This window comes from Podarcis filfolensis (genome assembly GCF_964270895.1).
Source record: "Podarcis filfolensis genome assembly, chromosome: 4".
Lineage (NCBI taxonomy): Eukaryota > Metazoa > Chordata > Lepidosauria > Squamata > Lacertidae > Podarcis > Podarcis filfolensis.
This window is the reverse complement of record NC_139607.1, coordinates 85,432,164-85,682,700: the sequence shown is the minus strand read 5'-3', so window position 1 is coordinate 85,682,700 and position 250,537 is coordinate 85,432,164. Positions and strand designations below refer to the sequence as shown.

At 45.1% G+C, this 250,537-nt stretch overlaps 2 protein-coding genes across 2 annotated transcripts; one reads left to right on the top strand and one right to left on the bottom strand.

Moving 5' to 3' along the window:
- Positions 1–8,510: 8,510 nt before the first annotated feature.
- ARHGAP42 (Rho GTPase activating protein 42) lies at positions 8,511–177,450 on the top strand. Its single transcript, XM_083609686.1, has 24 exons — positions 8,511–9,060; positions 45,215–45,310; positions 70,553–70,614; positions 91,990–92,061; positions 112,222–112,323; positions 116,416–116,526; positions 123,961–124,065; positions 128,680–128,809; positions 135,888–135,988; positions 140,904–141,013; positions 142,993–143,071; positions 145,679–145,718; positions 147,504–147,566; positions 149,091–149,165; positions 151,501–151,585; positions 154,311–154,369; positions 155,577–155,682; positions 162,554–162,713; positions 163,628–163,772; positions 165,585–165,965; positions 167,827–167,983; positions 168,090–168,152; positions 171,464–171,543; positions 172,079–177,450. The coding sequence occupies exons 1-24, from the start codon at positions 8,907–8,909 to the stop codon at positions 172,165–172,167; spliced, it is 2,625 nt and encodes an 874-aa protein (XP_083465812.1). The 5' UTR covers positions 8,511–8,906; the 3' UTR covers positions 172,168–177,450.
- Positions 177,451–190,640: 13,190 nt separating this feature from the next.
- PGR (progesterone receptor) lies at positions 190,641–247,783 on the bottom strand. The gene is made up of 8 exons (XM_083609668.1): positions 244,563–247,783; positions 238,508–238,659; positions 224,025–224,141; positions 199,720–200,022; positions 196,013–196,157; positions 194,054–194,184; positions 192,770–192,927; positions 190,641–191,316 (listed from the first exon to the last, which is right to left on the bottom strand). Exons 1-8 carry the CDS (start codon positions 246,125–246,127, stop codon positions 191,161–191,163), a joined length of 2,727 nt encoding a protein of 908 aa, XP_083465794.1. The 5' UTR covers positions 246,128–247,783; the 3' UTR covers positions 190,641–191,160.
- Positions 247,784–250,537: the final 2,754 nt, after the last annotated feature.

The window sequence follows — 250,537 nt, the reverse complement described above, 5'->3', positions numbered from 1 at the left end:
CGCCCCTCCCAGGGTGGCTACATTGAACGCTATCCTTTCGGTGTGCCTTGCCACCCTCATAACCATTGGGACGGTCTGTAGGCTAACTTCTCCCCCCAACAGCTCCCTCCCATCGATCGTGGTGACCTGCAGGGGGTTGCTTAAAGGGAGTGTCTGTATCTGGTGTTCCGCTGCAAACTCCTTGCTCATAAAATTACAGGAGCTGCCTGAGTCTAACAGCGCCTTGGTCTTTAGTGGGTATCCGTTTGCCAGCTCTAGCAACACCTCTATTACTAGGGCTGGTCTTGGAGGTTCCGGAGTGGGCACTTTTACTGCTCCTTGGCCTGTCTGCAGTGCCCTGACAGAGGCAGACAGGCGTTGGCTTTTACTGGCTCCTGGACTTCCTCCTCCTTCCCCCCAACAGCCCCTGCCATCCCTTGCCATTCCTTTCTTTGCGGGCAGACTCTGGCAAAGTGACCTGGCTGCTGGCAGAGGTAACATTTCTTGGCGCTCTTTCCCTCCTTCTTCCTCCCTTCACTGGGATTTGAAACTGCGCGCGCGCGCGCTGTTCCAACTTCCATCGGCTCTCCGGGCAGGAAACTTGGCTCTGGAATCTCTGGAATGCGGAAATCCCTCCAACGCTCTCCTTTCCCCTCCCGCTTCTCCAAGGCTCTTGCCTCCTGGCGCGCTCCAATGGTCAGCGCTGATTTGGTCAGCTGGTCCATAGACTCCGCCCTGGGCGCCCGGGAAAGTTCGTCTTTCACCGCCGAAGAAAGCCCCTCTTCAAATAGCATTTGAATGGGTTCCGCCGATAGGTCCCACCCCAATCTATGTATCAACATTGTAAACTCAGTCCAGTACTCACGAACCGATCGGCTCCCCTGTTTGCAAGCCATCAATTGTCTGCGTACCAGTCCCTGTTCAATCTCGCTGGAAAACATCAAATCCATGGCGCGAAAAAACTTCCTCGCGTCCTTCAGCATGTCACTATTCCCTGCCATCAGGGGCCTCACCCAGTCTCTCGCCCCTCCTTCGAGATGGCCAATCACAAACGCCACTCGCGACGCCTCATCGGGAAAGTCATTAAACTGCAGTTCAAGAGCATACTGCATCTCTGTCCTAAAGGCTTGGTAGTTCCTGGGGTCCCCCCCAAACTTCTGCACCATTCCTGGCATCTTTCTTGCTAGTGTAGCGCCTTTTGCCTTTTCTGCATCCTGCGCCCTCCTTTCTTCTAGCCTCGCCGTTTGCATTGCTAGCTGGAGTTCCAACATTCTGTACCTTTCTTCCAGAGTTGGACCTCCTCCAGCTCCTCCTGCTCCTCCGGCTCCGGCTGGGTCACTCATGATGCCTCTCTGCACAAGCTGCTTTCAGGGACTGTCCGATTGCTGTGATGGGATGATGAGCTGCTTGTGCGTAAAATCCTGATCCCTCAGAGTTTGGCTAAGTTCCCAAACCTCTGTCTGTGATGGAGCTCCTTAAGCGTGGCTCCATCAATCGCTCGTTGAATCGGACAGTGGGCGTTTACGGAACTTCTTCCAGCATAAAAGCTCCTTAACGGAAACACGTCTTCTGGACTCTCGGCGTGACAGTTTCCGCCGAGGAGTGGGTGTTCCTAGGGGAGGTCCTGAAACCCCCCCACTGTTCTCGCTAGAAGTATCTCTGAGCTCTCCCTCCGACTCACTTTCCCTTGGAACTCCACTTCTCCCCCTGCTGGTCCCCTCCTCCGCTGAGTGGTCTCTCTCACCCTCCATGAGCCCTTTCACCTCCTTCGTCTCAGATGACAGTTCCCTGACACATGGTCTAGGGAAAGGGTTTACAAACATGCATATATTGGTGAAAATAACAGACAGAAATGCCTTTTATATTAGGGAAGCCAGTTTTGCAAAACTGTGGACATTAGGAAAAACTCCATGCAAAAATGTGTGTATTGAGAGGAAGCCGTACTAAAATGCTGATAAATGTTCGTGAGGACTGTAAAAATAAATCTCAAACTGATGTGGAAAGTGGAGGTGAGACTCGAAAAATGAGAAACAGAAACAAAAATTGACAAATTCATCCATCCCTGTTACTGTGTATAGAGATCTTTCTTCAGTGCTGGAGACTGAAGAAGATATCCTTAGACCTGGGCCTGTCCTGTATACCAATCGTGAACTCATTCTCCAAGGCAATCTCCCATTTACTGGGCAGTAACTGCATTTCCAGTTCTGGTTTTTAATACTTCTTTACAGGATGTTATCCAAAGTGCATATGTCTCGTGAACTTTGTTATAAAAACACCACTGTTCATTGTGCTGTTTCCCAGACCAGCTTCACACTGATTAGAGTCTTAAGCTGTTCCTAACTCACCTCTAGCCAAGTCTTTGCATAGGGGTAAAGACACATCTGGCCTGTCAGTGCCCCCTGGTGCATAGGCAAACATAAATGAATCTGACACTAATGAAGTCAGGCTGATGTGAACAGCTGGGGGGAAGCGCTGTGAAATGCACCGAGGGAGGGGGCCACTTCGCTTTGTCCTAAGGGAGCACACCCGAAAAGTGGACCCTTGTAAACCCATTCTCCAAGAGTGGGTTCCAAATAGCACTGCCCATCCCTAGGAGGGGGAGGCCTTAAAGCGGGGAAGCAACCCAAAATAGCACGGTGAGGACTGAGTATGGTCAGTCGCCATGAAATTGTTAGGATTCTGTTTATGCCACTGTGTAGTTCTTGGAGTCACAAGACTCTGTTTACATTCCAGACTGTTGGCAGTCTCACGGGAGACGGATGTTGATGTTACTGGTTTCCTGTTTCTTTCTTCCGGTTGGTTCTCTGCTTCACAGAGAGCAGATGTATATTCTTTTCTGTCCTGCGCAGTTAGAAATAAAACGTAGTGATGTAGCTCATATTTCTCGTCCTTCTGCTGCTGTTTGTATACTCTGCGTAATGAGAACGTGCCTGAAGTCTCATCAAAGGCTTAAGTCGTTAATCACCATTGGAGATTAACGGAGATTTCGAAGGCTCGACCGGAAGAGCAGATCGGTCGTGCGGAGTTCCGACAAAAACGATGGCAAACTGATGGAACTGGGAGTGGACATGAAAAACAAAGTGAGAGCAGGAACAAAATGGAGTATTATGCCTGGCTGGTTGGAAGCCCTCAGAGCTACAACATTGTGCTGCAGATCCCACTTGTCATTTTTCTTATTCTAAAGATATATTCAGCTGGATTTTTTTTTTAAAAAAATAATATAGTATTTTTCCGTGTATAACATGCCCCCATGTATAACATGACCCCTATTTTGGGGGACTCCAAATAAAGAAAATGGGGGGAGATTGCCCAGAGTTGTTCAGCTGTTTTGGGGGAGGATTACCCAGAGTTGTTGAGATTTTTGGGGGGGGATTGCAAAAAAAACCACTCACCTGCCTGATGGATGCTACAAATCGCACGCAAACCAGCAACCCCCAATTGCCCGCTCATTTGCCGCAGCAGCTGCCACTGCCCAATCGCTGCTAACAATCTCCTGTTTGCGACAGCAACCAATCACTGGTCCCCCATATGCACTATCTGTGTGTAAAACAACCCCAATTTTAAACCTCAAAAAATTGGGGGGGGAGTCTTATACACATTCCTCTTGTCAGTGGAACGTATCTTGTGCAATGTGGGGCTGCAAGTAGTTGCTTTGCCTACTTATAAATGCAGAAGCCCCCTATCATTCTATAAAGGAAAAGGTTAAGTCTGAAAATGAAAGAGCAGTGATTTCCCAATGATCAATGGAGATGTTTGGCCGGTGAGATCAAGTGCATCAAGCTGTCTTTATGACAGATGAGTAAGTGGCAGTACACACAATAGAGGCTCTGTTACAAAACTCACTTGTGAAAAATAACAATTAAATAAGGGCCAGTGGATTCCAGCATCTACATATGTCCTAATGCTCTGGTACTTTGGCTGATGTCACGAGGTCCCTGTCCGATTTTCCACTGCAGGTTCCTGTCAGAAGAAAGCTAAAATCCTCCACAGGCGACTCTCAAAACAGTGAAAGGGAGAGAAACAAAGCCTGGCTCTATTGCACTACCCTTGAAATGCACATCCGTATCACAATAACGGATGGCTCATCAGAGCCAGAAGAAGAAGAAGAAAACAGATTTTATGACACATTTGCATTGGGTCCCCGGCTCTGTGCATAGCTTTCCCAGGCTGCAAATCCAGCAGGTCTTCCAAAATTAATGCAATTGGATCACCCAAATAACGGGATTCCTGTGTAAATCTTCCTTTTCAATAATATTAGACTTGGCAATAGGCTTGCCGCATACATGTTGTCTAAAAAGCGGAACTGCATCACCACCCGCCTGCAAAAGAAACCCAAACAGAATGTGAAGGTCTATAGGTTCCCCATCTCTGAGCTAACTTTTTATTTTTAAACAACCCTTAGGGTCTAAGTGCATGTTACCTACCTGCACAATTCTTCAGCCAGTCTTTCCCTCCAGATGTTTTAGCTCTCGGTACTGGCTGGGGCTGTTGGGACTTGTAGTTCAAACAACTGGAGGCCACCAGGCTGGGAAAGACTGCCTTATAATCTTCCTTCTTCTCCCTGCCTGGCATTCATGCAACATATTTAAAGCACCATGATGCCACTTTAAACCGTCGTGCCATTCCCTAAAGAATTCTGGGAGCTGTAGTTTCCTAAGGGTGTCCTCCCAGGGCCATAATTCTCAGAATTTTCTGAGAATTGTAGCTCTGGCATGGGAATTGGGCGTCTTCTTGGAACTCTCAGCATCCTTAACAAACTACAGGCCCCAGAATTCTTTGGGTGGAGCCATGACAGTTTAAAGTGGTATCATAGCGTTTTAAGTGTACGGTGTGGATGTGGCCTTGGGCAATTTTCTATCTGTTGCTAAGAGGAATACTCCCTTTGACTCAGTCTCCATTTTCTCCCTCTTCCTCTTCCCTCCTCCTGAGGTATCAGGCAGCAGACACTAGCCCACCCAAGTCAACCGGTCCATGCCTCAGGGCTAGACCACAACGCTGTTTATTTTTCCACAAACTTGCAGGCTGTTGTTCTTCGGATTTTGAACCCTGAAGTGGGGGGGGGGGGGAGGGCTGACCTAAACAAATTAATCATCTATTTTCACAGGCTCGGAATGGACGGACCCAAGATGGTTTATAACGAACGTGATATGTTTTGAATCAACATGGAGATGGGTTTGCAGCTCCTAAGGAAATATCTGCAGGCAGCAACTGAAAATAGTGAAGTGGGTGAAAGATGTTAAAACACCAGCGCTCTCTGAACTGGAATAGGAGAAAACGCACAGAATGGGAAAATATGGATGATAACCGTTAAACTGCCTGCGGGAGGGCTCTCCCGTTGCTCCCATAATGCAATGAAAACACCGGGATCGAAAAAATAACAAAGCATCGTAAAAGGCAGAGTGTGTGGAGGGAAAGAGTTCAAGCAAAGTTCATTTCTCATTTTCCCCATAAATACTGACTACACTTTTATGGCCAAGTCTATTGAAATATTCAGATTTCCCCCACCCACCCCATCTTGAAAGTGAAGCTTTTTTGGGTTACTGTAAATTTCTCCAGCACCCAATTTTGGGAGGCTCTGATGGATCATAAAATTAGGGGTGGATATTTTATTTATTTATTAAGGGTGGTGTCCCTAAGCAGTCCGTAAGGACTTTTTCAGCTGGGAAATGAAACTTCCTTGTCCTTTCCTCTGTACCGGGGGTTCCCCTAGTTCTCCAGATTTAGGGGTCAGACAAGGGGCACGTGGAATACAGTGGTAACTCGTATACAGTGGTAATTCGTTCTGGAGGTCCGTTCTTAACCTGAAACTGTTCTTAACCTGAAGCACCACTTTAGCTAATGGGGCCTCCCGCTGCTGCCGCCGCGCAATTTCTGTTCTCATCCTGAAGCAAAGTTCTTAACCTGAGGTACTATTTCTGGGTTAGCGGAGTCTGTAACCTGAAGCGTATGTAACCTGAAGCATCTGTAACCTGAGGTACCACTGTAATAAGAAGGTGAGCCGAAAGTCCTTGTGCTAGTGGAAGAATTCAGTCGGATACTGCCCCATATTCTTATGTTTAGGCCTGCTTTGCCTACAAGGTTTTACCCCTCCACACGTTATCCTGACAACAACCCTGTGAGGCAGGTTGGGCTAGGACACAGTGACTGGTCCAAGGTCACTCAGTGAACTTTGTGGCTGAGTGAAGATTTAAACTCGGGTCTCTCCCAGGTCCTAGTCTGACACTCTAACCACTACCCCACACTGTCTTTCAGTACAATTATGATCGGGTATATATAACGGTTACCAATCAAGCAGTGGCAGAGGGAAGAAATGTATACTTCCCCCGTCCCTCCCCCCCCTGCAGCCATGTGCTTGCAAGGGCTGTGGAAGATTTGGACCCTCTGCCTCTGTTTCCCTACCTCCCTGCCCCCCCCCCCCCGCTTAGCAGGGTTGCTTTGCCCAAGTTCCATGAATGGTGATGCCGTTAATTATTTCCAGAGGAGTGGCACTATTGGTTCTTTGTAGAAAGAACAACCAAGAGTCTCGTGACACTTTTAAAGACCAGCAAAGTTATGATGGCATCCGCTTTTATAGAAAGCAGTTAGTTTGCTCCGATGGAAGCGTCATTGTGGGGGATTGTAAAAGTGAGGTCAGAGAGAAATAAATATGTAGCTATCCCTGTCTAAAGTTCTCTGCATTGTATTTCCCGGTGACCTCACTTTTTACGATCGCCCCACCCAGAAGCGTGCTTGTATAATTGCAACTCAGGATAACACTTCATGCATCTGATTAAAGTGGACTATAGTCCACGAAAGCTTATGCCACAAATAATTCTCTTTGTTGTTGCTAATTACGATAACTTTATCCCCTTCCACACATTGTTACATTTATAGTTTGGATGGTAGGATTAGCTCTAACCCTAACCCTCATAATATTATTTTTCCGTTTCTGTTTGCAATATTTATTGGGCTATATTATTACTGGCCTGCTGTATAAGGATTACTAAGGTAATCAATTTGTATGTTCTGCACATGAAATATTACATATACAGTATATTTTTAATGTTTTCAGATTTCTTTTTTAAAAAGTATTGTTTTACTGACCTGTTTGTCCTACCGGGATCCTCTGAGTGAGGGTGGATTAGAAATCCCACACCCAGGTGTATGTATGCATAGGAAAACTTTTGCAGAATTTACCCATTGTAGAAAAACTCAAGCCCTTTCGTTAGCCAATGGGATAGGCTTAAGACAAAAGTTTGGAAGTTGCTATTTTTATTGGCCAATATATTGAAATTGTATATATACTGCCTGCTTTTGAACTTTACTGGGTTGCATTCAACTAACTTTCCTTCAAAGCGGATCCCTTGAAATTAATGAACCTAAGGTAGTCATGCTCATGAATTTAAAGGATTCTGCTCTGAGTGAAGTTAATTGAATGCAACTCAGTAAAGTTCAAAAGCATGCATGGCTGTGGGGTTTTTATCCTTTTTTATTGATCTGTACATCCTATTGACTTTTTACAGCTGTATTTTCAAAAATAATAATATACTGTATGTATATTTTTAAAAGCATACGCAATATACACATGCTAGAGAAATATGCAGCCCACTATAACCTATAGCAGCACCATTTTATCACAAAGATAAAATAAAAGCTATTTTCTTCTATAATTTTAGAGGGAAGCACTAATTTCTGACTGATGGCTCCCTTTTCAAATATAAACACAGAGAGAGAGAGTGTGCACGCCCCCACACGCCCAGCTTTATAGCTCAGTCAGGGGAACATGAGAGTCGTAGGTTTGAGCCCCACCTTTGGCAAAAGATTCTCGTACAGTGGTACCTCGGGTTAAGTACTTAATTCGTTCCGGAGGTCCGTACTTAACCTGAAACTGTTCCTAACCTGAAACACCACTTTAGCTAATGGGGCCTCCTGCTGCTGCCGTGCTGCCGGAGCACGATTTCTGTTCTCATCCTGAAGCAAAGTTTTTAACCTGACGCACTATTTCGGGGTTAGCAGAGTCTGTAACCTGAAGCGTATGTAATGCGAGATACCACTATATTTGTAGCGGGTTGGGTTAGATGTCCTTTGTGGTCCCTTCCAACGCTACAATTCCGTGATTCTAAAAAGCATGCACTGCAAACCATTATGACATATAGAACGGTATCATTGAAACCTATTGCAAATATAAAATAATACGCTTCTATTTTACTTTTCTGGAGATAGGGAAGCTCTTCATTTTGATGGACTGCTGAGTTTTCAAAAAGTTATATATAAAGCATGCACTACACATATAGCGCCAGAGTTGGTCGACTGTAACCTATTATGACCTAGAACAGCGTCGTTTGAAACCTATCGCAAATGGAAACAAATGCTTTTTTCCCTTTTTCTTTCCCCCTTCCCTTTTTGGAGGTACGGAGGCTCTCTCGTTGGGATGGCCTTCCCAAAGAACTTTCCCCAAGTCTTGAGCAGGATCCCGCGGGGGCGTGGCCCCGTGGGCGCGGGAGGGGTGGGCGGGTGGCGGCCGCGCGCCCTGATTGGGCCAGACGCGCGAAACCAGAACGCTCTCCTCTCGGTCTCCCCCCTGTGGCGCGTCTCCCTCCCTTGACCTGGGAGGAGAGTTTCCTTGGCCCGGCCGAGGGAGCCTCAGAGAAGGGTTAAGCGCGGCGGGGCTGGCGGGGAAGACGGCAAAGCCCGGATCTGCCGGAAGAGGAGTGCGGCGGCAGCAGCAGCAGCGGAACGCAGCCATCGCCGCGCCGTGGCTCCAGCGATGCGCCTGGGGCTGCGCCATGTAACCAGCTGACAGTCCCGTTTTTGCGCGCGGCTTGGGCTGGAGAGCGGGCGGCGAGACCCCGCACCCCGGTGCCCGCGGGCTTCGCCGAAGTCCCCCCGACCCTTCGGCCCGGCGTTTCTTCTTCTTCCGCCTCCTCCTCGCCCTCTCTGCCGGTGCCATGGGGCTGCCCACCCTGGAGTTCAGCGACTCGTATTTGGATAGCCCGGATTTTCGCGAGAGGCTGAAATGTCACGAGGTGGAGCTGGAGAGGACCAACAAGTTCATCAAGGAGCTCATCAAGGACGGCAGCCTGCTCATCGGGGCGCTCCGGAGTAAGTAACCGCGGGGTAAAGTGCGGGGGAAGCGGGTGCGGGCGGGGCGCGGGGGGGAAATGCCCGGCGGTGGCGCGATCCCCTTTGCGCACAGGGGGCGGGGAAGAAGAACTGTTCTTTTGTTTGAATGGATCCGGCGAAAGCGCGCCCCTGTCGGAAGGCGAAAAAGTTCTCTCGCGGCGCCGTCGTCCCGGGACTGGGACACGTACGTGCTTGGTGGGGAAGGGGCGTAGCTCCGGGCAAGGGCAGCTGCTCGGCATTCAGAAAAGGTCCCGCTGGTGGCATCTCCAGGTGTGCGTCTGTGTGTCCCCCTCCTTGTGTGAGTGGAGAGCCGCTGCTGGTCCGTTTATTGACCCTTATTTATTTATTGTTATTTAATTACTTTATATACCTCCCTTTATCAAAAGATCTCAGGGCGTTGCACAGCGTTAAGAACACATTTTACAGAGCATAATAATAAAAACATTAAAAGCGTAATAAATAAATAGCATGATAGTAAAATAATCATAATAACAATCCCTGCCTCCACAGCTATAAAAGGCCTTAGATTATTTAATGGTCAAAGGCCTGGGTAAAGAGGAGCGTTTTTGCAGGGTGGGGGATAAAATATGTAAAGATGGTGCCAAACGAGCCTCTCTGGAGAGAGCATTCCACAGATGGGGAGCCACCACAGAAAAGGCCCCGTTCTTGTGTTGTCACCCTCCGAACCTGCCAGGACTGGGGACATAGAGAAGGTCATCTATTGGATTTATAATCCACCTTTCCCTCTAAGGAGTTCAAGGTGGCATGCATAGTTCTCCCCTCCTCCTTTAATCCCCACAACTGCCCTGTGAGGTAGGTTGGGCTGAAAGGCAGCAACTGGCTCCCAGTGTGTTTTATGGCTGAGTGGGGATTTGAACCCAGCTCCTAGTCTAACAGTCTACAGAACCACTACACCACACTGGCTCTGCTGGCAGATGAGCCAATGGTCGAGCTTAGTAGAAAACAGCTTTAGGAGAAGTGTCATAATTCAGTAGCAGAGTGTTTTGCTTTGTGTGGGTAATGTGTCAGGTTCGGTCTGGGACATCTCCATGTTTAGATGGGACATTCCCCAGCCTTAAACTCTGGAGAGCTGCTGCTAGTCAGTGTAGACAACATTGAACTAGATAGAGCAATGGTCTTAGTGTGAGGCAGATTGAGGAAGAAGGGTCATAGTTCTGCAGCAAAGTATTTTGCTTTTGCATGGATAGCCTGTTGGGTTCGATTTGGGGTAGCTCCAGGTAGTGCTGGGAGATACCCCTGCCTGAAGCTGCCAGTCAGTGTAGACAACATTAAACTAGATGAATTAATGGTTTGATTCAGTAGAAGGCAGCTTCCTATGCTCCTATGAGTGTGAGACATATCCAGTGACATATTTTTTCCTCTGCTTCAAACTTTCCTTCCTAATTCGTTTTTGATAGCCTAATGATTATACTCGTCTCATTCAGAGTTGCTGTACAGAGTCAAAACAACAATGATGGGTCCCTGCCTCCTAGGAGTTTACAATCTCAAAACTCTTGCAGCTGGATCTTTGTGCATGTTTTCTCAGAAGGCCAACCCATTAAATGGAGCTTCCTTTCCGGTAGACGCCTGTGGGTCTGTAGTTGACCAGTGGGGTTACTCAGAAGTAGGCTGCACTGTAGGGACCCGGGTGGCACTGTGGGTTAAACCACAGAGCCTAGGACTTGCTGATCAGAAGGTCGGCGGTTCAAATCCCCACGACGGGGTGAACTCCCATTGTTCAGTCCCTGCTCCTGCCAACCTAGCAGTTTGAAAGCACGCCACTGCAAGTAGATAAATAGGTACTGCTCCGGTGGGAAGGTAAATGGTGTTTCCATGCACTGCTCTGGTTCACCAGAAGCGGCTTAGTCATGCTGGCCACACGACCTGGAAGCTGTACGCTGGCTCCCTTGGTCAATAAAGTGAGATGAGCGCCACAACCCCAGAGTTGGTCACGACTGGACCTAATGGTCAGGGGTGCCTTTACCTTTACCTAGACTGCACTGTGGTCAATGGGGCTTACTCCCTAGCAAGTGTGTGTTAGCATTGCAGCCTTAATTCCTTTTCCATGCAGTTAGTCAAAGCGGTGTCCAAGATACTAATTTTTTGCAAGTCGCTTTAAGTAAGTATTGTGTCTCTCTTCTGGTATATCGCTGTTATAGAAAGAACACGGAATGAATGGGAAGGGTGGAAACCAATTTAAAAAACAGAACCAGGCAGAATAAATGTGTAAAAACTAAAAACCGCTGGTCGAAACTTGCAAAATACTCCTCCAAAACTTACTGTAAAAGCAGTTGGCAAATGAAGTTCATCCACTTTCTGCATCAGATGTTTGTGTTATTATTTTTACAGGGGTGTGTTTGATCCTGCATGGTTCTGTGACACACATTCTTAGACACACTCCCATTGAATTGGGTGATGCCTCTTGTCTGTAAGAGGGCAGTGTTATGGCGAGATCCTCTGGGATGATGAGCAACTTAGGATGCATGCAGCAGATCTTTGGCTCGGCTATTTAATTCCTGACTCAGCCTGTGGCGTTAAGTCTCCAGACCCGGATTAGCTCAAGATATGCTGGCACAACTTCCTCATCCAGGGCTCAGCCAGTTGAGCCAAGGATGGTGTAAGTCCCCACAAAAAGGGGGGGGGGTCCTGGTGGTAGCAGAACCAGAGAGGGTGGGGCCACTACAGTGGTACCTCGGGTTAAGTACTTAATTCGTTCCGAAGGTCCGTTCTTAACCTGAAACGCCACTTTAGCTAATGGGGCCTCCCGCTGCTGCCGCGCTGGCAGAGCACGATTTCTGTTCTCATCCTGAAGCAAAGTTCTTAACCAGAGGTACTATTTCTGGGTTAGCGGAGTCTGTAACCTGAAGCGTATGTAACCCGAGGTACCACTGTATTTCACTGTATTGTTGCCCTTCTGCCAGGCTTAGACAGTGGTACATATATCTCCCCCCCCCCCCGATGGTTTCATACATCATAGAATTGTACAGTTGGAAGGGACCACAATGGTCATCTAGTCCAACCCCCTACAATGCAGGAATTTTTTTGCCCAAAGTGGGGCTTGAACCTATGGCCCTGAGATTCAGAGTCTCATGCTCCTTATAGAATGAGCGGGTATCTGGAATTGTGAACCAGAGCGCATGACATGATGTGAAAGGATCGTTATTACTTTGCTTCTGTGTTCCGTTCCTTGAATTCGATTCTGGCTGCGTCTCTTCTTTTCGGTGTAAGTTGACTTCCCATAATTCTCCCCCAGAAATATATTTAGGAAGCTGGGAAAAGAACAGGAACCTCTGTTTTTAACCCTTGCCTAACCCTGTTGCTGGAGGTAAATGATTGCAACCCCTGCCACTGAGGTCATTCTTGCTAAATGTTTATGCTTTGTCTCCTCTCCAAATGCTATCTCGAAGGGACAAACTAGCATTAAATGCGATAATTACTGGGAGGGCAGCAAGCAGGAGAGAGGGAATTTAACCCTTTCGACCCCTGTTGCGGTCTGCTGGAAAAACCCAGTTCTGAAACTATTAATAAGCTTTGGGGAGTAAATTCTCTCATAGGTGCCAATAGGAAGTTTTCTTCCCAATGCAAACAGCACTTCCATAGGAGGAATTTTCCTCAAGACCACATATGGGGAGGAAAGTGTTAAACTTGCTTCTCCTCCGACCCACCCACTGATATCTCAGTAATTATCAGCTCCTCCCAGCTGATGCTATTTGCAGTTTTTTTTAAAAAAACCAACAACTTGCATGTTGTTAATGTTGTGTTTTATTTTTTTAAAATGAAAAATCTAACCCACGCTTTCATCAATGGCGAGCACAGCAATAAAAATACGGTATATCAAAAGCAGTGGAAAACCCTTCACATGGCAATAAAAATCAGAGGCAAGAATAATGCAAAATACAGTGGTACCTCGGGTTAAGTACTTACCAGTAATTCGTTCCGGAGGTCTGTTCTTAACCTGAAACTGTTCTTAACCTGAAACACCACTTTAGCTAATGAGGCCTCCTGCTGCCGCCGCGCCGCCGGAGCACGATTTCTTTTCTTATCCTGAAGCAAAGTTCTTAACCTGAAGCACTATTTCTGGGTTAGCAGAGTCTGTAACCTGAAGCGTATGTAACCCGAGGTACCACTGTAATTGGGCAGATCAAATGAAATGCCTGGGCAGATGCCACTGTCTTAACCCAAGGATCGCTAACCTACAGCTGCCCTGCAGGTGCTCTTGAACTACAACTCCCAGCAGGCATGACTAGTGGTCATGGAAGCTGGGAGTTGTAGTCCAAGAGAGCGCCAAGTTGGCTACCCCGATGTCTTAACCTGATGGTGGAAATCTGTAGTGTCGGCGGGCGCCAGTCAAGCCTCCATGGAGGAGGGCATTCCAGAGTCACCGCGGAGAAGGGACATTTAACATCACATCTTGTTGGGCCCTAACCTGACGAAGGACGCTTCCAAGTGACCTGTTGATTGAGCATTCCTCCCGAATTGTTTGCACAAAGTTTGCGCCTCAGCTGTTTATTGAGCATTCATTTGTTTGCACAGAGTTAGCAGGAAGGTTATGCAGCCTTTGCATTCATCCTGATTTGTTTGCAAGCGGGTGAGATGACTTTGCGTCCAGCAGTTGTTATCCTACACTTCCCAGTGCATTTTTCTCCATCGGTTTCCTTGCCATACGAAGTTCTCTTTTGGGGGGTGCGGGGGAGGAAGGAATTCAAGAGCACCAAATATGTTGTAGTTTCTCAAGCTGAACTCCTCAGTAAGTGAGTGAAGGGGAATGGGTTGCTGCATGCCTTGCTGTTGCAGATCTTTCCGGGGAAATTTGTAGGAACTCAAAGCATTGTGTGCCAAATATTCAACTGAAGTTTTTCCTTTTTTTTATTTTATAAAAGGAGGTGATTGATTGCTTAATGCCAGCAAAATAGCAAGAGTCTGAGTAGTTGAGGTCAAAGAACAATAGAAGCATAGTATAGTATTGTAGAGTTGGAAGGGACTGCAAGGATCATCTAGTCCAACCCCTTGCAATGCAGTAATCATTGGGACTCGAACCCACGACCCTGGAATTAACCGCCTCATGCTCTATCAACTGAGCTATCCAGGGGGAATATGCTATAGACAGCTTCTTATTTTAAGATAGTTATGTCTTTATTTAGACAGTTTATATACCACTTAATGGGGACGCGGGTGGCGCTGTGGGTTAAACCACAGAGCCTAGGACTTGCTGATCAGAAGGTCGGCGGTTCGAATCCCCGCAACGGGGTGAGCTCCCGTTGCTTGGTCCCTGCTCCTGCCAACCTAGCAGTTCAAAAGCACGTCAAAGTGCAAGTAGATAAATAGGTACTGCTCCAGTGGGAAGGTAAACAGCGTTTCTGTGCGCTGCTCTGGTTCACCAGAAGTGACTTAGTCATGCTGGCCACATGACCTGGAAGCTGTACGCCAGCTCCCTTGGCCAATAAAGCGAGATGAGCGCCGCAACCCCAGAGTCGGCCACGACTGGATCTAATGGTCAGGGGTCCCTTTACCTTTACCTTTATACCACTTAATGACAGTTGTCTCAGTGTCAGAAACTGAGATGTGAAAACTAGGAGCTAAATGGCACCTTAAGGCTAGGTTATGGACGCAACAACAGAATGTCTAGGCACACTTGTTTCATAACATGAATACAAAGCTGGAAATGAATGAACTGCAGCTAAAATATGTTCATTTTTCACATGGTCTAGTCCTTCCCCTGCCCACCCCCCTAATATTCTTAAGAGGGTCTCTTCTCCAGTCTTCAGAGAGTAGCTGGAAGTGGGGAGGCAGAAAAAGGTCTTCCTTTTCTTCCACTCTGCATTTTTAATCTGAAATCTTAGGCGCAATACTGCGCCCAGAGCTTAGAAACTGCTCTGAAATTCCCTGTTGCAAAATGCGCCTAGAAGAATGGGAGTTTTAGACGCCGGCTGTACAATTAGGATTGCAGCCTAAATTACAACCTTCCCTTCCTCCCCATGTCTTTAGAATCAGGTGACAACACTTCTTGCTTCCTGCGAAGGGTTAAATATTTGCAAGTGGCTTTCATAAGACTTTGTGCCTTGAGGGGTTGGATTAAATAAATATCACATTCTAAAGGTTTCATCACACTGCAACATCGGATCTAGTATAAGGACAGCAATTTTGGTAGGTTATTCCGAAGTGTTCTAGTTTGTGTCTTGTTTGTTTTTTAATCCACAAGCATAAAAATACAGTCATTGAAAACATTTTATCGCATATTCAAGATGCAGAATTTTTTTATATATAAAGCATGCAGCCCAGGAGTGTATCCCTAAAAAGCCACGAGAAATAGTTTGCATTTGCAAAAAGATGGCCTGAATAATTCTAGTAGTTTCCTCCCACCCACCTATCATGTCAACTGCCTCTGTTGTGAGAAAATAGCTCCAAAAAAGGCTGGATTTTGAACATGCCATGTTGATCTCAGTAGCACTCGCTGCTCATAATGAATTTAGGAAAGAGCTGTCAAAACTAACACACCATTAGCAAGAAAAAGGCTCGCTTGACTTAATTTCTGCAAATTGAATCTCTGGGTCCCTTTTAGAAGGACGGTGACAAAAGAACACACACCCCGACTTTGCCGCCTTTGACTGGACTTGGCAGCAACAAAGCTAGCTGCTCTGTGCATTTTGCAACTGTTTTGTTTCTGTTTAGGGAAATGTATAAACTGCTCAATCGAAAAACAAACAAACCTCAAAGCAGCATACATAATAAAACCTAAAATAGTGACTGGTAATGCAAAGAAACTTCCTTATAATGGGTCTGACCACCATCAGAGCATCAATTGCTGACTGGCCTGATTTTCGACCAGGTTGTCTCTGAGCCCTTTCTGGTGATGCTGGAAGAGGTTGTTGGACCTGAGACCTGCACAGGTGAAATCAGCAAAAATGTAAAGGTAGGGCTGCCATACGTTCGGGATTTCAAAGGTGGAAGTGACGTCTGGGGGGGATTTCTGGAAGCTCAACAACTTTGGGGTTTGTCTTAGAAAAAGCTCAACTACCAGGCTATCCTGAAAATAACTCAACAATTTTGGGGTCTTTCTAAAGAAAGAAAGCTCAACAACTTTTGGGTGTCCTGGTTTTTACTTTCTGAAGTATGGCAACCCTATAAAAGGAAGTACTAAATTATATACAGTGGTACCTTGGATGTTGAACGGCTTGGCTCCCAAACAGATTGGCTCCCGAACGCCGCAAACCCGGAAGTAAGTGTTCCGGTTTGCGAACTTTTTTGGAAGCTGAACGTCTGACGTGGCTTCTGTGGCTTCTGATTGAGTACAGGAAGCTCCTGGAACAGATTAAGTTCAACAACCAAGGTACCACTGTATGTGACTATGTATGTGAATACCTTTACTTTACTTTTTCCAGATAGCTTCACCTTGCCAGGATCAGTTTTAAAATTTCACAATTTAGGTACCCAAATTTATTTTATCATGAAAGGAGAAAGTACAGATGCCCCACAAGAAATGGCCTATTCATATTTCGGCGTGTTTGCAATTTTATTGATGACAGATACTGATAATTGCACAGGTGTTCATTTTCTGGAAGGTATGTTGCGGGGAGAAGGGATTTTAGACATGTGCTTTTGTTATCTTTTTCTGCTTCAAAGCAGTATCAGGCAGCGTTGCCTTTCTTTAGTCTTGTTTTGAAGGAAAACCCAGTTAGAGCAAGTGGCAAGCTGAACAATGCGAAGTCTCCGCTTCAATTCCTTGAAGGACTCTTACGCAGCCTCTGGCACAGGATTGCCATTGCGATAGTAAAGATAATTTAAAAGGCTGTGCAGTAATCCTGAGTCACCTTTTCCTGCAAGTGTAGTTGTCCGTTTCACCTAGTTAGTACTTTACAGTATGGAGGAGTCTTGTGACATTCTAAAAACTAGCAGCTCACATCACACAATGCACAATGTGTGATTCTGATTTGGTAAGTGTACCGTATTTTTCGTCCCATAGGACGCTCCGTCCCATAGGACGCACCTACTTTTTGGGGGGGGAAATAAAGGTAATTTTTTCCCCTTTATTTCCCCCCCCAAACCAGGTTGGGGAACAGTGGGATGGCGGCGCTGCGCCTCCCCGCTGTCCCCTGAGCTTGTGGGGCTGGCCTATGTCTGCCCCGGCGGCAGGCTGCGGACACCTGCGCGAAGCACGGGGCGTCCTCTGGAGGGCGCCCCGTGCTCCACGCTGCAGGCTGCCGCCCGCAAGCCTTGCGCTCCCGGGGGGAGTTCCCCCGGGCGCGCAAGGCTTGCGGACACCTGCGCGAAGCACGGGACGTCCTCTGGAGGGCGCCCCGTGCTCCGCGCTGCAGGCTGCCGCCCGCAAGCCTTGCGCTCCCGGGGGGAGATCCCCCGGGTGCGCAAGCCTTGCCAACACCTGCGCAAACACGGGGCGTCCTCCGGAGGGCGCCTGGTGCTCCGTGCTGCAGGCTGCTGCCCGCAAGCCGTGCACGCCGGCGGGGATCTCCCCCGGGTGCGCAAGGCTTGCGGACACCTGCGCGAAGCACCACGGGGATCTCCCCCGGGTGCACAAGGCTTGCCGACACCTGTGCGAAGCACGGGGCGTCCTCCGGAGGGTGCCCCGTGCTCCGTGCTGCAGGCTGCCGCCTGTAAGCCTTGCGCACCTGGGGGAACTCCCCCCGGGTGTGCAAGGCTTGCGGATAGCTTCCTGGAGCCTGGAGAGCGAGAGGTGTCGGTGCGCACCGATGCCTCTTGCTCTCCAGGCTTCAGCGAAAGCCTGCATTTGCCCCATAGGACGCACACACATTTCCCCTTCATTTTTGGAGGTGAAAAAGTGCGTCCTATAGGGCGAAAAATACGGTATATTTCTTTCTGGTATAGTGAGAATTGTAGAGGAGTAAGATCAGAGGGTACGAGTGTACACTATTTTGATTTCAGATAATTGTTACTGCTCTTTTTGCATGACGTTTCCCCTTGGCTTCTTTCTTCTACGTTGATTTATTAGTAACTAAGTGAGTTGTATTCATTTCACACAGATTTCAGTCGAGACCCGTTAGTCAAAGCTTGACTCACGTCCCATTGATTTCAATGGGAGCAGTGTGGGTGCTTCCAAAAGGTGGCTTAGTTTGGAAAAGCAGGTTCTCCTCATAGCTGTCAAGCGTCCCTTATTTGGTGGGACAGTCCCTTATCCCAGGGCCATGTCCCGCTGCTGTCCCTTATTGATGATGTCCCTTAAATAAGCTACTGAAGGTAATGGAGCCCTTTCTATGTCCAGCTGTGCTTTGTCAACAACAAATTGTTGCTGTTTTTGTGTGTTGAATATATGCTATATGGTAATTTATGGACCTAATCGGTATCTAAAGCCATTTGCATGCAACAAAATATGTATTTTATCAAAGTAATTGTTGATCCCTTATTTTGGTTGCTGATCCCATATTTTCAAATCTGTAAGTTGACAGCTATGGTTCTCCTTCATGGAGAGCACGTGTTGCGGTGGGGGGCAACCTCTGTTGCTGGGCGTGTTAATATAGATGTTTCTGATTGGGCACCCCTCAGTCATTGGGGGGAATTTGGTGTAGCAATTTTATGATTGACTGATGAGGGGCTATTTATTCCCTGCACGCAGCGTTGAGCTTCCTCTTTTCGCTGCACGCATTGGATCACCTGCCCACCCTCCCTATATTTAGGGCTGTTCGCATTGACCACACCAAGTGTTTTTGCCTGGCTGGAATGTCTCTCATAATGTTTGCCTGGATGAATCGCAGAATTGTAAAGTTGGAAGGACCCCAAAGGTTCTCTAGTCCAACCCCCTGCAATGCAGGCATCTCCAACAGGAAGACTGTAGGAACTAGCCGGTTGTACAAAGGTAAGGTGTATTATCTTACAACGTTACGATTGCTCCGCCCACCCACCATTGGTATGTGGTCCCCAGAAGGGAATGTGGCCCTTGGGATGAACTGAGTCTGGATTTGAAACTGGGCCTCTCTGCAGGCTGAGACCCTACCTGCCCGCGGACTGTCTCACCAGAGTGGTGCATGCTCTGGTTATCTTTCGCTTGGACTACTGCAATGCACTCTACATGGGGCTACCTTTGAAGGTGACCCAGAAACTGCAACTAATCCGGAATGCGGCAGCTAGACTGGTGACTGGGAGAGGCCACCGAGACCACATAACACCGGTCCTGAAAGATCTTCATTGGCTCCCAGTACGTTTCCGAGCACAATTCAAAGTGTTGGCACTGACCTTTAAAGCCGTAAACAGCCTCAGCCCAGTATACCTGAAGGAGCGTCTCCACCTCCATCGTTCTGCCCGGACACTGAGGTCCAGCACTGAGGGCCTTCTGGCGGTTCCCTCGCTGCAAGAAGTGAGGTTGCAGGGAACCAAGCAGAGGGCCTTCTCGGTAGTGGTGTCTGCCCTGTGTAACGCCCTCCCAGCAGATGTCAAGGCAGTAAACAACTATTTTACTTTTAAAAGACAACTGAAGGCGGCCCTGTTTAGGGAAGTTTTTAATGTCTGACGCTGTATTGTTTTTAATATTCGGTTGGAAGCCGCCCAGAGTGGCTGGGGAAACCCAGCCAGATGGGCGGGGTATAAATAAATTATTATTATTATTATTATTATTATTATTATTATTATTATTATTATTATTATTTTATTATTAAACAAGGTTCCCCACTCTTGCCCCTAAACCAGTTTCAGCAGTTAGGGATGGGGGTGGGCTTTGGGCTTTTGCATTTTCCCTTCTCTTTTCCCATTCTAACTCTCACAGTGCTTCCCTTTTCAGTGTTTCCCTCCGCTCTAAAGTAACAGCGAAGGATTCTGCGTGTGTAATCGTTTAAGTTCACATCTGAAAATTACGCACTTGTTACTGTTGAAAATGTCCTGAAATGTAAGCTCGGAAGAAGCGCATATTTCTCACGGTGCTTTGGAATTTGTTTACTTTGACAGCCCTCTGCGCAAGGAAGTTTCATGTTCAGTTTTGTTGTTTTGCTGCCTCTCGGCCAAAGCTTGAGAAATTCCACTAAATCTACGGGAAACCGCTTTGTCGATGCAAGGAAACAACTTGGCCGTTCCCTTGGATTTTGTGTCGGGTATAGGGACATTTCACATGGGTGTTGCATAGGACCCCTGAGACGTTTGCAAAGAACCAAGTATGCTATTTTGAAATCCCTTGAAGCCAATTTGCTGTCTTAAGACTCCTGGGTTTGTGAGTCCTTCCATGTTGGGCAAGTGAGCAAGTGTACCTTCTCTCTCCTCCAGAGACATAACACCTTGTGGAGTGTGGGCTTCCAATCTGCACATTTATTCCCCCTTCCAAAAAAGCTTCTTCTTCTTTGTACAGAAGTGTCCCACGTTCTGCACAGAAATATTTCTAAGAATCAAGGCTAGGGAGTACCATTTTCAGTTAAGATGCTTTTAATCTGCAACTAGGGTGAAAGTTCCAAATGAGTTCCATACCTCCACTAAGAATAAATTTTAAAGTAAATAATTAAACAGGCGGAAGAAGGCAATTCAGAATGCAGGTTGATGGTGCAACTTTTTCCTTGTGAAAGAGATGGTTCTTGTGTTTCTTCTACACTTCCATAATAAGTTTCAGGCAAGATGGTTCTTTCAACCTTCGTGTTGCTGAACTGTGGCTGGTGTCCACTCTTCACAGAGATGTGATCTGCTGCAGCTATTTCTGATCCTTTCTCATTTGTAAGGCAGCCTAGTAATCAGGCGTTTTTATTTTTGTTTGTTTATGTGGGGTATATTTGATGCTTATTAAACTTACCAGTTGCTTGTTACCTAAAATGTCTCCAACCAACGTAAATTTAAAAGCATAAACATAAATCCATTAAAAAGTTCAGAATACAGGGTAATAGTAGACCCGCTGGGTTTAAGTAACTTAAGTAATGATGCAGTGAGTGTACTCTGGCTAATGTCCCACGATTGCTGCAGTAGAATCATAGATTTGTAGAATTGGAAGGGACCCAACATAGCTGTCAACGTTTCCCTTTTTAAAAGGAAAATTGCCTTATTCCGAATAGGATTCCTTGCAAGAAAAGGGAAAAGTTGACAGCTATGGGCCCCAAGTAGGACCTCATCTAGGGCGCCCAGCAAGGCAAACTTTAATCAAGGGTTTAAGTTATGAATATGTGCCATCTGGACTTTTCCATTTCTGCTTTATAAGAGGTGTACAGTGCATACCTTTGCAAGTGAGTACACAAGTAAGTCCCTTTGAGTTCAGTGGCACTTACTCACAGCCAAGCCGGCACGGAATTTCAACCTACTTTCTTTTGCATCACACTTCTTATGAGATAAAAAGTTTCGGCTCCTAAAAAAGTGGTTTTCGTGGATGTTTTCCCCACCCCCTCCCTTGCTAAGAGTGGAAAAAGTGACTTAACAGATCCTGTATGGATTCTCTTGGGGGTTTGTAGACTGGGAACCAGTTATGTCAACCTGGCAGTTTCCTGTTAACAATTAATTCAAAATGGTTTTCTGCCTGAGCTGTTCTCTGCAACATTGGTTTTGTTTTCATCAACCATATGCCAAGGACAAAACTCTTCTTTAAAAAAATAAAATAAAAATTCTTGCAGTTGAAAGGGTATTTCTGTGTTTTCCTTTTCTTTGGAGAAGAGAACAGCATGCTGAGAACTGCTAGCAGAGTCAACACTTTCCCCAGAGTTAAATATCCAGGCTTATATAAAACAAATAAGTTTGGTCCTTTGTCCACAGCACCCTGGCAAAAAAGATGCTACTATTTTTTTCCATCTGGTGCCTTTTAGATATTTTGGACTACAACTCCTATAAGCCTGTGCTGGGTGAGGTTGATGGGTATTGTAGTCTTCAGGAAGGTACCAGGTGATTTAATCCATTTTCCATTATATTCAAAGCAGCTAATCACCTGCTTTGCAATCCTGTGCCTCCTTACTTATGGGTAGATACTTCTCACTGGGTTCAGTGGGCCTTCCTCTTGAGTAAGTCCATAGGATTGCAGCACCAAGGCCCTTCCCCTAAAATAGCCGAATCGATGGAATGTTGCAGATTTAAAGCATGAAGCAAGAAAAGTCATAAGCGTAGGGCGAGCACGATAATTGTCCCCGTTGTTTGTTTAAATTCCAGTGTTGCTTTTTTTAATAGGGCACAGAACAAAAGTTCTCAGGGTGGCTCGTGGCGGGGAAAATAAAAACAACTTGAAATTCAGACAACAGCATACATTTGCATAACAGCAGTCACAGTGAAGAAAGGCAGCTGAAATCTGAAACAGATGAAAAAGGCTGGGGAAATTTGCAAAGGTTTTCAATATTAAAGTAGATGCCAGGCGAGTCTCTCTGGGGAGGACATTTCTCTGCTAGGGCATTGTTGCTGAAAAGCCTCCCTTCTTGGGATCCCCTCAACAGTCCTCATTTATGTGTCCTTCTGAATTTAACATGTGTTTTCAAGCCAATATATATTACCCATCAGTCAGCACGCTTCTTCACATTAAGCCCTATGTTCTTAAAGAAACGGGAGTGCCTGATCACCTCATCTGTCTCCTGAGAAATCTCTATGTGGGACAAGAAGCTACAGTTAGAACTGGATATGGAATAACCGATTGGTTCAAAATTGGGAAAGGAGTACGACAAGACTGTATAATGTCTCCCTGCTTATTTAACTTATATGCAGAATTCATCATGCGAAAGGCTGGGCTGGATGAATCCCTAGCCGGAATTAAGATTGCCGGAAGAAATATCAACAACCTCAGTTATGCAGATGACACAACCTTGATGGCAGAAAGTGAGGAGGAATTAAAGAACCTTTTAATGAAGGTGAAAGAGGAGAGCGCAAAATATGGCCTGAAGCTCAACATCAAAAAAAACTAATATCATGTCCACTGGTTCCATCACCTCCTGGCAAATAGAAAGGGAAGAAATGGAGGCAGTGAGGGATTTTACTTTCTTGGGTTCCATGATCACTGCAGATGGTGACAGCAGTCACGAAATTAAAAGATGCCTGCTTCTTGGGAGAAAAGCAATGACAAACCTAGACAGCATCTTAAAAAGCAGAGACATCACCTTGCCAACAAAGGTCCATATAGCTAAAGCTATGGTTTTCCCAGTAGTGATATATGGAAGTGAGAGCTGGACCATAAAGAAGGCTGGTCGCCGAAGAATTGATGCTTTTGAATTATGGTGCTGGAGGAGACTCTTGAGAGTCCCATGGACTGCAAGAAGATCAGACCTATCCATTCTGAAGGAAATCAGCATTGAGTGCTCACTGGAAGGACAGATCCTGAAGCTGAGGCTCCAATACTTTGGACACCTCTTGAGAAGAGAAGACTCCCTGGAAAAGACTCTGATGCTGGGAAAGATGGAGGGCACAAGGAGAAGGGGACGACAGAGGATGAGATGGTTAGAAGCTACCAACATGAGTTTGACCAAACTGCAGGAGGCAGTGGAAGACAGGAGTGCCTGGCATGCTCTGGTCCATGGGGTCACAAAGAGTTGGACATGACTAAATGACTAAACAACAACAATTTTATCGTGCAAGCCAGGGCATTGATTTTATTTCATAGAATCGTAGCTTTGCAGGTTTGGAAAAGACCCTAAGGGTCATCTAGTTCAACCCGCTGTAGTGCAGGAATCACAGGAATTCAAGTCCAGGCAATAGTTAGAAAAAGAGTGGAAACTTGGGAATTGTGGAGAATTGATTACATATTGCAGGGTGCAGAGAGGAAACAATAGCGCCTGAATGGCTGGCTCAGTTGGTTAACGTGTGGTGCTTGTAAGGGCAAGGTCACAGGTTCGATCCTTGAATGAGGCAGCTATATATTTCTGCATTTCAGGGGGCTGGACTAGATGATCATCAGGGTCCCTTCCAACTCAACAATTCTGTGATTTTGTGATTCTACTATGTCCTTTGTTTGCACGTAGGGGCTGGTTCTCAAAGATACACTGCACAAGTTGCTCTGTTTGTTTGCTTGCTTTAACTATTAATCTCCAGTAGATTTAAACTATTTTTTACCAGCCTCTCTACCCACCTGGTTTAGAAACTGTTTTGAGTGGCCATAATTCTGTTCTGGGCCAGAAATTCTGTAAGCTAATTATGCATTCTGAAATGATCCTCTTCCACCAGGAACCTGTGCAAAGCATTGATCAGATTCCTCTGTCCTTAATCTTGTTGGATTTTCTTCTTTTAAAAAATGAATCTGTAATGTTTTTATATAGTGCTTCTATGCCTGGCTGCCATCCCTTCAGGGATCATCACCAAAGTAGCTTATGATAGGATATAAACTCCAAACTATGCTATTGTTTATTTGGAGTGGAGTGGACATGCCTTCTTGCCATGTGCCTTGAAGAGTCTGTAGTGAACCTTGCATTCAGTTCCCCCCCGCTCTGTGTATATTTTTAATTCAATGGTTTTTCTCTCTGAAACGCCCTATTGCTTTCTAATTCAGCATATATTGAGAGGAGCCCATTTGTTTGAATATTCATCTCTGCGTTTTACAGCTCGGTCTCTTCTCTAACATATCGAACCTTTGCATCTGCAAGCCGAAGGTCAAAAAGACAAGTTGAAAGCATTTCAGTTTGCACATAAGGGTGTTTCCTGTTTATGTTCCTTGAAACCTTTGTGGGGGTTAGTAGGAGAGATTAGTACGTCTGCCATGTCACTTTAAAATACAGTAGGCGTCTGTTTTTGAGAGAAGATGCTTTGTGGATTCCCCCCCCCCTTGATTGCCCGCCCCGCCCCCCCAAAACGGTGTCCTGGTTTCCTGATTTTAGTTTCAGAATAAGCTGTAGGGTGGGGGAAGTTACATTCAACTGAAATAGGTATGCAGGGAATAAAAAGAGCCTACGATGGGCCCTGCAGGATCAGGCCAAAGGCCAGTCTAATAACAGAATCATAGAATTGTAGAGTTGGAAGGGACAAAAAGAGTCATCTAGCCCAACCCTAGATGACCCTTTTTTTGGCCCTTCCAACTCTACAATTCTATGATTCTGTTATTAGACTGGCCTTTTGGCCTGATCCTGCAGGGCCCATCACTGCAGATGGTGACAGCAGCCACGAAATTAAAAGACGCCTGCTTCTTGGGAGAAAAGCAATGACAAACCTAGACAGCATCTTGAAAAGCAGAGACATCACCTTGCCAACAAAGGTCCGTATAGTTAAAGCTATGATCTTCCCAGTAGTGATGTATGGAAGTGAGAGCTGGACCATAAAGAAGGCTGGTCGCCGAAGAATTGATGCTTTTGAATTCTGGTGCTGGAGGAGACTTGAGAGTCCCATGGACTGCAAGAAGATCAAACCTATCCATTCTGAAGGAAATCAGCCCTGAGTGCTCACTGGAAGGACAGATCCTGAAGCTGAGACTCCAATACTTTGGTCACCTCATGAGAAGAGAAGACTTCCTGGAAAAGACCCTGATGTTGGGAAAGATGGAGGGCACAAGGAGAAGGGGACGACAGAGGACAAGATGGTTGGATAGTGTTCTCGAAGCTACCAGCATGAGTTTGACCAAACTGCGGGGGGCAAAACAAAAGCCCAACCCTGGAATCTTTCACCCAACATGGGGTTCAAACCCATGACCCTGAAATTGAGAGTTCCATGTTCTACCAACTGAGCTATCCCAGCTGTGGGAAGTAAATACTCTCTTTTGTCTGCCCTGAAGCTTCCAACATTTGGCTACGCTGGATGACCATGAGTTTTACTAATTTTCTAATATTTCTGAGGTTCATTTTGTAAACTGCTTTGGGGTGCTACAATTAAATAACGCTACGAGGCATGGACAAACTTCTTCTGAGCCATTCTGTCCTAGCCGTTTCCTCCACACTATACATAATTTTGTATGATTTATCATGACCCTCCTTACCTTCCCCCACTCCCCAAACTAAAGCAGCCTAAACGCAGCCTTCCTTCATAGAGGAGAGTTTCTCCAGCCCCTTGATAGTATCGGATGCCCTTTTCTGCACATCTTTGAGCTCTACAGTAACCTCTTTTGTGTGCATCGCAACCACAGCTGTACAGTGGTACCTCAGTTACAGACGCTTCAGGTTACAGATGCTTCAGGTTACAGACTCCGCTAACCCAGAAATAGTACCTCAGGTTAAGAACTTTGCTTCAGGATGAGAACAGAAATCGTGCAGCAGCACCAGGAGGCCCCATTAGCTAAAGTGGTACCTCAGGTTAAGAACACATTCAGGTTAAGAACGGACCTCCAGAACGAATTAAGTTTAGCCCGAGGTACCACTGTACAGAGTATTCCAAGCATAGTCACACCTTAGATTTATATAACAGCGTTGTGATATTGGCAGTCTTATGTTCAGTTCCCAATGATACCTCACACAAAATCACCTCTTTTCACAGCTGCTGAACACCGGCTGATACTTTCCACAACTCTTTCTTGCTCATTCACTGCCAATTCAGACCTTGTTGTGCATGCAAAGTTTCATTTTGTTTTATTTTTTGTTTAACCTAAACAAAACCTTTGCACTTCCTTCTGCAATTCACTTTCAGAAGCCAGCCGTATCAAATTTCTACCTATTTGATATATTTTGTTTGGCTGCTTGGTTTGTTTGTCTCTGTCTGTATCTCAGAAGTTGGATGACACTGGTATGTGACGCAGCTGTAGTCCATAATTCACTTATTCTAGAAGAGGCTTAGAACTGCAGCCTCAGTAGGGTGGTGCAACCCAGATGTGACCTTCAGCGAGGGATAGCTCAGTTGGTAGAGCAGGAGAGTCTTAATCTCAGAATCGTGGGCTTGAGCCCCACATTGGGCAAAAGATTCCTGCATTACAGGGGGTTGAACTAGTTGACCCTAGTGGTTCCTACCAACTCTACAATTCTATGATTCTAGGGCAGGGGTAGGCAACTTAAGGCCTGGGGGCCTGATGTGGCCTAATCGCCTTCTCAATCTGGCCCACGGACAGTCTGGGAATCAGCGTGTTTTTACATGAGTTCAAAGTGTCCTTTTATTTAAAATGCATCTCTGGGTTATTTGTGGGGCATAGGAATTCGTTCATCCCCCCCCCCAATATATATTGTTCAGCCCCCAACAAGGTCTGAGGGTCAGTGAAAAAGTTTGCTGACCCCCGTTCTAGGGTCAACTCCGCATGCTGTGATCGTTGTGGGAAACACCAAGTATGTAATATACAGATGCAATATGTGCATTGTTTTAAAAACCCCATTTACACTTGCTTGGTAACACTGTCCGATCCAGTTCTCACAGATGTGTGCATGTGCTTGTTTTATGTTCCTGAGCAAATGTGTAAGGCTGGCATTTCCTGCAGCAATTATAATGCAGTGGACCTGCCCTTGCGACTGGGATTTTCCTGGGATTGCCAATTGTTTGTTTACATTTTCAGTACAATGGTCAAATGTGGCACCATTGAAACCAAGGAGGCTGTTTTGTAGCATTACAGCTTTAGAAATTTAACATAGTTAAATGTGATTCAACAGCAGAAGGCTTTATAGCTCCATTTGTGCAAAGTCTATAATCATTTCAGTAGGGCCAAGCGAATGTATTTTTGATAGCAGCCTCAGAAGTATAGTTGGTCTGCAAGTTGCCTCCTGCTATGGAGATCTGACAGACAGCATTTCTCAGGGAACTACAGAGTAGGTATGGATTGTGTACGCAGCTTCAAAGCAAGCAATCAGGTTCAGCATTGTGATGGAATAAAAGGAGATTGTGGATGTAATTTCAGAGCCTTTGTCTATTATCTTTGAGAATTCTTGGAGAACAGGTGGGGTCCTTACAGACTGGAGGTGGAAAAATGTTGTCCCCATTTTCAAAAAGGGGGAGAAAAGGAAGACCCAGGTAACTACCGACAGGTAAGCTTGGAGTTGATACCAGAGAAGGCCCTAGAACAGATTGGTCTGTGAGCATTTAGAGAAGGATGCTGTGATTACTAAGACCCAGCATGGGTCTCTCAAAAATAAGTCATGCCAGACTAGTGTGATTTCTTTTTTTGATGGAATTACAAACTTGGTGGATGAGGGAAATGCTGTGGACATGGTGTATCTTGATTTTAGTAAGGCTTTTGACAAAGTCCCCTGCGATATTCTCGCGAGGAAGCTGGTAAAATGTGGGTAGAACGAGGTTACTGTTAGGTGGATTTGTAGCTGGTTGACTGACCAAACCCAAAGAGTTCTCTTTAATGGTTCCTTGTCATCCTGGAAAAAAGTGACAAGTGGGGTGCTTCAGGGTTCTGTCCTGGGCCAGTTGTTGTTCAACATCTTTATAAATGACGTGGATGTAGGAATTGAGGGGATGCTCATCAAATTTGCAGGTGACACCAAGCTGGGAGGGGTAGCTAATGCTGTAGAAGACAGAATCAGAATTCAAAATGACCGTAACAGATTGGAGAACTGGTCACAAGCTAACAAAATGAATTTCAATAGGGACAAATGTAAGGTTCTGCACTTAGGTAGCAAGAACCAGATGCACAAATATAGGATGGGGGGACACCTGCCTTACTAGCAGTACTTGTGAAAAGGATCTAGGGGCCTTGGTGGACCACAAGCTTACCATCAGTCAACAGTGTGATTCAGCAGCAAAAAAAGCTAATACTATTCTAGGCTGCATCAACAGAAGTATAGTGTCCAGTTCGAGGGAAGTAACAGTACCACTCTATTCTGCCTTGGTCAGACCACAATTGGAGTATTGTGACCAATTCTGGGCACCACAATTTAAGAAGGATGTTGACAAGCTGGAACGTGTGCAGAGGAGCACTTGGAGGAGGTGGGTATGGTTAGCCTGGAAAAGAGGAGACTGAGAGCAGATATGATAGCCATCTTCAGATATCTTAAGGGCTGTCACATGGAGGCGCATGCTTGTTTTCTCCTGGTCTGGAGGCTAGGACTCAAACCAATGGCTTCAAGATGCAAGAAAGAGATTCCGACCAAACATTCGGAAAAACTGGTGGATGCTCAAGGGTGCTGAGAGTCATTATGACACCGCTGTTCCCTCACAGAGCCACAACTCCCAGAGTGACTTGCCTATCAGTCCCTCTTCCCAGGCCGCTCTAAGAATTGCAGCTTTGTGAGGGGAATGGCAGCCCCCTAGGCAAACCACAACGCCCAAAACATATTTCGAGGAAGGCAGTGCTTTAAATGTAGGGTGTGTGTCCTTTGCAGCGCAATTCTGGCATGGCGTGTTACTATAGCAGTTGTGTTACTGCTCTCTCCCTAATTGCGTCTGAGCATCTTTTTGTGTTTAGCCTGCAATTCGGATGAAAGAGCAGCTCTCTTCACTGAAACGTGTAGTTTTAAATGCCAGGATATAAAGAGTGTCTTCTGCTTAACTACACAGTAAGGGCCTTATTTTGCACAGGGTGTTCCAGCTATTCTGAACTCTTTGGCCCGAAGCTTCCTTGTCAGTGGGCTTAGCTTAGTTATCTCCATCCCCCCCCCCTTTTGTGTTTTGCTGAATCCCAGGAGTGAACGTAGGGTTCAAGAGTTGTTGGGTCCTGGCCGTGCGTAAACAGCAGTTGCACACATCAGTTTTGCTTTGTATGTGTGCTTAAGAGGAACCAACTGCTTTTTGCAGTCCTGAATGTCATGTGAGCGATCTGAGCTGTACGATCAAAGAAAGCTAATCAGCGGCTGTGTGTCACTGACTTCTTAAGGATCGATGGAATTTGCTGCAGAATGTGTTTCATTTCCTTTAAAGCAAAAGGCTTCCCCCCCTTCATCCTTTTTTTTCTTTTTAACCAAATATGCAGATGGCTCTCTAATTCTGTTGTCGTCCTCCGCCTCCTTTCCCCATTCTTGCAAAACACAAATTGCTCTCCACCCAAGTGTAGAAAATCTTGCCAGGAAAAGGGGTGAGCGAAGCTTCTCTTTCCCATGACCCTCGCTATAGCTGCTTCTCTTGTTGTTCCAAGGGCTCATTACTCGACATGCCTAGATAACCACTCTTAATTCCATATGTGCTGTGTCTTATCCACCCTCCGCTTTCCAAAATGCTAGGCAGTAAATTCAGCCCAACCTTAGTTACATTGCTTTTCCCCTTAGGCTGCCACTATTTTTGCCTAACTCACCACATGCAGGATGAGTGTCTTAAGCGATTTCAGTGCTGATTTGTGGGAGCGCCTTTTATTTATGTATCCTTTTAATTTATTGGTTACATTTATATCTCACCTTTCCCCCAAAGAACTCAAGGCAGTATACACAGTCCTCCTCATTTCAGTATTACCTTCACAACTGCCTCTGTGAGGTAGGCTCAAATGATGACTTGCTCAAATCTGTATGGCCTGGTTCAGGTGTAACGCTCTTTGTTTTATTCATTAAACTGTGACTTATCAGATCTAAGAAGAAGCATCATGACTGCCTGCCTGCACCTTCGTCCCCTCCCTTTGTGCATGCTTTAAGTCAACATTTGTTTAAACCACAGTTTCCTGGTTCAGATGCAATGGGAAACTGTGGCTTATAATTTCCATTAACAAACCAGAATCTAATTCTGGTTTTGTATGCAAGGGTTCATCCACAGATTCCTAGTTCTGGTAATTACAGTGGAACCTTGGTTCCCGAACTTAATCCGTTCCGAGAGTCCATTTGACTCCCAAAATGGTTCAGGAACCAAGGTGCAGCTTCCAGTTGGCTGCAGGAGCTTCCTGCAGCCAATCAGAAGCCTCGGAAGCCACACCGGACGTTCAGTTTTCAAAGAACATTCGAAAACCGGGACAATTACTTCTGGCTTTTGATCGTTCAGGAGCCAGAACGTTCGGCTCCCAAGGCGTTCGGGAGCCGAGGTTCCACTGAATAGCAATGCGGAATCTGCATGCAATAAATGTGTTCCACAAAAACAAACTTGTTTACGCTTGTCGCTTTCATTTTACTTTGTCAAATATGTACTTTAAAAACTTCTTAGGAACAAGCTTTGGCACAGAAATTTGTAAACCAGCTGTTAGAGACACGTATTCAAATGGCCAAGTTTTTCTTACCGTGTTATTTCTGTGTATCTTATGGTAGGCGCTTTTGAGCCTTTTATAGGGAGAAGCAGGTATACATTGAACAAACAAATCCTAATGAAAATAACAATTCCTGTCTGTGGGACATGACTTACTGCACTGGACTGTTCCAAGGATTAATGAGAAGATAAAAAATTGTACGCTGCTGTTTTTGTGGCCAGGATCCAAAAAAACCAGTACGGCTACTTTTGTGCTCTCCAGGCAGGCTCTGGGCCTGTATTTCACAAACTTCAGCCCCTTTCTGCCTTGCATGGTAAACAACTTCTGCATCTTGAAAACGGCTGTAAAAGAAACTCAACATGTGGTGATGGGAATGGTTTGTGGGATTGGGTTGCCTGTTCTTCCAAAGGCCAAGAAATAAGGATAAAAATCCCACTGGGTGTGTGCAAATTCCTGGGTGTGCACTTTGGATCCCGGCCTTTAACCTGTAGAGCAACTTTTTAAACCCAGAAAACACCCATGAATTTCCAGTTGCACCTGAGCTAGGGGACCATGCTCGATGCAGGCTATAATAACTTGAGTGCTTGTGGTACCTTTTAATGCCTAGCAAATGTGTTGTTGCGCAAGCTTCTTCATCCCACAAGACAGATGTATTTGTCTATAAGGCAGCCTGGGGCTCTCATTTATGTTTGCTGCTTCAGATGAGCACAGCTGCTGTTCTTGAAGAGATCACAGTACAGTCTTTGCAGGCGTGGATATCAGATTTTCTTAGTGTTTTTTCCCCCCCCTCTGTGGAGGCTGGTGTTTTTATGAACTGATTTGTTAGATTTTTGGTCATTTTCTATGTGTTTGAACTTGTTGTTGTTGTTGTTGTTTAGTTGTGTCCGACTCTTCGTGACCCCATGGACCAGAACATGCCAGGCACTCTTGTCTTCCACTGCCTCCCGCAGTTTGGTCAAACTCATGCTGTTCACTTTGAGAACACTGTCCAACCATCTCGTCCTCTGTCGTCCCCTTCTCCTTGTGCCCTCCATCTTTCCCAACATCAGGGTCTTTTCCAGGGAGTCTTCTCTTCTCATGAGGTGGCCAAGGTATTGGAGCCTCAGCTTCAGGATCTGTCCTTCCAGTGAACACTCAGGGCTGATTTCCTTAAGAATAGATAGGTTTGATCATCTTGCAGTCCATGGGACTCTCAAGAGTCTCCACCAGTACCACAATTCAAAAGCATCAATTATTCGGTGACCAGCCTTCTTTATGGTCCAGCTCTCACTTCCATACATCACTACACCATAGCAAAACAGGTCGAAACAGAGAAGACAGTGGACACACCGGAACAGTGTTTCATATGTAGTGGGATTGCTGCGTAGTTCAGAGATTCTGGACCCAAAATTTTGATGCTCTCTCCGTTATCACCTCACAAATATTATTCTCAGACCCAGTCCTGGCGCTCGTATTCTTAGAGTGTGGTACCAACTTGCACAGACCTCTTGTGTTTATGCTTCTTGCTGCAGCCAGATTGTTAGCGGCCTCCCATTGGAAGTGCAGATCAAGAGCAGTGGCTAGCGAAAGCATGGCACATTGCACCGTCAGGACATCTGTCCCAGAAATGGACAGTCTTTAACGGTTCATTAAAACCAGCTTTTTTATGAGGGTGTGGTCTGAGGAGAGTTCTGAGGGCCACATAGTGGGGATCGGAGGGCCACATATGGCCCCGAGCCTAAGATTCCCCACCTCTGTTTTTGATAGACTCTAAATACACAGCTCATTGGGCATACCAACGAGCTTGCAGAAGTTTGTTTGGTTAAGATGATATAATCCGTTCTCTGTTATTTTCTTTAAAGATCCATCTGGGAATATGATAGCCTCACCTAACAAGGAAGGCTGGTTGCAGCAGCCATGTTTCATTCTAAAATATATGTATGATTGCAAGCTGCTTCTGTCTAGTGAGTTGAGTTTGCAGTTCATTGGGGGGCAGCGAACTGTGAATGGCGCCAGGTATTTGGAAAGGGTATGTCTGAAACACCGCGGAGTTCCGGTTTGCCTAGACTGGAAGTGTTCCCTCATGGCAATAGCCTATAGAAATCCAAAGGTCAAGCAATTCCACTGCTGATTAGTGTACCATAAACTGAAGTCCCTGGAAGGAGAAGGAGTGAGGAAAGGAGCTGAACCAGGAAGAAGTAGTTTCTTGGATTTTGACGTGCCACCGATTTGAATGAAAGAACTGGAGTCTCGCTTCTTGACGGTTTTGCAGTCAAAGTAAAAGAAAAGGCTTGTATGCCGAAGGCCCAACCTAACGCTGTCATACGGGTCCATCTCAAGGTACCTCGGCCAAAAAATGTTGGGCGTTTGCTCAAGGGGAGGTCAAGCAGCTGTCAAGTGCCTCTTGGCAGTTAATGGTTTCAGTTGCTTCATAGAGTTAAAGTCCTGCTCAATTCTGGGGTGCGGATGAAAGTGTGCCGTTAGCAATCTTGGACTTGATCCTTGGAGTCGGGTTCGTTTCAGGGAAATTGCATGAGCTGGGCCTACAGAGCACTTCCCAGCAAGAGCTGAATTGTACATACATGTACAATGCTCTGTGACGTGCAGCTGAATCCGTAAAATGCATCCACTGAAGTGTTGGGCACGTTTGGACGTCACACTGAACTAGACTCTAGAGCAGGCACCCCCAAACCCAGCCCTCCAGATGTTTTGGGACTACAGTTCCCATCATCCCTGACCACTGGTCCTGTTAGCTAGGGATGATGGGAGTTGTAGTCCCAAAACGTCTGGAGGGCCGAGTTTGGGGATGCCTGCTCTAGACTCTCCCCAAGGCCACATCCCTCCCTGACCCTTGCTTCTTGACTGTTTTTGCATGGCTGGAATATGGACTTGAACTCTGAAAATGCCTCTTGCATTTCTGATGGAGGACAAGGAGGCACACATGGGTAGAAACTAGCTTACTATGCAAAGATAAAATTTACATTCATTGCAGCATCCATTTCTCCCTGTGGCACCACCCACCACTGGAAGGTGGCTAAGAAAGCAACACAACCCTTGACCCAAAAAAGGTCCCACACTCTTGGTGCTAAACCATGGTTTCTAGTGAACTTGCTTGAAACACATTACAGTGGTACCTCGGTTTAAGAACAGTCCGGTTTAAGAATGATTTAATTTACAAACTCCGCAAAACCGGAATTAGTGCCTTGGTTTGAGAACTTTACCTCGGTCTAAGAATGGAAGCCGAACGGTGGAAGGGCACTGGCAGCGGGAGGCCTCATGAGGGAAAGCGCGCCTCGCTTTACGAACGGTTTTGGTTTAAGAACGGACTTCCGGAATGGATTAAGTTTGTAAACCGAGGTACCACTGTATGTCGTACTCATGTGTCAGTTGGAGTGAGTTGATATGACAGACTGCAGCGAAGTAACAAGTAACTTATGGGTAGCTTGACACTGCTGCTTTAATTATGGGTTGATTGAAATCATGGTTCAGTGTAGGGGTAGTCAATATGATGTGCTCCAGATGTTGCCCCAATATGATGTGCTCCAGATGGAAGTCCCATCTGCTCCAGCTCTAGCCATGATGGTGATGATGGGACTTGTATTCCAGCAACACCTGGAAGTCAACACATAGGCTACCTCTGATTTTAGCATGCCGTAAAAACCGGGCGTTTTGGGCTGATGCCTGTACATGATGCCTGTACATGGGATGAAAGCTCTGTCTACAGTGGCATGATAGAGGTCTGATGAGACATGCCATCCTTTGGTATCACTGTTGCTGAGTGGTGGCTGTGCATGTGAAACGTTTCACCAGTGAGGCTGCCACGCCAGAGGAATCCTCTCGGGAAAATAGTGGCATGTTTCCGTCAAAGCTCAGAAGCATATTTTCCAACATGCTTCTTGTTCAGAATATGCCGATGCCTTTATATGAACTCATTTACTGAAGCAAAGTTCAGGGTGTGCGTCCTCTCTGCCTATGTGCACACAAAGCCTGGGTCATAGCCTCTGTCAGTAGCTGCTTATGACGAAGATGACAGATGCCCTTATTTAAATGGAAAATTTGATTCATAAACCGCTTGCTCAAAACTGATAACCTCCAAGCGGTGTACAGATTTGGTAGTTTGCATGTCAAGGCCCTCCAGGACACCCCCAAATAAAGACACAGTTCACACAACATCTTTGTTAGTTTTTGGCATAATTTTGGCTGCAACTTTATTGAAATACAGTACGTGAGTGGTTGCTTAGGCATTGGTTAATGACTATCTGTTCCCAACATAGAGGTAGGAACAGAACTGACAACCGCAAGCCTGTGGAAGTCAGTAAGGGTAAACATTTTTGGGGAGGGAATAAAGCTGGGCGCCAGACTCTCACGTCTCCCAGGGGCTATTGCATGGCCCAAGCCCCTTGACAGGGGTTCGGACAAGAGCATGGCGAGTCCCTGGATTCCTTTAATGGAATACCCTTGCAGCAGCAGCATTGAAGGGGCAGGCACAGCCAACCATACCCCCTCCACCAACCAAAATTAACCAGTGCCTAACTGCAACCTAGCAGTTCGAAAGCACATCAAAGTGCAAGTAGATAAATAGGTACCGCTCCAGCGGGAAGGTAAACGGTGTTTCCATGCGCTGCTCTGGTTCGCCAGAAGTAGCTTAGTCATGCTGGCCACATGACCCGGAAGCTGTACGCTGGTTCCCTTGGCCAATAAAGTGAGATGAGCACCACAACCCCAGAGTCGTCCGCGACTGGACCTAATGGGCAGGGGTCCTTCAGCTAACCGCAACCTTACAAGTTGTGATGATTTGCTCCGCAGTAGGCAAAAAACCAAATGGCAACAGCCAATCAGCCAAATGGTAAACATTCCTACCAGGCCCCTGCTCCAAAGCAGACGACCCCATGACAGGCATTGCAAGGTCAGCGCGAACAAACCCTAAATATAGGGAGGGTGGGCGGGTGATCCGATGCGCGCAGCGAAAAGAGGAAGCTCAACGCTGCGCGCTGGGAATAAATACCACCCCCATCAATCAAACAATTTTGCAACATTAAATTCTCCCCAGCAACAATTAGAGGTGCCCTATCAAATTCGTGACCATCCATATTAACCTGCCCAACAACAAGGTATGTCATGGTTGCCCCCACCGCAACACGTGCTCTCCATGAAGGAGACCCCGCTATATAAAATGTGACTGAATTGGGTGCTCGCCAGAACCTTTTCAGACTCCATCTGCCTGCTTGTGCCTTTCCGGTCAGCAGGCAGTTTCAGTTGGCGCGATGTATTGCTGGTCTGAAATCGGTGTCGCGATCTGAACTGCATGCCAGTTTTGGACAATTTACCAATATATTCCCCAGTCATGAGCAAACTAGATCTGCACCTCGTCCAGAACACAGTGGCCAGGCTATCCAGAATGACCTTGTATTAGGAGCATGTGACTCTCATGTCAAATTGGACCAAACTGGAAAAGAACATGAAAGGCAAATGTGATCTTAAAAACCCTTCACACAGTATGGGGCCTGGATAGCTGAAGGAACATGTTCTCTTCCTATAAAAATCTACCCATCTACTCAGAACTTTGGGACACAAGAATAGGGGTGATGTCAGTATCCCCAAAAATATGCCTACTTAGGAACAAGTAGATAACCTCTTCAAGGCTCTTTAAGGCCTTCTTCTGAGTGGTTAGAATTTATTTTTTTCAGGGAAGCTTTTGGGTCGTGAATGGTTGCCCCCTCACAGGACAACTGGTGAATGGTTGCCCCCTTACCAGACAACTGTGATGCGATTATTTTTAATGACTATTGTACTTTTAAATCCTTTTATTCTCTTCTGTTGTTTTTTTGAACTACTGCTGTATGTGTGTGTGTTTCAAGATTTCTTCAATATACTGTTCGTTGCCTTGAGCTCAAGCTGAAATCTAAAACTCCATAGCTAAAGTCTGATTCGCCACATCAAAGAACTTTGGAAATCTTGACTCCTTTGCCTTGCATCAGCTGCACATTTTTAAATCTTACGGTCACCACTATGTGTCTATTTTTAGTTGTAGGCCATTGGAGACTGAAATTTTTTTTTTTAAAAAAAAGTAATAGCATGCAAAGCCTGTGTGGAGCGGCAAATTTTTGTTTGGTTCGTTTGCATTGGAGGAAAGTTGAAATCACGGCAGCAATAAGCCAGATATCAGTGTGCACGAACCAGTAATGTACATAGTGAAAAATGGAAATGGTTAAATCAGCCTTCGACAACCTGGTGCTCTCACAGATGCTGTGGACTACAACTCTCATCTGCGCCAGCCCAGCCATTGTAGTCCAAAACATCTGGAGAAGACCAGGTTGGTGGAAGGCTGAGTTAGATTATCCACAGGTTGTATTTCAGGTCTTGAAAGAGAGAGAGTGGAGCAGTAGAGGATCACTTTTTCACTTCTCTTTTATTGAGCAACTTCAAATGTACGGAAGATGAGGAATAGTGGGACTCTTGTTTATAAACCTTTCTGTCTCCCACCTCTAGTCCACTTCTTTCTATTAGGAACAGTTCTGACTTGCATCCCTAACTTGAGGAGAGAAGTCAGCCCCCAAACGGCATCACGTGGCTCATTATTATTCCGTTGCTTGCAAGCTGACACACGACGGAAATGCAAAGCATTGAGCAGATATGTGAGGGAGCATTCACTGATGAGGACAACAAACGCTCTGTCAAAAAGGCCTTTTTGCCTTTACATTTTTTTGGCAGGACGTGCGTGCTCTGCTCTGCGACAGCGTGGGTTTTCCCCTTTGACTGGCTGACGTCTCTTGCAAACAACCAGCAAACAGTCACTGTCTTTATCAGGGTAGCAGAGGGGTTTGCGGAGGCTGCTTGTGTCTAGTTTTCGCCGCCAGAGACCCTGATTTTATACTGACCTGTAAAAGGCGTTATTACAGGGGGGAAGCCACAAGAGTTGTGTTGGGGGGGGGGTGGAACGACACATTATGTGGGGTGATGAACTACCTTGGCTGACTGCAAGCCTCAGGTTTCTCACCTTGCATTAAAATATAGCCTTTTTCTGATTCATCATAAGGGATTTCAGAGTGGTGATAGAAAAGTGTCCCCATCCTTTTGAAGCAATAGATAGATAGATGCTAGATAAATAGATGATAGATGATGATAGATGCTAGATAGATAGATGATAGATAGATAGATAGATATAGAGTTATCTTTGTTTGTAAGAATGCTCAAGCTTGCCAGCTCAGGCACTGGTTTTTGCTAAGCTTTTGGTAAGCTGGACCATAGAGCTGCCGTCTGCAAACTGATGTCCTCCTAAGGTAAAGGTAAAGGGACCCCTGACCGTTAAGTCCAGTCGCGAATGACTATGGGATTGCGGTGCTCATCTCGCTTTACAGGCCGAGGGAGCCGGCGTTTGTCCGCAGACAGCTTCCGTCTCTTGTGGCCAGCATGACTAAGCCGCTTCTGGCAAACCAGAGCAGCGCACGGAAACCCCGTTTACCTTCCTGCCGGAGCGGTACGTATGGCTTGGCAAAGCCTTTTTCCTGTGGACAGATGTGAGTTATAGTCCAAAACTAGGGTGGCCCTGTGGTCTAAACCACTGAGCCTCTTGGGGCTTGCTGATCAGAAGGTCGGCGGTTCGAATCCCCACAACAGGGTGAGCTCCCATTGCTCAGTCCCTGCTCCTGCCAACCTAGCAGTTCGAAAGCACCTCAAAGTGCAAGTAGATAAATAGGTACTGCTCCGGCGGGAAGGTAAACGGCGTTTCCGTGCGCTGCTCTGGTTTGCCAGAAGCGGCTTAGTCATGCTGGCCACATGACCCGGAAGCTGTACGCCGGCTCCCTCGACCAGTAAAGCGAGATGAGCGCCGCAACTGCAGAGTCGTCCGCGACTGGACCTAATGGTCAGGGGTCCCTTTACCTTTTTAGTCTTGTATGTGGTATTGCGTATTGCTCAGGAATGATAACACCACTCTCCAAACCTGGTGAAGTTTTGAAAAATTCGGACTGCCATTTTGATTCATCCAGTTCTATCAAAATTGTAGAATTGGAAGGGACCGTGAGGGTCATCTCTTGCAGCCCCTTGCAGTGCAGGAGTCCTTTGCCCAATGTGGGGCTGGAACCCACAATTCTGAGACTTGAGAGTCCTATGCTCTACCATCTGAGTTCATGTGGGAAAGCGATTCTCCGAAAGCAGGATGTTTTTGAAAACCACTGCTTTAAAAGCGATCGTTACCGAGGGATGTGTTTTCTCATAGTGCCTTCATCTCGCTCAGCGTTTTGCGTAACAAATGGGTTTGGTGTTTTACAACCACGATAACATTTCCTTTTATAAAAACCCTCCCTATGCCATATGTTTCTGACTCGACACATCAAGCTGTGTGTGGGTTGATGCATAGTCCCCAAAGCAGAGGGTGTTTCCATGCAATTGCTGGTTTTATAATGCTTGGGCTTTTATAGGAGAAGCACACAGCATTAGATTTATTTATTTCATAAAGTTTATATACCGCTCGACTGTAGGGGAAAAATGTTGGTGCAGTTTAGGTAAAGGTAAAGGGACCCCTGACCATTAGGTCCAGTTGTGGCCAACTCTGGGGTTGCGGTGCTCATCTCGCTTTATTGGCATAGGGAGTGGCGTACAGCTTCCGGGTCACATGGCCAGCATGACTAAGCCACTTCTGGCGAACCAGAGCAGCGCACAGAAATGCCGTTTACCTTCCCGCCGGAGTGGTACCTATTTATCTACTTGCACTTTGATGTGCTTTTGAACTGCTAGGTTGGCAGGACAGTGCATTTCAGTAGTGGTTTAATATAGTAGATTGTATTCAGAATGGTCACAGGACCAGTGGTGGGTTGTTGTTGTTTTCTGTGTGTGTAGGGACACGGGTGACGCTGTGGTGTAAACCACTGAGCCTAGGACTTGCGGATTGGAAGGTTGGCGGTTCGATTCCCTGCAATGGAGTGAGCTCCTGTTGTTCGGTCCCAGCTCCTGCCCACCCAGCAGTTCGAAAGCACATCAAAGTGCAAGTAGATAAATAGGTACTGCTCCGGCGGGAAGGTAAACAGTGTTTCCATGCACTGCTCTGGTTCGCCAGAAGCAGCTTAGTCATGCTGGCCACATGACCTGGAAGCTGTCTGCGGACAAACGCTGGCTCCCTCGGCCTACAGAGCAAGATGAGTGCCGCAACCCCATTGTCGTCTGCGACTGGACTTAACGGTCAGAGGTACCTTTACCTTTTAGGGCCTTTTCAGATGTACTGTTTGCCAGACTATAGCTGCTGCTTCCTTTCCAGGTTTTCCTGCATGCTTCCACATAGAATCCTAGAATTGTAGAGTTGGAAGGTACACCAAGGGTCATCTAGTCCAGCCCCCCTTCAATGTAGGAATCTTAACTGAAGCTATCCATGACAGATAGCTATCCGACCTCTGCTTGAAGACTTCCAATTGTGGAAGACTCAGAATAGTTCTGAATCTTTTTATTTATTGTATGTGCAAGGAAATGTATGTCGTTTCCCATATTCTGTTGTGGCATTTTGGGTATATATTTTGAGCAACTGTCATTTCATGAGCCATTTTGGCAGGAGGTTTTTATTATTATTTATTTATTAAATTTGTGTACCGTCCTCCATCCGAAGATCTCAGGGCAGTGCACAGCATAAAAGTACAAAAGTTATCCCTAGCTCAGACCAAAACAGTTAAATCAAGATGTTCATGATATCTGTTCTCCTCCATGAATAGAGTGGAAATCTCAAGTGTGACTACAACCACAGTTCTCAATCTGAACACATCCTGTCGTTAGTGTGGATGGGGAAACGTGTGATATCTTTCCCCAAAATGGTAGCATTTGACCAGTGGGGAGAACAGTCTAGTCCAATTTGCTTCCAAAAACAAACAGCAGCTGTAGCACTACATCTGAAATTGGGATATATTTAAATGGGAATCTTAAGAAGCTTGGTCTGTAGATGTATTTATCAAGGGGCACTTGGGGGATGTAAACCAGGACTGCAACTTCCAGACATCCAGTTTAAAAACACACCCACACACCCCTGCAACAACTGTGTTCCGTGGATCGGATGTTTGGCCTGTCAGCCTGCTATTTAGTTGCTGAATTTTGGAACGGGGTGGAGCCATTCCCAGACTATACATAGCAATGTTATTCAAACACTTGTTTTGTTCTGTTTAATGAGGTCATTTCATCTTGCACCCATGGCTAGTTCCCCTCTGTGCCTGCTTCTTGCTGGGTGCAGTCCATCATTTATTTCTCCCCCCTCCACCCACGTAGACATGTGCCTGCTTACCCCATCTGATAAACTCAGAAGCAACGAAAAAGGGGACATTTCCATTGAGCTGTAAAGAGTGAATGTCCATTTCACTGAAGTGCCTCAGCCTTTACAAATATTGCAGTGGCGTTTCTGTTCACCCTGACCTCTCATGCTGAGGCCAAAGCTTAAAATCTCCATGTTCATTTATTTACTTAAGATATTTCTAGCCTCCACTCTTTGTTACGAAAAGGAATCCCAGAGCAGGTTACAAATGCAATGATAAAGCTATCAGATAATGAAACCATAAAACGTGTGTAGCAGTTACAACTGATAATCCTAACAAGAAACCTAAGAGGCACACTCGCCCTAAGACCTGAGTAAATAAGGAGGTCTTTTTATCTGGTGCGGAAAAGTCTTTTTAGACTTGGCACCAACCATATTAGTGGGGTTTTTGTTGTTGTTGTTTAGTCGTTTAGTCGTGTCCGACTCTTCGTGACCCCATGGACCAGAGCACGCCAGGCACTCCTGTCTTCCACTGCCTCCCACAGATTGGTCAAACTCATGCTGGTAGCTTCGAGAACACTGTCCAACCATCTCGTCCTCTGTCGTCCCCTTCTCCTTGTGCCCTCCATCTTTCCCAACATCAGGGTCTTTTCCAGGGAGTCTTCTCTTCTCATGAGGTGGCCAAAGTATTGGAGCCTCAGCTTCACGATCTGTCCTTCCAGTGAGCACTCAGGGCTGCTTTCCTTCAGAATGGATCAGTTTGATCTTTTTGCAGTCCATGGGACTCTCAAGAATCTCCTCCAGCACCATAATTCAAAAGCATCAATTCTTCGGCGATCAGCCTTCTTTATGGTCCAGCTCTCACTTCCGTACATCACTACTGGGAAAACCATAGCTTTAACTATATGGACCTTTGTCGGCAAGGTGATGTATTAGTGGGGTAGGAGAGCTAAAAATATGTCAATATATTTCACACCTGGCAACCCATTTGGTTTCGGATAGTACATGGGTAGAAATGTCTAAAACGCCCAGGGCAGAAATTTTCTTTTTTTTTAAAAGAAAAAATATTTATTACTTTTCCAACAGTTTGAACACTACAAAAAAATTAAACAAGACAATACAATACAAAACAAAAACACTACATAACACTAACATTAAACTAACAAAACAAAACAGAAACAATTTTAGACACATCAAACAATTTCAATATCTTACCTTTCATTCACTTGTTTCAATGACTTCCTCACACCTCCCTTTTTGTATTCCACTTCTGTTAATTGTTTCAGCAATTCCTTTCCATCTTCCTCTGTTTTCTGTCCTATAATTATCTTAACATATTCTAACCTTATTTTTTTCCTTTAATACACTAATAATCTATTTGTACTTAGTTCCTTGTAACATTTCTACTAAAGCCATATAACTTCATTCCAACATTTTTCTAACATTCATTAATTTTATAGTATTTCTGTAAATAGTCTTTAAACTTTTTCCAGTCTTCTTCCACCGACTCTTCTCCCTGGTCTCGGATTCTGCCAGTCATTTCCGCCAGTTCCATATAGTCCATCAACTTCATCTGCTATTCTTCCCGGGTGGGTAAATCTTGTGTCTTCCAATACTTCGCGATGAGTATTCTTGCTGCTGTTGTTGCATACATAAAAAAAGTTCTGTCCTTCTTTGGCACCAATTGGCCGACCATGCCCAGGAGAAAGGCCTCTGGTTTCTTCCGGAAGGTATATTTAAATACCTTTTTCATTTCATTGTAAATCATCTCCCAGAATGTCTTAATCTTTGGGCATGTCCACCAAAGGTGAAAGAATGTACCTTCAGTCTCATTACATTTCCAACATTTATTGTCGGGTAAATTGTAAATTTTTGCAAGCTTGACTGGTGTCATGTACCACCTATAAATCATTTTCATTAAATTCTCTCTTAGGGCATTACATGCCGTGAATTTCATACCTGTGGTCCATAACTGTTCCCAGTCAGCCATCATTATGTTATGTCCAAAGTCTTGTGCCCATTTTATCATAGCTGATTTCACCATTTCGTCCTGAGTGTTCCATTTCAACAGCAAGTTATACATTCTTGACAAGTTCTTAATTTTTGAATCTAACAATTCTGTTTCCAATTGGCCCAGGGCAGAAATTTTCATGGCCCTCCAGTGCTATGGTGGTTCATTTACCAGAAGTAATGTATTTCCAATAACTACAGAAGGGTATACAGTTGTACCTCAGAAGTTGAAAGGAATCCATTCCGGAAGTCCGTTTGACTTCCAAAACGTTTGGAAACCAAGGTGTGGCTTCTGATTGGCTGCATGAAGCTTCTGCAGCCAATCGGAAGCCGCAGAAGCTGTGTCGGACATTTGGGTTCCAAAGAACATTTGCAAACTGGAACACTCATTTCCAGGTTTGCGCCGTTTGGGAGCCAAAACGTTTGACTCGCAAGGCGTTTGGAATCCAAGGTACGACTGTACTTGATTCTGACCAAGGTTGCTTGCAGGCGTGTGGTAGTCTCAGTGATTCCTGGGTGAAATAGATTATCTTCATCTTTTTCTGTATGGCTACTCACCTGGTTTCTGTCTTGGTCTGCTAGCGCGGTCTCTCACAGGAACTGAGTGCAGTGGTACCTCGGGTTACAGACGCTTCAGGTTACAGACGCTTCAGGTTACAGACTCCGCTAACCCAGAAATAGTACCTCAGGTTAAGAACTTTGCTTCAGGATGAGAACAGAAATAGTGCGGCGGTTGAGTGGTGGTAGCTAGAGTCCCCATTAGCTAAAGTGGTACCTCAGGTTAAGAACGGTTTCAGGTTAAGAACGGACCTCCAGAACGAATTAAGTTCTTAACCCGAGGTACCACTGTAGGTGAAATGTCCCTGTTGCTTCTTCTGGATCTCTCAGTTTTGAGGCAAGTGCTGTGGGTTTTAGCTGCACAGTCGAACTACTGTAGCCTCGCCCCTCCCTGCCTGCTCCTTGTCTGCCCTGTGTATTTGTTCTGGAGGATTGGGGGAAACCCCAGAATAGATTTAGGAGTTGTAAGGGAGAGGAGAAAGCGGAGAAGTTCCCTGTACAGCTAAAACCCCCTTGTGCTAGCAGAACTGTTTAGTTGGATACCTCCCGGAAAGAAGAATTAAGGGTAATGGTACTTGCCAAAAACCTCTACTCTTCACACTTGTGCAGCAGAAGCTCTGCTGTCTCCTCTCATATGTGCAGCTGTCAAACGAGAATGAGGCATTGCTTCAGTAGATGTTTTCTGCATATCTAGGAATAAGAAGCATCCAGTGAGTCTGCGGGACATTCGCCGAGAGTGCATTTAACTCCACGTGTTTTGTAATAAAGAACACACATTACGTAAAATATTAGAGGCAGCGCAGCAGTTCAATATATCGAGAAGACTGCCAGATGAGCTTCTGTTTTGAATAACTGCAATTCAGTTTCCAGTGTGTTCTCCAGGATTTGCAAAAGCAGGGCTGCAGAGAATACAGTGTATCAATAGAAAACAATGGGATGCAGAGTGTGTTGCAGTAGCCCAAGCAGGAGATAACCAGAGCATGCACCACTCTGCCAAGACAGTCTGCATGCAGGTAGGGTCTTAGCCTGCGTACAAGATGGAGCTGGTAGACAGCTGCCCTGGACACAGAATTGACCTGTGCCTCCATGGACAGCTGTGAGTCCAAAATGACTCCCAGGCTGCGCACCTGGTCCTTCAGTGGCACAGTTACCCCATTCAGGACCAGGCAGTCCTCCACACCTGCTCGCCTCCTGTACCCCAGAAACAGTACTTCTGTCTTGTCAGGATTCAAGCTCAATCTGTTAGCCGCCATCCATCCTTCAAAGTGTACCTGTGTCCTGTCTATCTGTGGTGGTGGTGTGTGTGTGCTTTCTGTTTTTATTTTCTTAAGTGTTTACATCAAGCAAGGTTATGTGATCCTTCATTATGCTTCGATGTGTCCCTTACCTTGAATCATGTAATCAAGTATACCAGGATACATGAGAGAATACACACACACACATACACACACATTTACAGTAAGTGTATTCCAAATATGTATTTCTCTGCAATGTACACTCTGATCATTTTCGATCTTTTTATTTTACAGATCTATCCATAGCAGTACAAAAGTTTTCCCAGTCGCTTCAAGATTTTCAGTTTGAGTGCATTGGAGATGCTGAGACGGATGATGAAATTAGTATTGGTGAGTGTTCTACACTGCTTCTTCTCTCCTTACTAAGATTTTAATCCTATGCAAAGTAGAACTTGTTAGAATTACAATACCAGTGGTCTCTTGGCACTTCTGTTCAGAAGCCAGGAATAGACAGGATGATGGGTTTTCAGTCTTCCTAATGCAAAATATTATAATTGCGACATTGCACGATTGCATAGGTTGTGCAAGACAATAATTATAATGATTCTCATTGGAATACTTTTAGGATTGGGTCTTGTCTGGGAGAGCCAGCTACAGAGTTTGACTGTCCTATGTAGCATGGGTACCACCTGCTCTCCTTTCTGCCCTCTGCATAAATCTGCTATCTACATAAATTGCAGTTTTGGACTCGCTTCAAATTTATAGCGTCACGCTATGTTTCTCCCATTCTTGGCTAATATCAACAATCACTTAATCCTTTTTATAGCTGCTATTCTGCTTCACTGTTTCTAAATCAGTTGGACAATGTATGCAGAAGCTGTGTAATGTGTTCTTTCATGTGAACAGGATCACCCACTGTTCAAATCAGGGATCACCAGTTTTTATGCTGTGGATATCCAAGGATTTGTGTGAGTTCAAGCTTTTCCAAGGCTGCAGTGGCGTAAGATTCATGGCCCATCCTGTTAGCTTGACTTTTAATCAATGAGATATTGAAATGTAGCCTGGAACTTTTGGGGGTTTAAAAAATATCTGTTTACATGTGGTTAATCTGAGAGAGAGAGAGAGATGCTATAGCTGAAGAGAGGCTGATCATTTTGAATAAGAACAGGGGACCCCACCTATGGGGAGAGATGGCTAGAGAGGGATGACAGAATGTGAAGAAATGAAAACCATGTACAAATCCCATATATTTTTGGCTGTTATCTGTGGGGTGGTATGATATGGCCATATTAATCCTTCCCAGATGGACATTAGATTGAAAACGCAATACATCACTCCCCCTATTGCTAATGACTGCAATTCCTTCATCTTCCAAAATGACACTTGCAATCTTTCAGCCGCAGATGATAGATGGCGAAGATGCAAGCATCTTAGCTGTTGAAGATGCATTATCATGAAGTGAGCTTTCATCTCTGAAACTGGATGAGAAATATAAATTGGCAGGGAATGGGTGACATTTAGATCAATTCTGTGTCAAGTGCCTGGTGGGTTTTTTAAAAAATAAAAATTCAGTGGAACTAAAATGAGAGTGTGTTCACTTAGACTGTGCTACGAAGTTCAGGTGCTGCTTTTGGGATTCCCATAGACATCTGGGTGGCCACTGGGAACAGGATTAATAGTAGTAGTAGTAGTAGTAGTAGTTGTTATTTTATATGCTGTCCATCTGACTATGTATTTGGGCCATTAACTCTTTCTTTTTTTGTTTGTTTGGCACATAAAAAGTATAGCTGGCAATATTTGTCTATTGGGGAGAGAACCCCAACCATTTCAAATTCCACAGTTGGGTAATACCTTTTATTAGGACCAACCAAAATGCCACAGGAGTTTGGCAAAGCTTTTGAGTTCTCTGGAACTCTAGATCAGGCAAGATGTTACACAAAGGCACGAGGAATGTGTGGGATGAGGAAAAGAAGAGGGGAAATGAAGTAAAAAGTTAGGCAGCCATGAAGTTCATTTGTAGATTCAGTTCCAAGATGGCGACCTCTTGGGTCATGCAGCCAGGATTCTGGTACGAAGAAGCAGCGCCGGGGGTATGTGACAAACGAAAGGCTGACTTTGTAACCCAGTTCTGCCCCAACCTTAAATAAAAAACACATTTCTGCAGTTGGCAGAGCTACTTGGCTTCAAATGACTTTCTTAACTTAGGGTCACATTCAGACCATTCATTTCAAGCTCTTTAAAAGCCACCACTCCCCTCAAAGAATACCGGGAACTGTAGTTTGTGTAGGATTCTGAGAAGAACTGCAGGTCCCAGATTCTTTGGGGAAAGCCATGACTGTTGAAAGTGTTTAAGAGTTTGGTATGGTTTACTTCTGCTCCCTGCCTAACACGTTTGTTTTGCAAAAGTTCTCCAGGCTCACTTATTCCTTCTGTCTCCCAGCTGTAAAGCCCCATTTGCACTGGCTCATTTATCACTGTTCTTTGGGGGAAAGGAACAGCATCCTGTGGGAAGCATTCTCAAGACAGGGACATTCTCAGATTTCCCTCTCTTTCCTGAAAGGCAACGTACAAAGCCTGCATTGCAATGTCTCTTCCCTCACTCCCACTTTTCTTAAGGGTTAACTTCACAAGGTTCCCCAATAAATACACTTGCATCATGCAGGTCCGTATAGTTAAAGCTATGGTTTTCCCAGTAGTGATGTATGGAAGTGAAAGCTGGACCATAAAGAAGGCTGAGCGCTGAAGAATTGATGCTTTTGAATTATGGTGCTGGAGGAAACTCTTGAGAGTCCCATGGACTGCAAGAAGATCAGACCTATCCATTCTTAAGGAAATCAGCCCTGAGTGCTCACTGGAAGGACAGATCCTGAAGCTGAGGCTCCAATACTTTGACCACCTCATGAGAAGAGAAGACTCCCTGGAAAAGACCCTGATGTTGGGAAAGATGGAGGGCACAAGGAGAAGGGGACGACAGAGGACGAGATGGTTGGACAGTGTCCTCGAAGCTACCAGCATGAGTTTGACCAAACTGCGGGAGGCAGTGGAAGACAGGAGTGCCTGGCGTGCTCTGGTCCATGGGGTCATGAAGAGTCAGACACGACTAAACAACTAAACAACAACAATCATGCAGATCGAAGGGCTGAGCAAAATTTGGGCATGAGTGGATCATAGTAGTTTGCAGGAATCAAGGTTCATAAATCAAGTCAAGTAAGAATTGAATCTGCAAGTTCCGGTCTTGACAGTAGAACTTTTTTTTCCCCTTTGGGGAAGAGCTACAGCTTAGGGGCAGACGTTGCATGCAGAACGCCCTTCCCGGGTGCAACCCCCAGAATCTCCAGGTACAATTGGGAGACACCCCAGCCCAAAACACTAGAGAACCACTGCCTGTCTGTATAGATAAAAAAACCAAGCTTGATGGACTAATGACATAGCATAAGGCATCTTCCGATGTTCAAATGGAAGCAAGGTCTCTCTTATCACAAAAGGGCGAGCGACTTAGGTGGCACTAATGTGTGCAAATATTTGCCAGTATGTAAACTCACAGCTGTTTAAGTCATATAATGGCTCCTGTCTTTGTCCTTTGTGCTTGCACAAATATTCCTCAGGGTTACTAGCCAGAGGAAATACCTTGTTCCTTTCTCCTCTCTTTCCCCCGCCACTCCCTAAGAGCGAAGGTAGGTGTACTTTTAGCGCATGGCGGAAGTGGCTTCAATAGCTTGTTGGTTTTTGAGCACCTTTAAGTACGTTAGAGCTAATAGATTTAAAAACCTCTCCTCTTGGGTAATGTGCATTTTTGCCTGTCCGTAATGCATCCTTGAAGTGTGCTAAGGACTCTTGCCTTGCCTAGATGGAGGGCAGAGTGCGGCCATTGCCCCTGTGGGTGGAAAAAAGATCCCTCAACCCTCACTTAAAAGTCGAGGAAAGACTCATTTCATTAATGAAAACAAAACAAAATGGTAACAAACTATTTTTGAAGTTTGTGTCTGGAGTGCGGAAGTAGAGGGTGGATTTGAAGAGTATTACAGCTGCAGTGGTGGCAATTTTGATAGTCACAAGAGGACTGTGGTGGAAGGTAGATGGGGTTAGCTGAGTAGGAATGGGTTTAGGAGATTATTAGTTCACCCCAGACTTCAGATCATTGTGAAATGATTTCCACCAATCCTCAGACACTTGTGTTTATTAATCCTGGGTGAAACAGGATTGAAAACCTACCACGATACTTACCTAGTTCTCTTAGCCCAGTAAGGCTGCGACAAAGCCATTTCATAGAGTTCCCAGATGTTCTCACCTCCGAAAAGTAATACCAAAAGCCTTAAGCTGTAAATTGCAAGGTGTTGAATAGCTTATCTAAGAAACCCACAGCCACCTACGGTTCACAGAGCCAGGAGAATGTGTCTTCCTGGTTGGGCTGCATAATGAAGCAGAATTCCTCCTCTATGATGTGGTGGAGGAAATTAGTAAGGGATCACTGAGTGTTAGCGGTCATGGAATCAGATCGTTTTTGATCTGCCGTCATCAGCAGAAGCGTAGATTGCTGGCTCATGATTAACTGTGGTCGATGACTCCTTGGCCTCGGGGTTTTGTCTGTGTAGTCCTCTAGTGCTACATGTGTTTCGCTGAATGTTAATAGATAACATAATTTGTTTTGTGAACCCATTAGGTCATGCACTGGTAGCTTCCCACCCCCTCAGGTGTGCATGGGAAATGCATGGTGAGGGAAGGGAAGGATCTCATGCTTTTCCAAGGTCACAGAATGACTCTCTCCTCCCCATCCCTCCCCTGAGAAGCTGAAGACCTTGGAGAAGAAGAAGAAGAGTTTGGATTTGATATCCCGCTTTATCACTACCCTAAGGAGTCTCAAAGCGGCTAACATTCTCCTTTCCCTTCCTCCCCCACAACAAACACTCTGTGAGGTGAGTGGGGCTGAGAGACTTCAGAGAAGTGTGACTAGCCCAAGGTCACCCAGCAGCTGCATGTGGAGGAGCGGGGAAGCGAACCCGGTTCACCAGATTACGAGTCTACCGCTCTTAACCACTACACCACACTGGCTCTCATGGAGTGTGTTCATGCTTTCTTTCAATTTATGGTGGAAGACCATGTGGCTTAACTGGAAGGGTAATAATATTAATAATAATAAATTTTATTTATACCCCGCCCTCCCCAGCCAGAGCTGGGCTCAGGGCAGCTAACACCAGTGAAATTACAGTAAAAACATAATGGGGCAGGGAACTAATTTAAAATACAGGTTAAAATGCAATTTAAAATGCAGCCTCATTTTAAAAGTAGCCCATGGATCAAAACCATAAGGGGAGGGAAACATAAGGGTCAGACTGGGTCCAAACCAAAGGCCAGGTGGAACAGCTCTGTCTTGCAGGCCCTGCGGAAAGATGTCAAGTCCCGCAGGGCCCTAGTCTCTTGTGACAGAGTGTTCCACCAAGTAGGGGCCAGTACTGAAAAGGCCCTGGCCCTAGTGAAGACCAATCTAACCACCTTGTGACCTGGGACCTCCAAAATGTTGTCATTTGTGGACCTGAAGGTCCTCCGCAGGGCGTACCAGGAGAGGCGGCCCCGTAGGTATGTGGGTCTTAGGCCGTTAGAAACATTTTGACGGAGAGTTTGTAGGACAGGCATTGTCTATCCCTAAGTGTGGGGGCTTGCACATGAGTGACCCCAAAACATTCAAGTCTAGGAGCATGGGGCCCTTACTCTTGCCCCTGTTATCTGATTTGAGTGAAACACTTGAAATAAAGGTGTCCTTCTCCATATTTTGTACATCACAATATTTGACTGAATTCAGCTGACTAGTTCACTGCTGCTTGGGACTGATCTATTGACCAGACTCCCAAACCTTCGTTTCTGCCAACTTTCCAGCTAGTAAGTTTGCTTAGTGTGAAGACTTTGGCTGTGGGAAAATATGTTGAAAATTCTTCAGGTTTTTTCCCCCCACGGAGTTCAAGAATATTTTGGGCAGGTGTTTTTGAAAGCAAGAAGCTATTTAACGAGACACAAGTTTTGCTGTGTTTTTCAAAACCCTTCCACTGCTTTTTATTGCTTCACCCACACGCAGCCACCCACATGTAAAGATTATACAGCTGCAGTTATTGAGATGTCAGGTGTGTTTTCTCCTCATTTAAAAATGTGCATATGCCTTACGGATAGCAGAAATTGTTTCTCCATTCTGTAGCGTGTGTGCTTTTACGTGCTAAGAGGTATGGGTTTTGTTTGCAGACTAATAATAGCATATATACCAGAAGGTTGGGATGGAGAGGGGAGATGGTTAGAGCATTGGACATGGCCTGGAGAGTGTTGGGCTCAAAGCTTTGCTGCTCAACCTTGAAGCTTGCTGGGTGGTCTTACACAAGCCACTTGTTTCTGTCTAATCCTCATCTGAGTTGTGCTGAGGATACAAGCTGATGACATGCTGAACTCTTGCATCGGAAAGGAAGAGGAAAGGCCAGCGCCAGCTCCAGATTTTCTTAGAAACATGGAATCATAGTGTTGGAAGGGACCATGAAGATTATCATAGGCCAACCCCCTGCAGTGCAGGAATCTTTTGCCCAATATGAGACTCGAACCCACAACCTTGAGATTAAGAGTCTCATGCTCTACCAAGTGAGTTAAAGGCATTTTTGAAGGGTCCTCAGGCATGTCAGCTTCCGTGAACCACACTCCCCTCTGCAGAGACTCACCACCATGATCACCATTGCGTTCTTCTCATTGCTGTCTCTTGCCTGTTTCCCAGCCATTGAGCAATCCATACGTGGCATCTTAATTGAACTTTCTTTGCCTACTGAATTGAACTACTGAATTGAACTACTTTGCCTAGAGAGCCAGTGTGGTGTAGTGGTTAAGAGCGGTAGTCTCATAATCTGGGGAACCGGGTTCGCGTCTCCGCTCCTCCACATGCAGCTGCTGGGTGACCTTGGGCCAGTCACACTTCTTTGAAGTCTCTCAGCCCCACTCACCTCACAGAGTGTTTGTTGTGGGGGAGGAAGGGAAAGGAGATTGTTAGCCGCTTTGAGACTCCTTTGGGCAGGGATAAAGCGGAATATCAAATCCAAACTCTTTTTCTTCTTCTACCATTGGCTGGGCCAGAACAAGAGGCGATTGCTGAAGAAGAGGAGAAGGTCCAGGGAGCTTTGTCGGTTTGGGTGTGGCCCCTTGACAAGTTGCTCAAGTGTGCTGTGCATTGACACATGTGAAAAACCATGTGAAAACCCAACCAATTGGGTCTGTTGTGCTGGAGGCCACCATAACTGTATGTGCAGAAGGCTCTAGGTCTAAGAATGTCTTCTATCTGAAACATTGGAGACCTCCTGCCAGTCAGTGTAGACAATACTGAATTAAATAGACTAAATAGATGTAATCATCATCATCTGCATATGGCACCTATCTGAGTGGGTTGCCCCAGCAACTCTGGGTGACTTCCAGCAAAATATTAGAAAGACAATAAAACATCAAACATTAAAAGCTTCCCTGTACAAGGCTGCCTTCAGATGTCTCCTAAAAGTCAGATAGTTGTTCATTTCCTTGACATCTGATGGGAGGGTGTTCCACAGGGCAGGCGCCACTGCCGAGAAGGCCCTCTGCCAGGTTCCCTGTAACTTTACTTCTCGCAGTGAGGAGTTGCCAGAAGGCCCTTGGAGCTGGACCTCAGTGTCAGGGCAGAACGATGGGGGTGGAGAGTATAAAGCAGCTTACGGCATCAATTTTAGATTTAACTCTTGACTGTATTCACCCTAGCTGCACAGCTTAATTTATGCGGGCTCTATGTAAGCTCATGAAATAATGCGTTTTTGAAAGCAAACAAAATTCCCACCCTTCCGCCATTGATGAGGTAGTGTTCATGCCCACCTGCGCTATCCTTTCCTTGCTTTGCCCAGTTCCTCACTCATCACCTGAAAGAGCAAAGTACCTTCAGATGCCCTAAGAAGAGAGGCCAGAATTGAGTGGCTCGCCAAAGATCCTGTGCATTATGTGCCAGGCAGAGCCAGAGGAGCATTGAGCCTCTGTGCCCATCAACTCTTTTCCAGCTCCATGGATGTCTTGAGCGTTGGGGTTGTGTTAGTCACATGCTCACCCAGTTCCTGGCTCCAAGGTTTTTTTTTTTTAAAAAAGATTTTTATTAAAGTTTTACAAAAAAGAAAAATAGAAATTCACAGAATAAAAAACCATAAATTACAGAAAAAAGAAACACACAAAAGAGAAAAAAAAGAAAAAAATACAGAAAGAAAAACACAACTAATTAAGAAAAATTACATTTGAACAAAGAAAAAATAAAACCATTCCATTTTTCCAATAACCTCAATTTCATATGCTTATGTTCTTGACCTCCTCGCACCTTCCCCTTTTTGTATTCCCATTCAAATATTTAATTCAGCAAATTCTTACCCTTTATCAAATGTTTAAACTTTGTGCCATAACATATACTATATCCCTATTTTTCAACCAATTATCAATACCTTTTTTGCATAATCTTAATAACTTTTATCACTAATTACCACTTATTGCCCATCCAAGCACATTTTTAACACTCATTAATTTTATAATATTTCTGAAGATAGTCTTTGAATTTCTTCCAGTCTTCTTCCACCAACTCTTCTCCCAGGTCTCGGATTCTGTCAGTCATTTCCGCCAATTCCATATAGTCTATCAGCTTCATCTGCCATTCTTCCAGGGTGGGTAGCTCTTGTGTCTTCCAATACTTTGCGATGAGAATTCTTGCTGCTGTTGTTGCGTACATAAAGAAATTTCTATCTTTCTTTGGCACCAGTTGGCCCACCATGCCCAAGAGAAAGGCCTCTGGCTTCTTAAGGAATGTATATCTAAAGATTTTTTTCATTTCGTTATATATCATCTCCCAGAAAGCCTTAATCTTTGGGCATGTCCACCAAAGGTGAAAGAATGTTCCTTCACTTTCTTTACACTTCCAACATTTATTGTCAGGCAAATGGTAGATTTTTGCAAGCTTGACTGGTGTCATGTACCACCTGTATATCATTTTCATAATATTCTCTCTTAGGGCATTACATGCCGTAAATTTCATACCTGTGGTCCACAACCGTTCCCAGTCAGCAAACATGATGTTATGACCAACATCTTGTGCCCATTTAATCATAGCAGATTTAACTGTTTCATCCTGCATATTCCATTTTAGCAGCAAGTTATACATTCTTGAAAGTATTTTAGTTTTGGGTTCTAACAACTCAGTTTCCAATTTTGATTTTTCCACCTGGAAACCTATTTTTTTATCCATGTTATAGGCTTCTCTTATTTGAAAATAGTGCAGCCAATCTCGCACCTTATCTTTTAATTTCTCAAAACTCTGCAATTTCAATTTATCTCCTTCTTGTTCCAGTATTTCCCAATATTTCGGCCATTTGGCCTCCATATTGGACTTTTTAAGTGCCTTTGCCTCCATTGGTGACAACCACCTTGGGGTTTTGTTCTCCAGTAAGTCTTTATATCTTAACCAGACGTTAAACAATGCTTTCCTGACAATATGATTTTTAAATGCTTTATGAGCTTTGACCTTGTCGTACCACAGATATGCATGCCACCCAAAGACATTATTAAAACCTTCTAAATCCAAAATGTCTGTGTTTTCAAGAAGCAGCCATTCTTTCAGCCAGCAAAATGCGGCCGATTCATAATAGAGTTTCAGGTCTGGCAGGGCGAAACCACCTCTTTCTCTTACATCGGTTAATATTTTAAATTTTATTCTAGGCTTCTTCCTGGCTCCAAGGTTTTGCCCTTTGTTAACATTTTTCCTCAGGAAGGATGGATTCCTCACACCCACATCCACACCCATTAATTTCTTTAGTACGACTTGTCTTCTCAACCTTGACCAGTGACGAAAGCAATAAGTAATTCAGTAAAAAAGAGACCATGTGTAAATTTATTGGGAAAGAAACCAAGTTAATAATTTAGTTTTTAAGAGTTTCAAACTGATTTACAGTACCCATTGTTAAACTTCTCTTGGCATAGATGTATGTGTGGTGGATCAGTATAATCCATCTTCTGAGAGAGGGTGGGCAGTTCCTTGGCTCTTCAACTCAAAGTGAAAAGTTCACATTCCAGGCTAGGTGCAATTGGTTCAAAATGTGGAAGATTTATCAAGTGTTCACATGATTAAGGAAAGGGACTTGGAAGCAACCATGTCAGCAATTCAAGATGATATATCGATTGGTTAGAATAAACCCCCTTGAGACAAGCATCTTGCCTCACTCCAGTCAAATACATACAGGTATTATTTATGAGTTACTAGATAGCGGATGGACCAAAATATGGCCTTGGAGTACAGTGGTACCTCGGGTGAAGAACTTAATTCGTTCCGGAGGTCCATTCTTAACCTGAACCTGTTCTTAACCTGAGGTACCACTTTAGCTAATGGGGCCTCCTACTGCCACCACGCGATTCCTGTTCTCATCCTGAAGCAAAGTTCTTAACCCGAGGTACTATTTCTGGGTTAGCGGAGTCTGTAACTTGAAGTGTCTGTAACCTGAAGCATCTGTAACCCGAGGTACCACTGTACTTAATTCTGTGGCAAAAGTTTGCTTCGCTTTTGAAGGGATTAACCTAAATTCATTGCCTGCACAAGAAGCCACTGTGATCCCCGTGCAAAGTGGCCTCAATTTTCTGAAGGGTCGATGACATTAAAGTATAATGAAGTAGCAATCATAAGAGATCTCAAACAACTTCCCTGTTCTGTGTTTAAACATTGATTTACACATTGCTCTTTAGTCCAGTCCTTTTTAGCTACCATAATCCAGAGCTTGCTGGATCAGGCCAATGGCCCATCGACTCCAGAATCCTATTCTCATGGTGGCCAACCAGATGCCTGTGGAAAACCCACAACCAGGACCTGTGCACCAGAGCTCTCTTCCCACCTGCGGTTTCCAGCAATTGGTGTTCAGAAACATTACTACCTTTGCCTGGAACAACAGAGCCTAGCTGTCATGAATGGCAGCCCCTGCTAGTTTTATCCTCCATTAATTTGCCTAATCCTCTTTTTCAAGCCATCCAAGTTGGCAACCATCACTTCCTCCTGTTTCTTTATAAAGTGTGGAACTTCCCTTGTCTTTATTTACAACTAGACCTAGTTTTTGCCCAGCTGCTTCTGGTATTTTTGGGTGTGCATCTGAATCCTTGAGACAATCCTTCTCAGCTTGGATTTCCCCTGAATTCTTCAGAAGTGGAGACATTGTCCTGTGAGCCAGATTTCAGGAAGAATTTGGATTCACATGTTCAGAAGCGGTTCAGATGGAGCTGGGGGGGCAGCTCACTGTTCGAAATGAGCCAGGACCTGGGGATCTTCACCATCTGGGGATCATTGGATCTGGACTGTTTTCAACACTAACACCCCATCCTGTAGAATTCTATCGGTTATATTTTATCTGCACAATCAAAATGAATTTCAGGAATCAAATTGCTTTTTCTGTGCAGCCTGAGCCCGAGCAGTCACCATTAAGAAAAAGAGGTAGAAACAGGCCAATATCTATATGGACTGTCCCTGGATCAAGTGACTTTTCTTTAAATTCTTAACCTAGCTCAAGGTTGTCATTTGAACTAGCCAGATGTTTAACTGAGAATCAATCACAATCAGTCCATCACTAGGAAAATGAAAATTGCTAGCCATCTTGTCCTAAAATGGCAACTAGACATTCTGCTTGGGCAACTGTAACCTTGGTTTAAGGAGACATTTGGCGCCTAGCTTATATATCTGAGTTTCTAACACTGATGCGTGTGCAGACGTTTTGGACTACGTTTCCCATCAGCCCTAGACTGAGGGCAGTCTAATAAAACATCTGGAGGGCATCAGGTTTGGTGAAGGCTGATAAAAAGCGACTGCGATTGTAATTGTAGTTTCCTTGCAATGTCATGTCCAGTGGGATGCTTGGTTTATCTCAAAACTCTTTTTAAAACACCCTGCAGTCTCTGAAGGGCTTTGAGAATTTGCATCCAGTTCGCATGGGGAACATGGAGTTAGTTATACTCAGAATCCAAGCCAGCGTTCTCCGCAAACTGTTTCTCTAATGGTAGTAGCTTTCTGAATCCTACTGTCATTACAACATCCTTGTAGCCCTCCTGGGGTGATCTCATACTTCAAACTGGCTCCAGATCTAACCTCCTTAGCAAAGTTTTCATGTTATGAATACCGGACTCTATCTGCCTGGGGCCTGGTGGTTGATTTGGATGAAGAGCTTGATAAAATACCGCTTATTACTATATCAGGAATGAGCATCATACCCGTGCCTTTGCCCATACCTAATTTTGTACACCAGTTGCAGACTTGTATCATGTTTACTTTGAAATAGGAATGTCGATACTGGGAAGCTGTGGCTTTATTTGGACCCTAAACTGCAGTATGAAACCAGAAAGCATTTCAAGTAGAAATGCAAAATTTGGGGGTTTGGTCTTGGTGGTTTATGTGATTTAAAATGCTTGCCTTGATGGAATATAGAGGAGACATGGAGTTTTGTGTGTGTGAATTATTATTATTATTATTATTATTGCTGAAGCTTGACTCAAGGACTGAAAAAGTTATCCCACCCCTGACCAGCTACATGTTCTTGCCTGTTTCAGAGTCTGCGGCAGGAGGGTTTGTCATCTACCCTGAAGCAAGGGCTTCCCCATTTATTTTATTGTTGGAGCTACCTCTCCACATACAGTAGTGCCTCAGACATTTTGGCAAACAGCAGGAGGCTTCATTGGGGTATTAGACTTCCCTTTCAGGTTTGGTTTAGGCAAGTAGGTTTTGCTTAAGATGTTAGTAATATACTTTTTTGGTTTAAAATATTTAGACCCAGCTTCTCTGCCCACCAAGGGCTCCAAGGCAGTAAACAACAGCTCAGGTAGCAATTAATGAGGCAAGCTCTTTTTCTCTCTTCACCTATATCATTATTAACATCAAAAAGTGGGGATTTGTATTTCATGGGTTTGACACCTGAGGTTGTTGTTGTTTAGTCGTTTAGTCGTGTCCGACTCTTTGTGACCCCATGGACCAGAGCACGCCAGGCACTCCTGTCTTTCACTGCCTCCCACAGTTTGGTCAGGCTCATGTTTGTAGCTTCGAGAACACTGTCCAACCATCTCGTCCTCTGTCGTCCCCTTCTCCTTGTACCCTCCATCTTTCCCAGGATACTGGTCCTTAAGTCTCAGGAAGGGCGGCTGAGGGAGTCTGGCTGTGGCACTGCCTCTGCCTTGGATTTGCTTCACAGAGGGAAACTTGACCTCTCTGTTAAATCTGCTTCTATGCACATGTGAGTCAGGGGCTTAAGCAATATTCAGTGGGGCACAAGACCTGTGCCCATGTTTTCCTTAGATATAAGCAGAATCAGAAGGGATACTGATATGTTCCTGACAAATGGGGTTAGGCCTGAAGTACAACCCATCATTTTTGCTCTCTTCATTTAAAAACCTGTTTAGGAAGAACACCTGGAAAGCGCTTAAAATAATAATAAAAAAGAACATCTGTCTGTTTCTGGAAACAAAGCCCTGTATATATTAATATCCTTAAAATATTTTTCAACTGGATGATGTCTTCGGTAATATTTTATAAATAATCCGAGTGAAGGGAGTAGAGCTCAAGAGAATTTATTAAATCATAACAAAAAAACCCCTTACTTTGGGTTTTAAGCTTCCATTAGTATTAGTCAACGAGAGCCACTTTTTTTCGCTTCTTGAAACAAATGGGTTTCCTTTCCGTAAAAGAGTACAAAGATTTTAAGTGCTTCAGACAATACGTACTGTTTTTCAGGCTCTTTCTGGATTTGGGAAGGCTCCAGAGAAAACAGCTGCAAACCTGTTTTGGCTTTGGGGAAAGAAACCGCCAGACAGAAAAAAACAGTTGCATATTCATCCTGTTGTATATGTTAAAAGTTGGTTTCAGACGTTGTTCCTATTATAGCACAAAATGTGGTGTTGCATTCGATTTGCAAAACAGCATTGATATAGAAAACAGACTGCAGAGGTATCCAAGATAACTTCAAATGTGCCACAGAGTGTAACATCTATGAGTTTCGTTGTTTGCATTTCTATATTCTGCATTTGATTTGTGTTCTGAAACCTCGCTAACTCCTTGCGGAATGTGCAGGAAAAGGTTTCCACTTACATGAACAAGTCCCAGTGAGTTTCTGTCTCGTGTGCTGTGCCTCCCCCTTTCCTCATCATATGTCAGCAAGCATATACTTTGCAGCAAACTACTGTTGTGGTGATGGTTGTTACGGTTTTCATTTATTACCTGCCCTTCATCCTAAGGTCTCAGGGCAGGTTGCAAGCATTTGAAATTGCAATTACAAAAAATGCAACCACACGCACTCACAAAAATTTGCATCTAATAAAAAGTAACAAAATTCACACACTTGCTTCTATTTAGATTTCGGATATTCCGGCGTTAGAAATGTTCGAGGCCACTTTCTGAAAAGAATCCCCCTCGCCCAATGTCGTGGGATGCATCTTCTCAGAAACTGGTTTGTTTAAACTGTGTGAATGGCCTGAGGACCACATAGGACTTTCAGTGGCCTTCTGTGTCACCAAAATGTGCTGCCTCTGTCTGCATCCCCTCAGCATATGGAGAGAGGGAGAAAGTGTGAGTGTTAACCCAAGCCTTTACCCGCTACCTGAGGGACATATTTGGCCGAAGAAAGGCTAAAGAGTAAACCCTACAAAAATCTAGAGTGGAGTTCCTAAGACGGTTGGGTGGCGCCTTGTGTCATGGTCTGGTTCACAAGCGATCAAAGTCCTGGCAGGGGACATCAGGACTGGGGGCAAGATGGCGGGGTGGGAGCAGGAATGGGGGTCCAGGAGTCAGGAAGCCAGGGGTCCAAGGGTAAGAGAGCCAGGAGTCAAGAAGCAAAGGGTCCGAGGGTCAGGAAGCAAGGAGTGACGAAGTCAAGGGTCCGAGGATCAAGGAGTCAAGGAACCAAATGCAGCAAGGCAGGGAGCGTGTTGCTGTGGCAAAGAGCCAAAGGGAAATGCTGACCTTATATCCCTTCCCAGCTCTTGCCACCAGGTGCTGTGAGTTACCAATTGGCCTCACCTGTGCGGCCGTGCCTTGCCTCGCCAGAACAAATTTAGGAAGGCCCCAGTCCTGGTCACAGGGCCTGGCTTCTGCATGCACACCTGACACCTTTTATGCCTCCTTCTGACAACTCCTGCAGCCAAGCTGGTGCTAAACACATTGCTCTGCTTTCTGTTGGACCACGCCATTGAGGCCGAGAGGGGGCCTTGTCTTCTGGGCAGCCCAGGACCTCCAAATACACTGCCCAGGCTTGTGCCCCGCAGAGGTCACTTGGGTGCTGCTAACATACAGCGCAAACAACATGGGAGCCAGCAGTTATGACCTGTCAGTCTCTGCAGCCACAGCAGGCGCCGTGATTCTCCAGCAGTTTGATTTCATCCCTGGAAGCACACTCCACTGAGAGAGACAGGTGCCAACAACCCAGGCCCTGTCCACTGCTGGCCCCTTAGTGGAAGAGCAACTGCTCAGCCCTTGTACAGTCTGTTTTGATTTGTTTTTAATATTGTGTTTTAATGTTGTAATGCACCCTGGGACTTTAGGGTGAAAGGTGGGTAAATAATAATAACAATAACAGTATCTAGGGACAGGGAACACCAGACCCAGGGACCAAATGCAGACTCCCCATCCTTTCTTTCTGACCCTTGGTTCTCTCCCCAGGGAACACCATTCATTCCCTGATTCTCCACTTTCATAGAGTTGCACGGGACCCTGAGGCTTATGTACTTCAACACCTTGCAGTGCAGGAATTTCAACCTCAAGCCATCCAACCTCTGCTTAAAAACCTTCAAGGAAGGAGAGTCCACAACCTCCCAAGGGAGACAGTTGCGTGGCGAGTCCCCCCCCCCCCATGGAAATAAAGACACATGGCACAATTATTAAGGTTAATGGGCCACAACTTTATTGGTTACAGGTGATGAGCGGTATTGGCTTAGGCATTGGTCCTAACCAACTATATCCGGACTATGTCCTCTTGAAGTCCGGGAAGGGTTAACCACCAGTAGGGGGAGTCCTGCTGATGCACATCAACTAGGAACTCTCCCGGGGTCACCACTCGGGGGCGTGCCTTAGGCCCTCACCTCCATAGGCCTCGGACAGGGCAACCCCCCCCGGAACCCTTTATCGGACTACCCTTCAATATGTAGGGCAGGTGATGGTGCTTCCTCCCCTCTTCCATCTACATGACAATACCAATACCAATGCCTAACCGCCAATAAGGAGAAAGTTGTGATGATTTGCTACGAGGTAGGTGAAAACCAAGTGGCTGGTGCCAATTTGCCAGGTGGAAAAATTCCTACCAGGCCCCTCAACGGCAACCAACCGAGGTCCATAGCAAGGTCAAGGAACGAAAACCTTTAAGGGCAGGAGGGTGGGAAACAGGAACAGCTGAAGGTGGCAAAAGAGGGATATTCCCGGCCGTGCCTCTGTTAAATAGGGCAGGCCATGCCCCCAGAGCCAGCCGATTGGCTGGCCAGGGGGTGATGGGGCCGGGGATTCCCCCAATCGCGCGGGGGCTGGGAGCGTGAAGCCTGCAACCCCACCTCCTCAGCAGGGCGGAAGTGGCTTTCCACTGTCAAACAGCTCTTACTGACAGAAAGTTTTTCCATATGTTTAGTCAGAATCTGCTTTCTTGTAACTAGAAGCCATTGGTTTGAGTCCTTTCCTCCGGGCAGGAGAAAACAAAGCTGCTCCACCTTCCATATGGCAGCCCTTGAGATATTTGAAGTTGGCATCATATCTCCTCTTGGTCTCTTTCCCAGGCTAAACATACCCATCTCCCTAAACTGGTCCTCATAAAGCTTGACGACCCTTGATCATCTTGGTTGCTCTCCTCTGCACACGTTGTCCAGCTTGTCAACATCCTTTTTAAAATTGTGGTGCCCAGAATTGGACACCTTCTTGTTTTACTTGCTGTAATTTATTCCTGAACCATATCTTCCTTGCCTGTGTTTAGTAGTGTGTACATAGAAAACTCTGTTTTTTCGTGTGGCTGGACTGTAGCTACTGTACAAAGATCACATCTGTTGCCTCACCCACCACAGGCATGTGGGCCTCAGAAGTTGGCCCACCAGGGAACAAAGCGAGCCCTTTGGCTGGAAAAGGATTCCCACCCCTGTTATAGTGAGGACAAACCAGTTCCTGAAGTTTGGGCTAAACATAAATCCCACCATGGGTTTTTTTATCACTATTATTATGGCTCTTGTAATTAAGATCATGATTATTAGATTTAAATGCCTTTTTGAAGAATACTGCAGGTATGGCTGAGTCGATCACTCAGTCGGTGCTGTTACCAGGCTCAGCCGTCCACTTGTACAACATGTGTCAACTGGAGAACATTTGCCAGCTCCAGAGGCGGGGGAGAATGTGAAAAGAAGCTAGACCATGCCTTGCCATATACTTTGTTGACAAATCAATCCCTTTTTTATTCACCCAAATGCACAAAACTGTGAAAACAATACTAGCAAGGGTTTCAGGGTAGTTCACATGTGTTTATTTCTCTACAGTGGTACCTCGGGTTAAGGACTTAATTCATTCTGGAGGTCCCTTCTTAACCTGAAACTGTTCTTAACCTGAGGGACCACTTTAGCTAATGGGGCCTCCTGCTGCCGCTGTGCCGCCAGCATGCGATTTCTGTTCTCATCCTGAAACAAAGTTCTTAACCTGAGGTACTATTTCTGGGTTAGTGGAGTCTGTAACCTAAAGCGTCTGTAACCTGAAGCGTCTGTAACCCGAGATACCACTGTATATATTTTTGGAACATACTTGTGGGATAGGTTGAGCTGAAAGGTAGGGACTGGTTGCTTAGAATCATCTTCCCGGTGTCCTCTCTAGACGTGCTGAGCTGCACTTTATTTATTTTTATTTATTTTGGGGGGATTTTTTTTAAAAAAATCTATTTTATTTTGACAAAGTAATAACCATAAATAAATAAGAAAAAAAATGTGCACCCCACCACCGAGACCATTCCATTGTAACTACCCAACCTCTCAAAATTTCAACACCTCTTGCGATGGTGTGACCCCTTTCCGTTTTAACAGTTCAAATTCTGCAAACACCCACCACATCTCCTCAGAATCATTTCTCCTGCATATTCCCTGTCTTACCATAATGGCACATATTAATATATCATTAATAGCTCTATCCCACACGTCTTTATACTGAGCTGCAATTTAGGTCCCAACTTCATCTGTCTAATACAGCTGTACCTTGGTTTTCAAACGCCTTGGGAGTCGAAGGTTTTGGCTCCTGAACAGTCGAAAACTGGAAGTGATTGTTTCTGTTTTCAAATGTTCTCTGGTACCTGAACATCCAGCGTAACTTTCGTGGCTTCTGATTGGCGGCAGGAGCTTCCTGCTGCCAATCAGAAGCCACGCCTTGGATTCCGAACGTTTTGGAAGTTGAACGGACTTCTGGAATGGGTTCAGTTCAACTTCCGAGGTACCACTGTACTGTTCTTAGTAAAGGTAAAGGGACTCCTCACCATTAGGTCCAATCGGACCATTAGGTCCGACTCTGGGGTTGCGGCGCTCATCTCGCTTTATTGGCCGAGGGAGAGGCGTACAGCTTCCAGGTCATGTGGCCAGCATGACTAAGCCGCTTCTGGTGAACCAGAGCAGCACACGGAAATGCCATTTACCTTCCCGCCGGAGCGGTACCTATTTATCTACTTGCACTTTGACATGCTTTCGAACTGCTAGGTTGGCAGGAGCAGGGACTGAGCAATGGGAGCTAATCCCGTCGCAGGGATTTGAATCGCCAACCTTCTGATCGGCAAGTCCTAGGCTCTGTGGTTTAACCCACAGCGCCACCCTTAGGGTACAGCAAAGACTGGTCCTCATGTCTCCAGCATGGATTGCCCAGGTTGGATTGGAAAGCTTGAGAAGTAGGCCAAGGCACATGGTGAATGCATCTGCAGGATTGACCAAGGCTCCCCAAGATTGATCAACCTGTCTGATGTCTTGCTTAGGAATGTGTTCGTGAACTTTGAAAAGTTGTGACTCAGAAATAAATGTGTAGAGGTGGGAAGAGGGAGAGAGCGAGAGCAAGCAGTCATTGCTCCAACCTTCCTAGGTGACGTGAAGTCTTTGTCACCGAATAAATGGTTAGGAAGCAACTAGAAGCCGGTGGCAACGCCCACAAGTAAAAGTGCAACTTGCATGACGAGTACCAAATCATGCTGTGGTTAAAACCAACTTGTTTCCACAGAGATATAATCTGGAAGCATTTTGTCTAGCTGACTTTACAAGAAACTCAACTGTTTTACAAAGTACTTGCCTGAATATGAATGAAAATGCAAACAATATGTGCCTTACCATCTTTACCGCAAATGCGTATGGCGCCTGCCAGTTGAAAATATTAAAAGTTGGTCCAGCGTGAATTGTATATCTGAGCTAATGTCAGATTTACTAGTGCTGATAATAATGATGATGATGATATTGCTGGTGCTGTCTGTAATTTTACAACGGGTGATTTATTAGACCATACTTTATGTTTACCATTCGCACATTGGTTAAGGATTCAACATTGGTGGAGTTTAAAGTTCAGAATTACAGAACTGGGGATAAGTGTTGTGGAAATTGGCCGGGGGCCTGAGGGGGTGGGTTGTTATCAAAAAAGGGTGTATTTTGCATGCTTGGTGGACCTGGGGGTTTCCACATAGGCAAGCTGAGGGTCTCAACTGACATACCATCAAAGCATCCATTGTAGTATGCAGTCTGAAACTTAACACATACGGACCTGACTTAAGCTGCTGGGACCATTTGAACATCCGAGTCTAACAGGAACTCCTTTCCCTAATGGTCCCCCGATAACATTTAGATGCAGTGTTCCTGCGTAAAATGCAAAATAATTGCTGGTACAGAATTAATGGTTATGCTTGCAAAGCATAAGAAGAGCTGTTTTCTAAATCACCAGTGTTGCAACACAATGTAGAAGTTCATGCAAGTTCGGTCTGTCTGTCTGTCTGTCTGTCTGTCTCTCTTTCATTGTCTCATTCTTCCACCCCCGTTTTGGAAAGCAAAAAGCCAGCCTGTCCAAATATTTACTGCATAAATTTCTGAAACATTTCCTCGCCGTTTCTGTTTTCTGACTTATCATTTTATCTTGTTTTCATTTACCCCCAATTTTCCCCCTTGTTGTGATCATCAGACTCCCACATCATAGCATTTGTTCCATATTTTATTCGGAAATTAAATGTTGTTCCCAAAGAGGCTTCCCAGAAATGCGTTGAGCTCCTGTAATGTTTATTTTCCTGATAAAACCTGCCTTTGTTCCCTTGACCCTTTCCATACCAGAGTGGATGGATTTTTTAAATATCAAGAGGACTTGAATCATGGTTCTTCAACTGGTGGGTCAAGACTCCTAATGTGCCTTGACCTCAGCTGGATCACACCACCACAATCTCCCTTTTTCATGTGCTTGACTTTCTTCCGAAATAGCATAAAAGGCAGAGATAAATGGGGGTCAGGTAGGAACGTTGACAGAGTCCCTTTATTTATAGCAGATGCAAAATAATTTGTGAAGTCTCATGGTCTCATCCATGCAGAACAAGGTGCACTTTCCAAAATTCCCTCTTCTGTACAGTGGTACCTCGGATTACATATGCTTCAGGTTACATACATATGCTTCAGGTTACATCTGCTAACCCAGAAATAGTGCTTCAGGTTAAGAACTTTGCTTCAGAATGAGAACAGAAATCGTGCTCCGGCGGTGCGGCGGCAGCGGGAGGCCCCATTAGCTAAAATGGTGCTTCAGGTTAAGAACAGTTTCAGGTTAAGAACAGACCTCTGGAACGAATTAAGAACTTAACCTGAGGTACCACTGTATAACTACAAAAACACAGGAGACCTGCCCTCCTTTGTACAGTGGTACCTCGGGTTAAGAACTTAATTTGTTCCGGAGGTCCGTTCTTAACCTGTAACTGTTCTTAACCTGAGGTACCACTTTAGCTAATGGGACCTCCCGCTGCTGCTGCGTGATTTCTGTTCTCATCCTGAAGCAAAGTTCTTAACCCGAGGTACTATTTCTGGGTTAGCAGAGTCTGTAACCTGAAGCATCTGTAATCCCGAGGTACCACTGTATATGGTCATCCTTGAAGACAGGAGGAGAAATGGGGGCAGAAAAAGTAAATTCTAAGAGGTTGTAGCTCAGGATTGAATGTAGGTCCTGGGACTAACCAAGCTAGGAGACTCTGGACCAAAATTTTTGATTTTACATTGCCAATAAAACAAGCAGTTCAAATAAATCTGCTGGTTTTCGATTTTGAAATTCATGTGTTTCCTCAATACGTGAGCGTGCTAACTGGTTGGTATTACAAGTATAGCATATTGGTTTGTGGCTGAATTGAGACGTTGCATGATGGAGGAGCATGATTAAAAGCCTTTGGCTGTGCAGCCACACTATTTAAAGGCCTCTTTGGTCTAATCAAAGGTCTGTGTAGACCAGCACCTTGTTTTGCCCAGTTGCCAAGCAGATGGACCTGGGAAGAATGTTAGCAGAACATGAAGACAGGAGACCTCTCCTGTAGTTGTTTCCCAGCTACTTGTATTCAGAGGTGTGCTTCCAGTCCTGGTGGCAGATTATACTCATTATGACTAGTAGCCACTGATAGCTTCCTTCCTACATGAAATGGTCTAAGGTAAAGGTAAAGGGACCCCTGACCATTAGGTCCAGTCGTGGCCGACTCTGGGGTTGTGGCGCTCATCTCACTTTATTGGCCGAGGGAGCCGGCGTACAGCTTCCGGGTCATGTGGCCAGCGTGACTAAGCCGCTTCTGGCGAACCAGAGCAGCGCACGGAAACGCCGTTTACCTTCCCGCCGGAGCGGTACCTATTTATCTACTTGTACTTTGACGTGCTTTCAAACTTCTAGGTGGGCAGGAGCAGGGACCGAGCAACGGGAGCTCACCCCATCACGGGGATTCGAACCGCCGACCTTCTGATCGGCAAGCCCTAGGCTCTGTGGTTTAACCCACAGCGCCTCCCGCGTCCCTGCTATGACGCCACCCGCGTCCCTGAAATGGTCTAACCCCACCTTTAAAGCAGCATCAGGTAGTTGCCACCAGCGTATCTTCCAGCAAATTCCATAACTAGTTTTACTATCCGCTGTGTTAAGAAGTGCTTCCTGTTGCTGGACCCACCACTGAGCTTCATCTGACCCCAGATTCTTGTATTAAGAAGAGAAGGGAGCGGTCTCTCTATTTCTCCACTTCTCTTAAATTTCCTTTCTCCTCCTCCCAAACATCCTAACCTTTCCTAACAGGGGTGTTGTTCCAGTTTCTTTTTATGTTGCAGGATTGCCGTACTTTTCCGGGTATAACACGCCTCCGTGTATAAGACGCCCCCTATTTTGGGGGACTCCTAATTAAGGAAATGGGGGGAAATTGACCAGAGTTGTTAAGCTTTCTTGGGGGGGGGAGCGGATTGCCGACAATCACTCACCCACCTGACAGCTGCTGACAATCGCACGCATGGCCAAAGACACCAGTCGTCTGCCGCAAGCAGCCGAAAATCACCTGCCCAATTACCGCAGCAGCAGGCGGTCGCCTTACCGCAGCCAACAATCACCTGCCCAAATGCCGCTGACAATCTTCTGCTTGCGGCTGCCACCAATTGCCTGTCCCCCCTATGCACTATCCGTATATAAGACAACCCCCAATTTTAAACCTTTATTTTTAATTTTAAAAATCTCATCTTATACACCGAAAAGTACAGTATATCTGTTATGGGATAAGAGGCAGATTTCTTTTTGGTTCTTTCTCTTCTTGTAGTGCAACATTAAGGAAAAGCCACTCATTCTGCAATCCCATGGATTTGCAAGTTAGGAGCCTATTAAGCTGCTTTATAGAATGACAGAATTGTAGAGTTGGAAGGGACCACAAGGGTCATGTAGTCCAGGAATCTGCAGGAAAGCAGGAATCTTTTGCCCAACGTGGGGCTCAAACCCACGACCCGGAGATGAAGAGTCTCATGCTCTACCAATTGAGCCATCTTGGTTCTACGTAGAGAAGTCAGCCAATTGGTCCATCTGATTTAATATAGCCTGCTGACAGAAGCACTCCCAAGATTTCGGACAATTGTTCCCAGCCCTACCTGCAAATGCCAGGAATTGAACCTTGGAGCTTTTCGCACACAGAACATGTGAGATGCTGCCCTTTCCCAAATATCAAAGTGGTTCTTACACCTAGAATTTGGCTTTAGCAAGCATCCAGAACCTGAGGCAAATACTAAAGGACTCTTTCAGCCATCTGTCTCATGGGTTTGTGCATGCTCTAGAATTTAGTATACACCACCACCTGTGTACATGGTGTCGGTCCAAGAACAGATATGGCATAGGCAAACTCAGCCCGCCATATGTTTTGGAACTACAACTCCCATCATCCCTGACCACTGGTCCTGTTGGCTAGGAATGATGGGAGTTTTAGTCCCAAGACATCTGGAGGGCCAAGTTTGCCTATGCCTGGATATAGAGGAAGGCGGAATGATATGCAGGGTAAGAATGTAATTATTTTGATTGCACATACTTGGACATATAATAAAAGGTAGGGCAGATGTTGCAGAACTACAACTCCCATCAGCCATAGCAAGCATGGCCATTGGTCAGGGATGAGGGAGTTGTGGTTCAGAAATATCTGGAGGTCCAGCTTTGTCATTGCTTGCTGTTTTTACGCTTGTTCATTTCACTCTTACGCTTTCTTTTTTCTTTAAATTTCCCATGAAACCTCTTTTTCCCCTGACAGTCTGCTGTTTGTATTTCTACTTTAATTGACCCAGGAAACGGACATGCCATTCCTATCCCGACCCCCCCTAATTTTCCTGCAGTGTCTTATTTTGTCTAATTTATGTTGTGTGCCAATGGGCTGGAATTGCCCTCTATTTTTGTTTCGCTAGGGTGCCTAGTAGATTTTAGGCACTCTCAAACTAACAACAGGCTCTTGAAACAACAATAGCAAGGCAAAGTGCTTAATCGAGATACTTAATCAACCTTGGGTTTATGTGTCATTCTGTTTTGCGTGTTGTTTTCCATCCTTCGTGCTCGACTCCTGCGGGTTGCCAGCCTACCACTGAATGGAATGTGGCCTTATCCTCCAGCGCTCAGAAGAGAGCACCTCTTGATTAGAAAAACAGATGATTGCGCACTTCAGAGAATGAATATAAATGATATTTTCTTGGCCAGAATATATCCGCCGAAGAGACGGAAACCGCCTCGTTCTCCTTAGATGCTATTTCTTTGCAGTAATCAAATAAATTCAGGCAGGAGCATTTGGCAGGGAGTCTTCTCTCGCTTGGTACTATTTTTGCTGGTGCTCATATCACTTGAGTTATGTATAGGAAGAACACTGAAAATGGTACCTATCCTAGGGAGTTGTTCACCTCCCTACCACTGCATGGATGGCAGATATTCTGTACTATAGCCGTTATCAACCTGGTGTCCTCCTTATGCTTGGCTCCCATCAGCTCCAGCCATGAGAATGTTAGCCGGGATTGATGGGAGCTGGATAGCTCAGTTGCTTAGAGCATGGTCATTTGAACCAACATTTCAAAATCCATCCTGATTTACAGTGGTACCTCAGGTTACATACGCTTCAGGTTACATACGCTTCAGGTTACAGACTCCGCTAACCCAGAAATAATGCTTCAGGTTAAGAACTTTGCTTCAGCATGAGAACAGCTTCGGCGGCGCAGCAGCAGCAGAAGGCCCCCATTAGCTAAAGTGGTGCTTCAGGTTAAGAACAGTTTCAGGTTAAGAACGGACCTCCGGAACAAATTAAGTACTTAACCTGAGGTACCACTGTATACTCTGTCCCCTCTCTTTAATCAAAAATATCCTAATCTGCAAAAAGGAGATCTAATTTGCAGAGCTTCTATCGTGCTCAGTTGCTTAGAGCATGGCACTGATAATGGCAAGGTTGCAGGTTTGATCCCTGTATGAGACAGCTGCCTGTTCCTGCATTGCAGAGGGTTGGACTAGATGATCCTCAGGGTCCCTTCAAACCCTACAATTATACCATTCTATGATTCTGTTAAAAAAAACCACATCTGGAGCATACTAGGTTGGGCAAGGCTGCTGTATGTAACAAGTAGCTGTTCCCCTGCTCTAAACCACGCAGGCAAGGACCAAGAATGCCTGCCTTTCACATAAGAAGAAATGTAGGCTTAAAATTTGAATTCTCCCTGCAGGGAAACTGTGGCTTTTTTTGTTTTTGCTTTTTTATGGCATTCCCAGGGCAAGACTTAACATGTAGACCATTTCCAAGGAATGTCTCCTCACACTGAACGGAGGACAATCTTATCCTCCCGAAACAGGTTTTTGAAGTGTTGAGCATTTGACTTTTGATTTCTGGGGCTCTTCCCAGAGGCTTCTATTTGTGATGGATTCGCTCCTTCTTGCAGAGGTCGGGGCCTTGCACTGTAGATTAAGAAAGGGTTCTTGAGGATAGTCCTGCGTGACAAATCTAAGCCAGTTTCACTGCTGCCGTTCCCCTACCTCAAGGGGGAACCTTAAGAATTCATAAGCGCCGCTTACTCCTTGCGTGAAGACCAGCAATGACTTTGCAATATAAAATTCATTCATTCTGCCTTGTTGTTTCCAACCCCTGCCCTCTTCTCTCATAGCCCAGTCACTGAAGGAGTTTGCCCGGTTATTGATTGCGGTGGAAGAGGAGAGAAGACGCCTGGTAAGTCTGCTCCTTCTGTGTTTTTCTTCTCCTGGAAAAGCTCCTGTTTTTCATTCATGTTTATGGAAATCTCAGCACGCAAGAATCTGGGTTGTTGTTGTTGTTTTCACTGCTTCCTGACAAACCCCAGATGAATGCATTATTGGGAGTTCTGCACATTTTGCAACGTTGACCTTAGCATGCCTTCTACCATAGTGGGTGCCCTTGAATGCCGAAGTGTGGTCTGTTCATCCCAGATGCATACAGGAGATGGTTGTTGAGCTGCTATTTAGGACATGGTCCGTGACACAACAAACTTGCAAAAGCAAGCAGGCCTAGGTTTGGTTTGAGCCTGGACAGAACATCACTCGCTTCCTCTGGGGAAGGCAGGGTTAGAAATCCACTCAATAAAATACTGAACTGAAGAGAACTTGCTTACAACAGATGCGGCCACTTCATTAATATTCTACTAGAGTATGAAGGTATCTGGAAAGGGAGGCTTTGGGGAAAGTTGCGCCCTAAACACTAAATACAAAATAAAACAAAATGTACTTTTCAAGACTTAAATTCAAGTTCTCTTTCAAATTCCAGACTTTTAGATTAAGGCGCAGAACTATGTAGCTGCTTGTCTTCTTACAAAATGGCTCAGTTGGTTAGCACCTGGAGCGGATAAGGCCAAGGTTGCAGGTTTGATCCCCGTATGGGACAGCCGCATGTTCCTGCATTGCAAGGGATTGGACTAGATGAACCTCAGGGCCCCTTCCAACTCTACGATTCTATGATTCTGAGATTCTTCCTCCTGGTGCTAGTGCCACTGCCTACACCAGGAATTTGTGTGGCTAGTGCTCCGTCTTCAGACCACATACATTTGATCCTGTTTTCTAGACTTCAGCCATAAGTGTGTATCCTTGCTGAAGATTACTTCTGGGAAAGGGAATGGGTGACAGGTGATGGCCCAGATTCTCAACCTAACTTTTCCAAGTGGCTTCCTAATCAGTCTCTTAATCTTAAGCCAAGAAAGAGTATTCTCTATAAGATTGAATAACAATATACGATTCAAGACTTTGAGATTAGACCACTGAAGAAGCCCGGAAAACTATCTCGGGAGTGTGCTACCTGCAAGCACCAGTAAAAGGGCCCCATTGGGGGCGAACAGTGGCCTCTTGATTACTTGGACTGCCAGGGCAAAACAGGTGCAAAACGCCAGCACCCTGTCATCTACAACTTCATTGTCTACAACTTTATTAACATCTATCTACAACTCTACTAGCATCTCTCGGTATTGTGAATAACGCCGGACTTACCTTTTGTTGGTATCTTCATGAACTTATCTAAAAGACTGAGTTAAGCGTTTGAAAAATCTATTGAAACCAGACATTATAAGTTCATCTTAGGTTGGGTAGGTTCAGTATCAGCTACAGTGACTGACAACTCTTGAGGCTTTCAGGCAGGGATTTAGCCCAGCGCTTATGTGAGGATGCTGGGGATTGAATGTGGAACCTTTGGCATGCAAAGCACCTGCTCTAATACTCAGTTTCAGCTCTTCCCTAGTGAACCACATCTCTTCCAGCTGCTGCCGCTTCCACTGTCGTCATATTCTTCTGTTGGGTTGTCAGCGGGGGGCGAGGACGACATTCTATTTATCACACTTTTATCCCACCCTTTTCCCAAAGTGCTGATGGCAGCATGCCAAATTCTCCTTCTGCCACCCAGTTTTATTCTTGAAATAGCAGCTGAACCAAGCTCTTAGTGGTTCAGACTAGCACCCTTCCGTAGGCCAGATTTGGTCCAAGGGCCTCCAGTTGCTAGCCTGCCATGTATGCAACATAGGTAAAAGGTAAAGTCCAGTCAAAGGCGACTATGGGGTTGCAGCGCTCATCTCGCTTTCAGGCCAAGGGAGCCGGCGTTTGTCTACAGACAGCTTTCCGGGTCATGTGGCCAGCATGACTAAACCGCTTCTGGCGCAACGGAACACTGTGAGGGAAACCAGAGCGCGCAGAAACGCCATTTACCTTCCTGCCATAGTGGTACTTGCACTGGCATGCTTTCGAACTGTTAGGTTGGCAGGAGCTGGGACAGGGAGCTCACTGCATAGCGGGGATTCGAACCGCCGACCTTCTGATTTGCAAGCTCAAGAGGCTTAGTGGTTTAGACCACAGCACCACCCATGTCCCTATGCATCATAACTAGTTGTGTGATAAAGGTTTCTTTTGTTCAAGCAGCCCACTTATAGTACTAAAACCTGGCAGGCGCTGGTCACCATTCCTCTGTTGCTTCTGAAGTCTATTACAAGCTAAAGTTTAACAGGAAAGCTTTCAAACAAGGGAGTAATTATTTTCAAAGTCCAGGAAGAACATTAAAGTCTGCAAGCTATATACATATATAGTGAACTATCAGACTCCTTAAATATCCAGCATTCTTTCAGCTCATAGTTTTCCTTTTACGGTAATGGCATTGAAACGTGAAATTTTAAATGGGGAATCTATTAACCTTAGCGAGGTGCTTGCAGTGACCTTTTAAGTGAGAGCACATTTTAACTTTGACTTGTATGAAGAAAATATAATAAAAAGTCTTATCTCCAATATAAAGCCATCGGAACACCAAAGCAAAAGTTCAGATCGTCCTCCCTACCCACCCCCAACTTCTTTGTCAAGGATGCTTGTTAGCTTGCAGGGAAGGAAAAATGCAAACTACGCTTCTTGTGATGGCGATCACTGTTAGCTCAGCATTCTCCTGCGAAATCCAGGATGTGTTTTCACAATTCGCCCACCTTTTTATGCTTCAAGCCTGTGAGCCAGGTTGGACTGCAAGTCCAAAAGTTACCTGGTAAGCTTTGTGAGAGTTGGAACTCGCATCTCTGTACCCTGACACCCTAACAACTGTACAACGCTGGCTCTCTGTTGTACGTGTCAGAGATGTACAATGAATTTAGGTCTGGATACAATTCTTCAGGGACGCGGGTGGCCCTGTGGGTTAAACCACAGAGCCTAGGAGTTGCTGATCAGAAGGTCGGTGGTCCAAATCCCCGCGATGGGGTGAGCTCCCGTTGCTCGGTCCCAGCTCCTGCCAACCTAGCAGTTCAAAAGCACGTCAAAGTGCAAGTAGATAAATAGGAACCACTTTGGCGGGAAGGTAAACGGCGTTTCCGTGTGCTGTTCTGGTTTGCCAGAAGTGGCTTAGTCATGCTGGCCACATGACCTGGAAATTGTACGCCGGCTCCCTCGGCCAATAAAGGAAGATGAGCGCTGCAACCCCAGAGTCGGCCACGACTGGACCTAATGTTCAGGGGTCTCTTTACCTTTACCTTACAATTCTTCAACACCATGCAAGCAGTCATTTGACTTAAAAACAGTGGTTCTCCCAATATCTGTTGCCCACGGCTAATGGGACAAAAGAGCTGGAGAGCAGCAGGTTAGTAAAAGTGGATCCAAGTTGTTTTCAAATTCGCTGCATGTTCAGATAGGCCTCGTTTTAAAAACTGGGAAGCCGTCAAACATGCAGCTCCCTCCCTCCCTTCTGTCTGAAACGGCAAAGGATTGCGCCATGTGGTTTGGGGGCATGCTAAATAGCTGTAGACAGCAGATCATGGTACCATCCTTGGATATATTAGGGTTTGTTTTTCAGTTTTCATATACAAGTACAGGGGCATGCTGGGTGCCTCTAGTTTGTGTATAAGAGTTGGTGTCTTGCGTGAAACATTGCCATGCGAGCCACCTTAATGCTCTCTTGGAAAAGTGGATGGATGTTTTTGCCGGCAGAGCGGACTGCTATTGTAGCATTAGATTTAGATGAGTAATTTTTGTGCGCATTCAGGAGAGCACTTGTGATAGATGGAGATGCCTCGGTAATGCTCCCATCGTAGTCATTCACAGCCAGAAATAAAGAATACCTCACAGTCCGTTTTTTACTAGCCAGTGAAAAATGGCTTTAAAAACAAACTCGGGTGCCCAGGAGTTTTTGTCTAGAACACTGCAGAGTAGGAGAAGAGAGAACCATGTATCTTTTTTATATTTGTGAAACCAAGAGCTACACAAAACACTGTTGTTCTTACTTACAGAAGATTAATAGAGCTGGAGCTGCCACACTTCACTTTTCTTCACTATCTGTAGAGTTTCGTTTTCCTTCTTTTTAGAGCAACACGTTTTCTGGTGCTGCTGTGTCGCTGCCTATCTGATGATCCTGTTCCCCTGCTTGGTCTGGTGATCCTCTGTATAGATTTCAAGGCTCTTCTTGAAGATGCACAAAGTAATTTATCTTGGAGAGCAGCTTATAAATAGTTCTTCCTTTTTTCTCCCATCAGCCTTCCATTTATCTGAAGCTCAAGGAAGATGAAAAGCATTAAGATGGGGGTGGGGAAGGCCAGAATAAGCCCTTGGGGACATATCTACATATATATAGATAGATAGAATCAAGATTGTTTAATAGTCATTCTCTTTCTCTAGAGAACTCTTAAATGTTGGTGGGGAGGGAAGACTTCTTAGCATCCTCTCCAAACTACTGTTGCCATGATTCCGCAGAAAGGTGGTTTATAAACATTTTAAATTAAAAACAAACGGACGCCGATTTGGAAAGCAGCTAGCAGGGCAGCAGAGCAGAGGCAGGCAGGAAAATGAACCCCAGTTTCTTTGCCATGGCCAAGCCTGCTGTCCAGAGGTTTTCTTCTCTTCTCTCCATCTCCACCTCACCCTGACTTATGGCAGAAGTCAGTAGTTCATGCATTTTGTGGCAAGCCCGTATTCCTCCTTTCATTTACCGTATTTTTCCGTGTATAAGACAATGCTTTTTGCTTTAAAAAAATAGGCAAAAATTGGGTGTCGTCTTATACGCGGATAGTGAATGCAGAGAGGGGATATGCAATTAATGGCAGCAGCAAGCAGGAGATTGGCAGCAGCAATTGGGTGCATGATTGGTGGCTGCGGCAAGGCCTGCTGGTGATTGGCTATGGCTGCGGGAATTGGGCAGGCGGCTGTGGCAAGGCGGGCAGGCAATTGGCAGCTGCGGCAAGTGGGCGGGTAGGCTGTTGGTGGCAACGAGCGGGCAGACAATTTGCGGCTGCGGCGAGATGTGCGATCGGCAAGTGATCAGCAGTGGCGGGCAGGCGGGTGAGCGATTGGCGGAAGCGACCTCCTGTACCCCCCCCAAAAAAAGCTAAACAACTTAATTTCTTAATTTTGGGTTAAAAAAATAGGGGGCGTCTTTTACATGGGGTGTCTTACACATGGAAAAATACGGTACTTGAATTGCATTTCTAAACTCACCTGTCAAGGTGGCAAAGGATGGAAAACAACCTCAGAATTAGTTACGTAGAACAAATGAAGCTGGAGCAAATGTGATCTTAAAAGCAGCAGGACTCAGTCCATACTTAATCAAAGCTCTGATGTGCTTGGTAGAAGAAAACTGGAGTAGAAGCTGATACAAAGCTCTCTAGGAAGTGCATTCCATTATATGGCCGTCATAACTGCTTAGATCTTGACTATCTAAAGCCTTGGTGAGTTTACTCTGCTATTAAGGTTCTTTCTAGATGGGTATTATCCTAGTTCCTCAGGCTGATGTCCCAGAGAGGAGAAAGCACACTGTACACATTTGCAAAGATAGTGTCCTGAGGCCCTGAGCGGTTTCCGAACAATACCAAAAAAATACAGGTTGTGCAAAAAAGTGCAAATTAAAATCGAGCATGGTTTCAATTCAAAACCAGGTGCCATAGATGGGATTGGATGCTAGGTGTGCCCTATCTCATGCTCTGCCCAGTATGTAGTGAGTGTTAGAACAGACCTCCTCAATCTCAGCCCTCCAGATGTTTTTGGCCTACAACTCCCATGATCCCTAGCTAGCAGGACCAGGGGTCAGGGATGATGGGAATTGTAGTCTCAAAACATCTGGAGGGCCGAGGTTGAGGAAGCCTGCAATTAGAACATTAAAACAGCAGATCTGCCCTCAATAAAAAGACACTTGTGCAGCTAAATCTGTGTAGTGTTTGCTGGATGGGAGCAAGCAGTGCTTTTTTTCTGGGGAGATGCAGGGGTACGCATACCCCTAAACGTTTTGTGAATCTTAACGGGAGAAGAAACTAAATTCTTCTCTAGCACGGTGAATCTTCAGTTCCATTGAATAGCACAGTGAATTGTCAGTTCCATTGCTATCCCCAAAATGGTTTTTCTTGAGTCAAAATGAAAGTACCCCTAAACATTTTTATTTAAAAAAAGCACTGGGAGCAAGTGTGTGGAGATGGTAGCGTCGAAGACAACGTGCTAAGTTTAAAATGCTTTCATATAAGGGCTTAATGTTGTGTAAAGGTAAAGAGACCCCTGACCATTAGGTCCAGTTGCGGACGACTCTGGGGTTGCGGTGCTCATCTCGCTTTACTGGCCGAGGGAGCCGGTGTACAGCTTCTGGGTCACGTGGCCAGCATGACTAAGCCGCTTCTGGCGAACCAGAGCAGCGCATGGAAGCGCCATTTACCTTCCCGCTGGAGCGGTACCTATTTATCTCCTTGCACGTTGTCGTGCTTTCGAACTGCTAGGTTGGCAGGAGCAGGGACCGAGCAACGGGAGCTCACCCCGTCACGGGGATTCGAACCACCGACCTTCTGATCGGCAAGCCCTAGGCTCTATCCATTGAGTTGTTGGCAGTAAGGTGCTACCTTAAAAAAAAATAAAAATGGATTTTTCCTGGAAAGAGCAAGTCTAGATTAAATGGGTAAGGGTATGGTGGGTGGGTGGAGAATACAGCCTGGCTTTTTGATGCCATTGCAGGGGGTTGGAACAAGATGGCCCTTAGGGTCCCTTCCAACTCTACAATTCTAGGAGGACACTACAAAAAAAGAAAGAAAGAAACCCTGCATGCATGAAGAATATCTATCTCATCACAGTAAACGCCTGTTTGGAAGCATCCACAATGGACCCCAGCTAAATAGGAAAGCACATCCTTGCAGACTTTCCCAGTCCTACCAGGAGATGCCAGGAATTGGCCCTGGGACCTTCGGCATGGAAAGAAGATGGTCTCCTGCAGAACAATGGACCTTCCCTACATGAAAGTGATGACTGATTTCATGGAGCTCTGGATAATATAGCCAAATAGTGGCATGTTATGTTGTGGAGCGAACTGACCCCCATCCTCTTTCTAGTTGGGTTGGGTGGAATTTAGAGAACATCTGTGTTGCTACGTTCTATGAGGTCCATGCTGCCTTTGTTTCTGTTTATTGCATTTCATGATTAGCAGCAGGCTAAAGAGATCTGATAGCCAATTTCATGTGTTCTTAATCCAAGAGATTGAAATCCAGATCAGAGCTGCTGTTGACTCGATGGGAACAAGAATAGGCTTTGTTTGAGGCACCCTTTGGGGAGCTCTTCTCTTCTCCCTGGTGCTTGTGCAGGAATTGACTGGCTTATCCTGGGGTCATGGTAGAAAGTGAACCAGGTATGCTAGCGTCATACGATACACTTAAGTGTTTGGCTGCTCTTTCTCCGAGAGCAAATTTCTCCAAAACCCGTTCCCGTCTAAGAAGCTTTTATTTTTAACCACTGTTTTAACAGTGACATGAAACATTCCATTCCAAGCTGAACTGCGAGTTCCGTTTCAGGATGAAGATTATTGGAGCCAGAAAATGCACAGATCATGGGAACTTGGTGGGTTGGTCACACATAGTGGTGCTGTGCTTTGGTTTCAAGACTCAGGAGATTTCTGCATCCAATTCAGAGCAAATGAACAACCAGGAGGAGCTTTCTAGCAAAACAAGCTTCCCTCTCCCTTCCCTTTGTGTACGTCAAGAGAGTATGTGGCTTTCACAGGCATGTAGATGGGCCAAATCAGGAAGGAGAGTGTGCCTCCTCCACAAGAGGACCGGAGGTTGGCAACACGAGAACGGGGCCTTCTCTGCGGTGGCTCCCCGTCTGTGGAATGCTTTCCCCAGAGAAGTTCGGCTGGCGGGGGCCACTAGGGGGCGCATCGGAAGATGGCTGACAATAACATCTCTCTAACCCACATGAGGTAATTTGGAGGCTATGATGGGAGTAATTAGCCTCCCTCCCCCCCCCAGGATGGTGGGGGGGGACTGCCTTGCCTACTGTGCCCTATACCACCCCCAAATTTGTGGGGATGGGGGCACTAGGCACAAAGCCCTCCTGTGGGATTCCGGTGCTCCTGGACGCCGTCCCTGATCCGCGCCACTAGCTGCAAGAACTTCAAAAGAAACAATTTGGATGAAGGAATGCACATATCTCAAGGAAGAAGGGGGAGTAAAGACTGCTAACAGAAGAGATCTCTGATAAAATAAGACGAGTCGGAGGAACAAGAGAAATCATGAGAAGATACGCCAAGACTCGGTATGGCAAATGACTGATGGGGGAGGGGGGAAAAACTTTCCTTTCTTTCCTTATGTGATTAAACAAGAATCCCCTCCCCTCACGAGTCAGAAATGTCGTTTTAAGGACTTAAGCTGTGGATTTAAGGCTGTGTGGAGATAAACTTTCGAACCAAAGCATGTTTTAAGAAGAGCGTGGAATGTATAAGAGCTTTGGAATGACGCAGTTAAAAATGCCGTCGCCATATTGGGAAGTTCTGTCGGAGGACTTAAGTCTGAGAGGAGAAATAGAGAAATAGAGCTGTTTTTATATTGTGGGTGAAACTCCTCAGTGGTACTTAAGAGCGACAGTTTTGCGAGATTAATGATGGAAAGAGTGATGTTATCTATGAAGGCGATGATATATGGAAACCATCTCGATTTGAGGATTGGAAGAACGGAAAAATTCACACAGGATTATTATTGGTGTTTATCGGCTTAAGGAGACTATCAGAAGAGATCATAAAGAAAAAAGAGAAAATATATGAACAAGATGTGATGTGGAAACAGCAAGATAAGACTGGATAGAATTATGAACTCTGTTTGGATTGATTTGGACTGATTTGGACATTAACGCAGTAGCAAGAAGATGATCAGAATCCCCCTTCGGATGTTGAAATATGGGTCCCCCCAACAAAATTTAAAATTCGGCTTTGTAATTCGGAATTTATGTGATGTGATTTAATTTGATTTGATTGGCCGGTTAATAAAAATTATTTTTTTTTAAAAAAAAAAGAGAAGTTCGGCTGGCACCTTCATTATACACCTTTAGGCGCCAGGCAAATACGTTCCTCTTCAACCAGGCCTTGGGCTGATTGACATCTTACGCCCCTTTTAAGCGTGTTTGTAGGAGGGGGAGTTATTTGTTTGTGTCCCCCTCTTCGTTTTTTTATCATGTATTTTGTGTTATTATATACTATATTTTTTAATGTTGTGAACAGCCCTGAGATCTCTGGATGAAGTGTGGTATACAAATTTAATAAAATAAAATAAATGTTCTGCCAGGGCATCTGAAGTGCCAGCTATTTCCACTGCCTTTTTCTCTACACCACAATTAATAACTTGGGCCTCCTTATGGCTAGCATAGCGGGAGGCAAATGCAGTAGTGGGGAACACCTGGAATGTTGAGCCAGGCAGGGAGTACTAACCACTATACGAATTTGAACACCTCAAATACCCGCTTGTGAGGTCTAACATATTCTTGAGGTTGTGGAAGGCCCCAGATTTAAATTAACACAGATTGTGCAGTGTTGCTGTACCCTTCCACCATTTGTTTTCTGTTTTTCCTCTGTTGGCATTCCCTTGATTTTCAGCCCTATCACTCAAGAAGCTTTTGATGTAGATCTCTTGTATTCTTGCCAACTCCCGTGTAGGTTTAAAAAAAGCCCCCTCTGTCTCCTTTGTTTCTGACCACTGAGATGCTATGATTTAATCCAACCCGTTACAAAGAGAGCACAACAGAACGCAACCAGCCGGGAAACTTTGATCTTCAGTCTGAAATGTGTGCCTTCGTTTTGCTGCGTGGAACCCCTCACAACCCTCTGCCGGCAAAGATATTGCAAATCGGGTCCTCCCTTAAAAAGGGCATGTATTGTGGTGAGACCTGGAAAACCGACACCCTGTGTTGTGGGTGGGTACATTTGGACAGCCACAACACCCGATTGGTAGGTTCCTTGAAGCTGGGTGCAATCTGGCCAATGGGACGCAGTCCAAACGGTTCGAGGGACCTATTTATGCCCATGCACGTGACCCAGATCTTCCTCTTTCGGCACGTGCATTCGGAACACCCGCCCACCTCTCCCTACTTTTAGGGCTTTGCGTTTGACCTTGCTATGCCATCATCTGCCGTCTGTTGTTGGCACAGGGGCACGGCAGGAATTTCCCCCACTTGGCTGATTAGCTGTTGCCATTTGGGTTTCGCCTGCCGCATAGCAAATCGTCACAACTTGTAAGGTTGCGGATCGGCTCTGGTTCAGGTGATAGGGATGGGAGAACGCTCTCGCCATCCCTAGGTGCAGGGTATTCCGTTAAAGGAATCCAGGGACTTGATGGTTTGGTCAACCCCTGAGAGGGGGTTATGCCCGTGCCTGAGTCCAGGGGGACATTTGGGGGGCGGAGTTAGGCCGTTCCTGGCTTTCCGCTTATCCAGGTGTTCACCCTTGGCTGACCTATGCTGGATCTCTGGGTCAGCACTACCTGCATGGCAGGGAGCTAGTCAAACCAGAGCCTATTCAACCAGTCACTTTCTGTAATCAATCGTTGTGGCCTAAATTCTGCCAAAAACCCAAACCAAAATTTGAGTCGTGTGAATTTATTTTTTGGGGGGAGGGTTCTGGGTCTGAACACACAAATAGTATTGATTGTAGGGCGTAATGCCCTTCAGGGTTTTACTATTTCCACTTCACTTAATAAAACCTTTCGCTGAGGTGGCAGAACACAACACAACTTGCATAGCTTTCAAAACTGCCATGAAATTATTATTTTTTTTAAAAAAGGTGCACTACACAGTTTGGTGCGCGCTCTCTCTCTCTCTCTCTCTCTCTCTCTCTTGAAACACATCCTCTGTGGGAACGGGATAGATAATATTACCAGGCTGGGTTCAGCCAAAGTGCAAACTGATTGTAGCATGGGATTTCAAACGGCAAAGCCACTTGCCTTTTCTCATTTATGAAAGCAATCAGTTTCTTGTCCTTTCCCTTGAAGCTGTCTTCTGAAACGATGAGCGCGTCACACCCTGTCAGGAACAAGGCTTTTAATTTCCCCCAAAATGTAAGAAGTTGGTGATGCTCAGCACTCATGTTGTGCTTTCAAGTGCTCATGTAATTTAGCTTATCCGGGCTTCCTCAAACTCGGCCCCTCAGATGTTTTTGGCCTACAACTTCCATGATCCCTAGCTAGCGGGACCAGTGGTCAGGGATGATGGGAATTGTAGTCTCAAAACATCTGGAGGGCCAAGTTTGAGGAAGCCTGGCTTATGCAATAATGGCTACTAGTCTGCATACTACCTACAGGATCAGAGACAGCATGTTTCTGAATACATAGGGCAGGTATGGCCAAACTTTGCCCTCCAGATGTTTTGGGACTACAACTCCCATCATCCCTAGCTAACAGGACCAGTGGTCAGGGATGATGGGAATTGCAGTCCCAAAACATCTGGAGGGCCGAGTTTGGCCATACCTGAATAGGGGGAAACAGTGGGAGAGGACTATTGCTTTTGGGTTTATTTATTTTTCTTTATTACTGAAATGAGGCTGCATTTTAATGTTTTAATGTTGTATTTTAATCTTGCTTTTTCAGCTGTATTTCAATCAGTTGTTTTTATATTTGGTGTTAGCCGCCCTGAGCCTGGTCTTGGCTGGGGAGGGCGGGGTATAAATTATTATTATTATTATTATTATTATTATTATTATTATTATTATTTTCATAACATTTATACACTGCTTGATTGTGACAACTGCAACAATTCCCCAAAGCAGTTTACCATAGACAACTTTCTGTTGCTGAACTAAATAGGTCGTGTAGACTGGTCCACCAGGGATGCCTTTGATGTTCTTAGATCCTGGAAGGTATGTCAGAGCTGAAGCTCAACCAACCCAGACATCCTTCTCCATGTGCCCTCTCTGAGGGAGGTGTGGCGGGCGGCAACCAGAGAACAGGCCTTTTTAGTGGTGGCTCCCCACTTATGGAACACTCTCCTAAGGGAGGCCTTCCTGATACTATCATTGCCTACTTTTAGTGCCAGGCAAAACCGTTTCTTTTCAGCCAGGATTTTGGCCTTTGACTTGCAGAGTTTTAGATAGTACTGCCTCCTTTTAGTGCGTAGGATGTATTAGACCATATTTTATATACATAAATGGTTTTTAGCTTTTATTTTGCTTTGTTTTATGCTGGCTTTAATTAAAGGAAGTCACTTTGAGTTTACCTTTTGTAAAAAAAAAAAAAAAAGCAACTAATAAGTGCAACAATAGTAACAGCTCACCTAAGGTCGCCCAGCAAATCCATACAAAGGTGAGAATCCAATTGAGGATTTCGGGGGGGGGGGCACTAGGGGCGCATTGGAAGATGGCCGACAATACCATCTCTCCGACCCACACGGGGTAATTAAGAGGCTGTTATGGGAGTAGGCAGCCTCCCTTGTTGCCCCAAGGAAATGGGGAACACTGCCTTTGCCTGCTGTGCCCATAAATCACCCCCTAATTGGAAAGAAGGGGGTGAGGGCCCTAGGCAGAATGCCCCCGTGTGGACCTCGGCTCTCCTGGACGCTGTTTCTGATCGCGCACTAGTTGCAGCAATTTGGAATAATTAATTACAAAAGAAGCAAATGCACATATTTCAAGTGAAGAAGGGGAGTGAAGTCTGCTAATTTAAGTGACCTCTGCGAAAGAAGACGACGGGTTGGAGAAACAGGAATATTTTACGATGAAGATACACCAAAGGCTGGGTATGTTTGACAACGGGACTGAATGGGGGGGGGACCTTTTTTACTTTCCTTCTATGTGATTTACAAGAACCCCTCCTCATTAGAATCGTTGGTTGAACTGACCCAAGCAGGATGGTTAAGGTCTGTGTGGAGATAAACTTTAACCAAAAGTATGCTTTATGGAGATCGAGAAGCAATAAGAGCTTTTGGAATGGCGCAGCAATTAATTCGGAGTCGCCATCTTGCCAAAGGATTTATAGCCGGGAGGAAGAATGGACTTGTTTTCAGACTGCATTCCTGGTGAATCTCCTCAAAGGTTTTGAGAACAGAGGCAGATTGGTGAAGATTAATGACGCTAAGACTGTTTTGATGTATGGAAGTGATGTTATATGGAAAACGTCTGGATATGGCTACTGGATAAAAAAAATAATATCCACGCAGGATTACAAACTGTTCTAACCAGCTTGTGGATACTATCAGAGGTCACAAAGAGAAAGGAAAAATATATGAAAATAACAACAAGAGATGTGGAAAAACAATAAGAAAGGACTGGATAGTACTGTGAACATCATAAGGTTAGATTTGTGGACACTAAAACAGCAGCAAGAAGCAAGAAGTTGATTGGATCCCCTTCGAAACTTGAAATATGGGTACCCCCAACAAAAACTTAAAATTCGGCTGTGTAATTTGGAATTTATGTAATTTGGTTTGATTCGATGTGATTGGTCGGTTAATAAAAAATTATTCAGAGAATCCAATTGAGGATTTCTGATTTGTAACTAAGAAACTGCAGGTATCCTGCTAAATGGATCCACTATCACAAGGATTTCTGCTTGTGCATTGGAAATTTGCCTCCCCGCTGCAAACCTCTGTGCTCATTCCTGATTTACTCTGAAGGGTTGGAATCTTGCTGCTTTTGAAAGAGGGACATTTGGGGGGGGGGGTCACCTGTCCGTCTACTTAAATTGTATGAAAAAGATAATGAGGTGTTAGAATGAGCCCATCACTTGATGTAATGGCTTTAGGGGTTGCTTGTGCGTAAGTTGCCGCCGCTCTGGGCTAGGTTGGCTGGTTAAACCATACCTCGCTGGACAGCCATCCACTCCGTGGCTGTTCAGTCACTGGCAGAATCCGTCAGTGGGCGTTTCTTAAACCATTTCCAACATAAAAGTTGTTTGACGCCCAGTCTCCTCCTACTCTCCCTGCGCGGAAGTCTTCTGCGCAGGGAGGGCGTGGGTAGCGGAGGACCTGTGCTCTCCCCGCTGGTGTCCAGTGAAGAGTCCCGGATCCTGCTCCCTGCTTCCCCCATTGGCCCCCCTCTATCCCTGGTGTTGCGCTGATTTTCTTCCCCAACCGGAGACCTGCCTCTCTCCCTGCTTGGCCCCTCTCCAGCATCGCTGTGGAGCCTCGCCTCCTCCTCTAGTTCCGATGGCAGTTCCCTGACACTTGACTAAAAATGTCTTTTTCTCTTAATGCAAGGATGACTCTGAGTTTGAGGGTTCCTTTCAAGTCTCCAGGAAGCACAGACTACCCCCCCCCCAGTCATGAGAGATTTGGCACCACAGTGCCAGTGGCATCTTCTAGTAGTAGGAGTTTGATAGTTATATACATATTCTGACAGAGCCAGGCCACCACATGCAAAATTCTAAAGTGCTATAATGTTAGTGTGGGACTCCTGTATTCCCTTTAAAAAGTGTGTGTGTGTGTGTGTGTGTGTGTACACCAATTTTCTTCTTCCCCTGCTATGAGTGAAGCTGTGGGCAAAATTTAGGGTTGCTAGGGGCCAGGTAAAAAATCATTTAGGAGCCTGATGCAGTCTTTAAGCAACTGCTTGGCCACCCATTTGTATTACAGTGGTACCTCGGGTTGAGTACCTAATTCATTCTGGAGGTCCGTTCTTAACTTGAAACTGTTCTTAACCTGAAGCACCACTTTAGCTAATGGGCCTCCTGCTGCCACTGCGCCTCCAGAGCACGATTTATGTTTTTGTCCTGAAGCAAAGTTCTTAACCTGAGGTAATATTTCCGGGTTAGCGGAGTCTGTAACCTGAAGCGTATGTAACCTGAAGCGTATGTACCACTGTGCGTTTAAAAATAATTGTGGCCCTTTTCTCAGGATGTTTTTATGGCGTGCATAGTGTGAATCTGTGTTCTGACTCTCCTGAATCGAGGACTGCACAGTAGTCTCTTAAGTTTTAAGGGCTCCCAGGCATGGTACCATTACAAACAGCTACGCTGATTTTGGCTGGGTGCCTGGACATGTTCATTCATGAAAACGATATTTTAAAATACAACTTTCAATTACTTTCTTCCAACACAACAGTTACGCTTGGATTCTTTCTCTTCTTTCCCCTTAACCCCCCAAACAGTTTTTTTGTGGGTCAGTGCTGCTCAATGTAGAGGGGCCATGAATACAAAATCATTTCTCTATTAGCCTGTCTCCAAGCAGAGCTTTGTCCTGATCTTAATGCTGTGGAAATATAGTGTTACGGTCAGAGATAAGTCTGTCCCTCCTCCTGGCTTGAAATTTGAATCATCGGGTGTCTTCTACAGAGTCTGGACCAGTTATGGATCCAGCCCTTAGGCTGGATGACCATCACACCCTTGATTTAGCATTGCATGCAACCATTGGCTTTTTTAAATCTGAGCCTAGAAATTGGGGGTGGCGTTGCCGTTGCATCTGTAATATCTCATTAAAGCATTTACCGTATTTTTCGCTCCATAAGGTGCACCGGACCATAGGGCGCACCTAGTTTTTAGGGGGGAATCAAGAAAAATAATCTTATTTTTCCCCCAGCCCCAAAGAGCCTGTCCGCTTCTCCCAGAGCTTCTGGGGCTGTCAGGGGAAGCCCGGGTCCCCCCCCAGCCCCAAAGAGCAAAGAAGCCAAGACAGTGAGTGGGATCCATCGCACTGGCTGTCTTGGCTTCCTCTTTAGCCGCGCACAACCTCTCCAGACGGGAGAGGCTGCGCGCAGCTTTGACATAAGCCAAGACAGCGAACGGGATGGTTCCGACTCACTGTCTTGGCTTCGTTTTTAGCTGTAGGGTTGGGGCGGGGGAAGCCCAAGCTTCCCACAACCCCAGCCCCCAAAGCAGGTCGGGGAGCAGCGGCACGGTTGCGCGCAGCCTTGCCGCCGCTCCCGGAGCTTGCGGGGCTGGCGGGGGCAGCCCAGGTTCCCCCCCCCCAGCCCCAGGGACCACACATTCGCTCCATAAGACGCACAGACATTCCCCCTTAGTTTTTAAGAGGAAAAAAGTGCGTCTTATGGAGCGAAAAATACGGTATATTCTATGCGTTAGGTAAAAGAGCTCTCAGAGCAATTTACAAAAATCAGTTGCCTTACCAGGACCAAGATAGGTGTAGCTATGGCCATGGTACCTAAAGGCAGGGTGAAGCGGACCACAGTCTCCAATCTGTTCTGACATAGGATCATATATTGTGGGCATCCATCTGTCTCGAGAGACAATGGAGTGCCCTTCCAGGGGTGAAATCAGATGGTTGCATTAGCAGCACCAAAGGGACCTCCCTGGGGCGAAAGCATAGGCAGTGTGTTTGGAGGTCCTGGGCTGCCCAGATAACAAGACCCATTGCTTGACCTCGCTCGACATCGCTCGACCTGATGTGGTCCAAAGGAAAACGGAGCAATACGTTTGGCACCAGCCTGGCTGCAGGAATTGCTAGAAAGAGGCGTACTAGGCACCATCCAACCTTCTTAGGGGCTGTGGATTTCTGTAGGGTTTGCTCCTTAGCCTTTTCTTCTCTCAAAGATATCCTGCAAGGCAGTGGAGACTTGGGATCAAAGGTAGGCAACCTACCCCAGAAGAAGCATGACATGTCCCGTACAAGAGGCACTCCTCTTCCCTAATTGTATCTGTTGTTGTTGTTGTCGTCGTTTAGTCATGTCCGACTCTTCGTGACCCCATGGACCAGAGCACACCAGGCACTCCTGTCTTCCACTGCCTCCCGCAGTTTGGTCAAACTCATGCTGGTAGCTTCGAGAACACTGTCCAACCATCTCGTCCTCTGCCGTCCCCTTCTCCTTGTGCCCTCCATCTTTCCCAACATCAGGGTCTTTTCCAGGGAGTCTTCTCTTCTCATGAGGTGGCCAAAGTATTTTAGCCTCAGCTTCAGGATCTGTCCTTCCAGTGAACACTCAGGGCTGATTTCCTTCAGAATGGATAGGTTTGATCTTCTTGCAGTCCATGGGACTCTCAAGAGTCTCCTCCAGCACCATAATTCAAAAGCATCAATTCTTTGGCGATCAGCCTTCTTTATGGTCCAGCTCTCACTTCCATACATCACTACTGGGGAAACCATAGCTTTAACTATACGGACCTTTGTTGGCAAGGTGATGTCTCTGCTTTTTAAGATGCTGTCTAGGTTTGTCATTGCTTTTCTCCCAAGAAGCAGGCATCTTTTAATTTTGTGGCTGCTGTCACCATCTGCAGTGATCATGGAACCCAAGAAAGTAAAATCTCTCGCTGCCTCCATTTCTTCCCCTTCTATTTATCTAGTCAGCCATTATATCCTGAAACACTTCCCTATGATGCTATTCTGCTTCTACTGACTTGCTGAAAAAGAAAACCCAACCCATGTTTGTATTTTGTTTACGTCAGGCTGTTAACATTTCTAAAAAAAAATAAAAATAAAAATGCAATTACATGTGTTTGTTCACCTTGCACGTCAACCTCACAAGGAGAAACAATTGTGACCACAGTTCCCCTTTTCTATGAATTCCTGACGTACGCACAGCATGAAGATTTGGCTTGTACCGCTTGTGGAAAGGCTGGAATCGGGGAGCGGGGTGGGGAATCAGTGACCAACAACATAAGGTACTTATTACAGGCTTTTCTTAGTAATTTTTGAGAGCCAGCATTTGGGTGCCTGGGAATGCTTGTGTGTTTTTCCTTCTTAAGATGACCTCATAAACCAAAACCTCCTCTTGTGACATTAGCATTTTGGGATCTCTTGTGTTTGCTGAGTTCCAGATCTTGATGGAGGTACCAGAACGTGCCAACTTATTTTTCTACGGTATCAAATTTAATAATCTCTGTCATTTTAAATCTGTGTTCTACGGGAAACACAGCATTCATTTCTGTATTCATTCATTTCTGTGGTGTAGTAGAGAGCTTTTATTGCAGCTTTTCAGTAATCTGCACACACCCTTTGGTATAGACGAGGAATGGAAGGCATACTAAACCCAAGTCAACCATGCCTGAAACCCCATGAACCTCCTTGGCAGTGGTACCTCGGTTGTCAATTCGACTTCCGAAACGTTTGACAACCAAGGTGCAAAGAGCGGTCAGCAATTTCAATTGAGAAAATTGAGAAAAACACAGCGGAAATGATTCAGCTTCCAAAAAGCATTTACTTCCAGGTTTTCGGTGTTCAAAAACCAAAACATTGGCTTCTGAGATGCTCGAAAACCAAGGTACCACCGTACATCAGACAAATTCTTCAGGTGACCTTACCTTTGGGCAAGTAGCAATTGGAGAAGGGGCCTTTCCCATGGCACTACCCAAATTATTGAACTCTATCTAACCTGGCCACATTTCTTTTTGTTGGTATAGTTTTATTTTTGTTTGTGTGCTTGGCATGATTTTAGGCACCTGCCAAAGTTAGTCCTATTCTTCTGCCCAACCTTTAATGGTATTCCACGATATCGAGCACATTTTGATTTTGCTGCTTTATCTTGGGCCTTTAAATCTAGTGGAGCACCGATTTCTCTGCTGTCTTCATTAGGTGTTGTAATTTTGTGGTAAAAAGTCGGCTGTGCCACAATGTCTATGTGTAAATTATCAGTAAGGATACAATTGATCTCCCCAGAAGTTGCTGTTTCCAAAGTACCGGTACATGGTTTGAATAAACCTACAAGTTTCTAAATATCGATCCTGGATTTGCATGTGTTTGGGGAGCGGGACGAAGCAACAGAGAACAGCGAGAGAGAGAATTGTTTCACAATTAGTTATTAGGGTGTTTTTATAGTCTGGTCTTCTGAGTAAGAATCTGGCAGATGGTGAAACAACAGACCAGTCAGCACTTTGAGGAGGGACTGACGTGTTCCCATTTCAGAATCCAAACTTACTCGCTTAGAAAATCCTGCTTTGGGAAAATTACATATCTACTTGTGCAGAGAAATGCCCTGAATATGCAATGTTAACTTTCTGGTAAGCTGGAAATCCCTGTGGCTGTAGTAGGGAGGTTTTTGCACATTACTGATGAGGAGGAATAGCGTGGCTGAAAATAGTTCCCAAGAACCACTGCTGGAGCTCTTCAAGGAATTATAGTAGGGTTAGACGCAAGCTGCCTATCTGGTGCTTGATTATAGGTTCACCTTTTGCACGTATTTTTGGAAACGGATGCACAAATAAGCTCACATTTAAATTGTACATGTGTTTGCATGTACTTCTTTACATAAAATACATGCTTTTCAATGCATTCCCCCACAAACTATGCATTTTGTACTTTATCCCTCATGTGAAATTTATAGTTTTGTATGTTTTTTGCGTGCCATGAATTGCAATCCGTAGAAGGGCGTAATCGGAGAGTTGTCTTCCACAAGCAAGTTTGGAAGCATCACATTGGGTTCGCCCAGTGCAAAAACGAGAACAGATTCCTCCCCATCCCGAATTTGTAGTATATCTTTTCAGGGTTTGCTTTTGCTATATAATACTGAGTGTTACAAGTAAGTTGTAAAGCATGGCCGTGAAACCTATTGCAGAGAGGTCTCATTGACGGTGTTTGTGTGTGTCGTTCTTGTTCCATATGGACAAGGTACTCTGATGGTAATTGATTTTAAGAGTAATGACTGACATGTTGGCCTCTTTTCCCCCAGTTCAACCAACAGCTTTAAGCACCAGCTATCAAAATATCTCCAACAGTTCATTTAGTATGTTAAGTAGAAGGCGATTATAACAGATAAAAATTACCCACCAAATTCAAATTATTTGTGGGTGAGGCGGGGAGAATAGCTGTATTAAACTTTGCTCCAGACATTCGTCTTGCCCTTGTATCCCACAATTAGCACTGAAATACATCACTGCTCAAACACTAAAACTTAATTACTCTAAAACAACTGCAGTTCTGGGAGTCTTAAGTATAATGATGCTTCTTCTCTTTAAATATTTATATGCTTTAAACCAAACAACTACAACGAACCCAGCTTCAATCTCACAAATGGGGAATTTTGGGGACAGATGGAATGACTATTTAGATTTCCTATCTAGAGAGATTGCTAGTAATAAATGTAGTGGGAACAATCATAGCAGTTGGCCAGAAATCATATTTTTTTATAAAACAAGTTCTTAGTGAATATGCAGTGCAATATATTTTAAACAGGCATCTGGGTATACTTTATGCGCATATATATATATATATATTCTGCACCAAGCTAAACCAAAATCAATATCAGGAAAAGCTTGATTTTGCAACTTGTGTTAATTATATGTGTGTTGGTGAGATTCTACTAGTGTTAAACATGGGAAGGAGTAAAGGACTATCTTTTCCCCAAATTCTTCATTTGTGGCTTGCTTCAGAGTTTAAACCAAGGTTAGGGCCTTTTCAGTGTGGATGCTGTATGGAAATACATTTTTTCCACAACCTACTCTTCTGTCTTTGAGGCCCCAAGTAAAAACTTTTATCTTCTTGTGCTTCCATCTAAGTCATACTTAGAGAAGAGCCAATGAAATAAATAGACACAACTACTGTATTTGCTCAAATGTAATGCACACCTTTTTTGGCCAAATTTCGTCAAGAAAATTAGGGTGCTCATAGATTTGATGATGTATTAGATTTGTGTAAATATGGTAACTTAAGTCCGTCGATTTCCAGTAGACTGATTTGTCATGCTGATTTAGTCAGATATACTTTCAGCTGTGAGTGTTTGTTACCAACTATATATATATATATATATATGCCAAAAGGTTAAGAGATGGTTGTTTATCCACATATTAGCAAAGCCTATTTTGGTGCCATGAGGGCTAGTATCTTGGTTTATGCGTCATAAAGCAAAGGTTCTAGTCCTTTAACATTTAAAGGTGAGAACAAAGAAAGCAGAGGTTCCCGGGATACTTAATGTTTATTTATTCAGAAATCAATCCAGCTGAATCCATTGAGTCTTAGGACTCAGCTACATTGGCAAAGAAAAAGCGCTTTATATGCATTGTTTATGCATTCTGACACTGTGACACCAGATGGCGCTGTGGAGTTCCGTTTTTGCTAGCCCGATTTGTCATACAAAGTTTGCAACGCGTTTAACTGAAATGCTTCTTTGATGTGTCTAAATCCAGCCTTACGCTCTACTAAGCCTGTGGAAGGTTACAGACTTAATCATAATTTAGCCGGTGTATTCATATACAGGTTGCTCTTCGGAAATAGCTGACTCAGTAGTCAATGGAATAGTTCAGTCAGTAGAGCGTGAGATTCTTAATCTCAGGGTTCTGGGTTCGAATCCCACACTGGGCAAAAGATTTCTGCATTGTTGTGGGTTGGACCAGATGATCCTCAGAGTCCTTTCCAACTCTATGAATTACTTCAGGAATTTTGCTACTTCTCAACTGAGAAGTTGGTGAATCGGAATTATAGCTGGCTAAAAATGTTGTATTCCAAACTGATGCATATTTTTTCTCATGTATTTCAGATCCAGAATGCTAATGATGTTTTAATAGCCCCACTGGAGAAATTCCGCAAGGAACAAATAGGTGCAGCAAAAGTAAGTTGTTTCTGAATATTGTTATTCATGGTCACTGCTTCATTTTGTGGTTTCTGTCCCTGGTACTAGACTTAATGTGATTTTTTTCATTGTAAACATCACTTGTAAGCTGCTTTCAGAGCCTCTCGGGACTATAAAACAGGATATAAGTATTCTAAAACAAATTAATCAGCCCCACAGCTAAACTGTACTGCGTGATGAAGCCATGAATACTCATCACTGGGCACGCAGTTTATGGTGCCACTCATACATACAAGTTTCTCCCCAGCGTCCACACAAGGACACCCTCATCAATAAATAAATAAATTATGATGTTATGTTCCCACTTGGTGTTTCGGGGGAAACCAGCAAAGTAAAAGAATCGGCAACAGTCTTTAATTAATGCCCATTGTTTTGAGATATCTTGATGTAAGATACCTTCCCTAGATATGACCCATGATTTTTCATCTGTAGGCAGCCACTTCTAACCAGGCAGAGGGCCTTCTCGGTAGTGGCGCCTGCCCTGTAGAACGCCCTCCCATCAGATGTCAAGGAAATAAGCAACTATCCTACTTTTAAAAGACAAGCAGCCCTGTTTAGGGAAGTTTTTAATGTGTAATGCTGTATTATGTTCTTAATTTAGGATGCAGGTGGCACTGTGGGTTCAACCACGGAGCCTAGGACTTGCCGATCAGAAGGTCGGCAGTTCGAATCCCTGCAACGGGGTGAGCTCCTTTTGCTCGGTCCCTGCTCCTGCCAACCTAGCAGTTCGAAAGCACATCAAAGTGCAAGTAGAAAAATAAGTACCGCTCCGGAGGGAAGGTAAACGGCGTTTCCGTGTGCTGCTCTGGCTCGCCAGAAGCGGCTTAGTCATGCTGGCTGCATGACCTGGAAGCTGTACGCCGGCTCCCTCGGCTTGTAAAGCGAGATGAGCGCTGCAACCCCAGAGTCGGCCACAACTGGACCTAATGGTTGGGGTCCCTTTACCTTTACCTTATGTTCTTCATATTTGATTGGGAAACCTAGCCAGATGGGCAGGGTATAAATTATTATTATTATTATTATTATTATTATTATTATTATTATTATTACCTCAGCACAAGCAAGGAAACAAGCTTCAGTTAGTTAAGAATGTAAGAGTCTGCTGGATCTTGCCACCCACCCACCTATTCAGCATCCTGATCTCACAGTGGCCAACAAGATACCCATTATGGGAAACCCAAAAGCAGAACCTGAATGCAACAGCTCTCTCCTGTTATAGCTTCTTATCGTGTCTTAACCAGGTAGTGGCTTCTGGCTTAGCCAGGACATGAAACCATGTTTTAAAGTGGACTGTGACTTCCTGAACATGTATCTCTGCTTATGTAAAGCGAAATGGCTGCATGTGGACGTACACTGCTTGGATTATTAAGTCATGATATGATAGCCTGGACCCAACTACTATGAATATTATAAATCTCTGCAGTACGTCTCTGAATGTGAAATGCTGAGAACAAGCATTGGAAGCCGCCTGTTATTGTGATTGCGCCAGAGTTTTCCACGCTTGAGCTTCCAGCTATTTTTGGACTACAACTCCCATCATCGCTAGCTAGCAGGACCAGTGGTCAGGGATGATGGGAACTGTAGTCCAAAAGCAGCTGGAGAGCCAAGTTTGGGGAACCCTGGATTATTCCAGTGTGTTCAAAGGGGGGGGGGATGTCTGCATCTGCCCCTCCCTGAGTTATGGGGCAGGTTATATACATCTCTCCACACCACAGATATGCCCTTTCTGCTGTAAAATAAAAGTGACATGTTCATTGGAGGTGAGAGGTTTGCAAAGTAGCTGTGAATGAATCCGGCATTTTGACAGAAGCATAGGCCGGCATTAAATTATTGTTTAGAATGCTGTTCGAGTGATGCTGAAGTTCGTGGGAAGTCAGCAGTATCTGGGTGAATGGTTCTGATGTGGTTTCCAAAACGGAGGAGGAAACCCTCCAAGTTACGAAACTTTTTCAGCAATATAAACAGCTTGCGTTCCCAGGATTTTCATAGCCCCGCGGCTCTCTTCAGCTTTCCATTCTTAGAATCCTCACCCCATAATATTTAATATATACTCTATAGTTGCTCTGCTATTTTGGGAAGGATGTTTAAAAAACATCAACTTAGAAATATTAATTCCAATAAACACACACAGGGACAGTGAAAGAAAACAATTTCTGACATTTCTGGAAGTCTTAATACAGAGGAGCTAAAGGATTTCAGGAAGAACTTGATTTGCAGAAAATAAGAACCTTTTACTGTGTTGGTTATGTAACTGTCCTGTGGAATGAAAATGTCATGGAGCAAGTTTAAATAGCTTCGGATTGTTACAAGCCTATATGATGGGGGACACCTGGCTTACTTGTAAGACGCATGAAAAGGATATTGAGGTCTTAGTGGACCGGAAGCTTAATATGAGTCAACTGTGTGTTGCAGCAACAAAAGAAGCTAATGCTATTCTAGGCTGCATCAGCAGAACTACAGTGTCCCTATTACCATTCTATCCTGCCCTGATCAGACCACACCTGGAATATTGGGTCCAGTTGTGGGCGCCACAATTTAAGAAGGATATTGGCAAGCTGGAACGTGTGCAGAGGAGGGCAACCAAAATGATCAAGGGCCTGGAAACCAAGCCCTGTGAGGGACAGGACAGTTGAGGGTGTTGGGTATGTTTTACATGGAAAAGAGGAGAGTGAGAGGAGCTATGATAGCCATCTTCAGATATTTCAAGGGCTGTTACATGGAAGATGGAGCAAGCTTGTTCTCTCCTGCTCTGGAGGGCAAGAGTCGCACCAATGGCTTCAACTTACAAGAGAGGAGATTCTGAGATCTTCCTGACAGTAGGAGCTGTTTTGACAGTGGAATGGTCTCCCTCAGGAAGTTGTGGACTTTCCTTCCTTGGAGGTTTTTAGGCAGAGGTTGGATGGCCATCTGTCCTGGGTGCTTTAGCTGAGATTCCTGCATTGCAGGGGGCTAGACCCTTGGGGATCCCTTCCATGATTCTGTGTAGGATTGGTCTCTGCAAATATAATTCTCTCTCTCCTCTACCTCCTACTCACACCCCAAGATTACACAAGCCCAGCTATACATGATACGGGTCGCTAGGCAGTTTATTCCATTCGAGCTGTGAGGGGAAAGTGGGGGAGGGTGACCCCTATCATTTATTGCACAAATGACAGAAAAACGCAGAGTGAGCTAAGTGGGAAAGGATTTCAGGCACGAAGTCACTTCCCTTATTTGGTCAATGTGGTTTTGCTGGTCCCCAGCTGGTAATGTTGTTGAGATCATGGGTTGCTGTGCTGTCTTCATTTAGGCGAAAGCCTCCATCCTGTACAATAGTATTTAGCAATGTTTGCTGAAGTGCTCATCTCCCTCTTTATTGCCGCCAGTGTCAGATCAAAGAAGACGGAAGGGGCAAACCGAGATGCTTTTTTTAAGACACTGAAGAAGGCTCCTTCTCTTTCCTCTAGCATTTACATCTGCCTCTCTGTTGGTCTTGGCAAAGCAAGAGACAGATCTGTTTGTTGCTCTGTTGATTTGGCTCCGCTTCGCATTGATGTGGCATTTCAGAGTGTTCCGAGCGCTCTGTGTACATTATCCTTCCTGCGATCTTTCCACCAGTCCCATAAGATAAGTCCGTCCCATTATCTGCAGTTTGCAGATTGGGGCAGGGAGGAGAACTGTAGTGCTCTCTTCCTTAAGCTGCATAGTGAATTCTCAGCAGGAGTGACATTTCAGATAGGGACCCCTTGGTTTTATTTACGTGGAACCTTTATAAGAGCGTTAAACGTTACAAACTTAAAGCAAAAAATGCATTCGAACGTGTAAGATTGCCGTAATAGACCACCAGCCAAATACTGTCAGTGAATAGACTTGTCTCTCTGGGAAAGCATGAAGAAACAAATGTTTTGAGCAGTGTTCAATTGACAATTGAAGACAAAATGCCGTGTCCATCAGTTATGGGAAGTGTGTTCTGCAGGAAAGCGTTCCGCTGTTTTAAAAGGCCCAAGTCGCACAACTGTGGAACGAATACCTGTTGCGTCACAAGAAAGACCCTCAGAGAGGACGGCAGGGAATGTAGGGAACAAGGTGATTCCTCAGATATCTTGATTTGCAACTCAGCTTCTTTAACTGCGCTGCTAACACCAGCTCTCCCCGAGTCTCTGACATAGTGTGGCCTGCAGTCCTATTAATACTGTAGAATAATTCAATACCAAGGTAAAATCTGCAGCCACATGAATATATCTTTATTTCTGGCCTACTTAAAGCTTCTGTCTTGGTTTAAATCCAGGGCTCAGCATGTACCTAAATGATCAGACCGTTGTCCCAGTTCACTCAGTGAAACGCTGTACATTGACTGGCAACAATTCTCCAGGATTTGATGCAAGGGGTCTTTCACAGTCATTTCTGGGGATGATGGGGATTGAACCTGAAACCTTCTTCGTGCAAATTACACACTCTACCCCTGATCTCTGCTGGGCCAAAAACAGCATAGGGGGTTGGACCCTCCGGGTTCCTTCCAGCTTTTTAGTTCTTTAAACAAATGTTGACTGATGGAGGTGAGGTGGCAAAGAAGAAGGCTGCTTTAACATCTTTCTGGGAAAATCAGAAATCAGGAGGATCAAAACTTCAATAGAGAATGGGACAAATATAGTAAAGGTAAAGGGACCCCTGACCATTAGGTCCAGTCATGACCAACTCTGGGGTTGCGGTGCTCATCTTGCTTTATTGGCCGAGGGAGCCGGCGTACAGCTTCCGGGTCATGTGGCCAGCATGACTAATCCGCTTCTGGCAAACCAGAGCAGCACACGGAAATGTGTTACCTACCTGCTGGTGCTGGTACCTATTTATCTACTTGCACTTTGACGTGCTTTCAAACTGCTAGGTTGTCAGTAGCAGGGACCAAGCAACGGGAGCTCACCCCATTGCGGGGATTCGAACCGCCGACTTTCTGATCGGCAAGTCCTAGACTCTGTGGTTTACCCCACAGCGCCACCTGCGTCCCTGGGACAAACATAGACTGTATTTAAAAGACCACTGTAAACATTTGAACTCTTTGACATGGCTTTCAGTAACTTTTGCAAAGTTACAAAGACTTTAGACATGCTGGAGGATTATAATTTGGATGAACTATGCAGTTGATTAAGATATCTAAAGGACCCACGGAGGGGAGGAGGGAAGTCCTAAGATTCCGAAGAATCTTGTTTGATCTTGAAATTCTAATGTGTTAAATGTGAAATTTATCTTGTAAAACTAATACAGTGTTACCACAGGTTAAGAACTTAATTCATTCTGGAGGTCCGTTTGTTCTCATCCTGAGGTTCTTAACCTGAGGTACTATTTCTGGGTTAGCAGAGTCTGTAACCAGAAGCATCTGTAACCCGAGGTACCACTGTAAAAATTATTTTTTAAAAAATGAATTTCACAAAAGAGATGTTAAAAACAACATCTTTTAAAAAAGATATTTGTTTTGCTTTTTGATCTGATATTGGGCAGAACAGCTGTCCGGCTTCCTTTTAGATTATTTGCAAACACGTCTCAAAACCCCTGCATGTTTTTCTTCCCAGCAAATTTCTGGGGTTGAGTGATGAAGCCTATTAAACGTCCTTCGGTTAGTCTCAATTCTGCCTTACGTTGTCGGATTCCATCTCCCATCAGCCCCAACTAGCACAGCCAATGGTCAGGGAAGATGGGAGCTTAGAGTCCTTGTGGGGTACAGGGAATATACTCTTCCAGGGCTTCACAAATGTTCCTAGGCAGGGAGGTATAGCTTTTTCTGATGCTCATTTCGCAGACAAGCCCAACTAGCTTGAACTATGCACCCTGCCCTCATCTTGGCTGCCCAGGCCCTGACATCATTCTGGGGAATCACTTGGAGTTCCACAAAGGGTTTGAGAATTGCACATCTCCACTATGAGGTAGGAGGCACCAGACTCTGAAAATGAATGGACCTAAGTGTGTCCATTTCTCTGTCAGGGCCAAAAAAGTGGCCTTTCACAACAACTCCGCTCTAGAATCTGCCGGCAGTTGCTTAGCCAGCCTAAGGGAAGGCCTGCATGTCCCTGGTTAGCTTTTGGTTTAAGCCACCTTTTCCCATCAGTAAACAGGAAGAACATTGTAAACAGTTCTTGAGCGTGAGATTTATTTTCTCATAAGATGGTTCTGGCCGTCCAAATGGGAAGGTCTGTGCCGAGATGTTGCTTGATAGTTGCTGGGGAAAAGTTGTTTTAGCAGATGCTGTTTTTTAAAGTATGTTTGTTTCTCCATCTGCTGTTAGCCCTTCCGAATATTATAAAAAAAAGAGAGTCTGAATCTGTAAATAAACATCAAAACACTGGGATTAAAAAGAAATATTGTGTAGCAGAAAGTGGAGAAGACGGGTGTTATCATGGGCTGAATGTCTTAAATAACTTTTTTTATGTTAACTGGAAGATGTAAAATAGGAAGTCCTATTTATTTTTATTTATTTCTCCTTTCCCCTTTGTCTTTTTTCCCCTCTTTCCTTTTCTTCTCTCTCTTTCCTTTCTTCTTGCTGCTTCTTTCTTTTTCTTTTTTTAACCCCCCTTCATTTTTTTTCTCTTTCTTCCTTGGCGTCCTCTGTTTGGGGCCTTTATTAGGGTCCAACAATTGTACACTCACAGCGGTGGTAGATGGTTGAAGGAGGGACCCTGCTTGGGAGGCAGGGATATGTTGGCCTCCCAGATGAATTTTCATGAGAATTCTTATAAAAGCCACAAACTGATTTGCAAAACTGAATTTAAGATTGGCTATCCCTAGATCGTAAGGGAGTTACTGGTTAGTTTCTGTTCTTGTTTTGATTATGTACTGTGTTGTTGTTTTTTAACATATGCTTCAGGTTACAGACTCTGCTAACCCAGAAATATTACCTTGGGTTAAGAACTTTGCTTCAGGATGAGAACAGAAATTGTGCTCCGGCAGCGCAGCAGCAGCAGGAGGCCCCATTAGCTAAAGTGGTGCTTCAGGTTAAGAACAGTTTCAGGTTAAGAACGGACCTCCAGAACAAAATAAGTGCGTAACCAGAGGTACCAGTGTACACAAATTTAGTAAGTAATAAATAATTATTATACAGGGCAAAACCTTGTGTTAAGTCAAACCATTGTTCCAGCTATATTGTCTGCACTGATTGGCAGTGAGTCTCCAGGTCTCTGTCTTTCCCTGTCTAACGTGGAAATGCTGGGGCTGAATCCTGGGACCTCCTGCATGCAAAAAATATATTTTAAAAAATCACTCTACCCCTGAGCTATAATCCTTCCTGAATTAATGATGGCCAGGGCCTCTCAGGTGGGCAGAACCTGGCCAGCCTTAGCAAAGTCCTGCTGCACCTCTGCCTGACAAAGAGACCCTTCCCAGATCCCGAAGCGAACATCTTCTATGAGTTCTGGAGACGGTCTCCTTGCAAGCCAGAAGCTTTGCTGACGCCTCCTGGCTAACAGCTGACATGCAGGAGAGCCGCCCTACCCCTCCTGCTGGTAAAGGTAAAGGTAAAGGACCCCTCCTGAAGCTGAGGCTCCAATACTTCGGCCACCTGATGAGAAGAGAAGACTCCCTGGAAAAGACCCTGATGTTGGGAAAGATGGAGGGCACAAGGAGAAGGGGACAACAGAGGACGAGATGGTTGGACAGTGTTCTCGAAGCTACCAGCATGAGTTTGACCAAACTGCAGGAGGCAGTGGAAGACAGGAGGGCCTGGCGTGCTCTGGTCCATGGGGTCACGAAGAGTTGGACACAACTAAATGACTAAACAACAACAAAGGACCCCTGGATGGTTAAGTCCAGTCAAAGGTGCCTATGGGGTTGTGCTGCTCATCTCGCTTTCAGGCTGAGGGAGCCGACGTTTGTCCACAAACAGTTTTCTGGGTCATGTGGCCAGCATGACTGAACTACTTCTGGCGCAATGGGACACTGTGACAGAAGCCAGAGCGCACGGAAACGTCATTTACCTTCCCACCACAGTGGCACCTATTTATTTACTTGTACTGGCGTGCTTTTGAACTGCTAGGTTGGCAGGAGCTGGGACAGAGCAATGGGAGCTCACCCTGTCATGGGGATTCAAACCGCCAACCTTCCGATCGCCAAGCCCCAAGAGGCTCAGTGGTTTAGACCACGGCGCCACCCACATCCTCTGCTTGTGCATGCCAGCCTGAGAGGCAGGGCGGCTTCCTTGACCTGCAGAGCTGAGGCGCAGGGAATAAGTCTTCCAGCACCTCAGCTGAGCAATTCTCCAGCTCACGTGGGGCAGAGGGGAAGGGGCTTGGCTGAGGTGCGGAAGGCTCCCAGTGCTCAGCTGAGCAAGTGCCCACCCCATGCTAACACCCCTCCTTCTAGAAATAGCGGAAGAACGTTGCCTCAGGAGACTGAGGAAAATTCTCAGGGATTATTCACACCCTGGCCGGCACTTGATCTCCTGCTCTCTGGCAGATGATATAGAAGCATGATTAGTCACACCAACGGGGTAAAGAACAGCTTCTATCCGTGGGCTGTTAGGCTGCTGAATGAAAAGATAACAACAGGGCAACTGACTTTCGGGTTTGGTGGGTGTGCGTCAGTAAACGAGGGGAATTAAGACTAAGAGAGCTGAGTGGGGGTTGCTCGTGTAATCTCACTGTATACAAGCTGTACAAGTGACAATAAAGTATTTCAATTTCAAAAAAAGGCACTGATAATGGCTAAGTCTGACAACAGCCATAAGCCATTACAGTTAAACGAAACCACCATATTTTGAGACGAGCATCTCTGGACCAGACAGTGGGAACAAATGGCAGAAAACGTTTGCCTTCTTTCCCTCTTCAAGATTTCAGAAGTGTCTGTCTGCTCGCATGCTGTTAGAACCAGAACCTTAAATCAGATGAACCTTTGGTCTTAGTCAAGCAAAGCAGCTCTTAGGATGAATTGTCCAAGGGATATATACACACTATGACATTTCATTAAACACACTCGAAGAGGATGAATAAAGAAGGGAACCAGACTCCACTCCTCTGGCTGTTCGTTTTCAAAACAGGATACTGTTTCAAGTAACATGCTGAAACAATTAAGAAAATCAAAAGAAGGGAAGAAAACCTTTAAGAAATATTACATTTCTGAAAGCTACTCTTCGCATGGATCGCAGTATGGAAAAATATTACAGGGCATTATCTAAAGTTTTCTTCCTTATTGGAAGGGGGAAGCCGTATTTCAAGCTGTTTGTTTCAAAGATATGACAGAAAATGCAGAAAAGTAGAATTTTAGAAATATTTTTTACATCTCTGATGTGTTATTTCTGGCAGGAAGCGTTTTTGCAGTTGTCACACCAAAGACTTAAGTAATATTTCAAAAAGTGCATATTTTGCTATTAGATTATCTGCCTATTTTTCATATGGTGCACTGTACTTCTGTAAGTTCCATTGATTATATCCTGGGTTTTGTTTCTGAATTCACATTCTAAATGTAATCCCTCCTTAACTGACTCTTCAGAATTGGCTAGCTGTTCTGAGATGCACCTTCAGAGTCATTAGGAAGATGAAGGCGACTTCTAAATAGTTTTCTGTTTGGCTACCTACATCAGCAACCGACTCTGTTTTGTAATTGTCCCAAAACTAAGCAGTCTCTGTTCAGAGCCCATCTTTACTGGCCTCGACAATTAAGTAAAAAGGTTAGACTTCACTCTCAGTTCTTAAAACAATCAAAATCAGGACCCCAGCAATGGAGAGCTTCAGGGCTACTTTTCTCCATGGAACTCTGCACATGCTCTGAAGCCCAGATTCTATGATAGTAGGTAAAAGGTAACCACATAAGTTAGATCGCATTTTGATTTGATGTGCAAGTTTCTTTACGTGTGGTTCCTTTCTCATTCTCTTCCCCACCCTGACCCTCTCCCCTTTCCCAAAATAAAATTCTTTATTTGTTGACATTTGGCTTTAAAGGGCAGTTTTCTGGAATTTCTCACTTAATCTTCCTGACATTCTAGGAGTTGTTAAGCCACTCCTTTTGTGTTCTAAGGTTATATAGTTCACAAGGCAAGAGTTGGGCTTTGAGCGGGGGGTAAATCTAAAACTTCTTACTGTTTCAAAGTCTCTATAGCTAGGCTTAAGAAGAGGGGTGCTTGTCCATTGGGGTGATAAACTGTCCAGATAGTTGGGCTGCCTAAGGCTTCATCAGGAGATTTGCCAGACTGGTGGCAACATCTCATAATTTTGTACGGATGAACCTTCACAAAGAAGGGATCAGTCACAGTCTTCATGTGATCCCCTCAAGGATAAAAGCAGAGTTCTATTGGATGAGAGAAATGGTCTAGTTGGCTAAGCAGATGCTTATGGGAAACACACAAGCAATGGAATGAAAGCAACAGCCCACTCCCAGTTTTCACCATCAGCCAATAGTGTTATACTTCCTATGTTGTTGTTTAGCCGTGTCTGAATCTTCGTGACCCCATGGACCAGAGCACGCCAGGTACTCCTGTCCTCCACTGCTTCACGCAGTTTGGTCAAACTCATGTTGGTATCTTCAAGAACACTGTCCAACTATCTCGTCCTCTGTCGTCCCCTTCTCCTTGTGCCCTCAATCTTTCCCAACATCAGGGTTTTTTCCAGGGAGTCTTCTCTTCTCATGAGGTGGCCAAAGTACTGGAGCCTCAGCTTCAGGATCTGTCCTTCCAGCACTCAGGGCTGATCTCCTTAAGAATGGATAGGTTTGATCTTCTTGCAGTCCATGGGACTCTCAAGAGTCTCCTCCAGCACCATAATTCAAAAGCATCAATTGTTTGGCGATCAGCCTTCTTTATGGTCCAGCTCTCACTTCCATACATCACTACTGGGAAAAACATAGCTTTAATTATACAGACCTTTGTTGGCAAGGTGATGTCTCTGCTTTTTAAGATGCTGTCTAGGTTTGCCATCGCCTTTCTCCCAAGAAGCAGGCGTCTTTTAATTTCGTGACTACTGTCACCATCTGCAGTGATCATGGAGCCCAAGAAAGTAAATTCTCTCACTGCCTCCATTTCTTCCCCTTCTATTTACCAGGAGGTGATGAGACCAGTGGCCATGATCTTAGGTGTTTTTTTTATGTTAAGCTGCCTATAATTTTCCTATATCTATCATGACTGCATGAAATAGACAAATTCATGAGGATCAAGTCTAATCCTCTTTGAAAGTCATCTAAGCTAGGGGCTGTAATGTTTCTGGGCCCATTTGAGATAGATAGATGATAAGAATGAGGAAATGGACAACTTTATAATCAGCAGATGAACCCCACAGCTGGCCATCTGTCACGGATATTTCCATTGCGATTCCTGCATTTCAGGGGGCAAGACTAGATGACCCCTGGGTCCTCTTCCAACTCTACCATTCTCTAATTCTATGGTTGAAGCATCGTTTTTGCTTTAGCAACACCAAGGTCAGTGTGTTCACATGGGCCGGAGGAGTTGGAAAGCATTTGTCAGGGAATCAGGAGCAGGAGCACTGGGGAGAGAGGAATTGGAGAGCGAAGGGGAAGAATCCGAGGGCAGCGTAGGGGAGTATGACAGTGGCCCGAGAGATTCCATGAGCTTCTCCAGAGAATCAGAAGATTCCCAGAAGGGGGCGCCGATGGTCAGGGCAAGGGGGGTCCCAGGGGGGACGCACCAGAAACAAGGAGCCAGAGGGGAACCCCAAAGCAGCAGTGGAGGATCGGGACCAGTTTCCCCACCAGAGCGTAGTGGGGGGGAAGAGTCACATGTGTCAGGGGCAGTGTCTCCTCCAGAGAGGGAGTCAGGGCTGACCACGCCTCCATCGGAGAGTGGGGGAACGGAAGGGAGGTCAGTTGCAGCTAGCCCCCCCGAAGGGGGAAGCAGTGACAGCAGCAGTGAAACGGTCAGGAGGAAAGCTGCTGGCTGGGCGCGCGCGCCAAGTTCAAATGTGCAGGCGCGCGGAACAGCAGGAGACCCGGATGGGGAACCAGCTCCTAAAGCCCGCCGGAGGGAGGGAGAAGGCTCAGGGGAATCAGCGGGAGAAGAGGCTAGAAAGGGCGGAACCCCGGCGGGCAGGCGGACCCAGAGGAGGAAGGAGCAGCGGAGAAGGTGGAGCAAGGCTAGAATCTTAAATTGGTGTCAAGGGGGAGGAGACTCAGACGGAGCATCAGCGGTCTGACAGTTGAGACGTAGAGCTGCGCGCTGCGGCTCTGGAAGTGAAACTGAACTTCAATAAAGACTTTTATACTTAACAACGAAGCAGCGTTGGTCCTTTGTGAGCTGGGACCTAGGGTAGCTCTGACAGCATTCCTTTACTCTTTTGTTATAACAATAATAATATTTTATTGTTCATACCCTCCCATCTGGCTGCGTTTCCCCAGCCACAACTTGCTATGCCACCTGGAACCAGAGCTGTGATTAACATTAACTATGGTTAGTTTACACCAGGTTAGACTTTTTTTACTGAGTACAGTTTAACTGAGTACAGTTAATGTTAACCACGGTCTGTCCATCAAAACACAGCTGAGCTAAAACTGAAGTTCTCCCAGCCATGCAACAGGGAAGGGGCTTGCTGTGGCTTTTTCCTGCGCATGCATGTTGTGCTAAGCCATGGTTTAGTGCAGGGATCAGCAGACTTTTTCAGCAGGGGGCCGGTCCACTGTCCCTCAGACCTTGTGGAGGGCCGAACTATATTTTTTTTGGAAGGGGGGAATGAAAAAATTCCTATGCCGCACAAATAACCCAGAGATGCATTTTAAATAAAAGCACACGTTCTACTCATGTAAAAAAACCAGACAGGCCCCACAAATAACCCAGAGATGCATTTTTAAATAAAAGCCCACATTCTACTCATTCTACGCATGTAAAAACATGCTGATTCCCGGACCGTCGGCGGGCTGGATTTAGAAGGTGATTGGCCCGGATCCGGCCCCCGGGCCTTAGTTTGCCTACCCATGGTTTAGTGTGACATTTGAGCACAGTAATCATGTCCAGTGTTACATATTCCTTTTTAAGAGGGAAAAAGTAGACTGGTTAGTGCTGAGCAAAGTCTGTGGTAGGTCCATTATATTGTAGTTATTCCAGCTTGACACTCATACTGTCTTTAACAGCTTTTAGTGTTTGGCAGACAATCTAACCTTGCTTTTAGGGGGTTGCTACGGGACCCTCAATTTATGACCCTCCCACCAGTCATAAACTGGAAGCCTGTGGTGGTCACACATTAGAGGAAATGTTTGGTCCGTGGCCAAGTGGCTTCTGGGAGAATCTTCTCAGTAAGAATTGGGCCAAGCACTTAGCATAGAAGCAAGAGCGAAGCCTATAAATTCCACAAGTCTCTTAGAGGGGTGGGTATTGAAGATTGAATCTGAGACTTCATGCAGGGGGGGAGAAACCAGAGTCTGACTTTGCGGCCAAAGCTTAACAGCTGGCTAAAGATTTGAACAAAAGTGATGGTGAGGTCAGTGTTCCTCATTGATTAAGGAGGCTGGAAAGAATTTATTGCTTCCAAGATACAGTACAGGAGACTATCTGGAAAGCCAAATCTGTGTAAACTAAAGAAAGCACTCCAGATTTTGTGACATTCCACCAGGAAGGGGGAACGTCTTCCTGAAATGAGGGATGGCTGCCTTCTGATGCTACCTAGAAGTATAGAATGGACACCTGCAATAGAGGCTCAGACTGATTCAGCTAAACCAGCTTCACCAATTTGGTTCCTAACAGACGTTTCTGACTACAACTCCCAGTTGTAGTCAGAAACAACTGAGGGGCGCTGGAATCTGAAAGGCTGAATTAGGAAACCCTAGAAGGGGGCCAAAGTCCTCCTCCTCTGATGCTGTTAGCTGCTTATACCGTTAGCTGTGAAAACAAGTGCGGAAGGGGAAATAATTCAATTTGAGGAACAAATATACAGTGGTACCTCGGGTTAAGTACTTAATTCGTTCTGGAGGTCCATTCTTAACCTGAAACTGTTCTTAACCTGAGGTACCACTTTAGCTAATGGGGCCTCCTGCTACCGCTGTGCCGCCACTGCACAATTTCTGTTCTCATCCTGAAGCAACGTTCTTATCCCGAGGTACTGTTTCTGGGTTAGCGGAGTCTAACCTGAAGCGTATGTAACCTGAAGCGTATGTAAACCGAGGTACCACTGTAATAGGTGATGAAATGTTTTGCATTGCTTTTCAACCATATATGGCAGGCAGGGGTGTGGTTGCTTTTGCATGTTGTTCCTGGCAAATAGGAGGTTACGGGATTATTGGGGGAAAGGTAGCATTGATCTTCATGGATGTTGCCTATAAGCTACATATTGCTGGGTGTGCAAGGATGGGGAAGCTTTTTCAACCTGACGGCTGCCTTCTGGCAGAGCGGGGGAGGCATGTTCCAGTGGTGAGTAGCAGCCAAAGGCAGAAATAAAATGAAATAAATGGGTGGAACAAGTGATTGTGACTTTTATTTTTGCACAATAGGGTGCATTTGTCCTATGGAAGGCTTGCACATCCACCAGGCCCATGCAGAGCATACCCAAGGCGGGAGTCTTGTTAGAATAAAGTTATAAACTCAGACAAATGAAAAAACAGCTGGCATTCCCCTGCCCCCCTTCTGAGGCCTGGGGCAAGTGTACCTGACTGCTTCCCCCCTCCAGTCTGCATGGGCCTGACATCCATACCTCTCTATAAAATTGTAGAGTTGGAAGGGACCCTCAGAGGGACGCGGGTGGCACTGTGGGTTTAACCACAGAGCCTAGGACTTGCTGATCAGAAGGTTGACGGTTCAAATCCCCGTGACGGGGTGAGCTCCCGTTGTTCAGTCCCTGCTCCTGTCAACTTAGCAGTTCGAAAGCACATCAAAGTACAAGTAGATAAATAGGTACCGCTCTGGCGGGAACTTAAACAGCATTTCCGTGCGCTGCTCTGGTTCGCCAGAAGCGGCTTAGTCATGCTGGCCACATGACCTGGAAGCTGTACACCGGCTCCCTCGGCCAATAAAGCAAGATGAGCGCCGCAACCCCAGAGTCGGTCATGACTGGACCTAATGGTCAGGGGTCCCTTTACCTTTACCTTTAAGGGACCCTCAGAGCCATCTTTTCCAACCCCCTTCAATGTAGGAATACACAGCTGCCCCATACGGGGGATCGAATCTGCAACCTTGGCATTATCAGCACCATGCTCTAACCTGCTGAGCTACCGTCTTTCCCCAAAAGTAAAGACATCCCCCGAAAATAAGACCTACTTCCAGTTTTGCCTCTCGCTATAATATAAGGCATCCTCCGAAAATAAGGCCTCCCCTGGACATAAGGCCCCCGAAGCTTCTGTAAGGCGTCTGACTCCTCTGGACCGTAGTGGTGGGCGCCGCCGCGCAGCTCACTGATTGGCTGCAGCGCAGCCGGAGCTGTTCAGGCAGTGCAAGGTCTCTTTAAATCAAGAAAGCCCGCGCCGCCGCCAGGACAAGCTGCCGCCTGCTGCTCGCTCTGCCCTGACGGAGTCTGGCTGCCTCACAATTGGACAATAAACATGTACCGTATTCTTCTTCATGGAAAAATGAGACATCCACTGAAAATAAGACCTAGAGCATCTTTGGGAACAAAAATTAATATAAGACACTGTCTTATTTTCGGGGAAACAGGGTATCATGGCAAGCAAAAGGTGTTATCAGAGTTCAGTACAGTGGTATCTCAGGTTAAGTACTTAATTCGTTCCGGAGGTCCGTTCTTAACTTGAAACTGTTCTTAACCTGAAGCACCACTTTAGCTAATGGGGCCTCCTGCTGCTGCCGCGCTGCTGGAGCACGATTTCTGTTCTCATCCTGAAGCAAAGTTCTTAACCCAAGGTACTATTTCTGGGTTAGCGGAGTCTGTAACCTGAAGCGTATGTATCCTGAGGTACCACTGTAATACATTCCAAGTGACGAAAAAGCAGTTGAGGAGCCAGTGGATCAGGGCCAGTGAAAAGTGTGGTCTGAGGAGGAGCCATTCCTTAGAGGGAGTCGGGGGGGGGGGAGAGAGGCTCCCAGACTTGAGGCTTCCCACCCTTGTTCCATAAGATTCATCAACATACTCAAAAATGTCGCTGGCTTTTTTACAAGGTAAATCCCTTGATATGCTTTTGATTTCCCCCCTCATATCTCTTTAATTGGTGGTTCTGCATGAACTTCCACATGTGCCGGGGGTGAGGTTGACCTGAAAATCATTGGCAATTCTATGGTACTTGCTGACCTATCAGTTTGGAAGCCTGGCTTAAAAAAATAATAATAATAAATCATAGCGTTCCTGGAATATTTGTCCAAGTCATTTATTTTTTAAAAGCCAGAAGAGTCTGGCTCGCTAGCATTTTATGGAGAGATTCCCAGCAGTTCCATCATGTCCGAAATAAAAATGAAGATGTAAATTCAGTCGAAACGGCTGAGCGATGGCTCAGGCACCGACTGCAATTGTTCGCGTTCTTCCCCATCTCGGGTCGTTTGAAAGAGGAATGTTGGCATGTGGTAAATAAGAGAAAATTAAAAAGCAGATTTGTAGCATTGCTTTCCAGTAAATGCAGCTCTCAGACCACAGGGTACCCTAGTAACAGGAAGTCATGATTGTTAAACTTTTCTCTTTCAGAATAGCTGCTTTCAAAACAGTTTTTAAAAAATAAGATAAAAGGTGGGATGGACTGTTGCACATATCTTAACAGGCTACCTTTTGTTTGCCTCTGTGAGGGAGGCAGGAATTTTAATTGTCTGTTAGCCATGCTTGCTAGTTCTGCATGTGGGCAGAATTTGGGCAGGAGCCAGTGTGAGATGTTGCAGAATTTCAGATGGCTCATTTATCACAGTCACAACAAATGGAATGCTTAACTGTTTGTTACAGGAGCTCATTTTGGATCGTGATTCTCAACTGTAAGTTTCACGTAAATATTGAGTGAAAGGAGCATTCAGTGAGAATTGCTTCCCTCGGGATTTCTGTTGTAATGTAGAGCTAGAGAGAGAGAGAGAATTCAGCCCTATCTCTTATCACATGCATGCAAAAATGACTGGGATTTTGAGGCTGTAATCCTGTGTCCACTTAGGGAACAGTCCTCTAGCAAGATCCATGGGGTTGAGTGGGTTAGAACCCAGTGGATCTCCACCTGATTTCTGAGGTTCCTCGGTTGGCTTACTTCAGCCTTTCTCAACCTTTGGGTCCCCAGATGTTGTTGGACTACAACTCCCATCATCCCTAGCTAGCAAGGCCAGAGCTCAGGGATGATGGGAGTTGTAGTCCAACAACATCTGGGGACCCACAGGTTAAGATCTGCTGGCTTACTTCCATCTGAAGCTTTTATCTATCACATGTGTTTACTTTTTCGGGCACATTGTGGTCTAGGCTATATCACAGGAAGATTATCCTACCTCAAAGCGGGACACTGCTCTAGATCAGAGATGGGGGACCTGCAGCTCTCCAGATGTGGCTGTCTGGCAGTGAGGGAACCGCCAGAAGGCCATCGGAGCTGGACTTCAGTGTCCGGGCTGAATGATGGGGATGGAGACGCTCCTTCAGGTATCCTGGGCTGAGGCCATTTAGGGCTTTCAAGGTCAGCACCAACACTTTGAATTGTGCTCGGAAACGTAGTGGGAGCCAATGCAGATCTCTCAGGACCGGTGTTATGTGGTCCCAGCGGCCACTCCCAGTCACCAGTCTAGCTGCCGCATTATGGACAAATTTCAGGATTATATATCAACATTTCTGTGGTTTTCGTTGTTGTTTTTTATATTGTTCAAATTGCTGTTGCCGTGTAGCTAGTTCTGTATTCCTCCGTATGTTTCGCCATGCGTAGTTGGAAGAAATGTGAAATTATGGGCTTTGCCTGAGAAAAACCCAAGGGGAGGGTCTGGATGAGAAAATGTCCTGGAGGGGGACAAGATTAAAAACTCAAAACCCCCAGAAGCAGCCAACTTGTTCCTCCTTGCAAAGGGGTGTGAGTTGCATGTAGAAGAAAAGAAGTGTTTGTCCCATGCCTCCGACCCATTCACCCGGGGAGTTCCTTGCACATTGTCACTTCCTGTCCTCCGGAAAAATGCAACGTCTCTTAGTCCCAAAATGGATCAGTGCACCTGTGGGTGGTAGTTGTTGGGAATCGCAATCAGGGCATCTAGCTGGCCACCGTGAGACTAAAGTACTAGACTAGGCAGGCTTTTTGCCTGATCCCAGCAGAGCCCTTTTTAAGTAGGTAGGACATTCTGTTGATTTTTTTTTCCTCACCAGAAAGCTCCTCTGGGCATGTTGGCAGGACTTGATGCCATGAATGGGACAGGTCAGCAGCCAACATTGCTCTAGGCCAAACCCACATGTCTGGCTCAGGACTCTGATGCCAGCTGAGTTAGAAGCTTCGAGGGCTGAGGGCTGCACTTTGTGTGCAGGGGGATCTCCATCTCCTCAAAGCTAGGAGGATGGCCTAGGACCCATGTACCTACCGGACCGCCTCTCCTGTTATGCCCCGCAGAGGACCTTAAGGTCCACAAATGACAACATTTTGGAGGTCCCAAGTCGCAAGGTGGTTAGATTGGTCTCACCTAGGGCCAGGGCCTTTTCAGTACTGGCCCCAACTTGGTGGAATGCTCTGTCACAAGAGACTAGGGCCTTGCAGGACTTGACATCTTTCTGCAGGGCCTGCAAGACAGAGCTGTTCCGCCTGGCCTTTGGTTTGAAGTCAGTCTGACCCTTACATTTCCCTCCCCTTATGGTTTTGATCTATGGGCTACTTTTAAAATGAGGCTGCATTTTAAATTGTGTTTTAACCTGTATTTTAAATTGGTTTGTTTTTTTTCTTATCATGTTTTTACTGTAATTTTACTGGTGTTAGCTGCCCTGAGCCCGGCTCTGGCTAGGGGAGGGCGGGGTATAAATAAAATTTTTTATTATTATTATTATTATTATTATTATTATTATTATTATTATTTATTAAAGCTGCATTGGCATCTGCTGAAACGCCTTCCTCCTTTTAAGAAGCAAAGGGCTTCCGATATATATCTTAACCTGATGTATATCCATGTTGCATTAAAAATGTACCAAGAGGATATTTGATTTTTTTAATCATATGGAGGGCAAAGATGCAATAGGCTGTGGTTATGCATGAATTTATTTCCTTGTTTTCTAAAAACCACCCTGCAATGTTGGGAAGGGGGCTCCCATAAGGAGATAATGAGAATCAGAGTTTTGTTCCGACACTGAACATTTCCAGACACGTGTGTGTGTGTCACTGCTACGTCAATATATAGGGACAGATAAAGCGTGAGAATTTATGGTAGCAGAAAGCAGCTCTCCCATCAAATGGGACTTTGCAGTGCAGGGTTGGGAGTTAAGGAATAAGGAAGGTTTATTAGCAACGTTTGCTAGAGGGCCTTCACTTCTGGAGGGCAGTTTGCAGTTTCCTGGGCAGCTGTCATTACTTGTCAAGATGCCTGTTGTCTTTCTCCTTAGGCACAGTCCCCACTGGTCTCTGTCACCTGTGCAAGTCGCAGCATGGACTAAACGGGACTGTGCAGGCAATGAATCTGTAGACCTGGGGGATGGAAAAGGCCTAAGAGTGGGAAAGAAGTTAATGATGCATAGTGTGAAAAATGTGATTAGGAACGATGAAGAAATAACAAATATGGGCATGTACAGAGCGGACCTCCCTTGGCAATGAGGAACCTCTGTATTTAAGAAGAGGATTCCACACTACAACAGTATTACAGTTATACCTCGGGTTACAGACGTTTCAGGTTGTGTGATTTCGGGTTGCGCACCGCACCAAACCTGGAAATACCGGAATGGGTTACTTCCAGGTTTTTGCACTTGTGCATGCACAGAAGCACTAAATCGCGCTTTGCGCATGTGCAGAAGCACCAAATCATGACCCACGTGTGCGCAGACGTGGCGTTTCAGGTTGTGAACGCTCCGGGTTGCGAACGTGCTTCCCGCACGGATCACGTTCGCAACCCGAGCATCCACTGTACTTCCCTATTTATTTATTTTTTACATTTTTACGTTTCCTAGTAATGGGGGTCAGTGATTAACAAACGTTAATTGTGTATTGGTGTTTCTTGACTTTGTTTCATTTTCCTTCCCAAGAATTGGGGTTGGGGTTGATGAGAACTTCATAAGCTCCATGAAGGGATCGGTGAAGTCAGATGTTTGGGGATCCCTGATCTAATGGTTGAGAAGTCTTTTCTTCAACACGTTCAGTTCTAGTTTCCTGTTCTTTACTTTGGAATGTCTTGTTTTCCAGGAAGGAAAGAAGAAGTTTGATAAAGAAAGTGAAAAGTATTATTCAACCTTAGAGAAGCACTTAAATTTATCTGCCAAGAAGAAGGAATCACACCTGCAAGACGTAAGCTCTTTACCATTGGGGCTTTTATTTTATTATTATTTTATTTGCGTTAATAAGGAGGGGGGAAGGGGAAGTATCAACGAGGGTAAGTGACAATCACCTTCTGAATTTATGTAGAACAGTCATCCATGCTTCTGTTCAGAGATTTGACATACATATAAATGACTTGCATATGGATTTTAAATATATGTTCAAATATAATGATAAATATGTCACTATACTTCATTTGTTGATTCGTTCCCTTTTTAGATACACACCATAAAAAAGATTTAACTTAGTAGTGTCCTCTGATCAGTAATGGAATCCAATACAGTAGACCAGGCATAGGCAAACTCGGCCCTCCAGATGTTTTGGGACTACAACTCCCATCATCCCTAGCTAACAGGACCTGTGGTCAGGGATGATGGGAATTGTAGTCTCAAAACATCTGGAGGGCCGAGTTTGCCTATGCCTGCAATAGACTTATCTCTTTCCAGGATTTACAGCAAAAGAGTGAGATTACTCAGTTTGTGTTGTTTGCCATTAACCTGCCTGTCTAAACACAATAATGAATTATCATCTGAAGATTATGGAATGTTGTTCATGCCGGCACCCTTGCCTTTTGCATATTTTTAGGCTACCCGTAGCACAGTTACACAATACTATTACGTAGCACAGCACAATCAATCTATAAAGTCAGCAGTAAGAAATTAAACAACAGTCAGACCCAAAAACATTAACATGCAATAATATAATATGACTTAAATTGGCAGCAGCTCAGCATAAAAATCTGGAAGAAAGGCCAAGGGGAGCAGTTATTTTTGGAGCTTTCCAGAAGGTTTGCAATGATGAGGTCTGGTAAGACGTTCCATAGATGTTGGGTCTGTCCATAGAGTGTGATGGTCTACAAAAGACCAACTCAACTGCTTCTACTTTCCCAGTGTGGGATTTTTTGTGTGTCATGTTCTGTAAAAAATTATTGGCTGATTGTGTAGAATAATATTCCCTTCCGCTCCATACTCTTCACATTTGGCTGCTCTACAAAACCATTTTCACCATCCATAATTGACAGAGTCCAGCCGTCATGAGATGGCTTAGCATAGAAAAATGACACAGCAAGCCAGCTATATTTTCATGATGGTAAGAGCAGATCCTCTGTCTGCTCTCCACCAATTTATTCTCCTTTTTTTCCTCTCCAGCCGCATGGCCGTTTGCCAATGTCTCACGTTACCTCATCCGGTCAAGGCTTTTATTACACCCATCGCCATATAAGGTCATCACTGCCCAGAGGAAACACAACTCCATTTAAGATCAATACATTCCAATACATTGTAAAGCTCAGAGTGCTGGTCAGCCGAGGTCAGGGGGCACCCTGCAATATTACAAGCCTCTGCCCTGGCTTTATGACTCCCACACATAATATTCCCCTTAGCACATCAAGAACATTTCCTGCCCCACCAAAAAAATAAAAATATTCGTATAAATCCCCATTCATTTAAATCAAACTCCCACCTTGTACCTAAAAGTTCCCATCATTCCTTTAAAATCTTCATGCCTTAAAACTGCAGACATCCCTTTCTCTCTATCCTAAGCCTGGCTGTGTCACCTAAGAGTCTGTTACAGATTTTTGCTGCTACTGGACTCACAGTGGGCCTTGAACTAGTTGACCCCAGGAAAGTCAGGCGAATGGCACCCTCCAGCTCTGGTCAAATAGAAGGAAGATCAGTCTGTCCACTAAGGCAGTTTCTTTATAATTAGCAGAGGCAGGTAGTGTGACGCTTCACAAAGGGCTTTGGAAAGCGTCCTGCTGGGATATTTAGCATCCAGGAGACTTAATTCTTGCTGCTGTTGACTGCCGTAAACTCAACCTTGAATAGTTGCCGGAACTGATAACTGACCCATCCCAAGTTACCTCAAACAGCCAAGTTCCCTCAGCTGTTCATTTCCTCTCTCCCTCTATCTCCAACCCTGCTAACACTGAACACAGTTTCGTCCATCTAGCCTAGTACAGTGGTACCTTGGTTTACGAACTTAGTCCGTTCTTAAACCAAAGTGTTCTTAAACCAAGGCGTGCTTTCCCATAGCAGCGGGGGACTCAATTTACAAATGGAACACACTCAACAGGAAGCGGAACATGTTCTGCTTCCAAGACAAAGTTCACAAACCAAAACACCTACTTCTGGGTTTGCAGCGTTCTTAATCCAAGTTATTCATAAACTTAAGCAAGAAGATCAAACTTATCCCTTCTGAAGAAAATCAGCCCTGAGTGCTCACTGGAAGGACAGATCCTGAAGCTGAGGCTCCAGTACTTTGGCCACCTCATGAGAAGAGAAGACTCCCTGGAAAAGACCCTGATGCTGGGAAAGATTGAGGGCACAAGGAGAAGGAGACAACAGAGGACGAGATGGTTGGACAGTGTCCTCGAAGCTACAAACATGAGTTTGACCAAACTGCGGGAGGCAGTGGAAGACTGGAGTGCCTGGAGTGCTCTGGTCCATGGGGTCACGAAGAGTCGGACACGACTAAACAACAACACAAGCAAACTTTGTCTATCTACTATCTATATCATCTATCTATCTATCTAATCTATCTATCTATCTATCATCTATCTATCATCTATCTATCATCTATCTATCAATCTATCTATCATTATGGTGCTGGAGGAGACTCTTGAGAGTCCCATGGACTGCAAGATCAAACCTATCCATTCTGAAGGAAATCAGCCCTGAGTGCTCACTGGAAGGACAGATCGTGAACCTGAGGCTCCAATACTTTGGCCACCTCATGAGAAGAGACGACCCCCTGGAAAAGACCCTGATGCTGGGAAAGATGGAGGGCACAAGGAGAAGAGGACGACAGAGGATGAGATGGTTCGACAGTATTCTTGAAGCTACCAGCATGAGTTTGACCAAACTGCGGGAGGCAGTGGAAGACCGAAGTGCCTGGCGTGCTCTGGTCCATGGGGTCACGACGAGTCGGACACGACTAAACAACAACAAAGCTGTTCTTCTTATTATTATTCTTAAACCAAGGTACCACTGTACTGTCAACTCTGGCTTGCAGCGGTTATCCAGGGCATCAAGCAGAGAGCTCTTGTCCATCACCTGCTTACCTGCTTACCTTCAACTAGAGGAAGGATTAAGAGCGTAAGAAGAGCCTGCTGAATCAAGGCGATGACCCATTTAGTCTGTACTGTTTTCACAATGGCCAACCAAATGTCTCAATGGGAAGCTGCAACCCCACATGATTAATTGAACTTGAGGCCGTCCGCATGGGTCCCAGAATTGAAAGGAGGAGGGCTGGATTCCGCTCATGCCGAGAACCCCATCTCTTTTATAATTCACTGCTGTTCTGTTTATTTGTTACTGCCACCTCCATGTTATAAGCAAGAGGTTTCTAATGTACTTGTAAAAGGCTGTTTTATGGACTTGGAATTAAGTCTTCATTATTACTCACTAAACAGATGTCTGCGTGGTGAAATCAACTGCAAGCAGGGGGGGAAAAGAAGTTGTTTTGTTACCTGGGTGTACCGGATTTACACATACAGAATTCTCACTGGGGCGTAATTCTGTCTCTGTTAATGGCAGGGAAAATAGAAGCACTTGCCATTAAAGAGCAAGTTGGAATGTGTTTCATAACATACTTCACAGCCAATCATGGTCTGGCTAAGTAGAGTTAAGTGCTTATTTTACTCTCGAGTTTGAATAAAACCTTTCTCCCTGCAGGGGGTTTCTATGGATTATTTATAAAATTGCAGTATCTGAACAACAATTACATTGAAATAGAGCGCAAGAACTCCGAATATAGTGTTGGTAGAGAATTGTCTTTTCATTTGAGCCTAGTTATATAAATGCATGTGTTTGGATACTTTCTTAACCAGAATGATTAGCTGTCTTTTTCCATAATAGATGCAGGTTTCTGGAAAGCATTATTTCACATGTGAAACATGAATACAAAGTGTGTAAATTACCGCTGTGTTTTTTGCACTTTGAGGTTGTTGTTTTTTAAGGTTTTGTGGATTTTTAGCTGCATTTTATTGGTAACGTTATTGGCTATTATATAGTTAAATGGTAAATAAATGAATGCTTTATTCTATTTCTCTTTTTATTTTAGGCAGACACACAGATTGACCGAGAACACCAAAACTTTTACGAAGCGTCGTTAGAATATGTCTTTAAAATCCAAGAAGTGCAAGAGAGAAAAAAGTTTGAATTTGTTGAGCCCGTAAGTTTTTGTGGTTACCAAAGTAGAAATATAAACAAAGAATGAACCAATTGCACAACCCAAACTTACAGTATGTGATATATCATAATATATATGCATATGTACACTTAAACATTTTTTTTAAATAGTTGTGTTACACTTCCTTTCTTATAAGTTAGTGTGGTTTAAATTTCCTATCCTCAAAATTCTTTTCGTATCTATCTGTCTGCCGATGAGCTTGCCTGTATGTGAAAATCCTTCACATTGCAAAGAATTCTGTGGTTGGTTTATTCTTCATTTATGTAGAGGGCCCAACATGTCTAGAAAGCCTTCCTAATTCTGCACTGAGGCTAGGTGTTATGACACGGAAGGGATCATTTCAGGCATAATGTTAAGCCATTGGCTGTGCTGAGATAAAGGTAAAGGTACCCCTGACCGTTAGGTCCAGTCGCAGACGACTCTGGGGTTGCGTGCTCATCTTGCTCTATAGGCCGAGGGAGCCGGTGTTTGTCCGCAGACAGCTTCCAGGTCATGTGGCCAGCATGACTAAGCCGCTTCTGGCGAACCAGAGCAGCGCACGGAAACACCGTTTACCTTCCCGCCAGAGCGGTACCCATTTATCTACTTGCACTTGACGTGCTTTCAAACTGCTAGGTGGGCAAGAGCTGGGACTGAACAATGGGAGCTCACTGTGGGGATTCGAACCGCTGACCTTCTGATCGGCAAGCCCTAGGCGCTGTGGTTTAGACCACAGTGCCACCCGTGTTGGCTGTGTTGAGATAGCACATTGCAAATCCTGCAAACCGTAGTTCGAAGGACTGAAAATCAGCTTTCTTCTTATGTCTCACCACCACTCTACCCTCTGTCAGTATTGTTATCCTGATGTAGATGGCAGACCATGGCTTAGATCTGCTTATCTGCTTTTCTTTTTCCATCTGGTGAACATTCTCACTTCTGAGTCACATGGGTCTCTGGAGGCAGACCAGCAGGCCTCATTATGGTTTGTCAACTCAGATATCACACCAAGCCTGCACAAACTACAGTTGCAAGCCTACTTTAAATGTACATCATTGCTTCCAGAACTGACTTGCTGGCTGATCGCAAATGGTGGGTTTTTTCAAATTCATACATCATGGCAAACCATGGGTCAGCTGCTTTCATTGTAGTTTAATGCGACGCCTGAACTAAGTCAGCTTATTTACCTCAGTAAGGAACTCAAAATTTGCTCCTGAGGAACCCTCAGGTTCCAAGGAACAGAGTTCTGGAAAACCACTGACTTAAACCTGTGGTTTATGCATTTAAAGTGGAATATATAGGTTAATTAAAGAAGGGAATTTATCAGAAGCCGTCAGAGGCCTGTTCTGAACAATAATCTCCGTTCCTTGAATGGTCACGTAAAAGTTTCCTCATCCAGCGAGGAATGAAATTGCAGACAACTTGCCATCTATCTGCATGACATTTTAATGACTTGCGCTTTAGCAGTGTTGTCTGTGCAACACATGACATAACGTAAAAATTTCATAATGTAAAAATTGGCTCAGAATGCCTAACCAAGGCATTAGTCTTCAAACTTCAATAAATCTGTTTGACCTTTTATTAGAGAAGTAAAAGAAAGGGAGAGTATGGAAGTTATTAAAAAATATGGAACTGCTAAGGAAGGGCTAAGCAGCATATGACTTGGATTGCCTCATCACGGCTGAAATCCTAGGCATACTTACCTGGGAGTAAGTCCAGTTGAATTCAGTGGGGCTTCCTTCACTCTCTAAGGCTGCAGTCCTGTGCACATTTACTTTGGAATGGACACTATTGAATTAAATGCAGGCAAATTTGCGTAACAATACATTGATCAGAGCAAATAAACAAGTATTTTTTTTTTTACACTTAAATACACAGATGCATGAATACTGGCAAGTAATCTGCATAAGTACAAAGTAAGAGTTTCACTGATTGTAACAGACATCTCTGTTAATACTTTGCTGGCTTCGTTTATAAAGCTGACAAATCTGGGTTGGCTAATACACGGCCTTCCATCCGTCATTGGATTCCAGCTCCCATCAATCATGGCCAATAGTCAGGGATGATGGGAGTTGTAGTTCAGCAGCACTTTGAGGCACCCTGATCTAGCCCAGTTCTGCCCACGTGAGTAGTGACTCACACAGAGTTCTTCTCCAAACCAGCTACCTGAGATCTTTTTAGGGAGATGCAGAGAATGGAATCTGAGACCTTCTGCATGCAGAGAGTCCTACAAAAGGGTCATTGCCTCTGCTGCTCAACAAATAGATGGAGAAGCATTTTGGCCACACATGAAGAAGAGCAGCGTTGTTACACGCCCCACATCACTGGATTTTGCAGTGTCTGTGGAAATGGCGTACTTAGCTATAGAAGAAGAGTTTGGATTTGATATCCCGCTTTATCACTACCCTAAGGAGTCTCAAAGCGGCTAACAATCTCCTTTCCCTTCCTCCCCCATAACAAACACTCTGTGAGGTGAGTGGGGCTGAGAGACTTCAGAGAAGTGTGACTGGTCCAAGGTCACCCAGCAGCTGCATGTGGAGGAGCGGAGACACGAACCCAGTTCACCAGATTACGAGTCCACTGCTCTTAACCACTACACCACACTGGTCATCTCGCGCATCAGCTTTTAAAATTAGTGGCGGCAGAAGATTGAGGGCCATTCAGAACCGTAGAATTGTAGAGTTTGGAAGACACCACAAGGGTGACCTAGTCCCAACCCCCTGCAATGCAGGAATCTTTTGCCCAACGTGGGGCTCAAACCCACAACCCTGAGATTCAGCGCCTTATGCTGTACCAGTTGAGCTGTACCTGAACTGCACACAATGGCTGTCCTTGCTCCCATTTGCAATTGAACTAGCTCTATTGAAAGGCACTGCATTTGGTCTGATGCTACATTTGTGTCTCTGTTGATTTAGTCAGCGATGACTCGTTCACATGCGCAGGCCATGTGCTGAAAGTACATGTTGTGTGAACCCGCCCACAGTACGACTGGAGGTTGAGGAGGCTGAGTTCGGCCGGTTGTGCTTTTATCAGTTGCATGTTTACCTAGGCTCTGAATCACTAAATAAATCAGAGCAATAAATCAAAGCTTATGGTAGTTTAACGCAGCCCTAGCCACGAGGGTGAGTTAGCAGCTGAGCTACGAGGAGCAAGGGAAAATGACAACATCTGAAGCCCGCAAAACAAAAAAAGTCCTTTATTTATTTTTATGTAGTGTTGGTGACCCTGAGATTCTTTGGTCATCTCATTCTCACAGGAAGAAGATTGCACTTCCAGTTTGGATAGGGTAGGAATTTGACCTCTAGCCTTCAATTCGTCAAAAAGTTACTGTCTTCCTGGTTCATGTATTTATTTTAAAAATACAGATAGCTCGAAAGATCCTTGGTTATCCAGTCTTAAGTTGATTTTGTTGGTGATCTGGAATATAGGGATGAGGAAAGAGAAAGAGAGATTGGTGTTTTCTAACAATCAAATGGGCTACGGTTTTGCTTTAAGCATAATGGACCCTGAATTTTGCTTAGTGTTTGTTTTCTGCAGGGCAAAAGCGTTTTAAACAGCTGCATAACATGTTAATGGATTAGATTCAGAGTTGGACCTACTTAAAGTGGACCTGTTAAGCTCATGCGTAATTTGATTCCCATTGGTTTCAGTGGATCTACTCTTAAGTATTACTCTGGATTAAACCCAGAATCTCTTACCCTCATGGTTATGCTCAACGAAACTTCCTCTGGCATTGAAGGGCAGTAATGGAAACAGATTCACCAGCCAGGCATTGGTGAAAAATAGCAATCCTGAATTCAGATGGACCATGCTGTCATCAACCCCAGTGACTGTGTCTTGAGAAAACACGAATCTATGGTTGATTGTTACAGGAAGCCTAGGTGAGCCTCAGTTGTGCATTCTTTCTCCCTCTTCTCTCCACTAAGAGGAGGAGAGTATCTTGCTTCTATTTTGAATTAACCACAGTTTAGTGTTACATCTGAACTGTAGACTGCATCTCGTTAATCTATAAAACTATAGTTTATTGAAACACGTTGGCTTCATAAACCCAGGTTTGAAGTTGGCTTGTTTCAGCAAACCATAGTTAAGACTAACCAGGCCCAGTTTAGGGTGGAAATGTCACACTAAACTGTGGTTAATTCAAAATGGAAGCAAAACAGAAGTTTCAGCTCTCCTTGCGGTTGCACCAAGGAGGGGACTGTACTAGCCTAAGACTTGCCTGGGCTCATTCCATAAGAATTATCCATTGTTTATTGTTGTGTCTGAATGCAGCCTGTAGAAGTCTGGCCAGATCTGACTTAAAGCACTAATTAAAAACAGCTGCATTTAAAACAAAGCTACCAATAAAAATCTCTCTCAGGGCCACAACTGATCTTATGCATATCAGGTAACATTACCCCCTGTTGGCCCTTTAAAAAAAAAAACGGCAGCAGAAAAGACACTTCCAGAGGAGCAGTTAGGTCTGGAATAATGATACTTTGCTTGCCATTTATTTGCCTAACTTCAGATTGCCCTCCCCAGGGGCTTTGCCCCATGTCCTGGAATTTGGAGTGGGTAGATAGAATAATTGAGAAACAGCAGGGAGAAAGAGTTCATTTATTTATTTGAAAGTATTTTAACCCTGCCCATCCTTGCCAAGAAGATCGCAGGGCAGGATCCAGTCAGTTTGCATTTAAGCAAACCTTTGCCTCCCCTGCTTTTACTGTCCAAAACACCACTTGGAACTGGTGTTTCCTTTCCCGAATTAAATGAAGTGGAACTTGGGGTCCTCAAATACAGTGTTTTGCATCCTCCCTGGGTTCCTTCTCTTCCAGGTGCCTCCCTGGCTCTCTCTGTTGCTTGAGGAGTCTGGTGAAGAGCAAGGCCACATCTGCAGGGTGGAGAAGCTGGGTATTTGCTTATTGGGTGAATCAATGGTGAAGGCCACTTTGCACAGGCGCACTCAGTGAAGTCTGCAGACCTCGAGAGAATTCTCAGTTTTCACACCTTCCATCTTTCAGGCTAAAAGTGGGGGCCTTGAGGGTCAAACTAAATGCAGCAGAGACAATTGCAGTTGTTTGGGTCTGCCCCATTTGCATTTTGAACAGGAATTCCAAAACTCCCTTTCTCCAAAACTCCCTTTCAAGCTGAGGTGGAAGGAAAATGCCATATTCAATGACATTCCTGCTGCCCGAGAGCCTCTGGAAATCTGAGACTGAATACTAGTGAAGGCTGAAATGTTTCTTGTTTCTTGTTTTATTTTTTATTTTTGTTTCTATATATATAATTTTTTGTTAGGTTTTTTTTAACATATCATTTTCAACAGTAATTAAACATACTTTTACATCTTATTCAAATTGTTGACTTCCATCAATCCTGTCTGAAAATTTTCCAATCTAATCTCTCAGTATGCATTTCTTATCTTCCCTGTTACATTTCAAACTCATAACCAATATCTCTATCTTTTCCTACTTTGTAACACCTCACATATTTCTCCTTACAAAACTTCTTATAGTCCTACTAGCGTAATTTGTTGATTACAGTTGCTCTTCAAATAATTCATATACTTCTTCCAATCTTCTGTAAATCTCTGGTCCCGCAGGTTTCGAATCCTTCCTGTCATTTTGTCCAATTCTGCATAGTCTATTAATTTCGTCTGCCATTCATCTTTCGTAGGAATTTCTTCTTGTTTTCATTTCTGGGCTAACAATACTTGAAGGCTGAAATGTTTCACGTGTGTTGAGAAATATTTTGAACCTCTTAGCACACACTGAGCATCTCCGCATCCCAGTAGATTATCTCCAGCCGGTATACTAAGCAGTACATATGCAGCTCTGAACATAATGGCTGGAGCATCGTACACACTGACCACACGGGTGGGTTGACATATACACCAGCCCTTCTCCTGAAAAAACAAAACGAAATGTGTTTGGGGCTGTGACACCGGAAACCTTGCTTGCTCAAACGAATAACTCGTATTAACTTTCGGCATAGGGAATTGAATGCTTCATGTTAAGTTTGACATTGCTGCCATCTAGTGCCAGTAAGTCTTTTTCTTCAGTACAGAACAGGTTTGTTTTGTTTTTTTAATGATAGTAATAACAAAGCAGTTTTTGATCTGAAGGTGGCAGCAGCACTTGAATAGTGAACAGGTGTGCCTGGAGGGTATAATAGCAAGATGGGCTACCAGGAGATTCAGAAAGCTTGGTGTTTGCATTTTTTGGACCTTCTGCTGGCCCTGGAGCATTATTAGTAAGACTGAAAGGTTTACTTGACAGGTTTGCCTGCAGATTAAAAATCGGGCCTCTGTTTAAATGGCAAAGCAAACTAAGTAAACAAAATCTCTTTTGCAGTTTGTTAGTTTTGAAAATAATAATAATAATAATAATAATAATAATAATAATAATAATAATAAAAATACCCCACCCATCTGGCTGGGTTTCCCCAGCCACTCTGGACGGCTTCCAACAAAATATAAAAAATACAATAAAACAGCAAACATTAAAGACTTCCCTAAGCAGGACTGCCTTCATATGTCTTCTAAATAAAAATGCACATTTTTAAACCCACTCTTCTCTCAGGCTTCTGGCTGTGTGCATCTTTCTCTTCTGCACCTTTTCTGTTTCAAACTCCCCTGTTTGCCTTTGCTCCAGTCCATCTTCCACTCCTTTTCTTGACTCATTGTGGTTGTAGATCATGGGCGTAGCCAATCAAGTAAATTGACAAAAATAACTCAGGTTCTCTCCCCTCCAACATGAAGCCTGCCGTGCCCCCCAAAAAAACCCCCATAAATCCTGGCTACGCCCATGTTGTAAGCTCTTGCCTGATCCTTCTGCAGCATCAAAAGCAGTTGGCAAAATGGCTGAAAGGGGCTTCACCAGCACTGTAAACCTCCCTTGGCACATTACAATAACCACAACATATATTATTCCCATTGAAAGTAAATTCTCCCCTCTCCAAAACCATCCTAAGAGTTCTCTGTTGCATGCCTGCTTCATATGTGCATTCGTGTGTGCGTGCCCCAAACAATGTGGATCTCAAATATCTGAAAAAGCACCTCCTTCTCTTTTGATGAGTCGATTGATTAAGATCAGTGGAGGAGACCCTTCTGCCGCTTGTGAGTTTTTGCGGGGAAGCAAGCAGCTCTTGAGAGGGCCTTTTTGGTGATGGCCCCAAGAATGCGTAACACCTTCCTGACCAAAGTACACCTGGCACCGTCTCTTTACAGCTTCTGTTGGTTGCTGAAGAGACATGTCTTTTCCATGGCCCTTGAAATTTACTGATTTGGGAATTCTCCCTGCAATGCGTTGCATGGAATTATTGTTCTGGGATTGTGGGTGGTTTGTGTTTTTTTACTGTTTTAATTGTTTTTATATGCTGTAACTTGCCCTGGGACCTTCTGGTGAAGGGCAGATAAGGAATACAATTAATAACGGATGTTACATTTTTCTTCCCTTTCAGCTTTTGGCCTTTCTTCAGGGATTATTTACCTTTTACCACGAGGGATATGAGCTGGCCCAGGAGTTTGCACCATACAAGCAACAGCTGCAGTTCAACTTGCAGAATGTAAGGAGGAGCGGCGTTTATCACAGCTTCTCAGATCACTGAACTCCAGCGTTAACGAAAGCCTTGCTCTGTTGCGAGGCTAAAATCTCTTGAAAACAAATCAAGGGAGCTCATGCATAAATGCAATATGCTTCATTTGTATTGCTTAGTCACACTGATTTTCACCTGCCTGCCTTGGGCGGGGAATCCAGTTATCGATTTCACGTCTCTACGCTTTGAATTAGTACAACCTGCGCTGCCCCCAGTTCAGATAAACAACCCAATTCAAGATGTCCAGTACGTTAAACGGACTTAAGCAAAAGGATGTATAAACCCTGCCCTGTGCACAGAGGTAGACAGGCGGGGTCACACTAGCTCAGTTGGTAGAGCATGAGACTCTTAATCTCAGGGTTGTGGGTTTGAGCCCCACTTTGAATGGGGAGGACAACTCTATGCTTAGCCCGTTCAGTTTTGGAGCCAAGCAAGGCCCAATTTTCATGGCCCTATAAATGATCAAAATCAAATAAATTTTGCATATTTTTCTTTCTTTAGTTTGCTTTTCTTCGAAGAAAAGAAGAAGCTATTTTGCTGTTTTGCTAGACATTTGGAGAGAGCTATACAGGCCATAGAAGCCCCATCCCAGCCAAAAAGTTGTTTAAAAAAATAAAAAATCCAGCCACCCTTTGTGCTCCTGAAAGCCAGAGCCATTGCTCACACTTCTAAGCACACCCTTGTAATGTAGCCATAACGGCAAACAGATACATGATCTGAAAATAAATAAAAGATAATTTAAAATCAAGGTTTCCAGGCAGCAAAATGTTACATTCTGATGTCTGTGATTCCCTTTCTTGCACTTCCATAGAACTGCAGCATTCACCCAGTCCTGCTCAACAAGGGGCTGAAATAATAATATTAATAAAAAGTGAGTGCAAAGCTGAATCACTGATTCAGACAGAGAAAATGAGCTTCGTTTTAGACTGGGCTGGGAAGCCTCAGGACTCAGGAATCAAATGCAGCCCGTCTGTGAAAAGTACAGAATTAAACTTCCGCCCTTAACATCCAATACTGTAGGCGGTTAGAGATGGAAGAAATTTGGATAATAAAAGCCATCTTCCATCCAGATTACATAGTTGGTTAGGAGTGGTTTCTTTCCTTTTAAAAAAAAATCCCTGAAGGCATATAAGCTCCTAATAAGTGAAGTAAAGTGCCCACCTGTAGGAAATGTATTTATTTACCTACTTGACAAGATTTATGTTTCAGTTAGTAAGGCTCGAGGGTGTGGATAAGGGGCTCGTAAACCTCTAAGTAGTTTACATAAAACAATATGAAATATTCATGAGAAAATATTGATAAAGATCAAACGTTAAAAACTACTGGACATAGCCCAATTCATCAATGCTAGTGTGTGTGTGTGTGTGTGTGTGTGTGTGTGTGTGTATTTACCTTCCTTCAAGGAGCCCAAGGCAGCAATTAGCAGCTTTAAAACAAATACGCACAACAAAATGACTTGTGGGTAACAGAAATTGCTGAGTTGTTCGCTCAAACCTTCAGGTTCTGCACAGAGGTGCAGTGCCGACGTGAGGCAAAGGCATGGGAAAATGTGGGGAGCAGAATATGGTCCCTTGTGGGAGTCACCTACCACCTTTATCTCCCTCCCAAAAAGAACCGAGGCAAATAAGGTTAGGGAGGGGAGAAACGCATTGAGAGCAATGTGATTAAGATTGTAACTAAACCCTTAACTTTTTTTAAGCACCAGGGGTCACTGTTGCTTCACGAAATGCAGCACGTTCCTTCTCTGTACTCTTGTCGTCGCTACTCTAGTGGTGCAGGGCAATTTTTACTGTTCGTAATATGCACTGAGCCCATAAGTTCTTTAGCTAAGCCACTTAATAAGTTTCAAGGGGGGCTTCTAGCCACTAGCGTGCATCAGTTAGATGCACCAGCTTCAGTTGCACGGCAGGGTGATTCCATGCCCCTGTTGGACTTCTGAAAGTATCTGTGCTTGCTGTTGGATTTTTGCCGCACAGGAAAAGGGCTGCTTGGGGGTAAGCAAATTTGACTTCTGCTAGTTACAAAACCTGTCGCCGTCTTTCTGGCGCGCGTTCCTGCATCTGCCACGTTTTTGACAAATCCACTACATGTTCTTTCTGGAACAGAAAGTCTTTGTTTTTGCCATACCCAAGTCAACAAGCATTAGGTGTTCTTACAATATCTGAGTCTCTTGCAATCCTTTAATCCTTTTATTCCTGGACATCTCCTGTAGCCTTGGCAGGTCTAGTACTATCCAGTGTAGCCTATGATAGGCTCTTAAAAATGTGTTCAAGGCTATGCACGTCAATGTGTTCAAGGCTATGCATGTGTTGAGTTAAAGCGGACTGCAGTTCTAAATAGCCTCCCGCTTGATTCCCCCCCACACACTGTTTCTAGTAGGAGCATCGTAGGAAGACCTTTGCACTTTTGGACAAGCACTGATTGGTACAATGGACAGGTGCAAGAAGAAACAGGGCCACCTACACCATTCGGAGTTGCAATGTCCCTTTCATGCATCCCCAGCTCCCTCCAACCCACCCCTGAATGAACACATTGCCAAAGCAACTTCAATTAGTGTGACCACTCTTTAGTGGGCATGTAAGGTAAAGGTAAAGGGACCCTTGACCATTAGGTCCAGTCGTGGCCGACTCTGAGGTTGCGGCACTCATCTCGCTTTATTGGCCGAGGGAGCCGGCGTACAGCTTCCGGGTCATGTGGCCATCATGACTAAGCCGCTTCTGGAGAACCAGACCAGTGCACGGAAACGCCATTTACCTTCCCTCCAGAGCAGTACCTATTTATCTACTTGCACTTTGACATGCTTTCGAACTGCTAAGTTGGCAGGAGCTGGGACCGAACAACGGGAGTTCGCCCCGTCATGGGGATTCGAACTGCCAACCTTTTGATCAGCAAGTCCTAGGTTCAGTGGTTTAACCCACAGCGCCACCCGGATCCCTTAGTGGGCATGTAGATAGCACAAAATTTTGGGTAGCTCTGCAAGTAAGCTAAGTAGAATTGCAGCCCACTCTGCCTGAACAGAAATTCCATTTCCTTTGGAGCAAAAGATTTACCCGTGAATTTTCCTGTCTCTCTCTCTTTTTAAAGAAGTTTAAAAATTTTATTTTTTACAAACAACCAAAACACAAACAGTGAAACCCCCAGGCGGCTGATACATTGGGTATACATAATCAATAATAACATATTCAAATCAACCATATGTACAATTTTATATATGTTAACACTCCTGCATCCACAAGGTTTATTTAACTTTTAACATTTTAATTGCCCCCAATTGTTCAAACCTACCCAAATAATTCAATATCTTCTCAAACCAATCCTCCATTTTCTCACTGACCTTAAACCCTTTCATTCTATGTATCTTCACAGTTAGGTATTCTAAAATTATGATATTATTCAGTTTTTTCCTCCATTGGTTTTTCCTCCATTAGCTCTTCTGCATTTTTCCTGTTACTTGCTGCCGTTACCATCAATTTTACCCATTTACATTCCTCTTTTGTTTTTAACTCGGTGCTACTCAGACTAATAGTAAAGGTAAAGGGACCCCTGACCATTAGGTCCAGTCGTGACCAACTTTGGGGTTGCGGCGCTCATCTCGCTTTATTGGCCAAGGGAGCCGGCGTACAGCTTCCGGGTCATGTGGCCAGCATGACTAAGCCGCTTCTGGCGAACCAGAGCAGCTCACAGAAACGCCGTTTACCTTCCCGCCGGAGCGGTATCTATTTATCTACTTTATCTACTTGCACTTTGACGTGCTTTCGAACTGCTAGGTTGGCAGGAGCAGGGACCGAGCAATGGGAGCTCACTCCGTCGTGGGGATTCGAACCACCGACCTTCTGATTGGCAAGTCCTAGGCTCTGTGGTTTAACCCACAGCGCCACCCGCATCCCCATCAGACTAATAAGAACCATTAATTTCGATATTCCCACCTTCCTACCCACAATTCCCAATATTTCTATACCAATCTGTTTCCAAAATTCATTAACTAACGGACAATCCCACCTTGGCCTTTTGGCTAAGATCAAGTGTAGTATCTGTTCTTATCTGTCTCTTTTTGTTGGTTGGTTTAGAGCACCTTGCTGCAAAATGAGTTGTGCACACAGTGTTAGTGGATCCGTACAAACAGGGATTGTGTTCTTCAAACCTCACACACCGCCTCTCCAGTCCAGAACCCTGTATATTTTTGCGCTTTTTAATGAATTCGGAAACTCATACAAGCAGTGTGGTAGAAGAACAGAAATCATAGGGAAGCTTCCTTACACGGGGTTGACAGTTTTTTGCTAATAGACCTGAACTACTTCTTAGCTTCTCGTTCAGTGCCCGAACGAATGAATGCGTGAAAAGGATGCTTGACGTGAATGTGTCTCCTCAACCTTTCAGCGGCTTTCAACACCATGGTAACCTTCTGGAGCGGCTGTCCGAGTTAGGGGTGGGTGGTAAAAGCAGCATTTGACAAGGCTTGCTTTTACTGCAATTCCCTCAGAGCAGACGTCAGTTCCATTTTGGTAGGCCGCTCTCAAAATTGCATTGACATGAGCTTAATTCATCACTTCTGTTGTTGTTGTTGTCGTCGTCGTCGTTTTACAGACCCGGAATAATTTTGAAAGCACAAGGCAGGAAGTAGAACGGCTTATGCAGAGAATGAAGTCTGCCAGCCAGGACTACAGGCCACCAAGCCAGTGGACAATGGAAGGCTATCTCTACGTTCAAGAGAAGCGTGAGTATTTAACACATCCGAATCAAACTGCACACTTAGCATTAGGCCTCTGTTCACCAGCTGCTGGGAATCACTGTTGCACTGAGGTTCTACCTTGTGGACTTCCCATAGGCATCTGGTTGGTCACGGTAAGAAAAGAAACCTGGGCTAGATGGGCCATTGGCCTGGTCCAGCAGGTCTCTCTTACCTTTATGACAGATGATGCTGTCTTTCCCTTCACTGAGCTGATATCTTTGAGTAAGGTTTGATTGGCATGAAAGGGATATGAGAGTTGTCCTAGTCATCCAGAAAGCCAGCATCAATCATAGTTACATTTCATTGAAAATATCTCAATTAAAATAAAGTGAACAAATAAAAAAAGGAAACAAAAATCACGTAAGAAATGCAAAGAAGAAGAAAAACACTGTAATTCCATACGTTCTTGTCTAATGCAAAGGTATTTAAATGAAATTATTATTCCAATACATAAACATTTATTTATGACATTGCAAATATCATTACAGTGGCACCTCAGGTTAAGTACCATATTTTTCGCTCCATAGGGCGCACCGGACCATAGGGCACACCTAGTTTTTTTTTGGGGGGGGGGGGGAATCAAGAAAAAAAATCTTATTTCCCCCCCAGCCCCAAAGAGCAGTGTACAGGCTGCGCGCAACCTCTCCCTTCCGGAGGGGTTGCACGCGGCTATGGCACAAGCCAAGACAGCGCTGTCTTGGCTTCCTCTTTAGCTGTGCGCAACCTCTCCAGCCGGGAGAGGCTACATGGGGCTAAAGAAGCCATAGCCCCAAGCAGCCTCTCCCTGCCGGAGGGGTTGCACGCGGCTATGACACAAGCCAAGGCAGCCAGCGGGATGGATCCCGCTCGCTGTTTTGGCTTCCTCTTTAGCCCCGTGCAGCCTCTCCCTGCCGGAGGGGCTGTGCGCGGCTATCCCTGAAGCCTAGAGAGCGAGAGGGGTTGGTGCGCACCGACGCCTCTCACTCTCCAGGCTTCAGTGAAAGCAACGCAAAGCCTTTGGAGCACGGAGGGAGCGCTCCCTCTGCGCTTCGGAGGCTTCACATTGCTATCGCTGAAGCCAAGGAGCCTGCATTAGCTCCATATGATGCACACACATTTCCCCTCAATTTTTGGAGGGGAAAAAGTGCGTCCTATAGAGTGAAAAATACGGTACTTAATTCGTTCTGGAGGTCCGTACTTAACCTGAAACTGTTCTTAACCTGAAGCACCACTTTAGCTAATGGGGCCTCCTGCTGCTGCCACGCCGCTGGAGCACGATTTCTGTTCTCATCCTGAAGCAAAGTTCTTAACCTGAAGCACTATTTCTGGGTTAGCGGAGACTGTAACCTGAAGCGTATGTAACCTGAGGTACCACTGTATATTTGCCCATATACAGTCTATGTCTACAAGCTCTCCAGCTCTCTATGTCTACAAGTTTGTATTTTGCAAGAGCTGTCATGCCTTCTAGGTAAAAGTAAAAGGTAAAGGACCCCTGGACAGTTAAGTCCAGTCAAAGGTGACTATGGGGTTGCGGCGCTCATCTCGCTTTCAGGCCGAGGGAGCCGGTGTTTGTCCACAGACAGCTTTCCGGGTCATGTGGCCAGCATGACTCAGCTGCTTCTGGCTCAACAGGACATCGTGATGGAAACCAGAGGGCACGGAAACACCGTTTACCTTCCCACTACTGTGGTACCTATTTATCTACTTGCACTGGCATGCATTCGAACTGCAAGGCTGGCAGGAGCTGGGACAGAGCAACGGGAGCTCACCCCGTTGTGGGGATTTGAACCACCGCCCTTCCAATCTCCAAGCCCAAGAGGCTCAGTGGTTTAAACCACAGCGCCACCTGCGCCCTTCTACCCATTGATTAAAGGGGGCCATAGATTTATCCTTCCAGTGGATCAATATCAGTCTTTCAGCTGATGAAAGGGCATGAGGAATCCGTTTAGGTTGACCAGTTCTCAAATTCCATATGGTTAGTACATAATTTAAAAGAATATTATCCTATGACAGTATTTGCTCTCCCCCCCACCCCCGATACCATGGAAATATTTATGTAATCTAGTACTTTCTCCCAAAACTCAATAAGCGTGCGACATTGCATAAACATATGCAGTGTTTGTATAAAAAGCGACTACCTACAGCAAACATGTTGTTGCAAGGATAATGCTTCTTTGAGCCAGCATCTAACCATGGGAATACTGTCAATAAGGGAATATCAGTGGTGAGCGCACAAGGTTTTCCTCTGTAGTAATAGTTGTTTTATCAGCCCTTATCCACACAGTGAGCCATCATCACATTGGCCTGGTTCGCACAGCACAATAAACAAAAGTATTCCTTGCTGGGACTTCATGAACCTACAGGTTCTGAGCCACTTTGGTCGTCTGCAGTTCCCAGTCCTCCTTATTGCTCTCAGCTCAGCCCAAGTTTGGCTTTATGTGCTGCCCAAACCAGGGCTTGTGGTTAAACTTTCTCCCTTGTAACCACAACCAGTAAGAAAGGATACAGGTCATGGTTATTGGAGAGAGGGCTCAGTGTAGCCCAGGAACAAAATAATAATAATAAATAAAATAATAAAATTTTATTTATATCCCGCCCTCCCCAGCCGAAGCTGGGCTCAGAGGGGCTAACAGCAGTAAAATAATACAGCATTCTAAAATCAATTCATTATAAAATCAGTTCAAATCAAATTGATGGCAACCATTGGGCTAGAGTTCTGTGAGGATTACCAAAGGAGGGCGTCAGACTGTGCCTGGTGGAACAGCTCTGTCTTGCAGGCCCTGCGGAAAGATGTCAAGTCCCGCAGGGCCCTAGTCTCTTGTGACAGAGTGTTCCACCAGATTGGGGCCACAGCCAAAAAAGCCCTGGCTCTGGTTGAGGCCAGCCTAACCACTCTCTTTTTTTTAAAAGAAATATTTATTAAGATTTTACAAAGACAAATATACAAAAACACATAATAAAAAAAATAAAAAAATAAGTAAACATACAGAAAAAAATAAGAAAAATTAAAAACAATTATTTTTCATAACTTAAAACTCATTTGCTTGTTTCTTTGACTTCCTCACACCTCCCCTTCTTGTATCCCATTTAAATAATCAAATCAGCAAATCCTTACCCTCTTTCATTTATCTTATCTCTATAACTTAACATTTTATAACTCAGTATTTTCATCCATTATCAATTCATTTTTGCATATTCTTATTAACTTTGTTGCTAATACCACTTATTTCCAATACAACACCATTTTAGTTATTTTTTTACCTATTTATACCCTTCTTCCATATTCTTAAAGCATTACAGCTGGAAACCACTTAATTTCTATCCAACATCATTCTAACATTCATTAATTTTACAATATTTCTGTAGATAGTCTTTAAATTTCTTCCAATCTTCTTCCACCATCTCTTCTCCCTGGTCTCGGATTCTGCCAGTCATTTCTGCCAATCCCATATAGTCCATCACCTTCATCTGCCATTCTTCCAAAGTGGGTAAATCTTGTGTCTTCCAATACTTTGCAATAAGTATTCTTGCTGCTGTTGTAGCATACATAAAAAAAGTTCTATCCTTCTTTGGCACCAATTGGCCGACAATGCCCAGAAGGAAGGCCTCTGGTTTCTTCAGGAAGGTATATTTAAATACCTTTTTCATTTCATTATAGATCATTTCCCAGAAAGCCTTAATCTTTGGGCACGTCCACCAAAGGTGAAAGAATGTACCTTCAGTTTCTTTACATTTCCAACATTTATTATCGGGCAAATGATAAATTTTTGCAAGCTTGACTGGTGTCATGTACCACCTGTACATCATTTTCATAATATTCTCTCTTAACGCATTACATGCCGTAAATTTCATACCTGTGGTCCACAACTGTTCCCAGTCAGCAAACATAATGTTATGTCCAACATCTTGTGCCCATTTAATCATAGCAGATTTCACCGTTTCATCCTATGTATTCCATTTCAACAGCAAGTTATACATCCTTGACAAAATCTTAGTTTTGGGTTCTAACAGTTCTGTTTCTAATTTTGATTTTTCCACCTGGAAGTCAATTTTCTTGTCCAAATTATATGCCTCCATTATCTGATAGTAATGAAGCCAATCTCGCACTTTGTTTTTTAGTTTCTCAAAACTCTGCAGTTTTAGTCTATCTCCCTCTTGTTCCAAAATTTCCCATTTGGCCTCCATATTGAGCTTTTTCTGGGCTTTTGCTTCCATTGGTGACAGCCACCTTGGGGTTTTATTTTCCAATAAATCCTTATATCTTATCCAAACATTGAACAAAGCTTTCCTGACAATATGGTTCTTAAATGCTTTATGTGCTTTAACCTTGTCGTACCTCAAGTATGCATGCCACCCGAAGACATTGTTAAAACCTTCTAAATCCAAAATGTCTGTGTTCTCAAGAAGCAGCCAGTTTTTCAACCAGCAGAATGCTGCTGATTCATAGTAAAATTTAAAGTCTGGCAGGGCAAATCCACCCCTTTCCTTTGCATCAGTTAATATCTTGAATTTTATTCTGGGCTTCTTGCCCTGCCAGACAAATCTAGATATATCTTTCTGCCACTTCTTGAAACAGTCCATCTTGTCCACAATTTGCAGTGTTTGAAACAAAAACAGCATTCTAGGCAATACATTCATCTTTATAGCTGCAATTCGACCCAACAAGGAAAGCTTCAAATTTGACCAAATTTCTAAGTCTTTTTTCACTTCCGTCCAACATTTTTCATAATTATCTTTAAATAAGTTCCCATTCTTTGCTGTCATGTTAATCCCCAAGTATTTCACTTTCTTGACCACATTCAGACCTGTCTCATTCTGAAACCTCTCTCTTTCAATCGGTGTTAAATTTTTCTCTAAAACCTTAGTTTTTGACTTGTTCAATTTGAATCCTGCCACTTGACCAAATTCTTGAATTAGTTCTAAAACCCTTTTAGTACTAGATTCTGGCTCCTGTAACATCAATACTAAATCATCTGCAAATGCTCTCAATTTATACTGTTTAGCTCCGACCTGTATACCTTTAACCAACCAGTCCCTTCTAATCATATTCAGCAGAACCTCCAGGACCGATATAAAAAGCAATGGGGAGATTGGGCACCCCTGTCGTGTCCCTTTTTCAATCTTAAATTCTTCCATCACCACATTATTTACAATTAATTTAGCCTTTTGTTCAGAATATATTGCACCTATACCATTTTCAAAACCTTGGCCTACCCCCATCCCCTGTAGGTTCTTGAGGCCAGCCTAACCTCTCTGTGGCCCGGGACCTCCAATATGTTTTTGTTTGAAGACCGTAAGGTCCTCCGTGGGACATACCAGGAGAGGTGGTCCCGTAGGTACGAGGGTCCTAGGCCTTATAGGGCTTTAAAGGTTAAAACCAGCACCTTAAACCTGATCCTGTACTCCACCGGGAGCCAGTGCAGCTGGTATAGCACTGGGTGAATGTGACCCCGCAGCGAGGACCCCGTAAGGAGTCTCATCACGGCATTCTGCACCCGCTGGAGTTTCTGGGTCAGTCTCAAGGGCAGCCCCACGTAGAGCAAGTTACAATAAAAAAGGGCCAGGGAGGAGAAAATTGGCTGTGAGTTGCTCTCCCGGAGCCTGGATGTTTGCATTCTCCCAGTAAGCCATCGTTTGGCTTTCTGTGTCATGCAAACCAGACTATTGTGAGTATCCTTGCCACTATAGACATGGAGCAGGAACAGGAAGGCTTCCAGTGTGTTGACATCATTGTATCAGGAACTTGAAAAATGTTGTGCTTGGAGCATCTCTCCCAGAAACCTCCCCACACTGCCACCCCGTTTTTGCAGCGCTGGTGTGATAAGCTCTAAAATGTAGACTGGCTCTTAATCTCCTGGCTTTGTAGCTCAAAAGATCTTTCCCCAGTCTGCATCTGGGTTGGAATTATTTTAAATGTTTGTGTGTGTGTGTGTTTTGCAGTTTTATCTCTTCTTGTTTGCTGCCCTCCGCTGCTTTGGGAGGAGGGGCGAGATATAAATATAATAGTTAATGAGCAGTTGTTGTTGTTGTTGATGATGATGATAAGAATAACATTAATAACATCATCAAACCTAAAACGGCACGTGCAATGACAGTGTAGCTTAAAGTTACGACTGCATTGCAAGGGGTTGGACTAGATGACTGTCGTGGTCCCTTCCCTCTCTACAATTCTGTGATTGGCTTCCTCATCAAGGTGTTTTCGCCTTTTGCTGAACCCTCTTCCCCCTGCCCCCTGGCCTTGGTGGCTTGTTTTCCCCCCCCCCTGAAGCAGAGTTCCCCACATTAATAATAGCGGCAGATTGCTTTGAGCACCTTTTGTACCTTTTAGTTGACTGATAATAACAAAATGTGATTAAAAAGAAATCTGCTAATCGGAAGTTACCTTGAGTATTATTAAAAGGAGTGCAAGGACACCATGAAATGCTGGGCACACGCAGTGCTTTATTAAACAGTCAAAGGCCATCTCAACACGTTCTTATTGAAGGGGAAAAGGATTTGGTCATTTGTTTAAGCTGAGGAGGTGGGGAGGAGTGACGCAGTCATTATCTTGGTCTCAGAAATGAATGCACTGGGCCTGTTTGTTTCACTACCCTATAGACTTTGGCTGCACACATTGGTTTGTTGAGAATGTTATCCCCCCAAAAAGGATAGAATCTTAATTTGGCATTAGGGGGAGGGGGGAGTAATGGGTTGCATTTCCCATGGGCATTGCCTGCAAAGTTCACTTGAAATATACCAGGACATATGTTTATACTTCACTCTCGCCAAGGTTTCTCTGAGTTTTTTTCTGTGAGCTGGCATAACAGAAAATACATTAAATATGTGTGAAATCTTTTTTTTTAAAAAAAGGCTGAATATCTCTCTTCCTTTTATTCCCCCAAACTGACAAAAATAAATAAATGTCTGGCTCAGACTCAGAGGTCCAGCCTGACCTGAGAGCAACCATTGTTCTATCTATTTTGCCAGGAATATTTTTCCTTAGGAAGCATTTATGCAAATAAGAGAAGTACAAATTTTCCTTTCCCCTTTTCACCTCTTGGTCTCTCTCCCTCCCTCCCGTTTTCTTTTTTCTTTTTCTTTTTAGGACCTCTAGGGTTCACCTGGATAAAACATTACTGTACCTACGACAAAGGGACGAAAGCATTCACAATGAGCGTTTCTGAAGCCAAATCTGGAGGGAAAGTCGTAAGTGTTATCGCAGGCCGCCTTCTAAATTGGAAAAGGGCACCGTAGCTTTTCCTCCATTGATTTCAAGTTAGGGAATGGACATCAACTAGGAAAAGTATTGCTAGTTAGAGGGTTACGGTGTGTCCAAATCAAAACGGTTTTTATGTAGTCTGATATTGACAGTCAAAGACGGAAACTCAAACAACATCGTTTTGCAGAAAAGCTTCTTCTTTCTTAAAGAAAACTAAAAATGAACCTTTTCCACGTTCGGCCTTCACAGAGTACACAGCATACATTTAAACCACTTTATCCTACCCCAAAGAATCCTGGGAACCATAGTTTGCCCCCTACAGAGCTATAATTCTCAACACCCTCAAAAAAACCACAGTTCCTAGGATTCCTTTTGGGGGGGTGACAGAATGTGCTTTAAATGTACACAGCCCCAGACATGTTCTGTTGATCTTTTCCTGGGTATGACCACTACCTTCTATTCATTATCATAAGTGCAATGGCAGTAATTTATGGGTACTTTAACCATTTCCGTGCATTAGCGCCATTGCACCCGTGCATTCGTCCAACAAGGTACACTGTGAATTTTCAGCAACTAATTTAACTCCAAGTAAAAGCTAAACAGGCTCCCTTTCCAAAGGAGGGGGCGTGATTTTTGAAGGTTCTAATGTGCAACTTTTCATAACGGTCACCTCCAGACTTGATTATTGTAACTTGCTCTACACGGGGCTACCTTTCAAGCTGACTCAGAAACTCCAGCGGGTGCAGAATGCCATGGCGAGGCTCCTTACAGGGTCCTTGCTGTGGGAGCACATCCATTCAGTGCTTTAACACTGGCTCCCGGTGGAGTACGGGGTCAGGTTTAAGGTGCTGGTTTTGTCCTTTAAAGCCCTATACGGCCTAGGACCCTCGTACCTACGGGACCACCTCTCCTGGTATGCCCCACGGAGGATTTTAAGGTCCACAAATGACATCACTTTGGAGGTCCCAAGTCGCAAGGTGGTTAGATTGGTCTCAACTAGGGCCTGGGCCTTTTCAGTACTGGCCCTGACTTGGTGGAACGCTCTGTCATAAGAGACTAGGGCCCTTCGGGACTTGACATGTTTCCACAGGGCCTGCAAGATAGAGCTGTTCCGCCTGGCCTTTGGTTTGGACTCTTATGTTTTCCCTCCCCTTACGGTTTTGATCCATGGGCTACTTTAAAAATGAGGCTGCATTTTAAATTGCATTTTAACCTGTATTTTAAATTGTGTTTTTTTTCCCCTATTGTGTTTTTATTGTAATTTTACTGGTGTTAGCCACCCTGAGCCCGGCTCTGGCTGGGAAGGGCGGGGTATAAATAAAATTTATTAATATTATTATTATTAATTCTTTTCCTAGCTCCTTTTGCCTAATCTTCAGTCATTCTCCACTTGGGCAATAGACATGTAGGAAGGATTCTTGTCGCTTTGCGCTTAAAATCTCTCTATCCTCCCTCCTCAATCTTTGTCTATAAAGAGTCTCTTTTCAGACCTACTTTGTCTGAAAAGGGACCCTGCATTCGAAAGTTGAAAGCATGCCTAATATCACTCCTCACTAAAAGAGGGCCCTTCTAGCTCTTTTACTTCCCCACATTGTGTCTCACTGTTCATGGGAAGTTATTTGGAACATAGGTGCCAGCTCCCTGGGTGCCTAAGCACCCACCAAATTCCCCACAAAGGGGCTGGGCACCCACAATTTTCAGTCCCACGACCCCCGGGTACCCATGGTCGCAGGGCCAAGTTGGCACTCCTTTTTTTTGTAAATAATTTTTATTCATTTTCCAATAAAGAGGGGGAAAACATTCCTATTAATAACAAATCAAGCCCAATCTTACCACATTCAAAAACAAAAACCAATACAGCCAATTACAGAGTCCGAATTAATTAATTTCAACGAGACCTCCCATGTTCTGGATTGCAAGAGCTAAATGTCCGTCCTTTATCTTTCTGCTATCTTCTTTGTTACTTCACAATTTTCCAGTCCTGATACTGACAATCTCCTCTCTCGATCGATCAGTCACTAGTATAACTCTCTATCTTGTTTTACGTAACCATTCCTTATTTCTGTAATCACGCAGGTGGTTTTTTCCACATTGTTCTCAGTCTTCGTATTTTCAAGCACAGTCCTCCTTCGATGACCCCTCCTTTTCTGCTGATTGTTGCTCTACTACTTTCTGGGCTTCTATCCAAGGTTGAAGTTAATTAGCGACGTCGCACTGCCTTTGATCTTTCCAAAGCAACCGATGTTTCAAATGTACTGTAGGGGTGTACTTGGAAATCAGTAAGTTACACAAAGATTGTTTCGGATTCCCCATAAAAAGCCACGCCAGCTCTCCGGGGCCCTCGGACAGCTGGCAGGCATCCAGAGTTTAGTGTCACTCTCTTTTCAAACTGTATGTGATAATATTCCATGCAAGTACACCTCTTTTGTAATTTCAATAAATAAATATCTCCACTCTTCCCCCATTAAAGACTTTTTCTGATCATATCCCTTTTCTTTCTGCGTCAAGAGCTGCTACCGTCGCCATTTTCCCTCCTCAGCCCGAGCTGATCTGATCATATCTGATCTTACCTTGCCAATTTTGATCAGGGCTCTCGGCCGAGGACTGCGATGGTGCCAAGTTGGCACTCCTGATTGGGAGGCATATTAGTGCATGAGAGGAACTGCATAAATTCACAATTACTTTAGGGCAGGGGTGTCACTTAGTTAAAGAAATCATGACCAAAGGAGTTTCCGTTTGGTCAGTTAACCAAGCTGAGCTTTTAACAAACCTGCTAATTAATCAAGCATCCCAGTAATCCAGTGGCCCCTGGGAGAGCAGGCCATAGGAAACATGAGATCTCCCTCTCTCTGCGGGTGAAGAGAGACCTCTGACCTGGGAGAAGAGGGTACAATACCAGTTTTCTCCCTCGCTGCCACTGTGGAAACTCTAGCAACCTTTGCCCTGTCGACTCCGACGTTGGTTGGGCTGAAATGGAGGCATGCCAGGTCACAAGGTTTGGAAGTATGTCAAGGGAGAACCAGGGGGAGGTTTGAAACCAAGTCCCCCCCTCCAATACGCCAACATGCTCCCAAACCACAAATCAAACTACACCAGCCCTGGAGTTGATGTAGCTTATTCAGGTTTGTTCCCCTGTTGTTGTTCCCATTCGGAAGGAAATAAGTGTAAGTTAAGAAAAGGGAAAAATCTCCAAAATGAGCTCAAGGTCTTTGCAGGGTGAGAGGGCGGAATTGCTTCCCTGCCTCCACAACTCCTCAGCCTTAGGGTGGCATCTGTCATGAAGTAACACCACTGAAGGAAATCTTGGTTTGGGGCAGTTCCCACATCCGTCACAGCAGACAGCATGTCAGAAGAGCCTTTCCCTCTGTGTGGGGCTCTCCTTCTGAGGACACATCTGCTCCCCACAAATTCATTAAGTGCTTCTGAATTTAGTATGAATCACAATTTTTCACCAGATAAAATGCTTTTCATTAGTTGAATATTGTAGCCCTCTTTTTGTGGGTGAGGGATGAGCCTTGCAGTTACCGGAAGATGAGTTCGGGGAAGGGAAAATCTGGAAAAACGAAACAGAAATGTCACAACAACAACAAAAAGCTGTTTTTGCACAGCTTTAAAATGTTTTGTAAGGGCAGCTTGTGCCTTTGCAGCTGTTTGGGTTAGCGGAAGAGCTGAAGGGAAGGCCATTTTTCACTAGGGAGAAGCATGGGGCAACTTTGGCTGGCTCGTGAGTGACCAAAGAAAATCTATAGCTCTGATGAGGAACCTGTGACCCTATAGCAGTTATCGAGCTCCAGCTCCCATCTTTCCTGACTATTGGCCACATTGCCTGTGGCTGACGGGAGTTGGAACACAACATCTGGAAGATTGGTGACATTCTGTGCCACCAAGGCCACCTGTGCCTCAAGTGACAACAGCAGATTCAGGAGAACCCCCAAACTTCCTCCTTCAGAGGGACCAAATCTAGAGTAGGCCACCCACATCACCCAGCTGGTCAGAGGAACCACCCAGCAACGGTTGTTGTTGTTTAGTCGTTTAGTCGTGTCCGACTCTTTGTGACCCCATGGACCAGAGCACACCAGGCACTTCTGTCTTCCACTGCCTCCTGCAGTTTGGTCAAACTCATGCTGGTCACTTTGAGAATACTATCCAACCATCTCGTCCTCTGTCGTCCCCTTCTCCTTGTGCCCTCCATCTTTCCCAACAACAGGGTCTTTTCCAAGGAGTCTTCTCTTCTCATGAGGTGACCAAAGTATTGGAGCCTCAGCTTCACGATCTGTCCTTCCAGTGAGCACTCAGGGCTGATTTCCTTCAGAAGGGATAGGTTTGATCTTCTTGCAGTCCATGGGACTCTCAAGAGTCTCCTCCAGCACCATAATTCAAAAGCATCAATTCTTCGGCGATCAGCCTTCTTTATGGTCCAGCTCTCACTTCCATACATCACTACTGGGAAAACCATAGCTTGAACTATACGGACCTTTGTTGGCAAGGTGATGTCTCTGCTCAGTCTTATCTGGATTGGCCCTTGTCCAGTCCCTTCCAAGCACTGATTTAGCACATCTACTGCCTTACTTTGTTGTTGGCATTGGTCTATCTCAAGAGAAAAAGGAGTGTGCTTCCGGATGTGAAGTCAAACAGCTGTGTTAGGAGCACCAAAGTGACCTCACTGGGGCGCAAGCATAGGCAGTGTGTATGGAGGTCCTGGGCTGCTCAGATGACAAAAATACCCTCTTGGCCTCACTGATGTGGTCTAAAGGAAAGCAGAGCAATACGTTTGGCACCAGCTGGGCTGCAGGAGTTGCCGGAAGGAGGTGTACAACCATCATAGGGACTCCACTCCACAAATCTATAAAAAATAATTTGGCGGTTCAGCATTCCAATTTCACCGTTTCTGATGTTTTGCAGAATGGTCTTGTCCCGAGTACACCGGAAGTGTTCAAGTTGAAATCCTGCATCCGGAGAAAGACAGATTCAATTGACAAGCGCTTCTGCTTCGATATTGAAGTCTTTGAAAGGTTTGCGTTTTTATTGATCTCCCAGGCCCTCGGCCAGCACTCTAAGCAACTACACCACACTAGCTCTATAGATAAAGGTAAAGGGACCCCTGACCATCAGGTCCAGTCGTGGCCGACTCTGGGGTAGCAGCGCTCATCTCACTTTATTGGCCGAGGGAGCCGGCGTACAGCTTCCAGGTCATGTGGCCAGTATGACTAAGCCGCTTCTGGCGAACCAGAGCAGCGCACGGAAACGCCGTTTACCTTCCCGCCGGAGTGGTACCTATTTATCTACTTGCACTTTGACGTGCTTTCGAACTGCTAGGTTGGCAGGAGCTGGGACCGAGCAACGGGAGCTCACCCCGTCGCGGGGATTAGAACCACTGACCTTCTGATTGGCAAGTCCTAGGCTCTGTGGTTTAACCCACAGCGCCACCCGTGTCCGCTCTATAGATGGATATAGATAAAACCTAAAACCTACCTGGTTTTATTCAAACATAAGAGCCCTACTGGGCCAGAGCCACCTAGGCCAGCATCCTGCTTTCTAAAGCGGCTCACCCAGATGCATCTGGTAAGCCTACAAGTCAGATATAAAAGTTGCAGCCCTCTCCCTTGTTCCTCCCCACCACTAGGAGGCGCCCTATTCTGCTGCAGACAGTATAGCGCTAGATGGACCTATAGTCTGTCTTGGTCTGCAGCATCCTACCTATGATCCGTTGTGTTACCTACAATGTGCTACCTACCTTCTACATGGAGGTCTCTGGAAAGGTACCAGAACTCCCCTTTGTACACAGTCACTCTTCTTTATCCCACTGAAATCTCCCAAAAGATACACTCTAGGAGACCCCATGTTTACGATGTTGATGATGATGATTTATTTATACCCTGTCCATCTGGCTGGGTTTCCCCAGCCACTCTGGGCGGCTTCCAACAAAATATTAAAATACAGTAGTCTGTCAAACATTAAAAGCTTCCCTAAACAGGGCTGCCTTCAGATGTCTTCTAAAAGTCTGGTAGTTGTTTTTCATCTGGTGGGAGGATGTTCCACATGGCGCCCTATGGAATTATAGTAATGTGGTACGGTTGTACCTCAAGTAATACGCCATTTTTGTTTTAAACACAGTGGAATCTTTGGGAAGCTGTAGTAGACATGTGTGTTAATGTGTTTCTACAGTGCTTTTTTCTGGGGGGTGTTTAGGGGTAAACATTTTGTGTTGCCCCGACGGACCGACATGCCAGCTGTCTCCGCAGTAGCAGCGCAGACTGGAGCTCCGTCATTCTCCCCGCCGGTGCCCAGAGAAGGGAGTCTGCGGTGGCTGCGGTGGAGGCGATGGCTTTCCTCCTGCTCCTGCTCCTTCCTCTTGCAGGGCTGAAGCCAGCTGGCTCTTTTTTTCTTTCTTTTTTAGAAAAAAAGCACCGTGTTTCTGTTTCATCTGCAGCATCTGCAAGCCACTCAGTAACAAAATCTTGCCAGGCGATGGCAGTTTACCAACATTGCAGATGGGCAAATCGTTCAGGGCTGCTTTTAAATGTTTCCCCTGTTTTGAAGAGAGAAGTTTTGAAATAAGGATCTTCCCTGTCCCGCCCCTCGTTCCTTGAATCTGTTTGACCCTAGAGTCTTTTGTTGTTGTTGCTTTTAATTCAGGCTCCTTGAGAAGGCCTCCTTGACAAGGCAGAATGTGACCAAAGGTCCACATCAGAAGCTTTTAATGATGTTTTTGATAGTCCGTTTGAATAACTGTCGTTTTGTTTAGTTGTCTCAGCTGCTGGCCCTCAGGAGCTCCACTTGGGAAGCTCTTATAATGAAAGAGAGCATATTGTATAGAGAAGAGACATGTTCCTTGGATAAGAAGTTCACTGGAAATACTCAGTTCAGCTCTAGCACTTGCTCCTTCTCATTTTACTCAGCATGGTACTTTCCTCTTCAGACAATCTTCACAATTTGTGAAAAGTAAAGAAAACAAGTGAATCACTTGCTTTTGTTGTTGTCTTTTAAATAGGCATGGGATCATTACACTACAAGCTTATTCCGAATCCAACCGGAAGCTCTGGCTGGAAGCAATGGATGGAAAAGAACCAGTAAGGAAATCCTTGTACATTTGTTTCTTTTGAATTATTTTTTTTTCCAGGCAGAGAGTTAACAGCAAATTTACTTTGCCTCTTTTAAGACTGGGGTGGGGGGAGGCTAAACCCATGACCTGGGGGCCTAATCCTGTCCCCACAACACAATTTCCCCCCTCCAAAGCTCCACAATTTTTGGCCGCAGCAAAAAGAAATGAAGTAGATAAAGACCTTGGGTGGGTGAAGATGCCAGTTACCCCCTCCCCAAGCCTAATAATAATAATAATAATAGTAATAATAATAATAATAATAATTTTATTATTTATACCTTGCCCTTGCCCTTCTGGCTGGATTTCCCCAGCCACTCTGGGTGGCTTACAGCATATCTCAAGACATAAAACATTAATGCTTAAAAACTTCCCTAACCAGGGCTGCCTTCAGATGTCTTCTAAAAGTCAGATAGTTGTTTATTTCCTTGACATCTGAAGGGAGGGCATTGCACAGGGTGGGTGCCACTGCTGAGAAGGCCCTCTGCCTGGTTCCATGTAACTTCGCTTTCCGCAGTGGGGGAACCAGCAGAAAACCCTCGGATGAGGACCTCAGTGTCTGGGCTAAGTGACGGGTGTGGAGATGCTCCTTCAGGTATACTGGGCCAAGGCCGTTTAGGGTTTTAAAGGACAGCACCAACACTTAGAGAGCGATGATGATGACGATGTTGATACATTTATTTATACCCTGCCTTTTTCCCTGACAAGGCTCAAGGCAGCTTATAGAGAGAAATAAGAACTGCTAAAAATATAGGGGGGGGTCATTAAAAAACAGTTAAACTTTGATAGAATTAAATCCATATGCATATATAAAATCTGTTAGAGCCATACCAATAATTACAACAGAAACAGAATGGCACCAGCCCTTTCGATAAAAGCACTCAGTTCCCAAAGTCATCAGCAGCAGGAGGAAGGACAACAACAACGAGGGAGCCAGTCTAGTTTTCTAGGGAAGGAGTTCCAAATTCTGGGAGCAGCCACCAAGAAGGCCCTTTCTCGAGGGATTACCAGATGTGCCTGTGTGTCCCAGGCACCCCAGTCAATGAAGGCACATGTCTGATAGGTCATTTTTTGTTGATGAAAGCTCGCACTTGCAGCAATTTGCATGGTATTCCAGATAACACATGCACACACCCTTTCCCAGGTCTGCGCCCTGCAAAGCAGTTGCAGCAACAGTGGGACCACACACAAACCTACCTTCTTCTGACAGGTTGCATGCCTGCACCCTGAGACTTCTCTTATGTGGAAGCTGTCACTCCTCTTCTCTCTTCAGGCCCCTCCTTGGTCTATGAGACAGTGGGGTGGGAGATGGCGGAGAGTCAGTTGGCCCATCCCTTGGCTGAACAGTCTCTTCCTCCACCTCTGACCCATCCTGCGCACCTCCCTCCTCCTCAGACTGCTCTGACCATTCCATTCCCTCGGCTACTGCCTAGCTGGCGGTGCCAAACCCCATAGATTCCTCTCCTGGGTCAATCCCCTGGCCCCCTGCCTCTGCCACACACCCTTCACAGCCCTTCCAATCCCTAACACCATGGAGGTAGTTGGACCGACAGATGGGCCTCATCTGAACAACTGAAATCCAGGTTGCCTCAGGGATTACCTGAACCCTTACATCCCAGCTCGAGCACTGAGTGTCCTTGATCATTCCCCAAGATGGTGAGGCTTGTTATGTACTGAAGTTCTCACCCTGGGCCAGCAGGGGGATACTGTAGATAGTTTTTACTCAGGTCCACATATTCAAATAAGGGATAGAAAGTGACGTTCAGTGATTGGATAGTTACAGAAAGTTGTTACAGTTACGTTGTTCTATATAAGCAGGCTGGCTGAACCCTTCAGTTCAGTTCTGTTCTGACCTGTGAATAAACAAGAGCTGTTTGGAGAATCACTGTGTCATCTGATATGTTCACCCACAACTTAACAAGGCTCATTTGACAACAGTGAGAAACCAAGCTTTTGGTTTGTTGGTCTGGTCTGTGGAATAGCACTCTGCCAGTGGAGATTCAGCAGGTGCCTTCTGTGCCAACTTCTGAACGCCTGTTGAAAACTTTTGCTTCCTTCCAGGCCCCAGCAGGCAATTAAGAGTACATCCTTCTGCAATGGTTAATTGTTTTGAACCTTTTTGTGGTTTTTTATTCTGTGGTTTTATGTTTCATTCCTGCAAACCGCTTTGATGCACGGCTTGTTGCTTTGTCCCAAAATGGACTGTGGGTTCTTCGTTTCGAGTCAGCCGGCGGCGTTAAGCAAGGAATAAGTCGATTTTTTCTTGGGTTTATTTCTGGCTTGCTGCTCATGACTTGTTCGAAACAAACAAGCCGTGGTCCAGTGTTCAGACACTACAGGAAATCTTGCTGAGGCATGTCTGAACCATGTGGCTGCCACATGGTGTGGGAAGGAAACACATTCACAATTCAGTCTTGGTGAAATACAAACTATGGTTTATCATGGTGTGCAAACCATCTTGCTTGCTCTGCCTCTTCCACGTAGAGTTGTGGTAAGGATAAAATGGAATTTCCCCATCCTGAGCTGCTAGGAAACTAAACAACTAAATATGACTGTGACGCTTGGTTTCTTTTTTTAGATTTACACCTTGCCAGCTATTATTAGCAAGAAAGAAGAAAGTAAGTTAATATTCAATTATATGAGATTATTAACTATGCCTATGAGTCCTTCTGCATAAGTTCACACTGCTTCTTAACAACTTTCCCCTGTTCTGCTGTACACTCCCATTTGTCATGACTATGCCTTCAGAAAGCCTGCCCAAATTACTTACAGCTAGTAGATGCTTCCATGTATTTGTGCTGTATCTAAGAGTCCTTAGTTTACCACTATGCGCATACAGTTTGTTTTAAATCAAAAACTCAATAAACCACAGCCGTGTCTATCTGAAAGTTGTGGCTTCTCTCAAAATAACCGATACAAACCGCAGATTTTATTGCAATATGTAAGCTTGGTTTGTTCGCTATTTCGTCTACAGTTTGTTTCAGTGATTTGGGGATGAGGGGTGGCAAATCTGCCCTGTGAAAATAGAGGGATTTGTTGGGGAGTCATGTTGCTGCGTGCTTTTGGTATGTAGCATGGTGACTAGTGGATTCCAAGTTCGTCTCCCTTCTTCGTCCGCTAGGGGCGATATAACTTAGCCGTCCAGCAAAAGCTCTGCTTGCAGGTCACTGCTGCTGGACATTTACTGACCATTCTCCCCAGACCTCTCCACCGGCAAGGAAGAGAGAGTAATAAGAACTTCCCATTCATCACACTACCTATCTAAAGTGACCCTGGAACACTTTTTTTTCTGTACAAAACTATATATGAGTGTTAAAATTGTAAGAAGTTTACTAGCTCCTGACCAGTTACGGCAATCTTGTCAGGAACATTGCTTTTATACATTTTGTTCTTCTTAATTTAGCCAGTTAGCAAAATCAGCCATGGATATACTTTTAGAAATAGCTTCGAAGAACAGCTTATTTTGGCTGCGCTAATTAGAGATCCTAACAAATCGCGCCTTTCCTGCCTTCAAGTGTCTTTAGTAGATGTTGGCAATAACCTGTTTTGTTTCCGCCCCGCAAATGCCCTAGGATGTCAGTTTAGCCTGACATTTCCACTTTTCCAAGGAGCTCATCATGATGTAATTCTCAGCCTCCAACACTTTCTCTTGAATTGTTGGTGCTAAGTACTGCTCTGTCTTAGATTCCAGGTGACAATAATTTTATCACACTGTGCCCTTTTTGTTCTTCATGCCACTGTTTTGTTTTTTTTAACACATTGAATGTTTCGAAGATGTGAATTAAAAGGTGAAGGCAGTGGGCATTATCCGAAGAAACATAGGTGCCCCAAAATCCAAGGGATTTCAGGCACACATGTAAGCATTTGCGTCTTACTGATTTTGTGCTTGAAATCTGTGCTTGAACTCCTTTGGATTTCAGTGTGCCTTTGGATCATGAATAGGGTCTCTTGAAATAAGTGAAGTTAGAAGTTAGAAAAGCCACCCAGGTGTCAGGATGGGGCTCCTTCCCCTCCCCATGAGCCTGGCCCCATCTCTTCAACACTTGCTGAGGGCTATTCACATTTCTCCTTCCCCTTTCCTTCCAATATTGAGCAGCAACTAACCCGACAAACTGCAAGAAGATAACCAATTAGAGGTTTCTAATGACAAACCACTGTTGTTTTGAAAAATGTGTATCAGGGTCAGTTCCAGAGATTGCAATAATTTCTGTCCCGTAACTTCTAACACTGTTCTAAGGGGGCTAGGCCTCAAAAAAGAAATAACTGGAATGAATCAATTGAATATTGAGATAAGTATTTTATTTGCGCGGCCGTGAAGTCACAAGCCACGAGTTTCTGGTTTGCTTGCTGGACTGTGACAGATATTGGAAGTCTGGCTTAATTTGTTCCTCCCATTTTGACAGCGTTCCTCAATGAAGCTGGCTTTAACTTTGTAAGGAAATGCATTCATGCAGTAGAGACGAGAGGTATGTATTAAGTGATGTGCAAGCCATTCGGTTCTGCCTTAGCAGAAATGAAATTTTTGGTGCCTTAAGGACCCTTGGATACAGAGCTGCAGCAAATCTCACCTAGGCAATACGTAGCCCATTGCATGTGTTTGCAAAGTGTGGCTTGATTTAAACATGGAACAGGCTGTGCACAATAGGCTGCACACACACACATACACCCTACCATATGATGTTACATGTGGCAGTCCATTTTTTTCAAACAACAACATTAATAATGTTATTTGTTTGTTGAATTGCTTACTCACTCTTCACTAAAGGGTCCCCAGCTTATTTTAAACTGTAGTTTAATAAAAATGAACCAGGTACAGGTGCATGCTGTTCAAATGTTCCCAGTTTGCTCCTCCCCATGCTAACCATTTGCCATGGGAAGAAGAAAACAAGCCATTCGCATTACATGTGAGCCAGTTTCTGTGGTTTGTTTCCCCCTATGATCAGGAAGCCAAGAAAAACCTTTGCTTCTAAGCCAAATCAGAGAATGTTGAGGAAACAAACCACAAACACTGATTCACGTGTAACACAAAGCCAGCCTCCGGGTAGTTTCCTCCTTGCCACAGCAAAGAACTCGCAGGGAATAGTATTGCTTGTTTATGTCAAGCCGTGGTTTAAAGTAAACTGGGCTTGAATGTGACTTGTGAAGCAGCTGAAGGTAAGCCGCAGTTCCAATGCAGTTTTAGGTGCTTAATCATACTCAATTTAACTTTGTGAATAAAATGTCATAGTGTTCAGTAGGGCTAATTTCTGAGTCCAACCGAAACTAAAGTGCTGAAAGCTAAAATAGCATATGACCAATTAACAGTTCCCAGCATTTCCAAAACCTTTTCCTTTCTAAAAAGCTAATTCTTCAATACTGAAAACAGTAGGAATCCGGAGTTGTTTGACTGAAAATGCTGGTTTGTGAACTATCTAACTACTCAGGAGAGGGATCTTGCACAAAACAAACTCACTACAAATCCATTCTGAGATTTCCAATGGCACTACAAATCCATTCTGAGATTTCCAATGGCACCAGAAACCATGAAATTGTAAATGTGGACATATGATGAGGATTTCAGCTTTGACCACAATACTTTCATTTGCAAGCCTGAAAAGACGGCTTTATACAAGGTTCTGTGGTTCTGTGCCTGTTTACTTGGAAGTATATTCGACTGCCAAGTAAACAGGCACAGAACCACAGAACCTTGTATAAAGCCATCTTTATATTCGACTGAGTTGAATGGAACTTGGTTCCGAGGTGCAGATCTGTGTGGCTGCAATCTTATTCCTGTTTATTTTGTGAATAAGTTCCACTGTGTTCAATGGAAATTACTCCTAGGTAATGAAGATTGCTGCCTTTGTGGGGGTTTTTTTAAAAATAATTTGGTTCCGTAAGTTGCTGCAGTGAGAGAGGAACAGCGCCGATATTATAAGTAAATCAAATTAGCTGCCCAAATGCAAATGTCTTAACGCGGCAAAAACTTACATTTTCTATTTTGGCCTTTGAAGGTATCACAATTTTGGGGTTGTACCGAATAGGTGGCGTGAATTCCAAAGTTCAGAAGCTGATGAATACCATATTTTGTAAGTGTGGCTGTGTCCCATCTTGCTTATTTGAAGTCTTCTATTATTGTGTATACTGCTGTGTGTGAAAATTGGGTATACAAGCAGGAAGAAATGGAACAGGTAGCATGTCAGCCATTCCATTTTAAATAGCAGCCTAGTCAACAGTTCATTTTAACTGGGTTTGGTGGCTGCATATGTTTTACATTTAACGAAGTCTGAAAGGTGGCGCAGCCTCTCCAGCATTTAGATGGGGTTCCTGGGTGTATCAACACCAGCTTCCATGGTGTTAGGTACTATTTATAAATAAGTTTCAGAGTGAGTCTTTTTCTTCTGGCTGAGATGGATTTAAACAGAGGCTTAAATTAAATTAAACCACATTTTTGAACATATGGTAGAATTTATTTCGTATCCTATGTCATGCTCCCATTGGACTTTAATCACAGTGTGGGGATTTGTAGTATCTTAGAGTAGTATTTTTAATATTGTAGGTACCGCCCCTGTTGTTAGGATGAGTTTTTTTCAAACCCAAACCCAACCCTCACACATACAACCAAACCATACTGCAACCAACCAACCAATCTCTGGATCCTCCAATCTCTCACAAAAATAAATCCATAAATAAAGGACTTACCCACATGATGCTGACGCAAAAATCCTGCCCAAGCACCATGCAATAGAACGAAAGATCAATATGCCCCCTCTCTCCTCTCGCTTTTCTCCCAACTGCATAACGCGCATGACAACAGTGTCATAGTGAATGTAAACAAAATGTGGAAGAGACTCTATATGAATTGAAAGTCAAGACACTCTCTGTATTTTTCTGTGTTTATTTGCTTGTTTGTTACACGAGAAAAACTTTAATGCAAACTAATTTCTTTGCACGCTGCACTTTCTCCAGTGCAAGTAGAGATTTAGGCATATAGAGCACTCTAACCCCCTTCTGCCCTAGTGTGATAAACAGCAGAGGTTTCATTAAAGCTCTTCTATGTATGCATCAATTATTATTATTATTATTATTATTATTATTATTATTATTATTATTATTATTATTATTTTATTTATATCCCACCCTCCCCAGCCAAAGCCGGGCTCAGAGCAGCTAACAACAATAAAAATAACACAGTTTACATAAAATCACAATCAATTAATTAATGGCAACCATTGGGCTAGAATGCTGTGAGGATTACAGAAGGAGGAGGTCAGACTGCGCCTTGGCCAAAGGCCTGGTGGAACAGCTCTGTCTTGAAGGCCCTGCGGAAAGATGTCAAGTCCCACAGGGCCCTAGTCTCTTGTGACAGAGCGTTCCACCAGATCGGGGCCACAGCTGAAAAAGCCCTGGCTCTGGTTGAGGCCAGCCTAACCTTCATGTGGCCCGGGATCTCCACGATGTTTTTGTTTGAAGACCTTAAGTTCCTCTGTGGGACATCCGAGGAGAGGCGGTCCCGTAGGTACCAGGGTCCTAGGCCGTATAGGGCTTTAAAGGTTAAAACCAGAATCTTAAACCTGATCCTGTACTCCACCGGGAGCCAGTGCAGCTGGTATAGCACCGGGTGAATGAGTAAGCATTAGCAAAGGACCCTGTCGAAACCTCATTTGCTCATTAGGAGGGAAAGCAGGTAGAGGCTTAAAGCCCTTTTCTCTCAGTTAAATGAATGCATATGCAAACTGGCTGAGGTATATAATGGACTTCCTTGCCATCCATGGCTACTCTAAGGACAGATAAGAAACCTAGCTGCTTAACCGCCAGCTTGAATATGTCATTGATTTCGTAAGTCACTCACTGGATACGTAGCAGGGTCAGAGATGCTGCACTTAAGGAGGGAAATCAAGATAAAAATGCTTTAAATAAATAGCCCAAACTCAGAAATCATCACTGGCAGAGCAATGGAACAGCAAACTTCTTTAACAGGGGCTGTTGGTGAGTGAACCTAGGTAGGATCTTACATGTGCAGAGAATGAGCTGTGTGTTTCCAGTGGTTGGAACCATAGAAACTGGATGACTCTCGATACATGCACTTAATGCTTCTCCTTCCATTGATGTATTGGGGCAGTCATGTTAGATATTTAAGACACGTGTTATGTACTGAAGTTCTCACCCTGGGCCAGCAGGGGGATACTGTAGATAGTTATGCAAATGAAGGATCAAAAGTGACGTTCAGTGATTGGATAGTTTTAGAAAGTTGCTACAGTAACGTACTGGAGCTCTATATAAGCAGGCTGACTGAGCCCTTCAGTTCAGTTCTGTTCTGGCCTCTGAATAAACAAGAGCTGTTTGAAGAATCGCTGTGTCGTCTGATATGTTCACCCACAACTTAACAGCACGTTCTACATTCACCCCCTTTCTCTTTCATAGCTCCAAAATCCCCTCCCGACATGGACATTGATTTGGAAATTTGGGACAACAAAACTATTACCAGTGGACTAAAGAACTACCTCAGGTGAGTAAGCTGTGGGGGTTCAAAATTTCTTGTTTCCTGCTAGCTTAACAATATTTCTTTCACCCTGCAATCCCGGTGTAATATAATGGGGGAACAGCACCATATAATATCGGAGATAACCAGCCAATATTCATTTATATTAATAGCTATCTGTTCCGGTTATTACGCACCATAAACCCCTCCGCTTGCAACGAGGCCTATTTAATTTCTAAACGGTTATCTAATGTTCACAGCACCGGGCAGTAAATCTCTCTTTAATTGGCAAATTTATTCTGTCAAAACGGCGTAGCATTATTTTCCTAACACGGCGTTCAAGTAGGGTAAACAAAACTATAACTCCTGGAATAGTTCTCATGAATTCTGTAGTATAGGTGATTACATATGTGGAATAAATAAATAAATGCGAGTCTGCCATTCTAGGAAGGTCCATTCCATGTACCCCCATGTAGTAGAAGTAAGTTATGATTCTATGAAGTAGAGAACCTTTTCTGCGTGCTGCCCTAACTTTGGAATGCCATCCTAAAGGAGGTTGATCTGGTGTTCTGCATTATAAGCTTTATGAGGGAGTGGGTGGCGTTATGGTCTAAACCACTGAGTCTCTTGGGCTTGCCGATCAGAAAGTCAGCGGTTCGAATCCCCACGACGGGTTGAGCTCCCATTGCTCTGTCCCAGCTCCTGACAACCTAGCAGTTCGAAAGCATGCCAGTGCAAGTAGATAAATAGGTACCGCTGTGGCGGGAAGGTAAATGGCATTTCTGTCACTCTGGCATTTGTCACGGTGTTCCATGCGCCAGAAGCAGTTTAGTCATGCTGGGCACATGACCCAGAAAGCTGTCTGCAGATAAACTCCAGCTCCTCATAGTCACTGCACCCCATGGTCGAATTCGACTGGACTTAACCATCCAGGAGTCCTTTACCTTTACCTATTACAGTGGTACCTCGGGATTCAGACACTTCAGGTTACATACGCTTCAGGTTGTTTTGTTTTGTTCTTGCTTTTTTACTATTTTTAAGTGCTATTTTTAAATAGTGTGTGTAACCTGTGTGAAGTCATTTTAGTCACACCAGTTGGTTAGGGAGACCATCTAGAGCAGATTTTTTTTGTTGGGGGGGGGGCGTGGAGCAGAGACAGATAAGGAAACAGAAACCCCATTGCGCCAGCAGAACCCATTGCCCCAGCACTGGATGCAACCCGTAATAGGCAAACATTGATTTTCCCCCCCATAATTTACATAAAGAACATCATAAAAATGACTTTGCTCGGTCACCAAACACTAACAACAACAACAATACTAACAGCAGCAGCAGCAACAACAACAACTGTAGGCATCCAAAAGAACACAAGGTTGAGATGAGAGGCACTTCAGTGGGGAGATTGTTCCACACAGGCGGGGCCACCACAGAAAAGGCTCTTCCAAAGGCCCCTGCGCTACACACTTCATTTACACCAAGGGAATATCTCTGACTGATCTTAATGCACTGGGCGGCCCACAGGAATGTGCCCTCTCCGATATGTTGAGGAGAGGTGGTCAAGTATGATTTAGGATAGATAGAAAATTGATGCAAAGGGGTACTTGGAATTGCCAAGATATAGTGCAGCTGAAGGAGGAAGTATGACAGCTTAGTTATAGCTTAGTCCAAGCTTACCCAGCCTTGTGTCAGCCAGACATCTTTACTACATTTCCAATAATTTTTTCCTGCCAGCCAGCCAGTGTAGATAATATTGGGTTGTTGTTGTTTAGTCATTTAGTCGTGTCCAACTCTTCATGACCCCATGGTCCAGAGCACGCCAGGCACTCCTGTCTTCCACTGCCTCCCCCAGTTTGGTCAAACTCATGCTGGTAGCTTCGAGAGCACTATCCAACCATCTCGTCCTCTGTTGTCCCTTTCTCCTTGTGCCCTCCATCTTTCCCAACATCAGGGTCTTTCCCAGGGAATCTTCTCTTCTCATGAGGTGGCCAAAGTATTGGAGCCTCAGCTTCAGGATCTGTCCTTCCAGTGAGCACTCAGGGCTGATTTCCTTAAGAATGGATATGTTTGATCTTCTTGCAGTCCATGGGACTCTCAAGAGTCTCCTCCAGCACCATAATTCAAAAGCATCAATTCTTTGGCGACCAGCCTTCTTTATGGTCCAGCTCTCGCTTCCATACATCACTACTGGGAAAACCATAGCTTTAACTATACGGACTTTTGTTGGCAAGGTGATGTCTCTGCTTTTTAAGATGCTGTCTAGGTTTGTCATTGCTTTTCTCCCAAGAAGCAGGTGAGGCCTGATTTTGTAAGACAGCTTCGCATGTTCCAAATGCTGGCTGGAGACAAGAATCAACAGGTGATTCTTCCACTTGAGGATTCAGATAAGCAGCCAGACATACACAGCCCGGTAATCTTAACAATTGGAATGATCAGCCCTGTAGCAGAAAGGAATCTGGCAATTGTCCACAGTTTAGAAGGCAAGCGTGCTCTCATCCTGTGTTGTCTGTTTCACTCCAGCAGGGCATGCCAGAATGACTTAATTTGTCTTTTCCAACTGTACTGTTAATTTCTCCTCCCAACTGTACTGTTGCTTGAAGTTTCACTTGGAGCTATCTTTTGTTTACATCTTAGCGAGTTTAGGGTGGAGCAATAGCAAGGGACTATTTTGCAACCAACAAGAAATTTGGATAATGTACTAAACTCTTCTTCTTTCTTCCCCCCCCCCCCACCAAAAAAAAAATGTTTTACCCAGGTGCCTTGCAGAGCCACTGATGACCTACAAGTTGCACAAGGATTTCGTCGTTGCCGTCAGTAAGTGAAAAGCTGGTGACCGCAAATCGTTGGGAAACCTTGGGAGAAACTTGCATTCACCAGCTGCCCAGGGATTTTGTTTGAGAGATAAGGCTTAACAGTGGAAATATTGGGCCAAACTAGCTAACTGTGTAAAATCCGTATGTGTAAACCCAGTCATGTAAAAAAAATAATAATTGGGGGTCTAGTTTTAACTCCGCTGCAATGACCTGGGTAGGGCAAGGCATGAGGAACCTTGAAGCTTCCAGTTCCTGATGAACTACAACTCCCATCAGCCCCAACAAGCATTGCCAATGGCCAGGGATGACGGGAGTTGTAGTTCTGCAACATCTGGAGGGCCAGAGGTGGTGGTTATTTTTATTTATTTTGCACTCGCATAAATACAGTGCAAAACCAATGATAATATCCATGCATAACTAAAATGCACAAAGTAAGCGATTCCATCAAAGCATTAAGAGCATCTGTGATTAAAACATACAACAAAACAAGTCAGTTTTTAAAAAAAGCACAGTTGAAACCATTAGATTAGGACATTTGAGCCAGTGGAATGCCAAAATCATAGATCATAGAATTGTAGGCTTGGAAAAGGACCCTGAGGATCATGTAAAGGTAAAGGGACCCCTGAACATTAGGTCCAGTCGCGGGCGACTCTGGGGTTGCAGCGCTCATCTCGCTTTATTGGCTGAGGGAGCCGGCATACAGCTTCCGGGTCATGTGGCCAGCATGACTAAGCCGCTTCTGGCGAACCAGAGCAGCACACGGAAATGCCATTTACCTTCCCGCCAGAGCGGTACCTATTTATCTACTTGCACTGTGCGTTTTCGAACTGCTAGGTTGGCAGGAGCAGGGACCAAGCAACGGGAGCTCACCCCGTCGCGGGGATTCGAACCGCCGACCTTCTGATCGGCAAGCCCTAGGCTCTGTGGTCTCCCGCTTTTGTTGGACTACAACTCCCATCATTCCTGACCTCTGGTTCTGCAAGTTGTAGTCCATCAACATCAGCACCATATGGCATGACCAGTGGTGGGGACATGCTGGGAGTTGTAGTCCGGTCACATCTGGATGGCGACAAATTCCCCATTCCTGGTTTAAATCAATCCTTAGAGCTAAAATGCAGCCTGTTTTGTTCCTTGATAAGTTTTTTTTAAAAAAAAACAAACCAATGTATTGTGTGTGTTTTGTTTTTTAATCATTATTATTTTAATAGAGTCTGATGACCAAAATTACAGGGTGGAAGCAGTCCATGCACTTGTTCACAAACTGCCAGAGAAAAACCGAGAGATGCTGGACATCCTGATCAAGCACTTGGTCAAGTAATAACTATTTTCTATCCTTTATGGTGATGGGGCCGGGAGGAGAGATGGAAGGGAGGGAAGATGCTTCTGTGTAGTTTATTTTCTGGCACCACTCTTCACCTTCCCTAATCGCTTCGTTCCAAAGAGATGAAATTATTATTATTGAAAATTATTATTATTGAATTTATATACCGCCCTATATGCTGCTTAAGCTGTCTAAGGTTGTGAGCAAAGAGCTGCTGACTGGAATTGTATTTGTTGCTGGAGCCCTGGAGGTTCTCGACAAATAAGCAGCGCACATTAAATTAGCCCGTTAATTGTAATTGCCCTCTGTTTCTGCCAGGGAGTGAGTCTGTGGGAAATGAGTCTGTGGAAAAGAAGCTCAAGGCCCTTTCATCTCCTGTAATACTTTCATGTCTTTCTAAAAAACACAAACTGAAATGGCACTGCTCTGCTTAGGCCTCATGTTTGTGCGCTGTAGGAAGGATTCTTGTTTCCTTCTCGTTTTCGTTTTGTTGAGCTTTCCAATTCAGAAAATATCACGGGGTGAAGCCCATAAAGAAATCTATTTGGAATAATTAGGTGTTATACTGGATGAAGTGGATGAAGTGAAAAATGTTTACATATAGCGGACAGATGGAGAATCAGAAGTTCTTTAGCTTCTTAACTTTTCTTTCTCTTTTCTCTTCTCTTCTCTATTCTTTCTCTTTCTGTCTCTTTATCTCTTTTAATTCTTTTTCTGTTCTTTCTTTCTTTCCCCTCTTCTCTTTCTCTTTTTTGCTGCTGGATTAATGTTTTAGTTTGGACAAAAACAAAAGACATTTGACAATAATCTTTGTATTTTTCTTTATAAATTGTTTTCATAAAATGAAAAAGCATCCGACTGAAAAACAAAAAAGGGAATAATGAATCTCTTGGTAGAAAGGAATGGTGAGACATGAGGAGGGATGGTTGGTTTATTTCTAAATAAATTGCTTTATGAATTAGAATAACTTTCACATGTAAATATATGTGTTCGCTTCATGGCTAGCTGAGATGTGCATTCTCATTTCCAGAAGACAGCAGCAAGTGATGGTTTTGCTGGTGTGAATCTGTGACCATGGGTAAATTTCTGTCACATCACCTCAAGCATAGTGTTTTTTGGTGGATTTGATTTACACATATAGTTGCCTATCAACAAGACCTGGTTCATACATGCATGCATACTCATCGCTTGATTTCTCTGCACATTATTACTGGAAAGTGCTACCTTTGGTGCTTTAATGTAGGAGATCTATTATGGCGGCATTTTTTCATCTCCGCCGAGCTAAGCAGTTGGTCCCTTAACTCTTTCGCCCTGACCTCACCACTGTAATCCATGCGACGGTCACCTCCAGGCTTGATTATTGTAACTCACTCTACATGGGTCTGCCCTTGAAACTGACCCAGAAACTCCAGCGGGTGCAGAATGCCACGGCGAGACTTCTTACGGGGTCCTCGCCGCGGGATCACATTCACCCTATGCTTTACCAGCTGCACTGGCTCCTGGTGGAGTACAGGATCCGGTTTAAGGTGCTGATTTAAACCTTTAAAGCCCTATGCGGCCTAGGACCCTTGTACCTATGGGACCGCCTCTCCTCGTATGCCCCATGGAGGACCTCAAGTCCTGCAAATAATAACACCCTGAATATCCCAGGTCCCAGGGAGATTAGACTGGCCTCGACCAGGGCCTTTTTGGCTGTGGCCCCGGCCTGGTGGAACACTCTCTCACGAGAGACCAGGTCCCTGCGGGATTTGATATCTTTCCGCAGGGCCTGCAAGATGGAGCTGTTCCGCCAGGCCTTTGGTTGGGGTTCAGTCTGATTCTTTTCTTTCTGTATAAGAACAAGCATTAAAGAGGCCTCCTAGTCCGCTCACAGGTCCTTTATAAGACCAGTGGTAACAGTTGGCCCTGGAGAATTTTACTCTCAATTTTACCCATGGACTGCCATCTGTCCAGATTTTAATTTGCTCTGAACTAATTTAAGATAAGGGAGGCGGGTGGCGCTGTGGGTTAAACCACAGAGCCTAGGACTTGCTGATCAGAAGGTCGGCGGTTCAAATCCCCGCGACAGGCTGAGCTCCCGTTGCTCAGTCCCAGCTCCTGCCAACCTAGCAGTTCAAAAGCATGTCAAAAGTGCAAGTAGATAAATAGGTACCTCTCCGGCGGGAAGGTAAACGGCGTTTCCGTGCGCTGCTCTGGTTTGCCAGAAGTGGCCTAGTCATGCTGGCCACATGACCCGGAAGCTGTACACTGGCTCCCTCGGCCAATAAAGCAAGATGAGCGCCGCAACCCCAGAGTCGGCCATGACTGGACCTAATGGTCAGGGGTCCCTTTACCTTTACTTTAATTTTAATTAGTTGATTGCCTGTTTTTATGTTCTTATGTTTTTTGTATACTGTGTTATTTTTATGTTAGCCGCCCTGAGCCCAGCTCCAGCCGGGGAGGGCGGGGTACAAACAAAAATTTATTATTATTATTATTATTATTATTATTATTATTATTCACACATGCATGTCATCGTATGATGTTGTAAGCACCAGGTGATGATCGTGCATGTGTGAACCAGCTCCCAAGTGTACAGCAGTTGAAGTACCATAAAAGTGAAGTGATGTAGATGCATTTTTGTACGTTTCGAAATTTACATTTTGTAAAGCACACTGAAAAACCTCTGATGTCACAAGTGCAGGAAATGAGTAAAAAAAATTGAAATAAGAGTTGTGCAAATAAGCAGATCTTGCTTCTTACTCTGAGGACTGGATTGTGGAAGCTATTTTTGCATGCTGTGCCATCTTAATATAAAAGAGGAAGGAGGAAAATCACCCCATAACTCACACACCAGTCTGCAAATTGACAATATCCAAAACTTCACATTGGCCTGTAATAATAGTAATAGTTTCAGAAGACAGTGATTTTGTTTTTTGTTTTTTAGAATAAAGGATATTGCCACCTTTCCCTTACCTTTCAATACCAGATTACTTTTCGCAGGGAAACGTAAAGTAGGCCTAAGGAAAATTGGTTTATTAAAAAGTTCCAGCATTCTGAAAAAAAGTAATGTTCTAAAACTTCTGCAAGAACCTAAGCCTTTGAACCTGTTTGCAGATTGGTGGCTAGCCATTACTTAGAATGATATCAAATTTCATTTTCTGTTTTGTCATCTTTACTATCCAATTTGTCACCATGGTAACCTAAAGCAACATAATATTCCGTGTTGTGGGCGATAAATTCAGAGTGAAAGGGAAACTGGTTTAGTATTCCTACCTGTGTTTGGACCCTATTTGTCAAAGTCTTTTTCTGGATAAGGAACTGAAAATCTGCATAGCACCCTGGAGCCATCTGACTTAACAAAATGAAGCCGTGAAGTGCCATGATTTTTATTTTATTTTTAATACATATAGTTCAAAAATACAGAGTTCTGCAGGATTGAGCTGCTAAATTTGAAACTGAATGCTTTACCGAATTCGGGGTTAAATTGGCAGCCTTTGTCGGGTTCCTGCTGTAACTCTCTGTAGTGAATAACTTGCCACATAACTGAAAAGGCCCTTTTACACTTCGGTCCCAACCATGTTGACCATGGTCCACCTCCACCATCAGAAGCAATAGGCCTCAGGATGTCAGTTGCTGGGAATTTCTGGTGGGAAGAGGCCTGCTCCACTCAGGTCCTGCTTGTGTGCTCCCTGCAGGCATCTATTTGGGCGCCATGGCAACAAGATGCTGGACCAGATGGGCCACTGGCCTGATGCAACAAGGCTGTTCTTACTGCCTTCCTCAGTCTCCAAAAGCAAAGCTGGGTCTAGGAGCAGCATGAGAAGATGGTGCAAAAACTCACTCTCCAGATATATAAGAGCCAAGGAGTGCCACAATGGGTTCATTCCATATCAAGCAATCCAATTTTTAATGATTTTTTTTTTTACCTGATGTCATCCAATTTTCCTTGTACTCTTGCTGAACAATCAAAACTAAGTTTAAATCTAACGTTTTGTATTTTTATCTCCTCCCGTTTTTTGAGTTATGAGGTTTTTAAATTCAAAAAAAATGACAATTTTGGCCTTGCTGAGCTACACAAAAAGCTCTTAGAAATAGGAAACAATCAATACAGGGTTTGGGGGGATTTTTAATCACTTTTTTAAATTTTAAACTTCTTAATTTAACTTAAAAAAATTAAACTAAGTTGATCAAGTGCCACATAATATTAAAGCCCATGGTGTTCTGAAGAGATTAGTATTTTCAGTTTTAAAATATCTCAATTCTGGGCTGAGCTTTAAAGGTTTAGTCCGGCAAGTCCAAAATTGTCATATATATTTTTGAAATTTCAAACCCTCAAAAATGAGAGGAGATAAAAAAATTAAAAACTGAGATCTCGGACCTTTTCTTATACTACTGTTAGGAAACTGAAAATGAAAGCAATAGATATAAAATGGTAAGGTAAAAATCATTGGATCACTTGACATGGAATGACCCAATGTGAAATTGACCTAATCTAGTTGGCCCTGTTTTGATGCGTGTTTCCACTATTCCTTCCCTGTTTAGCAGAGAACCACTTCATAAAAACACAAGTGCTGCAGGTGTATCCTGCGAACACTCCATCCCAGGACCGAGAAAGTCCCCTTTGTGAGGCCCTCTTCTACATTAGGGTCTAAATCTTGCCATGCATATGCAGACATTACAGCAGGTCCCTGTTCCTTTCAGCATGTAAAGGTAAAGGGACCCCTGACCATTAGGTCCAGTCGTGACCGACTCTGGGGTTGTGGCGCTCATCTCGCTTTATTGGCCAAGGGAGCCGGCGTACAGCTTTTGGGTCATGTGGCCAGTATGACTAAGCCGCTTCTGGCGAACCAGAGCAGCACATGGAAACGCCGTTTACCTTCCTGCTGGAGCGGTACCTATTTATCTACTTGCACTTTGACGTGCTTTTGAACTGCTCGGTTGGCAGGAGCAGGGACTGAGCAATGGGAGCTCACCCCATCACAGGGATTCGAACCGCTGACCTTCCGATCAGCAAGTCCTAGGCTCTGTGGTTTAACCCACAGCACCACTCACATCACAGGCTAAATGGCACCTTTCTGTAGCAATCCCTAGAAAAATCCTGAGGGATTCTGCCGAGTGAAGGATTTACGATGAGCACCCATAGCCCGTGGTTCATCCTGCTCATCGCTTATCCAAATATACAAGCAACATTTTCACAGGCTTCATTCTAAATGAAGCGTTGAACCCTGCCATCTGGAATGAAAATGGTCTGATTTATGTACAGGTAGGATTGTTAATGCCTGTTGAATGGCATGGTCCATTCACCAATATGTCTGTTTCGCTACATAATGAAACGAGAACCTGCTTAGCATTAAAAGTCGACTAGGTGTTCCTAACCATAGATCATCTCTAACCTTTGCGTGATTGGGAGTTCTTTTAAATGTACATTTTTCAAGAAACCTCCATGGCCCAGACAGTAGATTATTGTTGCCGTCTGCTGATGGAATCATCCCCCAAGTCAACCCTGCTCTTGGAATGAAATGTGTACTGCAACACACTCTGGTAGTGCATTTTGGGGAGTAAAGGCCTTACTGAAATTGGCTAAGCTGCTATGTGGTCATGAGTAACCTTTAAATTTTATTATTTATACCCCACCCATCTGACTGGGTTTCTCCAGCCACTCTGGGTGGCTTATTACAGCATATATAAAAACATAATAATACATCAAACATTAAAAACATCCCAACACAGGGCTGCCTTCAGGTGTCTTCTAAAACTTGTGTAGTTCTTTATCTCCTTGGCATCTGAAGGGGCCAGGTCGTTCCACAGGGCAGGTGCCACTACCGAGAAGGCCCACTAGGCCTGGTTCCCTGTAACTTCGCTTCTCGCAGTGAGGGAACCAGCAGAAGACCGTCGGCGGAGGGAATGAAACAGGGAAATCAAAATGACCAGGGGACTGGAACAACTCTCTGGAAACGGACGAGTCTGAATGTTGGGAGATTTAGAACAGACAAAAGGAAGTACTTCGTCACACAGAATCCAACTTCTTTGAGGGAAAGGAGAAGTCAGTGTGGCTTGCAGTGCAAGGAATCCCATTCATACGCTCTAAGACGTAATGAGTTGTGTAGGTTTCTGAAAGCCGAGTGTGCATAGGTCCTAGGAGATGCTGTGTGGGGAGCACAATGCAGAAAGTGGTTGTTTAGGATATATTTATCATAAAGTGGTTTGAATGAACCAACCCAGTCTATGGCATGAGGCTTTTAGCTCCAGTAGCTTTTGCAGAAAGATTCAGATTGGTGTACTTCAGTTTCTGCTACACACTGTCAGCTTCATTTATTTGTGGCCCTTTCTAGAAAAGAAGAAAAGAAAAGCTGAGAGCAAATGAAAAATGCATCTTGCTTGGTTTCTGCCTCAGTTAGGAAAAAAGTTCATAACTGAAGTGACTTGTTTTTAAATCCAAGAGAAAAAAGTTTGTTGTAGTAATAATTAATAATAATAATAATTTATTATTTATCCCCCACCCGTCTGGCTGGGTTTCCCCAGCCACTCTGGGTGGCTCCCAACAGAATATTAATTAAAAACACGATAAAACATCAAACATTGAAGACTTCCCTAAACAGGGTTGCCTAGCACGAGTTGGTTGCAGAAATGCATTGAAACTTGCAGCCTTTCTTAAAATATGCAGGGCACAACCAGTAAAAATATTTTTGGAATTCTTCCAGTCAGCTTTCTTTTCCATGAGGGGAAACATTTACGTCATTCTGAGGTGTATTACCATGTCAAAATTATAAGCCTGATAGAAAGAATAAATAATAACCCTGCACTTCTGTTGCACCTCTTCTTCGAACAGGAAGTTAGTGGGTGATGATTAACTTCCTCCTTTTTTAATTGTTTTGTTTTCAGGGTATCACTACATAGTCAGCAAAATCTCATGACCATCTCCAACCTTGGAGTTATCTTTGGCCCCACACTGATGAGAGCCCAGGAGGAAACCGTGGCTGCAATGATGAACATCAAGTTTCAGAATATTGTGGTTGAGATTCTCATCGAGCATTATGAAAAGGTAGAACGCTGGAATCTTGTAAAACTTATTGAAAGGCACACACTTAAAAAATAAATAAATTCAAAAGCAAATAAATATGGAACCTCGCAATTGCTGTTCCATAGCCTAACTTACATCCCGTTCATGTTTGATAATGGCAAGAGCAGCTTCTTCTTCCTTGATTCTTATGTTAGTTTGTGGTAGACCCTGCAATCATCTTCTGAGGTCCAGAGGATGGCAGCATAAGAACGGGCCTTTTCTGTGTTGGCACCTTGTTTATGGAATGCCATTTCTAGAGAGACTCACCTGGCGTCTTCATTACTTATCTTTAGGTGTCAGGCGAAAACATTCCTCTCCTACCGGACTTTGACTGGTTAAACAGTCTGTTACCGTTTAAATGTGTCAAGAGGGAATGCTTTTTTGATATTATGTATTTTGTGTTTTTATGTTGTAAACCTCCCTGTGCTCTTTGGATGAAGGGTGGTGTATCAGTTGTAGTAGTAGTAGTAGTAGTAGTAATAATAATAATAATAATAATAATAATAATAATAATATAGTAATATAGTAATAATACAGTGTTACCTCGGGTTACAGACGCTTCAGGTTACAGACTCCGCTAACCCAGAAATAGTGCTTCAGGTTAAGAACTTTGCTTCAGGATGAGAACAGAAATCATGCTCTGGCGGCGCGGCAGCAGCAGGAGGCGCCATTAGCTAAAGTGGTGCTTCAGGTTAAGAACAGTTTCAGATTAAGAATGGACCTCCGGAACGAATTAAGTACTTAACCCAAGGTGCCACTGTAATAAATAATAGTAGTAGTAGTAGTAGTAGTAGTAGTTACTGTGAAATCACAGCATTAGGCTGGTTGTTGTCTCTTGACCCTAAATGAAAGATGCTCCTAAAAGATTCTCAGTTATCCTTGCTTTTAACTGACAGATATTCCACACAGCCCCAGACCCCAACATCCCTCTTCCGCAGCCTCAATCCCGATCAGGCTCAAGAAGGACGAGAGCAATCTGCCTTTCCACGGGCACTCGCAAACCAAAAGGAAGATATACCCCGTGCCTGGCAGACCCAGACAGTAAGTGCATCTTACTCCACTAGCACATTCTCACTTACTGAAGTTGGCAGTTAATGGATGGTAGCAGTTGTTTTGCTCTGAGCATAAAGGGGTGCTGCTCTGCAGAACTCTCTCGCGCGCTCTCTCTCTCTCTCTCTGTGTGTGTGTGTGTATGCAGAGGCAAATCTTGCATTATCCCCTGAAAGGTTCCGAGCTTTTGCTATGTGTTTCGTTTCTCTATTCTGCGCCCCACCCCACCCTGGCCCAAGCCAGACCATCTTGATATGCTAAGGCAGAGTGGAATTTGTTTAGTTCGAAAGACAGGTAGAGTTATCCGCATTCCTTCGCCCTCTGCACCAGTGAAATCCACCAAGGAAATCTGTTCCCATTCTGTGCCATCCCATCAGCAGGTTGATGCATGATTGGTTGCAGAGCACAGTCTTCAGAGCAAGAGGGTGCAGCATCCCTGCTCAAAATAAACTGGTCTGGTCTGGGTCATTGCCTGGGCGAAAGGCTGTGTGGGAGCTCATGTATCCTGCCTTGAGCTCCAGGATGGAAGAAAGGCTGGGTGTTAATGGAGTAGATTTATGAAGTGGTGTCACTGTGCGTTTTAGAGGTGTTAATGGAACGATTTCTGCATGCCTGGCAGAGGAACTGCAAGTGTTTATTGCCCAATGGTGCCATTGCATTCATTGCTGGTGGATTGAGATCAGGGCTTATCGCACTTCTATGTCTGGAAGGCTATAAAGATAGTTTTAGCTCCTAATGTCATCCGAATTCTGCTCGAGGAAATCCTGGCATATGCAACCTGTGTTAAGTAGGGGTGCAAACCTGCACGTATTTTCTTAGTTGGCAAATTCTGCTTCCACTAATCACAAAGGGTTACTAAGCTTGATTAGAATGCTGAAGTTCTACCTCCTGATCAGTGGGGGAGCCCTACTAAGACCTCCTCTGACTTCTGAGCCTTCGCCCAGTATGGCCCATGCATTTAAAACCCATCATCATAACATGAAGAGCTCTTTTACCTCTTTAAATTAAAGCCGGATTCTCTGTAGCCAATACCAAATTATGTTGGATTTTGTGCCAAGGAACAGAACTTTTTTTTTAAATATTTAATATTTTTATTTTTTACCAACCACCAAAACACAAACAGTGAAACGCCGCCCCGCCCCCCCCAAGGCGACTGATACATTGGGTACACATAATCAATAATAACATATTCAAATCAACCATATGTACAATTTTATATGTGTTAAGACTCCTCCATCCATAAGGTTTATTTAACTTTTAACATTTTAATTGCCCCAAATTGTTCAAACCTACCCAAATAATTCAATATCTTCTCAAACCAATCCTCCCCTTTCTCATTTAAACCCTTTCATTCTGTGTATCTTCACAGTTAGATATTCTAAAATTATAATATTATTCAGTTTTTTCCTCCATTGGTTCACCCCTAACTCTTCTGCATTTTCCCAATTACTCGCTATAACCTGTCTGGTTGCAGTTACCATCAGTTTTACCCATTTACAAGGAATAGAACTATTAGAAAAACTCAAGTCCTGGTGAAGACTGGCACTCTCCATTTAGGCCTGTAGTACTTCATATGTTGCTGAATTCCAGAACACATAATCCCTGAGTGTTGACCGACTTGGTTGGGGCTGCTGAGGTTGGAGTCCCAACATATGGATGGGCCACAGATTGCTCACCCCTGATTTAGACCATGCTTGGATGCTAATGAGCAAGTAGTGTTGCCCTCCTGCCCACAAGAAAGCAAAATTGCACCCTGGTAAACATCATCTGTTCTTCCACCTCCCCACCCTTTCCACCTTACAGCTGATTCCTACAGCAGCAGCCCAGACAGCACCCCGATGGGCAGCATAGAATCCCTTTCATCTCACTCATCGGAACAAAACAGCACCACGAAACCTCCATCTTCTCAGCCCAGGGATAAAGCCGGAGGAGTTCCATGGATTGCTTCGTCCCCATCATCCAACGGGCAGAAAAATTCAGGCCTTTGGACGCCGAGTCCTGAATCTTCCTCAAAGGAGGACACAGCCAAAACAGACATGGAGTCTGACTGTCATAGTGTCACGTCTGTCACCGGTCCAGAGACCGTGACTCCACCAACAGACCTGACCAAAAGAGGACTATATAGTCTCTCCGGATTGAAAAGGTCAGCGGCCTCCTCCATCCGGTCCATCCCTTCTGCCGAAGGTGAGCCCTGTGTGTTGTGTGTTGGCTTAGAGTTAATAAGGAAGATTTGGGGTTGTATCCAAAGTAGGATTTGTACTTGATTGGCAGAGCATTCCCTCTTCTCCCCTCCTGCCACTTCCATCTGTTCTGGGGGTTTCCCCCCCCCCAACCCTCTGGATCACATTTGAGGAGGGGACAGGGAGTGGGAGAGAAGTCCCACTGCAGAAGCAAAAATCCTTGCACTGGCTTAGTTGAATACTACCTGGCATATTTAACATTATGTGCAAAAAAATAATAATAATGAAGAATATAAAATGAAACTGGTGGTGCTCCTTTAAAAAAAAAAAACAGCCCATAAGGATGTTTTTCTCCACTGAATTTTGGCTGACAAGACAGATCTGGCAGAGCACCAATAAAAAGTTTAATAAATAAAGGGTGTTTGCAGCTATTTGGGCCAAATGTTAGGCATGTTTTGAAAATTCCTCATAAGGACAGAATCGTTGAAGAACAAATCATCACAATGTTGCTTGCAATAATTGTGCGTTTCTGTGTTAAACTTCCATGTTTATAATATATCTAAATTGACGTTGGCTATAATGATTATTTATCCGTTGCTGTAAGTTTAGATAATTAGAAAAAAAGGCAAAAAAAATACCCCACCAAAGCTTAGTCAAACAGAAAATTCCAGGTCACCAAAACCTGGGGTGTCAGTAGTTTCTTCACCATTTATGAGTCATGTCTGGATTTTAAGCTAACCGATCCTGGAAACTTTGGCAAACGCATCGTCTTGAGAAACATCTTTATCATTTCCAGTGATTACATTACAGAGCCTATCTCTCATCTCACCCAGTGATAAAGATCAGGCTGCTTCGTTATAGTGTAGGCTTGTTTCTGTATACTGTAGGAAGTTTCTTCCGGCAAACATCTCATTCACATTAGCAATACATGGTGCATATGCAGCAGGGGCAAATTGCAGAGGCTTGGTCTCTGCCGCAAAGTCCAGGGAGGTAGATTTTTAAGGAGCCTTATACCAAGTCAAACCATTGGCCCATCTAGCTCTGCATTGTCAACACGGACCGGCAGCAGCTCTGCAGGGTTTCAGGCAGGAGTCTCAGCCCTGCCAGGGATTGAATTTGGGATATAAACCACAGAGCCTAGGACTTGCCGATCAGAAGGTCAGCGGTTCGAATCCCCGCTACGGGGTGAGCTCCCGTTGCTTGGTCCCTGCTCCTCCCAACCTAGCAGTTCGAAAGCACGTCAAAGTGCAAGTAGATAAATAGGTACCGCTCTGGCGGGAAGGTAAACGGCGTTTCCGTGCGCTGCTCTGGTTCTTCAGAAGCAGCTTCGTCATGCTGGCCACATGACCCGGAAGCTGTACGCCGGCTCCCTTGGCCAATAAAGCGAGATGAGCGCCACAACCCCAGAGTCGGTCACGACTGGACCTATTGGTCAGGGGTCCCTTTACCTTTACCTTTTACATTCAGGGGAGATGCTCTGCCACTGAGCTTTCCACTACAACTGCCTCTCAGCTTGCTCTCTCCACTGCATGCGGCAAACAGGCAGTTGGAACAAACCAACGGGAAGGTTAAGTACCACCCTGAGCGAAACAGCCAGTAGAGAACAAGCCTCTTAATCTTAGGGTCAAGCCCCATGTCATGCAAAAGATTCTTGCATTTCAGGAGTTTGGACTAGATGACTTGGTTTTCCTTCCAACTCTACAATTCTATGATTCTAATGCCAGTCGCCTAGCTCCTCGTGGTCTTGCAGTGAGGTGGTGGCAAAACGTGTTCTCAAGCCTCTTGTTTTCTCGCCAGATGCTCAATAATGGGTTTGTTTTTTTTAATATGCTTGAGATCATTTTGTGTGACGCTGTTTTACTCAGGTAACAAAAGCTGCAGCGGTTCGGTACAGAGCTTAACTTCTCTCGACGCCAAAGAGGCGCCCAATGCCCCAGCAAACCCAGACCTGCCTCCAAAAATGTGCAGGAGACTGCGGCTCGATACGGCGTCAAGTAACGGCTACCAGAGACCGGGATCTGTGTAAGTCAACCCAGAGGGTTGTGATGCATGTTTGCGTGCAGGCATTTGGGTCCTCGGGTTGTTCTGAAGAGCGTGTGTAAACCAGAAATGATTTTGTATGTTCCAGGGTAGCAGCAAAGGCCCAGCTGTTTGAAAGTGGTGGCCCACTTAAGCAGGCTCCCTCAGGAAGGTAAGCCGCACTTCACAATTCCTTCTTCAGTTTTCCATGTATATACATGGTTTTATTATCATGCTCTTGTTTCCCCCGTGCAATCATGAAGGCCCAAAACTTTTTTTTAATAAAAACAACAACAACACCCCAAATCTAAGAATTCAGAGTAAAAAGAACTTGGATTTTTTTTTAGTGTGACAGTGCCCACACCTTGGGAACTCCCCGCCTATTGACATTGGACAGGTGCCTTCCCTGTTCTCTTTTCAGTGTCTGCTTTTGGTTTAGGCTAGCCTATCCAGACATGTATGGGACGCGGGTGGCTCTGTGGGTTAAACCACAGAGCCTAGGACTTGCTGATCAGAAGGTCGGTGGTTCGAATCCCAGTGAGCTCCCGTTGATCAGTCCCTGCTCCTGCCAACCTAGCAGTTCGAAAGCATGTCAAAGTGCAAGTAGATAAATAGGTACCACTGTGGCGGGAAGGTAAATGGCGTTCGCCAGAAGCGGCTTAGTGATGCTGGCCACATGACCCGGAAGCTGTACGCCGGCTCCCTCAGCTAGTAAAGCGAGATGAGCACCACAACCCCCGAGTTGTCCACGACTGGACCTTTACCCTTTACCTTTATCCAGACGTAGAATGCTGACGTGTGGTTTTTAGCTTATATTTTTGAAGGTTCTAAGTTGCAGGAGTGTTACAGATTATTTCATGGTTTTATTCTTTCTGTAAACCACTTTGAAGTTTGCTCGATTGTTTGTTTGTTTACAATCAAGTGGCATATAAATTTTATGAAATAAATAAATTTAAAAGTTAGTAAAGCCTCCCTTCATTTGAAGCGGAACTCAGGCCTGCTCAAATTTGGGTTTGTCCTCAAAACAGCCCTTCTGCCATCTCCTTTTCTTTTTCCAAAGAAACAACCCTTCCCTTTGAGAAGGGAGAGGGTTAAACAGTGCTAGAAAGAAATCAGTACAGATAGGAGAGACCAAGCAGGTATATCGGTTGATCTGGCCCCATAGCTGATCTTAACAGAATCTTCTCTGTTCCTTGTTATGCTTCGTTAGGAATATTCATCGGTGGGTCGGCTGATTTATTATAAGGATTTTTATACCGCACTTCGGTTATGTTTCTGGGCTATTTACAAAAGGAATAAAATAATTAAAATGTAAACAAAATAAGTTTTGACCCACAAAATATAACTATAACAAGTTGAAAGGCCAGACTCAGGAAACTACCAGCTTCTTAAAAATAAAGGTGCCTTTATATAACCATCTTAATGTGTACTAGAAGGCCTTATCTTATTCCAGAGAAAGAGAAACTTCCTAAAGGACATGTTCCACCTGACAATGTTACTTTCACACCCTCTCTTCCTGGCTGCATCAAATGAAGCTATCTGCAAAAAGATAGCATCTCACCTTCGCAAATGCACACAGTGAGATCTTTTCTCAGAACATCAAAGCTCCTTAGGCTGCTAATAGTTCAAGGTGGGTGATTAGCAATCAGGAGCAAATCGCATTTCAGTCCACAGGCTCGGGAGATGGGAAAGAGCAGGAGCAACAGTTGGCTGCAGAACAAGCCAGAGATAACAAAAACACCATTTGCTAGATGGTAGATGAACTGCAGTCAGAATGCCAAGTCATGGTTTGCACAAACCACCAAGCTATATTTTCCATTCCAGACATACAGCTGTATTTTGCATTCCAGACGTACAGGCAAACTTACCAAGTCAGTCTTCTTGATGGAGTGTCTGAGAGAAAATTCAGAGCTGATTAGGAAGGAGCTCTGGTTGAAGTCGGAGCTTTCCTTGGGCAGCATGCAGGAAGCATCCGGGAGACAATGGGCTAACTCCCAGCACTATCAAGGATAAATAGAGACACATGATTTAAATTGTATTAGCAGTGAGCTCCTGAGGCTCCCCGCCCCAAGCTCCTTTCCCTCCCTGCCTTGTCTTTTCATTTCTCCTAAAAGATATTGAGTGCCAGAACAGCTTGGCCACAATAAGGAAACTTTGCCCATGGTATGACTATTTTCCACCTACCCACTTTGACTCTCTGGCACCCTGTCTGCATAATCTAGCAATTCTAAAATATAGACGCTCTTTTACTCTCGCAAGATTGAATGTTTTGCCCTTGGCTGTACTTGAGGGACGATTCCAACAAATTCCACACAAAAAAACCCCCCTTATGTCCCTGTGGAGATGGCAGTACAGAATCGGTGGCACATGCCCTTCTGGCTTGCACTCTTTAAAAGACTTGAGGAATGAGGTCATCACCCCTCTTTTATTGTCCATTCCGGGTCACCCAGCCACTGCCACAGTATCCTTTCTCTTGGCAGATCAAGATGAGCAGGCGACAGCAAAGGTTGCAAGGTTTTTAGCTGGGGCAATTAGAATAAGATCTACTATTTGACTATTGATTCAAAGCCCTAAAGCGTATTTTATATAATTGACTTTTTGTTTTTATTCTTCGTAAATCGTATTGTTGTTTTATTGCTATTGCTGATGGCTGGCGCAAATATTCATTCATTCTCTGCTAGGGCAGTTTCTAGCCCCCTTCTGCCTTTCTCATTCTTCAATTTGCATGCCAGCCTTCCGTGCCGCCAGTGGCGTAGCGTGGGGGGTGCAGGGGGGGCGGGCCGCACCGGGCGCAACATCTGGGGTTAGGGCAAATCCATGGGTTAGGGGGCGCAAATCCACGGGTTAGGGGGCGCAAATCCACGGGTTAGGGGGCGCAAATCCACGGGTTAGGGGGCGCAAATTACTTGCCTTGCCCCGGGTGCTGACAACCCACGCTACGCCACTGCGTGCCGCCATCTTGAATAGATTACCTGGTTGCAGGGCTGTCTTATAAGCCGCTAGGCCAAAGTACTGTTTAGCACTGTTGCTAACTGCATACAAACTGCATACACATCCTACATTTAAAACACATTTCCCTCCACCACCCAAAAAATCCTGGGAACTGTAGTTTAAGGCTGCTGGGAATTGTAGCTCTATGCGGGGTAAATGACAGTTCCAATGATTCTTTGATGGCGGAGATGTGCTTCAAATTTGTTTTCAGTTTGTGGTGTGTACACAGATTCAGGTAGGTAGCCGTGTTGTTCTGACGCAGCCGAAATAAATTTTAAAAAAATTAAAAATTGTCCAGTAGCACCTTAGAGACCAACTAAGTTTGTTCTGGGTATAAGCTTTCGTGTGCATGCACAGTTCTTCAGAGTGCCCCACTTTTTTCCGTCTCGCACCTCTCAATCAATGGCCACTTCATTGACTGTGCCAGCAGCGTTCACAGTGTGAATGTTTCTATTTCTGTAGCAACATAAACCATGCTTGTTTGTTTTTCAGGCAAGCCAAAGCCATGTATTCCTGCAAGGCTGAACACAGTCATGAACTCTCCTTCCCTCAGGGAGCCATATTTTCCAATGGTAAGACTTCTCCCGTTGTTGTTGTTGTTGTTGTTGTTGTTGTTGTTGTTGTCGTCGTCGTCGTCGTCGTCGTCGTCGTCGTCATAGCAGAAACAACAGAGAGTCCTATGGCACCAAAAGGACTACATTCATGTTATACAGTTAAAGCACTACGGCATCGCTTTAAACAGTCATGGCTTCCCCCCAGAGAATTGTGGGTGCAGAGAGTTGTTTAAGAGAACCCCTAGTCCCCTCCTCAATTCCCAGAGTTCCCTGGGAAGAGCGGTTGTTAAGTTTGCTAACCCACTCTGGGAACTGTAGCTCTGTCAGGGGAATTAGGGGTCTCAGAACCCTTAAGAAACTACAACTCCCAGGATTCTTTGGGGCAAGTTCGAAGTGGTATCTTGGTGTGAATTTGTTAGCTTCTAAGGTGTCATAAGACAGACTTCTCCCCTTTCAGATTAGGTGCCATGTGTGTTGTTGTGCGTCACGGTCATCATTATGTAGTCACAAGAGAGTATTGAGGCATCTTCTCTTTTTATTTTCTTCTTCATAGTATATCCATCTGTGGAACCAGGATGGCTCAAAGCGACGTATGAAGGCAAAACAGGACTTGTTCCAGAGAATTACGTTGTCTTTCTCTAGTAATAGTTAGCAGACAGCAGCATCTTCATGGTATCCATGGTAACAAGCAATAAGCACTGTGATTTATATATATATTTTTAATCTGACACAGATATGGGGGTCTGCCAGTCAGCCCTGTGTGTGGCAGATTTGACTTCAGCCGCAGATAATGTAGCTCCTTATAAACGGAACAAACCTGGTGCAAATAGTCAACTGGGTTTGTTTTCGGATGTTTGAAGCATGGTACTCTTTTGGTCGTCTGCTGCTAGCAACCAGAAATTCATTTTATTTTTAAGACAAAATGATAGCAGCCAAAAAAATAAGGAGCTGAAAACAAATTGTTGCTTCGTTAAAGCTCTGCCTTACCCCCCAGCAACTAAGCATTTGATTCTCAATCGGTCCCAGCCATTTCAGAGAAGTCTTTGATTTTCTATATTATTTAAACTTTCGATAAAAGTCCGCGGAGATCACAATTTGCAGATGCAATGCATGTCATTTATAGGGCTGCAAAGGCAATTAGTTGGAGCACCAGTTTAATCAAAAGCGTGCTTTTCGTTTTTAAGAAGCATTTTTTAAATACAATTATGTGTTTGTGTATGTTCACTACTTTGTGTCTTTTCCATATAATTATTATTAATAAATTATATTTATAGAGTCCGTCTTCCCTGAAATGCTTTAATCCTAAATTGGAACACCAACTACAGGAGTAATTTATGGCTTTTTTATTTATTTATATTTCCTTTGCCTTTGGTCCTTCAGACTGGGGGAAGGTGTGATGTTTTTCCATTGGATAAACAAAAGCAAATAAAGCAAACAGGACCCTGAAATTTACACTGTCCATGAGGCAACAAGTGAGAACTAGTAATTTTGAGCCTTTAAATAAAATCTGTTCTGTTGCCGCCGCTCATATTGACAGATGCAATGGTTTTAGGCTCTTGAATTATTTTCTCTCGCAAATTTAACAAATACCTTTGTGGAGTGTCTTCGTTTCATACGTTCTGAAAATTATGCCCAGAACAAGTATGTATAGCACTTTCACAACAAGTGAAACATTTCGATGGGCCGATCGATACAAAATATATTCCGTATTAATAAATTCAGTATTACAAGAGGTCCGCTCAAAATCCATGGTAAGACATTACAATAGAAAAAGAGATAGCAATGGGACCCAGAGCAGTAACAGCAAACAAAATCACCAAGCCATTTGGAATAAAAACCAGAGCTTCCAGGACTGCCAACCAGATAGACAGCACTCAGGTGGAGTTACTGGTTTAAATAAATGGTGCCTCGACCGAAATGTGGCTACACATCTCCACAGGGACTCATCTGTTTCACACCTGGTCGTTCATCGTTCGACCATAGCCTCCACTGATGACTTGCATGTGCGAATGGACCACTGCAGGCCTAACAGTACCGTCAAAGCCTTTCAAAATGCTACAGATAAATCTTGCAAGTACAGTGGTACCTCGGGATGTGAACGGGATCCGTTCCGGAGCCCCGTTTGCATCCTGAATGGAACGTAAGACGCGGTGGCGCGTCTGCGCGGGTCGCGTTTCGCTGCTTCCGCGCATGCACATGACGTCATTTTGAGCGTATGTGCGAGCGGCGAAACCCGGAAGTAACACGCTCCGTTACTTCCAGGTTCCCACAGAGCGCAACCCGAAAGCACTCAACCTGAAGCACATTCAACCCGAGGTGTGACTGTATAGGCTTGCACACCATGCTTTTCAGCGGTGTCACATCACACATTTCGCCTGCCCATAATCATGTGTAGAGGAATCAAGCGATGGCTATGCATTGTGGACCATTCGCTTGGTACAGAAGACATGATATGGCTGGGGGGGGGGGGAACACTTGTTTCAGCGATGCTCCTCGGGTCATGTAGACTGAGAAGGATCTGTTTTGTCTTGGAGCAACGGAAGTAACTGAGAATAGACAACCCCAAGCAGCCAACAAATAAAATTAGCAGCAAGACCACTTCTTATTTTACACTCCTCCACTACAGTATGCATTCCAAGAAAGGGTATTGCCCAGGCAATTGGCATTAATGGTTCACCCTGGTTGATATTTAAGTGCCTAGTAAAGCCACAAGCTTTAAGTGATAATCTACCTCCTCCCTCTTCTCATTAACCTTTGACATCTAGTGAAAAGGACTCCTTGGCAAAGCTTACCATCCTATAAACACATAGCTATCCTATTAAGAGTGACTTTGTAGCTCTTAAACAAACCTAGTGGAAATAGTTTTTTATTTCTTTGATGAACATGGTACTCTTTCGGTCATCTGCTGCTGCTGGCAACCAGAAATTCGTTTTCTTTTTTAAACGGAATGATCGGTTGTAAAGGCATTTCTGTTGAGGTACTGTTTGGATTCCGTGTGTTGATGTTTGAGTATAGAGTTCCATGAACTTCCATCGCACGGTCTGCTCGTAGGACAGAATTGTGATTAACCTTCACAAGAGTCCCCTTCAGTTTATCTCTGAACGGTCTTAGGTCGCATTCGCAATAGTTCCCAGTAAATGTGAGACTCTAGAAATAAATATTATAGTTCTGTGTCATCGCTTACGTTTATGCAGTTGAGAGGAAAGGGGGACTGTTAGGGCTGTAGATCTGTTTGGAGGTGCTGCCCCATGGTCTGTGCCATATTCCACCAATCTACAAGGAGAAACATGGTGCTCAGCCATTGTCTCATTCTGACATGCTGAAGTATTTGAAGGATTATTTCCCCAGGTGAAGCCTGTTTCCTCACACATGGCAGTATGCACTGCCACATGTTCTTGCGACAATTTGCAAGATTATGTGGCGCAGTATTAAATGGTCCCAACTTGCCAAAAATTCAGGCGTTCAGGTGCCATTGCACTCTTGTCCTCTTGGATAAAATGGGCCTTTGAGGTTCTCCTTATGTCCAATGGTGCTTGGACTGTACATTCATGTCTTATTCCATTCCAGAGAGCCAGTGTGGTGTAGTGGTTAAGAGCGGTGGACTCATAATCTGGGGAACCGGGTTCGCTTCCCCGCTCCTCCACATGCAGCTGCTGGGTGACCTTGGGCTAGTCACACTTCTCTGAAGTCTCTCAGCCCCACTCACCTCACAGAGTGTTTGTTGTGGGGGAGGAAGGGAAAGGAGAATGTTAGCCGCTTTGAGACTCCTTCGGGTAGTGATAAAGCGGGATATCAAATCCAAACTCTTCTTCTTATTCTCCACAGATTCATTTGTGTAAATCACTTTCGTAGTGCACTATGGTTCAAGTAACCCTGACTACAACTACTTTTCCATTCACCCACAATGCTCCTCTTCACCTTTAATTGTGTTTGTTGTGCCATCCCCTTGAGGGAAGGACTTTCACTAGTCGTGGCGATAATAAAAGGAAGCAACAAAGAACTCTTTCTGCTGCTAAAAATGAGCACCATAGTTTGACTCCCTGCTTCTGCTGCCACACATTTGATTTAGACCTGCTCTGTATAGAGTCTCTCTGAGGTGAGTTGTGATGGATAAACTAGTGAGCTCACTGGATAAACATAGAGCCACTGAGCAAGCAGGTGTCATTTATCAAAAATCAAGGGGATTGCAAGGTTGCTCCTTGCTTTTATATCACATATTTTCTGTCCGGCCACATAAAAGAAAGGCTATGTTGGGCCTCTTAAAGGAACTAACAACACATCAACACAAAATGCACTTCTTGGAGCCTCTGTGGTGTTATTTGTGTTGTTTGGAACAGAAATATGCCACAACATGAGCCGCATTCAGGCATTTTAAATCTTCCCAGTTATGATGAACCACAGGGTCAAGTACGAGTGCTTGTTTTTTTAAAAAAACTTCAACTCCCATCAACTCCAGCCAGCATGGCAAATGGCCAGAGATGATTGGTGTTGGGGTCCAAAACATCTGGAAGGTACCATGTTGGGAAAGGCTACCATCCATTTTGGCAAATCCATTGGGAGACTTCATATGAATTGCACAGGAAAGCTGGCACACTCAGCCAATAGGGAGGGAGAAGGTGTGACTAGCACATCACTTGCTTGAGTCAATTCTTAACGAACATCCTGTCCAGGGCAGGTGGGGATTGCATTTGGGTGCACATGGATCTCTCTCACATGTGCATCTCATCATACATTTTAAAGACAGGAGCTAAAACTGTGCTGGCAAATTGGACTTGCCGATCAGAAGGTCGGTGGTTCGAATCCCCGTGACGGGGTGAGCTCCCGTCCCTGCTCCTCAGTCCCTGCTCCTGCCAACCTAGCAGTTCGAAAGCACGTCAAAGTGCAAGTAGATAAATAGGTACCGCTCTGGCGGGAAGGTAAACGGCATTTCCGTGCGCTGCTCTGGTTCGCCAGAAGCGGCTTATTCATGCTGGCCACATGACTGTACGCCGGCTCCCTCGGCCAATAAAGCGAGATGGGCGCCGCAACCCCAGAGTCGGCCATGACTGGACCTAATGGTCAGGGGTCCCTTTACCTTTACTATTTCCTCCATTGGAAATTGAGTTTACCAGACCAAACTGAAATCTCTAGGTAGGGGAAAGGTTTGAATCTCCAGGTGGACAAGAACATCTTCCCTATACAAGTGAAGCAGGGATGATCCCCTCACTTCGACTTGTGATCACCTGTATTAGCTAAGGCTTCCAGTGATCAATTTGCTCAGTTTGACTTCTGTTTGAGCCTGGCTGGATTGGGGCTATTCCAGTTTGCCAAATCTAACTTAATTGTAACATTGTTCAGGGCAGCTTTAGTTCGTTTTCTCACAGAAGGCTGGAGTCCCTTGTAATATTTTCTGTCGGCCACTGAAATCTACGATGCAACATAATACTGTTGCTGCACATGTCAGTATTTCATAATTTATATGGCATTGCTCTGATTATCTGATGCTCTTCGTAGGTCCCTTTTTGCAAGAAGGTCCTCTGTGCTTTGGAATGTAAAGGATGCAAATAGGACTTGGCAGTTTCTACATCTGTAAATTCCATTTAAATTAATAAAAATTAAAAGAATTACAGCTACTAGAGTTTTATATAATTTTGAGGTATTGTTTTGTATTTTAATACTTGGAATCTGTATCCAATAAATACCACAAAGTCAAATATATTTAAGAAGTGGTTGCAAGTAAATTATAGAACTTTTTTTTTTGTTTATGCTGTAGTGTGATTTGGTAATTATCTGCACTCTGTACAGCCACCTATATGTGTATGTGTAAATAATAACCACCAGCATGAACTTCCTGGTGCATTTTGCTACTTCCGTCTAACTGTGTAGTACTTTTACACTAAGAATGTAAGAAATATTTTAAATAATTAAAAGTTCCTTTTGTTCCTCCTCCTTTTGTATATGCTTTTTTATTATTTAAGTGCCAGGGAATGCACTCCCTGCAAACCCTCTCTGTCTATGAGCTTCGGTCCCTCCCTTCATGAACCAATCCAAGGTGCTCACGTTAGTGTTTGAAGCCCTAAATGACTCAGGTCCCAGATATCTGAAATATCACCCCTTGCAAGTGTTAAGATCAGTGGGGCTAGGTTGTTCCACCACCCTCAGAAGCTCAGGATGGTGGCCTGGAATATGGCCTTCTCTGTGGCAGCCCCCTAAGATGTGGAACTCTCCCCCACAGAGGTGTGTCTGGCGTCTTCGTTATGGAACTTTTGACAAATGCTGAAGTTCCGCCTCTTTACCCTGCCTGACGCCTGAGATGTATATTTGTGATTGCAAGTTGTTTTAAACTGCTTTTAAGATTGCCTTTTAATTGTTGTCACCTGCATTGGGAACTTAGGGCGAAAGGTGGGCAAGTTCTCTTCTTCTTCTTCTTCTTCTTCTTCTTCTTCTTCTTCTTCGACGAGCAGAAGCTAAAGTTAGATGTAACACAGTGGTACCTTGGTTTACGAACTTAATCCATTCCGGAAGTCCGTTCTTAAACCAAAGCATTCTTAAACCAAGCCATGCTTTCCCATAGCAGCGGGGGACTCAATTTACAAATGGAACACACTCAACAGGAAGTGAAACATGCTCTTATTCCAAGGCAAAGTTCATAAACCAAAACACTTACTTCCGGGTTTGCAGCATTCTTAATCCAAATTGTTCATAAACTAAGCTGTTCTTAAACCAAGGTACCACTGTACAAGGATGGGGAACCTCGAACCTAGGGAACCAAATGTGACCCTCCAGGCCACGCCTACTCCTTAGCCACAACCTTCCTCCCAAGGCACCTCCCAAGGTACTCCATGCACACACCTGCTGTGCACCCTCCCTGAGTATTTTTGCCTGACTCAGATAATGCTTCTTGCTTGCCTGCATGGAGATGTTCATCTGCTCCAGCAGCAGCAGCAACAACAACAACAACAATAATAATTTATTATTTATACCCCGCCCATCTGGCTGGGTTTCCACAACCACTCTGGGTGGCTCCCAACAGAATATTAAAAATATGATAAAACTTCAACCATTAAAAACTTCCCTAAACAGGGCTGCCTTCAGATGTCTTCTGAAAGTCAGATAGTTGTTATTTCCTTGACATCTGATAGGAGGGCGTTTCACAGGGTGGGCGCCACTACCGAGAAGGCCCTCTGCCTGGTTCCCTGTAACCTCACTTCTCACAGGGAGGGAACTGCCAGAAGGCCCTCGGTGCTGGACCTCAGTGTCCGGGCTGGATGATGGGGGTGGAGACGCTCCTTCAGGTATACAGAACTGAGGCCATTTAGGGCTTTGAAGTTCGGCACCAACACTTTGAATTGTGCTTGGAAACGTATTGGGAGCCAATGTAGGTCTTTCAGGACCGGTGTTATGTGGTCTCAGCGGCCACTCCCAGTCACCAGTCGACAAAAACATGTCTCTCCCGTATCGGTCTCTACAGCCACAGCAGGCGCTGTAACTCTCCAGCGGTCTGACATCACCCCCAAAAGCGCAGTCCTTCATTGGCTCCCAAGACAGACGGATGCACGCCAAAACTGTAGAAAGGTAACATCTACATTTGAAGCCTCGCTCGTTTTTTTGTACATTCACCACTACAGGCACTTGTCCCCCCTTTCCCAGAAGGGAATGTGGCTCTTGCTAAAGTTTGCCTGCCCCTGGAGCCTGATTGCTATGCCCTTCAGGAACCATTTGCCTTCCAGGAAGTGTTGCGAGTTAAGCGCAGGCACTGAGCCACGGTCACATTATTTTTGCTGCACAGCTTTATCTGTTATGGTTCCAGCTACAAAAATGGCAGCTCAGTTGTCTGCACCAGCCACGGGGCTGCAACAAAAGCTTTGCAGAACAGCAGGAGGCGGTGTTTAACTTCTGATATCGTCTTCCGATTGAAATATTGCTTTGAATTCTTTAGCGGTGGTGTCAAGTCTCCTGGTTCTCTAGTGTCCTTACAGAAACGAATTAGGATGCATAACTAACTTAGCAGGAGACCCTTTGCCAAAGATCATGGTGTACTTTTCAGTTATAAACAGCAAAGGATTCATGGGTGACCTTCGCCGTCTGTACAAAAAGCCAGTCTTTTTATTCTCGTTGGAAGCATTTTGGAGGCTGAGAAAATCTGCCAGCATGAATGAGAAGTCAATTAGTTTGATTTACATGGATACAGTATGTTTTGCATGGCATTATTTGGTGTTTTCCTTATAAGGGACTGGTATCCAGCCTGGGAGAAAGGAATAATATGTGTTATTTCTGCTGCTGTTGCGGCATCAAGTTATCTTCCTGTCAGGAAGAGCCTCCTAGATTAGATTAATAACCGAAGATGGCATATTTTGTCTTTGAAAACTTTCCAGGAAGGGAATAAGTCTATTTTCTGTATACTACCCCACCACCAAAACCTTGGAGCTTATCAGCAATGTAAGAATTTAAGCAGGGATCAGAACTGAAACGGCGATTGTCCTTTCAAGGACCATAATGAGCAATCGCAGAGAAAACACATTTTTGAGTGGATCCACACAACGGCCTTTTTCATAGAATTACAACTGCAGAGCAGCCAAGTCACTTTACATTTCTGCATTGTGGCAACTGTGATCCCTTCACACTATAGACGTTCCCTTGTTATAAAAGAAGGGGACATACATTATAACCCTATCAGGCACAGTTCACCTGATATTTGATCAGTTTCAGATTTAATTTGAGTCGGTGTGGTGTAGCAATTAGCATGCTGGCCCACGACCTGGGAGACTCATCCATAAAACTCACTGGGTGACCTTGGGTCAATCACTGCCTTTCATGCCTAACCTACCTCACAGGATTGTTGTGGAGATTAAATGAGGAGGGAGGGAATCATGTATTTCCTTGACCTTGGAGGAAAAGGTTGGGTAAAAATTAAATAAATAAATACATCTTTCAGGATAATTGTCAATTCTTTGTTAACTTGCGTATTTTGTACTCTCTGGAGTATTTGCATCTATTCTTTCCCTCTTTTCTTGTACTTCAGATCCTGTTCTCAGTCTCAAGCTCCTGTTCAATCAACTAATAATACTAGATTTTTGTTGTGTTACTGCATTGTGATCTATACTGAACACTGTGCATATATATATACATTAGCCAGAATAGTGCACGAGATGGACAGCAGTCGTGTCCCCCAACCATGGTCCTGGGATCCCAAGGGTGCCAGATATTGACTCCAGCTCTGCAAATAAATTTAAAAAGGTATTGTCCGTGAGTATAAAACACCAGGAAAACATGCAACAACACAGTTTGCAAAAAATTGTCCCATTGTTGCATGTGCCATAGCTCATGGTGAGGAATGCCTCTGCCTTAAGGGAAAGGGACCCCTGACCATTAGGTCCAGTCGTGACCAACTCTGGGGTTGCGGCGCTCATCTCACTTTATTGGCCGAGGGAGCCGGTGTACAGCTTCCAGGTCATGTGGCCAGCATGACTAAGCCGCTTCTGGCGAACCAGAGCAGTGCACGGAAACGCCGTTTACCTTCCCACCAGAGCGGTACCTATTTATCTACTTGCACTGTGATGTGCTTTCAAACTGCTAGGTTGGCAGGAGCTGGGACCGAGCAACGGGAGCTCACCCCGTCACGGGGATTTGAACCGCCGACCTTCTGATCGGCAAGCCCAAGGCTCAGTGGTGTAGACCACAGTGCAACCTGTGCCTCTGCCTTAGATGGCCTTAAATTTGGGTTAGTCAAAGTCATGAAAGATAGATCTGTCAAGAGCTGTTAACCCCAATGCCCTGCTTATAGGCTTCCCAGAAGATTTGGCTGACCACTCCTAGAAATAGGAACCTGGACAAAACAGAATTGTGGCTCATCCACCAGGGAGATATAGGCTCTTCCAGGTTCAAAGGTACAGCTTTTGGGCAGCTGTGAACTCGGCAGCAGGATATTTTTGTCAAAAATTAGCCACCCACTCCACGAAGTCATCAGTAAATTGGGTTACTCTGCATCTTTGTGCATTTCTGACATAGATGATCTTCGTGGCTTTGAAGAAACTCTGCGCATCATGAGTGTCAGCTAAGTGCTAGATCTCTTGAGCTTTTTTTATATACACCAGGTGTTCTTTAGTTCAATTGGAGAACAGCCTTTACCAAAGGTGTCATTGACTTTGAAGATGCTCAAACTCAGGACGAAAGGGAGAAATGCACTAAGAGGAAGGCACATTTAGTAAATCATCACCATGATCAACTCCCGCCCAGAAACCTTTGTCCCCACTGTGGAGGGATGTGTGGATCCAGAATTGGCTTCCACAGTCACTTACGGACAGACCATTAAGGCCGTGTTCATGGAAGACAATCTTACTCGGCTACAAGTGGTCGCAGAAGAAGAAGAAGAAGAAGAAGAAGAAGAAGAAGAAGAAGAAGAAGAAGAAGAAGAAGAAGAAGCATTTCTGACAAGTCAACAGTTCCTTTGTAACAATAGATAGCATGGAATTTAAAAGGTGGCATTGTCTTCCTCACTGCAACTGTACTTTGAGAAAAGATGGATTTCCTGAATTTTTGGGTGCCGTGTAGCTATAAAAGGCAGCATAAATCCGCCCCGGTGGGTGTATTGATGGCAACCCTACCTGCAGTCAGGGACTGCAACAAAATGCTGGGAGGGCAGAATGCTTCTGTTCAGGGAACCGTCTGATTCACCCTCCCCTCTTGGTTTTCCATTCCAGTCTCCCTAAAAGTCAGTGGGCTGTGTGGCCTATGAATATGCTCAGTCCTTACTGAGACCTGCTTTGAAGAGATGGGGGGTGGGATGGGAATGCTCCTTTGGTTTTTCCATATTTGTGCTTCTTCAAACTTTGGGGTTTCACCAAGCCCACCAATATCTCCTTGTTGTGCCATTTTGGATGGTGCCATTTTCTCTACCTTAAATTCCCTATTTGCAGGATGAGTGCACATGCAGCAGACTTGAAAAAAGAGGGGTGAGGTGACAAACAGTTTCTGCGGCTTTTGCTGCACCTGATTCTACACAGGTCAGCACTGAAGTAGCAAATGCAACATTCGACTCAGATTACAGTCTCCCAGAAGAGACCGCGGCTTGCAGGAATAATGCTTTCACCTTGCAAGAGCCCAGCAGGTGGATGCTGAACTATTATGAGAAGATGGACCAATTTTCCCTATTGAATGCTTCCTCCGAATGTCTTGTGGAAGGGAGAGGGGGGAGAAAAGGTTTGAAATTCTCCATCAAAGAATAGATCCTATCAATAGCTGAATAGGCTCCTTACAAGAGTCTATGAGATAAACAAGAAAATGAAGATCTATTTTGTATGATAGAGGGACTCACACCTCACCCTCAACAAAAAAATAAAATCCAGTAATAACCCAATGGTTTCCCTTGACTCTCCTTTTTTGAACGTTATGCATTAGCCTGGCTCTTATTTCTGGGGAAATGCAGGTCAGTCCAATTACAAATTTGTAATTAGCCGCCAGCATACCCATTAGCTGCTTTGTGCTATGCATCACATAGATGGCTGAGATTTGTTGTATCTAAAGCTGTGCTGCTAGACCTGCACAGGATAGATGGTGGTTAAGGGACTGAGGTTGAATTCCAACAGAAGCACTGTTTCTTGAGGTTGGGGATAGGCAAGTGTGGGGGGCCACCTGGTCCTGAATGGGGTAACCATGCCCCTAAAGAACCAGGTGTGCAGCTTGGGAGTCATTTTGGACTCACAGCTGTCCATGGAGGCACAGGTCAATTCTGTGTCCAGAGCAGCTGTCTACCAGCTCCATCTGGTATGTGGGCTGAGACCCTACCTGCCTGCACACTGTCTCACCAGAGTAGTACATGATCTGTTTATCTCCTGCTTGGACTACTGTGATGTTCTCTATGTGGGGCTACTTTTGAAGGTGTCTTGGAAACTGCAACTAATCCAGAATGTGGCAGCTAGACTGGTGACTGGGAGCAGTGTCTGGGAGCCTAGACACTGAGGTCCAGCTCCAAGGGCCTTCTGGTGGTTCTCTAACTGCAAGAAGTGAAGTTACAGGTAACCAGGCAGAGGGCCTTCTCGGTAGTGGCGCCCGCCCTTTGGAACACCCTCCCATCAGATGTCAAGGAAATAAACAACTATCTGACTTTTAGAAGACACCTGAAGGCAGCCCTGTGTAGGGAAGTTTTTAATGCTTAAAGTTTTATTATGTTTTTATATGTGCTGGCAGCCGCCCAGAGTGGCCAGGGAAACGCAGCACCTTATAGACCAACTAAGTTTGTTCTGGTGTGAAAGCTTATACCAGAACAAACTTAGTTGGTCTATAAGGTGCTGCTAGACAATTTTTTATTTTTGTTTTTATTTTATTTTATTTCAGCTGCATCAGACCAACACAGCTATCTACCTGAATCTAAATTAAATATTGTATTGCTTGTGTGGTGTTTTGCATCTGCTTGTTTTAACTTTAATTTCAAAGGGATGGTGATAATGATGCAAAGATTTGACAACATAAGCAACCTTGCAGACCTGGAGGTAGAAAAGGTGGGATGTTAATATTTTATACTGCAACACCAACTCCTAACTCCCTCTTTTTTAAAAAACCCTCTGGATCTTGGGCAGGGAGGAAGGTGGTTTCTACCACTGTGCAAGCAGCTATTTGAATTTTATGTTTAAAATAGAAGGCAGAGATGGAGGGACAGCCTATTTCTGTCTTCATTTCTCATGTTTCATCATTGGTCAGTTTTGTTTTTGGGGATGGATTCAGAAAAGGAAACAGAAATCTGCATTTAATTTGTACATCTTCTTTATATATCTTACACATGTGCATCCCTGAAAATACACAATTTGTATTCCTTTGAATGCCTTGCCCCATAAAATATGCATTTCTGTATTCATCTTAATGCAAAATGCCTATTTTTGTGGACATTTTTAAAACCAAAACTGCATTGCAAAATTTGGAGACGTGCATAGTTGCATTCTAATCTGAGAATGACACATTAGGTGTGTTTTGCCTTTTTTTTAATAGCCGGTTAAGCAAATTTCTCTTCCAACCCTACCTTACTAGTCTCGCTGGGAAATAAATTACCCAGTGTGTGCTATGGGAAAAGATGAGGCAGACCAACAGCAGTGGGGGATAGCAGGAAGAACAGGGGTAGGGTATGGCTAGGAGTGGAATGAAGGATAGAAATGACAGCAAAGGGGAGGAAATGTATGGGTGATAAACTTTAGAGGAGCTGGTGTGTTGTGATGGTTAAGGATTAAACGCTCTGCCTCGCCACAAAGTAAACTGGGCTGACCTTGAGCCAGTCACCCTTTCTCACCCTAACCTCTCGCAGGGTTGTTAGGAGGATAAACTGCCAATTGTGCCTTGGTGGATAAAAAATGTCTCCCCTCCCTGTCTGACCTCATTTCACTGCTCAGCAGAAGCATTTGAACTGCTCTGTAATCCTTCTATGCTAACCCAAGTTAATTAGCTGAGGTTAATAGTTAAATAATGCAGAGAGAGAGAAAGCGAAAATGAAAGAAACCCTATCATCCCAAAGCTTATCCTGTTTTCACTTAAGGCACATCACTTCCATTTTTCCTTCTTGCCCAGCTGCCGCCCGGGGACCCTTGGAAAAAGATTTAATCTACTCACCTACAAAATCAAATGAAAAAGCATAGAAAACCTCGAAGCTGTAACTGAATCAGCCTCTTCCTTGCAGGCTGTGACTGATAGCCCCACCATGTAATTCAAAGGTTTCAGCTGCCTGGGTGATTACAGATACCTTGATGAAGTAGCAGTTTCACATCGTTGATTCGAGATCTTTAACTCGATTAACATCTCAGTTTCCCCTGCTGCAAATGTCCATTCAGCCTCTCAGGTCAATAGGGCAAGTTTGTTGTCTTCAACCAAGACCCATTCATAAGTATTCCCTGTGTGGTGTACAAGGACCGTGGAGCTGTTTCCCTGAGGACTAACAACCTCTTTGTGTGGAAGAGTCACCACCGCTCACAAAAAAACAGAGGCGAAGAAGATACACCTGCAATGGGGCTTATTCTGCTTTTGCCCTTGCTCAGTGTCTCTGCCTAATCTCAGTCAGTTCCCCTATGTGGCGATCTATGTTTAATGGTCTATTGATCCCTGCGCCACCACTGTCCTCGCTTCCCCACTGCCACCAACCAGTTACTCTCAGGTAAAACACTGAGTCCAGTCAGTTGTTAAAAGTGAACAAAAAAAACCAAGTTTATTTTACAAACATTAGCAAGTTTATGGTTTCTCAGATAATATTCCTGTCAGTATCTTAACTTTAGTTTCTTTACTGGCCTATACCTTCTGACTGATTATCTCAACTGTTTGACTGACTCCTCTTAACAAATTCTCTCACTCTCTCACCCCAGACTAGCCCAACCCACAGACTTATCTTCTCTGTCTCTTCTAACTCCAGACTGTCTTCTCAACAACTCTAACTCCCTAAAAAAAACCTCTGTCCTTAAACCTTATACACAGTTAACTGCGCCCACTGGGTTCCCATTGGTTAGTCATTTTACAATTAGTTAACCCTTTCTCTATGAACCCAGTATGATGTCACACACATAGGAAGGCAAACGCCACACCCTCCTTCAAAGTTAGACTGTGTATTCCTTAGGACCATGGTTTTCAACCAGTGTGCCGTGGCACCCTGGGGTGCCTTGAATGATGGCCAGGGTGCCACAGGCAACACTGGCCTCTGTCCCTCTTTCCTTCCCTCCTCCTCTGATGCCCTCTTGTGTCTCTGCCTCCCAAAGGCTTGCACAGCTGCTTCTTGCAGCAGCCCTGGCTACAAGCTCCCCTGGCGAATGGCGCCTCTGAGACTGGTCAGGGGGTCCTGGTTGCCAGGAGCTGAGGTGGCATCAGAGTAAGCAAACAAGTGGGCAAGGGAGGCAACTGGGCGGCTGGGCAGGCAGGCACTGCACTGGCCTTTCTTGTGCTTGCTGTGCACAAGGCCTGCCTGGGAGCTGAGTGCCCGGTGCTGAAGGGGAGCCTTTCCACCACGCAGGCCCAGCAGCACCCACTACTGCCTCCCAAGGTAAGATGCTGGCCTCACATTCACCTTTGGCCAGTCACCGTTGGGCCAGTAAGGCTGGGGGCATGCTCTTCCCAGGCCCCTGTGGGGCAGTGTGAGGAGGCACCTCTCTTTGGGGCAGGGAGGGAGCTCAGAGACTGGGGGGGGGGCAGATGCTGCCCAGAGGACTCCCAAGGAGAGGGGAGAGGAGGCTGAGGGAACACTCCACAAGAGAGGGTGTTCAACAAAGGGTGAGAGGCTGCCAGCTCTGCAGGCAAGGGGTGACATAACTGGGCTCCTGAGCCCCACAGGGGTGCCGGAAAAATAATGTGGTTGGTCAAGGAATCAACTCAAGTATCAAGGGTTTTAATGTGACTGTGATTTGGGAATGGTGTGTTGATACTCAAAGAAAAGGTAGCAGCAAGTTGTTGTTGTTGTTAATAGTTATTATATCTCACCCATCTGGCTGGTTTCCCCAAGCCACTCTGGGCGGCTTACAGTACATATAAAAACATAATAAAACATCAAACAATAAAAACTTCCTGATACAGGGCTGCCTTCAGTTGTCTTCTAAAAGTTTTGTAGTTCTTTATCTCCTTGATATCTGATGGGAGGGCGTTCCACAGGGCAGGCGCCACCACTGAGAAGCCCCTCTGCCTGGTTCCCTGTAACTTCACTTCTCACAGTGAAGGAATCGCCAGAAGGCCTCAGAGCTGGACCTCAGTGTCTGGGTTGAACGATGGTGGAGACGCTCCTTCATGGCTATTGGGCCAAGGCCATTTAGGGCTTTAAAGTTCAGCACCAAACTTTGAATTGTGCTTGGAAACACACAGAAAATTTTTTGTTTACTTTCTCCCCCACCCGCAAATGCTGCAGACATTCACACCTGGGACTTCTAAGATGTTGTGATAATGGCATTGTTGCCCACAACAACTATGCAGCCCACAAATTAGGGAAGGGTCAAACATGGTGACAGAGTGCATGGTTTGGTCCCAGGTCTGATCCCCAGCATCTCCAGGTTAAGGTTAGGAACAGTTCCTTTCTGAAAACCAAGAGCCTGACTCAGTACAAGTTTACTATGTTGAAGGCCACATGGTACTTCCAGAAAGCTCTTTTAAAAACACTTGCCTAAGGACTTCTTAAAAATCATGGAGTGCTGTCTAATTTGGGACGTGTGAAAGGGCAATGATGTTCCAAGTAAAATGGCAGTGATTCCAAAAGAATGGCACCCAGGCTCCCTGCCGAGAGATAATACTAGATTTGTCGGCTCAATAAAGAAAACCTGGGAAAATAAACATCAGGGTCAACGAAACCTTCGCATGTACAGTGGTACTTCAGGTGAACTACTTAATTCGTTCCGGGAGGTCTGTTCTTAACCTGAAGCACCACTTTAGCTAATGGGGCCTCCTGCTGCCGCCGCACTGCCGGAGCATGATTTCTGTTCTCATCCTGAAGCAAAGTTCTTAGCCTGAAGCACTATTTCTGAGTTAGCAGAGTCTGTAACCTGAAGCGTATGTAACCTGAAGTGTATGTAACCTGAGGTACCACTGTATATGCAAAGTCTGTTGCTCCCACTTTGAAGGCCACAAGGTGGCAAAGTGCTGGAGAGGGTGATATAGATGCTAAAGTCTGCAAGAGCTCTTGCACGGTGTGCAGAAGAGGAGATTTCAGCAGGCTTGCCAGACGGATGATATTCTCCCTTCTGCACACCTGTGAAAGCTGTGCAAGGCCTGGCCTTGCTGCTTTTGCAGAGGAATTTCCAGTTTCAATCCCTTGAAGATCTCGGCTGGAAGACCAAAAAAAGTCCTCCTTTGAAATCCCAAGAGAGCTGCTGCAGGGAAGACCTGACCGGCCTTCCTCAGCCTGGTTCCCTCAGTGCATTTTGGACAACAACTTCTATCAGAGCGAGCCAGCATGACAGCCAAGCTGATGGGAGCTGGGCAGCGCAGGAGACTGGGAGAGGCAGGAGTAGACCGCACTGGCTAATCGACACATTGGTCTATGGCAGCTGCCTATGTTTCTTTTGCAAAATGTCTTGCAACCACAGAGGATGGATCTCAGTCAGTGTTAAAATCAGGCCAATGGCCCATCTAGTCCAGCGTCCTGTTTTAGCAGTAGCCAATCTGTGCAAAACCTAGGAGCAGGATTCCAGGACAAGAGAGCTCTTCCCTCTCGTGGTTTCCAGCAACTGCTATTCAGAAACACTGCTGCGCCAGACTGTGGAGGCATGGCGCAGTTATTTTGGCTAATGGCTGGGCTTTTTTTTCCCCAGCTGGTGCTCAACTCTGGCACCTCTCAAATGGGCACCATTGCCATTGTCAGAGAACGAGGGAGGCGTTCCTGGTGAGTTCCAGCACCTTTCTCTAGAAAAACAGCACCGGCTAATAGCCACTGATAGCCCTCTCCTCCATTTGAAAAGTCTTCGGCTTGACTTCAGCCAGAAAAATCTGAAAAATCAGCAACGGTGTTGACAGTGAAGCACCCCCCTCGCTTCTGTGTTTTTGCTTTTCGCCTCTCCTTTTAACAATCCATACTATGGATCCAAAGTTCAGGTCACCACAGATGCTAGAGACCTTTAGCTGAAAAGGGGCCACAAATAAAGAACATGCTTGCTCTTTTAGCAGTCTTAGAACATGTTTTGTTCTTTCCATTTGAAGAAAGGCGCAGAGCTTGGGGGGGGAGGAGAAGAATTAAATTAAAAACAAACCCTGTGCTTGATACTAGGTCATCCTTACACAAAGCAGCAAAAGCCAATGAATCTTAATAAGGCTGACGGTTTAGGCTTCGCATGACAGTATTTCCACATGTTTCTGAGCTGGGGAAACGGGAAAGGCTTCAGTTATTGGGGGCAGCAGACAGAGACTCCCTCAGCCAGAGGGATGTCAATGCAAGTCAGCTGCTTGCCAGAAGGAAGAGCTGGTCTGTTTAGTGACAAAAAGCCAAACCCCTCCTGGTCTGCTATACGCGGAGGGGGGGGGTAGGTTTGAACAAAATCTAAATAAATACAGAATTCTTCACCATAATGAAACAAAATGAAAGCCCACCTTCACAAACCCCCAACCTCAAAATTAACCTTCGCAAGACTCCATGACTTCACCAGAAGCTCTGAGTCATCCCCAACTTGGCGCCTGCCAGATGTTTTTGGACTACAACTCCCATTAGCCTGCACCTGAATTTTTGGGGAGTTGCAGTTCAAAACACCCCGAGGGCACCAGGTTGATGAAGCTCCTTTAGACAAAGGTGTTGAATTTGTATAGGGTGTGTGTAGGGTGGATTAACTGGCCTGAGGAAGTTTGCATGGGTGGTTACATCAAAGAGTCTTAGGGAGCTTATTTTTGATTTTGGGCTTCGTGAAAGCAGATGCTTATTTTTAATTAGTGTTTGCTGGAAATTGGTCAGTTTATCCGGGACAATGGAGGGCCGGAGTGGAATAGTTTTGCCCCTGCCCCTGGAATTTTCCACGCTTAGTGGTAAGCCTCATCTTGCTTTTTCTTTCTTTCTAGAAGTGCCAACCCATTAAACTTTTTTGTCTGTTACAGATTGATCGTGTTTAGCTCATGCTGTATTAGGCCACCGATGCAGACCTTTGTCTCAAAATGTGCCTGGTTTATGTTATGTTATAGGATTTGGCAGTGTTTGTACATATGATAATTAAATTATTATAACAAAGAATCCTTTAAAAAAAAATACATTTCCTCCTAACCTCAGATTTTGGTTCCTAGAGATTTGCTTGCTGTTAAGAGCCGTTTCTGCCTAAATTGTTTGATGTATTGCAAGTCACATTTGCACCATACATTTGAAGCGGTGTGATATCACTTTAAATTCTCGTGGCTTCCCCCAAAGAATCCTGGGAACTGTAGTTTGTTAAGGGTGCTGAGAGTTGTTAGGAGACCCCTGTTCCCCTGTTCACAGAGGTACAATTCCCAGAGTTCCCTGGGGAGGGAGATTGATTGGGAGATTCTACCCCACCCCACCCAAATAATCGCTGGTGCTACTGTTGATTCTGACCAACACAGCCACAACTGAACCAAGAACCTAAATAATCCTAATATGTGAAAGTACCCTCATGTTTCTCTGGGCCACTGTAAAAAAATCACCACCACCCTCTGACCAGCAAGATAAATTTCAAAGTAGAGAAAGAATACATTTCCCAAGGTAGAAGACAATTTATATTTTATTTTCAACACTTTCTTTGCATTTTATATACATATACACATACAGCCACGTGCTCGCACAAATGTATTAAAAGCTAAAACCTTACTACATTGCAGAAATTTAAAAATGAATAATATGAAGAGGGGAAATGTACAAGGTAACTTTCCGTTCTCAGAAAACAACGAAACAAAACTGATCTCTTGTTTATTCCTCGGGAGAAATTCAATCAGGCCTATTATAAAACATTTCTTATGACAAATATTGGTCATGATAAACCCCGCCCCCCCCCCCCCCCAGAAAAACCTGTTGTAAAAGAATAGTAATAGGAGAAAGTTTTACCATAAGAACATTTGTGGAGCATAAACTCACACGGGCTAAAAACCCTGGCACTGCAAAATCCCAAACCCTGAACCAACTCCCTCAAATCTTTTAAAAATGTACATTTGCTGGGTGTTATCTCTGCCAATGAGAGATGGGGCTGGGCTGGGGAGAGGTTAGAGGCAGCCAAGAGAGACAGCATTTCACTTTTTATGAAAGAGGAGAGGCTTCACCATGCCTGCCAGAATCTTGGGTAGTTGGGCAGCGATCACTTCCGACATCATCTCTGGAAAGTCTACACTCAGCGCCCGAGATTGGAGGAAAGTATTCAAGCAGTAGAGATGGAGTTGTTTCACAAGCTGTATTTTTTAATTTTTTAACAAGAAAATCAATAATTTAAAAAATCAATAAATCATCCAAACAATGTACGTTGTTCTTCACTCTGCCTCCCCCCACATCCCATAATTGCCCGATACTTATGAAGCTGTGTGCAATGCAGGAAGTTATATTTTCTCTCTCATCTTCCCTGCTTCTCACAATCTCATCCTCATCCCACTTCACGGCGGGAGACAAAATGACAGGTGAATATTTCTAGGTGACCACTAAGCTACTGTGGCAATGTGAGAATGAGACCCAGTGATTGAGTTGGGAATGGGCCAATCTGTGAGTTTCTCTTTCCCTCAGTTTCTCAACCCACCCCCCAATCTTAATTCTCCATATTTCCACCCCAGTTTGCAGGGTATTTCTTTTAAATCCTCATGAAAATTCACCAGCATTTTAGTGCAAATTGATCCTTAAATATACACAGGTTTCTACGCATTCTTTCCTAATGTACACATTTGTGCAATGCCATTTCCCCTAAAATAATGCATTTTTGTGTTATTTTCATGTATTTTATGTACACTTTTCCCCAATACATGCATATCTGTGCACATTATTACTGGGTTAGAGAAATGCATTGCAGAATTTGAAAAAAAAAGGGTAGATTTCGAAGGATGGCTATGTTTCATAGCTCCTATTGTTTCAGAAATTGCAAATTAAGTTGGTTTGCCTTTAAGTGAGAACTCAAGCCTAATTTCCTCTCCACCCCTACTAGCAAGGAGAAAATGATTGCATAATTGCATATATATACGCACATTGCTATTCTAAGCTCGGCTTCAGATTTCTTTTGGGAGCGGGGTGAAGACGCATAAATGTGTAAATACCGTATTTTTCGCTCTATAGGACGCACTTTTTCCCCTCTAAAAATTAAGGGGAAATGTGTGTGCATCCTATGGATGAATGCAGGCTCCGTGGCTTCAGTGATAGCAATGCAAAGCCTCTGAAGTGCAGAGGGAGCGCTCCCTCCGCGCTCTGGAGGCTACACGTTGCTTTCGATGAAGCCTGGAGCCTTTGGAGCGCAGCAGGAACTTGCGCTGTGCTCCAAAGGCTTCAGGTTCCTTTTGCTGAAGCCGGGAAAGCAAGACTCTCCTGGCTTCAGCAGAGAGGGAGAGCTGCGCAGCGCCCCTTCAGCCAAGCGGGAGGAGAAATGGAAGGGGCTCCGTTTCTCCTGCCGCTTCGCTAAAGGGCGCTGAGCAGAGAGGGGGAGAATTCTTTTTCCCTGTTCTCCCCCTCTAAAACCTATGGTCGGGTGCATCCTATAGAGCAAAAAATACGGTGACAGCATATATCCTAAAGACAAAACAGTCTCAGCTGACCTTCATTCCAAGGCAAATGAACCCTGGGCAGGAGCTTCGAAGCCTTGGAGTCTTTCACTGTAACAGTAAGTGTGTAACAGTAAGATAATCTTATGGATTGCTGAAATAAACTTACATCGTGCATGGAGTCCATAAGTTTCGTCAGCTGATAGAAGCGTTGCGAACTAGCCACAACCCCTTTCTGCCGCAACCCGATTGCCTTGACCAGCTCTCTGATGTAGTTTGTTCTCATCTCCTCGAACTGGCTTTGGCTTCTGAGACCTTCCAATGGAACTGAAAGAGGGAGGGAAAGACAACACACATTGTTTTGCTTTGTCTCCCCGCCCCCCGTTGCTCAAATTCTGAAATAAAGCAAAAAGCGCATTCTCATCCTCTCTCAGGGGTTGTACAGATTCACAAAGTTACCTGGGTATGTTGGACAGAGTTTGAAGCAGATAAAAAAGGTAAAGGATCTCTGACAGTTAAGTCTTGTCACAGATGACTCTGGGGTTGTGGCGCTCATCTCGCTGAGGGAGCCGGTGTTTGTCCGCAGACAGTTTTTCTGGGTCATGTGGCCAGCATGACTAAGCCGCTTCTGGCGCAGCGGAACACCGAAACCAGAGCAGTGCATGGAAACACCGTTTACCTTCCCGCCAGAGTGGTACCTATTTATCTACTTGCACTACTATGTGCTTTCGAACTGCTAGGTTGACAGGAGCTGGGACCGAACCACCGACCTTCTGATCAGCAAGCCCAAGAGGCTCAGTGGTTTAGGCCACAGCACCACCATGCCCCTCTGAAGCAGATATCCAAACTCAAAGTTCGTCACCAAATTAACCATGTTTGATCAGAGTTTGGGCGGTGGGTAGCAACTGGAGGCTGGGGAGATTTGCATGATGGGTGAGGCTGATGGGGGGGAGGGAGATTCCCCTCCTAATGCTTTGCTCTTATTCACACTTGTGTGCTCATCCTCATGTGTTTAAGGGCCAATTGACGCAGAAAAGGCTATGCAGCAGAAACAGGAAACTGCTTCCTTGCCCACTTCTGCGATGTAGTGATGGCTACCAACTTGGATGGCTTTAAAAGGGAACTAGACACATTCATGAAGGATAAAGCTATCAACGGGCACTAGCCATGATGCCTCTGTCCTGCCTCCAACGCCAAGGGCAGTATACCTCAGAATACCACTTGCTAGGAATCACCTCTGAGCTACAGTCCCTAACCGTTAAGTTATGTCCCTGCGGTCCTTGAAAATTCAGCTTTTTGTTTTCACCCTGGCAGCTGGATGGAGCATACATACAATGTGCCATTTGAGGAAGAGGAAGAGGAAGAGGAAGAGGAAGAGGAAGAGGAAGAGGAAGAGGAAGAGGAAGAGGAAGAAGAAGAAGAAGAAGAAGAAGAAGAAGAAGCTGTGTCTTACTTGTATTGAGAAGGAGCAAGGCTTTCATGCAGAGATACTCTTCACTGCTTACTTGCAGCTTGACAAACTCCTGGGGAATTTGCCACATGGTCAGGCACAGTGAATAGAATGATGAGTCCTTCATCCTCTGTCTTGCACCCAGAAAACAAGAAAGAAACTTAAATAAATGAATGCTAAGTCCATGATTATTCCATGTACAAACCTTGGAACCGAGTGTGCTGGATCATGACTTTTTCTTACTAACAAGTTTGTTGCCATACAGATAAAAATAAAATAAAAAGTTAGCCCTTCAAGAAGGGTATGTGTGAGAGAGGATGAGCTTGGAAGCCACAAAGTCGTCGCTTTAAAAATAATAATTTTATTTTGCCAATTTTATTTTGCAGCAGTATAAAACAACACAGTGTCAAATATCTCATGTGCCGATGTTACGGCATATGACTGGAAATAAGTGATAAGCATTAAAATCTGATGATCAGTAAGTAAAACAACTAACTGATATAGCCCCTCCAAAACCCAGTATGGGTATGTGAAGGCTGTGAACTCTCAAGCAAAGTGTTTGTGACAACTACCATTCAAATCTCAATTCTGCCATGAATTGACTCAGTCGCTTTATACACTCTTTTGGTCTCAGTCACCCATGTGTACTTCTTGGCAATTCCCTCCTCCAATCAAAAATGGATTGGAAGAAAGCCAATGAACTGAAGCTCAAGCCAGGTTTGGTGGAACTACTACAGATGGCTCCATCTGGACTGCATAGAGTTGCACTCCCCTTGAAAGATCAGGCTCACAGTCTAAAGGAACTATCAGATTAGTCTTATCTTTAAAGGTCCATGTGGCCTTTGGGTTTCGAAGCACCCATCATCACCATCGCCAGCTGTGACCCCTCCTGGACAGAGAGAGAGTTGCATGCACTGCCAGCATCTTGCATTGACTGCTGCCATGCCCTATATGTGGGGCTGCCTTTGAAGACTGTTCAGAAACAGCAGTTAGCGCAAAACCCAACAACAGCACCTGTTTTATCTGGGTCTGGTCCTATAGAAGGTATCATGCAAGTCTGAGAACACCTGAAGTAGCTTCTGGTCTAAGCACAATTCAAAATGCTGGTTTTAACCTATACACCCTTAAACTATTTGGGAGCATGAACCTATTTATTAGCATCAGTCTCCGATCAGCTGCTCCATGTTCACCCTCCAATGGAAGAAATGTGGATGGTGATCAGAGATGGGACCTTTCCACTCATGGTACCACATTTATGGAACTCACCACATCAAAAATATTCACCTGGTCCTTCTTTTCTTTCCTTTTTCTTCTTTTCTTTTTTACATTCAATTTTTTATATTTAATTTTCTTTCATTAGACAGTTACATATTCCAATCCATACTTTAACATATATTAAATATAAAACAAATCCAAGCAATATCCACATTTCTTCACCCATGACATTCTACCACCTCATTGCAGCTTCTTCTGTCCTATTTTCTTTTCAATTGTGTTGATTATTATCTCATTTACACACAACAAATAACTTACCTATCTGAATTTTTACTTTGCGAAATTTATTCAATACATATCAAGGGTTTGATTTGGGAACAATATTCTTTCCCACTTTCCCACTCTTTTTAAAAAGTTTTTGGTTTGATTGTTGTCTAATTATCGGTGTCATTTTAGCCAATTCCAGATACTCACCCAGCTTATTTTGCCAGTCTGCCTTTGTTGGTACCGCAGCCCCTTTCCAATTCCTGGCAATTAACATTTTGGCAATCCGGTCCTTATTTTCTTTTGGCACCAGGTGGAAACACTTTTATTCACCCAGGCTTCTAAAATACTGCATCTATTTTAACCTCCTGTTATATTTACCTACCGCTGCAGGTAGTTGGAACTGGCATTGCTTAACGCATGCAATGTTTAGAGAGCAAGAGCACGTGAATAACGCAAGAGAAGCTGGAATCCTTTACTTACTCATTCAGTATTAAGTCAGGTGCAAAATACAGCATCTGCCCACAGACATGCTTATAAGACCTCCATCCCATGGCAAACACCATTAGGCTCATCCAGGAGTACTGGATAAGGGTTATCTGATCATCAATGTGTAGGCCTCGGAATCCTGGAAAAGTGGAGAGGAGGAGGCAGGTTAACAACGTGAAAAGGTGCCTTTCACCATATGTGGTGGGCTTGAAGAAAGTAAAATGCTTCTGGGAAATGATACATAATGAGATGAAGAAAATGTTGAAATATACATTTGTGAAAAGACCAGAAGCATTTTTACTTGGTATTGTTATTGAAGGACAGAAATTAATAGACAGGATAAAAACTTGTTTTTATACGCAACTACAGTAGCGAGAGTACTATTAGCCCAACGACGGAAACAGGAAGAATTACCAGTGAAGGAGGAGTGGCAAATAAAACTGATGGAGTGTCAGGGAACTGCCATCGGAACTAGAGGAGGAGGCGAGGCTCCACAGCGATGCTGGAGAGGGGCCAAGCAGGGAGAGAGGCAGGTCTCCGGCTGGGGAAGAAAATCAGCGCTACACCAGGGATAGAGGGGGGCCAATGGGGGAAGCAGAGAGCAGGCTCCGGGACTCTTCACTGGACACCAGCAGGGAGAGCACAGGTCCTCCGCTACCCACGCCCTCCCTGCGCAGAAGACTTCCGCGCAGGGAGAGTAGGAGGAGACTGGGCGTCAAACAACTTTTATGTTGGAAAAGGTTTAAGAAACGCCCACTGACGGATTCTGCCAGCAACTGAACAGCCACGGAGTGGATGGCTGTCCAGCAAGAAATGGTTTAACCAGCCAACCTAGCCCAGAGCGGCGGCAACTTACACACAAGCAACCCCTAAAGCCATTACATGGAGGATGCAGAACGGCCTCGGTCCTGTATACCTGAAGGAGCGTCTCCACCCCTATCGTTCAGCCTGGACACTGAGGTCCAGCGCCAAGTACCTTCTGGCGGTTCCCTCATAGCGAGAAGTGAGGTTACAGGGAACCAGGCAGAGGGCTTTCTTGGTAGTGGCGCCCACCCTGTGGAACACCCTCCCTTCAGATGTGAAGGAAACAAGCAGCTAACCTATCTTTAAAAGACATCTGAAGGCAGCCCTGTTCAGGGAAGTTTTTAATATTTAAGGCTGTACTGTTTTTAACACTTGATTGGGAGCCGCCCAGAGTGGCTGGGGAAACTCAGCCAGATGGGCGGGGTATAAATAATAAATTATTATTATTATAACTGGCAAAGTTGACTGGGAGAATTCAGAACCAGAAAGACCAGGACTTCCTTAAGGATTGGAAGAAATATATGCCTTATTTGGAAGACAATTGCATTCATGTAACTTCGCTTACAAGAAGTTTTGTAAGGAGGACTATATAAATTATTGTAAAATGATTTAGGAAGGAAATAATTAGGAGACGAAGTTTAAAAGCACTAATTATAATAATAAAAAGCAAGATCAGATAACAAATTTGAAAATCACTAGACAGCATTAACGGAAATCACAGGCTATAATAGCCAAAATGAGGATGCTGTGATGTGATGTTTTGTTTGGAAAATATATGCAAAAACTAATAAAAATGATTTAAAAAGAAAAAAGAAAAGAGAATTTGCAGCCCTTCTCATTTCAAAAGGCACATAGAGTGGATGGCGTCTGGCACAGAGGGTCTCAAATTATGCAGGTTTGGCCTATGCAATCTTCTTACTGTGGACAAGCTGGGTTTGCATTAATATGCTCAGTAAATAAGAGAAGCACACATCTCCTCTCCCCGCAGCCACCTTGCTGAAACAACGATTAAAGCAATGCTGAGAAAGGCACAGGCGTTGGGAGCACTGAGGGCTATAGGAATGCAAGAAGAATCAGGCCCTCTGGTGCAGCATCCTGCTCTCTCGGTAGCCAGAGAGATGCCCTTATGGGATGCTCACAAGCAGGACCCAAGTGCTATGGCACCGTCCCCGTTTATCGATTCCAGCAACTAGTATTCAGCAGTATGCCATCTCTGGTGGTAGAGGTACTGCAGGGGTTGGCAAGGTTTGCTTCACCTGGGCCGTTTCATTCCCATGGACATCGTTCCGTGGGCTGGATTGCATCTGTGCAGATGCGACTTCCTGCACCGTGGAAGTGAGTCCCTGCTCCACACTGCATCGGTTTAGCGCAGCACGCGGGGACTCACTGAGTGGGCGGCTCGTGGGCCATTTAAACGACCCCCATGGACTGCTTGTGGCCCATGGGCTGCAGGTTGCCGACCCCTGAGGTACTGCATAGCCATTGTATAGTCTGTCTTTCGATAGCAACCAACAGGTGGAACAGGGAAGTAGATACGTTGGAAATTTATTGCATGGGAAAATATGGAACTATTTCCTCATTAAAATAATACATATAATGGAGTAAACATTTTTTTAAAACAACAACAACCAAGCAGCACATCCATTCACCAGACGTTATCCTGTTCAACCTGAGCAAAAATAAAGTGGATGCTTAAAAAGCAACTCGTTGGTTAGAAGGAAATGTGGTCACAAGGGATTAGATCTAGATTTAAGCCTTGCCCATGAATTGCTCCAAGGGATTAAATGAATGTTTAACCTGCCTTTCCTCATATGAACTTGCCTGAACCCTCAGATGTGCCGCCTCCATGAGAACAAAAGGAGATCAAGCCACGTGCTGGATCAAGCCACGGGCAAATTGGATCCAGAATCCTGTTCTCACAGGGACCAATCAGATGCCTGGAATTCCTTTTCATTTCACAACAGCAAGGGGAACAGAATTGTCTAACCAGAAGGCAGTATGAACAGAGGGCAGATCCACACCACCCTGGGAACTGCAGTTTGTTAAGGGCGCTTTGTGAGTGTGAAACTACAGTTCTCAGAATTCTTTGGGGGAAGCCATGTGGTTTAAATATACTTTGGATGTGCTTTAAATATATGGTGAAACATCCTATCGGTGTCCTATTAAAGCATCTGAACCATTTATTTATAGAAGTATTCCTTTACCACCATATCATGAAAAATATCAGGGTGGTGAACAGTGTCAAATCCTTAAACCCTTCAAAATTAAAAATACAGATAATCATTAAGATGGCTGGCTAATCAAAATAAAAATTAAACAACTTCACAGGCCTGTTGGCATAATAATGTATTCAAGAGACACCTAAATATCAAAGCAGCAGGGGAAAAGCTGTGGATAGTGCACATGAGATAACTTAATATCTATCTCATGTGTTATTGCGGCTGATTTTTATTATTATGTTATTGTTATCATTTTTACAATGCCTACATTGTCCTATACCAAGCCAACTGGTTCATTTAGCACAGTATTGTTAACAAGTCAAACAACCCATATCATCACAAATTTCTTTCTAATGTTTAGTTGGAATCCCTTTCCAGTAATTTGAAAAGGTTGGCCTGAATCCTGCCCTCTGAAGCAGCAGAGAACAAAATTGCTCTATCAAATATTTGAAGATGACTATTGATCATCCTTTCCCCAGGCTGAACATACTTGATTCTTCCAGTCCTTCATTATAGGACTTGGTCTCAAAGTCCCTCCCCATCTTTCTCATCTACTTCTGGACCACATTCTAGTTAGTCAATTTCCTTCTTAAACTGTGACTCTCAAAACTGGACTCAGTTCTCCAAATAAGGTCTGAACAAAGCAGAACAGAGCGGTACTGTTACCCAAACCGTTACCTGGTAATGACTTGGACCACTTGACTACACAGAGGAGCTGCCTCTCACATAGTTGATTGAGGCTGGTCAACAAAGCACTTGGGGTTTCTGGTTGTGTGTTGTCATATCCTGCATAGACCACTTCCGGTTCGATGCTCTCCAAGACATTGATCAATGGAGGAATAAGCTGGACTTCTTGTGCTGGAGAAAAAGAGAGCCTTTGTGCCAGGGCTTGGCCGTCCTTAGGAAGGGCTACCGATGGCTGGAGTGCAACATCTAATGCTCTCAGCACTTTGAGCTTATTGAACTTCTTAAACTTTCGACCTGCAATCCAAAAACACACATCTAAGGGGCAGCAAACAGAAACAGAAACGCAAAGCAGATAAAAACATCATATAAGAATGCATGCTTAATTCAATAAGCAGCTTTTTGTACAATCGCAATGTCATATGCATAGTAGTGCAGCTAATATCGGGAACTGGTGAGATCAGAGTACAAACCAACTCTGCTTTAAAGTTCTTAGCTAATGATGAATTGAGCCTGGACTCCTCGATGGCAAGGTGGGTAAGCTGCCGCTCACCTGGCCTCTAGTCGGCCGCATTGCTGCTACTTGCAAGGAGATAGGGGCAGTGGTGTGACTGGTGAGCTGCAAGCGCACTTGGGGAGGCAGACTGATGCTGCTGCCAGTGGGTTGGTACCATGCTGAGATCGCCACCCCCTCACCCTCCTGGTAAACAGCAGCAGAGCAACTGACCAGAGGTAAAGTAAATGGAGAGACTTCACCATCTGCTACTGCTGAGGCTCAACTCATAGTTACCGTATTTTTCTGCGTATTGGACGAGGTTTTTTGACTCAAAAATCACATTAAATAACTGAGGTCGTCCAATACACAGATAGTGGCATGGGGGGGGGGAGCGGGGCGCTGCAAGCCATCCGGTTGATGGAAGCGTGGCTTCCCCCAATGCCGCAGCGAGGGGGCAGCGATCTGGTGGGTGTTTTCTGCCCGCAGCTGCGTGGGGGGAGAAGCTGCGAGCCACCAGCCAGCTCGTTGGCGGGAGTGCAACTTCCCCCAATGCCACTGCGCATGGCGGGCACTCCCTGGATCCTTTCCCCCACATGGCAGCAACAGGGGAGGCTGCGCTCCCACCCACCGGACCATCTCCCCTCATTTTCTTAAAATTGGGTCCCCAAAAATAGGGGGGGTCTTATACATGGGGGCATCCTATAGCTGGAAAAATATGGTAGTTTGGCCACCAAAGCAACCCCCTTCATTCTCTGTTGTAACTTGTGGTTGCCAGGAGTCTGAGAAATGTAGCAATGACCCCCCCAAAAAACCTTGGAAACTTGCAATTCTCTGCCATCATGGTACTGAATCAAGGCTGCAGGAGCCCTATCACTGCCAGTTATCTTTTGCAGAAAAAGAAGAGGGCAGCAGGGGCATCACAAGAGAATCATAGAAACACAGAATTGTAGAGTTAGAAGGGACCCCAAGGATCATCTAGTCTAACCCCCTGCAATGCAGGAATCTCAACTAAAGCATCCATGGCAGATGGCCATCCAACCTCTGCTTTAAAGGAAGGAGAGTCCACAACCTCCTGAGGGAGTCTATTCCACTGTCAAACAGGTTTCAGATCATTCTTCCTGATGTTGAGTTGGAATATCCTTTCTTGTAACCTGAAGCTATTGGTTCAAGTCTTACCCTCCAGAGTGGGAGAAAACAAGCATGTTCCTTCCTCCATGTGACAGCCCTTGAGATAGTTGCAGATGGCTGTCATATCTCAGTCTCTTCTTTTCCAGGCTAAACGTACCCACCTCATAAGTTTTGGTTGCCCCTCCTCTGCACCCATTCCAGCTTATCAATTTCCTTCTTACATTGTGGTGCCCAGTAAAATGGCACAGAAAGGCAAGGTTTCCGGGGATCATAGTGCTCCATTGGGCGGGTATTTAAAAAAGGGATCTCCAAGCTTACTGTGTGCCGGATGCCATCACTCAGTGCAACAAGACTTGGAGCTGAGCATAGGCCCAAGCATACACCAAGCTACTTTGGGCCTGCTATAAAAATGAATCTGAATGTTCCAAGTCAAGCTGGAGATGATTGCTTGTTATTAAATTTAAACATTTTGGGTCTGTTGTTGCCTCTGGAACCAACTAAGTTCGGGATCAGAGACACTATAGCTATGTAATATCATGAGCCACATCCTGGATCATCTTCTGCTAATTTAGGTTTATAGTCTGCTGTGCCCCATAGACTCAAGGCAGGTTATAGCAATAAATGGGCAATTCTCACCCCTGCCCTGGTCTAGAACAGGGGTATGGGCTGAATGAGATCCACTAGGTCTGTGAAGCCGTTTCAGCCTAGCCACGGCCACCTGCCCTACAATAAAAGATGGGGCTTTGATAAAAGGGACTTTGCAGGCATTGCCAATGGGTTGCCTGCAAACAAACTGATTGTTGGCACTTGGGAAGCCCCATGCAAAGGGTGTTGCAACTGCTGACTGTTGCTACAAGGCTGTGTTTCAAACTGCATGGGCAAAAATGGGTCACCAGGTGTCACTGTAATGTCAAGTGATAGACAGGTGTGCAACCTGCCAGCCATATGCAGTGCACCAACCCTGGCCTAGAAAGTTGTGTCTGCTTATTTCATCACTTTGCTCCTGTGATTTTCCATGTTAAGGGGGCTGTCGACAGGGTTCCCCCACTCCCCCAGTATAAAATAACATGGACATGAGTGCTAAGCAAGCACTATATTCCATTACTTTTCCAGAAGTGGCTTTTACATCATGTGAAAGTTCAAATATAATGCAGAAATTAACAGTTTGGGGAAATGTAGGGGAAAGGGGATCAAATGCTGTATGAATGCAGCCCTAAAAGAAGGAATCATAGAATCATAGAGTTGGAAGAGACCACAAGGGCCATCGAGTCCAACCCCCTGCCAAGCAGGAAACATCATCAGAGCACTCCTGACATATGGTTGTCAAGCCTCTGCTTAAAGACCTCCGAAGAAGGAGACTCCACCACACTCCTTGGCAGCAAATTCCACTGTCGAACAGCTCTTACTGTCAGGAAGTTCTTCCTAATGTTTAGGTGGAATCTTCTTTCTTGTAGTTTGGATCCATTGTGAAAAGGGATGCTTCACAGAATGGAAGCAAAATAACAGGCTAGAAAGCAATTGGGCAGGGAAATATTCTCTTTCTCTTTGGCGATCACTTGTAGCCAAATAAGATTGTCTCCCATAAACACGATTTTAACAATGAGTCTGTAAGTGACTGTGGAGGCCAATTCTGGACCCACACGTCCTTCCACATAGGTAGCCAATCTTTTCTTTGAATAGGGAACCTAATGAATGCTAGTTAGATCTAATGGATGTGAAATAGCTAGTATCTGCAGTATCTGGTTTCTATGCCTTTTAGTTGGAGAAGAAGAAGAAGAAGGAGGAGGAGGAGGAGGAGGAGGAGGAGGAGGAGGAGGAGGGGAGGAAGAAGACTGTGCTGTCCATCAGACTGGGTTGCCCCAGCCACTCTGGGTGGCTTCCAACAAATTAAAACATTAAACACCATGGGGAATTAAGTCAGATTTCTGTGACTTTTAGGCTGCAATCTACACAATGCTTTTGTGGGACCAAGCCCCACTGAATACAGCAGCACTCAGCGGCACTTACTTCTGAGTAAACCTGCAGAGGTTTACATTGTGAGAGAGGAACACAGCACAGTGACGTTAGGATTTAAATTTCATGTGAAGTCAGAATAAGCATGCAATAAATGGGGAAATTTGCTTCTTCCCTTTTGCAGATATATGTCAGAAACATGGAGCAGCTTTTGAGGCAATGTGGAAATATCCAGAGAAAAACATAAAGTCTCTCCCAGATCCATATTCTGCATTAGACAACATTTGGTGTTTGCCTTCTCTGGACCTTAGGAGTAGCACTGGAGGAAAAGGCAAGGGATGATCAATAGTCTGTTTGGTCTCCTACAGAACTATTCATACCTAATTCTCGATTTAGATTTATTCCACTTTTCCCAAGGGTGTGGAAGAAAGTTGGAAGAGAAGGTACCAAGCTGTGCTAGACAATTCACTGCAAACAGACAAGTTTCTATGAAGAATGCTTCACCAAATAAGTACGTGAAAAATGTTGACGATTTATTATTTCCCAACAGACTACCATAATTCTGCCTCCAAGGTCACTCTGCCCTCTTAGTTCTCTATGTACTCCAGAAGGAGTGGGCCCAGCCTAGAGAACAAAGCAGGGGTGATAGATCAAGATTTCAAAGACAAATTTGAAGTAACATCTTGTGAAAAATCTTACTTGCAAAAGGTTTTCATTTTTCCCCCTCCTGGGATGTGATATAGATAGGATAGCTGTTAAGTTTATTGAAAAGGGACACGGAGGGGCTCATCGTACTAGATTCTCCAGTGGTTAGTAGCAGGTGGAATAACTATTTAGCCTCCACTACTAGGGATGGGCAAATTTGTCAATTCCTGCATCTCTCAGCTTCTCATTTCTCCACTCTTCAGTTTTCCACATCTTAACATCGGTTTGCCCATTTGCCTGTAACAGTTCCTCATGAAAATTCACCAGCACTTCTGCATGAACTTCTCAGAGTGTTTGTTTGTATGCCTAAAATGCATTATTTTGCAAAGCCATGTTCCCTAATGTCATACCTCGTGTTGCATTCCGCTCTTGTTACGGACTTTCAACTTATAAACACGGCAAACCTGTAAGTGTTTACTTCCGGGTTCGCCGCCCACGCATGCGCAGAAGCGATCTGTGTGCTTCACTGCACACACAGAAGCGCTCGATCGTGCCGCACACATGCACAGAAGAGGCACTCTAGTTGCGGACTTTTCAGGGTGCGAATGGCACCCCGAAATGGATTAAGTCCGCAACTAGAGGTACCACTGTAAAATGTATTTGTGTATGTTATTTTATGCACACTTTACCACAGTGTAGGCATCTGTGTGTGTGCGTGCGCGCACACACACACACGAAATGCATTGCAACGTTAAAAGAAGTGCGGTTTTTGAAAGATGGCTGCATTTCGTAAAGTGCAAATTGGGGAGGTTCGCCACCTGAATTGCCTTTCTCTCCCTTCTTGGTGCACTGCTAGCCACAAGGAACCTTAATGCCATCCTCACTCTCTCCCACGCCCAGCCCAGCCCCAAAGAGAAGCATTTTACAGGAGAAAAGGCGAGGCTTAATCCCCATGAAAATTCGTCAGCACTTCTGTGCAAAATTTTCCTAACGTACACGTTACACTATGCAATCTTCCCTTGTGTTCCTTTTTGGGGGGGGTAAGGCTATTTCCCCTAATATAATGCATTTGGGGATTTTAAAAAAACTAATATATGCATTCATATGCACTGTTTACCCTTAGTAAATGCATTTTATACATTGGCTGCAGGACTGTACTGAAAAATTTGGAGAAATGTGAATTCCGAAGAATGGGTGCCTCTTTGGCTTACATAGTCTATTGGAAAGTATAAATTAAGTAGGTATGCCTTTAAATGTGAACTGAATCAAACTTCTTCCCCATCTCCATTGCCACACTCCATAAAAAGAAAACCAACTGGATTGGGCAAAACAGTTTGCTAACCCTTGACCCTGCCTAAGGCTTCACAGAATGAGCATAATAAATATAACAAAGTAAACTAAAAATAATGTGCGATGGCGATCTAATCAGCTTTACAAAGGATTTTTTTTTAAAAAAATGGTCTCATTTATGCCTCTGGTCACTAATGAAATTATGATGATCTCACGGGCAAAGCCATTGTCTCTGAGCAGTAGCGGAACAATAGAGTGTTCAATCCTGCGCAGGGAAACTGTTGGAAAAATGATGACAGAGCCAACACGGGTGCCAGCTGAGACAGAGTGAAGGAATGCGACATTTAGAAGTAGTAACAAGGAAAGAATGCTTAATTGCAGTGCTATAAATGCAAATTGGAACGCAAACACCCCATTAAACAAAGCAGTATTCTAGCAAATACTTATCGCTATTATTTGGCGGGTCATTACAGCTGTTGTCTTGTTTTTTAAAAAACAAATAGCTGCTGGCTGTTCAGAACATAGCTGTCAACTTTTCCCTTTTCTTGCAAGGAATCCTATTCAGAATAAGGGAATGGTTCAGAGCTCTTTCCTGAGTTGTTTGAAAGAAGGCTGGGCATTTCTGCCAAATTTTAGGGACAGCGGAGGGTCCCTAAAACTTGGGTGTGACCAGTGAAAACTTTGTGGGCACCAAGACCATGCCGACACCCCCCCCCTCCAGCAAAGAAAGGGGAGGAATGATTTTTGCCCTTTTGGAACACACACAAGACTAGAAGCAACCCCCCCAATCTCTCCGAACCCCTCCAAACTTGGGGCTGGGCAGGGCAGCTGGGGATTCTGTCCACAAACGAGGCTTGCTTTGGCCCTCAGCCTGTTCTCCTCAGCTTAGAGCTACGAGACTGTGGAAACATATTGGCCTACTACTGTGACTTCGAAGCTGCCAGGCTCTCTTAAGCCCAGAGTGCCTGGCAAACCCAGAGACAAGCCCATGTTCCTCCATCAGTGATGGACAGACCTTGGGTCACCCTCCTGAAGACCCAGAAGCCAACCAGGTCAACCAATCTCAAGAGGAAGTCGAGAATTTATAGACAGAACCTAAGATAAAATGCTAGGTAGGACTCAGTTGGGGGTAAGCGGGGGCTGAGTTACAAAGAGACTGTGAAGTCAAGTTGAAAGAAGACTTTGAAGACCAAACTCAATACAGTGGTACCTCGGTTTACGAACTTAATCCGTTCCGGAAGTCCATTCTTAAAACGAAACCATTCTTAAACCGAGGCGCGCTTTCCCTCATGAGGCCTCCCGTCACCGGCGCCCTTCCACTGTTTGGATTTCGTTCTTAGACTGAGATAAAGTTTGCAAACCGTGACACTACTTCCGGTTTTGTGGAGTTCTTAAACTGAATCGTTCGTAAACAGGACTGTTCTTAAACCGAGGTACCACTGTATGTCATGCACTGAGTGCAAGGCTAGATCTAGACACATCAAAAAAGCGTTTCAATTGAATGCGCTGCAAATTTAAACAGGGAAAACAGGTAGAGAGAAACGGGACTGTACGTCATCACCTGGTGGCACAATGTTACATTGCACATACAACCCATATAAATCGCTTTTTCTTTACCAGGCTAGCTGAATCCTAAGTTGGCTTGACTTACAACAACAACAACAACAACAACAACAACAACAACAACAACAACAATAACAACAACATATCCACCCTGGTGCACTTTTTTCTTCAAAGGAAAAGATCTTGGCAGGGTTAGCAGCTTGGGTAGGGAGCTGAATTTTGGACAGAAAATCTCAAAAGAAGCAGGCTCTGGCAGCTGCTTTTCATCAAATGGAAATAAGTTGCACACACACACACACACACTGTTGCACAACAGTGTGTGTAGTGTGGCCCAGCTGCAGAATGAACAGCTTATAAAGCCAGATGTTGTACATCTGCACTGTGGATCAAAAGACAGTTTCTAGAACTTAAGAGCTGTCAACAGTTAGAGCAATCTTTTTTTAACAAAAAAAAATGTGTTGCCTTGCAATGGCTCCTTGAAGCAGAGAAAAGCTGAAATTTCTTAGAAGACATTTTCCGGAGAACATTTCTGAGAAGTTTCTCTTTCCTACCCCTACCTTTGCAGGATCTTATCTGAATTCTAGGCATCGTGTGTTTTTTCTGTGATGGCCACCTTTCACCCACACCAAAACCTGTACCCCACCCAAATTTCCCTAGCAAATTTCTGGAAATACACTAGGCGGTCCTAAGCTACGTTTTACTGAGACCCATTAGAATTAATGAACATGACTAAGGTTATGTTTACTCATAACGAGTTGAATACCTCCCTCTAGGTTGAGCTCACTGTGAAGTATGTGAAGTGATGGCCAAAGTAATATACAGTGGTACTTCGGGTTAAGTACTTAATTCGTTCCAGAGGTCCGTTCTTAACCTGAAACTGTTCTTAACCTGAAGCACCACTTTATACAGATTTACAGTGGTACCTCGGGTTAAGAACTTAAGAACTTAATTCGTTCTGGAGGTCTGTTCTTAACCTGAAGCACCACTTTAGCTAATGGGGCCTCCCGCTGCCGCTGCGCCGCCACTGCACGATTTCTGTTCTCATCCTGAAGCAAAGTTCTTAACCCGAGGTACTATTTCTGGGTTAGCGGAGTCTGTAACCTGAAGTGTATGTAACCTGAAGCATATGTAACCCGAGGTACCACTGTATTTGTACTGGTAGAAGAGGGGAAGGAGGGAGGGGACATGTGATGCTACAGTCACCCCAAATGTTGAGCCACACACAAGAAATGGCTGGATAATTTCTCTTTCCCCTCATTAATGAAATGATTGTCACTCCTCATCCAAATGTTACATTTATTTCAGCTGCATTCCGCAAATTTACCTGTAATTTAGTGAGCCGATCTGCACTCCACCCTTCCAAAATGCAAGATGGCTAACAGGATCTATCCATTAATGGCAATGTTAAAATTTAACAGCTTCTGAAGTCCTGGAAAGGCAGTTACGTCGCCAGCTGCTAGGATCAGAAGGTTAGCACAATGGGCTCGACTTGTTTGCTAATGATCCACGTAGGCTTGCACTGCCTCTCTCTGCCAGCAGTAAATTTAGTTTGCAAAAACCCGGGAAGTCGTGAAGGCACTTGGGGCCAAACGAGATGTGACGTTAATTAGGCAAATGCAATTAACATCCCATGTCTATTGACTTGCAAACAGCAGGCATGGGGAAGCTTGGCGGCCCTGACCAAAAAAAATAAAAATAAAAATCACGTCTCACAGAAGCTGCTATTTGTGTTTCAAAGAACATTTCCACTGACCTAAATGGAAGTTTCCCTTGAAATGCAAATAGCAGCTTCTAAGAGGTGCATTATTTATCCACACCACGGCAAGGAAAGAGTTAATAAAACCCCCTCCCCGCCTCATACATCCATGGCTGCTCCCTGCAGCTTATATCTATGTAACAATACAAGTTAATTGCATTCACCCAATTGACATCACATCTATGGTCCTCAGGTTGAGAGGGACCCTCGTTGGATGCATTCCTAGGCCATGCTATCTTTCTGGCTCACATGACATGTGGTTCCCTACCGCCTGCCTTTCCATAAGCAAGCAAGACCAACTTGTATTCTGTGGGACATTGTGGCAAACACAGTGCTTTTTTTCTAGAAAAAGAGGCGCCTGAACTCAACATGAACGCCTCCCATGTTCTCAATAGCGCCCAACTGAGAGGTGTTGGAACTGAGTTTCGGCTGTAGAAAAAACCCTGGGCAAATGTATTTCTTCTGGCACTGCTAGCCAGGGTTAGAGAATAATAATAATATAATAATAATAATAATTTATTATTTATACCCCGCCCATCTGGCTGAGTTTCCCCAGCCACTCTGGGCGGCTCCCAATCAAGTGTTAAAAACAGTACAGCGTTAAGTATTAAAAACTTCCCTGAACAGGGCTGCCTTCAGATGTCTTTTAAAGATAGAATAGTGTTTTTAATATTCTGCTGGGAGCTGTCCAGAGGGGCTGGGGAAACCCCAGGTATAAAAAATAATAATATTTTATTAAATTATTATCATAGTAGATCTGCACCTGCTTATATCCAAGCACGCAACAAATCCTTGCAGTTCATTATTCTGTCATCATGCATGCTGCAGGTGGAATGCCAATGGTGCAATAGTGAAGGTGACGCCCTATGCAAGTTGTGGACTACAATTCCTATCATCCCTGAATATTGGTCATGTTCCCTGGGACTTATGGGTATTGTAGTCCACAACATCTGGAAGGCACCACAATGGCTGCCCCCAGTATAACTACCTGCAATTCTGGTAAACAGCACTGTGCAACTAACCATACCAATATGCCTTCCCCACTGTCGGCATCTCCCTATTACATCATCTGAACTGGATATGCAACAGCTCTCCAAACGCGTTTATCTTACATGTCTAACCTGCACCCCTAGGCTGGTTTCCACACAAAAATAAGTGTTATCGGTCCTGGAGGTCCTTTTAAATATGATTAGAAGGGACCAATTGGTTAAAGGTATACAAGTCGGAGCCTAACAGTACAAATTGAAAGCATTTGCTGATGATCTAGTATTGACATTACAGGAGCCAGAATCTAGTACTAAAAGAGTATTGGAACTGATTCAAGAATTTGGTCAGGTTGCGGGATTTAAGTTGAATAAGTTAAAAACTAAGGTTCTAGAGAAAAATCTAACAGTGATTGAGAGAGAGAGGTTTCAGAAGGAGACAGGATTAACATTGGTTAAGAAAGTGAAATACCTGGGGGTTAATATGACTGCTAAGAATGTGAATTTATTTAAAGATAATTATGAAAAATGTTGGATGGAAGTGAAAAAGGATTTAGAAATATGGTCAGACCTGAAGCTTTCGTTGCTAGGCCGTATTGCTGTGATAAAAATGAATGTATTGCCAAGAATGTTGTTTTTGTTTCAAACACTGCAAATTTTGGATAAAATGGACTGTTTCAAGAAGTGGCAGAGAGATATTTCTAGATTTGTCTGGCAGGGCAAGAAACCCAGAATAAAATTTAAAATATTAACTGATGGAAAAGAAAGAGGTGGATTTGCCCTGCCAGACCTTAAACTTTACTATGAATCAGCTGCATTTTGCTGGCTGAGAGAATGGCTGCTTCTTGAAAACACAGACATTTTGGATTTAGAAGGTTTCAATAATGTATTTGGGTGGCATGCATATTTGTGGTATGATAAGGTCAAAGCACATAAAGCGTTTAAAAACCATATTGTCAGGAAAGCATTGTTTAATGTCTGGACAAGATATAAGGACCTACTTGAAAATAAAACCCCAAGGTGGTTGTCACCGATGGAAGCGAAGGCTCAGAAAAAGCTCAATATGGAGGCCAAATGGCCCAAATATTGGGAAATTTTGGAACAAGAGGGAGATAAATTAAAATTGCAGAGCTTTGAAAAACTAAAAAACAAAGTGCGAGATTGGCTTCATTATTATCAAATAATGGAGGCATACAATTTGGACAAGAAATTTGGCTTCCAGGTGGAAAAATCAAAATTGGAAACAGAACTGTTAGATCCCAAAACTAAGACTCTGTCAAGGATGTATGACTTGCTGCTGAAATGGAATACTCAGGATGAAACGGTGAAATCTGCTATGATTAAATGGGCACAAGATGTTGGACACAACATTATGTTGGCTGACTGGGAACAGTTATGGACCTCAGGTATGAAGTTTACGGCATGTAATGCCTTAAGAGAGAATATTATGAAAATGATATACAGGTGGTACATGACACCAGTCAAGCTTGCAAAAATATATCATTTGCCCGATAATAAATGCTGGAAATGCAAAGAGACTGAAGGTACATTCTTTCACCTTTGGTGGACGTGCCCAAGGATTAAGGCTTTCTTGGAGATGATCTATAATGAAATGAAAAAGGTATTTAAATATACCTTTCTGAAGAAACCAGAGGCCTTTCTCCTGGACATGGTCGGCCAATCGGTGTTAAAGAAGGATAGAATTTTCTTTATGTATGCTACAGCAGCAGCAAGAATACTTATCGCAAAGTATTGGAAGACACAAGATCTACCCACCTGGGAAGAATGGCAGATGAAGGTGATGGACTATATGGAACTGGCGGAAATGACTGGCAGAATCCGAGACCAGGGAGAAGAGTCGGTAGAAGAAGGTTGGAAGAAATTTAAAGACTATCTTCAGAAATATTGTAAAATTAAGGAATGTTAGAAGGATGCTGGAATGAAGTTATGTGGTTTTAGCAGCAATGTTACAAAGGAGTAAGTAAAAATGGATTGTTAACAGGTGAGAATGTAGTTACAATATATTAAGACAAATTACTAAGAAAAAAACAAAGATGGAAAGGATTTGCTGAATTAACTAATTGAACTAGAATACAAAAAAGGGAGGTGTGAGGAGGTCAAGGAAATAAGCAAATGAAATATAAGATATGGAAAGATTGACTTGTTTATAATTGTTTTTTTATTTCTGTATTTTGTATTTTTTGTTTTATTTTTCTTTATTTTTGTAATTTTTTGAAATTTCAATAAATATTATTTTTTTAAAAAAAAACAAAAATAAGTGTTGCCACAGTAAAATCAAACTAACGATGCAATCCTAAACACACATGCTGGAGACAGTCCCAACAGGATATAACTTCCAAATAAATGGGCATCAGATTATGCTGTTAATATATTGGGGGGGGGGCTTCCCTCCTTATTTTATAATGTTTATTTATTAAAACTTTTCAACAGACAATGCAATAAAAGCCAAACTCATCTAGAAAAGAAAAGAAAAGGGAGAAAAGAAAACAAACACACACAAAAGAAAGAGAAAACAGAGGAAAAGTGAAAGAAAAAATACAAAGCCATCTATCAGAAGAAGATGCAAAGCCCTCTGTCTAGGATGTACCTAACCTTTGTCCACACAAAAGGTGTTAGAGCCTCCAAGCTCTCACCTGGGAGCTTCCCTTTCTTCTCCCAGTCTTCCCCCACCCCCTGAGAAATCTTCCCTTCCCTGCCTCTCACCCTGCCTCTTTCATCACCAATCTCTTCACCTTCCTGTGTGAATCCTCATTAACACTTTTAAGACTGCAGAGGTAAGGTCCTGCAGTTCTTATGGAAAATGCTCGGGACTTGAGGTCTGGGAATTCTCCTGCGGGAAACCATTCTGCAGGTATGTTTGAAAGCCCATTTGTACGTGTTGTTGCCATCGAAATGGATGAAATAAACCAAGGGATAACCAGCTGATTCTGAGAGATCACAAAGAGGCACCATGGAGGCCTTGTCCTCAATGGCGAGACAATGGCAGGACTCAACCAAATGGCACTTGTAGAGGTTAAAACACCCATCAGTGCCCAAACTCAATAGGTAAAAGTAAAAGGTAAAGGACCCCTGGACAGTTAAGTCCAGTCAAAGGCGACTATGGGGTTGCGGTGCTCATCTCGCTTTTAGGCCGAGGGAGCCGGCGTTTGTCCACAGACAGCTTCCGGGTCATGTGGCCAGCAGGACTGAACCTCTTCTGGCACAATGGGACACAGTTTACCTTCTTGCCACAGTGGTACCTATTTATCTACTTGTACCGGTGTGCTGGGACAGAGCAACGGGAGCTCACCCCATCATGGGAATTCGAACCGCCGGTGTCAGGGAACTGCCATCGGAGCCCGAGGGAGAGGGAGGGCTCCAGAGGGGTTCCGGAGAGCGTCCCGGGAGGGAGAGAAGCAGCCCATCTTCTGGGGAAGGAATTCAGCGTAGCACCAGTGGAGAAGGGGGGCAGATGGGGGAATCGGCGAGGTGGCTCCATGACTCCTCGCCGGAGACCAGCGGGGAGAGCATGGGTCCTCCGCTGCCCACACCCTCCCTGCACAGAAGGCTTCCGTGCAGGGAGAGTAGGCGGCGACTTGGCGTCAAAGAGCTTCTTTGCTGGAAGAAGTTCAAGAAACGCCCACTGACGGATTCTGCCAGCGATTGAGACAGCCACGGGTGAGAGGCTGTCCAGACAGAAAGGGTTCACCCAGGTAACCTAGCCAGGTGTGGTGTCGATTTATGCACGAGCAACCCCTAGAACTATTACATCTGGCCTTCCCATCGGCAAGTCCAAGAGGCTCAGTGGTTTACACCACAGCGCCACCGACGTGCCAAACCACAATAGAGAGCTGTCAACATTTCAGGCCTTGCAGCGTATCATGAATAAAAAGAAAATTGAGTAGTAAATTAAAAGTGTTGCAATGTGATGCAACTACAATCATACAAATATACTGCTTCACATTTCTATGTGATTGTTTTGCAGCTGTATGGAAATGGATTTCGGGCGTTCTCCACCCTATTCATAAGCAGAGAAACTGAAGGAACCTTTCATCATATTCCTCTTATAATTATTTTTACCAGTGCTTTCCTTCTAGGAAAAAAGGTGCCAGTACTGCGTATACTTGAGTATTCCCAGAAAAGGCACTTAGTAGTAGTAGTATACTACTACCCTATACCCGTTAAGACCTCAGGGTGGTTCAAAACATAAAAATGCAATATAAAAAACACAAAATAATAAAAACAAAAACAAAGCCAACCCAATATTCCCCCCAGTTTTTCACTGTTACATGCGGCAATAGCATATTGATGTGAGTAGCAGTAGGCTAAGTCCCTTCTAATTCATGGGTCCAACAAGGATCCAATTGGCAATGGCCCCTAAGTATGTATGGGTCATTAAGGTAACAAAGGAAGTGGCTCTGTGCCAGAGGCAAAATGGGTGCCCTCCCCCTTCAGCTGCCTAGAAAGTCAGAAAGGGCAAAGTTCTGTGTGTGCAGCAGAAGCTAGAAGCAGGCCAAGAGGCAGAAAGATAGAACCATGCTCAATTTATGATGCATTCCAAGTCTGTGGCTATAGGAGAAGTAAGATTCTTTTCAGGGGCTAATGCTATGAGCCGCTCCATTGCGTATTGTACAGACACCACAGTCTCTGCTATCCCTCATTCCAAGGAAACTGAGCCCTAGGTAAGCACCTGGAATCTTGCACCCCTCAGAGATTGGGGGAGCGAGTGCAACAATTCCCTCCTGCCTACTACCTTTCCTCCTGAAGGTGGCATAGTTCTCCCCCTCTCCCCACTGTGTCCTCACAACAACCCTGTCAGGAAGGTTAGGCTGAGAGCCAGCGATGTTCTCGAAGGTCACACTCAGTGAGCCCCAAGTTTGAGTGGAGATTTGACCCTCAGGTCTCACCCACATCCTTGGCCAACACTCTAACCCAGGGGACGCCAAGCTTTCTGAGCCCCATTTAGCCCCATTTGCTAACTAGAGAAGCTGACACAGGCACCATACCACTTGGAGACTCTCGTAGTTATGCAGTATATAAACTGTTTAAATAAATAAAGCCGTTCTAGTTGCTAGAAAACCATGCTTCTTTCAACTTCAGTAAGAGGGCTCTATGGGTGTGAGGGAACGGCCTCTGTGGGTGCTGTCATTGTGGGTTGCACAGTGTGTGTGTGTGTGTGTGTGTGTGTGTGTGTGTGTGTATTCCCCATGACGGGGAGACTGAGCATTGGCTTGAGTCCCGTGGAGAAACAATACATTGTACTGGATAGATGGCATACAGCGCCGATACCAACTGGTAGCCACACACAAGCAGCAGATTCATCTGCTCCTTCTTTAGGCATACCTATCCCTGCCTGACCCCATTCTTCTTTCATAAAGAGCAGCTTATGTGGAGCTGAGGCAACTTTGAAAGCCACACCCAAATGCCTTCAAATAAAAGCCTTACAAAGCAGTTCAAAACCCTGGCGTATCACCAAGAAGAATTTAGGAAAGGATACGCCAACGACTATGTCAGCCCAATATCAGAAAATATAATTTCTTTGGATCAGCCACGTATTTCTCACGCCCACGAATAGCCACTTGTTTCCAAAAACGTGTCAACTCTGACTGTAAATGATACCCTGACTTGAAGCCCTGGTGGCTGAGCGTCTATCAAATTCAGTTGTTTCCTACCACAAGTTTCCACTTTGAAAATGGAGTGGCACCGTGGATATAGGGTTTCAAATAATCCTTGCCAACAGAAAGAGGCAGAGAACATCCCTTTTGTGATGGCCTGGGACTTGTGTTCGGACTCGGAACCAGAGGGGACTCAGTCTGCACCGGATCCTTTGCCTCAGGCATCATCTGAACCAAATCTGGGGCCTGATCCTGAAGAGTCCCAGTCTGCACAGGTTCCCCTGCAACAAACACCAGCTGGGCAGAGTCAGGGGCCTGAGCCTGCCTTGGCTCCAGATGTGAGGATTACCTTGTTGCCTTCAGCTGGGCCATCACTGACCGGTTGGGTCAGGGAAGGCTGAGGTGGCCCCTGGGTCTAGTAACCCACCAACGTCTCCCAAGCTGCAGAGACTAAGGTCTGAGAGAAGGAGAGACCTGAGTACTTGCAGGAGGAGTGCTTGCCTTTGGGCGAAACAGGGAGGTGAGTCGCCGGGGGATCAGGACCGACAAAGATAAAAGGCTGTCGGACCCCGCCCCAGGTTGCAGGAGCAACATTGCTGTATGCTAGATCCTGTACCTGTCCTTGCCTGGTTTCCTGCCTCGTGTCCTGCCTTGGCCCCGTTGGACTGACTCCTAGCGGAACCTTCGGGTTCTGGACCGGTCCTGGACTGCATTTCACGGGTTACCCCTGGGCCAAGCACACCTTTGAAGTTGGTCCTCACACTTGTTGTGGGATGTAACATAAGCAGTCAAATACAACACTTCCTGTTTGCCCAGAGTTACTCCAGCCAGGAGGACTTCCTGTCACACCTGATCTGGAGCATCCTCCCCCTGTGTGTGACCAGGTAGATGGGTGTGACCCTGTGAGACCCCATAAAAGGGCTGGTCATGCAGCCATCTTCCCTTCCTTGTCATGTTATTCCATCTTGATGTATTTTGCTGCGTGCTGGCTCTCAGCAAAGCAGCACATGGGCTCATCCCCATATGGGATGAACTCAAACTCTCTCCTGTAACTACGAGCTAAAGCCTGCCTTCAGCAAACCTACTGTGAACTGAATGTAAGTAAACTTCTTATTACTTTTTAAGTAAGTAAGTAAGTAAATTTTTATTTATACCCCACCCTCCCCGGCCAAGACCAGGCTCAGGGTGGCTAACATCAAATATCAAATACATTAAAACACAATCAAACGACTGATTAAAATACAGCTTAAAAATTAGAATCAGGATAAAATTAAATGACTGCCGACCGTGGGGTCGGGAACCTCAAGTATTCATCAGGGCCAGCTATCCATGTTGGTCCCACATGAGCCGATAAAAGGGCCAAAGAGGTAACTTATAGCGTCCCATAGAGGGGGGTCAAACTGGGCCCGGATCAAAGGCCAGGTGGAACAGCTCCATCTCGCAGGCCCTGCGGAAGGATGTCAAGTCCCGCAAGGCCCTAGTCTCCTGCGATAGAGCATTCCACCAGGTTGGGGCCAAAGCTGAAAAGGCCTTGGCCCTGGTTGAGGCCAGTTTAACCTCCTTGAGGCCCGGGACCTCCAAGATATTATTATTAAAGAAGACTGTTGTGTCTTTTGTTTTTCTTTTTAAGAGGGAACAAAGGGCATTTAACAAGAACACACATGAAAGCTCATACCTGTAACAAACTTAGTTGGTCTCTAAGGTGCTACTGGAAGGATTTTTATTTTATTTTATTAGAGCCCTTGTAAGTCTTTATAGGTTAAAGCCAGCACTTTGAATTGGGCCCCAAAATATATAGTCAACCAGAATGGGTGCTATATGGTCCGACCATCTGGTCCCTATTATCAGCCTGGCTGCTGCGTTCTGCACTATCTTCCATCAAAGGTAGTCTCAAGCCAAGCTCATTTCAGAAATCTAATCGTAATTACTGAAACTAGGTCATCCCCTTAGTTATACAAGGTGTTGCGCAAACCTGACCAAGCACTTTTCACGCCTTCACCAGTTGGAAAGTAGACAAGACAGTCCTCAGAAAACCTTGCCTGATTCACCTGCTATAACAACATAGTCAATGTCTAATGGAGGCAAGTAATTTTATCCTAAGGATACCTCACAAACATGTTGCAGGAGGCAGCAGCAGTGTTTGGCTGCATTTCTTGGGAGTTTTTCTCTTCCAGCCTGCATCATTGCTCTTAGCGCCAAACCAAGGAACATTCTAGGCTCTGATAAGCGTGATGGGAGCCCCACGAGAAATTGCGTCAACCACCCAGGCCCCTGCTGCATTACACAGGTCGACCAGGGCTTTGACAAGAAAGCCAACCAGGTCAGCTGTTGGAGGGGGGCAGACAAACCCAACTGGAAACATTCTGGTTCTCCTTTGAAGATGGACGACTGGATGGTTGCAATCCTACACATGCTTCCTTGAAAGTAAGTCTAATTGAACTCAGTGGGTGAGTGAAGGGGGGGGTGGATATTTTTTCCTAAGTCTTTCTTATGTTTTCTTTTACCAGAAAATAAGAAGAAGAATATCTGGATTGTGGAATATTTTCTTTGAGAATGAAGAACAAAATGTTGAAGGCTATGTGTTTCTATATTTAGTCTCCAGAAACGATTTCTGAAACTTCCCACCAGGAAGACTTTTATGTAAGTCTATGAACAGTACAATCATACCTCATGTTACGTCCGCTTCATGTTACGTTCTTTCAGGTTACATCCCGTGGCGACCCGTAAGTACCAGAAAGGGTTACTTCCGGGTTTTGCCACTCGCGCATGCACAGACGCACAAAATGATGTCACGCGCATGCGCAGAAGCGGTGAATCACAACCTGTGCATGCGCAGACACGCCACTGCGGGTTGCGTTCCTTTCATGTTGCGAACGGGCCTCTGGAACGGATCCCGTTCACAACCAGAGGTACCACTGTACTGGATCATAGCAAGGTTACAGGGAACCAGGCAGAGGGCCTTCTCAGTACTGGTGCCCTCCCTTCTAGGAAAGACGCATATAAGATACCAAGGAGGATGACCGAAAAAAGGACCAGATTTCCTCCAAAATGATTCCTACACAGGAATATAACTTAGCAGATTGTCGTCCACATAACCTCCAGGTAAAGGCAGAGATAAACCCGTCTTTAATTATGAAAGCACAACACATAAGGGAGGGCAGTATATCGCCTCCCTGTGGAACGCCCTCCCAATGTCAAGTAGATAAAGAATTACACAACTTTTAGAAGACATCTGAAGGCAGGCCTGTATTGGGAGGTTTTTAATGCTTGATGTTATTATGTTTTTAGATATGCTTTAAGCTGCCCAGAGTGCCTGGGGAAACCCAGCCAGATGGGTGGGGTATAAATAATAAAATGATGATGATGATTCCTACTACTACTGCTTCTATGCCTGTACTCTGAGGGCAAGCAAGTCTTGCATGAGAATACAACTCTCAAATGCAGGAGCAAGATGCATTTTTGTTTCTTGGAGGGTGCTGTCATTATCACATGAGAATGAAGAATTCAACACCACACACACACACACACACATATAGTATGTATGTGTATGTATGTGTGAAGTTAAATCTGTAATGACATTAATGAATTTCAATAAAGTAACGAAGCAAATTTCGACATGTAAAAAGCACATTTAAAAAAGTATTGCATCCACCCAACCCAATTTTTCCTAAAAGGTCTATTCTTTTCGGGGGAGGGGAGATCATCCCCAATAGTTTCAAAATTTCTGGAAATTATTCACCTCTACTCTTGAGTAGATATGCTAAATTAGGGCTGAACTGCAGCTTACCCAGCTCCTCTGTTTTAGGGGATTCTCTTACTCCCTGTTCTTCCATAAACCTCATTTTACACAGCATTTCCCAGTACAGTGGTACCTCGGGTTCCAAACTTAATTCGTTCCGGAGCTCCGTTCTTAACCCGAAACCGTTCTTAACCTGAGGCGCGCTTTCACTAATGGGGCCTCCCGCTACCGCTGCACTGCCGGCGTGCGATTTCCGTTCTCATCCTGGGGCAAAGTTCTCAACCCGAGGTACTACTTCTGGGTTAGCGGAGTTTGTAACCCGAAGTGTTTGTAACCCAAAGCGTTTGTAACCCGAGGTACCACTGTACTGCTTTCTCATCTATGGAATGCACAAAAGTGACAATTTATGCCCAAATACCACCTGCTGACAAACTTATTAAGACGCCTTATTTGAAAGATTTATGCTTTGAAAATATAAACTGTTCCTTTCTCGTTTTGTTCGAAATTGCTGTTAACTTCCTATAATAACAATACAGCATGACATAGTCGTCGAGGCTGTTGCTTGCATTATTAACCCATATTTTAAACTTACTGAATGGAGGCCCTTAGAAATGTTGTGATTGAACTTCAGTTTTAAATACATGTAACGTATGAAAATATGTTAATCGCCGAGGTGTCTAGCAAAATTGCTTTTATTCTTGCATTGTACATCACACGGCTCAGTAATTACATTTGCCCTCAAACACACTTCCCAAATCATATATTAATTTCATGTGCCAGCTGAAAAAAAATGTCTTTATTAATCCCATCCAGAGGCTACATTTCCCTTGAAAACATATCTCCAAGCCAATGTGCAGAATTAAGAAGGAAAGCTGAAAAAAGAAAACAACTCTTCAGTGGAAAAGTACCTTCCTTGCATGCAGAAGGTCCTTGGTTCAATACCCAGCATCTCCAAGCAGGACTGGGAGAAAACCCATCTAAAATCCTGAAGATACAGACTGCCAGACAGTGTAATACTGAGCTAGTTCGACCAATGATCCGACTTAGCATAAGGCAGTTACTTCTAAGTAGTACCATAAAGTAGCTATACAAATTATTGGAGTATCCTGGAGAATCACAGCACCTGCTGTGGCTGCAGAGACCAGTAACTTGTAACTGCTGCCTCCGAGTTTGATTTTGCTGCATTAGCAAGCACCCAAGTGACCTCTCTGGGGTGCAAGCTGGGCTTTCTGTATGGAGCTCCTAGGCTGCCCAAAGAAACAAGACCCCATTCTTGGCCTCACTGGTGTGGTCTCAAGCAGGGGCAGAGCTACCTGCCCTGGCACCCAGAGTGGTGCAGGGGCAGGGCTAGCTGGCCCACGGGCAGGGCTAGCCGCCCGTACGGCGAGCATCCTTAGCTGATGCCCGCCCGCGTGGGGGCAGCTGTGAGCTGCCCGTGCGGAGAGTGTCCCTAGCTGCCTGCCACCCGCGTGACGAACGTGGGGGGCACCACTTGCTGCCCATGTGGCAAGCTTCCCTAGCTGCCTGCTGCCCATATAGCGAGCTTCGGGAGGGGCACCACTAGTCGCCCGCAACATCATCCCTAGCAGCCCGCCCCCCATGCAGCGAGCAGGGTGGGTGGTGCAGCGATGTCACCCGCCATCACGGCTGACACCCGATGTGCGCCACACACCCGCCTTCCTCCGCCAGTGGTCTCAAGGAAACATTTGGCAGCAGCTTGGCTGCAGGAGATGCCAGAAGGAGGCATTCAAGACTCCACCCCAGTTTTGCGTAGGGCTTACTCCTTAGCCTTCTCTTGAAGATATCCCGCAAGGCAGTGGAGGTTTAGGATCAGACTTTTTCTTCTCCTAAATGGGCTAATTCCCCAGGCTGATGTGTTCCGTCTGCCCCTCACTTCCTTCTACAGCATGGGCAGAAAACACCTTCTTGACTGTTGGGCCTACTATTGGTCTCACCCACTCCACGCACTGGTGGCTGTCTTCGCATACAGGGGAAGTCCCTAATGCGCCGTATGTTTGAGATGCATTGGCTTCCTTCACCTGGTCTAGCCAATTGACTGCAGTCATTCCAGGGGTGCGGCAGCTGTCTCATGCTGACAGCTTCTAGGAGACACAGGTGAAAGCTAAGATGGGGACCAAAGGTGGGCAAACCACACAGAAGGACAACCCCTTCTGTGCTTTTCCAAGGAGAATTGGTGTTTGCCTGATCCAGAGGGATTGCCCGTCCCCTAACACCCCATACAGCTCTGAGATGAGAGCTGTAGCCCAGGAAAATCTGGGGTAGGGAGTTAGAACCTTGCTAGATTTAGAGTCACCTTTCTTAGGCAGATACTAGGTAGGGATGCGGGTGGCGCTGTGGGTTAAACCACAGAGCCTAGGACTTGCCGATCAGAAGCTTGGCAGTTCGAATCCCCGCAACGGGGTGAGCTCCCGTTGCTCAGTCCCTGCTCCTGCCAACCTAGCAGTTTGAAAGCACGTCAAAGTGCAAGTAGATAAATAGGTACCGCTCTGGTGGGAAGGTAAACAGCGTTTCTGTGTGCTGCTCTGGTTCGGATTAGAGGGCCCTTGGGGAAAGGAATTCCAGCTCTCCAAATCTTTGACTGTATCTACAGAAGGACCTTTAGATCCAGCCCAGTTTCCTTACATTTGATGCATTCCTTACAACTCTGGCTGTTTCCTGCGCAGCGACAGTATGCCAAGATATCCCTGTACCAGCCCTGCCACATCTGCGCTACCCCACAGGTCATGAACTCGCACAGTCGACGTGCTCCAGTCAAATCACATTTTGCCCAGTGTCCTGTTTGCAGCCTTGGGCAGCTAATGTTTATAAACCTTGAACTACAGTTAACAAATGCTAAACAGCAAATAATGACACAACCGACAAGCCCTTCTGTGCTTTTCCAAGGAGAATGAAAAGTGGCCTGCTATTAGTTTTCAATCAGCTGCTTGGTTTGTTTTCCTTGAATAAGTGGAAGCACTATAGCAATCCAGTGATTCACCAATACTGGCTTAAAACCTTGTCCTTATAAGTGGAACTGAATAATGAAGACGTTGAGGCCCAGTTTGAATACAACACCAATCCATCTCTCCCCCCTGTTTAAGCTCCAGTCTCTTGGTACATCCAGCTCCAACCTGGCTGCTTACCCATGGTCTGTTCGAGGCTAGCAAATCAGGGGTGTAAACCACAGTGGAGAGTTGGCTTCTGAAACTCCGCTTGCTTTAACTATGGCTTGTAATTACATTCCAACCCAGCACCCTAGTTTAACCCTTGTTTGTTGTGTCATTCCCGCCTAGTGCCCGGCAGAGATGTGAGGGATGGGCGGTTTGAAGATCATCCACAAGCACTGAGGCCCTCACTAGGAGTTTCTCCATCTCCTCTCCTCACACTCTGACTGGCAATGGGCTCCTTTTCCTGCCCACCTCCTTACAGACAAGCTCTGTAAGGAGCCTTTATTTTCTTAAAGCATTTATTTGCACTCTGCACTTAGGCTCCCCAAGCAACTTGCAGAAAGAAAAACCCAACAGCAAAGCAATCCCTTCTCCCAAATTAGCCTTCCTGATAATATACCTAATAATAATAAGGCTGTACACCCTCTTGAATTCCTCTCTGGACATGCACACATCCAACTAACATTGCAAAGTGCAGCCGTGCAACTGAATAGCCATAACAACTGCACCCTCCTGTTTGGTAGTTGTGATGCAGGAAAAGGGTGGTTTGCACCCCTCGCCACGACAGGATTCCAATCATCGCCTGTGTTGCCTGTCGCCTCTCCTGCCCACCCACAATTTTTTCTGCACATCTGACAATACAGCTGCTGCTGCTATAGCCCCAAAATGCAGTTCACTTTCACTGCCTTTAGCTGTTCTCCGGAAAGTGCTTATTACACTACTCATCGGCAGAAGCAGCTGCAGAGACCTCAGGAGAAAGAATTGCAATATCTTACTATCCATGTTTCCTGGGAAAGAGTAAATGACATGCTTCAATATCTACTTGAAATCTCCTCCTGCACTATGGGTAAGCAAAGTCCATTATCAAGAGAGAAATGTCACACAGCCAGCCACTGTAATGAGAAGTTCTCTGTAATCATCAAGCGACTTTGCCGAAACTCAGCTTGGTTCCAAAAAGAAAGATGTTGTTGTTGTTGTTGTTGTTAATTTCTACCCTGTCCATCTGGCTGGGTTTCCCCAGCCACTCTGGGCGGTTTTCAACAGAACATTAAAAACAGAATAAAACTTCAAACATTAAAAACTTCCCTAAACAGGGCTGCCTTCAGATGTCTTGTCGGATAGTTGTTTATTTCCTTGACATCTGATGGGAGGGCGTTCCACAGGGCGGGCGCCACTACCGAGAAGGCCCTCTGCCTGGTTCCCCGTAACCTCGCTTCTCACAGTGAGGGAACTGCCAGAAGGCCCTCAGCGCTGGACCTCAGTGTCCGGGCCAAACGATGGGGGTGGAGACGCTCCTTCAGATATACTGAGCCGAGGCCGCTTAGGGCTTTAAAGGTCAGCACCATGAGTTTGAATTGTGCTTGAATCATTTTCTGGCAGATGGCATGGTGGGGCACTGCCATTCAAATGGTGTCTGTGCACTGTGTCATGTGATTGATTATGCAGGGTGGGGCTTACTTGCCTCCCCCCCTTCAAGTTGGCACCCCTGCCAAGGCAGCAAGGCAGCAGTTATGAGTTACCAGTCTCTGCGGCCACAGCAGGCGCTGTGATTCTCCAGTGGTTTGACTTCACCCCCAGAGGCACACTCCATTGTCTCTCAAGACAGATGGATGCCAAAAACAGCAGCCATTAACAGTGTTCCTCCGCGATAGCTTAACCAATCAGTGTGCCCTCTCTCATTTATATGCCACACTTTCTCCTTTAAACCCCACCCAAAGTTTGAATGGCATGATGAGGTCATAGCATGGTAAGGGTGGGAGCCTTTGTACCGTGCGACTGGCACTCTGGCAGACATCAGTTGTGAAAATGAGAACCCGAGGCCGCCTCCATCCAAGCAGAGGTCTGTCATGGAGCCTTTAGCTGAGATTCCTGCATTGCAAGGGGGTTGGACTAGATGACCCTCAGGGTCCCTTCCAACTCTACAATTCTATGACTCTATGATTTTGTGAATCAAAACTCCCTACCTCCAAGCACCATGCCAGCTTGGCAGCATTTCCTCAAGCGGCACGCAGGGCAGTTCTTCCGGCGGATCTTGTCCACTATGCAGTCGTTCCGCCCGGCACATAAATAGTTATGCTGCCCTGTAAGAAAAAAAAAGGAAGAAGATGGGGGAAATGAACACTAGATTACTGAGAAGTAAAAGAAAGGGCAGGGCAGGGCAGTTCAGAAAGCTAGGGTGAATAAAGCGCAAAGCATCCAAACAAATCACTAAACTATAGCCTGGAAACAACGTTAGTCAGCTTCAATGTCAGCCTCCCTGATCTGTTTTGGAGGTGTAAACAAAATGTATAAACCGTCCTTCAGGCTAAATGCTCAACAACAACTGCTTCCAAAGTAAAAGGGATTATTATTATTATTATTATTATTATTATTATTATTATTATTATTATTATTCTAGCAACTAACTGGATGCTACCATCCATTCATCCGTCACTTAATCTCTCATTAATTATTGTTTCTATCTTCTTGGTTGGGTAATTAAATGCCCATCGGAGGTGCTTTTATTAGCTACAGGGGAGGAGGGGGCAAGGAGGTTCAGAAGGGAACAGCCTTGTTACTGAGAGGCTGAACAGCCACGTTTCACTTGGTGTGTCCCCCTCCCCCCTGCATTGGGTCATATTAAAAAGGAACGAACCAATCTGTTCCTGCTTAACGTGACTCAACAGATGAAAAACTAGCATCTTATGGACTTTAACAATGTAAGGGTCACCATGACATTAGCACAGCGATATTATGATCAGTCAGTTGTTATTGGTGAACAGCTTCTATTACGGACATGGAGCTCGAGTGTATTTTTAAACATAGCCCTTGCTATCTAAGCTTGCACAAACTGAAAGGCAGTGAGAGAGAGAAGAAACAGGCTTCCTTTCCCCCCTCCCCCCATTCTTTTTTAGTTACTAACTTATTAAAGCCTGCTGGGAACCAGTGTAATAATAATAATTTATTTCTTATACTTTTAATATGTAATGTTTTATTGTGTTTATATATGTTGGAAGCCACGCAGAGTGGCTGAAGCAACCAGTCAGATGGGTGGGGTATAAATAATCAAATGATGATGATGAAGAAGAAGAAGAAGAAGAAGAATCCCGGCCCATCTGACTGGGTTGCCCCAGCTACTTTGGGTGGCTTCCAACAAAATATAGCATCAAACATTAAAAACCTCACGATACAGGGCTGCCTTCAGATGCTTTCTAAAAGTCAGGTGGTTGTTTATTTCCTTGACGTCTGATGGGAGGACATTCCACAAGGCGGGTGCCACTACCGAGAAGGCCCTCTTCCTGGTTCCCTGTAACCTCACTTCTCACAGGGAGGGAACCACCAGAAGGCCTTCGGAGCTGGACCTCAGTATCAGGGCTGAACGATGGCGGTGGAGACTCTCCTTCAGGTATACAGGGCCCAGGCCATTTAGGACTTTAAAGGTCAGCACTAGCACTTTGAACTGTGCTCGGAAATGTACTGGGAGCCAGCGAAGAACCTTTAGGACCAGTGTTATATGGTCCTGGTGGCTGCTCCCACTCACCAGTCTAGCTGCCACATTCTGGATTAATTGCAGTTTCTGAATCACCTTCAAAAAAGTAGCCCCACGAAGAGTACATTGCAGTAGTCCAAGCAGGAGATAACCAGCGCTTGTACCACTCTGGCAAGACAGTGTGCGGGCAAGTAAGGGTCTCATACTAGCCTACCCCGCAAGGGTGTTGTGGGGATTAAAGCAGGGGAAGGAATGAACCAAGCGTGCCACACAGAGCTCCCTAAATGAGGTCAGTATATAAAAGTAATAAACATTGACTTAGTCAGAGTAGAACCACTTAAACCAACTTGATTTTAAGTAGATCCAGACGTTGCCAAATCAATGAGAGTTAGTATTAGTTAATAATGACTTAAGTCCCACTGAACATCAACAATGCTCACCTGAACAGCAGGCCAATCAGGCACACAGGCTACTTGGTCACAGTCTTGCTCCCCACAGTATTTCTGATTAAACTATGGCAGGCTTCCTCAACCTCAACCCTCCAGATGTTTTTGGCCTACAACTCCCATGATCCCTAGCTAGCAGGACCAGTGGTCAGGGATGATGGGGATTGTAGTCTCAAAACATCTGGAGGGCTGAGGTTGAGGAAGCCTGAACTATAGTAAATATTACTAAATTTCCAACCAGGTTCTCTCCCAGATCTACCTGGAGATGGCAGGGATTGAACCCGGGAAATTCTGCATGCCAAGCAGATGTACTGCCACTGAACCACGGCCCTTCATTACAGATGCCATTTGAGAAGGCCCAAGTTGGCACCGGAAACATCAGGGGCACGGACTGCCCTGAAGAGGGTCAGCCACAGACTCCAAACAAATGGACTGCTCTGGGGTTTTTTATATCGCACATTAGACTTTGACCACAGATGTCCAATCCATCTGAAGCTGTGGAACCTGGCTTTAGGAGGTTCAAAGAGCAGCAGGGGACTGAAATATACTCAGAGTCGCAAAGTGATTTCATGCTCTTTATTCAGCTCATAGTGGTGAGGAGGAATGAATGAAAGTCCCCTCAAGGTATCTGCTTTATATACATTATTTACACAATGGGCTGCACATGATTGGCTAATTCCGGAATTCTACTGTAAGCCAATCAGGTTGTGGATTCACTTCTATCTGGAGCATGATTGGGTGGTTCCTGCCAACCAATCATACTGCTGCATTGTTCTAGGACCAATCAGACTGCTGCATTCTGAATCCTATTGTTCTAGGACCAATCAGACTGCTGCCTTTTGGATCCTTTTGTTCTAGGACCGATCAGACTGCTGCAGTTTGGATCCTATTCAACTCAGTACATAACAGGACTGTTTGCAAAAGGGCTTTCAAAGAGCCCGGTTTTGGCCTCTGTAGTCCCAACAATTGAGGGTTCAAAGTGCAGCAGCACCATCACCTGATATCATACTGGTGTCAGATGATTTGGCCTATCAGGGTCAGGGAAATAAGGATCTATTCCACTTGCCAGAAAACATTCCCCATCCCTGCTGTAGGCACTTATCCTTGGCAGCTTTGTAGCGCTTGGCCATTGTGGTCTCTTTGTAAACAGGGTAAGAGCTTCCTTACACTAATTTAGGCTGCAATCCTATACACACTGTTCCTTTGAATTCAGCAGGACTTACTTCTGGGTAAACATGTATAGGCTTGAGCTGACAGTTATCTGCACAAGGCGGAGGAAAGAGAATCAAATCACACCTGAAATCATTAGGAAACAATTTGCTGATTTTCCTAATGCAGGTAATTTGGGCTCTCATTTGTTTCCCTAACGTATTAGTTCTAAACATGTGAATATCTGTATCCAGTTGAACAAGTTGAATAGATTTTGGGGGGGAAAATAATAAAAAGTATATTTTAAACACATACGCAGACACACAAATCATCTCAGGTTAATATCTGTGCTTTTAGAATGCAGAAACCAGTCCTTTGACCTTTGCATTCAAATTCCATCATCTCCCTGAAGGGTAGAATGTGTGACTAAGAGGGGGAAAATATGCAAGGCATTTGCTTAATTTCAAAATTACAGTATGATATTGAACTGCCCCAATATGCTGCAATACTTGAGATTCTTCTGGCCATATTTTAATCGGAATACCATTTTCCTGCTATGCTATCTCTCTGCCCAGCCTACCTCACAGAGCTGTTGTGAGGATGAAATGGAGAGGAGGTGAACAAGCATGAATGTCACATTGAACTCCTTAGAGGGAAGGCAGGGAATATAAGTGTAATCATAATAAAATTAAAACAAACCTTGGTTTACTGTGATGTGTGACTGGAGACAAGGGTCTGCTGGAATAGCATAGCTCCTGTCAGCAGCTGGAGTGGGTGGGACTTGGACCACTCTAACATCTGGAGGGCCAAAGCTTCCTCATCCCTGGTGCAAAATTACTTCTCCACAAACCCAAAGTGGGCGGAGAAATATTGGAAATGACGAGAAGCTCAAAAGAGCCTGCCTGGTTCTGCTGGTGACTGCAGCAGACAGAGCGTGGTCCAAGCTCCACTGACCGCCTCATCAGTCCTGGCACACCTGTCTGCCCACCCATGTGAAAAGGAAGCAGCCTAGTTTTGTTTATTTAAGGTATATCCCACCTTTGAAATGGGACGCGGGTGGCGCTGTGGGTTAAACCACAGAGCCTAGGACTTGCCAGTCAGAAGGTCGGCGGTTCGAATCCCTGCGACGGGGTGAGCTCCCGTTGCTCGGTCCCTGCTCCTGCCAACCTAGCAGTTCGAAAGCACGACAAAGTGCAAGTAGATAAATAGGTACCACTCTGGTGGAAAGGTAAACAGCATTTCCGTGCACTGCTCTGGTTCGCCAGAAGTGGCTTAGTCATGCTGGCCACATGACCCGGAAGCTGTACACCGGCTCCCTTGGCCAATAAAGCAAGATGAGCGCCGCAACCCCAGAGTCGGTCACGACTGGACCTAATGGTCAGGGGTCCCTTTACCTTTACCACTTTTGAAACAGGTAAAACAGGTGGTCTCCCATCCAGGTACCAACCAACAGCAAGCAACCCAACTGAGCCAGTGTCCTGGCAGCAACATCGCTGCCGCTTACCGAGACTGGGCAGAGATGGGGCAGAGCAGTGAGTTTGGGGCAGCCCCTATCTATTATACCCAGCAGAAATCCCCTTTGCATAATGAAGGAATAACTATGACCCTTCCCTACAACCACAAGATGGAGGGAGAAGAATTGCACCCACCAGGCCCAAGGATAGTTCTTTTGCATCTGTTCCAGGCCCTTCCCCGACTGATGCCCTAGACGCAGGCCCTTCTTGACCTCCTTTCCCTAACTTACAAAGATCGGAAAAGAATTCCCATGGGTGCCACAGCAGTTCCAGAGTTGCTGGGAGCCATGGGAATTACAAATTACCATGCTTCCTACAAGTTTCCAGCACATAAGGGAGGTGATGCTGTAGTACTCAGTTGGAATCCTCCACCTTAGCGATTGAGGCAAAGGAGGCATGGGAGAGGTTTAGGCTGGCTGGTGCAGTGGGGTTAAGATGGGTGGGAGTCATCTGCTGTATAAAGAGACAAGGTCCACCTCACAAGCTCACTATCTCAAGGAGGAAAGCATCAGACACCAACCAGAAATTATTAAGCTCCCTAAATACAGAATGGTGCTGAGGATTGGTTCCTTTCCCCCTCTTCAGTCCCACAATACATACTAAATTGGGAAACTTCCAAGTCAAGAGCCCTGTGCTTTGCTTGCTTCCAACAGCAGCCATGTGCAAAGCTCCCAAATAATGATTATATTGTTCTACTACTGCAAGAAATATATTAGCACAATACATAAAGCACGCATCTGTCAAAAGTGAACCACGGAGCCTATTGTGCGGATGCAAAGGTGAGAGAAGGCAAGCAAAATGAAATAGCACCCAATACAACGTTGGCAGATAATTGGATTAACTATGGAAACAAAACTGATTAAGGGGCCGTTAATCATGGTGCACAGGGCAGAGCTGCTTCAGAAGCAGATAAATGGGGGAGCCAGAAATCGATTTCCAAAAGGAGAGTTGCCAGGGATGCAGACTGCCACCTAATCCCAAAAGATATTCTCATAACATGCAAGTGGTCTGGTCAATACTGGACAGCATTGCAACCTCCCTTCAGCTGTGTCGCTGCTGCTTAACAAAGGGAGGGGGACAAGGAAGTGGCAAGGTGGCTGCGGTGAAAACATACCAGCAGGAGGGCAGCACTGATTCCACCAGCGTGCCAGCACTGCACCAACCTCACTGCCCCCTATCTCAGTATGCAGAAATGTCTCAGCTGGAGGTAGGCCAGGTGAGAGGTACAGCACCACCTGTCTGCTACTGGGTCTGCTTGTTATCCCACTCATACCACCCTTCACAGGATCAAAGCCTATCCTGGAAGACAGTCCAGAAGCTATGGAACCATAAACAGCTCGTGACACAAGTACCTGAGGAAGCATCTTCCCCAGCACCAACAAACTCAAGACGTTTTGATCAGGAGGAGATGCTCTGCTGTCCATAGCAGAAGCTAGAAGGTTTGTGACAGGGCATTATTGGTGGTAGCACCCTGTCTACAGAACTCCCTCCCAGGTGACATTTTGTTTCCCCCAGCCACTGACATCTTTAAACAAAGGCTCAGCTCAAGTTAACCCAAGCATCTGTCACATGAACTGTAGTGTTTGGGGCTCGTGGTTTTATAGTTATCTGTTGCTGCTCTTTATTTGTCTTGTTATTTTATTTGTATGGTATGGCCGGTCTAGTTTTCCACGTATGCTAACCCATTCTTAGCTCCTATATGCAGGAAGTGGAAGTATAAAAGTATCAAATAAAGTCATAAACGTAAAGGGTAAAGGGACCCCTGACCATTAGGTCCAGTTGTGACTGACTCTGGGGTTGCGGCGCTCATCTCGCTTTACTGGCCAAGGGAGTCGGCGTACAGCTTCCTGGTCATGTGGCCAGCATGACTAAGCCGCTTCTGGCGAACCAGAGCAGCGCATGGAAACGGCGTTTACCTTCCCGCTGGAGCGGTACCTATTTATCTACTTGCACTTTGGCGTGCTTTCAAACTGCTAGGTTGGCAGGAGCAGGGACCGAGCAACAGGAACTCACCCCGTCGCGGGGATTCGAACCGCCGACCTTCTGATCAGCAAGTCCTAGGCTCTGTGGTTTAACCCACAGCACCACCCGCATCCCTATAAATAAAGTCATAGAAGCCTTTATTTTAATTCACCCATCCGCATATTCTGCTAAGCCACCTGGCCAGGAGATTCCAGAGTGTAGCCCAGTTCAGATTTCTCATTTCCAGAAGAAGAACCAAACAGTGATCTAAGGATGGAATCCTACTGTCTCTGGAAGGTCATTGGGAAGAATGACAGGATATAATTAGAAATGACAATGATAATGATATACTGTTTAGCTGATCCCCTCCAGTCATCCTTGGGTGCCCCCTTCCAGTCATTACTCATCTGGAGGGGGCTATTCCAGTGAGGCTTTGAATCTAGTGGATCCCAAGCTCTCATCTTTAAGCATAGACCCTGGAATGGGTGTGGGGAGGGGAGAAGTATTTCAGCCTTTGCATAATAGGAAGTAAAAATGTTTTCTTTCCAAAATAATAATAATTACGAACTGACGGGAAGGAGGAAGAGGGTCTATTCCTACCTTTCAACCCTAATGGTGCAAGTCTCGCATGGCTTCAGATCTGCCTATCTGCCTGTCAGGGCAACTTTCTCCTCCCACTGAGCCTATAGGACTGCTCTGTAACAAAGAGTCTTGCTGGCACCTAAAAGGCGAATAGATTTATTGCAGCACAACTATCGTCCCGCTTCACCAGATCCCAGATTATGAATGTTTATGCCGCCATAAATCATTTAATCTTAAAAGTGCCAAAAGGCTCTGTGTTGTTTTTGCTGCAAACACTGCTTTGTTTCTGCTGCAAAAAAAGTTGCTGCTTCTCTGGTAACGGGGATCCAGAACATCTTTTCACGGGGAATGCCGGCGGTGTGGGTGGATGGGGGAAGTTACATGGTAACAAACTCTGACACAGCCAAAGGATCACAGGTTCACTTGGGGAAAATGAGCTCCAAGCCCAGACAGTGCCAACGTCAAAAAATGCTTCACACAGGGCAGGAGTAGTAATGCCTGCCAACTGTGTGGCCCAAGGATCCAGCTGATGATTCAGAGAGCCTCCTCCAAACTGAGACTGCCAAGTATGGAAACTGTGGTCACCTTAATCAATACGACAAACCAGGGTAGGGAACCTCAGGTCAAGGGGCTAAATATAGCCCTCTAGGCCATGGGTAGGCAAACTAAGGCCCGGGGACTGGATCCGGCCCAATCGCCTTCTCAATCTGGCCCGCGGACAGTCCAGGAATCAGTGTGTTTTACATGAGTAGAATGTGTCCTTTTATTTAAAATGCATCTCTGGGTTATTTGTGGGGCCTGCCTGGTGTTTTTAAATGACTAGAATGTGTGTTTTTATTTAAAATGCATCTCTGGGTTATTTGTGGGGCATAGGAATTCATTTTGTTTTTTTCCCTTTCAAAATATAATCCGGCCCCCCACAAGGTCTGAGGGACAGTAGACCGGCCCCCTGCTGAAAAAGGTTTGCTGACCCCTGCTCTAGGTCTCTCTATTTAGCCTTCAGAATTCTATGCAGGCCACACCCCTCCCTGGCCCTGCTTCACACCCCAAGTGTTTTTGCCTGGTCTGGGATGTAATTCCTCTTATTTGCCTTGTTGGAGGACAGTATGTGTGTAGAAACTAGCCTACTGTACAAAGGAGAAAATTGCATTGGTTGCTCTGTCCACTTCTGTCTTTGGCCCACCACTGCCATGTGCCCCTCAGAAGGAAATGTAACCCTTGGGATCCAAAAGGTTCCCCTTCCCTGTGTCAAACTGTTAATCCTGCATGGAACAACATTAATACAATAGCATCATTCAACATCCCGCACATAGAAGTTCTATTTCTTTGGCTCCTTGAAAATCAGCTGCCCATTCACAGAATCACAGAACCATAAAATCGCAGAGTTGGAAGGGACCCAAGGGTCATCTAGTCCAACCCCCTGAAATGCAGGAATGTCACCTAAAGCATCCATGGCAGACAGCCATCCAACCTCGGCTTTAAAACTTCCAAAGAAGGAAAGTCCACAACCTCCCAAGGGAGACTGTTCCTCCACTGTCAAACAGCTCTTACTGACAGAATGTTTTTCCTGATGTTCAGTCAGAATTTCCTTTATTGTAATTTGAAGCCATTGGTTCGAGTCCTACCCTCCAGAGCAGGAGAAAACAAGCTCACTCCATCTTCCATGTGACAGCCCTTGAGATATTTGAAGATGGCTATCATATCTCCTCTCAGTCTCTTCTTTTCCATGTTAAACATGCACAGCTCCTTCAACCTTTCCTCATAAGGCTTGACTTCCAGACCCTTGATGGCACAGCTGTCAACTTTTCCCTTTTCTTGTGAGGAATCCTATCCGGAATAAGGGAATTTCCCTTTAAAAAAGGGAAACGTTGACAGCTATGCGATGGTATTGTTCACCCTCCTCTGCTGTGTTCCAGCTTGTCAATATCCTTCTTAAATTGTGGTGCCCATAACTGAACACAGAATTCCAGATGTGGTGTCGCAGGTTTCCCACTAATGGTCTAGAGATTCTGGACCAGTCTTCCAGAAACTGTCAGCATGTGACAGCAGCCGCAACCTGGAAAATGGCTTTGACTGGCTGGCTAAACCAGGTGATGGTACCTGCTGGGTATCAAATCCTCAGTGAATTAGGAACTTCCCCTGTATGTGAAGACAGGCTCTGGCAGATTGACTGGATGAGACCAACAGTGGGTTCAATGGTCAAGGAGGTGGTTTCTGTGTGAGCTGTAGAGGGGCAGATGGGGCTCATCAACCTGGGAAGGTAGCTCATCTAGGAGAAGGTAAACTCTGACCCTAAACCTGTGCTGCCTTGCAGGATATCTTCGGAAGAAGAAAAGGCTCAGGAGTAAACCCTACACAAATCCAGAGTGGACTCCCTAAGAAGGTTGGATGGTATCTTTCACATCTCCTTCTGGCAACTCCTAGAGCAAAGCTGGTGCCAAAGATATGGCTCTGCTTTCCTTTGGACCACATCAGTGATGCCAGGTGGGGGTTCTTGTCATCTGAGCAGCCCAGGACCTTCATACGCACTGCCTAGGATTGCACCCTGAGGAGGTCACTTCGGTGCAGCTAATGCAGCAAAGACAACACGGGATGCAGTCATCACAAGTAACGGGTCTCTGCAGCCACAGCAGGCGCTGCGATTCTCCAATGGTTTGACTTCACCCCTGGAGGCACATTCCATTTTCTCTTGATGCAGACCAAAAATATTCTTCTAGACCAGGGTGAAGGGCCACCAAAGAGTTCAAAGAGGGAAAACAAATGTTACCAAGAGTGCAAACTCTTAGCAGATGGTTTCCTTTTGCTGCTCTAATTACTGGGTTGCTATGTACTGACATGGGTTGCTATCAGAGAACCTGTTTATTGTACATTCCTCTTGAGTGGTTTGCACAAAGTTTATGGGAAGGCTATACAAGACTGACAAACAGCCAAACATCCTTGCTGATTTATTTGCGGGGAGGCTCTTATTTGTTTCAGAAAATGGAGTTTGTTGCGCAAGAACCCCACAACCACAACACAATTTTTCCATCCACAAAATTGTGAGGGGCTGGAAGCAGCGACTCTGAAACAGTGATTGCCACCAGGATACTACAGCTCAATTGTATCAAAGAAGCGAAACAGAAGTAACTTGGAACTGTCTGCTGTTAGTCATGTCATGCTGTTAGAGATATCCTAGTCGTATTAAAACTGCTTAGAGATATGAGGGCATTCAGGGAGCACAGAAACTACCTGCAACAAGAGCTCTTACTGTCAGAAAGTTCCTGTGGCACCCCTCTAGTCACTGTTTTCCAGGATGACAAGGAACCATTAATGACTACTCTTTGGGTTTGGTCAGCCAACCAGCTACAAATCCACGTAACAGTTACCTCGATCAACCCACATTTTACCAGCTTCCTCGCAAGAATATCTTGGGAGACTTTGTCAAAAGCTTGACTGAAATCAAGATACACTATGTCCACAGCATCCCCTTAATCCACCAAGCTTGCAACTCTATCAAAAAGATGCATCTAGTTTTTAGAGGGGGGATGCAAGGGGGGGGGGGATTCTTTAAAGGGAGCGCTGAGCAGAGCCTGTATGCATCCCAGGCTCTGCTCAGCACTCCCTTTCACGAGCCGTGTGGAGCATGTGTGCAGCGCTTGCTGGTTTTTCCCTGAGGAGGGAAAAGGGCAGCCCATCACTGACGGGCTGTCATTCTCCCTCCTCAGGGAAAAGCCCCCAAGAGCCACACACATGCTCTCTGCGGCTCTTTAAAGGGAGTGCGGCTCTTGGGGGTGTTTGCGGGAGGTGGGAGAAGGGACAGAGCTGCGTGGCTCTGTCCCTTCCCCCACCTCCCGCAAGAGCCATGCGCTAAGCCAGAAGCCAGGACAGCAAGCGGGATCGCGGCGCAGTGATCCCTCTTGCTGTCCTGGCTTATGGGATAGCTGCGTGCAGCCTCTTCCGGGATGCGGGATGAAGGCTCCCCCAATTTTTCCCACTCCCTTTAAAGAGTGTGTGGAGCGTGTGTGCGGCTCTTGGGGGCTTTTCCCCAAGGTGGGAGAAGGGCAGCCCTTCTCCCTCCTCAGGGAAAAGCCCCCAAGAGCCGCACACACGCTCCACGCAGCTTTTTAAAGGGAGCGCTGAGCAGAGCCTCCTGCCTGCATTCGCTCCATAAGACGCACACACATATTTCCCCTTACTTTTTAGGAGGGGAGAAATGTGTCTTATAGAGCGAAAAATACGGTAAATTGCCTCGAAGTAACACAGGTAGAAAATGATTTGGGCTAATACGGTACGTGCAAACCATAGGATATGGTTTTGGGTTGGTTTTTTTGTGTGTGCGTTTTGTAAACACAGCCATGCTTTCACACTGAATTTGCACGAGGGCAAAACCCTGCATTTCTGAAGTGAACAGCCCAATTTCCAAATTTGCAGTTGACACGCACGCACATCTGAGCAGACACCACCTTGAAGAGGCATGTCGTGTGTGTGTGTGTGTGTGTGTGTGTGAAGGGAAGATGGGGAACACCACCTGCAGTTTTTATAGCAAACTGTACCTTTATAAAATGAAAAGCAGAGCAACCTATTGCCAGATTAATGGGGGCATCTTTTTCATCAGTCAAAAGGGGAAAGAATGCGGCTCAGTGGGCAGGGCTGCAGAGGATCTGTCAGGCATGCAGGAGGTCCCGGTTTCAACCCTTGCTTGGTGTCTCCAGAAAGGGCTGTGGAAATACCTTGACTGAAACCTGTTTATCTCCAATGCAATTTTAAAAATCTATTCGAAGTTGTTGAGAGTAGCCAAGAGGTGCATGGGGGCAAGGTGCCAGCTGTTTCTCATTAAGATCTGCATCAGGAGAGGCTGTGGAATTCCTGAGCTGGTGCCTAGATGAGATGGGAGGATAGATGAGGAAACACCAGCCAAGATTGAATCCTGGCAGGATGGTAGCACTGTGGGTGAGTTGCCATACTTGAGAAATTGGTCAGCTGCCAACCCTGGATGGGGTTGCTCTCCCAGGTTTGCAGTCTGAGGGAGCTTCTGGATCAAGACCAGAAAACCTCAGTGGCTAGGAGTACCTTTTACCAGCTGTGGCCGGTGCAGCAACTATGGCTGTTCCTGGACTGGGAAACCTTGGCCACAGTAGTTTGGTTACTTCAAGACTGGATTAATGCAATGTGCTCTATGTGGAGCTTCCCTTGCACTTGATTCAGAAGCTGCAGTTTTAAAAAGGCTGCGGCATGGTTGCTGGCGTGAGTCAGAACCTGTCAGCATGTAACAACTCTGCTCAGAGATGTTTCTGCACTTGTTTCTGATGATCAGCCAAGTCTAGGGTGTTACTTTTGGGACCAGTTTACCTGAAATACCGCCTCTGCCACTTCAAATGCAGAACTGCCGCTGTTACAGATACCTCATAATACTCATCTCTGCATTTGTAAGAAACTGGTCTTTTAGTGTAGAGCGTTCCACTTTGGAACTCCTTGCTGATTGACCCCAAGCAAGTGCCTTCACTGTATGCTCTCCAGTTCCTGCTTAAAACATTTTTGTTTAAGCAAGCCTATCCAGACTTGCAGAATGCTGGCATGCGTTTTAATCTGTTTTTAGCGTACTGTTCGTTTTCCTTAATTCCTGAATGTTTTTAATAATGCAGTTGTATTTAACCGTTTCTTACTGGCGATTTCACTCTTTCATTCTTTCTGTAAACTGTTTTGAAGTTTCGTTCCAATCAAGTGGTATATAAATCTTGTGGAAAATAAAGAAATATATAAAAAATAACTCTCCTGGAAAGCCACTGGCGGTCAGAGTAGTCTGACTTAGTAAAGGTCAGTTTCCAAACTAAGGATTTCTATTTGTGCAGCAGGACTTCTCTCCCTGCAAAACACATGTTGGGGGAGTTAGTGGGAGGAGAGCAATAAAAGTGCCATTATGCAAGTTGAAATCTTTGTCCTGGCAGGACCATGACTTGCTGTTTGGCAACCCTATGTTCCTAATTAATTTAGCCAATTACGTAAGCAAACATTGCAACCCCAATGCATGCAACTGAGATGCTTGCTCATTATCCCCTTCATCAATGCCCAGTTTCAGAATGAAAGCACTCAAGAAGACAAACGAACAAAATGCTCATGGACTAGCTAGATGCGGAGAAGTGGTAGGTGGCAACAGCTGGGGAACACACACACACCCCCCCCCGGGGAAGAAAACTCAGAGCCAGGGAATTGGAGGTGGGAAGATGATGAGTGGTCGGAGGGAGAAGAGTGGGAAGAAGATGGGAAAGGCGTTGAAGAGGTTAACAGGGTATAGTGAGCAGGAAGAGTCTGGGGCAGACAGCAGTCCAGAATCAGAGGCAGGAAAGGAGGGGGCCAGGAGAGAGAGAGAGGAGCAGGCTGGTGAGGAAGCCAGGGAGTCCTGCTGCAACCAGCTCCCCTCCTCCCTGGTGTCCCAGGACCAGTAGAGGTATGAAGACGAAGGAGCAAAGGCAGGCAAGACAACAGAGCCTCAGATTGTTTGGGAAGGAACTGGGGGAGGAGGAGACTTAGGGAGTTGTGGGAAGGCAAGGACCTTCGGTCCCCACAACTGCCTCATGGGGGGAAAGTTCTACCAGGAAGAGTTGCTGTGCTCTGTAGGCCTGGCCTTGTTTCTTCAAACTTCACTGAAGCTGTGTGAGCTGTTGTTGACCTGCTCCTGTTACCTTCTCCTAACACCTGACATTAGATCATTACCACAACACAAAAGCAATCCTACACTGCAAATAATCTCTGAAATCAACGTAGGGGACAGGTAGCCCCCCAGATGTTGTTGGACTGGAGCGCCCATCATCCCTGCCCACTAGCCACGTTGGCTGAGGGGAGTTGGCTGAGGGGAGCCCAACAATGTCTAGAAGGCTCATCCCTTCTTAAATGCAAGACACACCAACAACCATGCTAGAAAAGTATCCTTAAGTTAATCACATGACTTGCCATAATTGTGAAGTTTATGTTATTTTTTAGTTGCTGTTTCGTTAAGTTGTTTTTTTAGATTGCAACTGTTTTATTGATAATTTGTTAATTGTTTTATATGATGTATGCTGTATTCGCGATGTGCTGTTATGTTTTATTGTTTTGGTTAATTATTGGTTGTAAGCCACTTTGAGGTTTATTTGAATGAAAAGTGGCATAGAAATGCAATTAATCAATCAAATCCCTTAAAAGTTTTTTTAAGACTTCTGTTTCATATTAATAATTCCATAACAATTCCATATTAATTATTAGGCAACCATGATAATGATAAGGAATGTATAATTCTTATGACTCTTATATATAATAGTTATTACACATTCCATGAGGCAACCACAACAATGAATGACACTGCACAATACCTTCCATGGCTCTCTTGAAGAAGACTTTGCAACTTCCACAGGTAAGGACTCCATAATGGCAGCCCGAAGCTTCATCGCCGCAGATGAGGCAGATCTTCTGAGGCAACGATTCAAAAGCATACTGAGGACTCTGGCCAGCATCTGCATCTGACCTGGAGAAAGGAAACAAAAACGAGAAGCGTTAGAATAGAAATGTATCACGGATAAGGCAGGAGAAATGGCAAGTCTTACTTTGCAACGGACAGAAATGGCAGAAATTTGGACAGAAAAACATCCAAGTCCATAAACACCAAAACAGTGGTCCTTCAACAGTTGTGAGGTCACCCCTACGCCAAAACTGATGAGGCATCGGCAAGTGTGTTTCTCCCAGAAACTCCAACAAGTGCAGAATGCTGCAACGAGGCTCCTCACGGGGTATCTGCCATGGGAGCATATTCACCCAGTGCTTTTCCAGCTGCACTGGCTCCCGGTGGAGTACAGGGTCAGATTTAAGGTGCTGGTTTTGACCTTTAAAGCCCTTCACGGCCTAGGACCCTCGTACCTACAGGACCGCCTCTCCCGGTATGCCCCACGGAGAGCCTCAAGGTCCATAAATAGCAACACCCTAGTGGTCCCGGGCCCTAAGGAAGTTAGATTTGCTTCAACCAGAGCCAGGACCTTTTCAACACTGGCTCCAGCCTGGTGAAACGCTCTGCCTCATGAGACCAGGGCCTGATTTCTTTCCGCAGGGTCTGTAAGACAGAGTTGTTCCACCTGGCCTTTGGTTTGGAGCCAATTTGATTCCCTCCCCCTCTTTCTTTTTTCTTTTTCCTTTCTCCTCCTGTGATGAGGCTGCATTTTAATATTTTATTGTTTCAATATTTTATTGTTGTATTTTAATCTTGTTTTTAAGTTGTATTCATTCAACTTGTTTTTATTATTGCTTGTTAGCCACCCTGAGCCTGGCCTTGGCTGGGGAGGGCGGGATATAAATAAAAATTATTATTATTATTATTATTATTATTATTATTATTATTATTATTATTAAATGCAGGTCCGCCTCCATCAATTACATATAAGGTGCCGGAGGTCCGATTTTAAGAACAAAAACAAAGCCCTCAAACCACCTACAGACTGTCTCCCTCCAGCAGGTTGGGGAACATCCAGCACTCCAGATGTTGCTGAACAAGTGTGTCCAATGGCCAGGGATCTTGGGAGTTGTAGTTCGGCGACATCTGATGTGCCAAAAGGTCCCCCTTGCCTGCCCTCTGGTCTGTCACTCATGATGCTCATCTGGTACAGTACCTCCTACTAGATGTGAGCCAAGTGGAGGGAAAGCACCAGGGGAGGAGAGATTTATGGAAGGTAAGATGAAGATGGGGGGGGAGCAGCACCCCTCACCTGTGCAGCCGATTAACATTGAAAACTGCACTGTTCCCCACATGTTGCTGACATGTGTACTATCCACTATTGGTGTGAGGAACCTTTGGTCTTTGAGATGTTGCTGAACTTATTTGTGCTGTTATCTTCCTCACTGGGTCATGCAAACCACAATTTTGAATAATGCTCTGTATAGCGTTAGGTAGGGGGTGCCAGGGATAAATTTGTGGAACCATGGGGATAGTTGCTGAAGAGATTTGGGGCCACCGTTATACAGATTTACAGTGGTACCTTGGGTTAAGAACTTAATTCATTCTGGAGGTCTGTTCTTAACCTGAAGCACCACTTTAGCTAATGGGGCCTCCTGCTGTCGCTGCGCCGCCACTGCACGATTTCTGTTCTCATCCTGAAGCAAAGTTCTTAACCCGAGGTACTATTTCTGGGTTAGCGGAGTCTGTAACCTGAAGTGCCTGTAACCCGAGGTACCACTGGATAGATGCTTATAGATTCTAAAAAATTTAAGTTTATAAACATATAGCACACTTGCATTTGTCTGTCCTGAATTTCCCTCTGCTGAGTTCCATTTAATGACCCCCACCCAGCATCGAAGAGGGAGGAAAAACTTCCCTGTACAGTGGTACCTCAGGTTAAGTTCCGGAGGTCCGTACTTAACCTGAAACTGTTCTTAACCTGAAGCACCACTTTAGCTAATGGGGCCTCCTGCTGCCGCCACACCGCCGGAGCACGATTTCTGTTCTTATCCTGAAGCAAAGTTCTTAACCCGAGGTACTATTTCTGGGTTAGCGGAGTCTGTAACCTGAAGCATATGTAACCTGAAGCGTATGTAACCTGAGGTACCACTGTATCCATTTTCTATGCACCGTGCATCGTTTCATAAACCAAAATGTTTCCTCCTTCGTTCTGTTACAGTAACGCAACACCAAACCAAAACTGCCTCAAAAATTAAGCGCTCCAGAACTTTGCACCTCTGCTGATTAAAAAAAACAAACACCTGCCCCCATGTGGAGTAAAACCTCAATACAACTTCAGCCTCACCAAGTTGTATTACCCGAAAGGCTGTTCCACTTTTAAAATGCTCTCAGTGAACAACATACAAAAGCACTCGTTCCACCAAGCAGTGCCAGAGCACATAAGGCAACAGGCACACACACAGGGTCTGTGTTCCTTTGGCAGTGCCAGATTTCCATATAAGCTAAACAAGCTATAGCTTAGGGTTCCCACTCTCTTGGGGGCCCCCAAAAAATTTAAAGGAGAAAAAACTGGGCGTACATTTCCAAAATATAAGATAAAAAAACCAATAAAATAAAACCTACATACAACAACAGTGTTTTGTGTTGTCCTATTAGGCCCATAAATTACCATATAGCATATATTCCACACACAAAACAGCGACAATTTGTTGTTGACAAAGGAGAGCTGGACATATAAAGGACCCCATTACCTTCAGTAGCTTAGGGCAAGCATAGGCAAACTCGGCCCTCCAGATGTTTTGGGACTACAACTCCCATCATCCCTGACCACTGGTCCTCTTAGCTAGGGATGATGGGAGTTGTAGTCCCAAAACATCTGGAGGGCCGAGTTTGCCTATGCCTGGCTTAGGGCCTCATCAAAGCTAAATCCAGCCCTGCCCTTTGGAGAATAGAAGACACAGCGGAGACTGCCGTGCTTTAAGAAATAGAGCTTGTTCACCAATTTACACCTTCCGTCTCCATGGAAGAAGTCCAGACCTTACAGCACGCACATTTTCAGAGGCACACGTACCCTGCAAGCTGCTTTCCTCAAAGATGGATCCCAGCCTCGCTCCCCCCCCCCTTCTTCCTCCTCCCAGGAATCTCTGCTTCAAAGCTCCATTTCCTGCCCCCTCAAACACACAGTTACCTTTGTGCCACCTGACTCCCCAGGCCAAAGGATGCGTCTATCAACACCTTTTTTAAAAAAAATAACGCTAACAGATTTGCTCTTCGCCCAGCCATCCAGGCTGGTTTGCATAAGCCAGCACAGGAATTCCCTGAATTTCCTCGTCTGGCACAATTCTATATTATCCATATCCCAAAATCCTAGCATTTATTCGTTCCTAGTGTTTAGGGGGACACCTCCTGCCTCCTCCCCCACCACCGTTCTATAAGCAATACATTCTATAGCCCAAGTCATCACCCAGTTTAACAGAAGCACCCTCAAGTGAGATGTTTGGGTCTCTCCAGCCAAAGATGCACGAAATGGTGTCTTCCAGGGAGGGCTGGCAAGAGCAACATCGCTGACCAAAAAACGACCACATCCTGTCCTCCACCCACCCACTCACCCACCCCCTGCTTCCTCATGGAATCGCCATGTTGCACCTCCTTCCTCTCATTGGTAATGAAATATTGCTGTTGTGAAGAAACCTCAAATTAATCAAGCCCTGAGAGATCACACCATTTACCAACTTCAATGGAACCTCATCTGAGCTGACCGCAAGCAGGCTGGGGGTTGAGTATTGCACAATCTACTTTTGCATGCAACTTTCCAGTGCGCTTTGATGCTGCCTTCCTTTATAGCCTAGTTTCAAATCATAGAACCTTTTAAGAATATATTCTCCACCAACAAGAAGCAGAAGGGAAGCGGCTTCCTCAGTACAACTATCTGCTGGCATATACCTAATGTCCGTGCATTTAATATCCATTGGTAGTAGGATTCTCTATGTGTCACTTTTCCAGCTGGATTCAAGAACTTTGCTAGTGTAATAACTTTTCAACATTCTTAGCTTCGTGGTTTCTGGTAGTGTCTGATACACAGATTTCTAGCATTTATTGCATGTTAAGGACGAATATTGTATTTTTCCTTGTCGGCCGGGAAATGTGCATTTTTGAATTTGAGGTTTTGTGGGAGTGCCAGCTAGCAGACTTTTGAAGTGCTCTATCAGGTATTCTTCAGCTGCCCCTCCTCTACGTGTTAATGTTAAATTTCTAACAAAGGCATAGCAGTCAGCTGCACCTGTTTGAATGGTGAGATTTATCGGCTACAATGCTCCGTTATCAGACAAAGCAGTTTTAAGATAAGTTTTGTGGGGTTTAAATGATGCATGGTTTGTCAATCTTTGCGAACTCTGAAAAGCGTTCCGGCAATGAACCGCTGTTTATTTACAAGCAGTAACTGAAATTCTGAAAACCGTCGTTTTGAGGGGAAGCGACATTTGTTATAATTTGAAGAATTATTTGGGGGAAACAGTGAGAATGCGTTTTCAAGAAATAACAGGTCGTACGCCACTCCATAATGCTTACATTTTGCTCACATTGTAGAAACTCTGTCCATAAGTAGAAAAACTTAGTCTGAACGGAATGTAGATGTTTTTTGTTTGTGCAGTTTTAATTTGCTACTGGTTTCCCTCCCTTGCAACAAGCAGATCATGTAGGTTTTGCTGAGGGACAGCGATTGGCCCATGAGACTAACTGAATACTCTAAGCGACTCAAACAAGCTTCTGATAGGGAGCAAAACACATTTCAATTTGCTTTTTGCTTTTTTTTTTAAAAAAAAGGAAATGTCAAAGAGAAGCAGCAAAAGTATTATTTCAAAGAGGACTAATGCATAGCAGTTAAGTGGCACTCTGGAAAGTGAAACCATTGTGCAGGGCAATAAGAGGCTGTAATTATTAGTGCCCTGTATTTCAAATATGTGTTTAAATCAGTACAATCATAGACTTGTTTACTCAGCTATCGCGTATCAGTGGGGAATAATTGCCAGTGATTTTAATGCAGCTAAAGCAGTGCAATTAGCTATAATGAAAATCAGCGCAACGGAATATGATGATTCGCACTCTGTCCTACCAGGCCCTCCCCCTGTTCTGCTCCACTGAAGGAGCCGATCACAGGACTGTGTGTAAGTTGTAGAGCTGCAAGCTTTAAATGGTTGATTAATCAGTTTATGAACCCTGATTGCTCCAGTTAAAAGGGAGAGGAAAGACCCTTGCTTGAGGCTTTGGAAAGCCAGTGCCAGCCAGCTAGCTTCGGTAAGCAGTACTCATAAACAACACCCCATGCCCGCCCTTCTGTCTCAGGTGGGGCTGCTTAAATCACGAAGTCAATTAGTTCAATGCATTTTTAAAATTATTTCGACAGTGCAGATATTTCACAGAGCAGAAAAGCAAAATATTGAATAGAGTTTTTCGGAAGGGTTTATTTACAAAACCTATCAGTTTTCTGAAACTTCTTTCTAGATCTGCAGAAGGCACCCATGTTGCAGCTTTCCGAACAGATGGTTTTACAATCGACTTCTTAGTGGAAAGATGAGAGATCGGACTCAGTACTCAGATGATAAGGGAGTCAGAGTTTTTTCTCTCTTTCTTTTTATAAAGAATACCGTTATTTATTTGCACGATTTACATGCTGTTTAAACCCAACCGTCTCTAAACCGCGCACAAAGAGTGCAGCACAAGGAAAACAAAGTAAGTCGAAACTATAATATCACCTATGTTTGCAACAGCCCCCTCAATTCCTATTTTTAGAAAGCTACCACGGGGCGGAACTTTGATCAAGCCCCCACAGCCACCTTTTTGGCCATAATTGGAACACTGACTCACCTCAAAAATTATCTCACTGGCCCTAATAATTTTGCCAAGCTCCACCTAAACGTCACTTTTTATAACAAAAACAAAAACTCCCCCCCGCGCGCGCCCCAAATAGAGACTGGAACGACTCCTACCTTAGATAACTCAGATAGGGCGTGAAGAACTGAGGCAAGCCGTCTCTGAGGCCGGCGAACTGCTGCGGAGCGTGCAGGGCAAGCGGCTGGTAGAGGACCGGAGGCTGCGCGCCCGACGTGGAGGGCAAACTGAGGCTGTCCCTCTGCGCCCCGCAGCTGGTGGAGGCTTTGCAAGGCGCTGGTCCGTATGGGCCACCGGGGGCGGCGTCTGCAGCAGCAGCTGCAGCCTCTGCTTTGTAGAGAAAGGACTCGAACGAGGAACAGGGCGCCTCGGGAATGCCGCCCGTGCTATTCTTGGGCATAGGAGGAAGCGGACTTGGAACCACGCTCGGAGGCGCGTAGTCTGAGCAAGGCATCGCTGGCGCTGCTGCTCCTGCTCCTGCTGCTGCTCCTGCTGCTGCTGCTGCTCCTGCTGCTGCTGCTGCCGTCGGCGGCGGCTGCAAACTTTTGGCAGCCGAGTAAGAGGCGCTGCCGCTGCCGCGGCCGCGGCCGCCGCCGCTGTTGTTCTTAGCCGCCGCAACCACCAGGCTTTCTTCCTTGATCCTGAGGTTGCGCTGAAAATCCCCGACGGAGCCGAACGCGTAAGGCGGCTGCGGCGGCTGCCCGTCTCTGGCCGAGTAAATGTGGTTTGTAAAATCCTGGAGGGTGCAAACGGACGGCGAGAGCGGGGTGCTCGCCTGTACGCCGAAGGGGAGCATTTCCTCGTACTCGTCCACGTCCAGCAGCTGCCGGGTCCTGGCGGCTACGTACGCCTGGTTGAGAGGGAGGATGGGCAGGTTGAACAGGTCGTGGGTGCTGGGCTGGTCAGCTGCCGCGCCCCCCGGGTGCCCCTCGGAAGAAGCCTGGTTGCCGCCGCTGGAGGAGGCGGCGGCGGCGGCGGCGCCGTCCGATTCCTGCTCCGTCGAGCTCCGCTTTGCGAAGCCCTGCTCCCTGGAAAACGCCGGGGCGGCGGATCCTGGCGCCTTGCCCTTCGGACTTTTGAAAGGAGGCCCGTCCGCATCTTTGAATGTCTTCCAGTGGGAAGAGGCGACAACCGGAGAAGGTGACGTCGGCGCCTGAGGCAGCGAAGAGGCATTTGCTGGCGCGTCCTCGCCTTGCCCGTCGGGGCAGCGGCTCATCTGCGCGCCGGAGAACTCGGGGATGTCCGAGCCAAAGAAAGGCCACGTCGAGGGGCTCTCCGTGTTGCCTTGGCTGGAGGAGGGCGCCAGGAAAGTGTCCAGGACCCGGTCCAAGACGTCTTTGTCCACTGGGGATCCGCAGCCGTCCCGGAGCGAGGAGGAATCGCCGCCTTTCCTCTCTTCCGCCTCCTCATTCGGGGGGCACGACTGCTGCTCGTGGTCGTCTTCGTCCTCTTCTTCCCTCTCCTCCTCGTCCTCTTCTTCTTCCTCCTCGTCGCTGCTTCTGGGATACAGCAGCCCGTCCAGAGACAGGTCTATGGCTTCCACCGTCTCCCGTCGGGCAAAGGGGCCGCGATCGGAGAGGAGGGGCGCCTGAAGAAGGTCCGCTCGATCCCGGATCGCGGTGGCGGAAGCAGACAGCTCCCTGGCATCCGCCTTCGTTTTCATTTCGCTTATGAGTAACCCTGAAGTTCGACGGGGCGGGCAAACGGATCCGAAAGTAGCGGCGGCGGTGGTGGTGCGGCTCGGCGGCTAACCAGTGAGGGCACCGGCCTCTCCGAGGCTCCCTTTGCACATCTTGATTCCCCTTCGGACGGTATTTGGATTCTCCTCTGTCAAATTCGCCCGGCGTGGCTCAGCGCCAGCTGCTGCACTTCTCCTGTGGGAGAGGAGGCAACGTAACTCCAGCTCTGTTTCCTCCCAGGAAGAGAAGAGGGCTTGGAGGAGAATCCGCGCGGAGGCGAGGGCGCAGAAGTTTCCCAACGCTGCTTTGCATCCAGCCTCCGCTCCGCTTTTGCAAGCGGATCTCTGTGCTGAGGTCCCTCGAACTCTCTGCACACAGACACACACGCCCCCAAACCACACCCCCTTTGTAGCTGTATTTTCGAAGGCAGAACCCAGATGGCAGCAGGTGCTGCAACAAGTGGGGGGGGGGGAGCGCACGAGGCGCCGTGCAGAGCTCGGGACAGTCTGCTGCAGCCGCGTCGTGAATAAAATAAAATAAAAATCCCTACCCTCCGGGCAGGGCGCAACTAGGGCTCCACGCGTCGGTCCCCTGCGCGCCTGGGGTTGGGAGACGAGGGAATTTCTCCTTTCCCCTCCCCTCCGGTGCGGACGTTCCCTCTGACCTCGGGGTGCAGATGCGTAATTGCGCGCGCGCGCTCTCCCTCGCTTGCCTGCACCGGTCCGCCGAGCAACAGGCAGCCAAAGGGGTCAGCCCAAACCCGGCGACCTGCGTTGGGAATGAGGGTCAGCAAACTGCTGGAACTCCTTCCACCCACCCCGGTCCTGCCAGCCTGCCTGCCTGCAGATGAACCCGAGGTCCGCGCTGCCTCCTGGTGGCCAAGCCCTGGTTCTGGGCTTTGGACGCGCTGGCTGCCAGCGAAGGTGCACGGATCCCGCAGACTCTGGGTCTTGCTTCCTTCTAGCTCCTCCTTCTCCTCCTGGTGATCTCCGCACATGCACACAGTCGTTAGCTGTTTCCCCTACCCACTCCCCCTCCCCCCAAATCTCTTTTCTGCATCTCCAGGATATGGGGGTTCTTCTTAGAAACCCACTGTGGCAGCCACTCCAGTATCAGAGCGGTGCAAGGTTCCAGAGGGTTTCAGGCACTTTGCCCAGCGTTTGGTTTCCTTGGAAAGAAGCAAGGGGGGGGGGATTTTTTTGCCCTGCTGTGCATAGAGAACCCTTTTTTGTAAAGTTGTGGGATCAAAGTTCATTACACTAATGCACTATTAAGAAATGCAGAAATATAAAAGGATTAAGCAGGCAAGGTCCTCTGTTGCAATTTGCAAGATCTCATCTGGGAGAGTATGAAGGCAGAAATGGATTGTGTGCCAGCCTTGCAAGTATATGGCATGAGTTAATGCAATAGTGAATAATTATTAGGAAACTGGTTAGTAATACATACTGGCGGAGGAAGGGAGTGCGGTGGGTGCCCTTCCCCGGATGCACAACATGTGCACCTCTCCAGGTGTCAGAGCAGCTGGCTCCACCTCTGGTGACAGATCATGAGAATTTTGATTTCTCAGATCTTTATGTGTGTCTTATTATATCCTGCACATGCACAAAACAAAAACAATTTTTTTAAAAAAAAAGAACTTACGTGACAGTAAATAAACTAGTTTTCTGCAGCATGAAATTTGTCTATCTGTAGGTGGAGTCATACTTTTCTGTTAGAAACAGAACCTGTCAAATTTATAAGATTGAAGTTGTTCCACTAGGGCAAGGAACTTCCTCTCCCTGATCTCCCCCTCTGCAAATCTGCGGTGGATTGTTGGGGTGATTTAAGGGGCTGTGTGCTGTCGAAAGTGGCACCTCTGTGTCATGTTTTCCCTTTGCCTTTTTATAATGTGCAGTGAAAACTTTCCTTATGTCTTATGCCATCATGTTGTGCACTTCCTCCAATTCCACCAGCGACAGAAAAAAGAGGAAAGAGACTGGAGAACATACATTGTATACTTCAGTATACCGTCTTGCAAGGAAGCCCTTGATGCGAAACGGCCATCTGCAATCCAGACATTAGTCCTACATGTGGACAGGTGTATTATAAGCCCTGAGACATTGCTGGGCTTGGGCTTGGATTGGCAGTCTGTGGTCAATGAGGAGAGGGAGGAGAAGGATCAAATGGGGGCTGAGAACAGGGAACAGAGGCTGGAAGGGGTAGGAGTCTAGATGGGGAGGCAGGAATTATCCTGGGGAGAGGATAATACCCAGTGGAGTCTGGGGAGGGTATCAACCAACCTTTGTAAACAGCGGAAGTGGACTCAGAAGGGCCCAGGAAGTGCTTCTTCCACCAGGAACACACTCAACATATTCCATGGACACCTGCATCCTTGACATTCCCACAAGGCAGAGGGAGTAAGCTTGCCCTCCGCATTAAAAGCTTGGTGTGTCAGCGTGTTGGGAGAACTTCATTGTTTCCATGCAGTTCTGAATGCCCTGCTCTAATCTTGGACTTCTTAAACCCAGATTCCTGCTTCTAGCTTAGCCAGTCACACTGTTCCTGTTGCCTATGTTAATTCACACTGTAATGGAGAATGCTTCGCTTACCTAAGTTAAACTTTTTAAAGCCTACAATTCATTCTTATCATGAAGTTGCACATCTACATGATGGACTCAACAACTAGGTGATTCAACCAACTTAGCATGTGTGCAATTCTCTGCAGTACGATCTGGAGTGTGAGTGTCACTGGGCATTTCCTGAATGTTGCCATTTTCCAGGGGCAATTAGTGGATTTTCTACTAAAGGTAAAGACCCTGACCATTAGGTCCAGTCATGACCGACTCTGGGGTTGCGGCGCTCATCTTGCTTTATTGGCTGAGGGAGCCGGCGTTTGTCCGCAGACAGCTTCCGGAACATGTGGCCAGCATGACTAAGCCGCTACTGGCAAAACCAGAGCAGAGTACGGAAACACCATTTACCTTCCCGCTGGAGCGGTACCTAATTATCTACTTGTACTTTGTACTACTTGTACTTTGACGTGCTTTCAAACTGCTAGGTTGGCAGGAGCAGGGACCAAGCAACGGGAGCTCACCCTGTTGCAGGGATTCGAACCACCGACCTTCTGATTGGCAAGTCCTAGGCTCTGTGGTTTAACCCACAGCGCCACCCACATCACTGGATTTTCTACTCTTGCACAACAAACCCACTTGCCCCAAAATGGACCTTTTTGCAAGGAAAGCAGCGGAAAAATGCAGCAGGAATTGTGGGGTAACAATTGATGGATATGTCATATAACCAGCCATAAACATATAAAAAGGAAAGCTCAATAAACAGCTGGTGTCATATAAACTCCCCGCGAATTTTGTACAAATAGATCTGGATGAATGCTCAAAAAACAGATTGTCTGGAAGCAACCACAGATTCTCCCTCCTACCTTTTAATAGTCGCTTTCATAGGGCTCTAGCCTGCCTCAGGCAAAGTTTATCGCTCTGTCTCCTGTAAATCATGTCCCAGATTTTTTAAGGGATACGTTGTGTGTTTGTATGGTATTCAACCAATTCAGTGGTTCAATGGAATATGCCTAGCCTGAACCACAGACTTGGAGAGGAGGCCACCAGACACTGAAGCACAATTCATTGAATGCCAGCTTCTGATACTTGTTTTCTCTGTCCAAAGACTTCTCCCATTTAGTTCCAGCAAAGGGGAGGTGGTCTGCTAGATCTGTGTTTCTCAACCAGGGGCCATATGGCTCTCTGGGGGGACCCCAGGATATTCCAAGGGGGCCACAGGTGGACATTACGTAAACGGGGGACATGAAGCTAGGGGGCCACAGAGGGAAGTGAGAAGAAAAGAAATCATTTTTAAAAAGAATCCTGATTGGCTGGCTATCTGCTTAGCCAATCACAAGCAGGTAAGGGGGCAGCCCACCAGGTGGCAGCCAACCAGGGGGCGGCCGAGCCCTTCTTTTTGCCACATGCATTTTCTTGGCGCAGTCCTTGTTTGTTTCCAGGGGAAAAGGCTCCCGTTTTGACCACTGCTTGTAGTTGCCACCAGTGCTGGGCCAGGTGGCAGCCTAGGCCTAACTCCGCAAGGCATGGGGTGCAATCCATCCCAGTGCCTAGCAGATCGGGGCCTTTGGATGTTGCCAACGGACACAGGGCTCATCAGCAGCGCTGGCCTAGCTCTGCAAGGCATGGGGCGAAATCCACTCCCAGGTAAAGGTGTGTGGGGCTATAGTGTTTTATCTAGGCAGCCAGGGCTCCTCCAGATTACAAGATCTTTTTGCACCAGGTCAGTGAGGACCACTTGATTTTTAAAATTCTACTATATCTATATAATTCCCTTGTGCCTTTTGCAGACCCCCCCAAGTATCCCTATTTTCCAGGGACAGTCCTGGATTTACAGAAGTCATC

Excerpts from the sequence above, each read along its gene's own strand:
- PGR (XM_083609668.1), bottom strand. The coding sequence starts at position 246,127 with ATGAAAACGAAGGCGGATGCCAGGGAGCTGTCTGCTTCCGCCACCGCG. Across the intron at positions 200,023-224,024 it reads AGCTGGCATGGTGCTTGGAG|GTCGAAAGTTTAAGAAGTTC; the intron begins GTAGGGAGTTTT and ends TTTGGATTGCAG. Across the intron at positions 196,158-199,719 it reads GTGGTCCAAGTCATTACCAG|GATTCCGAGGCCTACACATT; the intron begins GTAACGGTTTGG and ends CCACTTTTCCAG.
- ARHGAP42 (XM_083609686.1), top strand. The coding sequence starts at position 8,907 with ATGGGGCTGCCCACCCTGGAGTTCAGCGACTCGTATTTGGATAGCCCG. Across the intron at positions 145,719-147,503 it reads TATTAGCAAGAAAGAAGAAA|CGTTCCTCAATGAAGCTGGC; the intron begins GTAAGTTAATAT and ends CCATTTTGACAG. Across the intron at positions 171,544-172,078 it reads GGGAGCCATATTTTCCAATG|TATATCCATCTGTGGAACCA; the intron begins GTAAGACTTCTC and ends TCTTCTTCATAG.